The sequence below is a fragment of the Anticarsia gemmatalis genome, chromosome 7, assembly GCF_050436995.1.
Source record: "Anticarsia gemmatalis isolate Benzon Research Colony breed Stoneville strain chromosome 7, ilAntGemm2 primary, whole genome shotgun sequence".
Classification (NCBI taxonomy): domain Eukaryota; kingdom Metazoa; phylum Arthropoda; class Insecta; order Lepidoptera; family Erebidae; genus Anticarsia; species Anticarsia gemmatalis.
Genome location: NC_134751.1, coordinates 6,136,148 through 6,424,505, shown reverse-complemented (window position 1 = coordinate 6,424,505; position 288,358 = coordinate 6,136,148). Strand labels below are relative to the sequence as shown.

The following is a 288,358-nucleotide window of genomic DNA, read 5'->3' as shown; positions in this document are numbered from 1 at the left end:
ATTTCATGTGCTGATTTCTTCTGAGTTCAATAACATAGAGCTATTTTCATTCGGCTCTTGATGGCGTGCACCAATATATTATCGGTACTAAAATCAAATGCTAGGCCTCGCAAAGCCTGGGTTGGGGAGGCCAAGTGGGGCCATGTTTTACGAGTGATGTGTCGCAGGGGGCGGCTTTTTTCTTAACAAGCCGTCGCTCGGGGCTCGCCGCGGCTCTCGGAATGTTAAATACTAACCCTCGTTAGTAAACTTTCGCCCGCTCATACTCTCCAGATCACTTCTGCTAAACAAAAATACAAAACAAATGATTAGTAAAAAATTACATACTTTATAAAAATTTGGCACATCAACCACATACAGGCACAGCAACGACAGTAAAAAGTTTGCCTTATCTGTCATTGAGATAATTAAACTAAGGCAGTTACCCAATTCCCGTCAAAACACCTTGTTTGTATAAAGCATAATTTATTGTTCAAAAGCTTTGAATTTTTATAGCAAAGTGATTCTTGGCAAGGGCTGCGTGTAAACTGGAATTGAAGCGGCCGGCTTGAAATGCATGCGGTGAAAGGCGTCAAAGGCTTTATTCACACTCATCGACACGTGACGACGTCATCGTCGCTGCCGCCCTTTGCACAAAAATGTAAAAAGCTGTGAACACCGCATCGTGTTGAAAATATAATTTAAAGAAACACTTTGAACTCCATGTCAATGTCAATGCGTTGACACGTAACGTGCTAATGAAGTGAGTGAGTTGTACTCTGTTGTGATCGAAAATTTAAATCAAAAACATAACAGAGGTTGATTTTCGACTACACATAATAAACTGCTGCGTCAATCTTCCTTTAACGTTGCGTAAATAATGTTTTACTTATAGACTAGTCTATGTGTTATAATCGAATCGAATCATATTAATCGAAAAAATATTGACTGCGAAGCTAACGACAATAGTAATATGTATTTAAAGTTTACGTTTTGGAATGCAAATTAGCAAACTAATATAAGATTGATATTACACCGCAACGTATTCTATCGAAACCAATTTATTACTTAAAGTTGAGACACTGCGAATCGCAACCATTCTGAGTGAAAGCTTAAAGTTTCAGTGAGGCAGTTACGCTCCCCTTCCGGGCGATCAACGTAAATTATTCCCCCAGAAGAAATCTCCAAGGGCTGAATGACGGATAAGGGACGAGCCGTTTTATTGCCTACACCGGCCCGCCTCTGTAGCCGCTTTAAAAATCGACCCTCGAATGTTAATTGAGGGATAATGTTATTCAATACTGAACCGCCGTTCATTTAATTAGCCACAAGTCAAGTGGAGCCGTCGATAAATATAAACGAATTTAACAATCAATGTAATTATGCAAACGGCTGTTTTCGTCGGACAAGGCGTCAAGCAGAAAACTGCCCGCCATATTCTAATAACTGGCATCCTAAATCGTTTAGCTATTCTCTGTTCTAAATGGTTTATGGGAGTAATTTTCCGCGGCTGAAAGGCGTTGTAAGTGATAATTAAAACCCCGTTACTGCAGCTGTTACTGGCGTTATTTCAGAGTTTTAATATTTCTACTACTACGTACAATACCATGAAAAAGCGATTAAGTGCATATAATGTAGAATGTTAGCCCGTAACATTACATTTTACAACTTTCTTGTATTTAATTTATTAGTATTTTACATATGAACGTATGAACTTGATATATGCAGGTGAGTGTAGGTGTGCGTTAAAGTAAAACGCAGTGGATGTCTGTGACACGGAGCGTCGAGGCGTGAGGACTGAGCAGCTACGGCTGTTACTTCCTGTCATATGTCTTTTCGTAGCGCGTTGAGTCGCTTCCAGCGCGCAGCGTGAGGATCGTTCTAGCTAAAGAGGCTCTCGATCAAGATTGTCTGTATTAAAACAACTGTAGTACAAATATAATCTCTAGGAGACGTACATAATCCGCTTACTAAAAGGGATTTCAAAACTCGTTCCCCTGACATAATCGACACGAATTTTTCACGTATATTTCTTTCACTCGCAAATCCAATTTAATTAAGGCGAGGAACTCGCGGTTAAAATCCTATTTAAGCCGTTTTTATTACCGCCCGTCGGGCAAAGACGGTTCGCCACTGCGCTCCAAGAATTTGAGCGCTCGCGAGGATTTCTCTGGCTTTTATCTTACCAGTTCTGAGTAGAATGGTAAGCGATCTCAATGCAAATTATTTGTTTAAACTTCGATGTTTGCCCAATTCGTATCGATTTGTTTAGCCTCTCTGAGGAAAATACATGGGCTTTTTAGAAAATATTCGTTACATCTTAGAATATTCGTGTCTTATTTGAAAGTGTAATATTTTAGCTGTGATAAAGATTTACTTGGCAGCAACGATGCGTAAAATATAATTCTATTGTGTCAAATAATAATAAAAAGTTAATACTACTGCGTCCTTACAAAGTCTATTATAAAAATGTTAAAGGTACAAAATATTCGTTCATAAAAATGAAAAATGTTTTAATAACGCAAAAACAACTAAATAAATTAGTATATGACATAAGACTATTTATTTAAAAAAATACTTCTATTTTATTTATCTATTTTTTTTTGTCTGAACTTATAATGTTTTTATCTGTGTTATGTTTTTATGTTATAAATCAGCTTAGCTAATTGCTATGTGCTAATAAATGATTATAACTATAATATTAACATATTTTAAAGCATAAAAATTCAAAAACATGTTGCCATTGCAAAATACGAACCTATACGAGCAAAAAACTAGTAATGTTGCAGCTGTTATAAGGTAAACTAACACTGAAAAGCACTCGGACAGAACGCTCATAGTTAGCGAGTAAGAAGTAATACGATTTGGAAGTAACAAACAGGCTCACCTTAGCGTCGCCTCTGGGGATGAGATCTCTCGGATGTTTACCCTCAATTCGGAAAAGATCGCGCTAATCCGCCCGCTCCCGATGGACCACGTCTACTGATACTCGTATGTTACTCGGATCTCTGCCTCGCGCAATTATGTTACCTCTGTTGCGAATGCGACACACATTACACAACTAATTTAAAGAAATAATACGTATTTGTAATTTCAAGTCATTGTTTATACAATGTTCTAGTTTAGTCTCCATGTTAAGTAATCCTTTTATATCGTAGCACGTGTTGTTTCTCAGATTTTCTCGTGTATAATTAAATGTAGGCATAAATAATCGTGTACATTAAAAAGCAGTGAAAGAATCGGTGTTCGCAAAGCAATCGTAAGATTTGAACGGGGGCCAACGGAGCCTCGGTAATGATCCGAGAGTGCATGCATAATTTACCCGCAAAGAGCTTGTTTTGTAATGTTATTAGTTCGTAATCTCGTCGGAAAACAGCTAACAACATTATTTTGCGCCAGCTAAAATATTAAAATAATTTATTTTCAGCACCACTAAGGATACGTAAGGCTTCGTTACATTTGAAATTGAAACGAAATAATATTTCATTTTGGTCTTATTACAGAAGCAATTACCAATTTACAGTAGCAATTTAACACTAGAGCTTGTAGAATGTTATTAAAAATACTCATCATATTACTGAAAATTTCGTGGTGAATGTGAACGTTGTAAATGATGATTACACTATATTTAAAAGCGTTATAGTTAAAAGCGTTTAATATAAAAGTAGCTTGGATATTGCAATAATAAAACGTTCTCCGTAATCCAGTAGAAGCGATGAGCAAGAAATAACTTTGAGTGTAGTCAGTCTGACTTTGCAATGATAATTTAATCACGATGTAAGTGAGTCGACGACTCTTATTATTGTCTCGAAGGTAGTAATAAATTTACTTGATTATGCAACCTGAAATATTACTGTCAGGTTTATTTTATAGCACATTCCATTTTATTACTTTTATTTAAAAGCTTTAATAATTGGATTGAAAACAATTGTCTCCCTGCAAAGCATAAATAATTTTGTTACTTCCAATAAAGCCATACCTGTGTTTACTCTCCTTTAAATCGGATAGATTATATTATTTCAATGAATAAAATGAGCTTATAAATTAACCCGCATTTTGTATTTAATTTATAGAGTTATTTGTTTACAATCTGCATTTTTCAAAATGGGTTGTAATTTTTGACTTATTTTTTTTTTATAAAAGACTCATAATTACGCGATCAATAATAATACACATAATATAACATAAGCAACGTCATGGTTCCTTGTAGAGTATTAAACAGTGTCATATTAAGTAGCGAATCAAATAAAAACAATATAAAACTACTTCAAAATAGTGTTTTATATTCATATACCAATCCGATACAATATAACCATTTAAATATGTATAATATTTATTTATGCTAAAATTACATATATTACAAACACATTCATACTCAATTAGTGTTCTCTTAATCGACCTATTAATGTCCAATGGAAGCCAAACACAAATGGAACCCGGTGAGCTTGGTTCCAGGAAGCGTATTTGACAAGAGCGGTTATAAAGGGAATGATTAACCTCAGCCAGGCGGTAATCACGTACCTAAACATATTCCTCGCGGCGAGTCAACAGCGTGCAGAGATGCGAGCCTCGTATTCACTGCCACGCATTGCAACTGTCGACAATTTGCTCTAGCTAAGCACACAACAACGTCGACTCAATAGTTCCCAACTCATCCGTAGCTCAATCTGTCCAACCATGCCGTGCGCCTAAAAGACAATACTTTTAAAATGTCTATCTATACTAATCTATACTAATAGAGTTTGTTTGTTTGTTTGAACGCGCTAATCTCAGGAACTACTGGTCCGAATTGAAACATTATTTCAGTGTTAGATAGCCCATTTATTGAGAAAGGCTATAGGCTATATATCATCACGCTACGACAAATAGGAGCAGAGTAGCAATAAAAAATGTTACGAAAACGGGGAAAATTTTGACCCATTCTCTCTTAAGTGACGCAAGCGAAGTTGCGCGGGTCAGCTAGTTATTCATATATTTCAATTACCAATGACAAAAATAAAACTGTAGAAAGATCGTGAATGAAAGAAGAAACTTATTAATGGATTGTTTTCCATTTGCTTTGAACTCTTTTATGAATAGACTTTTAATAGCTTTTCATGAATATTGATTTTAAATTTAGTAACTCAATAAGAGGTAATGAGACTGACTATATTGGACATTGCAATGACTAGTTTTCTGGGTGGTCTATGAATATAACGATATGTAAAAAAAAGTGTTCATTTATAAGAACGACCAATATATTGTACGGCCGTTTTATGACTTTGCTTGGATTTCAATTTTTATAAAGTACGCGAATATTTTTGGAACAGAAACAAGGCGATAGGTGTTAAACTTTTCAGTTTAATCGTTTTTGAGTGCGCTTTACATGCAGTCATAAACAGTTTATAGGATCGTATCAAATATTAAATGATGGCATAGATACGACTGCAAGTACTATTAAATATTATGTTAGTCTAATGCAGATTTGGTTCAATTTTCGAAAACCATGAGGGTGTAATTAAAGGCTAAAATTCTGCCTAAAACATTCGTGATTTATATATCTTTAAAGATCAACCATTGAAGTAATGAAGAGAAGTAAAAGTTCATTTTACTGCCAATAAACTTAACTTATTTTTGCGGTAGAGACATGCTTTGATAATAAAATAAAAAAATCTTTGTATAAAATGTTTATAAAAAAGGTTTTCAAGTCTCTGATGCAGCGTCGTAATGTAACCTGAAAAGTTACCATAATCAGGCGGGACACGGTTAAGATTGCTCTACCGAGTGCATTAGCTTCGAGACAATTGAATTAAAACAAAGATATCCACCGAGTTGGCATTGTACCAATTAGCTATCTCCTTGCTATTGAGTTACCACCGTACAATTTACGCTTTTAGCTGAAAATGACTTTACAGTCTATTCGGTTTTGTCCGGACTATTGGCAGCTTTTTAATGTACACTTTGACCGTTTAATTGTTCAGCCAAACATGACTTGAGGTCGGTAGTTAACCCTGCCCGGCGAGGGCGCCGATCGACCGCATAATAATTCCGCTAACTGTTTGCCAAACTTGATAGTGTGTCCCACAATTATCATTTTCATAGATACGGATTAGAAAGGTACAGGTTAAATACCTGAATGGTTATATACTTAGGTTAATGTTTATTATAAGTGTGTAAATCTGAGATTTAAATTACGTAGAATATCAAAAATACGACATTTTCAAAAGACAGAATAGAAGATTGAGAGTAACTGTGCGGTCGAATAATAAACTTTAAATTGCCGATCTTTAAAGGCTTACAATGTCTCTATTAGGAGGACGCACAGGCACGTGGAACGGTAGCGGCGCCTCCAAACGAAATGTGGATATGGCTTTTGCCATTTTTGCTTATCCATTTGGAACCTCTTCCGTAGATAAGCTATTTCGATTTAGCTTCACAATTCTTTTAGAAGCGTGATCGGCGCTTATTATCTAGTTTTTACTAGCAATATTATTCGGTTAAATTTTTACATATATTTGTGCAAATCCACGCGTTTGTTTTCATTCCAGTTCTCAGGGGCGACAGGTTTTAAAGGAAGCTCGGCTCCGCGGGGCCTTCCGTGTCGTGTGCAGGTGATAAATCGTCGCGTACCATCACTTTTTACTAACGAGACAAGGTGTCGTGTACCTGCTTGCAAACATATTCAAGTAACGATTGTTAGTACCGCGTCGACGCGACGGTGACGTCGTTTTTACACGGCACCAAACTTTTTTTAGTCCGAGTTGATGGTTCGGTTGGGTATCGGAATGTTTTCGTCCGATTTCGGGAATGGAGATTTTTCAGCGCGGTTCAGTAGGCGCCGTGTCGTACAACTGCACCGATGACAATAAATATCGGACGCGGCGAGCCGTGAAATCGAATAGGCTCCGTCTGTGAGCGCTTTACAATCAGCAGCCGGCTGTCGCGCGCCTCCGCCCGCACCGCCATAACTTACTGACGTTACCATGCATAAAAACTTATTTTAAATCTATTACCTCGATTCCATTAAGTCCTATTAGTTCAATAATAAATGTTATTACGTTAATATACTTTTAAATCTATTTGCCTCATCGTCTAAAATACTTCTATTGTCAAATACAATGCAATACTTAGAAGGAACAAAATAATTAAAGGTCATTAGACATTAACCCTCGCACAGTAAGACCGACGGTTGTAAATATCTTAATAATACATTTTAAACATTCGCACGCAGAGTGCCGGAGTAATTTGCGGTTGCGATGTTCCCCGCCACCCCCCGTGTCCCCTGACGCGTGTTCGATTAGAGTACAAGTAATTCCGGAAAGGAAATTGAAATCTTAAAGCAATACCCCACGGACTTTATGTTTCTACCACTGTTCTGAATGAAGAATAAGATGAAAAACAAATAGAGACAAACTCCGCTCTTTATAAAGTCTGTATTCTGAAAATAAAACACTGCGACACATTTTTGCGCAAAATAATCGCCACACTTTCACGTTAAAATGGTAGCGTATTTATTGTCGTTGAGCACTAATTATCACAGTTTCTAATTCCAATGTTTGAATACGGCTCTTTCAGTGGTGGTACTTTAGAGCTGCATTCACAAACAGCGGTGGAGTAATCGGGTGTGGAGTAATGAACACGAGCCCGGGGCCCAGGAGTTTAATTTTCCTCTTCCGCGCGGCTGTCCCGGCCGGCCCGCGCTCATTAATGCTGCGACAATACCTCGCGCCTCATCATTTGTACCGACGCCGCATCGCGACGATGCAACGCCTTCATCCTCATATCGAACAATGCGTTCCAACTTTCTATGGACGTTGTTTATGTGTATCGATCTCATCCCACTGTTTACACTAAACAATGTTACTCAAATTTGCTTACTCTGCATAAAATAGAAAGCCTAACAAATATGTTACGAAAATATTTCAAGAATATGTTTTCAGAATTACAACATTAACAGATTCAGGTTTTATAACATGTGTTATTTATTTTGAACGCCTCCGGGCCGTTGTAGTCGGGGACTTGAGAGCTATTGACCACAATAATAGCTGATATCTGAGTGGGATTGTGCGACATTAGTCTCATGAATGAATCATTGCGACCGCGTCCCGAGACCCCGGCGGTCGTATTCGATTAGCACGAATAATTCCGAAAGGGAAATTGAAAAGCTAAAGCGATGCCCTGAGGACTTGCTCTTTCTGTTATTTGCGGGTAGCAGCGCAGACGTTGCGAGTAGAATAAACAAGTACATCCAGCGTGGCGTGCCGTATTAACGTTCGATATTGATATTATTGGCTTGTTATAAGACTTGTTTATGTATGACTACAAAGGATATTACTGCTTAATGAGGATAACAGCTTTTATTGGATTTATTATGATTTGTTTCCTCCTCAGTTCTTAGTGTTATCGTGGAATATGGTTACTCTTATGAAAGGGAGATGTAACGCGTACAAAGCAAACTTTTTATGCCCTTTATTATTATGTCTTTAATTGCATTCAGTGATATGTTTTTCGAGAAATTGCATTTATGTAATTTATCAAACTGACAGAAAATATCTTGATTTCGTAGAACGTAAGTGAGTAGTGACGAACAAATTGTCGCACCAACAAAATTGTGCAAGAGACGGGCTTATCAAATCTCGTGATCTCATAAAGGCACCCCTGAGATTTATAGGCATAATCGGATGAGACAAGAAGTAGATGTAGTCTTGAGAGTAAAGGGATAAATGGAGCAAATTTCAGTATACTATTACAAAACGTTTCATTGTAAATTCTGATGTTAAGCTGTACATCAGAATAATTTTGTTTTAAGCTCGCTTATTGCTTAAATAAAAGTAATAGTAGAAGAGGAGGAGTTATTTATTCTTAACTGTATCATATTGACCACATAAGTTATAATTTTAGTTTGTAATGAAAAGTTTAATATTAAAAAATAAACATATGTTGAAATACAATTAAATTAAAATAAAACTATGAGTATCGTAAAGTCAATAACATATCAGAACACAATTATTTTCTAAGAAAAAAGTATTAAAATCACTCTTTAAAAGTACTATGGCACCCTAGCACCGGATCCCCTCTCAATCTGTCAAGTGTTTGTATAGTAACACGGAGCAAGTTAGCAAGGAAACTATTTGCAGTTAATTAAACGTATTGTTCGCCACATTATTACCTTTGTCTTCAAATCTAGTTGTAAACAGTAAGTAGTCGCGGACGGGTCCGGTCTGTAATCCAGCCTTAATTAGCAGTTGGTTGAACGGAGTGATACACTGACTTGTTAAACGTTGAATATGTTGACCAACAAGTTGGTTCACTAATTTTGAGTAATTTTTTTTATGTGTTTTGATTTATTTTATGACACGACAATATTTTCATTTAAAAAAAATATATGTAGTCTTTCTAAAGTTGATGTTTTGTTGAATTATAGAACTATAAACTGAACCTCCGGCAGCAGTGGCCGTGTGTCAGTACAATGTAATTAGAATTACATACGTTTTTTAGACAAAATTCGATTTGTAATTGCCTCAATATAAAGCGTTATTTTTAATTTATGTTGAGTTGAATCCCATAAGCTATGAGGATTTGAAATATTAAAGTGAATCAATAAAAAAAATTACATCTAACAAAGGTTCTCGTTTTCCATTTGTTAAAAATATCATCAGTAATTAATTCACATGTTGTTTTCACCAAGCTAGTCGCACAGTTTTATTTAAATAGCAACAGCGAAAAAAGTTGTACAACTTGTTATTCCGTGTGTGTAAGTCATCGAACATGTTGGCGTGTACCTTTTGTGTCGTAGCGATGTAACGAGGTAACGTGTATCGCATACGATCGGGCTTTTATCGCGCCCGGCCGTGAGTCCTGCGACCCACTGACTACACCGCGCATTCATAATTACTTAACAAATTATACCGATAGGGATTTCGTATTGTTTGTAGTGTCGTTTACGCTAAACACAAAATTGTGAGCAGAATTATTTTAGGATTCATATTACTTTTTGAGATGATGAGTATCGCAATTGAAGTGGTAATTTTGCGTTTTTAGGCTGTTGTTTAAAAGTTTAAACTATGATTGTATTCTTATAATATAATCATAGCTTAAACAAACTTGTTGACTGTTTGTAAGCTTGCTTGAATACATTGACTTTCAGTTATAGATAATAAGGGACATGTGATTATTGACTAATTAATTAGTTCCTAAAATAAAAAAATACGTGCTGTGAGTTTATTATAGTAAGTTATAAAGAACTTCGAAATAATTAACAAGCAATCTCCAGAGTATATTACACGGGGCGATCTCCTACCGTCGCGTCGCTAATCCTACTCTAATTGGTGGTCAGATGGCTATTGGACTTGAAACGGCAAAGCCAATGCAATTACGAGGACAAAGGATTTACTCCATAATAATAATGGTATTTATTCTCCTTGAACTGCTTTTATCTAAATTAAATACTGGCTTTTATAAAAAGAACAACGCTCTCTTTGTATTTCACATATTTCCAGTACAAGTAAAAGCAAATTGTGATTGATAGTGCCCCACAAATATTTTCAAACAACTTGTAAAAGAACCGTTGATATTGAAAATCGAAGTTGGAATAACATTTTCCGACACAATATAATCCGAAGTAAAGTCATCTTCGACATGAAAGAAACACATCGAAATTCTTAAGGGGAAATATTACTTTGCAATCGTGAAATTCTTCGCTGAAACAACTCTTGGGAAGGTAACGTTCATTTCGACAAAAGACGAGCAATATTCCGTGCACAAAGGAAAGCACCCGATATATTCAATGCAGTGACACAAGAAATGGCGGCACAAAGCGGTAACAAAGCTCATATTGAGAGTTACATCTCGGCGTGGCCGGGCGCGGGAACACGCGCCCAGAGAGCCCACGACACGACGCACCCTGTCCGCCACTCCGCACCCCACTCATATCTCACCTTTTTCCTTTTTTATTACTACTTATTACGTACTTATTGACTGTAAATTAGCTTAGTTTATTCATTTTTGACTGACGTTACCCGCGTGTCAGTGTTTAAAAACTTTACATGACTCTATGTATATTTAGATTAATAGTCAATTCTTTAATCCACGAGATATATTTGTTACTACATAATAGTGATTAGTTTTTTAAAATGCTTCTATTTTTTGTGTTTACCGACGTACGAAGAATAGACAATTAAGAATTAATTTTGCGAATGACATAAGGGATTGTTCCCATTGGGAATCAAACAAGGTATGCACGGTGGCTTGTCTCTAAGCGATAATAAGCATTAATATGATTAATGCAGTGAAAGTGAAAACGATTTAGTCATAAACTAAATTAATCAACAATCTATTTACAGGTCAGTAAACAGATTGCTTATTAATGTAATGCTTATAAATGCAAAAGTGGTTGTCATTCAAGTATAATACTATTTTATTTCATTCAATATGAATTATCAAGGCTATATTCGATGACAATTATTTTTTTCAGCAAAATAATAAAGTGCCATGATTGTTTCGAGAATAACCAAAAACTTTAGTTCTTATATTAGATTTAAATATTTAAATCATTATGACATACTGATTAACTATATTATTTTTAACGATATATATACACTGAGAATTCATTAATAATAAACTGTGTGTTAAAGAAAATATTTGTAAATTAATTTTATTCTAGTAAAATAATGTATTTTATGTTGTCAAGTCAAGGCACTGCTTGCTTTGTTAGACTAATAATATTAACCACGTAAGAAAAATCTGTCAAAAACTTTTTCTAAAAAAGAGAAAGGCAGAAAAATTATAATTATCACTTGCAGTACATAATAGCAAGGAACAGCGAAAGAAAAACTGTCATGCTGAAAGTTTTTTTAAGACATTGAAGTCTCCATCCTGCGCTTTGTGGTGAATTCAATTGTTCTACACCAATCATAACCTGCAAAAGTAACGAGTCTTCTTATTTTAAACATTGTGATTAAGTATATTCTAAAAATTCAAATTGATCCCTAAATCTCAATATGAAAAGTAGTCAAACAACGTCGATGTCAACTAAATATTTTTAAATAAACTTTATAAACGCAGCTCAAATCTTTCTTATAAAAATAACAATAGCAAAATTGATTTCTTAAAGTCTCCGAGGAAAATCTATACATATTTTATCAGCACAATCTGGCGATATACTTTTTTGTGACTCAATCACTAATCAGTTCAACTTAGTTGAGAGTTTGAGAAATAATTCAAGAGATTTACGCATGCGCCTGTTTTACGCGCCACCCCTCGAAGCCTTACGACCGCCTCTCTCGTGGCTACATTACCTGCAATATGAACTCTCAGATCCTCAACATAGAGGTTTCCACTTTGGAGGCTCGTCATCTCACGAAAATTTTGAGACCCGCGTCATCCTCAGTTCTAAAGCCGTCATTATGTTGGCGTACGAAGAATTAGATTTTCGTGACGTATTCTCCCAAATTCTCACTCCATCGCCGGTAGAGCCTTTTGAGGGCTGGATTGTAAAATAGACTTTATTGCATTATGATAAGGGTAATATTGGTTCGTACTCATGTTGACTGGCAGGATAATGTTTTAGAGCAAAGAGTACAGCGCTCAGTCGGCTGTGAGCCTTGAGGGTGAGTGTACGGAGCACTCTGTCGGTGAGCGCGCCGCGGACGTAACTTATTTCGTAACGCGGGAGAGATCAGACTTGCCGCTGTTCTCTATATTAATTCAGTGATGGTCTAATATTACTCGATATGATGTTACTGATTTAGTACCGAGATATACTATCAATGAATGTATTTTTTTTTTATGGCAGTAAGTTTCAGTGAATTGAATAAAAAAATAAGTAAAATAGAATAAGCCTAAGTGTCTTTTTTAAAAAGAAAAGTTTTTCATAATTTTATATTAATAAAATAACTAACTTCACAAAATTATAAGTTGTAAGTTAAATTGAAATTCAGTTTTACTTAAAGCCCGTAACTAGTTTGTGTGAGCTTACACTGGTTTCACATTGATAAATGCTTAGTAATTCCTAAGTCGGTTTGGGAAGTAAAATTACCCCAGTCTGTAAATTAAATTAAATTGTGTTGGTGTATCTTGTAAATAAATAAGAGCGAATGTAAATCGTAGTTAGCGTGGCCGAGCGCGGGCGCCGGGCGGGCGTCGAGGGCGCGGGGTGCCCGACGATCCTGGCATATTTGCCGTTTCGCCGACATTCCCCAGTTAATTAAAGCCCATTTGTACACTGTCTTGCGAAATATAATTTATGAAATGAGAAAACATTTTAACCTTTACGAAATATTTATCTCAAGATAATTGCCTAATAGTGAATCAAAGATAAGTTATTTGTAGATATAGTTTTAGCCACGAGTTCAATTATTGTCATGGTAGTAAAAATATTCTTCTACTGCAATAAAAACCGCCTTGAGCGATACGGAGGTATTGATAAACAAGTAGATGGCTCTACTCCACCTCCTTGTCGATTCCAAATAAGCCCGCCTCGATCCCAAGCTCCGCCTACTCGTACAAGATAAATAAGTACTTATGTAAACAGTTTTATATACTCCAAGTATACAGGTATATTGTCCCTCAATGTACCGCTCTATGTATTATTGCGTCGCTTGCAAAACCGTTTCATGTTAGACTCTCATTTATTGCTCGAATGATGTTATTATGTATTTGACGGTTTACATAAGAATATCACATAATATATTTTTATTTCATCATTTCTTGTCAGTTTTAAAGTTCTTGGATTGATATCGCATTGATAAATAGGCTATTTCTGTTGCGCAGTAGAATGCCACCCTGAATAGAATTGTGATCGTTCTCCTTTATTACAGATGGCATTCGTCATTAATTCACAAAAAAGTTAATTTAAAACATGAAAATAAGAAATAAAAATGGATAACACGAAAATGTCTATACAGAACCTAATTTTACAAAGTGAGCAAACTCAAAGGAGATAAATCTAGAACAGTTCTTGAACAGGACAATGTTAACAAACAAAATCAACAGAGCGGGTGAAACTTTCACAGCTAAGAAGTCGAAACTGTGTATACAATGTCGGCGGGGAACAGTGAGCTCTAACAAGCCGGCCATCCGAACTTGTTAAACGTGGCCGAGCGGGGAGTAATTCACCCAAGCGGTCACTAACTGAACACTCGGACAGTTGGCGAGTGCCGTCGCTCCTCCACCACAGATTTGTTTCTGCATGTCGAGCCTCACCAGAGACACGCGAGGGATGCCACGCCGCGGATGATGGAGTCCCACTCGCTAGGAAGGAGTCGCCAGACTCCCGCCGCAAGAAACCACATAGTTTACACCGACCATAAAGGACGCAAGTAAGTATACTATTATATTACTTCATTTAATATTTCCTGACCCCTGTTTCTTTTAATCCTGGTTAGATAGGTGCTCAATATTTTTTACGAGCAAAAGTACGATGAAAATATTTTTAAGGGTATATAAATATTTGAAAAACTGCTGTAAAAAGTTGTAGTTCCGTTTATAAACGTTGTTGGTGTGTTTAACCTCTTTTTACCTTTTTATAAAAAAACTTGTTGGACATTTAAAAAATGTATATGGCCCGTAAATTTTACTTTCCAACCCATCGCATATTTCGACAGTAAACATAAATCTTTACTTCATTGCTAGATTCATATGCGTTAAAAATTAAATAATATTCCTATACGATTGACAATAGATGTTAGCAAAACATCAATTAGATATAGCATGCCTAACAATATTAAAAGCAGTATAAAGCGTAAACCGGTAATTTCGAAAAAAAAATGTTATTATATTTATGGTAGATTAAACCCTTAAAATGCTAATTGGTTGTTTTTTTCAAATACAATCTGATATTTTTATATTTATTTGCGGGTAATGAAAATATCCCAAATGTATTTGGTATTACAAACTTAATGTGATTTTTCACGAGACAAACAATTATATTTAAAACTCTAGGTTTTGAGTTGAGCTTTATATAAGGTATTAAAAATACGTATTTTTGTTTATAGTTTTATGTTTAAAAAATATTTTTCGTACATTTATTCGATTAAATATAGTTGCTGCTAAGATGAACTATATCTAAAGTTTCTAATCACTGTATTTTTACGAGACCATCTAAATAATTCATTTAAATTGTCTATATCATATATAATAAACCGTTTTTCTTACTTTAATCAATTTAAGCTTACAAAAATATATTGTTTGGCCTCTAAAATTCTGCGGTAGCTATAACTTCACTATTCACATCTTATTTCTGTAATAAGGGGAAAAGAAAATTAATATTGTGTTTCCATCAACTGAATTAAACGTCCACTTGCGGTAAAATGCATAAAAACTCTTTCGAGTGTTACGTTATAACTTTATAACACATCCGAGTTTAACAAATCACTTAGTTTAGACTAAATAAGTAAATAATTTATTATGTGTTTTTCTTTATATAAACGAGAAAAAAAACATTGTGAGTGATAACGGCTAATTTCAGTGCCACATGCTGAACTATTAACCAATGATTTGTTTTAATTTAAAAAGTAATAAGAAAAAAATATTGCTTTCTACTAACCGTAATAGATAAATGATGAAGATAATATTAGTATTAAAATGACAAGGTTAAATTATTATTTTTAGGAAACAAACCAAAAACACGGAATCACGTTAAAAGTTAAAGTAGACGTCTTTTTATGAGATTTTACTAAACATACTTATTACTTAATTAAGATACTGGTCAAGGGTATATATTACTGTGATCAATGAGACAGTGCATAAAATTATAATGCACGCAAGTCTCCCTTAGACAAACTCCCACGCATTTTTTAAAGATTTTTTTGTAACTTCTTTCTGGCCGTTTTTATGTAGAGATTGGCCTACGCCTCTACGGGCATGATCTTTATAATGTATATTTGTATTGTAATAACAATTATATTGTGATCAAACCTACAAAAATTATAAATAGAGCTGTTTGAGGTTGATGAGAAGTATAATCATGCGAACTTGTAACTTTTTAAGCATAATTTTAATAAATTTATTTATAAAATGAAGAGGGTCAAATAAAACATTAAGTTCTAAGTTTATTGTGTTGTAAGAATTGAAATACATTTATGTACAATATTTTTTTCCGTCACGTCGCATCTCCACACTTCGAATTCGTAAAATTACTCGTATCACTTTGAATTTGTTATAATTATTATTCATCTATACCTTAATGTGCGACTAGACAGCTCTAACAAATAATTTTACTATTTAGAGCGGAATAATAAACTAGACTAAACTAAACTAGGTATATGAAGAAAAAGCATTTAATTCTGTGGTTAATAGGTACAAACTTTTTAATCTGACATTTTTTTTAATGTGGCTATATTTATGTTGTCTATGAAGGCAATCATCACAGTTATGAGATTTTAGATGGAGTCTGTCCAATCAAAGTAATTATTTAGGGTGTTCAGTAACTTTAATAAAATAGTACTAATATCAGGAAATTTATATTTATCTTTTATATTGCCGCCGCTCGCAGGTTAAATACTAACAAAAATATACTTCTACTGAAAACAATTATCTGTCTGACTTCGAATTCCAGTGAATTGCATACGAACTATAATAGTTTCAAACTTATTGGTATTCAAAATACAGCTGGCAAATTTTCCTCTAAAAAAACGAAGTGCAGCCATTTGTGTCAATAGAAAAAGTTATTTTTATTTTTTTACTGTATTTGTTTATGGTAACTAGTATTTTTTCCTTTTTTCAAAGAGGTTTCATGTTTTTGCTTGGAGTTTATATAAATATTAATTATACATATAGTGTGATTCATTGCATCTATATCTGTAATAACGTTCTTCATTAAGTATAATCCTATTTAAGAACAAAACTATTGGTTTGTTGCGTTAAGTTACTTTAATCACGGCAATTAAACCCTTTGGTTAAGGTTTCACCGACAAGTAAAAAGTAAATTAACTAAATTGATGACAAAATATGCGTGCAGAAAGGGTAAAATATTTCTGAGCACTTTAGAATGATTTAATTGATGCGGGCTAAAAATATAAAACGGTAAAAATTAAATAAATATTACTTAAAGGTTGTCTCTATCATCTAGGAGGTATTATTACTACTTTGTAACAAGTATATTATGTAAGCTTTATTTCTTGTTATGAATTATGCCTTAATATGTGTTGATGAGAAATGCAAATAACTTGTAAGACGTTACTTTATTTTATTTGTTGTATGAGTGGAGAGCAATCTACATTACAATTAATTTATTAGGCGTTTTGATTGCGGTTAAATAATAACTTCCCCCGCCGGCTGGAACTGGAAACCTTTAAACCAAACAAATGAGTCCTATTATTTCTCTCAATTTAGTCTAACAAGCAACTTAGAGTCAAAGGTTCGACGAGGCGGGGAACTCAATGGCCGTGAATTTTGTAATCTTCATTAATTTCAACTGAAAGTTAACTTTCGCCCTTCCTACTTACTTTTGTTCCTGTTAATTTAGCTTGACTCTTTCAAAATAATATTGTGTAATGTTTATGTTTTACTCTCACAATCATTTTTATTCCGAGCACGGAGGCATAACTTTGGAAAAATTACAAAATTATGTTTGTCTTTTTCCTTAAGAGTTCGGCCAACTTGTTAAATTAAGGAAGCCTCACCTGTTACTTACTTTACGGACGTCGCTTGAGGTTTTATCTCAAAACAGTATAATAATTCTATGACTTTCTTATCTACCTTTACATTTTAAACGAATCATATGTTAAAGTCGTAACAAAAGAAATTTTCATATAAATTAAGTGTAGAAAGTTGGTAACCAGGGTCTGTAAGACGACGCGACCGACTGAACTTTTGTAGAAACATTTAAATTCACTACTGGCTCTTTTATGACGCTCTCTTGTTATCCGACTTGCTACTCTTCAATATTGTGGGCTCACATTTTATTTCAAACGACTTTACATACAAATGACAGACAATATGCCGTTAAAATGAATGTCCGGAGATGAGAGAACTTGATGCTTCCTTACTTATTAGTCAAGGAATGTTGCTATAAAAGTTATAATATAAACAAATTGTTATAGCGCAAGCGAATAACAAGAAATATCGTCTCTTCTTTGCGTTGATAACTGGTAGAGCGCTAATAATTTAACAAAATATCGTAGGTTTATAGTATTCAAGTAACTGAAAAAGAAAATTATTCATCACTACAAATAGGGGAGTGCAACTTCCCAAACTGCAATTACATGGCAGTTATTAAACCGTACCTAATACTTATTCAATCATTCTTCTCTTGAGGCGCCCATAGCCAGTTGCGCTCAACGGTCGGTAAACGATCTGTGGGTTAAGCAACCCTTGGCGCGGTCATTCCATAGATGGGTGACCGCATAGTGGTATTTGAACAGGGCGTCTCCGTGCTTCGGAGGGCACGTAAAAAGTCGGTCCCGGTTGCTATCTACTAAGATACCAGTCGTTAAGCCACGTCAAAGGCCTTCGGGCGGCTTGAACAACTTTGACACTAGGTTGACCACTAACCATACGATGAAGAAGAAGATTCAATCATTCTTACAAATTTTATTTTTTTAATTATGTTATACTTGATATCAATACAATGTTTCAATTATTATTACGAATCTATAATCCCCTTTATGCAATTAAGCGGTACAATTTCTTCAACTATAACATTTTTATATTCGACTCATAAATAATTCGGTGTGATAAATGTGTGTGAATTCAAAACTCTTCACGTTAACTCCACTTTTCCTAACTTCAGCTTTCCTTTGTGTTTGGAGCCCAAATGCGAAATAAATATAAAAAGAGTGGGGTAAGAAGTGAATAACGTTGTTTGTTATAATAATAAAGAATAGTGAATGGGCAGGGGCGGCAGTGGTGCACGTAGAGCGCCGCGCCGCACCGTGCTGCACCGCGCCGCGCCGCACAGGTGCACGAGGGTGTGCGCCGAGTGTGCCGTGTGCTCTGTATGTGCTCTGTGTGTGTCTCTGCCGAAGGACAGCCGAGTTACTTGTACACAGTTTCCGTTAGTCACATTTTCGCAACAAGGTATTCACATTTCGAGGACTGGAAAGTTGGCGTTATCGCGTTTAAAATAGAACGACAAACACATCTAACTTTGTGATGCAAAATGAACACGACGAACCGGACAAACCGTTTCGGTCGCTTATTTTATTTCGGTTGAAAAGGCTGAATTGTTTAAAAGATTCTTAAAAGGCTTAAATTCGGTGTGCGAAATTGATAAGGACAGTTTGAAATTTCCCAAAATAATGTAGATAATTTTGAGCGCAGCCGTTTTTACTGCGGTGATATTTATGTTAACCACGCGATACCTACCGGCGAGTAGGGAAAGCGTTCTTTGAAAAAGTTCCTTAAGTAGCGCATGATATAAAACAGAATGTTACTTACAAACGTGTACTTTAAGCAATGAAATTCTAACATATTCAGAGTCGGTCTCGACACGTACCGAACTCCACTCTCTGAGAACATTATAAGTACGGGTAAGTGCACAAATTGATTTATTGAAGTTGAGCGGGTTCGCGAGTTGCGCCTGAGTATTCACAGTCCTTTGCGTTACACAGATAAAGTGGAAATAAAAAAGAAACTTCACAAACAGAAATCCCCTTGTCGCGAGATTTACGAGCCGACGCACCTCCGGCGCAAATAACTTATGTACATGTAAATTTTATGTTCAGTTGAAGCAAGCACTCGTACGAGTATGTACAGACTCAGTGAATCCACTTTCAGCCTCGTGTCAATTAGTAGTGCCGCACTTGTCCATGTTCATCCATCAGCTCGCTCGATCGCCTAAATTAGGTTAACGATCAAAAATTTTCGAACAACATTAGCGATCAATTTTCAACTAATACAATTGAAGGAAAGTTTTAGTAAAACCAACAATTTGTTTTATGAAATCTGAATGTATAGCATCCAAGTAAACGTGATCATTTTCATGATAATTATGTAAAGTCACGCAAACGGTGTTTTAGATGTTATGGATCTTGTATAATGAATTTTCTTGGTAGGACAATAAACACAATAACGGTAATAATATAATGACGCGACGATCATTGTGATTATCTTGTCGTCTAGGTTAAAACTATCAAAAAGACACTGCGGGTTACTCATAATATGCATTTTTATTCGTGAATCTGATTTCGCTGGTGCATAAAAATGGGAATGCTAATTTAATTGGCGTGGCAAGTGAGGCATCGCCATAGCTAGTAGGAAGTGGATTTTGATGTTGTTCTGACGTGATGTTTATTCATTGAATTAACATCCCGCAAATGCAAGCACAATTTAAGCGCTATTTTCCCGGCATTTCTGTTTGTCAATTAAAATATTTGGAATCACGAAATCATTTCAGTAGCGGTTTATTTGATTACTCGAATCGAACTCCACAAAAGATTGCAATTTGCTGTGTGTTATTATTTTCCTTGGTGAAATAAACTATGGATATTGGTCGCTGATTTAACATATTGGCTTAAACGTTCAGTTAATATTGAAGGAAGTCAATCAAAAACCACTTTTATTATAAACCTTTTAATATTTAATTATATGTAGGTACTTCGTATCGACATAGTCGTGTATACAATAATTTATTTTAGACATAACCAAAGCGGTTGACTTACCCGCTTCCGAATAGCAAAAAGTGCTCTCGGAACAAGGATTGTAATAACATCATAATATACATAATTATTATTAGACGATTTCTAACTTTATAATTAAACTGACAAATATTACAGCTAACAAAATCAAATAACTAAATAATATGTCTGTACAAACAGTCACATACAAATCGGAAAACATAATTGTCAAAATAACAATGAATAGGTGTGAGGTGTAGGCGAGTTTAGCGTGCAGCGGCCGCGATTTGTATTGCGTGTCACGTATTCACACGGCTTTGGCTTGTTTGCCCACCCGGCCACGCTGCGAACATTCCATACGTAGACGTTATTGTCGCCTTTTATTCTCTTTTGCCTTTTATTTTCCCATCCCACTGAAAAATATAATAAATTATGCAACGCTAAATAAGATGCGAATATATTTATTTGCAATAGAATATTTACAAGGGATAAACAACAATCGGTGTGCTGAGAGGAATAGATTTATCGTGCGCAATCACAGATCAGATGTTGGTATTCCGACCAAAGCCCCGGGGAGCAGGCTTCGCATCGACTGAATTATTTACACACACGTTACTCTTACGAGGAATGTGGATCTACATGACGAGGGCGACACGATCACACCGCGGCATAGCGCCCGCCGTACACCTGCATGCGTGATTCAAATGTAATTTTTCCATTTTAACTCATCTTGTTGACTATTGAATTTATATTAATTTTATAATCTTGTTACTGCAAATACTTAACCTTACAAGTGTCACTCAGTCTAATCTTTTGATAATATGATTTCACATTGTTTAATTTACCGAAAAAGCCCCCAAAATATTCTCACTATAATAATGAATCGGAAACACAATCACGTTCACAAAATAACCCTTGTCGTTTATTTGCCACAATAATTTAATTATGTACTAATATATAACTATAAAAAGTCATGTGTTTAATATGCTGTAATTAATAAACGCATCGAATGTAATGAATGTAAGTAACGAGAGGGTTAGGGGCACATTTAAAAGCCACTTGATATCCGCGGACGCTAAGCTCCAAGTGAGCAAAAGTGAGTAAGTTGTCGTTACCGAGTGTATGAGTGGCGTAGCCGGCCAACTTCGTCCCAACTAACTTCAAGTGCTGTAAGTAAAGCGTCTGCGGCGAACTCGCCTTCGCGAATTACTTCCAAGCGATTTCGCGATCTCGAAATGATGAGTTAAACTTCCACATCTGCCGCCGCCAAATAAAAAGATAGCTTTTGTCAAATACTTCGGATTGGTGGCTATTGTTTCAATTTATGAAGTTTTAATTAGACGCTCAATGTTTATCACTGTTAAGTTGTCAATAAGACATTAAACACTAGCGATATTATATGCGAAGTCCGATAATTTTAGCAGTTCTAAAAAGTTAGCTACATAGAATACAAAAGCATTACAATTTATTTTCTTCTAACAACTGAAATATAATGCTCTATCGGTATTGATTATAGAATGTCAACCACTATCATTCAATTAAATAAACAACAAAGCTAAAAACGGCCGGAGCCGCGCCACTGTTGGTTTTGCCGACTAAGTATCAAATTATTGGTTACCTATTATATGAATATAATTCAATTGTACAATTCATGAAATGCTAATTGATGGAATGCTGACAGACTTAATGATTCATTTCATTCGTTGTGTAATGACGTTATGGATTGGCCTGGTGCAGTGTTTCACCGTGGATGTACTGATTATATCAATCAATATTATACGGTGCGCTACCGTCCACATCATGCACCACGACTTCTACTTTTTATTCACATCTATTGTAGAAGAAAACGAAGTTCTGTCACAAATGAGCCCCGAGATAAATTGCAATTATATCCAAAATTTTACTTAAACTACGCATAAAAGCACAGTTACAACCGTTTATAAAACAATCAATACGCACTGCATACAGAATATTTATTAAAGCGTATATTTATAATATTTGTTGCATTTGTATTTGAGTAATTGTGAAATTAATGATTTCTTATGACAAAAGTAATTTTAAAGTATGTCCAGCAGTGACTTTTTGGTACGACAGTAACATAGTTCAAGGCTCCATTAAGTATTTTTTCTTATATATACTTTCTAAAAAAAATATCGATTGTTGAATAGCTATATAATTCACAACCACACGGATAAGTGGGAAGCAGATAGCGTTTATCAGGCGGAAATCGAAAGTGCTTAGCAACGTGACATCTTAAACTACATAGATTTATGCACAAGTTTGTCTCGAGTTCCTGTTTAACCGGCTCTTTCCGACACAGATATTGTGGATCGAATTAAAGATTTTAAAACAATCGGCGTAGTATTAGAAGCGTATGTACTAATAGTCTGAAGAAGCTTCAACACTAGAGCAGGACGTTTGTTAAAGTTTTAAATATTTCCAAACTGTGATACTATAGCTGCTAACAGCTTGTAATAACATCTGCTAAATAAATATTTTTATGTTATGAATTATATCTGTAATGTTTTGTTTTATTTTTACAAACTACTTTGTCTCTGTTTATAAAATAATGTTGACTGGACACAAGCGTAGGAGCACCTTACCAAAGTAAATATGAATTACTGCACAGAGAGTGAATACTAGAGCTTTGTAGACTGCAGTGTAAGTTTTTGATTGCCCTCAGAAATGTAAGCGTGAGTCTCAAAAGTATATAAAGTTTGCATTCATTCCATAAAAAAGGTAATAAAGTATTAGATTCTATTTTTGGAATAACACCTTGCCATAGGTAGTAGTGGGACTGATTTAAATGGATTTGTAAGAATAACGTATATTTCTGCCGCCAAAACTTATAAAAACAAAAACTATACTATGCATTACTCACGGCAGCTGTCCTCAACCATGCTGAGCCGTATATTCCATCAATACTCATACGATAACACTTATCCGTAATTGGTGAAGTGATTTAAGTGCTCTCGTTTTTAATGAATCTGTTGTGAGCAGTGTTATTATAATCCGTTTGAATTGAAAGATCAGTGACGATGGCGAGACGAGTGGCACCGTCGTCGATCCCCTCTGGGCGTAAGCGTTGTTTTATGGTCGTCGTGCCGCCAACAAAGTTTGGCAACTGCTTTATGATCCTAATTTATAAGTGAGCGGCGTCGGGAGTATTTACGACTCTTTTTGGGAGTCGTCCCGCGAGTGCGTTCAGCCCCACATTACATGTACGGCGACGATCTAATGTCTCGTATGCTCGCTTCATATTTGAATTGGGTGTAATGAACGCTGTTTTCAGACAAGCAGTTTAAATTTTTCAGTTTATTTACTAATAATCTTTTATCAGTAGAAGACATTCAAACCTCTCCAAAAATAGAGATTAAGATAAAAATATTTTTATGTCACTAAAGCTTCTACATTAAAATATGAAAGAATGATATATCTTACTCATTTGTCAATCCGTTCACCTGTGCAGAATGTTCAGTGCACAATACACATTATCATAACTGCTACGTTAGCCAGACATATAAATGACCGCACTTCAGTGTTATCGGTCAACACAAACCTGAGACTTATTTCTAGCAATCAATTTCAAACGTAATTTTTTTTTTATTTTTTTTTTTATTAAATAGCCGCTTTCAACTCCTCTTAATAAGGATCGGTTGGCTTGGGACTTGGAAGGTTGTATGTCCACAAGTCTTTCATATATTTATTTGCTGGACATTTATCCATAAGCCTTTAAATTGACTCTTAATGCCATTTTTATCTTTACTTCATACATCGAAAACAGTACTTATATTTAGATGTTTAGTTAAAGACAGAATACAGCAACAATCTTAAAATCTTTGTAGTCGTGGGAGTATTAAACCCCTTCGTAGAGGCATACTGAATTTTGTATGAGTGAACATGTTCATAAGTTGCACACATGCTATTCTGGACATGAAGAGTTCCGACCGTGATTTACAATCTCCGAGAGCTTTAGGTATATGAGGTTTACGAGCATAAATTAATTTTCAATTTCCCTTTGACGTTTCGCTGAGCTGGCCGACATGTCTCCCAGGCAAGGTATTAACCCATACATGACACCCGCTGCGTATTCGATGCACCCACACCGTTCTGTTCATAACTGTTCTCATATATATTTATACTTATGTAAAACGTCACTTTGTTAAAATCACTTACAAATGTGTGTAGTTTAAGAAAATTTATACTATTGACATTTATACAACTTGCCGTTATAAAATTTCAGCTGTAACAACATATTCAGTGCTTAAACATTCTTAAATAAGGTTTTTTAAAAATATGATTAATTTAGACAAATCAAATTAAACCTAGATTATATTTTATCGTTTAGTGACTCTTCCAAGCGTAAACACGTTCAATGTGACATTACTTAAGCACAAATAGAAACAAGTTAGCAAACACATAAGTTGGTGGCATACGAACAACATTCAGACGTAATAGTCTCACAACTCGTCTGCTGTAATATCAAACAACATCGTGTCCGACTGAATCATGCTTTGAAAATTTCACCAGAGAACATGCGAATGAGTAGGCTGTATTCACACTCACGTTTTGAGATACCAATGTGATATAGAGCGGACTAATCCCCATTTATTGAGTGTCATTTACTACTGAGCTCTGCCTAATGTTTCGGATTCTACGCCGCAACTAGTGCTTTGTTAGATGGCTTGATATTATAATTTGACTTTAATGATATCAATTGAAGGCTCAGTTTTATTACTTAACTTATGAATGATAAATAAATTGGTAATTGTTTTGTTGTCACTGTTGCTTTGTATACGTAGAGTTATTGTACAACATCTCTACTGGTAAATGAAAATACTTAGAACTCATTCATCGTTAATTTTCAAAGCAATTAATACGTAGTTACATCATTACCATGTTATAAATCAAAGGACCTTTTACCTTTAATATATGTAAATTAGAGTTCAAAGCCGTCAATAGCCAGCAATTTGGCGACGATAGAAATATTAGCGCAGTTCGTGTGGAATGCGGCGGTACAGAATGCAACATGCAAAAGCCATTGAGTAGCTGTGAGTGAATGGATGTCCTCGGAACGTCGCTGGGTGGCCTTCTCCATTGTCCCGTTGTACTTGTGTACTATAGTGTCACATAACTTTGTCATAGTTGCCGACATTCTTGTCTAAATAAAACAATATACACACAAATCTGTGGAGTTTGTGTCGGTGCTTGTTTGTGTTTGTAGTGCTAACATGTAATTCTGCTCTACGTATTCTAACGGCGGCTAAGTGGATCGTCGGTGTTTGCCCTTTTGACCACCACTTGTGATTGTGCATCAGTTGCATGATGACTGAGTGTTATTGTGCTGTTTATCTTTCTTTGCTCCGTAACGTTTTTATTTTAAATCCTACTAGTTTACCATTGTAATCGAAAAGAAACAGAGAGTTACACAGCAATAACGAGACAATATACACAGCACTTACGTGTGTTAGCAATACTGTATTCAAATAGGGATAACATTACAGCCTACTAAATATTAGTTGGCACAAGTATAAAGCTTGAGATGCGGGGTAGATAGGGTGTCGGCGGCGGCGTCCGAGTCGTGTGTAGTGCACGGCGGCGGCGGTGGCGGCTACAAACGGTAACAAAGTAGAGCGGCGTGTAGCGCTGTCGGTTCGGCGGCGCATTGGTTCAAATATCCGTCGCTCGGCGATGGCTCACGGACACGAAGGAGGAAGGAGATTTCAATGCACTTGATTTATGGGCCACATAATGGAGCGCTACGCTGCATTTTGCTGCATGCAACCGCCAACAGTCGACGCTCCGCGCTAAACATCCTCTGTATTTATGAAATGTACATAACTAAACATAATTTGATCATTTAAATACGTAATAACCACTGGAATATATGTAGCTATGTGCACCGTGCATACGCGCGTCCGCGGTATGTACATAGCTGTGTCCGTTCAAATTAAACAAGCCTTGCTGCTGTGTTTTATTATTAAATTTATTTATCTCGGTGGTACGGGCACTGAATTGTTATTTACCGCTAAATATAAAATTATCTACAGCTAGTACATCCTATAGAAACAAAACGTTATGAGAAATTTCGTAACGACAACGGTCTTTTAAATATATTAGCTAGGGTTGCTCGGTTCAAGTCTTAGCGATGCGTCATTGGCAAATTGAAAACTTAATTTATAGCTCTCTCATCGTCTGAGCTTACACAGCTTACTGCGGGGTGACACCCGGAGTGCTGTGGATTTTCTTATTTTCAAACCGCGGCCTAGAGACACGACGTCTATTGTAAATGCTCAAGTAAAACCATTCAAAAACAATGAATTGTAAGCATTATTTCAATTAATTTTAAGATAAGAGTTGCCTATATTTCTGATTTATTAAATATTTCTTCTTTTCAAAGACAGTTTAATAAAAGTCTGGATTAGTTGAAAGCATTCTAGAATAAAGTGGAAATCCGCCGTAAATTGTAGATCGTGTGTGAAGATACAAGATGTATTGTGTTTGTTCCACTGCGGTATTACTCAGCTCCGAGCGGGCATCTAGCGGAATGTCTGTCGTTGGTAACTAGCTTATACGTATTTTATTTATAAATACAAATATGAATAGATGCATGAGTGCAAAAAGGCTGTGAAAAATTGAGTGAGTGAATAGGCCCGCATGTGCGGATCTCGAAACATCTGTCAGTGGGAGTGTGTACGGTATTCGTGGCGCAAAGTGCTACGTTATTCAACTTAATAGCCATTAGTTTGGTTCGTTAGCGGAATATTGCTAACGAATGTGCGGCGGGCGCGCATTCCCGCCGCCAGCGCGTGCTGAAACGCTCAATTAGCACACGCTGCTAAACTATCCCACCTAGCGCTTCATATAAAATACCAGTAATTTCCTACAATCCGCTAGATATCTGCCATACCGCACAAACAAACTCGCGTCGTGTTGCACTGTTTACCTGTGTTGCTTATCTTGATGCTGCGATGCACGGCTTTTAAGTTCGCTCAATGAATTGCGGCCCACACACCACTATTTACATTATAATATCCACCTTATATCATACGCTTTTATTTATTCAAACAATTTAATTACGAGTGCAAAATGACTCATTTAACTTTAAATATGCCTTTAGGACAATACCAAATTTCATACTTCTCCGTGTTTTCAGTATTTATAAGTTACGAAGATTTTTATTTTCCTATTAATGCGCTTGAGAATATATTAAAAAATATCCTTACTTAATTCGAACTTTCCATTAACGCTAACAATAGTTAGCGGTCAGCAGCCATCGAGTCATATTGGTAACACTATTATGTTCGCATTACAAGCCCTGGTATAAAACTATTAATTTCGTATGTATATTAATTATCGCCTCATTAGTCCCGCAGTCCGTTTATAGTTACAAGTTTTGTTTTATAAATTTTGACAATAGTTTAGACCATTTTTTAAGCTATTAACTATAGACGACTATATCTTTGTCTACTGTTCCACTGTTCTAAATAGAGAAGAATATTTTGTCTAAAAAGTCTTAGCAGACACCCCACTCCCGACCTCGTTTATTTTACTTGAGCAGGTAAATATACATGTTAGCTTTTCACGTTTTTATTTATTTTGAGCACTACTTTATTATCTCCATTTATTTTAAGCGAGAGGAAAAACGTTGGCTTATTAAGGAGAATCTGGAAACAGAGGAAGCTCAAAAGTCGAGCTGCCGTGATGGGGGATGATTAATATGGCTCATTTGCGGTACGCGCCCCTCCGACCACCGAGCGGCTACGAGCTGGGAGGCTACGGGCTACGGGCTACGGCGCTCCGCTACGAGGCGATGCTACGTGCCCGACTCTGCGTACATCGTTTACGCTTCCGCACAGAGAATTTATTAGATTCCACCCCATTTCTACCTTTTATCTCTATTATGTATTTAATGCAATAATATACCATTCCCGACACATCGTAACGTTAACTAATCGTAAGCGGAAGATTCCATTAATCAGTATTAACTTGCTATGTACCGTGATATAAGCAAGCGTTATGTGTGAAAAAGCACTCTGTCGTAATAAGTATACAATATAATCATTATGTTCCCAGCGTTGATCTGCCGCAAAAAGTAAAAAGACGGGCCGACCGGTATTATTCCTGTAATTGGTTTCTAATGCCGCGTAAACCCTCCAAACGTGTTGGGAGAGTGGACCGGGAGATAAAGTGTACGAACATTCTCACACAGATTTCACTTTTTTATTTTTACAACTTTTCACAAAATATCTCTTAGATAAGTATATTTCTGTTCTTCGGTATTTTAAAATGAAATGGTATATTACGAATGGTTATTTTTCTTAGCCAGTCAATTATTAAAGATTTTCTTTACATTGTGGTAGTGTGATGTCTCTTGTTAATTGGTCAGGCAGGCCGATATATGAGATCAGAATCGAATCGGTACTGGCCAACGTGAAAACACAGAGAGCGAAGCTAATCCGCCTGGATTGTATTCCAGGTATTTTGAATTCAGTTAGTCCTGCTTCTATACCGATTTTAGAGACTGAAAGGCTTTGGTTTTTGGAAATTGAAATAACTCATTTAATCGCTTCTTTAAATACAAATAAGGCGGATCAGAGGGACGTGACATACTTTACTCAAAAGGGCGCAAAAAATACGAGCTAAAGTAGAAGCTACTTTAAATCATAACAGTCTTTCTTCAATCCCTACTGTAGGAACATTTTTTTTCCTTAAAAGATAACATCTATTTGTGAGTAAAAAGGAACTGGTACAAAACACCAGTAGTTTCGGATAGCCGAGTGCAACCCGCCAAATATGTGTAAAATGCTTCACGTACCAAGCAGAGAATTTACGCTGAACCTAGTAACCAGAGCGGCTAATAAATTATCATACTTAAATATGAATAAATCAGCTGGCACAATTTTGCTAGACATTATTCATACTGTTATTAACTATATTATATGTATATCTATATTAATCATTGTTTTTGTATTTCAACAGTAAACTACAAAGCTATTTATACTAGTGTTTTAAAAACTGTGACGGAATAACTTGATCGAAGCCTTTTATTAGAGATTTGAAATCTGAAATATCGTTGCATAAAAGATGTGTTTCAAAATGGACTATCCTGTGACTGTCACAGTATAGAAATAGATCAAAAGATACGCCGACAAAGCTGCAATGGAGCCTAATTGAAGATTATTACAGATTTAAAAAATAGTCAGATAGTCTTTGCAACTCAATAACTAGTCTATACTTGTATAATTATGGTTGTTACATCCAACACTACTGAAACGAATGTAATTTAAAATATTTAGACTTGTTTTTTTCAAAACCTCCCTTTTTTCATGGTTGGTTACATAAAAATTTATCTAGGTACTTATATACGAATAAATTATACAAGTAGTGTACTGGGAAAGTGGTTATTATAACACATTGTATCGTATATGAAAAAAATTTTTAATGTATCTTCGGTCAGTGTTTTGAAAAATAAAAAGTACTTCAATATTCATTATGTAGCAGCAATTTTTATGTTTAAACTAAATGTCTCGCTCCTTTTAGAAACATTTAAAAGTTTATTTTTAGTATTTGTTTATTTAGAGGCTTTTATTACAAAGTAATTTGTCATCCGCAACCGTTTCAAAGTTGTGCACTTTCAGTAAAATTAGCTACATTTACAATGTAAGATTTGTAGGTACTAAGAAAGTATTCCCACGTGGTCAGGTGCACTCTGCTTGTCAACTGGCTGAAGTTTGCAGTGGGAATGCATTTTCTGTTAAGTACTTTGCGCATTATAAATAACCTTGTCTCTTGTTCAACGCTCTTGGTACATCGACAGACTACACCGATTTCATCAAACAAATTCTGAGCGATTCTGGTATTCTGCAAGCTGGTCGAAAGTAGAATAACTTAAACTTTCACATTATGTAAACAAGATGCCGATATGTATAATTATTTTAAACTAACCGATAAACTATTTCTTTCTACCTGCACACTCGATTAATGTTACGAATATACACTAAGAATATCAAACTCAAAGGTAGAAATGTTATCTAGAAGTCAAATGTAATTATACATAGAAGTGATAACAATATATTTCCCTTTGTGAGGTGAAAAGAATCAGCGGGGTAATTCGCAGACTTCAGTGATGCACTTGTAAATATATCCCTTACATGGCTGGTGGGAGCTCGGTAGAATTTTTCAGTGTGCATTGCCTTGTCGTGCTCGAATCCTTGTAAATTTATGACCCGCGCCCGCTGACGTTGGCCAGTTACGAATATCGGATAGGGTGCTTTTGTACACGTCTTTTAGAAATATGTTTGGTTACAATACTGCATTTTGGACCACTGATAATAATATTTTATTAAATCTCTGTAGCTTATTAATAAAAAACAGTGTTGTGGTATACAGCTGGTTAGATTCGATATTTAATTATTTTAGGTGCAGAGAGACAGTTTTCATTCAGTTTCCGAGCCTTTGCCATCATTCCACGCAATGAACATAAAAAAATATCAAATAAGAGTCTTTAGCAAGTCCTTAACAATAAAACTACTGAAAAAATCTTATACGATATTATAATTGAACCATATAAAGTAATGTTTTACAGTAATATAATGCCTAAGGCCCAGACAAAACTAATGCTTTCGAAGCATGTAGTTACCTATTACGCTTATTCAAAGGTAGAGAAAATGTAATATCAAGCTTGAGAGCAGCGATACGGCGAGTGCCAAGCCTCCATTAAGAGACATTTGATGCAGCATAGCCGCATTTTAACAAATCTTCCTTGTGACTTTTACTGGTGATAAGCTTTTCTATTTTGTATTAAAATATAAAAGTCGTGTTTTTATAACGATACAGAATAATGCTTTAGTAAAAAGAGTAGTTTGATTAGACTTTAATGTAGTTAGTACTTTTGTAGTTACAATTTAAATATTAGAATACTACATAGGTAGTAATATGTAATTTATATTTTCTTAGGGCCAGTTTCTGTATAAGTGTCAGGTAATAGATAAAGCGACAAGCGACACAAGTGCATGAAAAAGTTTATATATAAGGAATGGGTAATAATTATTTCTAAGGCCTTGTTTCACCACTTTTAAATGTCTAGCAGATAAAATTATTGACAGTTATTTTCATATATTTATCGTCACTTTATTTAGCGAAAAGGTTACACATCTGTTTATAAGCTGTGATAACTGGCCCTAAATGTAAAGACTTACCACCCTATGGTGGTGGTCGATACGTAGTTTTGACTTCTATCGATTAGTGCCTACTGTTAGGCTTACCAGTGAGTCAACGGTTTATTTAGTACTACTTTAACATTAATATGTATTCACATATTGAACATACTGTGTAATGCCGTTAGGATCTGCCTGCCATAGACTCTGACGAAAACAATGAAATCACGTTCATTACTAAAGTCACTGAAAAAACCGTTAAAGTATTCTCTACGCGAAAAGTATTTCCAAATATGCATGTTATAATCGTAGAACAATTATTAACCAACGCAAAATTATGTCGGATCGTTTTATTATCAATAAATGGTAGATTTCGCATTACACTTACACTTTATTAAGTAATTAAATCTACAATAATATACCAGACGCAATAATCTGTACCTAGTATTTAACAATTTACATACCAATTTAGGCAGTAAAATAAAAATAAACTATGATGTAAAACACGAATTAATATTTTATAGTACGTAGTTGGATTAAGTTCGCCATACACGAATAGAGTGTAGTGTTTATTTTTGGGTAATAAAAACGTTGTTTTCAAAAACAATAAAGCATATTCGTGAAAATAAAAGTGCATTTTATTCGTTGTAAAAACAGAGTGTATTAATGGCAACAATACGCGCGGGACGTTCACGCCGCGGCGCCGTGTCGGTCGGTGTCGCGCGACGCTCTCATACGTCCCCGCCACACACTACACTAAATTGGAATGTAAAACCAAAGCGATGAAATCCGCATCGGTAAATAAGTCATCAAACAATATTTCAACGATTACGCGGTTGTTATATTTGTCGTCTGATATATCGTCCACTTTATTGTTATAAACGATGTATCCAATAATAAATGGTTTAAACATAATTCTTATTTTAGGAGAAGTTATAAAATGTCAAACAATACTTTTATGATACCATTTCGATTAGCATTCGTTCGATTTCATTCCGCAACAATTCAAAACATTCTATTGGAAATAGTGTATTGTTCTAAAGAAGGATTTCTCTTGCAGGATACCGTACGCTGACAAGATCACCCCCGAGCCGATCTTGCACAACAATACGGGCAGAGACACAAAGGCGGACTCGATCAGGAACAGTTATAATAGCCAATTCAAAGTGGGAATCTACGGCTGGCGGAAGAAATGCCTCTACATCCTTGTTATGGCACTCATGTTCATGATGATCATCAATCTTGCGCTGACGCTTTGGGTCCTCAAAGTTCTCGATTTCAACTCAGTAAGTTTGCATTCTAGATTTTGAAACTTGCAACTCTTCTTTTGCTAGTACAAATTTCTAAAATAATTATACAGTTTTGGTAACAGTTTTTATATATTTTAGGAAGGTATGGGGCAACTTCGTATAGTACCGGGAGGCTTACAGCTTCTGGGCCAAGCATTGATGTTAGATTCCCTATTTGCATCAACCATCAAGTCGCGCCGGGGATATCCAATTTACCTGGAAGCGTCGCGGAATTTTACTGTTTCTACGAGAGACTCGCACGGAATGCTCCAGAGTAGATTATATCTAGGTTAGTACTTAATATATTACACTGAATCTCTTTTGTACTTTACGAGTTAAACGTGTTTCTTTTGTTCTTGAAGTTCGCTATTTACATACATTCGTACATATTAACTTAGCAGGACTCTTGTTATTAGACGAAGGATTGTTCACTTATAGAAATATTCCAGGTCATGATCGTTTCGAGGTGAATGTAGCTCGGTTAGAAGTCCGGGACGCCCGCGGGGCCTTGCTCCTCGGCGCGGGCCAGGACTCGGTGACTGTGGGAGCCGACACGCTGACGATAGCCAGCCCCGCCGGCGTGACCGTGCAGTCCGCCGCACAGACACCCCTAGTGAAAGCCCCACCGTCTAAACAACTCGTGTAAGTATATTTACACGCGCGTCACCGTCCTAGTGAAAACTCGTTAGCTGAAACATAAGTTGGTCAAAAGCACTACCAAAGTTTGTTGTCCGACCTAAAGCTTGACTTTAATAGACATTTTCATTGGGAGCCGTGAGGTGTCAAACTGTGACGTTGTATCGGATTTTAACAAATTTTAGGGCTCGTGTTTACACTGCATCTTGACAATCTCACTTGTTATACTAAGTAGAAATATTTGCAGGGCTTCTATTATAATTTCAAACTCTACTATTTGTTTATACGTTTAGAATCAAAATCTGAATAAAGCCAATATATAAAAGTAAAGTAAGTAAATTATGTAAAAGTAAAATGAACTTTCCGTTGTGAGAGCGCCCAAGACCTTCGCCAAAGTACAATACAAATGAGTGTTTTAACCTTTGTGTGTACAGTCTGGAGTCACCGACGCGTTCTCTCGAGATGCACGCGGCGCAGAACATAGTGCTGGAGTCCCGCGCGGGTGACATCAGCGCCAGCTGCCTCACCACTTTCCGACTCAAATCCGTCGCCGGCTCGGTGAGTCTGTGATAATAAGCGAATGTTGCAACTGTCTCTAACAAACTACTCTGCGCGAAGCACTCACACTTCCATAGTTTTGAATTACTCGAACAGTACTAAAGGAATTAAGTTAATGTTTAGATTGAGCACCTACTCTTGAGTGTGTCTGAATTTTTAATAGCTATGTTTAGCTTGATCTGCTTCTAGTTATTTAGTGCTTAAACTGGCACTGGAAAGCCGTTATATTATTTATGATTTACAGATTCGGCTAGATGCTCCGAGTATATTCATGCCGAAGTTAAAGTCAGCGCTTCCACTGCCGCCTTCAGCGCCGCACACGCACGACCCGCATCACCAGAACATCTACCAGTTGTGCGCATGCGCGAATGGAAAGCTGTTCCTTGCGCCGCCGCACGGCGCTTGCGCCGCTCGAGAGGAGAGCCTTATATGTCGATGATGAATTTAAATTGTGATCTGTGCATAAAATGTTGTTCATTGACGCTTGTTACTTATGAGTTTCCGCTGGTTTTCTTATTGTATTTAAGGGTCTGATATACATTAGTTTTAGTGGATGTGAACATTGTTTTGTAAAGCGTTGTGAGACCCATACCATGTGATGGAATGTTCGATCATGCAAAGTGAAATTAAAATCACCGGTTAATGTCCTTGTTTTCAATTAATGTAACCATGTTAGGTAATGTTACTGTTAAGCCACTATGGCTAACAACAAATTAAAATAACAAGTTAAAGAACTGACTTTGACGCATGACATGATCCCCAACGTCATTAGTCACCTGTGTTGTACTCTCCACATTAGTTCTATTCATAATATCGCTTGTAGAATAACATTGTGATGTTAATTTCAGTATGTATTTCGCACTGGAAAGTTGTATTTGTCATGTTTCAGACCGGTTGTGCTTATTGTTACAAATTGTCACAAATTATGTTAATTGCTTCGAACGAATGTTATTGTTAATGTGTAAGCTTGCAAATTCATGCGTTTTCGGTGGGCAAGGTACCCTTTATATATGTACTTATAAAATTAAGATTACAACGACGTCATTTACTGTAACGTAGATCGATTTACAAATAGGTGTAAAGTTTGAGCCCCATGTTAGTGACTATTGTTTAATTTTAATGTATGCTTGTGTCTTAAAGGGTAAGGTATGCTATAAAAGAGAACACTGTGTCTTCATTTATCAGCTTATTACTTCATAAATTACAACTACAACGAGTTTTGGAAACGTATCAAATCAATTCTATTGTTATAATAAAATCTAGTGCCTTTTGGATCGCGTTTAGAATAACGATTGGCTGAACGAACTTGAATTCATATTTTGTTTTCTGAATAAAGCAACATCTGATTTAAATATTTGCGCTCACTGATGTTTGTTGTACGCGTTTAAAAACAGATACGTCAATTTGTTCTGCACAACATGTAAAATAAAGTGGAAAATGATTTGTATTTATAGAGAAAATCTGTTCCGCAATAATATTTTTACTTCAAATAATTTCCAACCAACATTGTAAAATCAATATAGCTGGCCCGCTCGTGTGCTCTACTCAAATAGTGTTGTATAAACCAATCGTTTATTCAGTACACTACATTCTGTTAATTCACTACAAGCAGGCTTCTTTATAATACTAATATAGAGCAAGCTAAGAGAACGGTACCAAAATTAACGTCGTCTACGAAATGTATGTAATTTACTCTAATAAAGTTTTATTTTTCGGCTAAAAGGGTAAGTTAATGGGTCTACGTGTCATAGGGAACATTATATAACAATTATACGCAATACTTGTAGTACATTTTATGTATAGACTTGATGTAGAGATTTATAAATGATGTATAGCTAATCTGTTACGCATAGGAGAATGTATATTAGTTATCGTAATCGTTTGTTGATATTGTTGTAAATATATGTAATTTATGGATTTATTTAAGTAAAAATGCATATTACGTCAATTGGACTTTATTTCAACAACTCTATCTCTATAGCACGCGCCAAATATCTTTGTATGTCTGACTATGACCACACACCGATGCGAGAAAAGCTCAATAATAAAGCTATACCTACATTTAAAAAATTACACAAATGTTTGAAATCTAAAACTAGAAGGATGTCAACTATCAATTATACGAGCAATCCTTCTTACAAGTATAAAATATTCCAAAAGTTCTTAATTGAATTCTACCGGCAAACTGACACAGGTAATTTTATTATAAAACGAACTTGGAATAACTTGGAAACTTTCATCATTTAATTTGGTTTTAAAGGCAGTTTTCGCAAACACAGCTCGTCGGATATCTATGCACTTTAGCTGTAGATGACCGAATTTCACTGCTGTTACCACAAGTTTCTTATCACACGGTTTAATTTTATTCTAAAGATAAAAGGGTTTTAACAAAAAAGCTTTGTCGCGACCTTCCAATGTATGCACACTGCATTGTTATCTATGCAACTACGAGCTCCACACACGTAGAAATTAAAATTCAGCGTGAACCTTTGCGGCAAATACTTAGTTCTTTCTGTAAGATACATTTATTTCTTGTTTTAATTCTGCTCTCTCATCATGTACTTCTTTTATCCCTATATTTACTTGGAATACTAAGATAATCAATTAACGAATAAATTCATATTATTATAGTTTTCAGTCGCGTATTAACTTATTCTATAACTCATGGAAATGTGCGGAATAAACGCCACCTTTTAGCAAATATGTATCAAGTTTAAACTACATATACTGAACAGGTAGTAACTGAACGCGCCATAAAACATCAAAACTCAATCACAATCTGTCGCCCTTGACACTGAGTATAAGATAAGTTCCACGACAATTAGCCGACCTTACCCAACTCCTATCGGATTGTTCAATCTCAAACCATTAACGTTCGTCCCGCAATATATTGCCGCCAATATTGTTCTTTGAAGAAAAATACGTTTGTTCTGACAAATATGTTTAAAAAACCAAGTTTAATCACATGAAACATTGCTCAGTGTAAATAAATTCAACATACTCGTACACTCATAATAGCACCTCTCAAAGTAATAAAGCGACGTAATAAATATTTTTATCAAAACTTGTTAAATTACAGCTGAGTAATTAATATTGTGGAATCGACACGTTGGATTTATTGTGAGGCACAATGAGACTGTGAACAGTCATGGCTAAAGTTTAATTAAAGATTCATGATAAATTGTCGCAGGAAGCTGCATTCTGTGCGGCGTCTCGCACGTGAATAACGCCGTACTGTGAACACTTAAATAACTTAAGACAGTAACCTAACAATAAATTCATGAGCCCCGTTCCCCATTGTTTGGCGGGCGATGTTTTAACGCGCCTAATTGGCAGGAAATACCGCTAAAATGATCGCAAATTACTGACGTAGGTATACCTTGTATTTGCTGGTGTATCGTGTTGTGCTCGCTTTTCCGTGTTATTAAGAAAATAATATTTTAGTTACGACAGTATACCTAGAAAGATAATGGTTTCTTCTTCACTTTCCGTACAAGGTTATATCTACTAATTAAAACGCAAAAAGCTGATTTATATGAATTCATTCTAGTGAGTTTGTAATGCATTGCAAATCTTAGCTGCAAATATAGTTAGATAAAGTTACGACCGCAGGCTGTAACTGGGAATTTCTCTAACAGAGAAACCTAATTATACGGTGAGATACATACCTGGCACAAACCAGTTAACCTTTGTTAGTATTACAGTCAAAATATAAGGGAATACGTACCGAAGTGAACAGAACCCAATGGTTATGACTAAAATAGGTGGTCTTCTTTATATGCTTGTGCCAGAGGAAAAGTTCAACAATCTCTAAATATTTTCAAAACATAGAATTTTGTGCACCGAAGTGAATATTTAGAAATAATATTAGTGTTCGCGTTCCATCTACACCTAATTGAATTTGGGCGTCCTTTGTTGCGGTACAACCGTGCGGGAACTCTTAAAGCCATTTCAAAGACACCTCGCATCTCGAGTCGGCATCCATGAGCGAGAGGAAATAAAGTTATGATTTATGTAGTGAAATATGTTGCAGGAGGCCACCGCTCTAAGCGCCCGCCGCACCCGGCCCGACGCCTCCTGTCGTTGACAATATAAATTCGTAGCAAAACGAGAAGACAATTGCTTAGAAACGTATGCCCAATACCCTAAGTGACTTAATATTTATGAGTTCTGTATTGATTTGCTCCTGAAAGTGGTTCAATAAATAAATAAACAAGAAGAGCGCAAAGTTTGTGTACTCTTCATATTAAAATTTACTAGAATAGATATTTCTTTGGCATGTACTCGAATGTCGTGGTTTACAATAAATCTGAGTATTTTCGTAATTAATGAGACTGTGTTCATATTCTCATTAGCGATGTAAAGCAATATCGTAATAATCCGTGTCGTAATAATTGCAATGTTTTTGCTTTACTAACAAAAGAGGAAAGCTCTTTAAAGGACACTGCGGTTTTCGTTTCTACGAAGCTTGGATAATTTAAATCATTGTCTGTCTTTTATAAGAACACATAAAAGTGTGACAAAAGGTTCTAATAAAATAGGATAAGCTCAGTTTCTTAATATATTGATCTTACAACAACAAAAAACTAATTAGGTTGTATCATAGTGTCGCGGCAGAGTAGATTTATTGTAATCCTGCGGGACGATTGGTCGTGTGTCGGGTTGTGTGTGGGGTTGTGTGTCGGGTCGGAGGTCGGGTAGTGTCGGATACAGTCGGCTGCAGTTATCTGTGTCGCTGTGACACTCCGCTCGTGTTCCTTAGCCCGATTTGACGGAGGTCGAGCGTGGTCTGCCTCGATTAGGACTCTCGCTCCGACAGGATTTGATTACGACACTCGGAAGCTACCGGGGATTATTACAGGAAGCCCAGTTAGAATATCACGTATGTTATGATGAATGTACTTGGTGTGTGCCGCTGATTGCATATCTTATTCAATTACATCGCTTGAACAGTCAAAACAATGAATAATAGTCTCGATTTACGTGTTGGACTACAGTAGGTTCGGCTGTATTTAAGAATATCGTTACAGTCTGTTTATTGCATTCATTAACTATACCTGATGTGGTACTTAACTCTATTATTATTTACTGCTCATTTAACAATTGTAAGTTATAACTAAAAGTTGTATGCAAATAAGTTTTTGTTGAAAAGACATACAAAACGGACAGAAAATAGTGTCTGCGATAACAAGGCTCAGTGGTTTCCGTTGTTATAAACATCGTGTCAGCATCACCCATTTAGCATACAACAATAAGTTAGTAGAACAGTGAGAGTGTAAAGGAACCGCACGTACAGTGTATTAGACAAAATAAAGTGGTACAATGTAGTTGCGGGTGTAGGGCGGGTCACGTGTGCCTTTATGATTCAATTGTCGAGTGACCGTCTTCAAGCCGACCTGCGTCACGTCAGCCAAACGTCGCCGCCCCTCCAATAAAATTAACACGTATATTCGGACATTAACAACTTACTGAATACACTCAAATGACCCGCTTTGATGTGCTACTTTGTTGTTTTACATCGCTTCTACGGATAAAATTAAGCTCGTGTGACATTTCTGAGTGTCTTTGTATTTTCTAATGCAATTAAGTAAATAGTTGTATCTTTATTCTAAAAATAAGTAACGCAATTTATAATTAAGTAAGAACAAATAATTTGATATTCGGTTCCAGTATCTAAAGATAAATTATTACTATGATGAATTTAGAGCAGCAGGAATGCGAGCAGTGTCTAATCTAATGTAATGCAACCAAGCTCCGGACAGTGGGCACTGGGATAGAATCGGATTCCGAGCAAGCATTTGGGTTCCGGACGTTTGATGGCTACATACACATCTATTCGCTCCTAAATGCCACAACAAGCTGTGCTCACTTAAAGCGCAATCGCAAGGTGCTTATACATACCTAACCTATATCTGATTAATATTCAGAAGTGTCATTCGATTTAATTCAGCGGTTGCTGCCCAAATTAATCTGACACTTAAAGACGGTAAGCCCGTCCCACTACGGCACACTTTTGAAACTTTGTTTCAAATCAGTCGGTTATCTGTAGTATGTGTGGTGGGTGTCCGTATAAGCGATGAGATGCATATGCAAGTTTATAAAGTGTACCGCTAATCCGGCCCGCGCGAGCGATAGTGTTAATGCGAGGCATTAAACTCAGGTCGCCGACAGCATCGTCTGCATTTACCAGCAACAATGACACGTTTTATGACACCCTTCATTAAAATGGCAACGTGGGTATTAAGTACGTGCCCGCCAAAAGAATTCATTATTAAAATACCTCTGAGACTACAACTGTCTTACTTAATGCGAGCTAAGATTTAAGACGGAGTACGTGCTTATTCCTTTAAATTAAAAAAACCTTTTTCCTTATGAACTTTGTGTACCTGTGCATCGAGATAAACAGAAGATTGTGAAAATATTTGGTAATTATGAACAAGGCGGCAGCTTCTATATAATGAAAGCGTTATTTGTTTAAAAGTGCATGAAACAAATGCTTCATGGGCGGTTAAGCACAATCCTCGTCACGCACGTCTTAAACTGAATTAAGAAGAACAGTGTTATGTTCAGTGTTCTGTTTCATTGTATTATTCACTTTTCAGTGCTCACTTTGTATTTCAACTAAGGCCGTAGTTTATGAATGCCGTATATAAGTAAATTAGTTTATTTCCTCTTGGCGACAATTTAGCTCACGCTCTTGTCACAAATTGTCGGCGAGGGTAAATGCAGACTATTAAGGAAATACAGCAATTCAAGCAGCCCTTACCCTACATTACAGCGCAATCTTACAACGGCGAAATTATAAGCAACACCTTCTTGTGCCGTGTCTAGGAGCAATAACAGCGCGACTCCAATAAGTGAGCGGACGTCGAGCCACGAAAATATCATAGTGTAATTGTTAACGGCTCATTGTCATCAATGAATGTCTTATGAGCTCACACTGTGGCTCACACCGAGCGTGATACCTGCGTGTCGACACCCCTACGCCTATACTGCCTTCCTGCTGGGAACACTACTACAACATTCACTTATAGTTGGTATTTAAATACAAAAGTAAGCACAAAAGTACCTAATACTCATTTAACGTCACTAGAGTAGGTTAAGGTGAGAGTTTGATATAAATATGGTAATGTAATAATGAAACATATAAGAAACTGATTTTAATATCAACTGAGAAAGATAATAACAGAGTTGACACATTGTATGGTCCATTAATAACTGTATTAGACGAGACGTTTAATATTCAACATAATTACAAAGGAACATCACACTTAAGTAGATTCTAATAGTACTTCTTAGACACAGACGAATAAATTTACAATTCCGTGTGTCAGTTCAGCTGCACCGGACAAATAGTAAAACTCTTTCCTGCGAGTTGCTGTGCTGAATTCAAATGTACTAAACAAACAAACACACCGCACGTATCGAAATATACATACAGCTATTTATGTCTAACTATCACTTTGTTTGTAGTTTTTGCACATGTTATTTCAGAGTAAAAGACTTGTACCAAAATTGGTCTATCTTCGTCGAGTATTGAAATGTCTGTTGAAATAATACGTAGTACCATTCGAGATTGTGTACTTTCATTTAGAGTAACATATTGGAGCAGGTATATTGTACAATGTACCACTGTATTATTAAAAGTTACGTATTATATTCGAAAACTATTTTGTCACAGTTGTTAATGAAATGTTTTTAGGCAAAAAGAAAAGTAAACTAAAGTCCTTTGGAACATATAAATTTAAAGAAAAAATTACACAATTGCTTTGGATCATACAATCGGACACTCACAGTTCACAGTACATTTTTAGTTTGACATGAAGCGTTGATAAGTTGACGAGGATTGATTCCCAAGCGTCGGGCTCACGCGCCCTCGACTGATGACTCATTCGCCATATCCAATTTGTCCAAGCACTTGAAAACATACCAGCAGGATTTTTGTTAATGCCTGGTTTTCGTCCTGTTATTCATAAACAGGTAGAAGAAAACATTTAGTTTATATATTGTCGGATTTTAATGGAAATATGTGTCCACGGTTACTGCTTATTAACTATATAATAATTTAAAACAATTAAATTTTTATTATAGTAAATATTGGTTTAAAAAAATTGGAACATTAGCATAAACTGCACATTTATCTTGAACATTTCCGTCAGAGATAGGCTAGGAGCGGTCGCCCGCGGAGGTGATGTCATAAGTATGAAGCTTCTTTATCTGTTAGCAGCACGCTGTGTTTTCTGAGAACTATTTCACAAACTTGTTTTCTGTAAGTATGAAATATTGTAGTAGACGTCTGTGGGCCGCAACGACACAGCGACACCGCGATCCCTCCCGCCTCGCGGACACACTTTGTATTACATGTACAGCTTTTATTTACCGCTGCAACAAAACATTAATCATTGTGACAAAATATATAAACGTATTGTATATACGTGGGGGACGATGCATACTCATGACCATTCAAATGTTGAAAGTGTACTTGAAATAAAACTAATTAGTTCAATATATGTATATCTTAGTAGCAAAAAGACGGGATCGCGACACACAATTGTAAGGAGGTTTAGTTACTCTAGAATTCAATGCTTACAGCATGACCAAAAATTTACTATTAGCAAAATATAGCCCGATCGAATCCTCCTTTGTATATGTAAGGAGCAGACATTCGTAAGGTGTGCACAAATACCTGGTGCAGAAAGTCTCATAACAAATGTGAATAGTGTGAACAGTGGTACAAAGTGCGTAAAGCCGAGGGGCGAGTGGTGGCTATCAGGCGGCTGTCAGTCGTCCCAGGTTGTTGTATCGAGTTGAGCAACTTTCCCTCTTCACACGAATCGACGCTATGAATTATGCATGAGAATTAAGTTTGACGGCAGATAAGCGGCCCAAAGATTTATTTGCCGATATGATGTGTAGAAAACAATCCAACTTGTTTCCACTTTCTGAATTATGGTCGTTGTTTTATTGTAAGCACGTCAAGCATCCGACAAACTTTGACAGCCATCTTAAACTTTGTTTCGGATAGTGTAAAATACACATCTTTGTAAAAAACACCCGTCAATATAAATAGAGTGTGAGAATATAAATCACTTATATCCCATTGGAGCATTGTGTATTTACGATTTCTAAAATGTCACACAAACACAAAATCGTATTGTGGCAGTGTAGCCTTTTATCAGAGTTACGCACGCTCTTACAGGACCTTCCCGGAAATTTAACTTCGTTAAGAATGAAATATGTCCCGTCGTTATTCCACGGCTTGTTGCGCGAATACTTACATTTCGAGCTCTCCACCTCTAGTTTTCTCATCAGACCCAACGGAAATAATTTCAACCGAGACTGAATTATGACAAAACTCCGACGGACATTGCCGCATCCGTAATGAGAATGAAGTCGAGATATGTACGCAATTTATTATAACATTCTCGTATACGTGCAATCCGCTCGCCCAATATTGACGGGTTTACAATAAATTATGTTTACGATAGTGATTCCTGTATTAACACTCAAACAAGCCCATATTCATGAATAGCGCTAAACGGTTACAATGTAGCGGCAGAGAGCAATAAAGCGAGCAGTAGATAAAGTGAAATAGTAGGTAGGTGGGTGGTACAAGGAAGTATTTAATTAAATCTAGCGGCGGGGGCTTCAGGCCGCTTTACATCACCACCGCTAATCACAGGTAGGCCGTCGACACGTTCGCCTATTTGAATACCAAACTGTTATTTTGTAAGTGCCAGAAAGCTCATTAACCACCTGCTTAGTTAAGCTTTTTACGACTACTGAGAACGGTTTTACAGTTAACGAATGAAATAACTGTGTGCAAAGGGTTTTGTTTTTTTCAATAAATAGTTTTATATGTCAAATTATGAATAAACTTTCTCTTTATTGTAAGTAATCTTTCTTGAGATACACTTTTTTCGTAAACGATGTCAAAAAGTTTAAGTTAACAAAAATAACTTTTTTAAATTGAAATCATTGACCGATAATGTTATTATTGTTTATCTATGCTCTAAAAACGATAAAATGACATAAAATATGTCAGTTTATCTTTTGTGCATGAATTTCGATAGGTAATTATTTTTTTAAATAAAAGAGTTATTTTGATACTTTATACCATGGAATGGAATAATATTATTCGCACAGCGACTAACAATGGCGAACGTGTAGCAAGTACATACGCAGATATTTACTTCAATGATGATTATTGTGAATATGTAAAGCCTAAAGATGAAGAATCTGAAACAAACGAAGCACAGCTTGATACTATTTCAGACGAAGATGCGTGGCAATCTCCCAGTGACCTATTGATAGGTATAATAGACTTGATCCCACCATTCACATCAAAAATAACCCGGGGTAAAACTCATGAAGGTATTCTTGCAATCGGCGATGGAGTATTAGCGAGGGAGAGGGAGAGGTTTGTTAAATATATGAGTAAACTCATGCGTGAAAATGATGCCGCCTGGAATCATATTTTAGAACACGAAAAATCGGTGGTTGCCAAAAAGGTAAAAGAAATATACAGAAAAATTCTTGCGGAAAAAAGTAAAATTCTGATGAAAGAAGTAAACACTTTTTATGAAAGCTCTCTCCAAGAACTCGAAGACCATTTGCGAAAAGAGCTGCAAGGTGTGTTGGTCAGCGCTCACGCCAGTATCATTAGTGATATGAATACAGAAATAAAAGAAAAACTTAAAAAAGAAAAGGCCATTCTCGAGAAAACCCTTCAGCAAAGATATGACAGCGAGGTGAAAAAAATTAAACTGTATTATAAACTTCTTTTAGAAAATGAGTTTAACAGACATCAAAAATTAGTCAATCAGGCTCTATATGATAGAAATGACGCACTGAAGGCTTTTTACAGACAAATAGAGGCAGAGAATACCACAAGTACTATGTATATGATGTGCACTGAACGAAAAAAATGTAAAATAAAGCAATTCCTACTTGATAATTATCACGGCACAGAAGTAGCAGAAAAGCTAAAGAAGATCAAAGAACGCCAAGACGTTATAAATGCTTTTAAAGAAAGGGAACGACATATTTCAGATATTAATAAAGAATGGGAAGAGAAAACAAAGAAAATACTACAACTGTTTTTAAAGTTTGTGAGTTTTAGTTTAAAGCTGCTACCTGAACAAACAACATTTTTACTTGATCTAGAAAAAATGGTTGTTCTGCAACTTAATGAAATCCAAAAATCTCCTATTACTACAAAATCTATACTAGTCGATGAGCAAGATTTAAATACATTTAAATTTGAAGAACTTGGTGAAGAAAAACCTGTGTGCATTCAAGAACCTTTTGTAATAGTTGGCGATACTGCGCCCTCTATACCAACTCCTCATGGCAGCAGAGAAACTTTAGCATCAAATGTCGATCTACCGATGATTAGACTTCAGAGGCAATTTATTTACGCGAAGTGCGATAAGTTTCATCAAGTGAAAGCGTTTCTAGAATCCCAGCGATGCAAGTGTAGAGACGGACTGCCGAGACAAGATTCTCCTGACGACTCTGATGAATCCGTGCCTCCCGCTGAACCACCACCACCTGCACCTGAGAGCGAATCATCGAATGAGCCCCTTCTCATGGATGATATTACAATACTTCGCGACTGCCCAATAAGACGTTGCCAGGACTGGGTGAAGAAATATAGTTTTCCTTATTTGAACAATTACTTGGATTTTACTGAGGAGAAATATATCAGGGTCAAAGACATACTAGGGAAGCCGCCAAAAAAGAACATTGAACCAGAGCTAGTAGATCCCAGAGAAATCGTGCGGCAGGAGCTGCCTTTTGCTGCAACTAAAGAGAAATATCATCACGTAGAGACACAATATTCGAGCCAAGAAGATATAGGTATAACCAATATAAAATGTCCATGTACCGATGAATTCGTTCAAAAAGTAGAGGACTTGACCAAGCCTATCAAATCGAAGGATAAACAGGAGAAACAAAACAAAGAAATAAACGCAATCCTGGCAAAGCGTAAGATGTCACTGGAACGCGTCATTAACGAAAATCCAAACTTACTGAAATTATTTACCGATGAGAGTTTTGATTTTATTTATACTCTGAAAATATGATGTTTAATTATCAAGTTATTCGATAGAATATAATATTTCAGTTTTAATATGTTCTGTTATTTACCTTGCGTATTCATATAATCAAATTTTCCAGGCGCCATTCATTACACGTTGAAGGTACGTATAAGCTCGTATATTTGCCGGTTTAAACAATAATATGTAGGTCCAATTTAACCAGGTGTGAGTGCAAACTGCTGACGGAGATCACAAATTACTCTATGTATCTTTGCGGTTACTCGCTAAACTCTATTCATTTGTTCTTGTTTGCTATACAGTATCTGTTTACGAAGAAAGTTTGTACGTAGTAAAAGCAACAATCGGCGATAAACTTTCGATTGTAGTACTAATAATTATGAAATGCAATATAATATAGAAACATGCCCTTAATAATTATTTGCTTTTTTTGACGGTAAATATAATTGAATGATTATGTTTTTGAAAAGTTTATGTTAATAAAATAAACCATGATGGAGTCTTATGTCCGTTATTAGCACGGTTATTAGCGACTAAAAACCTATTAATCAAACACTGAAGAAAGCAATTGTTTATTTGTTTATTTCGACTGTAACAGTACCAACGTGATGATACGGTCGTTCACTTTCCTCAGCAGTAATCAAAGCTGAACTTTTCAAAGTCCACAAATATTTAAAAATAAGAAGAAAATTGAAATAGAGACAAACATATACTGAGCAATCATATAAATTACATCGTTAGCTAAGAATAATGTAGGGAAGGGTGTGAGCGGGTATATTGGGTGTTAAGGTAAATTTACACAAGTCCCGTAACAAGTTAACTTATTAAGTCGTCAGTGTGACGAGGCGAGGCGGCGACGCGACTCATCGCATTCCTAGCGTGGCTCGCATTTAGCATAACATTACTCGTGTTCTCGTATCATTTAATTATACTTGTATTAAATGTAACCTCTCCAAGACGAACATGAACACAGTAGTTTAAAAATGCATGAAGAATAGTATGCAAGGTAATCCAGTATGTACATTTCCTTAAAGTTTTAGAATGTAGAGAAATGTGGGCATATATTTATATAAAAACATTTAAATTATTGGATGAAAAGGATCACGAAATAAATCTCGTAATTTATTAGAAACCAAATAAAACTCAACCAATTGAATTTTAATGAAAATCTACTGAAAACTTTTAAAATGCACAATTTGCAATGTGTACCAATACTAAAATAAATTATTTAACAGCATTGGCACAAATAAACTCTATTTTGGTCAGCATCACAATAAAATAAGAAAAGGCTTCCGTGTTGTTATCAAGGCGAGCATTTAAACAATTGTTTATGATTGATTAAATACACGTTATCTATTAACGGCCGAAGTAACAGAAACAATGTAGACATCTGCTTCACCGTCATTGTATCGTTCACAAGTTAAACAGTCGTCAGTGGACAGATATACAGACTGAGTTTAATTTACGTGATTCCATTAAATACAGACTTGCCTGAGAGTTGCCAAAGTGTGGAAAGTCTGCCAGCACTCTCTTAGCTGGCGAAGTGAACCAAATCTTAACTTCTTTGCTTTAAAGATACAGACCTGCCGAATATAGGGCTGAACATATTGTTAGCTTGTTGATAATCCTGTTTTATTTAAAAGAAAAACTAATTCAATACTTTATTTTACTTTAAAAACATTATGATACAAAAATGAAAAGTGTATGAATATACAACACGATAAGTTTCAATATCAGTAATCGATAGCGCAGTTTAAAAAAGTTCCGCGACTTAAAACTCATCCCGTATAGAGATAGCTATACAGTATACAATATGACAGTGGAGTAAAAACGTCTCACTTTAAACTTATCGATACAAGCGAGAAGCAATTCAGTTTGTAAAGCACTCCCCGGCGATAAATTATTTATCGATGCACCCTAAGAAGTAAACGTTTTACTGTTGTTGCATGACTGATTTTTCCTTGAATCATTTAATTGTCATTTACACTTTAAGGAACGAATACCAGTCTTTATAGAGTGAATTTTAAAAAGCTTAGCCGTCGTAGTGAGGGCTGTAGTGAACTTTTATTCCAATTTTACTATCGCCGGGCGAAGTTAAACAGTGTTATGCTAAGTTGACGTTTTGCCATTCCATAATATTGTGTTAAGCGCCAGTTCCCGTGAAATCTGACACAACTGCACAGTCTGAATAAACTTGCCAACTTCAACGTAAAGAGTTCATTCATCTTTTGATTCTGATTCTATTTTATGTAAACTTTTCAAGTTAATTTACTTTGATTTGTTTATGCGATGTTGCAATTTGCAAATTACCATTTAAGTATGATGAACTGTATACATTCAACATTATACAGGATATAAGTCTCCGTGAAATTACAGAGGTTAAGAAACCACACATTCTAAACTAGTGCCGTACTTTAAAATTTCAATTTAATAATTCAATTGGCTTAGGATTTGTAATATTAGAGTATGTAGTGCGTTTAGTAGAAGGGTAAAGCGTACAAGAGTCCGCTGGTGGGTCGGAGCATCGAGGGCGAGCGACTATTGATCAAACGACGCGACACTGCACTACTAAATCTTACACATTGAAATATACACCCAGGAACATTATATATGTTTGTTTATTTTCTCTACGAGCTGAACAACTTACTTTTTTATGACTAGTCTGTTTGTGTTGTGTCTTTGTGACCACTAAGTTTGTACTATGCTTTGAGTTAAGTAAGTTTGGTTTAGTAACACGTTCCCTGCCCGCGACGCGTATGTGCGTTCTACAAAACGCACATACGCGTCAGGGGCAGCGAACGTGGTAAACTAGTGCGCCGTATTGAGTGGGAACAGTGAATTCGACGAACTTAAGAGCTTTGTATGTGGCTGTATTATTAACAGGAGTTATTAGAACTCTGAGGGGAGTTCATAATATATTTGAAGTTGATTAAAATTCATTTATTCATTTAATGACTCATTTAAGTCATAAGGTTTTTTTTGTACATCGAAGAGTTATTATAAAAATCGTAGACATTATGATGGTTAAGTTGTCTAGTTATAAACTAATACAAGTTTTGAACTTGCTGAACCGAATCCTGTATACCATCTATTGATGCCTACATTGTATCATTTTGTAAGGTAGCGGTCCTTTTAAATATATTCGTTTAATTCGTAAAGTAGTTAAACAACTATCTAATACTATTATGATCTCTTTCTTATAGTTGACAGCGCTCATATTGATGTCTTTTTCACAAGTTATTTGTAAAACAAAGTGGAAAGAAATAAATACGGAATCTCGGCGTCGAGTAGACATGGAATTAATCGTGGCTGCATGTTTATGTGGTACTCATGGAAACCAGTCAACAGAATGTAGACTTCACAAACTGATACACCTCACACTAAATAAATTAAACGACAATTCAAACTTCTTTTAAGTATTTATTGAGTGAATGAAGTGAAATCCTATTAAATAATATTATTTTAACACAATAGCCAAATTATCGATAGAATAAAATAATGATATCTTTATATTAACATTAACATGCGCTATGTAGAAACATTGAAATAAGTAACTTAAATTTATATTCGGCTAAAATTAACATTTTTTTCAAAATTTTCCTAATTAGTTTTACAAAAGCAAAGTAGACACTTAATAATATTTACACGTAAATAACAAGTTTTAAGTAACCGGTTGTCATACAAAACTAATAAAACTATAATATTTTAATTACAATGTCCACCGTTGAAGAAGAAAAATAAGACGACACAAACAATATCACTTTCACTCAACCGTGTAATGGTATAGATGAATGAAAAACTTAATGGAAATGGCTTGCCATTTGTAAGCGTACTCTAGTCTGTATAGAAATAGTGAGCATTTGTTCACCGGTAGCGTTCAACGCTGAAATCACTTGACGCGGCCGCGCCATGCGCACGCCGACAGCTTTTTATTAAATCTATGCGGCCCCATTGACAAACCGCATACAACATGGATAGCAATATGGATGGTATTTATACCGACAAGAGAAAACCACGCAGGCTAATGAAGGTCACTGAAGCCAAAGTGTCAGACTACGTCCAAGTTAATAGAAAATACTGGAAGAGCGTTCTACATCATATAGACACGCGCAATCAGTCCGCGGTAAGTTCTCAGATTTATTCAAAAGTTGTGCGGATTCCTTGAAAGTATTGTCGTTGTGCGCCAACTTTAGAGTAGTTTAGAGATTCATCTCTTAAAAGTTTTACGTGAATCGGTTAAACCGTTAAGCCATTTTGTACAGTTTTTAATTTTTGTGCGTTAATAAGGTTTGACGTACCTTTTTTAGTTAAATGTGTTCGACGGATGCGTAGTACGTATTTGTAAACTACGTAGCAAAAAATGCTATGTTACTGTGTACTTCCTAAGAATCAAAGCCCCGTACCATTTAACCCATAGACGTTGTTATCACGAGTAAATAGTTTAGAAAACAAAGAAGTTTTCAAAGTAATGCTCGTATTATAAGAGCGATCGAATCTCAGGAACTTGATGATCGACAACATGCATCTCTGCATGAAACCACAGGTTGCTCGGATGACCCTCGTACACTTTGAATCGAAATATTGAGCCCCTGTAGAAAGTACACCGTTGCTCCGATATGACGGCAAATTTTATGAAGTATATTTGTTAAAACAGGCCTGCTACAGTATAGTTACTAATAAGTAACAGTTGTTTCTTAATAATTAATTCACTATTTCTTACAGAAGAATAATTATTGAAAACGGCCACAAGTAAAAAACTTCTACATTTGTTTTAGCGAGTGATTGTTGTCGGATTTTCGTACCGGTGACTAAAGCTTACTGATTTCAGTTGGAGGAAAGTAAAGCATTAGCTGCGGTGTTGCCTGATAAACTGTATCATAAAGTGTGCTCCACACTGAACATACCTGTCGTCAAGCTTCAAGAAGAAGAAGATGAGAGCATTAGAGGTTTGGCACATTATCACTATCTCATACCCCCGGTTTCTGAGGTACATTTAGCGGTAGTTTATCTATCCAATAGCGTTTTTTTAAATGAGTTTTGACACTATTGAATAGATAAACTACCGGGGATAACCGGGGGATAGTGATTCAACTTATGTGCTAGATTTTTTGAATTTGATTTATGAACACAATTATTAAGATCATATTCTATTACTGAAACTTTCTGAACTTTAGATTATCAGCCGAATATTATACGGGGATCATAAACTTGCATTATTTACCCTGGTTCGTTCGTTTCGGTCATTGACTGCATTCTTAAGCGTCACCGAATATTATTAACAGATAATAAAATTGACATATTATTATTCAGTATTACTGCACAAATACGTCAATTTAAATAATACTAAACTGAATTGCGCGTAATAAAAGTCTTTACTTCAACTTTGTGTATATACTTAGCAATATTACTCCCAGATTACTGCAAACACGGACACTTTAATGATAACAGACAATGTCCGTACTCATAAAGAAGGAAAATATTAGCATTTTAATCAAGTAATATCTTGTAATAATATGTTTACAGTGAAGCTACCACGACGCCAAGTGAAGGAACCGCAGTTGTCTCATAGAAAGTGTCTGCACATTGATAGAGAAATTGATTCTGACACCGACGTCGAATATTGTCCCAGGTAAATGGTAATCTAAATATATAAAAATGAATTGCTGTTCGTTAGTCTCGCTAAAACTTGTCAACGGCTGGACCAATTTGGCTAATTTTGGTGTTGAATTATTTGTGGAAGTCGAGAGAAGGTGTAAAAGGTGAATAAATTTGAAAAAGCGCTGTATTAAATAAAAACAAGAAAGCGTGAGCGAAGCTGCGCGGGTCAGCTAGTACTAAATAAAAAATATTAAAGTTTTAGTTAGAGAACTCATCATAATAGAGATAATTTAAACATACTTTCGGTTATTTTAAATAATTTGTATAGATACACTAATGTAGAGATATCCATTAGATCAAACTTCGAGCTGGGAGGTCGTGATACGTTATCGTTTACAACTACAGACTAGTACCGAAATAAAAATGTCATTTTGTCACAATGTTATCTCAACGTAAATATTATCATGAACATATCTCATTCATCCAATAACACAATGGACTTTGTACATTCTTCAAAATGTCGAATCATGATTAGTTTTGTTTTTTTGATCTTACGTAAAGCCTTCGCGGAATAGTGGAATGGTCAATATAGTCTCTTTTATCCTCATTTCCATTTTAAAACCGTACATTATGTTTCCTTTATTTACGACACACACTTGATCAGAATAATTCTTTACTTGCACTTGTTATCCTACAAATATTTTTAATGCAAAAGTTTTACTGTCTACTGTCTATAATAAAATGTTTATTACTTCTCGCCGCAAAACTACTGAAAAATCGGATAAAATTTTGAACACAGGTGGATTCTAACCGTATAGAATAATACTAAAATTACTTTTTTCTTGTGGAAATATTTTCATGCAAACAAAGTCGCGGACTGAAGCTAATATATACTCGTAATAGTTTCTAATGGTACTTTTTTGTGTAAAACACTTACAAGTGTTAGAAAAAATAAAAATAATCTATATTTTAGTGATGAGGAGGAGCCGTTAAATGTTCACCAAGAGTTGTTGAGCAAGCCGGTACGTGAACAAATAACGTGGGCCACACATTACCTGCAGCCGGAGAGAGAAGACGAGAAGAGCCTTGTCAAAAAAGCCGATGACCTCACTGATAGGGTATTTTGTTTATTGATTTAATTACTAGAGTAATTCAATCCATATCTTTTTATGTAATATACTTAATTTAGTATTTTAGCTAATTATGAATTAAATATTAGGCTACACACATATTCGGTAGTATTAACTGAACAACAGAAAAAACAAAACAATACTTAAATCAAAAAAGTAAAAAAAAAAATACGACTTATTAACAACAATAGGATATGAGACGCACAGTTAATTTATTTATTATTTTCAGATCGCTAACGAATTTTGTGAGTACATGAAACAACTCGGTGGGGATCAGCAGTCGCAATTATTCACACCTAAAGCTATCAAGGAACTATTTCAAGTAAAATCAATGCATAACTAATTAATTACTGTAGGATAAAATTGAACTTATCCTGTAAAGTTAATAAGTGTAATTGTTTTAGATTGAGTTTGATACTCACGTAGCACGAAGTCTCCGAGTGGTGCCCAAAGAACTACCATGTGTTGATGATAAGGTTGCCCATGTAACCGGACATCCAGAGGTAAAGTTTGGTTTCTTCTATTTTGGATTAACATGGATTAACAAAAGAAGTATGTAGAGCACATACAATTTGAGCTTACTTGATTCAAATACTTGATTCAATTCAACACAAACGAAAGATTGACTTTTAAACTTGTTATATAATTGCACAAAGCTCTTCTCAATACTTTTCTATCATTTTCTATCTTTAGCCAGTTCTTGCCAACTCCTCCATATAGGTGTCACCGCCTAAGTCTTCGTACCAACGTTTTCTGTTAAATAAAATACATTGTAATCATCGGTACACTGCAGAAAGCCACTGTTACTTCAGAAAAGAAGTTGATATTCTAACTATTTAAAAAATTCTTTAGAATTCCCGCCGCTCGATGCTGGAACGCGAGATAACCAAGGATATCGTGGCGGAACAGCGAGAAGACTTAGTGACGGCATTCGGACGCAGTCTACCAATGCATGACCAGTACCATGGACCGAGGAACTTTACTAAGAAACAGTGGAGATCATCACGACATGTGCCCAAAGATCTTGTCACGCTTAAAACTGTTTGGGAAGGGATTACGAACTTGCGGTAAATATTAAAAACACGTTCTGAAATTAAAACTTTTAAGTTTTCGCATGCATTTTTTTTATTATTTTGATGGTATGAACAAAATCATGCATTAATTTTCGTAATTCCTAATTAAAGAGATCGATAAATTCTTTCCACGAAAATTTTAGTAAGATTTTCTTGCTTTTTAATAACAAAAGATTTATCTTTTTAATAATTATTTGTAAAGAATCTGTAAGTTAATTTAGTAATATCATAGTCTTTTCCACATCAAAAGCAAAATAAAACATTATTCATACGATTCAATAAGAGAATAAAGGTATATAACAATAATGTACATGTCTTTATTATACAGGAGCGTAAAAGAATATTGTCGATGGATGATCGACCACCCAGAACACCGTCGGCCTCCATACTTGAGCAGCCTCGGGCTGTTCGATCCAGCAGTGTTGGACGCGAGGCTCACCTTCGAAGCCGAGTACCAGCTCACCTCCCCCATAGAATCGTCACACGACACCGCCCCTATAGAACTGATACATAGGAAATTATCTGAACTGGCTGATACCAGTTAAGCCTTTATCGGAAAACAAAGTATCTCCACTTCACATGTTGGGTTTTGCTTATCACGTAATTAGAACAATACTTCAGCAGGTGGCTTGTATGATGGATTTTCAGCTACTGAACTTGTTTATTAATAGTATTTTGGACTGTATGGTATTTAACTATCTTAAATTTGTATTTGTATGTGATGTATTAATTCATTGATTTAATTTATAACTTTTGCAGTAAATCAACTAATAAACTACCTTCCTTTTCACAGCTATTTACCTACCTAAATAAAAGTTTGTACCTTTCTCTCAGATTTTTATTTTTCGTTATCAATGTTTTACCAACAACATACTAACAGGCAACTCGTATAAGCCCAATAGATTTTATATCAATAAACATTGTAATCGGAAGTAATAAAGATAGCAACGTCATTGAGCAATTTCGCAGAATGAAAATCTATTTATAAAAATAAATAGAAGGCTTGGATCACTGCTATTATATAACTTTTTTTTTTCTTTGACTACGTGAGGCGTTTTGAACAATCCATATCAATAAAACTTCAAGGTTTGAAAATATATTAGTAATAATGATTATATTTTGAAAGGAAAAAACAATGTCCAAAGTCCAAGAAGTCGCTCAAAGTGCGTACCGAAGGAATTAGGAATATAATCATTACTATAATGTTAATATAATATCACCTGATTATTTATATGACACAACATTGAGATACACAAAAGACTGTCTTTAACTGTAGAACTAGATAGAGAGATAAGGTTTATTTGAATTGCTGATAAGAATCGCGTGGCACCTTATATAAAACAAGAAGAATGTTAAGATCAACATATTGATGGCTCACTTAATGCGTTCATAATCTGTCAATATGTCCGAAAAGAACAGTGATCGTGCCATGGAATTCGAATCTGTGTTATACGGTGCAGTGGGGCAATTCGGAAAATTTCAAATGATTTCCATCGCTCTCGCGGCTTTTCCGGCACTAATTTGTGGTTTTATGGCAACCGACTACATATTTACCATCGGCAGCCTGCCTTACCGATGTGCGATACCGGAATGTGACGGTCCAGAGCCAGAATTTTCACCAGCGTGGATTTTGAACGCCGTACCGACTAGTACGTCAACGACGTCCGGGTTTGATAACTGTTATCGCTACGTTAACGCGAGCGAGAGTGCTGTGTCATCCCGAGCGAGCGAAACATGCCCGGCGACATTGTTCGACACAAACACTACCACAGCGTGTGAAAGTTACGTCTACCAGAGAACTAACACCGCCGTGTATGATTTCAATTTGGAGTGCAAAGAATGGTTGCGGGTCCTGCCTGGAACATTGAACAGCGCCGGAGGAATGGTCTCCCTCGTGCTCGCCGGATTTATATCGGATCGTTTAGGTCGTCGGATGTCGATAGTATTCTTTTCTTTCAATGTAGCTTTAGTGGGAGTTATTCGAGCATTCTCTGTTAATTTTGCGATGTACACCGCTTTACAATTTTTACAAACCGCTATCGGCGGCGGTGCTTTTAGCGCGGCTTATATTTTGGCGTCCGAAATAGTGGGTCCCAAGTACCGAGTCAGAACAAGCGCCACAATATCCAGTGCGTTTGCAGTGGGGCAGGCGATCATGGGGACTATAGCTTTTCTAATACCCGCTTGGAGGACGCTCTCATTAGTTCTGTATATTCCTGTATTTGTAATAACATCGTACCTGTGGATTTTGTGTGAGAGTTACCGTTGGTTGCTCAGTACAAATAAACAAAAGGAAGCAAAAGCGACATTGGAGTATGCCGCTCGATTAAATAAAAAAAGTATATCAGACAACGACATGAATTTCCTTTTGTCAGCGATACCTCGCAAGATTGAAGACAATAAACATGTAAACGACGGAAACGTTTTGTATCGCGTTCTGAAATCGCCAGTATTATTGCGTCGATGTTGCACTACGCCATTTATGTGGATGACGACTACGTTTATATATTACGGCTTGTCAATCAATTCGGTTAGCTTATCAGGCAATATGTATTTAAATTTTGTTGCGATAGCTGCTATCGAGATCCCTGGGTTCTGGACGGCCGTCTTACTCTTAGATAGAGTAGGCAGAAGAATCACTTTATTCGTGGGCTTCTTTGTTTGTGCAGTTTGTTGCATAGCATTTGCTTTTATACCCCAAGGGATGTATATTGCTCCTTTAATTTTATATTTGACGGGAAAATATTGTATAGGGATGGTTATGACTTCACTGTACTTATTTACAGCTGAATTATACCCAACGCGACATAGACATTCCTTCTTAGGTTTTTCTTCGATGTTAGGTCGTATTGGCTCGATCATAGCGCCACTAACTCCTCCCTTGATGGAATACTGGTCCGGAATACCATCTATGATGTTTGCAGTAACTGCACTGATATCAGCTGGATTAGTACTAACGCAACCAGAAACTAGAGGGCAGAATGTGCCCGATACTATCGAAGACGCAGAGCGCCTCGGTAAAAAATAAATTATTACAACTAACTCTATTATTTCATAAGTATTTTAATACGATCAAATGCATAAAAATTTCAATAATCACTACAATAGCGTCATCTCAATAACTTCACTGCCTTTTCAATAATGTCGCAAAGCGCCATCTGTTGGAATTTTCTTGAACCGTAACGATATGAAGAATTGTAGCAGAACATTTTCACTTTGACGTCGCAGTTGCTCGTTGGATAGGAACATTTCACATGTTACTGATTATATTTAATAGATGGCGCTTTTGATAATTTTTATGATCTCCAAATTGTTATTTATTGTTTGGTATTTTAATAGAATATTGTAAGCCCGTTTGACACTATATTTTTAAGATTTTTATTTATATAGTTTCACCACTAGTTTTGTACTAATATAAATATTAAATAGTTATAACCTATTTTATTTAATAAGTTCTGATTCATAGACTAGTTATCATTTTTTTATTACTTATAAATTGACATTCTGAATAAAGAAGAATTTTCGTACATTCTGTTTATTATTTTAATGATTATTTGCGTGCAATCATTTAGGTGTACCATTTATTAGCCATGTCCTGTGGAAAGCGACGACTGGTTAAACTTTGGACCAAACCAAAAAACTTGCGAGTTATTACGCCGTCCCGATATGAACAAAATGAAGCATCGGTTAAAGAACATTGGATAAATACTATCAAAGCGCTAGAATTATCGTATAAAGATGAACAGGTTTGTCTTATTAGAACGCTAGTTTTTGCTAGAACATGAGCGAACAATATTCGTATTTATCTTTTTTATTTAGTACTGGTATGAATCATTGAAAAAGGTCTTTGCGTTTAATTTTATCAGCGGAAGTTGTTACATCGACTAGAATCTACGTTCTTTCGAACAAGTTGTAGTTAAATGAATACTATTGAATGATCAATTGTTGCTGTATTGACCAATAGATGCATAAAGGTAGGTAATAAATGGTATTATACAGTGGCTATGGCAAGTAGTATTAGCTAACATATATATTAAACTGATATGAAATACCTCCTTTAGTCAGCAGCTATTGTGGTTTTCCTGCTTTTACCTTTCAGAGGTTATAAGGTCGTTTTCCACACTGAAGAAATACTAGTATTTTTTCCGTAAGTTGTGTAATAATAAAGTGCTTTGAAAAAAAATACACAAGCAGTAATAGTTTTATGTCATTAGTTCAAATTGTCTCTGCTTTCAGTTTTGGGACTCCCAAACAGACACAGTACGGCAGCTGGTGGGGCCGGCCATATTCCGAAGAATCGCGAAGATCTTCGATCTGCCTCTTGAAGCCACGAAGTACTCACCCAAATCTGAACCTTCGACTCCTTTGGTGCCATCCGAGCAGTTCCATGTTGGGAAGTCAGTTAGTGGGGTGAGATACCTTTATTTTATACAAGGACATTTACTTCGTTGCTATACCTATATTTATAAATTTAGCCCATTACTGTCCTACTGCTGGGTAAGGGTCTCTTTCCGTAATGAAGGAGGGGCAAGGCCTTAAGTCCACCACGCTAGCTAAGTGCGGGTTAGATATTAGCGGGTGCGGGTTGTTGCCGGTTGGATAATATTGCAATACCTATCGGACTAAATTTCCCTTGCTTTATAAATGCGCCTTTCTTTATCTTAATATATTTATATACTGTAGCTTTTGTCGCGCTAAGGATAATTTTGTTTAAAGATGGACGCACGGCCCGCGTTTTCTATAAGTGACTATGAGCCGTCGGCAGAAGAAGAAGAAGGAGAAATGGAAGAAGATTCCGAGGGATGGACCACCTCCTCAGTACTGACAGCCAGTATTGACAAAAAGAGATCTAAAATGAAGGCGGCCGGATCTAAGTCTATAGTCATGACAAAATCCCTCTCTAAACTTCTGTCAAGATCATTCTCTCGGGCGAAAACTTTATCCAAAGGACCAAGTATTAAGTCGAAAATCATGAAATCTGAACAGTTTTTAGCATCGCCAGACTCCAGCGCGTACACTGGCGATGATTTAGCTGTACACCAAAGCGTAGCATACAGGTCTTAAAGCTTTCTTATTTCAATTACCTAGCTTCAGATGGGGTTTGTTAATAAAGGCACTCAAGCCCAAAGCTCGTAGTATGAGTATACCACATTATATTAAATTTAAAAGAATTTGCTTATTACATTTTATTACTTTCTTTTCTTCATTCTGTAACAAGATAGATATATTGTGTAATATGTATTTGTTAATATCACAGGTATCAAGCATCCAGACAAAACCCACATTTTGAAATGTTGTACTGCAATGAATCGGAAACTGACATGATCAAATGGGACTCACATTATAAACAGAAGGCATTCGAAGTGTCCGCGTCTGATGAGTTCAGCAAGAGAGCAGAAATACTTACTAAAAAGGTAACTGGAAGTTTCACAGCTGTTCACCGTTGAAAAAACTATTCGTAAGAAGAGATTGACTGACAGCAAATGTATGAAAACCACAATTAATATTTCACCTGTAAAGCTAACCGATACTTATTCAGAAGTGGTGGATCCGGGCCTTAGGTTTTGTATAATCAGACGAACGCACCCATAGTAAACAGAATAGACGCGCCTATGCAAATATAATCAATCAATGGGAAAAAACGAATGATCAAATATTTATGTAAGATATTTTAAACTTCATTTTCAGATCGCTAAAGAGTTTTATGACTGGTGGACTGGATTAGGTAATGTGGAATTCAAGAGCGAAATTAAAAGACCAGAAGATATCGAAACACTGTTCCAGGTACATTGTTAAAAAAAGTTAATTAATCAGATTGCTTGATGTTAAAAAAATATTTAAGCTATATAAAACGGTTACTTAGAAAACGTAATAGTGAAGCAAATTTAAACCTCTTTTTACGCAACTAATTACACATAAATAAAAAAACTAGAATTAGTAAAATTTCGAAGGTAAACAAAATACATATATCGAGAGAATGTATGTTACACTCTAACATTTTTCAGGTATGGTTTGATGAGCATGCATCTCGTGGTATTATGCTCCACCCCAAGATCATTCCGTGCGTACTGAAGAGCATTGCCAACTATACAGGAAACAGAAAGGTAACAGATTTGAAATACTATTGTTACCTAATATTATTATGACTAATTCTGATCCTATCAATTTTGGATTTGATGCAATATCCGGTAATTAAATCTGACTTAAATAATCGATTCTTGTAGATCATGTGATACCAGTCTTTTCATCATAAAAACATGCTATATAGATTTACATCGGGATAATACGCCGATAACAGCCGTTCCAGACGGAAATCAGAGTTGAATGAACAATTTCCTTTGGTTATCCATTATTTTTTCACAGCTCCGTTCACGAATTTTCTTTTGCATAAGAACACTTACTGTGCCTAAAAACAATTATACAAAAACAATAAGTCGATTTGGTTGAGCTGTTCCTGAGTTTTGCGCTTAGCAACACATTAGGCGATTCATCTTTACTAATATTATAAAGCTGAAGAGTTTGTTTGTTTGAACGCGCTAATCTCAGGAATTAATGGCGCGAATTGAAAAATTATTTCACTGTTGGATAGCCTATTTATTAAGGAAGGCTATAGGCTATATTACATCACGCTACAACCAACAGGAGCAGAGTACCAGTAAAAAATGTTACAAAAACAGGGAAAAATATGACCGATTCTCTCTTATGTGACACAAGCGAAGTAAAGTGCATAATAGCAAGACAGAAAGTGTCATACACTATTTTAAATATTAATACTATAATTTGTTTGCCATCGACACGCTAAGAAGACGAAGCGAAGTTGAGCAGGTCAGCTAGTTTGATATAAATAAAAATAATGAAATGTCTTCTCCGTTCCTTCAGGCTTCGTGTCCCAACGCTCTGAAGAGACAGGTAGCATCTGACATCGAAGCGGAGACGAGTCCATCTCACATCGTGGCCTTCGGCACCAGCCTGCCACAGAAGAAGAAACACATACCTCCAAGGAACAACACGGAGGAAATGTGGCATGGAGTCAGGATTCCAGAGGATTTACGCAGCATGGCTTGCGTGTGGGAGGATATACAGCATCTAACGTATGAAAATATACTTATTAAAAAATATTATGCTGAAAAACAAGAAATCATATTTTTTTAGGGTAGAACAATTGATGGCAAAAATATATTTGCAGGCTAAATCGGTTTTAGATCCACGACACTGCGGAATAATTTAAAATTTTATGTGTTTTTTCAAATATTCAATTAGAATCATAAGGAAACATGCTTTAATACAAAAAGCTTCCATTCTATATTTATAGAAAACTAACAACTTATATGACATTAAAAATATTCCTCCACGATTACAGATCAACGAAAGCTTTCCAGCAATGGTTGCAGAAGCATCCTCAGCTGCCAATGCCACCTTGCTTCAAGGAAATGAACGTTCCTGGAGACAAGAAGCAGTTGTTCGTTGTACCTTCAGACTACGTGGTGAAAGACAAGAGATCGCAGTCACAATCAGTGCAAGAACTAGCACTACCAGTGTCACAATTCGCACTCGAACTCAAAGAAGTGCTCAGCAAACTCATGAACCAGTAGATTTTTTTCTCTTATCTTCGAATGCTTTTAGACTACGTAGTCAAAGACTCAAGATGACAGCCACAGTCAGTGCAAGAACTGGCACTCCCAGTGACACAGTTGGCACTCGAACTCAAAGTAGTGCTCAACATACTCATGAACCAGTAGAATATATTTACTATTACTGTTCGGGTGCCTTAGACTACAAGTCGAGGATAGGACATCACAGTCTCAATCAGTGCAGAAACTAGCACTGCCGGTGTCACAGTTCGCACACGTAAGAGTGCTTAAACTGATATACCAGTAGATTATTATAATTATATTTTGCGTCGTTTTAACGGTATAATATTAATATTTCGCAATTATTGAAGTACTGAATTTGTTAAATGGTTTTTTGATTTTTAAATAAACATCTGCTTGCTTAACAATTTCATTTACAAAGTATTTTTTGTTGCTATTATACTACATAATGATAGTTTCACTTTCTTGGGAATCTTTCCCGGTGTGACATCAATACCTGTGTACATAAAATATAGATAGTTTAAGAGTAAAGTTTCTTTAGCTTCGATCAAAATTGTATTTATCATAGTTGGTATCTAAATCATCTGAGACGATTTTTTTCAGTTACCTAATAGCCCAATCATGATGATGATTTTTAAGGATTAGTGCGTTCAATGAAATAAAAACTCTATCTATATTTTATTAGTATTGATGACACTTATCTATTTGATATCAAAAGTAATACAGTGATCATCTTTATTTATATATCTGTCTTTATACGTAAGTGTACTCATTTAGATAGTTTTATCTTTACTTCGAAGCTAAAAATAGTTTTTTATATTCACTTTATCAAAACCAGATAATCTTTAGCGAAATTTTCAAGTATCGGTATTCTTGTAAGGGTCTAACGAAGAAGCGTTAATTAATCGTCTTTTGGTGGCCTAATTATACTATGACTAACAGAATCAGATAAGATATACATAGAAATGATTGAAATAGATAATTAACCAGGGTCAGTGAAACCAAACATTGGAAAAACCGTTGTTTATTTACTATAACTACTATAATATGAATCAATACGCATGTGACAAAAGATATGATAAAATTATTTTTTTATGTACATATGTTCATCGCAATCCTCGAAAGGATTTTTCTTTTACCGAATTGATTTTTTTTCGTTTGGCTCAAACTGGTTCAAACTGGTTGAACTTACTTGACGTCGCGAGTGAATCGCGCCCGCCACCGCTAGTTCGACGTGAACACACACGAACATCTTCACGCGTTTGATATTGCCGCGAGCGCGCCACGCGGGCCGCGCGCGGCACCGCTAGCTCGCCCGCGAGTTAGACCGCGCATACGGTTTCTACGTGAACACTTGGGAACTACGCCATACGTTTGATATTTCGCGACCGCGCCCGCGAGTCAACGTGAATGAGCACTTAGTGTTTTATGACAGTCTCAAGCTACGTCTGTCTGCTTGTTCGCAATAAACTCAAAAATTAATAAATGAATGAACATTTTCTCCAATTAATTGTATTTTGAATACACTAAAACGACTAAACCGATATAAATAAAATTTGGCACAATTAAGAATCTAATTAGACGAAGGATCCCTATAATTTCAAATCACGCATCATACACCTGTAAGTAGGTATTAGTGTTAACTGTTAACAGCACACAATTCCTTCTATAATCCGATAATGTATTAAGGCACATGTCATGTGATTGCAAAAATACGTCACACCACAGAGACTGGCTAGAAAACTTCTACTATCCAACAGTATATTATATATATATTTATATTCCTTTAGGGTATATACTAACCCCGAATGGTACTTAGGTCAGCGTCCTGGACTTATATTTGTCTTATAGAGCCAAATATTTCATCGGTAAATAATTTTATACGCGGATTAAAGTTTGATAGTGTCGAAAACAATAATTTAAGGAAAAAAGATATCTGACAATGGAAATTACCCGCGAATTTGATACAAAGGCAGATTAAAAAAAAATGTTTTAATAGATCAATTATTTCTGCTATAGTAGGGCCGCTGAGTTATTACCGATTTGACACATGACAAATTGACAATACTAGTGAAGTGACTGAACCAGTAACCCTAATATCATTTTGGAACAGTTTGTTTTTAAATATTCTAGTATAGAGTGTAATTAAATAAAATCAAAACCAATAATAGTTAAAGACACAAATTTTTCATTAGGTGGAGTATCCTTGATGAAATAAAATAAATATCCATATTCCTTATTCCTATATTCCATCAATATTCCTTGAAATAAAAATCATACCTATTCCAATGAATTCGGACCGAATACTATTAAGCACATCACTATGGAAACTAGACGCACGAATCCGCACGATGTAACTTTATACAAGCGCGCCAAAGAACAAAAAATAAATGTTTTCATATTATTTACAAACTATTTTAAGTTTTGAAACAGTGTATATTGGAAAATTACTTAATTCTGATATTTTGACATAAAGTTTTATATTAAAGAGGTATTCTAAATCATTCGGCAAATGTGTCGCTCGTGCAAGGTTATATCGATTAATTTAAAGAATAATGTGTCAAATCGGTAATTACTCAGCGGCCGTACTATAATATTATGGAAAGATGAAATTATGCATGATGCAAGTATATTTGTTACTCTTGCACGCTAAAACATTGGTACCCAAATATTTTATAGTCTGGATTAATACGTAAAATACTTTTTACCTAAGGCATTTTATTCACGCGGACGAAATCGCAGGCATAATACATATATAAAGAATATTGAAGAAATAAATAAATATATTGTAAATGTCATGATTGTAGGCAAACAAGGTCTGGGTGTTGACCCCTGTAGTGATGATGCATACGTTTGCAATTACTATCATTCAATTAAATCTATGATAACGTTCATAAAAACAGGGTAAGCGATGAAATCAGTAGAGGTGCTTCCATAATAGAAATAGTAAAGTGTTGATTATTTTTTATTCTTAATTTTTAAAATATTAACGGCCAGTTTCTTTGTAAAACCAATGACATTTGTGTAATAAAGGCAATGCTGTTTTTTTTTTTATAAAACATCAGCAATTGGTGAAAATACTTTGACTGTAATTTGACTTTACCTCTATGCTTTGGCTGTTACTTTTGATGAAGAAACTGGCTGTTAGATAGCTTACAAAACATGGGAGAAATGTAACTTTATTGAAATCTGTTTAACTTCTATTTTAATATAATTAATTGGTTTTCTATATATGTGCCTATTTAATCACTGTTAACCTGTTAACAGGTCTAACTAAAAAGGTTTTGGAAGAGTTGTAAACGCTTTCGCACACACAAACTAACAGTTCTCAAAAACTATTTTCTTTAAAATAGAAATAGAACTCGGAGCCATTTTGTATTTATTACTTATGTATTGTATTACTTCCAATATTGGGTTCAAAAAACTGTGAAAATGAGTACATTGTACAAAAACAGCATCACAATATCTAAAGCGTATGAAATAACTTTTGATAAACTATCGAAAATAATCAGTATAATATGAAACTTATAGTAGATATTTTACAGGAGTATAATATTACCTCTTTTTAAAAGGAGGAAAAAATCAACAAAGAGGAAGTGAACGACGAATGTACGCGACGCGGGCGCCGATAATTACACCTTTATTATATTGATAGGTCTCGGCTTGATAACAGATACCGATCACATAAATTTTTATTAATTCATTTGCAATCTAGATCGCACAATCTAAGTGTACAAACAAAAATGTCGCGCTCAAATAGTGAATAAATAAACTTATTTTATTGAGTTTTATTGAAAACAATTGTGTTAAAAATATATAAATATGACGGACCCTGCAGCAGCTAAGAAGGAAGTTCTAGACGAAATTATAAATAGGGGAAAATTAGGTAGAAAGAAATTTCATTCAGAAACTTCGCTGCAACAGTTTGGTGAAGATGAAGCTACCGATGTTTCCGAAGCTGGACCTGACCCAGGGGTGAGTACCTGCTATTATTATACTATATTACTTGAAGGGTAAGACTTAGTGTCAAAGAACTATATATTATACTAGGACTACACTCACTCTACACTACTACTCAGAGTAGGTAAACAATGGATTTACGATTAGTTTGTAATATTATGAAATAGCCTTTAAATTATATTTCTACTTACACAATAAAGCGTAATGCTTATTAAATATCTAGTTTATCACATGTTACGTCAAACTCTCAAAAATCATAAAATTAATTGAGTAATACTTACTTAGCTACTTAACGAATTAAACACTTTTCCATTGACGTAGTTCGAAGGATAATCTAGTTTTGATTTATTGTGGATTTGAAGACTAATATTACGAATTATTATGTCACATCGGGATGTATTTACAACTCATAAATCTAGTATTATTTCTTTTAATTTATGTTTGTGATGTCATGCAATGCAATTAACTTGTCCAAAGAGCTTATAGATAATACTTCGTTAAGCGTATGACCACTAGTCCTAATTTCTTAATAAGCGTATCTTTATAACTTGTCAATCTTTAGTACTAAAGTAAAAGGAAAGAATTATATTAATTATCCCCATATCTTAAAGTGTCAAATAATATTAAATATATCAACTGAACATAATATAAAAACAGTGGTACAAAAGAAAGCTGATCACTAATCAGTTGTTATAACACAAAAAGAGTGAAGTAGTAAACTTTAAATACAAGAAAATCTTTTCAAGAATTTATTTGTTTAGCAGAATAATTTCAAGTGACTGTGTGTGTGATCTTTTCATGCGGACCTATTCTTGGGACTTTTGTTTCAACACGGTTGCTTAGTAGTCGAAATAATACCATTTTAAAATAGTTTGTGATTTATTTTATTAATGCTGAGTTTTTGGCGGAATCATAACGCCAAGATCGCTACGAAACTAAACAAAAAAAATCTTGCAATTACTTAGCCATTATATTCACCTACAAAAAAGACTATGTCTTGTAAAATAAAAACAAGTAAGGTAACTATCAATTACGGTTACCGCAATTGGTCAGCGTGGTGGACTCAATGCCTAACCCCTCCCTCATTACGGGAGGAGACCCTTGCCCAGCAGTGGGACATTAATGGGCTAAATTTATTTAAGGTAACTATCAAAGCATTGCAGAACAATTGGTAGGTTTAATAGAATATCTAGCTAGTAGCTAGGTGAGTACTAAGCACTGCATATTGGTGGAGACTAAACCGTCTTACCGTTGAGCCGTTATTCATAGTAACTGGGCGTATTGACACACAATATGCACGTCCAACGTCATTGTTCACGCAGTTACTCTAACACCAATTAACATGCTATAAATCTGAATAGAGCATGCCTGTATTGTTTTGAGGCAACAAGGGTTGTTTGGTGGACGTTGGTTAATTCAGTCGACAATTTGATCTGTATACACTCTGAGGTCGAAGAAATCTTTAAAAGATACACTTATTGTTATTCAAAAGTTGCCTTATACATAAAACAGAAAGGTGCGATAGCTACGCTATTTCATTAATTAAAACTTAAATAGAACAACCTACGACTTGGTTCTATTCCTGAGTCAGACAAAATCCATTGTATCTAATTTTTGCCGAAATATTCTCAATACATACGAGTATATATACCACTTTTACCGCTAAATGTACCTCAGAAACTGGGGGTTAGTCTCGTAATTTGCCCGGTAACTATATGGAAATATTCCAGCCTCCTAGCAAAACATGGGGATAGGCAATAGTAACAACGATAATATATTAAATGATATTTTTATTCTAGGTGCAAAATGCATCAGTGGGCAGCGGGTCCGTATCAGGAGAGCATCCTGAACGACGGCGGACCATGTCACAACCTGGTCCAGTCTCCGGCAACCTGATAACCGCTACAGCCGCGAGGGCCGCCAGAAAACGACCGCCCAGGAACGTCATGTATGCAGCCGATCTTGAGAGAAGCGTAAGTAAATACATTATATGTATATACCTTTTAGACCAATAAAGTCAAGAATCGAATAAGAAATCGCGGCGTAATTGGTGTTTATGTTACTGTAAAAGCCCGAACGGTGGTAGATCCTAAGATTTTCCGGTATAACCTAAGATTTACCAACTCGCAATGGTAAAAGTCCGAACAATTATTTTATTTCGAACTTTTACCTATATTCACTTGATGATATCGAGATGTCGCCGGAGCCCCGCTTCGCGGGGCTCCTCCTTCTGGGTGCTTAAAAAAAAATAACCACGAAGGCTAAGGTGGGAGCTTCGCTTCGCTCGCTCCCACCTTAGCCTTCTAACCTAATCAACCCATGTCGCTATGCCAAAAACTCCTTCTTTATAACTATGTCACAGTATATAATTATACCGTGAAATAGTTATAAACATAGTTATGAAGGAGGATTTTTTTGTATATCGTAACATAGTTTTTAAACTCTGGCTTGTTCGGACTTTTACCATTGAGAGTTGGTAAATCTTAGGTTTTACCGGAAAATCTTAGGATTTACCACAGTTCGGGCTTTTACAGTAACATTTATATGAACAAAATTTACACGGTGGACCTCCTCCTGTTCATCATAATATAAGATAATAGACATCCAACACAAAATTTCAAAAGTTAAGAATCTTCCCTATTTGATATCGGTTTAAAAAAAGTCCAGTATGAGTAACTAGTAAGAACTACTTTTACCTAATGAATAAGATTACATTATATTGCCATGTAGATAGTTAGATAAAACTTTTTGAACACCACTTTTCAATACTGCCTTACTAAGTCCATATTTGTTTGATAAAATAAACACTAAAATATTTTTATTTCTTATCTAGAGTCCCTGTCTTGATTTAGCACTGGTAGAGATTGGATGGGTTACTTAAATTTGCTTTAAAAACTAATCATTTAGTCTCAGTGGATTAAAGACCAACTTTACAAAGATTATTCACGAGTGCTCAAAGAATTAAAGAATAACAATTAATCATACAGTATCACATATTTGTGTACTGATACGATCTAAAAGGTGGCAGGTAGGGATTAATTAATGTTGATTGACTTACTCACACATTGATATTATGAAACGTAGTTTTGTTTTGTTCGGTCAAACGAAACAATACGATGGGAACGAATAATTTTATTTCAATTCAATCAGGAGAATTCAAACGACCGACACGTGCCGTTTGAGACGCAGTGAGGACCGGGGGCTATGGATTTGATTCCTATACGAGATAGTATATTTTCCTGTCAATCATAAGCAAATTCGTGAACGATAACGTCCATAAATATGTAGGTATATAAGTAGTTTCTGGTCTATTTGCACTTTGAGTTCATTAAAATTAGTGACCATTGACTGTGATGTCATACAAAATGAATTATATAAGTAGTTCGAGAGTAGATAAAGATTAAAACGTAATTCTTAGTGATAAGTAAATTCATACAATTCAGAGTGTCACTATGTGACTTAAACAATATTATGAAGACTTAAAACGGTTAAGAAATATACATTTATTTCAAAGAAAACAGCGTGGCCTTATTTCCTGTGGCTCCTTGCAAGCAGTACTTAACAAACAAGTTACTACAAACTGCGTCTCCGTCAGTTTCCTACTTTGCACAGATTGAATCAAACATATTTATTTATAGTGCCTTTAATCCTCTTTTATATTTCAGTGGCTTTATCAAACGCATTGATTTTTAATATCACCAAAGCTCGAGCAAAGTCATAATTGCTTGACAATGATTACGTTTTAAAATGAAGCAAAAAGACACTGATTTTGCTTACATATTGTCATTAATCAGATATATATCAATGGTGATAAGTTTAAAAAAAATACTATTATCATTGTAGCTCATCGCTAAATACAGGGGGCCATTTCTACATAGCATTATGTGACGTCGTAAGTGCGAAAATATTGTGCAACTCCAAGCATCGTTATAATATCTTTTATAACCAGTCCCAGGATGTTTTCCTTTAGGTAGTAACAGCTTATTTCTCATGCACATATAACGATGTGAAAACCAGAGGTAATTTTCCCGCCAACTTATTTAATATGTTAAAATACTATGCTATTAATGCACATAGAAAAGCGGTTTATTTTCTAGAAAAGTTTTTACTCTTAATTTTCCACAAGAAACAGATTCTTGTTACGAATATAGCAATACTCGTGAGTAACATAAAATGTATTTATAGTGTGGTTTTCCAACCCGAGATAACGTATTTATTACTATATTGCCGTTTAATATTAGATAGATATAGGACCATATAATTGTGTTAATGGAAAAAAATTTAAAAGATCGATCCGATTCTTATATTACATCAGACTTTGTTGCTAAGAGATAGATAAAAACTTTGAATCAGTGTTTGTTGATATATTATGTAATATTTAATTTAATATTGTCGTATTGCATAGATGATCTTTAAATATAGTATATGCTACGGTAATTAGAATAATTTAATTGTGTGCAGAATTTCGTAAGACAAATTATTAAATAAAATAGATTAAGCGCTATTACGATACACATTATTAAAATGTAATAATAGTAGGTAGATAGTTAAAAGTTTATCTAAAGGTAGAGATACACATTCAATAAAATGCAAATAAATTCTCTCCAGTAGGTAGACATATAGATTACAACTAAAATAAATACAATCGGCCTCTCATATTATTTCAAGATTTTCTTGAAGGTTATCAAAGTTTATTACAGTGTAGTACCTCGAAATAAAGGTATGCAGTTATGAATGGCCATCAAATGTGCGAACGATAGCATGCTGTTTATCTCTCATTTATTGTTTTGTAGTTTACAGGACGTTGTAAATATATAAAGATTATTAAATGAGGCGAGGGCAATGGTTCAAATTTCCCCGTTGTCAATTTTATACCTAGAAGGGACTATGACAAATCATGTGTAATCGAGGAAATGCAATTGTAAAATATTATATTGTTTTGTTTTGATGTTACTTTTTTTTATAAAAGTAGCATCAAATAGTAGTATTTCAATATAAATATATTACAGCTGCAACGCGTAGGTTATTTTCTATTACATTACCTATATGGTTTCACAACTCTTGCTTAATTTGTTAGCGGTTGTTTACGTCAACTCAAGGGACTTTACATTTACCATACATAGATAAGTGTCTTCCTCATACTTCTAGGAAATAAAATAAAAATGTATTTTTAGTTATTACCGGAAGTGCTATTATTTTAGTAAACAATAACGATTTAATGATAAAAGTTAGGTCATTAAATTTGATACAAGCTGTGATTACTGCAAGTCGAGGTTAAAGGAACAATTCACGGTCAGAATATCAGTCAGCAGTTAGTGAAACGTAAATCAAAACTCTTTATCATCGCGTATGTTGTCGTCATTAATTATGATTACTTATCTAATGATCCGATTACATTTTGTACATAGTCATAGACATTATTTTTTCAAAGATAACGCTTTTGTATGAGCATTTTTTGAAACAGGGTGTTTTGGCCTGTTTTCAAAGTAAATTTATTTTAAGCCTCGTCCGTAGTTTAAACAACGAATTCGTATATATGGGCGCAATGGGTTGTAATGATTTCCACACGAGCAATATATGGATACACCTTTGACAAAATATATTCTAATCTATGCATTTTTTTACGTATTGCTTTGGGCTAACCACTATTTACATTTTAATGATTATGTTAGTATTGAAATAGTAGCTTACATTTGCTAATATATTTATTAATTTTATCAAACATTTAAATTATCTGTATATTGAACAGGATGGAAATAGGAACAAACATTGGTATATTTTTAAGACTTTGCACTTTTACCAAAACATAGTACATCCTTTGTGACATTTTTTTTATTTTACTTATGATTACGATGATATTTTAATAAATATGATAAGGGAATGTAAAATACAAAAACAGAATACGTACAATGTTACATGCTATGCTACTAAATATTGTCTTTAGGAATTCTTACGGCATAAATCTTATAAAATTTTAGCTTACAATAAAAAAATAATAAGGTCTTCATAAAACCAAATATAGAAACGAAGGCATTAATGAAAGCTGTCTATCAAAATGATCATTTGTGCAACAAAAATAAATTTATAAAAGGTTTGTAAAGCGTGGGTACAGTTCCATAGCGTCGAGCGGCGAGCGCGGGCCGTGTTTGTGAGGCGGGTCACTCTCGCGCAGCCAACTGTAAACCTTTTGAGTCCAGCCGGCCGCGAGCCACCCTCACCCTGCTGCTCTGCCCTGCTGCCCCCCCCCCCGCCTCGCCGCGCGCCCCACCACACCCGCTGCCTGTTAATACCGAGTGCGGACACACCGTGCCGCCCCAACGCCTCGCCTAATGAAAATTCGATCTCTACTTTTTATTTCCCTTACATCCACTGTTAAGGTTATGAAACATGCTCAATCGAAATATTCATTAACCGATTGTGCATGTGACAATCGTTATTAATTGAATTTTAATCTTCGCGCAGCGTTGTGATTGATCAACCGATAAAATATGCTGACGCGTAGCTGGTTATCAATACGAATTGGGAATTCACACGTAGATTTACTAATTAAGGCATTTCTTCAAAATAGAAAAATGCGATAACGTCACGATGATATAATTCCCCCTCGTGTTACCTAAAGCGATGGTATCTGTATTTTCTTTATAAGTTACATGTTAAAATATCTAGATTTAGATCATAAACATTTTGATACTATCGATGACGACAATCAGCATTAAACCATAGAACCTATTAAGTAGTTTTTAAAGTTTTCACTTTCTTAGTTGTGTTTTATTTTTATAAAATCAAATATGCTATATTTGCACCATGTTACAATAAGCACAAATATACTTTAATACAAATATATATAGAGTACAGTTTACTGTAAAAATAACTAAGAATCAGATAGCAAGCTATAATTCCTCGAGCAAAGTATCAAAATCTGCGACACAGCATCAATATCATCTATGAAATTTTAATGGAATCCCTTTAACAATACAGCCAAGTTCATTGGAAGTATCGCCCCGTACAAAGCGTTTTTTACACGGGGCGTTTACAACGCCGGCCGAAATTCGTAGCAGAGGAACGTGGAACACCGTAATGGGATTATAGTGAAATACAGGGTGGTGTCGATCGAGAGAAACAAGCGGCTAATGAAGTTATTAATCCGATTTTATACGGCTTTCGATGTTCATGTTCGCCACTTTTTTAGCCTGCCGACATACAACACAGATATGAATTTATATGCACGCTATTTCACGTTCGGGCCATTCTAAATTTTGCATGTTTTATTTTCAGGATTCTGCAAGTGAAAAACAAATGCCTAAACAACTTGGACTGCCTCTCAGAGGAGATGATTCGGGTTCTGCTACACCCGTAGGTATGTTAACTAAACAGAAGCAACGTAATTTATAATACAAAAATATATTCTTGTGATAGTATATTAGACCCTGAAAATGGTTGATTTACTTTTTTACTTATCTTTTTTTAGTTGATCGAGTCAGTCCACTTTCGTATGCTATGAACGGTAACTACAGAAATGGAGACGCAAAATCATTAAGTAAGTACCAATTAATATTAGTGCACAAGACTGCACTATAAAAAAAATACATTCAAACTTAAAGTCATATCCGGGTTCAGAGCTTTTTGAGGTTATTTTTACATTATCCAACATTTGTAAGAATGTTCACGTAAACATTTTTTAAGAAGTTGTTTCGACCACTCGCTTATTTCCTTATAATTTTTCTAGAAAAATGGTCTAGGTATAAAATTAACGTAAACAATCTCACAACTCACATGATCCAATCCGAGCTTAAGCGATTTAATTCATTATGTTATCGTAAATCATGTGATAGCTCCACAACAATTCGACAATGTCGTACAACAAAGACGGAATTGCGAGATATCTATTCTATTTGAATTTTGAATTTGAATTAATATTATTATAGTGTTTGGACTGTTTGGGACGTACAACAGTTTTCTTAAAAAAAGCGATGTTTAATAATACGGCAAATAAACTGAGTATTCGACATTCTTGCATTGATAGATTTATTAATCATTGAAGCAAATTTTTCAAAATTTTAATTACGCTGTATTTGCGTAAAATATCGAATTACAGCGATCGGTACGGTATTAAGAAAAATAGTTCCATAATAATTCCCTTTATGCAATAGTACGGAAATTGTACTGTGCCTGGCAACCCAATATAGGTAAAAGTAATATTTTTTTGTACTTAGTAGGTAATTTAAGAGTTTGAACCAAGAATAACTAGTACCTATGCTTAAGAACAAACACGAGTGGAAGAGCGTGATTATATATAAATTTGCAAACTGATAAAAAGAATTGAAACGATACCCGTTGATTAATTAATCCATGATTGACGGATTACTCGATAAGTTAACAAGATTATGTAATGAAAAATATACTGATTTCACGTTATAATTCCTATTGCATTTCATAGTATTATTTAATTAAGCTCGTCGTATCAGAACGCGGAAAAATTCTGTTTCACGAGATTACTTGCGTATTTTTATTTAGTTCCAATCCTGGACGTGATTAAGAAATATGGTGAAGCCTGTATTTACAGTTTCTAAAAGTGAAGATTATCAGATTACTCCTCCGCCTTTGGATGATAAAGAAGATCCTATAAAATGTTGTACGTATCATCTCTTCACGTGTAAATATCTTTAGCAAATTAATTCTTCAAATTAATATTGACATTGATTCGGGCATACCTTGAGCAAATCTTTATCAGTCACATGCGTACTTGCATAATCGGGAGCGCGGCCTTTGGCAAAACCACTTATCGCAATTACATTATTAACTGATTTGTTTATCTCATTACTATAAATTAGAACAACCATCTCATTTGTTTGATTATTTTCGGATCAACATCATTAATTTTACTTATAATTTCAGATAGTTATCGTCTATATATGCCTGCGAATGACCAGAGAGGGAACGCGACGCCTCGCAAGAGGTCGGTGGCGACGATGGACGCGCAATCTATACGCTCCGTGGAAACACATGCACCACCACCCACCAGTCCGGAAGACAACCGGAGACAGACTAAGTTCGTACTCATAATACTAAATTGCTAAACAGCCCTTAAACGCAATGACAATTTCAACGGTTTACGATACCTTATTTCTTATCCAACGTTCATTTTGTACTACCAGTTATAAGTTCTAGTCATCCTAACTTTTATTTACGAGTGTAATGCCGGACAAGAGGATTAAAGTGGAGGGTTTATCATACAACCATTTTCTTCCGTAACACTTTCAATACATCTAAGCAAACTTTTGAAATACCTAACTGCTCAAAGGTAGACTCCTACTCTCACACCGAAATAACTACAACAATACAGTAAAAATAGCATCATGCAAAATACTCAAATATATTTTTTGTTTAATTCGTATCTGCATACATAGTGTTGCGCGGGGCGTGGCGTGGAGCCGGTTCACCGAAAGTCAACACAACACTAGTGTTTTATTCAAATCAGAGCTTAATAAAACGTTTTTATTGCTGCAGGAAATACATGACACTGATCGTGAGTTGTATGTACGCAATATTGCTGGTCACTCTCGGAATAATTATATATTTGGGTGATTCCTTCGTGTATCAGCCCATTGGAGAGGTAAGTTCAACTGAAACAAATTTCCTACCCTAGAATGTACTATGTCATTGAATAAACTCGGTTAACGCCAGTATAAAGCATTATATAGACATTTTTATAGCTTAACCTTAAAAGAAAGTATTGCCGTAATGTATTATTAAAATACATATTTTGTTTTATTCTTCTATATCACTTCTTTATTGATACGCGTGTGTTCTGTTACAGATATACTCAATTATTTTATGTGGTATCGGATTATTATACCTAGTCTACCTCATAATCGACATCAATCGTTATAAGAACATTGCTGTCAGAAATCATAAAATCAAAGCTCTACATGAAGAAAAAGTCAGAGATTATTTCATTAAACAAGAGGTAAGTGAAAACTTGTATCTCCAAGGCTCAAGGCAATTACTTCAAGAAATATTAAAGTCCATAATATTCACAATGCATTTTGTAGAATAGCCAAAAGTTTTCTACACATTCAACACGATTTAAAAATTCACGTCGCAAGTTCATAATCTCGACTCATTTCATTGCTTATATATAGTTATTTCAATTTTAAAAACCTTAGGTAATCCATAATTTTATAGCCACAACGTACTTAAAAAATACTATTTTCTTTCTCCAGGAGACGTTTGGTCCCATGTCCCCCGGAGACAGGACCCCTGACTCGTTCAGGCCACCAAGTTTGCCTCCACCAGTGCTGATCCCCGTTAAACACGAGTACTGCTTCAGTCAAGGCAGACATTCTGGCAGTTTCTACTTAAAACTCGGAGCTGCTGGTAAGTAAACTTTGTAAAACAACTTTTTGGTTATTACTATAACGGTCACTTTAGGAATACTGTTTAAGAGCTTGATGAAAGTAAGTTCTTACTTTAACAGAAAAGAAAAAATCATATTGTGGTAATTACTTAACATGTGGTGAACACCGTATTAATTAACTTACTTTATAAATCCGTTAGCTTGTTCAATAAAATTTCCCTGAGGGATGATTTAAAACAAACTTTATTAACTAACACCATAGGCCAACGATTTCAATCGCGTCTATCAAAATCCTACACCCCTTTCACTTTTTTTCTTGAGTTATAATCTTTTACTTATCGTTTCTACCGGTTGGGCACCAAGTGAACATAAATACAAATTTTCATTTATTACTAGACATTATACTATACAATACGTTTTTTTTTAGCTTTCGCACTGGGTCATTTAGTTCACTCGCTGCTCCTCCTGGCAGTGCAGATCGGTCACTTGACTGACGAGAATATTGACAACGACGAGTGCGTGAACATCTTGCAAGTGGTGCTTGACGTCATGATCCCCAGCTACTGCTTCCTGCAACTGTACTTCATCTTCAAGTATTCCAATGTTATCGTCTTGAGAGCTCAGGTAAGCTACAATTGAATCTTTAGTTAATGTATCTTATGTAGCCATTCAATACTTGTCTGGCAGTTAAAATTATTTTCTTACTGTCCCACTGCTGGGCAAGGGTCTTCTCCCAAACTAGGAAGGGGTCTTTTATTCGGGAGGAGACTCCTTTTAGCCCCTTTTCACTCTTTCGAGCCACTTACTCTGGCACTCACTCACTCTGTTTAGGCACTTAAAAATACATGCAAATAATATTTTATTGATTGAATAATATTGCATGCAAAGAAAAAAAACAACTAATAGAGGTGGCCAAAGCCTTAAGCATTCAGCTAAAATAAATTAATACAGAAACAGTGCTCGAGACATACTTCAATATTAAACTGACCACATAATATCAATTCTATTCTACCAAACCATGTACAATAACTTATTAAAATATCTTCACATTACACTAGATACTGTTACAAAAGAATGTATAACAAACTTCGTTATACAACTTCACAATCAATTACAATCAATACAAAAAAGCAACTAGCACTTCATAGTTGCAAATCAAATTGAGGACAGGCACACATTCCGGGAACAATTCCATTCCCGCAGTTACTTGCTAATAGAAACGACATATGAGAATTCAATTTCAATCTGGATATTTTTAGTCCGCAGAAAACAAACAAAACCATTCCAATTCACTTTCAACTCCCACAAGAAATTAATACCTGTAAAGGCCGTCATACACCCGCTATTTGTATTGAAATGCACCACTTTATTTTCTGAAATAAAATGACAAATTGTGCATTGTAATTCTTTTAAAACTAGGTATTGGTTTAGCAAATTACAGATGCAAAAAACATGATGTACTTATACATTTAAATATCATCAATATAACTCAAATTTTTATTTTCAATAGTGATGTAATTAGTACCCATGTGACGACAATAATTACGGAGATGCCGCAGATTTATTTTTTTTCTCTTTTGCGTTACGTACAAAACGCATGAGTTCTTATTAGTGACAGAAAGTAGAGATTCTACACATGGTCCAAGTTTAAATTCTTATGGCACTATAGGAATGCTTCTAAATTTCTTGGTATTTGCAGGGCCTCGCTCACTTTGCGTTTATGCACCTAATCGGCACGAGCCTTTGCTTCTGGATATCGGCAATCGTGCGTGAGACTATTCTCGGACTGACGCTCTATGCCAATTCCGTGTACGGCAATGAGAAAAATAGCTCTTACTTCACAGTTGATGAAGTGACAGGTAAATTATGATATTATATGGTTTCACTTAAAAATGATTATTTTTATGTAAAGCAGTTACACAATTAACAATACCTTTAGCAAAAGAACTAAAAAAATACAATGATTTTACCAGACATTTTAATTTCTGATACGTCGAACTTAAAATTATCATTTACATGAATTAATTGTACTGTTTTCAGAAAGCCGCATGGATAGCCGGTTAATTGACATAGGCAATTTGTACAACCCAAACTGCATTGGGTCGGCCGCAATTAATTCAATATATGAGAATTTCTCGCCGTACCTGTATCCGTTCAGCGTCGAATTCAATATTCTTATTGGTACGTATCTCTGACAACTCAAATTACTAGCCCGCCATGAAACGTCAGGTACAGACATTAAAAATAATAGTGTTCGATTTAAATGCTATGGCATCGCGCAATTTTGTGTTTCATTAATCATGAGATTAAACAGAACAAATAATTGGAATCGTGTATCGAAAATAAGGTACTTAACTCAGTAAGTACCTTTAGTATGAAAATTTCGTAATTTGTCAAATTGGGACGCAATATTCACATATAAATATTTGAAAAGCACAGGCCGAAAAAAGTACTACATGAAAAAACTTTTCTAAAATGTCCTACTGTTTTTACAAATATTCTGTGAACGCAACGTTATTTATTTTCTCAGTTACTATTCAATTTACTAGTAAACGTTTTTCCAGTAAAATGTAGCTAAAAGTAAACACGAAATTTTTATCCAAATTGCAAATATTGGCCGCAAAATTCAAAACATTTATAGTCAGTCAAAATTTACTGCGGGAAAACAACTAATTATAGTTAGAAACCTTAGACCCGGTAGATTAGGAGATGTAGCGCTACAACGTTGAAATACAAGGTGATTCGGTGGCCTTAATTTTACACTTAATTTAGATAACAATATAATGAAACGTCTCCATCTCATTCTAGTTGCGGTTTATTATATTATCTGGAGTAATATTGGCAACTGCGACAATGAAGACAACAGTTCTGAAGTCAACTCTGACGTAGATGACCATTACCACATGTGCAGGTAAAGCAAAAAGAAATATTATTAATAAAAGAAACTAGCTGAGTAACGCGGCTACACTCACGCAAACAAAAATAAAAAAGATCTTTTAAAAGACACCTTGGCGGTGGTTTTAACTCAGATTCTAATTATGTCCACCATAACTCTCATTAAATTCGGTTCACCAGTTGAACCGTTATAGTATAACTGGCAGACTTTCGTATTTTATCATTATATACGAAATATACTGCCGGGACTATTACTTTAGTTATTCATATTTACTTTTTCTTCCAGAATCCCCACAGCAAACGAAGACAACGACTTCACGAGTAACATCGTGATCTACGCAGACTGCCACGCGTCCAACCGCGGCTTGTTCCTCGGCCTCATCGTGATGGTCATCATTATAGGCATGCTCATCATCGGCTTCGTATTCAGCAGCGTTGGAGAGTACGTACCTTTTAATACTTTTCTTTTAAGTCATAAATATTTTCACGTGTAATAATCATACCAAAGACTTACGCAATATCAGATCAGGATGATCTAGATTCCCTTTCGAGCCGAGCAAGTCTTAAGGCTTCAAGCCAAGAATTCTCAGTCAGTGGTTCAAAACTGCAGCGAGAAGTACACGCAAAGTTCCAATAACCATTTATCTTTTATCACCAAATTTAAAACATACTTAAAGTAATTGAGGATTTACTCATCTACCTAATGCCTTAGCTTGCAACTATAAGAAAAAACCATAACATCTAACTTTTCTCTTTCCAGTGACTTCGTAGAACTGGGCTACTTACTGAGTGACGGTACAAAGTTGAGTCTGCACACATTGATGCTGTTCGCGGCCGTGGTGGCCTTCAACCAGATGCGTCAGCTAGACATCAACGAACACCCCATCTCTTTGCTGGATGACGTACTGCTCTTTATCTGTCTACCCGCCTTCTTCATGGAGACTGTCCTGTCATTGTTTGCGACTATCAACATTCTTAATATTATTAAGAGTATTGATTTTAGTGTTATGGTAAGGACTCACAATACTTTTATATTCGTTAAAATAAAAGCCATGATATGATATAGTATCCCTGCAGTATAAGTACCCACTTTAACATAATTTACTGGATCGAACTGTTTAGACAATAAATAGGTGTTATGTTCCTAATACTTCCAGTAACTTCGATATCTTACTATTTATAAAAAATATTGAATGCCGGTTCGCTGTCATAATTACTCGTCGTATAAGATTTGTTATTACACCTAAAAATATAAACGAAATAAATTTAATAACCTGATTTTAAATTTCAGGTAATACAAGTGGTAATTCAAACTCCGCTGATCATGGACGGGCTGCGTCGTTGCAGCAACAGTAAGAAACTCCGTCGCAGGAAGCCTGGTCGTGAGATCCTCATGTTCCTCCTCATTGCCAACGTTGCCATGTGGATATTTTACACGTTCTCATACAAATCTCCCGAGAGCCTCGACGAGAGATACGCTTTCTACGGCAAAGTTGCCTGGACTATCTTGGGCCACGTCAGTCTGCCTCTGATCATGTTCTTCAGATTCCACTCCAGTGTATGCTTTGCTGATATCTGGAACTCTGCTTATCAACCCGGCTCGGAACATTAACTGACAATAGACGAAATTTATTTATTTGTATAAAAAACTTGAAGTAATTAGTGATGTATTATTTAGATTTGTAGTGATATTTTAGTGATGTATTTTTGTAGATATATTGTTATTTGAATTTTAAAGTTTTTTCAGAAATTTACTGAAAATATCACGCTTTGAAATGCACCAAAGCTTGAGAAATTAATTAGAGTAACTTGTCGTTAAAGGTAAACTAGCGACAAGGCCTAGAGACCGATATTTTTTAAATCATTATAAGCTACATAAAAAATATTGTAAATATCTTCGCTAAGGAGAAGTAATTATAGTGTTGTATTAAGTAGATAAATAAGTAACGTTAGATTGAGTGAGTGTTAAATGTTTATTTTAGGTAGAAAATAAATTGTTCAAATATATTGATAAATATTTAGTCAAAATAAATAGACTTAAGTTTTACACGAAGAACAAAAATACAAAATTGATAAATAACTTTTATTTTATTCAGTGAAACCTTATACAACGTAAATATTTGGTAAGCCGCATATTTATTTAAAACGTAAAGCAGCACTTTGTGTGTGTATATTTGCGGTGTACACGGCACTTAATTTAAGTTACAGGAGCATTTCAGTGGAGAGTGCATGTGGTTATATGCAACCGCAAATCACGTATCAATACAGCGTCTTAGCTGACCAACTGAGAGAGCCCGTTAATTAATGTGGCGGCCCCTAATGCAATTACCGAATATTAGGTTAAGTACTCGGACAGTCGGGAGCGGCGCACTTAGCCGGCGACGGCCGAGATACAAACTAGTTAGGTACTGCGGCCACGCTTACATGAGAACACGGCATGCATACATAAACCTTGCGACTGATACACAAATTACACTAACACACGTCTTCCTATGTCCTATGTACGCCAAACTCGATCTGTCTCTGGTATTGTTCCGCACGACACGCTTGCGGTATGTCATAACTTCAGCTTAAGTGTTTACTCAAACGTGCTGTATTGAAGTTGAATTGAATCTGGACGCTCATTATAATCAGACACAATCTACTGGACAATATCCTTTGACCAATTTGATCATAAAAATCGTTATAAGCTCACAACGAAGAAATAAGTAAGCTTATCTTCAATAGAAATATTTTCCATACGACAATTAAACTTGCAGGTGTTTTATTGTGTATTTTTTGCTTTAAATACTATCTGCTCTAAACCTAAAAGAGCTAGTGCCATCATAATAACAGAAAGAAAACATATAAACAGATGGATGCCCGCGGATATTCTTTAAACCACCGCCGCCTCGCGCCGTAGTCTAAAGCGGAAAACGACGAACGCTCTATTTTTCCCCGGAAATCACTCAGGCGACATTTTTATAAAGTAATTTTATTTATGAGAAGCGAAATATTATGCCGGTAAACTTACTGGCTTCAAACTAAAGCAGTAGAATATTTTTTCGTTACCTAAACAAAATGAATTATTATAAATGAATTTATCGTGTGATAGAAGTCTTTAATGCTGCCGATATAAAAAGTATTTACCCATGTTTAGTACTAACATCACTTTTACATAGCAACATACCACACAGTGGTTATAATATGATTCATAATAAAATGGTAAAATCCGTACCTCCACGGTACCTACGTAAACCCATTATCCATGAATGACTTTTTTGTAAACATTCACTAAATGCCGTTTCATCGAACGTGCAATATTCAAATTCACTGGTTAAACTAAAATAAAGGGTGAAATAAAAAGGAATGAACCGTTCAGTCACACAACAAATCGATACTCTCTCTTAGTGGCGTAACAATAAGGCTTATAATCGTTTAGTTGTTGCTATGGCCAAGCGACACTGGAAAATATTCGTGAGTAAATCAGTAGGGCAGCGCGACGCGCGGATATGCGCTCGGCTGACCAATGCCACTGTTGTCTAATTGTTTCCGATCTCTTCTGAATAACCACCGCGTTGTATTGACAAAATTTGAACACGTGAGTGACGGCTGATAAAGGTATTCGATGCTCCGCTGATCTTTTTACTTTATATCACATTTTACATGTGCCATATTTCGATTGCAGGTTGCCAAAAAATACCGAGTTATTTTAACTACAGTTCCGACGGCGAATAAAGATAATGAAATCATTTTTAAACGGCAGCTCAGGTGGCCGGGTGTCACATACATAAGCATGTCACTATTTAAATTAATACCTCTTTGTTTTTACGCAACACTTATGCATTAATTGTATCGTAAAAGCCTTTCCCGTGCTTAATTGGTTTATAATATGGGTTGTGTAATAAACAACAATTTTAACGAATTTCATTTTATAGCTAATGAAAGGAAACCGCAGAGTACATATTATCCATCATGAAAGGCTAAGAGTATTTTATTTATAGAGGAAAATTATGATAAAACATTTTAAATTGTGCTATTTATCTTTCCACAATTTTTATTTATATCCCAGAAGAGCCCCTGTCGTTGAAGGCTTTTAACAAATCAGTGACATTATTCCTCTATGCATGAAATGTTTTTTATAGATTGCTAGAGTCCATTTATTAGATGACAATAGCATATTATGGTGGCGGGTACTAGGCCGGTGCGTCACGGTCGATGTAGCGAGCGGCGTGGCGGCGCCCGCGCACGCCGGAAGGGCGCGACGCGCAGCGCGACAGCTCCGGAAGCGTCCCCGCGACCCGTGACCTGCGTGCGCACACGCGCTTTGTTGTCCGACAGTAACACACGCGATCTCTTCCTAATATGTGGACAAATTATACAGTGCAATCTAGTTACCTATAAACATTATTGAAAAAATCAACGAATAAAAAAATGTTAGATAATATAGAATCGTAGAAGTAGAAAACATCTGAAACTTATCTATGTATTGTCTGTGCAATCACAAATAGCAAATGAACAATGGTTTACACGTCCGCACGTCAAATGGAGTAGCACTAAATCAATCGTATTAGAAGTGAAACAGTGTGAAGAGTTCTCCACGCCACTACCGTGCAACAAGGAGACGTCGAGTGCCAATCTGCAATGTACTACATGCCGACAGACAGGTAACTGATTACTAACAAGTTTTAGTGCCTTGGAAAACTGCCGATGTGATTTTGTAAACTAGAAGCCAAGTTCAAAAGATATTTGTATAAAAATTTTACATATCGGTTTTGCAAGAAAATCGAGCTTGTCTTCAATTCGCACGTTCTGAGACCTATTTTTGTTTACTATATCTGGGGGCACGGAAGTGCCCCCGCAAGTCGAGCAAAAAAAAGCGGCACGGCCGTAACATCCTTTTCTCGAAGCAATTCGGGCTATTTTTGACACCCCTATAATTTCGTTGTGGATAAAACAAGAAGCCTGGATTTTCAGCAACTAATCAGTCATTGTATGAACACGGTATATTTCAAATTTCAGTCAATTTGAACAAGTCGTTTAAGAATGACAACTTGTTGAAATTTTGAATTTTGTCACTCACTGATTCACTGACTCACTGACTCACTGACTCACCGATCATCAAAAGTCTAAGGTACTTCTAGCAGACTTAGAAGCTTAAAATTTAGAATACAAGTAGGGTTTAGTGTCTTAATCATGGGAAAAATTTAATATTTTCTAATTTCGGTCCAGTTTTCTAAATACACCAACTGCAACAATAACTTTGTTTTCCCATATAAATGTATAAGATTACAAGGTTACATTTGCAGTTAATGAATTATTATTACTGTAGAAAATAAAATAAATAGGTGTAAATAGGTACCTACTATATGAGGCATAACGGGAGGGGTTAAAGGGTGGGTAAGGGTGTTTAGCCCATGAAACTTAACAACATTCCCATAGGAAAATATGTTGAATTATGAAAAAAAAACGTCTTTCCATACAAATTGGACTTATGTTCGCTCTACAAAAAGAAGTGAGATGCCATCAAAAACATTCTGTAAAAACCTCAAGTCTCGCCGTAAAAAGTTGTGAGATCTATATAATACCAAGTCGATTAATCTATTTAGTCTCTACTTAAAGGACCTTCTGTCTTAAGTTATTACGTATGTTATTATCATGCCAATTTAAAAAAAAATACCTTTAAAAACAAATAGATCGACTTGGTCATCGCAAGAAAACACAAATTCGCCATTAACATTTCAGGAGCATTAACTTCTCGTCGTGCTGTGTAGTGTGATACATACTAATAATTAAATCATGCGATGGCCAGGTCGGTCTATTTGTTTTTAAAGGTATTTTTTTTTAAATTGGCATGATAATAACATACGTAATAACTTAAGACAGAAGGTCCTTTAAGTAGAGACTAAATAGATTAATCGACTTGGTATTATATAGATCTCACAACTTTTTACGGCGAGACTTGAGGTTTTTACAGAATGTTTTTGATGGCATGTATTGTTTACTGTTGATTTAATTTACTGGAAATACGTAACAACTATACATATACTGCTAGTGGTTACGTATTGAGCTTTCTAAATAAATAAAACGTAGCAATTCTCGTGACATTTCTCAACAGATTCAATATATTACACTAATATTTCACTAAAAGCAAAGTGCCGGCCGACGGAAAAATCAAATATGTAATATCACATTGGATTATTTTCACCGCGAAACGATTTTTTTCTATAGTCTTGTCGACAAGGAACATTAAAAAAGTATACATGATTTCGGATAAAGTACGACAACATATTATAATAATATTTATGCGCATAATCTATTTTTGATCACGTAATGAGGTAGGGAGCTGATTACACCCGGGTCCTTTGCAAGTCAGTGTGGTATGCATAATTACTTGTAAACACACTGGAAGTAATGTTTAAAAGGTACGCGGCAGCTTTCAAGACGTGTGTCAGTCAACCCTTGCCTGGCATCCCTTCGACACATTTACTACCCACATAGACAAACGACGAGTGATCAACCTACACGGGTTTGCGGCCGACTTATTTGGGGTGTAAAATTGAATTACTTTGGGGAACAAGTATTTTGGAAAATGCTTTTAGTGATGTGTATTGACATACTCGTATCTTCTATTACAGTGTAGAACAACGTGGAGTGTGTCAGTACATTCGTGTTTTGTTTGTTTTTATTTATTAATATTTATTAAAAATAAAAAGTTTAAGTTATTAAAGTTTAAGTACTGTTAGATCTGTAGTTAATCCTTCAATTTGACTACTCGGGGTATAGACGGTGCTGATCAAAGACGCGTCGCCGCTCACCCGGAAAATTGCCCGAGCCCAATGAATATTATTATACTCTTCAATAGATACACGTAGTTTATTTTAGTTAAGTAAATATTGTGCAACTCCTTCAAGAATACTCTTTAAAACTAGACTTGATTATCTTGTTGAAAAGATTTGTAGTTTACATACTTTTAATACCTTGTACCCCTTGAAACGTCATCTACTTTAAAATCCACTAGTACGTGATATATCAAAGCGACAACGTTTATGTGTATAAGCTGCACATGTTTATTCAAACTGATTCAGTGGCCACATTGCATAAACATATTAAAGGTCTGTCATCAATAATGTAAAAACATTGTGCAATCGCATAAAAGAGCAAAGCGTTAAATACGTATTAAATGGTGTAAAGGAGCACGTGTCACGTACCGGTGGTGTATGGGAGCAGAGGTGTGGGCTTAATCCGAGTGTTGTAACCGTGCAGCGCTCCACGCTCCGACGGCCATATTTAGAGATATGTGACGATCCAGCGGATGCCCAGTGAACCGCGAGAGGATGTGAGTTATTAAGTGGTACACTTTCAGGTGATCTGTCGAGTGAGAGAATCGTGTCCGCCCCGCCCGCCCCACGCCACTCGTGCTCATCACCTTCAACTAGGAAATGCCTCACATTACTGTTTCTAATTAATTAATTTTAACCCGATATTGGACATTTTCAATGACCAAAACTTTTAATACATTTTTTCGCCTATAAAATATATAGTAAAATAACACAAAATATTCCTACAGGATTATTTGAGAGTAAACTTCATCGAAAGTTACCCAGAGAGCTGTATTGCACAGTATTTCGATGTCTGTTCAAACATTCATTCGGCTTGCTGAGTTGTTTGAGAAGACTGCATCCAAAACATAGTAGTAATTAGACCACTCGGAATGACCAAACACATTGGTTACGAGCGATACAAATATTTTCTAGTACATTACTAAATTGAAACGCCACATCCAGTGATTTGAAACAAATAGAATGTACGTAAACATGATTCGTGTGTCGGTGTCGGGCGCGGCTCATCCATTTGTAACGAGCCTGTGATGTTATTCATTCCATATCAAACGTTTAGAGAGCATTACACTGATTCCAACTGTTTGGATTGGTCTGCTTTACCTGTTGATGGTCAGCGGATAGGCAAATCTCTATCATAGGATTAATTGCCATATACGATACAAAAGGTCTGGGTATATACAATATACACCTACCTCAGTAATAACTAGTGTGGAACATTCGATTGAGGTATATGGCTCCTCACCCCAGACCATTTGTGCAAAGTTTAATGGCAAAATTAGGTAATAGGTGACTACAAACTAAGTCCTGTTTAAAATTCGAGTAGCGGGTCAAAGCGTAGGAATAATGACATTTTATTGCGCTTCCATTACAAAACAGCGAGGAAGTTAATTAGGCAGTACGTTGACGCACAAAGCTAATGTGGTGGAGTATCAGAGGCTGCAGCCGGAACCCCGCTCCATTGGCCTCTGTAAATCAATATCCGGTGGGCGCGCCTGTCAAGCCTTTGCGGACATTTCAATAAAATCACTAACTACTTTCTCAAGTTATAGTGCATGACGTAGTTCGACAATGTTGTTACCACATGTTAGTGACCTAAACTCTACTGCTATACACATACCTACGTACTAAGTACTTCCTAGATGCGATTATATTTCTCGTTGTTGTATAATGGACAGTGAGAACACAATGTTTTACCTCGCACTCGTTTGTTATTTGTATGAATAACGAGTACAATGCTCGAGCCGTACAGTATTGTTGCAGGTAATTATGTAACTATAACGTGCATTGATTTAACTCAGTTTTATATTTGGCGGTCATCTAAACATGCAGTAAGTAGACATCTATACTTTTTTAGTTTTTTGTTATACACATTGTAGTTGTTTAAAATAACGTACAAAGAAGCTGTTTGAATTGTATTAATTGTGTGGAATAGATTAATTAATTACTGTCTTGATAGTTCTAAATAATTAAATCACTTATACATTTTTAATTAATGTTTGTTTAGATCCACAAACTCTACTCTAGTATTATAACAAGATTTTTAACATTATCCTTAATCAAAAACATCTTGCAGAGAGATCAACTAACCATGTTTCATTAAAAGTTTGTTATTGAACTGAAGTTTCATTGCTTCATAGAGTTTGAAACATGTCGGGTGGAATTTTCTTGCAATGTTCAATTCGTAATACGAGTAAGCACCTACTTGGTACGTCGGGCTCATACTGTTCGATGTAACATTTAATACATGCCCGGTGCTGTGAGCTCGTACTAAACTTACCATAAGTGACTGACGAACTTTTCCAAGCATCGTTAACCTCAACACAAATATTAATAAAATACGCGTTTACTGCCTGAAAGCCGTGCGCCTCACTTGCGAATTAGTGATGCACCTCGTATACTTCAAATCTGTGGAAAATTAGTCAGTGTTTTCTTTTCCGAATTCTGAAAATCACTATTTCCTAATGTGTACTTATCTAGATGTGCTAATTCGAAAGTAAATTAAGCCTTTAAATATGAGTAGCTTAAGTTGTCTGAAATTAAATACAATTCGCTAAAAAGCATTTTTAATCTAGGAAATAAATATAAAATCAAATTCGCGTCATAAATCTCTGGTGCCTAGTTGTTCTCGATATAAAAACGTTAGGTGTAAGAGGCGTAGAGCATACGTAGGTGTAATGAAGATTTGAAGATAATCGAAAGAGCGGAGCTCGGCAGACGATTTATTTGCAGCGCGACCGTCCGGATAATAATGCCTTTAACAACGCTTCCGGGCGCACCGGGACGCGTTTTAACCGGCTACTCTACTCGCCTGCAATTTTATTACTGAAATTATTTATTGCGAAATCTGTTTTCCCGTTTAATTGCTACGTAGACAACGAGTTTTGGGACGTTTTCACAGCTCAATATGCGGGCCCACTTCGTAAAAACTAATTGATAAAGAATGAAGTTTCTTTTGTTATGGAATTGTTGAAATGTTCGATTTTAATTACAATTTGATACACAGTTCTTAGCTATATTTGAATCTGTTAACATTTTTTCAAGCATAGATTAGTGTGCCACTAGTGAATGCTCTCTGAAAACTGAATTTTAGTTCTGATTGAAAAATCAACATACTAAAAGTCCGGATGCGATCGGCGTTTCATTACACAATTCCCTACACGACTTAGTAGAATCTTACCGAAATAATTTGAGTGTTTCACCTGTTTTCACTTTATTGAAGACTTAACAGGATAAAGTGCCTAACTAGCTATAATAAGGATCAGTTTTAAGACCTACGGATAAGTATCTGATACTTATCCAGAAGTAGTAAAATAATAATGTCGTCCTGGCCGATTTCGTCTACGGCGGTCAGTTTCATTGAAACCAGCCAGACTGAGCAATGCTTTGTTTATAGTGGATAAGTGTGTGCATAATGTACAGGAATACCCTCTATTCCTTTACTCTCATAGTTCGGTCGGAAGGCTAAACCGAGGCGATCAGGAAGAGGCTAGGCGCAGGACAGACGGCTTCACGTGCTCTCCGAGACACGGAGATCCTCGAACTCAACTACTAACTCCGGGCAATCTCGGAAAATGTTTAATTGAAACCTCAGAAAATACTTTTTGATCTGACCCGAGATTCGAACCCGAGGCCTCTTGCGCGGCAGTCGCATACACTGCCGACCGCGCCACAGAGGCAGTGAAGTTTTAAAATAATAATACGATAGCCTAATGTTATATCATCTTAGTTATACCTGATTGAGCACAGCGTTACCTAATACTAATACTAGGTCAGCTCGAACTCCCACGGTTCGTGTCGAGGACTATTCTTAGCGACTCATTAATTACGCACGTTTACTTCAAGGAAATGTTTTTCATCTCTACAGGGTTCTAGAGAACAGTCGAGATTCTGACAGCGATTAACTAAGAGATTAAGCATATATGATGTTTTGTAAACTGAATATGGTTATTTGTGGTGCTAATAGTTTTCACAATTGGATCATTGCTGCACTGTTCTGTTTTTAATAATTTATAAGTTTTATTTTAAGAAACAAAATCAATATAGGTACGTAAAGCTATTACGTTTATAGTGAAAGGGATAGTATCGTAAGTGCCCGGGTTCAAACAGTCAAGTAAAATAGAGCCTATTTTCAAAGAGGAACAAAATTGTATTATTGTAAACTAATATTTACGTTATAATCCATTTAGACTGTCATTCACTTTCTTTATAACAAGTCAAACTAAAACAAAACACTAATTAAGCAACTTCGTATTAAATCTAAAACTATTCTTTGCAGTGTTATATTTTTGAATAAAATTGAATTGAATTCTCAATATTTCCTGCATAGAGCTAGAACGAGGCACGGAGACCGTACCGCCTTCAAGTCATGCTGTTCGCTTGTTGATAGACTTTCGACCTCACATTAAGTGTTTTCTCTAAACCTCTAACATCTGCCAACTATTACATACTGCTTTATTTTTGGTCAAATTTATCGTAGTATTACAGTAGGATCTAAACAATATATTATATACGTAAATTATCTGCCATGCGAGCGAGACGTATGCAAATCGCAACTGATTACATTGCATAATAACACCTTTATTCATATCACGTCTCAGTAAAGTTCTTTATAGTTAACACGTTATAAGCGAAACTATTATAATCCTAAACTAAACGAAAATGAAAAGGTGTTTTAACAACGCTTATGTTATTCAATAAAGTAAGTTTGAAACTCGCCTAATAACATGGAGTTATATCCCGACAGCGCGTCAATAAACATGACAAAATAGGCCCATAATAAATATGGAATAGGGTTTCCAATCAAGTCAACTTCGCGCCCTCCTCCCCTCGCGCGCCCGCCGCAGGAAGCGCCGCAGATCGCTGTACCTTTAGAACCTACCACCTTTTATTAGCTAAACTTATTTGCTAAGCCCTGATGACCAATTTACCAGACTCCAGAATATATCGCTTGACTAGAAGTATCGCTACGATAAAAAGTTTAACTCTACGGAGTGTTATCATAGCTGATATTATTTGCATTTGCCTTTCATGTACATTTTTTTTTTGTTTAAGTGTTTCTATCTCAGAATACTTTTCTCTGAGCTTACCTATGTCTATTTTCCAATACTGTATCTATTTCAAGACACAGGTTTAATTCATAACCAAAAAATATATTTCAATACCATTAGTTTAATGTCTTTATTTAAAAACACTAGCTCATGTTCATTGAATGAAACGTCATAATTCATTCCATTTTAAAGTAAAATAAAGCATCGGAAGAATTAAGCCAATCTCGGCAGCAGCGTCTTGCAAAACAGAGTCTACGATATTTCGTAGCGGTTCTCGTAGCGTTCGTAGAGCTGTGGCCGGGCGGACGCGGCGCGGCGGGCGCCCTGCATATCTCGCCCACATAATATAGACAACTAGGCGACGCCTTGGGACAAATTTTTAAATTGCCTCCTGGCCCTACAGACATCGGCGTCAGGTCAGCTTCGCGCTCATTACTGACACAATTTAATCAACCATGTTTGTTATTAAATGTTTTAAGTGGATTCAAGTTGGCAATTGCGAAATTATTTTTATATGATTTATTTTAAATGTAGCACTTCATTTCATTTCCGTTTTATATTTTGTTGCATTTTGGTTTTGAGTTTTGTAGTCGAGTTGTGATGAGTAATACCATTAATACTACCTCAGGTAATTTGATATAAGTTGAACGCTTATATTTCCCTACAGTATGGATTAGTTACTAATTAATACAATAATGCATTCTTCTTCTAAAAAATGCATATTTCAAATCATTTTGTAACTTATCCATAATATTGTAAATTAACAATACACATTCTCCACATTAGCCACCAATAATAGTCTCACCACACAAATCGATCATAATAACAAGCAAATAATCAATCAGCGATGTGTATTTATAACTGAGTACACATGAGCTATATTTAGTAGAGATAAGTCTAAATATATTCGTTGCAGAGAGCATGTAATAGAAACAATACCACCGGGCTTCAGATAAGAGAAACTACATCAAGATACGTAAAAGCCCACTTGGAAACTTTGTGTTGCGGCGCGACATACGTACATACGTAACAACGTTATATTATTCACTATTAACTTATATTGATAAACAATATTTGTGTTTTATAAAGTTATACTTATTAAGCTTACATATCGTCGCTTAGGTAACAATACCGCGCAAGTTAAATTTGACATGTTTCCAGGAGAGATAAAAAACTGATTATTATCTTTGAAATACTTCTGTCATGTGTACTGAATACATAAATAGGTAGATAGGTATTAAGTTCGTTCAAGATTGGACAATTTAAAAAAAAAATCTAACATCATTCGATGCGCGCTGACAAAATCTATCCAATGAAGTATAAAACGTCATATGACCAATTTTCGACTTACGCGGTATTGTTACCTAAGCGACGATATACTTTAAATTTACACTTTTACGTCTTTCCATTTCAGTTGAGAATTCATTTATATTGTGAATTTGAAAATACATTCTATTTTTTTTTCATTTCGGTTTTGTGAAAAAAAGCGCACAAGTATGTACATTTTTTAAATAAATTCTTTATATTTTTGAATAATTTCATTAAATTCGGGCTACCTTACGAGTGAAGCAAATTACTAACTAAAAAATATTGCAACATAATTATAAAAGAAGCCAACAAATACATAGCATACACTCGTATTAAAACATAATAATAATATTGTATAAGTTATCCAAATGCCGCAAACATTTCCCGTAAACAAAGTGCTTGAACAAGTTAAGTAGAAGTTGGAGCAACATTTATTCGCACGAATATGTATTTGAGTCCATATTTACATAATTCAGGCGGCGGAATGATTCCGTGCTAGTTGTAATACACAAAATGAACGTATCCCAAGATCCCGGTCACAAATTGAACCGCGTCGGTGGGCTATTCTGTGCCCCGCACTACGACTAAACCTCGGCTAAATAACGGACTGTGTTATGTATTCAAAATTATACTGCGATAATAATTCCGTATGTATTTATTACAAATATCAATGAATTAGATTTAAAAAATTGAACATTATTGATGTATTTTATTTATTGAAATAGAACGTAATATTATTAGTATTCCAGTAATTTTTTTTTTAATTTAAGATGATTACTATTATTCTAGCTAATGAATCGCGCACTCATTTTAACATGTCACGCATGAATTAAAAATGACTTTTCTAAACTGAACGAACAATAAATCTTAAATCAAAAATATGGTAGCGCGATTAAGTGGTATAGAATAGAGGCGCTTACGGCCCATTGGGACGGTGGGCCGAATGGAGCGCGCATACTAATTCGTGGTCGTTCGAGGAGCATTCAAATAGCAGCCGAGCCCGGCTTATGGGGGATATGTGAGACGGGGCCCAAGATTTAGTTTACAACTTAGATTACCGCGCCTCTCGTGGTCAAGAATTAAACAAGTAATCTAATGGCCCACTCGTAACGTGTCCTACCAAACAATCTAATTGAAAGGATTCAATTATACATACACAGCACGTCTTCTGCGGTACAGGCTAATAGGATTTCGGTGGTTTTCAATTAATTTTAATGATATACAACTGAGAGAATTCATAGTAAATAAAATCATATTCAATAAACTTAATGCCGCTGTTTAATGGAATTAAAGTCTGCCGTATTGCATTTATACTACCTATATTATTGCGATTTTATATTAATCGCTCTCATACTCACCTCACATATAACATCGTATTTTAAAAATCTGTGCCACATTTTAAAATATAATGTCATTCAACCCAGCGTTGAGGAAGTGAACATACAAATAATTAGAATTGTAAATTTACCAAATTATAATTTGTCAAATTCTCAAACAACATACTCATTCGTTATTCAAAGAATCCTCAATTTCAAAATGTTTGGCCCACATATTTATGGTAAAAAAAAGTATTTGATTTTAGATATAGAATGAGAAACTAGTTACTAAATCGTATTAAGAGTATAGTGTAGTGTTGTAGGTCGAGTGTAAGAGAGTGGTCGTAAAATAACTGGACAATTACCACTCTTATAAACTCTGTAAATATTTTTCCAATCCCTGGGGTATTTCAGTTATTTCTTATATTATCAATACCTGAACCGATATACATAAGCAGTCAGGTTGTACGAGCCTAGATGGGTAATAATAGAAGAAAGACACGTAGACTTTTATACTAAAAGAGCCGCCTGACGAGTCATGACCACTTTGAGTAAGTAGCAAACCTTCAGATTGAGTCTGAAAAGCTTTACCTGTTGCGCGACTCGCTTCAGCCTTCATCCCGTGCACGGTGGCTTACAGCTCTGTCGTATTCTTTTTGTATGCATTTACGTTTCAGATTAAAAGATCCAATCGCCACCCCAGCGCTCGGAGGCTGTCGGCCAGCACCGGTAGACTTCGCCGGTGTCGCCCGCCGATGATTGGCCGGAGCGGGAATGGGGTGAGTGATGACGCGTTCGAGGGAAGTTTTCGCGCTGGAAAATCAGTTGTGGTTGCGGGGTTGAGCGGCGCGGCCGCCTGCCGCTCCGGGCTCCGGCGCGCTCCACCACGCGTTCCACTCGCCGCGAGCCGCCCGCCTCGAGGTAAGTGAACATTTCATTCGATTAAAAAGCAATTTCTCCTGAGAAGTGTGATTCATACACCTTTACCTTGGCTTTATTAGCATCAATTTGTATAAGAATATATACAGTTGATAATTTGTTGAAAGGAAACTTTTTAAACGTGCGTGAAGCAAACAAAATGCTCTGATGCACTTTTTTTGATCTGTTGGAAACTATTTCAGTAATATTTCGATTTAATTGTAGAGGCCAAGTAAAAAATACTTTAAAATCAGTTCAATTAGAGTTAGCCAAAGCTTTTAAATGTTGGCAATACTCATTTTAACTTTCTCAGGATTTCATTAAAAACACAAAAGTCATATAAAATCATCTGCTTGATTACTATAAGTTAACCATTGGATATCTGGATGCTGGTGCTGTTAATCTTTAGAAAACAGATATCATTTTAAATTTAAAATGTCAACTTCAAAATGATTTTCAGTGAAACAATAAAAAATATAAAAGCTTGAAAAGCTGCTTATGCTTTGCCATCAATTGGGCGAATCAATTTTTTAAATTAAAAGTCACCACACCCGTCATATCACAGATGGATTTATGTATCGCATTTCGAATACCTACTTCATGGAATTTACATGACCTACTTTGTACTGCGTATTGTATTTACCCCTCTATACCTGAATATCATCGACTAACTATTGTATGTAGGTGTATAGAAATCGTATTTGTTTGTCGTTTTTCGTCAACATCTCTTTCAAGATAAAGGGTGAAAGGATTTCGAGTTCTCGGAATTAATTCAGCAATATGGTTCGTGAAAACGCTCACTAGATAGAGAAATAAACCTTCCAAGTAGTCAGATGCATCAAACGATTATGATAAGCAATTTATAAGGTGGAAGTTCATACTTACTAATATATTAGCAGAAAATTGATCATTAATAGACTTTTTATAACTTCCGTCATATTTCCTATCTTCGTGTATAATACTAGGACAAATATCAAACATTTTAAAAAAGGGATTCAAGTAAAATTAGTTCTCGATTTCATACGATAGAACGGTAACTTTATCACTTCGCATAAAAAATATCGACTCCATCATAATTAACAAGTCTATACGACTGTTTCAACAAACCGAACTCAAATATTACTTCCAAACGCGAACAAATAAATAAATCTACATTCATAACTACAAAAGAAATTGAACTGGAATAGTAATTTAGCAGGTATTGTGTGGAGAATGATCGGCTTATTTATGAAAACAGACATATTTCCAATAAGTAAAGACATCACTCTTATTCAATATAGCGTATTTTCAATTTAACAATAAGTTCTGTTAATTATGTTTACTTTGCGGTCCAATTTATCGAGCTTTTCCCTCTCTATCAACAGTTGATTACATTTACTGCGAATTTCATAATGTAATCTGTATTACATTCTATTTCGCAAATCTTTATTGCCAATCTCGATTTCTCGTAATTAGTAGGGACGCCGTTTGTTTTTATGAATTTAATTATTATTTCGTATTTATTTCTTTTAAGTATTTGGTGTCTGGTATTTTACGAGGCTATTAATAACTAAATGCGGCTAACTTCACCTACGCACAGGCCGAGATATAAAATGTCTGGTTTTCATGTTAACCAGAACTAAATGCGCTATGAAAGATATCAAATTTCATAGGCCGTAAGCATAGAAAAGCTTGTATTGGATAACGACGTCGATTTTATTAACATAAGCCTAAGATATCTGAGTTTGTAGGAAATAATAAATAGGTCTTAGTTGCAATTTGTCTCATTGGGCTTAAATGTGTTTAAAATTGAACTTAAGAGATGGGTTACACCGCGTCACCTTAACAAATTACTCTAAAACCTTTCACGAAAATCATTTTATCAATTGGTGAAAACTCCACGAGAACCCGTTCAGTAGAATTAGTTTTTCGCTAACAGAAAGACAACAAGACGCGGCGAGCGACCATTATTTTAAAATATGAAGTAATTACTAAAAGTGTTCGTTTCCGCGGATTTAACATAGTTTCTGTATTAAAAATACTTATATTCGGTTTTCGGCATATAACACAATTATTAGGAAAATTTGCACAAGACAATAATATTTTGTGAGATTCTAATATCTGAAAATAAAGGAAGGAATGAACTAACATAAATGTTGTCAGCCTTCTGTATATTTCCTATTATAAATGGATATACATTTAAAAGCAAAGAAATCGATTATTTAAAAATAGAAGTGGATTATCTATTTCATTTAACTAACACCAACCAAATTATCTGATCAATCACATTTTTTCAATATACTTAATATGTAATTAAAAAGAAGTAAAATCGATTCCGACATGGATAGTACCGAAACATTTTTTTTTGTTACAAAAAATATCCTCAAATAACATAACAAAACATTAACAGTTAAATAAGTCTGCTGCAGTATGCATTAAGTTAATCACATAGTAATAGAAATCAGACAGTAAAAATCACAAGTCACGCCAATTTACATGAACACAGTTTGTAATTTATAAATACGTATATTAAATTTTAGTTTAACTTTAAGGTAAATATTTTGAAAACTTAAAAAACTTGGTAGGCAATATGTTTTGATTACGATATTCAACAAACTCCCACGCGGCCGTAGACATCGTGATTAATGAAGAGCGAGCGTGTGATTGAGAAATGATCTCATTGTGTATGATACTCCGGTTCAAAATCAACTAACAGCGTTGGACAGTAGCAAAATGCTTTATAACAAAGGGAAATTCCAGCTTTTCACCCATCGGCCGAGTCATCTAGTAATGAAACAGTAGGCCATAACAGAGCCACTCCACGGCCCACTGTACACAAACTCGTCCTCATTTTTATTTTCACTCACTGAATACTTAGGTAGTGTTTTATTATGTACGCTTTATGGTACCATAAAATGCATTCACAACCACAATTGGCTGTGTCGGTTATAGCCTACTTCTATTCATTTCTATTATGGATATGTAGCTATTTATATAGAAAATATTTCGGCTATGTTCGTTTGGGTGAAAATTGATAATAATTTTTGCTCTGTTGTTATGATTTTAAGGTTCTGTTTTGTTGAATCTATCAATCAAATAAATATAAACGTATAAAGTAAAGATGTAATTTGGTCGGCTGGCAATGATCTGGACCCAAAATAAATATTTTGTTCAAAAAAATAAACTCTAATCATGTTTATATCGATTTAATCTACCAGTTTTGTGCTAACAGGGTACAGCCGTAAATAAATATTGACAGAATTGTATAAAAACGTACAAACATTCATACTCGTATATCTGATTGGTTTTGCGACATTTCTGTTTACTTTTTAATGAGTTTAGACGAATCCATGACTCCGTGTTATTTTGAAACCAATCAAACTTTCTCACGTTACCAGACAGACACTTTGACATCGAATTACCTGGTAATTATGAAAATAATAGTAGATATTTTCTTTCAAAACCATAGAATTTTTCTTAGTTTATTTGTTTTATTTCTAGTTAATAATCCGATTCCATTATTATCGACTCACGTGGTTATTTCCTGATATGTATCTCAAGGCCTTAACTCAAAGAAACAATTACATATGTAGATAGTTCGGAACTACAACTAGGCGCAGATACCAGTACAATGTAGATAGATGCAAAACGCTCTTCATACGTTCTCATTTTAATAGGGCGCTGACAATGAATCGGTCGCACAATCATTACCCGGTTGGCATATGGAAGCAGTTCCGTACGAACTAGATTGATCGAATTCTGCCTGATTCTATAGAGTGAGTATTGTGAACACGTACCGCTAGAGCCACACGGCGACACGGAGCGGGACGTGTTGGCGTGAATAGGCTGGCGGCTGCTACGTCACACTAGGTGTCATCTGTGACAACGCATGTACTCTGATTCGATAACTTCACCATTTCACTGAATCCAGGTACATCGTACGAAATTGCTAGGTGGCCATAAAGGCAGATTGCCTTTCTCATTCATAGCCCTTAACTGACTCTAGAACTTCGCTAATTGCACAGGTTATAACTAAAAATAGACATTAGTTTTAACTTACCGTAAACACATTTAATTTAACTAATATGGCTACATTTTATAATCACGAATAGCAAAACAATTTACTAACGTGAAAACAACTAAATCTTCACCATTTGTAAATATTTCCTGGAAGAAAGCACACTTACTAAGTATTAATTAGCAGAGGTAATTGTTTAGTAACTTGATCGTTTTATCGGAAGTCTTGTAGCGGGAAATCTGAGATGTTCAATTTAATCGTAGAACTTATCCTGAATCAACGTATTTAATGAATTGATCACAAACTCGATTTTCATTCCAATGGTAACTACATAATACATTTTGATACTCCTTTTAACCATTTCATGCGAGAGAAGGAAACCTGTCTCACGAGTTTGAGTAAAAGTCAACTAAGTTAAATACCGTTCATAGATGTCAATGTCAAATAATAATTAAAATTAATTGCATCCACGCCAAGTAGTTTAGGATAATTACTTAAAATTCTCTTCTAAATCTAATTTAAAAACAGTTATGAATATGAAGTGGCACATTATAAGAGACATAACATAAACAAACCGCATCCTAACACTTAGAGGGGCTAATAATGACACGGAGGGAAGGCAGTGAAGGCAGTGAAGGTAGGCCGGCGCGGCGTCGGCGTCGGTTACAATTTGTAAAGTCCGCAGACGAAATAACGATTATGAGCGTTCACGGGTGGGCGGGCGGCTTACCTCCGTCCGCTTAACTTTGTAAGTCTGCCACAATTACTTCTAGGATCGCTTAATAAGGCGACCTGAGAGAAACATTCAGAGGATTTTTAAGATTTCCCCGTCGCAATGGCCGCCATCCCGGCCGCATTCATAAATGAACTTCGTTACACGTACGGTGCACTTTAATCCCCCAATAAAAGTAATCGTGCGTGCGGTTATTGGAATTGCTTCATCAAAAATACTACCCTGTCCGTTTTTATCTTTGCAATATTCGTTTATATAATTTTATTTTACAACTTGAGGTTTTTGTTTCCATTGAACGGCACGTAGAGGATTATTGTGTACGCGTTCACGCTTTTAAAAATAATAGTAAATGATTTCTCAAATAACTTTGCACAGAGAATGGGTTTAATGAAAAAGCGGAAAATTGATGGAAAAATTGTTACGTGAAATAAATTTACTTTTTACCGCTGTTGATAAATAGAAGTAACTATAAAAGAGTATGATATGCGCATATTACGCGGAGGAATGATTTTTATCGTATCATTCAATGTTTGTCAGATATCGTATCTCACGTACACATACTGATTGCAAGCATATGACTCACTTAAACAGGGCGTGTTTGATGTTTACCGTCATCTCTGATAATAGCAACTCATTGATTTTAAAGTAGTAAGTAATAAGTATCTTATCTTAATACCTATAACGACAACTCAAATTGATAATAGAATCAGATGAAACATTCTCAAGACTGGCACGGCAATGTTGTAGACCTTGCGGTTTTCCAGTAACAAGATTGTAAATAATATTTATATACCTAGATACAACGTAGAGACGTTGATCCGATACCGTATTTAACCGGTCGTTTGGCGAAATCTTAGTCGTCGGAAGGTGGAGGTTACGCCACTGATTGTCTGAAGGCGACCTCGGTCGCTAACGAGCTAGTCAGCCGATCGCCTTTGTGCCCTGTGCCGGCGCAACACACCAATCTTACTGCACTCTTGTTTTCAAGTCTTAAGGGTCCCTTGTACTAAACAATACGACTCTTTCGGGTTATCTCAAGCCAAATAATATAGTGAGGAACAGCCAATGTGACTATTTATAGACTATTAGTACTCTCTTATCTATATAGCTTCACTTCAATGCCGAACTCTGTAATGTCAATACGGAAACTGGATAGCAGTTGCAAATCTAGCAATTTATAATAAAAATCTTTATTTATATTTAACTACTTTATTGTTCTTTAGGGTCCTATTTGCCGATTTCTTTGAATTATAGGGTTTTAGACGAAACAAAATTCCATCAATAAAATATCGTCAAAACATGTCGTAATATTTTGAAGTTAACGGAGCAAACTGAGCGTCCGCCGCGTCAGACGGCAAGTGCACAATTTTCATTGTCCTCGAAGAATACCGCTTTATTGCCTGCGGAACCAAATAACCTCCTTTTATACCACTTTTATATCGAGAAGCTTATTGGAGCAACCGACCAACCAGTGCCACTCGATAACTGAAATGGATATTCGTGTAACAAACACACGTCTTTGTTATAAAGTTACACTTGAATGAGACGCTCTCGTGCCGTGATGCGCGTTCAATTGGCTGCAGACGGTCTATTGTAATAGCTACTTAAGAATTGATATGCTATTTCGTTTATGGGCTAGGTGAAAGTATTAGCAATCCTTTCTTGTTACCTCTATCGTGTGGTAAGTGCTATTAGGATTTTCAATGCGTTTAAAGTTTCTACCTTTGCATTGCCCGGCTGTAATAAAATAAAATTATAGAAAGTCTTCCCACCCCAGATCTGACTAGTTCTCCATTTTTGTGATCGAACATATCACCACATCGACAGTTGTATAAAAACTAGATAGGTACTAAGTTCTTCTTCCTGTCGGCACATTCTTTTCAAGTGCACATAACATTCGTTCCTAATTTAAATTCGGCTAATTTAACCAAGAAAAATAAGATTATTTACACCTACAATATATGTTACAACGTCAGTTCAGCCGAGTTGAAATCATTACTACATCTACAAAATAACAGACTAGGCTACTTAAATATAACGTGGAAATAAGTTGCAATTCACAACTTATCGGCAATAATTACATTTCAACGCATTGGAGTTTTTAATCACTATTCAATTAAAGGCATTAATTTTCAGTGCTCGGACGGAAGTTTATAAAGGGCACGGATCACTGGCTCCGACCAAACAGTTCAATTGAATGTTGTCAACATTGTGCCTGTATTCCACCGTGATAAAGCGAAATGTACGTAACATTGATGACCGTGTGAAAATCTATTCGTGAATGTGGTTAACCACGATCATTGATTAAAGAATGCTTGAGTTCAATTGAGGCCTAATTTTGTAATTGTCAGTAAGATAAAACAAAAACCTTTCATACCTAATTAGCATCGAAAAAATTGTCGTCATTTAAAGAATTACATATTTAATTTCATCGTTCTTATAATAAAAAGTACCTACAGAAAATCTGAGCAAAATGTTTCTAAGTTATTGTAGGTAACAAAAACATTTACAAACTTTACTTAAATCTATATGAATTGGGGTTATTTGTTGTTTGTAATAAGGTCCGCCATTACTCAGTCGTCCCTGGACGCAAACAGGTTTATACACATCAAACGTTTCAGCGACCCTTTTATTGTTTCAAATGCAACAACTAAGTATACAATGTACGGTTTTCCGCGAAACGATACAATATGCTCCAAAGATATTAGATGTAGATGGAAAAATAATATTTGGACCAAAGAATGATCACTTTAAAAAAATGCCGATTACAATAAAAAAACATTGTCTGAGATATTCATTTGTACGTATTTATCTAGAAACCCGTTATTACTTTCAAATTACTTTAAATTAGCAAAACTGAAAACTGTTCTGAAATAACTAATACATTTTATACACCGCAGAAACTTCTAAGAAAAAAGAAGATCGTATTTACTCAAGTCAATTTATTGTTATTGTTGTGAAAGTGATTATTAAAACTGTAAAGAATATTAGTTTTCTTGGTAAGAATAAGATTTTATCAAAAACACTTTCACGATGTTATACGATAGAAGATACTAACGTAATTATTAATAATATGTGTTTTTATGGGCTTTAATTGAGTTGCTTATTATTTAAAATTACTCAATCGCATTTAAAGGGTTAAACGGATTCCGACGAAATCTGTCAAGGACTTTTTCCATTTTAAGATTATCTGATAAATAAAATACCCAGCACAACATAACAATGGCCGTAGATTCTCCATCATTTAAATGTTATATTCTTATCTGTGGTACGTCGTCTACATTGTCTATAGTATCGATATGCACCGTGGAGGAGTAGAATGAAATGAGGCGTGTTGGATAGCGCGCGACGCAACTACCGTAAATAATGTCAAAGCTTTCATTGTTTCCGGCGGGCGCGGGCTACCGGCGCGCGCGCCGTGCTCCCGGGTACAACCTACTTAAATAGAATTTTATATAATGTAACTAATGCACCGTGAATATAATTGACATTATTAGTTTTGTTTTGTTTGAATGTATCAATACACAATTTCTAACAACGATATGAAGTTAGTTCTTTATACAGAAAACTTAAACGAAACATATGATTTATACTGCTTTTGTAATATTTTAGCATGATGAACATTTTTGAATGAGCATCATCCTCAGCTTGTCTTTGTTGATACGTCTAGTGTAAAGCATTATCTGTTTATTGTAAGAGTCGACCCAATTTAGCGTCGAACTTCGCCATTACTCGAGACCCTTCGACAGCACAATAAAAATGATTTATAGAGCAGCGAGATCGTCCGCTCAAGAATATAATACGACTTTATTTATTGCGAGCGAAACTGATAATAAACATCTGCACGGACACCTATTTATTTTTCAAGAAGCATACAAACTTAGAGCAATACAAATGCTGGGGGGTGCGTAATGAACAATGCTCTAAGCATCTTTTTCTGATAGTGTAAATATCTAGTACTTAAGTAATGTTAATTAGAAAAAGAGATATACGCTGCAATTCTTCTGTCTGTCTTCGATTCTTATAATATCCAAAAATAGTAAATTTAAGGCGACTGCTAGGGGAATTAATGTGATTGACATTACGAAAAAAGGAGTGTCACGCGTTTGAATGTTTTACAAGTACGCTAGCTACAAGACGCTATCCCAATTTGCGTCAATATTAGATAATAGTCAAATCTTTTTAAAGATTATATTAACGCAACGCGGCGAGTTGATGAGAAGAATTCGTTAGCGGCGGTGTCGAGGCGTGCACGACGTGGCGTTATTATTGGCCACATATTTGCGGCTCGCCGGCAGCCGGCTCGCTTACTGAACAAACTAATCTGAAAATTACACGCACCCCGCCCACCCCCGCATGTCCTTACCCTATCCGTGTCCATGATACGGCAAACTGAACAAAACATTGACAAACTACCCCTTTACTAGCCACTGGCCACCGTAATAATGAAGTTAGTGCACGAGCCAGCCACACCACCGAGCATCATATTTTAGTCATTATCACTTTTCAAAAGAGCCTTTATACCGTTTAACCTTCCTTTTTCAATCAGGTAATAACCTTAGGTGTTCAGATTTCAGATAATTTCAAAGATTTATCAAAACAAATGCTTGTTTCCTTTTCTCATAAAATATTTGCGTAATAAAATCCGTTAAACGTTTCCACAAAGTAGAAAATCCTCCGCTGTGAGGTCGAGACATTAATTTGAGGCAAGCAATAAAGGGGCAGCGAGATGTCTTCACCAGGACGCCGTCGGCGCGGTAGAGTCGCCTCGGCCCGCGCGGTGAGACGGTGACGCTCTTAAACGCTGCTCTATAAATTTCTCAATAAAAAGTCTGGTTCATATCCAGTCACACAGAAATGAACCTTCAGGGACCCGCTTAAAACCTATTACCGACCTCAAACTACGCGAGAGAGATGTGCACTTTCGCAAACGACGGTAAACGAGAAAATAATTTACTTTGATATGATTCTCCTTCCGTGCATGTCGGTCACGCGAAAAGACAGCTTAACACTGACAGATAAGGTTTTAAACTGAAAGACTAGTGCCTGTGTAAATACAATTTTTGGCAATTGATTTTACCTAGGAGATTAATGCCGCGGCTTTAGCTTGCCGCCTCGCCGCGCCGTGTCGTAAAATGTAAGCGAGCCTTATTCAATTAAATTTGGCGACATTATAGCAATCTCAGCCAGCTCATTTAAGAGGAGGATAACGCGGTGACAGCCTACGCTTTGTTCATTGTGTTATTTGATTGGCTAGGCCAAAATTCCCTGTTAATTTATTTGGCACACAATAACTAAGCCATTGAAGTAATGGATTTTGATGTCATCAATATCACTTATTCGGCAATCCAATCGACATTTCGTGTACACGGTGAAGTAAGCTTCTAACCAGAATTTTATAGAGTACTGAGACCAGGTAAGAAATACCAAACCTCTGGCCGGAACCTTGAAATAACAACGCGCCATTAGCCAAGTCGTGTTTATCCTACTAAAGAAAAGGGGATTGTTGATTTAGAACCTCTAACCGCTTGAAAAACCACAGACACAATACAGAGCCTTAGTAGTTTAGTAGTGCTTCATGGAAAACGTTACACAATTTTACTTTGCATTTAAAATAATAGCTAACGTGTCGATGTAGCGTACAAATGTCATCTAAAATTCTAGCATGTGGTGGTATGAGCGCGGCGAACAATTGTTGTAATTTGCGGACAGTTGGACCTCGGGTATTTCTAATCGATAGCTATTGTGAGCGGCTCCATGTTTCAATTTACCACCGGTTCCATAAAAGTTGCACGCCACTGATACCCATAGGCTCTCGTACGATACGAATTTCTCTTGCAGTTTCGTAATAGCCCATCGCTGAGCTTATTACCCGACGCCATCTATTGAGAACGGCTTTACAGGGAAATCCCGAATAGCTTGTAGACGACGCTCAAGTTAATAATATCTGCTCGCTACTTATTTTTTAACTTTCCGCTTAGCATCGTTATTGTATGGATTTACACCTAAAGAAATATCTACGTCACCTTTAAAAGTAATCTTCATAAAGGTGTACTTTCAAAACCGGGTAATAATTAGTTTTACGTATCAAATATACTTTACGTTAAAATTTCCGTTACAAACCTTTATAATATAACCAAAAGTATCTTCCAACAGAATAAAAGAACATCATTAATACCTACTTTGTTGTAACTTGCAAATTGATTAACTAATCCCTTTCAAACTTTGTGCTTTGTTATTTAATCAAAGATCAAAATTCCTCGCATACTTCCTCTAAAGTTTGAGTATTACAAAAATTGACAACTTTAGAAAGATTGTTTACATACTTTAAGTAACTTCATAAGAATACTAACAGACAGTGGATGCTAATTAAAGTGTTCTAAAGTTGTGTCGTCCGCGGCCAGAGGACGCCGGCTCGCTGAGAAAACTTTTACTCCTGGTGGGATTCTGACTAGTTAGAACAGGGAGTGGTCCCGGCTGCCACCTTAGACAGACGTGTGCTCTGCAAATTACAGACTGGCACGACTCACTTAACCACAAAGATAAAATACTACATCAAGTCTATTAGTCTACACTACAATCTATTCCTAGTATTAGTTAAATCGCTCAAACGAAATTAAAGCTTGTAGATTGGAAGCACCGCAAAGGTAACGAAAAGCCAAGAGCTGCATATTTGTAAGTCGCAGACGAACCGGATACAATTACAGGCGGCAATCGTCGCGCTGACCGTTCTGTAGAAATATAAGCTCTCTTATCCGTAATGGAGCGGCTCTCTCTCATTATTGCGGTCCGGCGGCGATGCCAGACCCTCTCCAATACGCTCTCAGTGGCTCTGTGCGACGCCAGCCTTATGTCCCCCATATTACACGCGCTTTGAGTAAGCATTCACTCGCAAACACCGTGATAATCATATACATTACCTATGCTATGAAAACCGATCAGTTTATATGACGAAGACTTAATATTGGCTATGAGGGGTACATCATAACCCCATTCTACCACTCAACAGATATTTGTTTCTTCGATGCATTTCTACAAATTGCTTTGTATTTCCACTAGAGTTGTCGAAGCGAACCAATAAAGAAGGCAATGTTATTGCAATTTTATTGGATCAGATTTGATTCGCTCTAATATAATCACAACAGGGCAGCATCAAGTAGTTTCTGGTGCGTTATGTGGTGACAATAGCGAGTGACGAGTTTCTATAACATTTATTTGAACACACGATCTAGTTTTATTGTAGTGGCCCTCATGTGAAAGCCAATACACAACGCGTGGAGTGGTTAATGCGCCGACCGTAATATCAATAAAGAGGGGCGAAGGAAGGCGGAACAGGGGTGGTGAACACCTGTCTCCTCCTCCAGGTGTCGCCTTCGTGTCGACTTTCCTCCGATACTTAAAATATGGCGTGTCATTTTCTCGGCTCCGGTTACTCGTTTGTGTGCCGAGATTTGTTCTACGGTTGTTTAGCGAAAATCATGCCTGTAATCCAAAGCTTACATAGTGTAATTTAGTAAATTGTTTACATTTAACAAATATCGGCCGCACTCCTCCGAAGACATATCTCGTTATTGAGTTGTTTATGTGAGGTCGGCCGTCAACCAACTTTATGTGCGGCGACCCGGTTTCTGATATTCACGTGTATAGAATCCTTTAAAGATATAAATCTCACAAAGGGAACGTTAAAATCAAAACCTTGTAAGTTCATCTTGGTACAAATTTAAAGGCCATTTTATTTTACGGTTCATTTCGAGAAATTTTAAATCACGGAAGATACCTTTTTGTTTAAGATAAAATAAAACTTTGAACCATCTATTTCTGTTTGTTCGCGCGGCGGTATTGTTTGCCTATTTAAATATGTGTCAGGGATTTTCCCCCATAAAAAGGGTGATAAAAGCTTGCTATGTCAACACGGTGTACAAAAGTAATCTCAACAGTTTTTCTTCTTTTCCGCGCCCTTACTTCTTGCGAATTTTTACAGTTGTTTCTTAAAAATTACATTTATGGCTTAAACATGCAAATAGGTAAATTGGTTGGTAACAAACTAAAAATATCTCTTTTTCGTTATTCTACTAGTTTCAACTGTATAACATACAGTAGAAAATCATTATTAAAATTCTGAAACTCTGAGCTCTTAACACGCACATTGAAAATATAATTGTGCATCGAAGCTGTTGATTATATTAGTCCGGCTAGTGGACAGGAAAGCCATACAGCATGTCTGAGGGTGCCACACACACGCGCCACACACGCCACACGGCGGGCCACACGACACGCCACACGCCACTCCCTGTGAGCCACCACAACGAGGCCCTCTGCCTCTGAGCCTCGGTATCCACACACATTTGTCTATTAGATCACCCTCCACACACACGTATTACAACTGCAATTGCAATGTTCATTACTTCGATGGAGATTGTTGTCTCTGTGGGACAATCTTGTAAACCCTATACGATATACAAAGGATAATAAAGTGATTTTCGTGTTTTTAAATATATAGGATATGGGTTCACATAATATAATTTTTCTATAGACCTGAATAATCCTTGTATTGTTTCAATCATCAAAATATATATCTAAAGTCCCGGCCGCGATGAAATAAGAAGATATAATTAATACGATACTAATTATAAATCTTAACATGCCACACAATATTTACATAATATATATTATTACTTTAGGCATCGTCTTACCGTTACTTGTACTGAGAATAATATAAAACTGCCGAGTTCATCCAAGAAATTAGAAAACTTCAAAAGCAACAATTTACGAATATCTTAAAACGTAATACAAATTACAAAGTCATCAAATACACTTCGTATGAATTTCATTCCAGCTTAATTAATCACTAAATGCAAATGCTTAAAAATAACTCAGCAATATCCAATTTAAGTTTAATTTTCAAACCATAAATTCGGTTTAGCTCCCCGGAGCGGCGCGGGATTGAGTCACTGACTCTCCGCTAAATTGCAACCAACATTTTTATCCCTTTGTGTTGTAGTTGGGAAATTTAAGAGACCATCTTTTTATTCTTTGTAACCCGTTTTGATTGTGTATCGGTAAAACACTCCACTGTAATGATTTTCATTGCGGTCGGATTTGGAAGTCTATTGAGAAACTTCTAAAATGTTATTGTTTGTTATAAAACTGTTCATGAATAAATGTTGGTGTATTTTATTTGAAAGCTATGAATTTAATTAAAAGTTTTGTAATATTTTTGTTCTTTATATAATGACCTTGTTGTGTAAAATAAAATTTGAATGAAACATAGTTTCGATTATATAGTTTTTCAGAGTAAATATACAGAAAAAAACTGTAAGTACGTACGTAACTAATCGCAACTAATACTACGTAACTAATCGCAAAAATTAATCAACAACACATAGGATGTATTAAAACCGTTTGTTTAACAAATAGGTACCACGATTCAATATCTGTTGTTACTAACAGCACCCCAGGTTATCTCGCAGCAATAAAATCCCTCCGATAATTATCGTCTAAGCTGAGGTTGTCTAGAAAAACACGGGGAAACGTTTGCCCCTCGCGCCAAATTAAGTTTGCGAACACAATTTTTCTCTAGAAAGTAAATTTATTTACATCCCGGTGCCTATGTACCAAATAGCCTGCTTCTACCTGTTTTTTTTACACGTGCAATAAAATGATGATTTATGTTATTAAGTAGAGAACGATACGTCAATATTTTATTATCTTTATATCTTCAAAGTCAGTAGCCGGTGCAACATCGATGCTTACAAGAAAAGATTTGAAAGAGCTGATGAAAAATTTAATCTTTCCTCTCAATAAGGTTTCGGATATCAAGTCTTACGAAAATCCTACGACTACGTCTGAAATCTTAGGCGAAGAAATGAAAGGATTACATAAAAGTTGATAGTAATTTTCAACGGACAATAGTTTTCCTGATCTCGTGGCATGATTAGTTGCCTCGACTTTACAAAATGCTATTTCGTATAAAGAATGAAATTAATTTGAGCCGAGGACGAGGTGCAGACTCGGAAGAAGCCATGTAAAAACAACGATGTAATTCTTTAGCTCGACACATTTTATCCTAGTTAAGGAAACCGTCGTCGCGCACACATGAGTTAACTCTCCCGGGCTGCAGTCGCAACGTGACATTTAAATATGAATATGTCGTTGCCGCCGCTCCTCGTATGAGCTAGCTAATAATCTGTGATTTTTCCGCACATCTGCTCCCGTACACAGCACCTCAGCGCGATGCAGCGTCGAACGACTTTCGCCTTCAATACATCGCAATTAAAGCTCTGATGCATAAAAGACGTGTTCATTTCTACGAGTATTTGTAGAATATACATTTTGCTTGTAAATCTTTCTCCGTATCTGCTGAAAATTGTTAGCGTCGAAACGATTTTATAAAATAGTCTTGTAGAGCAAACTTTTCCACCATGGCACACACTTTTCTTATAAACTTACAAGATAACAACCCCGCGACAGGCATTTGTTTGGGAGTAATTCGAGTCAGCGCCGACGGAAAAGCGTTTTCTCACAAATTGATGTCACTCGACGAACGATAAAAGTTTTGATTCCGCTAAAAGAAAGAGGAAAGCGCAATCGTACATTCACCTATTCCTTTTTATTATTTTGTTACAATCTTAAAATGTAATGCACGTGCATGCTAATTAATAAATAAGAAAACGCTTTTAAAATTACACAAACCTATAAAAACAAACCTCAACTGAAATCTAAAAATGCCAGTTTGACAACAACATATTTCTTCGTAGTTACTTAAAGGTGACAATCGCAAAAATAAAGTGAGTACCCGACAACATCCAATAAAGTGATTCCGGCCAAAGGAAGCAAGAAGATAACCTACTTACTGATCGCGTATTCTATTTGCCTGTAATAATCGCGATGACAATCTCATATTACATAAAAGATTTGCCCCTCTTTTCGATCGAAATACGATTTTCTCCCTTCGGAGCTATTGCCGGGTCGTCTCGAATTTTTTCGTCATTGAAAATGGAGAGCTACTACTATGAGATATTTTTGAATGTATTCGAATGAATAAGAAATTTTGGCGCCACGGAGAATGCATAATACGGAGGCGAACCGTCGGAGAAGGGCGGGGAGGCAGGCTGTATCTTAGCGGGAGCCTGCCGGATAATAGAGGCTGGGACCCGAGCACCGCGTGCCGCGAACATCTCTCAACGCCATTAATAAAAATATACACATCATTGTTCGCACCAATATCTCTATTGATACTTGTATAAATGCACACAATAAGGGAATAGCAACCAAAATACAAACGAAAATTTGTTTACTGAAATGTAACACGGCCAATTAACGTTTAACAGCAACTGCTAATTAACGTAGCTCTAGATTCAACAGTTCTTATTTATTTATTAGCAATTGACAATAGGTAATGATAAAGAAAACTGGAAAATTTTACACCTCTGAATGAACTTTTAAACAATCGTCGTAACGTTACAAACGGTTACTATTTATTTGAGGACTTTTATATAAATAAGTCAATATTGCTAAATACATTACCATGTGTAGCGTACAAGTATCTAAGGTGTCAATTTAAATTACACATTATAAGTACATAACTAAATTTCAATCTTGATAGAATTCGGGTCTTTCGTCAAACAACCCCTCACCAAATTGTGCTAATGTGAGTACACATTCAATACTCCGCTAACACTATTCAAACAAAACTGGGCCGATGGGTTTCGGACTATTATCGAGACGTTGTCACGACGTGCGTGTAATGTTACAAGTTGACAATTCAGAGAGATAACGTTAAAGTGAGCGAATTCGGCAGTCGGCGGCGCTTTTGCAGCATTAGCCTCGGGAATAAGTTTGTTCATTACGTGGGGGAACAATGCGGTAGGCTCGACGGCAGCGGAGGAAACGTGCGCCGACGCCGCGACAATAGGCCCGCCCGCCTTATCACGCCGGAACGCGTCGGCCCGCCGCCGCGCGCTTCCCTCCGCGCGCCTCCGCTCACCGCCCCGCGCCCCGCGCTCGCTACACCGACTTGACGTATGAGCACTGAATAAATGGGAAAACTTTTAGCTGCCGTTATGGGAGAACGAACAATTGGTCATCTGTTGCGGGAGGGAATGCTTAAACGTCCGTTAATCTTGTACGACAGACGGACGACAGGGGAGACAAACTCTTTGTTCAACTAATTGTTACTGGCCTACATATTCTTATTTGTCTCTTGATATCTTTAACACACGCTACTGACGCTACCTACACTTTTTTACCTGCTCTAGCAATTAAGTAGTTTATAAAGTTAATGGATATTATTCTTAACAAGCCTTGTATAATATAAGCCCTTGCCATTTTAAGTATAAATGCTTTTTGCTTTTTCTAATGATGCTGTGTGTAAAGTTTGCTAATTTAAGCTCCTTATTTTTTTTATTAGATAATAGTTCAACATGTTTTCTTTTATTTGTTTAATAACACTTAACTTATTTTGTATTTTTTTTGTGCTCATACTCATTTGGTAATAGATGTACTAGACGATAACTATAATGTCTTCGTTATATTAACTCTCATGTTGTCGACAAGCTGTTTTCATATACATATTACTGAAAAATAAAGTAGTTTTACACTCAATTGTCTCCAAAAGAAAAGTTAAAACAAATTTTGATTTGTAAAATGTTTCGTAGTTTATACTTTTGTAGAGAATAAGTTATTTTAATGGACAACTGAAGAGAGAAGAAACAACGAAGTTCAAGAAAAATCCGCATATAATTCGGGTTTCGCGATGATGAAACCGTGATTAAAATTGGTTCGTTGTCGACGAAACCTGCAAAATGTGCGGTTGACTACGACTCGCGATCAAAGAAATTAAACAACTTACACGCAGAAGAACAGACGACGTCTACATTGTTTAATTAAACTCTAAAGGCTTGTGTATAATAATGTATACTCGTATGATATGTATGTTCAGTTCTATCGTTTCGAATACAATGTGATATTGCCTATAGTTTATTTTGAATGTGCAAGTGCTTTTTTAATTTGACAGGTGAGTGAACACGCCTTACTCCCGTCTATTGTGTTGTAAAAGTATCGAAATTGAACGAGCGCTGTCCATTTGGAAGCTGTATGGAAGCCGACAATAACTGGGTGGCCATTCGTTTCTCGCTCTCTGAATATCCAAATCATTTTTTTTCCCGATTTCATTGCATTGACGGGTGCCGGTGCAAATGGCAAGCGGTGATTCCTGTTCGCTCCATATGCGCAGCGCTGATGTGAAACAACGATAAGTGAATGTGAACACTTTCTGAAATGTGTACAATTGTTAGTTGAATTAGATAATTTTGAACTGTGGGTAATAGGCATTTAGATTGTTTCCTGATTTAATTAATCAGTCGTTAATCAAAACCCTGCAATTAACTATGAATTGAATGAGTTAGCCGCATTGTATACAAAGGGTGATGTTTACACAGCACTCTAAAACCCATTTAGTTGTAGTTGGAATAGCATGTCAATCTCATCAGCATCAATAGTGTTCATTACAAAAGACATTACCTGTCCTGTTTAAAGAAAGCTTTTAAGGCTACTGATTGAATAAAGGAAATTGATGCCGCACTGATGTCATACTCATAATAATGTAGTGATGTACAATAAATAGACTGTAGTAGATATTAGCTACTGTAACGAATTGCGAATATTACGCGTGAGGGAATATGTTGGACTATTTCAATGTTCCCACGTATATCTTATATGTACCTACTAGCTGACCCGCGCAACTTCGCTTGCGTCAAATGAGAGAGAATGGGTCATAATTTTCCCCGTTTTTGTAACAATTTTCGTTGCTAATCCGCTCCTATTGGCCGAAACGTGATGTTATATAGCTTATAGCCTTCCTCGATAAATGGTCAACTCAAAAATATTTTTTTAATTCGACCCAGTAGTTCCTGAGATTAGCGCGTTCAAACAAACTCAGCTTTATAATATTTGTATAGATAAGAGAACCTCGTAGCTAAGTAACAACCGCGTGCATCCATCTCTAAGGTTAAGCTACGCTTGCCGAGGTTGTTCCGTGGATGGGTGACCATACACTATAATATAATAGTCATAACTACTTAAAAGAATATACAATTAAACTAACACGAAATTCTACCAAATACCACTAAATGGGTATAATATTAACATTAAATACGAAAATAATGTAATTAAAACTACTTAAAAGAATATACAAACAAATTTATTATAACTAACACGAAATATTTATTGGAAACTATTTCAAACTAATATCAATTCGAAAGAGTATAACCTCAACTGATTAGAATAACGTACCGTAAGCAGCATAATAATCAAATTTCGGTTAAAAATCTCCGAAGCGTAGGCTTACCCAGCTAAGACATAAAACGTAATGATAGTGCGATTTAATATTGCCAGTAGCGCCATCTAGTGAAAGCGCCAGTGCAACCGCAAAGCGGTGGAGCGGTTTCTTCCGATTGTCGCTGTTTTCCGTGGGAATGAGATATTTTCCCGGAGTAAAAAGTAGCCTATGTCCTTTCTCGGATATCAAAGTATCTCCATACCAAATTTCACGCAAATTGGTTCAGTAGTTTAGGCGTGATTGAGTAGCAGACAGACAGACAGACAGACAGACAGACAGACAGACAGACAGACAGAGTTACTTTCGCATTTATAATATTAGTATGGATTAGTTAATCTCGCATTAACCTTCTGAATGGATTTGGTTAAAATTGAGTTATATGTAGACGGAGCCCGTTTCGGATTAAAATAGAGTACTGTTTATGATTATTATAACAATATATTGTTATGAAATAATGTAATTGTAACTTATTTATATTATTTTAATGTTCAATCATTAGATGTAAGATGATGATACGTACCACTACAAAAAATAGTCCCAAAACTATTCATTTTCATAAAAAATAAGACGTTTTATTTATAAAACTTATTATTACACATATACCTACTAAGATTACAAAGCTAAAAGTCAACACACAAAGTTTTAAAATATTGAATACAATTTTTTACCCCAATAGAATAGATTTTCTATAGTGATCAAAAAGTAGTTCTTTTGAATAAAACTAGAGGCGCTTATCGAAATGTTATAAAAAATATTGCTAAACACTTTTAAATTGACTGAGTGTATATGTACGAGTAACTCTGAGTTGTTTGTAGCTCTATCTGTAGGGCGATTCCAATCGACTATTGGAAACCTAATATCATCAAGTTTTTTCTACCTACCGTTAAAATTCTTTACAGTATTTTAAATCAATTGAAAAAAACAATATCATACAAATAATAAAAGTGGTTCAAATTAGCCTCTCTGCTTACTACTGCTTGCTATAATCGGTATGTTAATACAACCAAGTCGTGGAACTCCAACAGTGCATAATATCGTTTATCAATTACACAGTGATTGGTCTATGATTAGGAGATAAGTCTGTCTCAATGGGTAACTATCGGGTTCTCATTGACAAATGGTAGATGGCAGAGGCTTGTAGTTGCTAGTAATAATACGTCTATATCAATGCAGATCACTATGAATGGCATCATTAGCATCTGACGGACCGTGATCATCATTTGCTCAGTACAGACTGCAGTGCAGAGTCACACGGGCATATGTGCCGGTAATAAGCGACAACAACCACCCGTTATTACTGCAACTTACGTACATATGCTTGATAGCATTACATTTCCACGTATTAAGTTATGCTTTCATGTTATTGTGTAATGAAACGTATTGTTTTAAAGGTTATTACAGCTATATTACTGCATTTAATGGTCATTTCACTTTGTTTTTCCTGTCACCTAGCTTATGGTTTTTGATTTTATCAGGGTAGAAAAAAATCTGAGTGAGAATTTTACAGAAACACTTTTCCTTTTCAAATATATCAATATAAAAGGTGTATCGATTTGTTTATGTTAAACATGTTGATATTTTGTGTTTATAAGCATTCTTGCTTAAACTGTTCTTATTTTCTTAAATATTGTATTAATTCTAGCTAGTATTAAAAACACCGTAGGCGACATAGTTGACATGAGTATGACAGGTAAGTTAGGATAAAACGTTAATTAGAGCGCAACGAAACTTATCCACCATTCTGTTCAATATTTTTGTAGTAGTATCATTCATTACATTTTTCATTGCTTATGTCGTTATTTTTCAACGTCGGACGCCTGTATTTACATTCACTATGAAGGAACGAAATCTCTATATTTAACTTTTTAAATCGAATAAAAATGTAATTTCGCCGGCTCGTTGAAAAGCTTTATATGATTCGTATTCATCGGCGGCAATGCAACTTATTCGTTAGCTTAAATCCCGGCCGTGAATGGCGGCGCGTCGGCACAGCGCACGTGTGCTCCGCATCACCTGACTCTTCAACGATAGGCTGAATGCAGAGCGTGCCGTCGTCCAATTTCGCGCGCTAAATTGTTCATAACGGAAGTTCATATCCGGACGTCGGGCCGCCCTGCGCTTCAGGCGAGATTAGGCGGTAATTACCATTTCCCGTGACACAGGACGCAGACAGCGCTAGAGAAGAAGCGGTTTCTCGTCAGAAATGTTCTGCGTTCGATTCAGGAAGGAAAAATTGCCACAACAATTACCCAACTTCCAAGATTATCGGTTTCCTAATTAGCACTTGTCTCCCTTCGCACATACGTACGAGCGGAAAAGCGGGAAGTGAGTCGGTACTAACCAATGCGATATACTACCTACTAAGTATCGCAATAAAAGCCCTTCGAGGAAGACATTTGCGGAAGTATTCGCTAGCCAAATGCCTGTATAAATTGAGTGTATACCATTACTGAGTCGGAAAAACTGATTATGTAGGAATTGAGCGGAGCGCGGAAAGGTTGGCGTGTTGTGCGGCGCGCGCGCCTCGCTGCCGCCGTTGATATGATTGAATAAGCGAACACGGTGCTCCCTAATGAAACATATTGAACGTGTATCGAATCACTTAGGCGCGCCGGTGCGCTCCTGCACTCGCTTTTTGGGGCATGTCAACAAGCCGTAGGTGAACCCTATAAATAACATTACGGTGGAGTCTCGTTTTAAGAGAGACAATAAATTGAATTAACTCCGCCAACTTTGAACGTCAAAGGAGAATAAAAAAATTTCAACTTCATTTTACGGAATATAATTTCACGCGGCATCAGCGCGTCTCCCTTTGTGTCGCTTTGAAAATATTTACGCAAAGCTGTGCCCCGTAAACCCACAAAAAGGGAGAATCCTAATTAATTCATTAATGTCATTATAATTAAGACATTTGTGGCATTTAATGTGCATTACTTTCAATCTTCTCCGTCTCGCTAACGTTTTTACAAAGTAATTTAGCAAAGGGCTCGTTACTATAATAAATAGATGACAAGAACTGCGTAACAATACTCGAGCAAATTATGTTTAATGTTCTTTGAACTTGAGCCTTTACACTGAGACGGGAAACAAACAACGTTATTGTTTTTTTTTTCAATATTGACAAAACCATATAATAATATTTACATAATCAAAACAGTCCAAAAATAATAACAGGAAAGTATATTTTTATATGTACTAGTAGGTAAGGTAACTTAATAACTTTAATGTATTAATATTTGAAAAAATATTTTAGATACAATCTTTTTGCTGTAAACAATTGAATTAATAAACAACACTTTAAAAGAAAAGCAATGTCCCTAAATCAATCGATGGTCACATGTTCTATTATTTTCGTTTCTAGCCACTTAATATAAACTTTGAGCTAACTGCGTAATACTCAAAAATTCACATTTATTTATTAGAATTTTATCAGGCAGTGGAAGTATTTTCAATCATGGTGCATAGCGGTGAAAGCGCGAGCCGCGTCGGCGTCGGAGGCGCAACGCACAAACATTGTGGACGACAGCAAAGCTCTTTGAACACCACTAAACCTGCACCTAGAAAAACCAGTACCTTTGTAAGCTGCCCTCCATTCGCTGTCAGAACCAAACGGACTCGTCAAATAATTCGGATCTGGAGCACACCTTTACTCTTTACAAACTGGCTTGTGGATACTGTACATTCATACACGTATGTGGCAAATATATTGAGGGATTTCCATGTTAATTTAAATAACTGGGATATAGGCTAACTTCCTAGTTGCTTTTAGGATGGGGTTGAATTATTTACAGCCTTTATGAAGCTATGATGTTTTCATATACTATTTTCGTTACTCTAGATTATCATGCATATGATTTTAGGCGTATCGTCTCAGTTGGCTATGAAACTGAACTGCACATACATAGAAAGAATCGTAATTTATTCATTTGATTATTTTGAGTCAGTTTAAAATAACTGGTTTATTTCAAATAGATTCGTACTTAAAAATCATTAAGTAAAGTAATGAAAGGCACATTAAATATTCATTCATTTACAGTCGGATTCATCAGAATTGGTAACTAATGAAGCAGGAAGATATGTCAAAACAAACTTTTTATCCGCGTATGATATCGTTGTTAGTTGTCATGTCGGCCGGTCACATTTCATTACACGGGCTTGTCACGCGGACAAACATATATCACGTATTATGTACCATTATACTTTGTGTCAATCAATGAATACATATTGTTTTTAAGACTGCTAAAAGGGACATATTTCATAATGTTTTAAAATTAAATTTGTATTGTACTACCTAGAAGGCTAGTTACTTCTGAATAAGTATGGTATAGCTGGATTTTTTTTATTTATTCCGATAGTAAAGGGCTTTTTATAGTTCTTTTAGAACATTTGCTGTTACTTTATCTTTTGGATACGTTATACGATACTTATTTATAGCTTGCGAAACTGGCGCTGCACGTTTGGCGCAGTGGTTTAAGCGGTCACCTCGCTGCAACAACCGTGGCGCCGCGTGTGGTGGGTTCGAATCCTACCCGGGACAAATCTTTGTGTGATGAGCACGAGTATTTGTTCTGAGCCTGGTTGTCAATTTATCTATATAAGTATATATTTAGAAGTATATAAGTATGTTTATCAGTTATTTGGTTACCATAGTACAAGCTCTGCTTAGTTTGGAATCAAATGACCGTGTGTGAATCGTCCAATAATATTTATTTATTTATTATTATTATTTATAATATCTGACACATCTTTATAGCTATATCATGTTTCCTACCTTTAACAATACACCTCCTCCTCTAATTAGCCTCACAATTTGGTCGATAATTATCGCAAAAAAATATTATAGAATAAAACATACTTAAGGTATTTTCATTTTACGCAGCACCAGAGTACCGACATAGAAATGGTGACGACATACATCTACAGAATAACCTAATCACTATGATCATATATAGAAGTAGGCTCTATTTATCTACTACAATCTACTTACAGTACATTTTATACAGTTGATAAAAAAACTTATATAAACAAATAAAACCATAAAACGCAAAACAGTCATGAAGAAAATGGAAATAATATACGGTTGATATTCTACTACAGGCTATGAGAAAAGTTATGTCAGTAGTTTACCGACGTTTACCAAGCTCTAAAGCCTTAAACGTTAAACTTAAGTTTTAATCTCGAGCAGTTCCTACAAGTTTTAAATACGTATTAAATGTATGCTTATTTTAATGTCACCGTTCTAAAGAAGGTCTTGAAAAAGGCTGTTTATTTGAAAACACGACAAATATAAATATCCTGTTTAAAAACAATTGATTTTAGAAGAAATATGAGTCGGAACTGATTCGTAAAGTACAGTCGAGACCGTTACGAAATTCCGTTTCAACTTTTATTCTAAATATGTACTTGTACTTGTACTTGTTCAGCATAAAATCACGCCTTCTTCCCATACGGGTCAGCAGAGACCAGAAAACGCCACTTGGTACATCCCTTACAAACTTCCTTAGCTTTATTCACACCAACACATGTTGTCATAATGAACATCTTGTGCGTGAAGTCTAGTTCGGTATATTTTCCGTTTCCACTTCCTTGCATAATTATTGAAACTACTTGCGTACTCGGAAACGTTACACCGGATCACCTAAGCGAGCGTTCTTGAGGCTCTAGAATCGGAAATTGCGCATAAAAATGATTAGAGATCTGAAAATGAATATAGCAAATACATATAACACAAGAATATTGTTTTGCATTCAAAGAGATTGTTATTAAAATAAGGATGTGCTGTAGATGTCTGCGGCGAGAGGAACTGCACAGGAAATGTTCCGTCGATTGTTTCCTCAATAACTTTAGGAAGGACGTAAATAGTCAATGTAGACTTTCATCTCCTGCATCCTCCTGCCATCCTGCCACACTTATGTTGTAAAAGGATTGCGTATATTTATATATGTATATCCACAACTTAGTATGTCTATCCTGCACCCTTCGATCAATCTGGGATTTACTATTTTATTCTTAACTGAAATTAACTAACGGAATTTAGATAAACTATATATTGTTTAACTCGTATAAAAGGAGAGCTAAAATATTTGTCCAGCCACTTACTGCTTTGATAGAGTAGTCTCTTTGGTTACACTAAATAACTTCTGTAAACTATAGTTTCAGTTCACAGGTTAGAGCAACCACAAATCAATTGGATATTATTGTACATTTTACGCGACAATACTACCAAGAATGTTTAGTTAAAGAGATTTTTTCTATACTTTAAGGAAATGACAAAAGAATGGGTGAGCTGAGTACATACGTGAAGAGATCGTGCTACATAAATTGATCATGCAATTAGCGGCTTTACGACGTCGTGGAGTCTACTCCAAAATTGTTAGCTCACAGCGATGCCAGTGTCCACCACAGACAACATGTTTTACAATTTTAACAATATAATATAATAAATATCTTTGAAAATTGTCTAGAGGTTGACTGATCTTTTTTTTTTGGAATTCCAAGGATTGTTTCCAAAGGTGAGTGTTTCATTGTCCATGTTTAATTAGTTTACTTTGTTATCTGTACTCCATTAGGTGTTTGAGACATTGTTTGGCTGTTAAAGATATATTTTAAGTTACGTTTTCACTGAATTTTAATCTGACAAAATGTTATACTTAAATTTATGTTTTAAGCCGCAAAACTTTAAAAATGTCAATATTTGTAAATGTTTGTTCGGTGCTCAGCTGGTTATACACGTTAAAAGATTAAGTATACAAATTATTTATAATTATTCTGTCATCTTCGCAGACGACTAAATAGATGTAGTCACTTAAAATATAATAGGTTGGTAGTAATCATTGAGTTACATTGTTTTCTACAAGCATTGTGATATTTCAACAGAGCGGCGTATGAGCACCATTATACATACGTAAACATTTACCAGTTTACACTCTAATAAACCACATAGACCATAACAACTAACTGATGCAAATTGAGAGAGATCACGACTCCAGGCGATAATCAGTGCATGGCGTTCTATCAACCGTTCAAATAATAATCAAACATCATTTATTCAAACTACTGTTTGCTTATTTTTGACTTATCACGAAATTTGATAACTTTTGCTAAGAATATTATGTATTTATTTGGATTTTAGAATGCTATTTTTCAGTATTATCCGGTTATATGACGAGATTTGCACGTCGACTTATCTACGTCACACGAATTATGTTAATCAAATAGAAAATTTCAATTTTCAATACTCAGATTAACTTTCCATTTATTGGTAATTCAGTGCCGTGTGCGGTCATTCGGAACCTTAGTGAACTAAGTAGTTAATATCGTAATATTAAATCTCGAGTGATGTCTATTCAATGTGCGTTTTATTACGAACCATGTTCCGTAAGTGATTTACTATTCTCATTTCAGTTCGTTCATCTGTGATTACGAATCAATTGTAGAATTTTCCGATTCTGAATTGAGTTGTTTGTTAGCATCATTTATAGTGCTTGAGATGATTTAATAATTAAGTGTAAATTCTTTCACGCTACACTATTACTTTAAGTTAACCGTTGATAAATTAATTAGGTACAACAATTATAGGACCACAATAAAACTAAATAAAGCCTCTACGTGATTGATAAATAATAAGAATGAAATCGTTGTGTTTATACAACTTTGTGTAAGAAGTTTAAAATTAATTAATATATTTTTTATTGGGTGGACTGCTTTAAAATTGGATTATGTTGTTTTACGAATTATTCGTAAACAGTACAGAACAAGAAAATATTTTAATTACAGATGTGTTCTATTCCGTGAAATGAAGTCATGTTTGTGTACCTTCATAAATGAGCTATTATTTTATTGATATTTAAAATTAATAACAGTATTTCAGACTAATTGATAGTTATTGTACTGCGGATACATTCCAACGACATGCAATGTGTTTACTTGGAAATATGTATTGTACACATATTACATACATAGCTGCATAGGTACGATACATATTGAAAATTCCAACCCGTTTTATAATTCGTTTGCGATGTGGGAATTAATTATGGAATGATAATTATTAATTACATTATGAAACTTATTTCTGTACATTACGAGGACTGTATAATAAATGTTAATATAAGTATTATACCTACTACTTTCACTGGTTACTGCGAGATGAGTGCTATCCCGATGTGCCAAATTTCCTGTAATATATAGAAAGGTAGAAAATTTAACATTTTTTTTTCACCTTTTCAATTACGATTTATTTGAGGTGTCGTCGAATTAATTTAAAAAATAAACAATTGTCATTTTGTCAACATAATAGAGGTAAATAGTTCCTGAATAAAAAACATGGATAAATTGTTATTTGATTGTTAAGATCTGAATAAAACGGTATTATCTCTATTGCAAAAGACAAACGTAATGATAAGTATTTCACTTCAATATTTGTTAGCGGTTAGTGTTTGTTGTTTGTGTAAATCACGGCAAGTTTAAAGTGCAGCGACATCGTTTAGCATCAGGTGCGATACACTCACGCAAATATTTTATGAAAATACCTAGATTATTAACGTTAGTGATGCCACGTTTTAAGATGTCGATAAATCGTATGATTTTTCAAATTCGTCACTGGATTACTCATTTAATTTTGAATAACTTTGAAGTTATGGGTCTATCATATTTCATAATAATTAAATTTATGTATTCACTTATAAAATTTGAGCATGGGGTTTTGTTGTTGAGCCCAAAAGTAAATCTGACTGCATTATTTATTATTCCACGATTCGATATTCTTAATTTTACATTTCTAAAGTGTTAAATGATGATTGTTTATACTTGAATCACAAGTAATTGTTTATTCAATTAAAACTAATTAGAAGGCAATTAAGCACAATGTAATAAGTTGACCTCAGATTGTGTCAATTGTGTGTGGTTTGTATGCTACCGGTAATATTATCGATTATGGGAGTTTCTATATCGAGTATCTTATCATGAGTTGTATGTTAATTTAAAAAAAATGTTCATATTACCAAAACTATAGAAATATTGCTTTTACTCCTGCTGTAAACCAATTTCTTTAACAGTTCAAATAAAATGATCCCATGATTTTGTATACAATAGCAATTTAAATTCCGATATTCTCTTATTTTTCGAGGTCAACGTTGAGAGACTGATAACAGGCGCACTAATTTGCTGCAGCCATAAAATAGTAATTAAAAAAACTAAATAGTATCGATATCGACGGGTGTCGCGAGACGCGAGATCGTGACTAGCGGCGAGTGCGGAGGGGTGTCGGCGTCGCGGCCGCGTCCTACAGCCAAACGGTAAACACTTTGCTGTAATCTCGAGATGAGAAAACTTTCAGTTCTCTTAATTCAGAAACTTATTCAACAACCTAACAACCTTAGAGCGGACCGCCCGGCGGACGCAAGACAAACAAACTCACCATTTAATCTTACACTTTGTACTACATTAAAATAAAAATCGGGCTAGCTTTACATCGAAATGAAGAAGAAAAATGTAAGTAATACAACATTATTAACCTTCTTTAGTGACAAGAAACATCCCGCAAATCACTGCATCAAATACAATTCATTGCTTATTAAATGTATACAAATTAGGTAGTTGAATACTTAAAAGATCAATATTCCCTACATTAAAACATTTCGTGGTTACATCACGAAAGTAATTACAAAAGTCGTAGACCGATAAAGAAAGCTGACCAATTCATTGTTTTAAATTGAGTTCAACAATATTTTAACCAACTCCATAAAATGCACTTTTGCAACAGCACTGATGCGTCAATATTATTGTATTTTCTAGACATCTTACGAATAGGTAAGCTTTGAAAACAGTGGTATCTCTCGGGGGATAAAATTTTCCACTCGGACACAGTACGTCAGGCGCATTAGAGCTTCGAGAGAGAGCTCTTTTCCATTAATCTAAGAACGCAACTTAAGCTATAAACCTTGCCCATCGGTTGAAAGATGTTTGTGCACTTAACAGACAGTACATTACGCCGTTACAATTGATAATGTACAAAATAATACTAATTAATATATATCTTATCACACCCAAGTATTTATAATCACTTTTATACTTTTGCTACAATTTACTTACTTTTACTACTATAAGTACTTTTGATTTATAATCAAAAAATATTTTATTATGATTATATCCTGTATAGCTGACCCGCGCAACTTCGCTTGCGTAACCTAAGAGAATGGGTCAAAATTTTCCCCGTTTTTGTAACATTTTTCGTTGCTACTCCGCTCCTAATGACTGTAGCGTGATGTTATATAGCCTATAGCCTTCCTCGATAAATGGGCTATCTAACACTGAAAGAATTTTTCAAATCGGACCAGTAGTTCCTGAGATTAGCGCGTTCAAACAAACAAACAAACAAACTCTTCAGCTTTATTATATTAGTATAGATGACAAGATGTATGGATAAAATTGAAGCAAAGTAAGTCAGTAAGGATTATACCAGGTGTCGTGTTTTTAGTCTCTCCCTATTCCTATGGGAAGAAGGCGTGATTTTATGTATGTATGTAAAGATTTTTAGTTAACATATTAGTTTTTTAAAGTTTTATCAAGTTTCTTGAACTGGCATTAAATTTAAGACGCAGTCGAATAAATTCTTTGATATATTTCTATATCAGGCTGCAATGTTGCATTATTAAGGCTTAAGATAACGTCAACTTTTGACAGAATTAGTCCTTAATGTTGAATCTACTTATAGATAATTCTGCAGTAGCTACCTACCTAATTGAGTTTGAGGTGAACGTCTCGCCACAAGCATAGCATCTCATCTTGGGCGCTATCTGTATTACATAGATAGATATATAAATACAGTTTAATAATATGGAAGTCCATATATAGTATTTATACTTGATACAAAATTGTATATTTGTAAAATGGTAAGAAATTCGTAAAATAGCGTACATAGATCTGCAGGGAAAGTATATAATGTAATTGTCTAAATAAAGATAATTGTCACTTGTTCTATCGATGAAAAAATAGTCACGGTAAAACCTTGCATCCTTTTTTTTATAAGGGCTATTTATGGTACGCTTGGCCAGTTGGCCAGCATTTGTTTTAGAGCTAAGTGATTGCGAAAGATTTACTTAAATTATATAATTGTGTATCAGCTGACATGTAATAATAATAACTCTTAATAAATAGACATACGTAGATACAAAACAATAGGTGACACATGGTGTAATCGTTACTTATATAAATAGTTATGTCACTAGTCATTCATCGAACGGGACATTAAGAGATCATTTTACTTAATTAGTACTCCTTTCAGTTTTAAAAAAGTTCCGTAAGGACGCATTTTTCATCTATAACATGTGGTCTAAATCCCCGAAATTGCCAAGTTTTTTTATGCCTGGCATTTATTATTCGTATGTTACTTTTTAGTATATAAAAAAAAACTGAGCAGAATAAAATAATTCCCAAATTAGTTCTTAAGTATTTTTTAATTGTGCTGAAAGCACAGACACAATTCGATGAATTGTTTAAGAAACAACTAATTCAGAGCCTTTAAATAATGCTTTTAATTTTATTTGCTCCTCGTTTTGACCTAACTTAGAAAAAACATGCAAAAAAATTCTTCACAATATGATAAAAACTTGCTTTGTTCACCCCTGCCGATCACATTATATATGGATTCTTTCTTGCATAAATTAAAAGAACCTTATATAAAAGAATATCCAGGGCTATTATATCACAAAGTACTTTGTTTACTCGCCATTCAGGTGAAAAGCAATAACTGAAGCTGAACTCGTTCAGTGCATATTATAAGTCCGTGCTATCTACATATCTACAAAAAAAAATATAGTGAAATAAATGTGACATATCAATATAGCATTTTGAAAACATTGTAAACTTCAAAGACTTAGTTCAAAGATTTTATTATGGATAACCTACAAGTTCATCATCAAAAAAAACATAGCACCAAAAAGGTAATATTACTTCTACTTACTTCTATTTGTTATTTGATACTGATAATTGTTAGCTTATCTTCAGAACATTAGATCTTAAACTTAAACCTATACTTCGTTCATAGTAAACAATTGAAAACGCGGCTTGATTGACCATTACTGTGAAACGTATGCTTTTAAAAGTATTTGGGGTTCTCTAGTTACATGTAAATAATATACTAAGAGTGATCCATATTAGTCGGCTTTAGGGGGTCAGCGAACACAGTCTATACGAGTATATCCATAATACAGTAAGCAAACAAGCCCAATAATACTAACGTTACGTTTACCTGTAAAATTTTAACGTTTTCTTAATTTGGGCGTGGCCTGCTATTGCACTTTTAAATAAACATCAATTCATGATAAGCCAAGAGGTAAAGTTTTTATAAATACTTAGACCAATGGTATAAGGCGTAACGTGTTTTTACTTTATTGCGACGCAAAAAAAACACTTATATATGGTATTTTGTAACTATTGTACCAATTATTATAACACACGGTACTAGTTTCTCTAGACAGTAAAACGTTGTACTTACTCGATACTCAAAAAATATAAATAAATACTTTGAGTAGTGACGAAACATTCAGATATCGACGTATTCATGTCAATTTAATCAGTCAATTGACAGCACGGAGTGTTATCCTCGAGTGGAGTAAACTGTGCGCCATAAGCAAACAGACATTAAAGGATTACCGGATAACTACGTAACGTGTAATAGCTACACGTACACGATACTGTAAACAAAGCCTATATATTAGTGCTCAGTGTAAGCTTACCTCGACCGAGGACGGCCGGTCCTCGCTATACACAACGTAAACGAACAAAAAATGGATAAATAAAAAACACATTTACTGGAAGCGATTTGTATATATTGTGTCTATCTAGCTACGGACTAGATTAGTACTGTGTTGACGGTTAGGGCGATGAAAAAATATACTAGAAAGAAATCTACGACACGTATTAACTTACCGATAAACAGGTACGGGTATTTTATTTTGGGGCGTCAGAACCATATCTCTTATTTTGATTCTGATCACTGAAACGCTTTATAAAAATAGAGTACATTTAAATAATGTGTGGTACGTGACATATTTGTGTATTGACGTACTTTAAAGCCGCATAGAAGCTGGTGTAATTAGTGAGAGTATGAAGATGGAGGTCGTGTGATGTAGTGGTATTGTGTGCGTGTTGTAGATGAGTCCGGTGAACAGAGGCCCACTGTGCGAGCCGAGCGACTTACATCCGGGCGTCACCGTCACCGACATGGACACTGTGCACGAAGAAAATGACAACGACAGGTACCCTAGTTATGAACTTATACTGTAATCAATGTAACTGTTCTCATATTGTATATGTTCTCATCTACTTCTATTCTATCATTATCTCTGAAAAATCGAGAGTATCATAATATATGAGACTGTATGTGAAGGTTTACTAGTCTAAAAGTATGTTTTGTTATGTTAGTACAGATGTTATCTCTTGTAAATACTTTTCATTATCATAATATTTATTTCATTACAATCTTACTTTAAACACTTTAGTATATATTGCCAAAACAAATAACCGGAATATCTCGTCCAATGCTTGATATATTTTATTGTAACATTACCTAATCAGCAAATATTTCATGAAGGAAATATTTTAAAGTTTACTAGGCAAGAGATCACGCTTTGATAAAAAATACGAAACAGCAACCGTATTATTATAAACTCAATATTACTCAAACCTTTTAAATTGATTAAAATTAAAAGGAAAATGTTAATTGTACTATGAAAACATAGTACAATTAACATTAATCTCACAAAGATTTTAAAATCACAATAAAAAATACAAACAAATGCAGGCAAAACAAAAATGCTGCGTTATTCAGTTCTAAATAGTGACCCATTGAAACAAACAGTCCACTTGCATTGATGAACCAATGTTCCGCAGTGGAAAATTGAACATGAAAAGCCGTTCTTTTTAAACCGCGAGGAAATGGATACGTCGGCGCACCGGACAGCTTGTAGTCATCATAAACAAAGAGATGCTAACCATTTAATTAAAGTTTCTTTTAGACCGCATTTTCCTTTGTCTCGTGACTCAGTTTTATCTGTTATCTAAATACTGGATCTGAGCTGCGTGTAGTTTATGCCGCAGACGGCGTTAGATACTGCTATCGCTACACTACATTATAATTCTTATTTATTTTCGCTCGAAAATTATCTTTGGCGTGTATAGAAATTAAGTTTTTAGACAGTACTAAAAACTAAGCCTTTCTTTCAAGAATAGAATGTGCAATCTATTTTTATCGTAATACATGTTTAGATCTTCTAATGAGGGCGTATATTATCGTGTATAATAATGGCTAATTTTATGCCTTAATCCTTAAACATTTTACAATGTATGCAAAACCTTAATCTCGTATGACCTTACGCTCATTCACGAGATCTCTAGAACAGTTGTTCTTCGATAACAACGCACGCCTTGGTAGTTTTCAAGTTGTAAAATCTAAATTCTTTTCGTATCAATATTTTGAGTGTACGGGCGATATTCAAAATAGGTTCAGTGAGGATACAACGAAGCTTAGGAAGACATTTCCGGCGAACGGATGCACATTTTGGAGATTTTGCGCTCAGAATCTTCCCAGTCGAAATAGTTCAATACAACTTCAGTTCAGACGTTTCTTTAAATATTCATATTACAGTGTGTTCACATTTAAATCAACATCCAGTTATTTATAGACAGAAATATCTTCAAACTAATAAATAATTCATAACGTTAGCTAAATTTGGTAATTCAATTATGAGAACATTAATAATTACACAAAATAATCTTTATAATATCTATATTAAACCTCTGCGTTACCCTGATTGGAATATAGTTAAATATTTTTACGTAAAACTAACAACAAACGTTATTTTGTAAACATTTTGACGTTTCTAAAACGGCTATTTTAGGTCAGCTGGCCTATACCAAAGGACGTCAACGTTTGTTAGTAGAGCGCGTGGCATTTTAGTTGAACGACATTTTTGAACACACTGTATTTGATCGGAAAGTATGAAACGCATACACAAAGAGGGATTTCGGTGCAGTCGCAAAGAGCTTCGAAAATATTTATGACGTTTGATAGACCGCTTTGTGTAGCCGATACACCTCCCACCTGCTCCTGCGCCAGGCGCCGCTCCTAGAGGATTGACTGTTCTGCACATAACGACAATAGAAAAACAAGCTGCTACTTTCAAATACTTTCATGGAGATAATCATAAAGACGCATCTAGATACTAGGTACTTACATGTATGAACCTTTACTGTATGCATATTTTAGTAGGATTAATGACGAATTATTACAATCAAAACTAGTTAGAAATTGTAAACGGGTAATCTCTTCCTATCTCATTCAGACTACTTTTATATTACCTGCGTCACATTATTTAGGTTCTCTCACTTCTCATTTTAAAAATAACACTAAACCATACTTCAATGCTTTGGATCTTCAACACAAGTTAGTTAACTTTACCTGTATTGACATAGTGATGACTCGTCATACTCGGACCTCGGGCGGCTGCGGGAGAAGACGAGCGCGATGCTGGACACGCCCGCGAACCCGCTCATACACCACGCACACTCTCAGCCCAACAGCCGCCGGATGTCCAGCGATATCGAGACCAAACTAGCCGCCAATCTCAACACGAGGTATGTGGGACATTCTGATATAGATTCATCTGATAAACAGTAAGGTAATGATTAAGTTATATTTACCTTCTACGCAAAAGTGACTTAAAAATTACTCATGGAGATTCAATAAAGTGTACAAATATGTCTTCGAAATGTATAACGCCTTCTTGATGTTTTCTTCTTGATAGGTATCTGACCAACTTAAAATATTTAGTTTAATGCAGTTAAGTTAAAAGTAAGTACGTTATTGATAATTCTAGTTTCAAAAAGACTCAATCATTGTTCAAATTACAAGAGCATCTGTATTGCCCGAAATACGATGGCAAGATTAAAACGTCAGCATAATAGAAAAGTATTGAAAACGGTATTCACGTAAAACATAATACATCATTAACATTAACCTGAATCGATTACAGGCGTCCGTCAGCTATAATCGCAGCGTTTCGCCGTCCGTCGCAAGCCCTGGCTCTGTGCGCGGCCACGCAGAGAAGGTTTCTGTCTGAGTTGACTCCTCACTCCAGGACATCAGTCGCTTCCACCTCTCACGAGACTCCGCCGTCCGCTGCTGAGATATTAGGACAGTAAGTAACTTACGGCCGAACACTCAAATATCCCTCAATTCTAATTTAACTTCATAAGTAGGTACACATGTCAGTGGCAATACAAGTAAAGTAAGAAACGCAGGAAATCATAGCGTATTTTTGTTGTAATCTCTTAGTAGACATTATTTTAATAACGTGTAAGTTATTGTCAAAAGTTTGTTTTCATTGCTTTAGTTTAAAAGTTTCAAATATTAGTCTCATGTTAGCAAGAAAATCGATGAGTACAATTTTGAACGCGTTTTACATGTCACACATATACTAAGTCACATATAACGGCTTTGGCCAAAGTTTTGTTTACCGCTCCGGCTGAGCAGATGTTTTACCTTTAATATTTGGTAGCTATCACAAGTATAAATCAAAACGCGTGGAAATCCTTGAGTAAATATTCGTAGAGGCTGTTGAAGGAAGCATTGCTACGTCGTAGTACTATGGCGCTCGGTCGTAGACACAAAATCGTAGATCTTTGTTCCTGCCAATAAATTTAACGTATAGTGTCTCGTATAGTCCTAATAAATTGAATATCACTGACAGTTCAGCAAACAAAAAAAATTAGACCATTTTATTTCTGACAACTACGATTTTGCGGCTGATTACAATTCGCTGAAGTTTCCTCGGAATACCTCCCATTGCTAGTCATAGTAATTGTTTGACAAATATCAATTTAGGAAATCTTAAAGGAATCCCTGGTTAGAAGACATTAGATAAGATATTACCTCAATGTTTTGCGCTATTATTAGACAAAGTTTACGCGAAAATAGTTGTCAGAATATAGAATAATATTTGGTATTAGGGTAGGCATTCGAGGAAGGTAGTCGTACTATAAATCAGGTCGGGCGAGCTGTCGCCACGTCGCAGTCGGCGTGTGCTCCCGCCAGCCCGCCACGCGCCACGCGCTCGTCTTACCGCAACTTACGATACTTGACATGGGCCCACCGACCGCAAACTTACATTGTTTTCGTATTTTTAAGGCTTTCTATTTACATTTGAGTGATTAACTATTAAACACTATGGTATAAATAGACTATAGCCCTACATCACAAATCATTAATCATAATGAAAAGTTTACACTTTCAGTAAATTGTAAGCTAATAATTTCTTATTAATTTTGAAATCTTACTAATAAAAATAATCATGTGTCATTGACCTCGAAAAATTACTAGATTCTCAGTTTAGATTTTAAAAACATTTCAAACTTATTTAGACAAAACGTTACAGAAAGAACAATGACTTGGTCAGTTCGTGACCAAACTCTCAATTATTATCTTTAACACACTCGATGACTCAAACCACACGTACACAACAATTGAGCAAGTTCCATGAAACCTGTATCACGCACGAATTTATGTCATCGGTCGCTTAATTATGAATAAGCACAGAGTGGAGACCTATTTAGAGGTGAATAATATTCAGTTGGATAACGTCATGTAGTGAGCAGACAATACGCAGCCTACGTCGCGTCAACACCATTCAAAAGCACACCCTTTATTTGTTAATAGATAGACAGGCCGACAATAGCTCCGGGAACATTCAACGCAAACATCACCAGATGAATGTAATTAGATTGTGAAAATGTTTTTGAATTAAACGACTCACTGTTGCTTCTGATACAGGCGAATACTACTGAATAACGTTTGACGTTACTGTTGTTAGTTGCGCAACGATTATTCCAATAGGATTAGATATTATCTAACTTTCGATTGTGTAATATCAATTTCTTGTTTTGAGTCTATGTGTTGTGTTGTATTTGTAAAAATGTACGCGTATTCGTTGTTATATAGCTTTTCCTCAGGTCTTGTATGTAAATAGTTATCCTTTCACCGTTAAGATATCGCCATTTAAATTTTATTTACAACAGTTTCTGGATCGCATGAATAATTATCCCGTGTGGGAATTGAACCGACAACCTCCCGTTGCACAGGCAGCGGCGTGGAGACCGTAACCATTGCGTTACGGAGGCAGTCACAATTAAATTTGATGTTTATTGTAAAGCGATACAGTAATTCTGAATACATTACATGTTATCATTGTTTATAGCGAAGCGCTGAGTAAAGCACTATCAGCTTTATACTGCAAGTTGTTAGTGGTGCTGGGGCTGGCCTTCCCCGTGACCGAAGTCATCGCAGGTGGAGTGCCCGATGGATACTACCAGGTATTGTATTAGTTCGTTTGGTATTTGCTAGTAACTCGGTAAAGTTAAAATTCCTCCGCAAAAGAAAATTACGGCCAATTCGCTAGTCATTTTTTGTTCCTATTTTTTTGCGTTCTCTATTTATTACCTAGTTTTGTTTCATTTACATAATGCTCTTTTTTCAGGGGTTCTATTTATATTTATATTTGGTGTCGCTAATATTCGTCGTATTTCAATATGTAAATATAATGCGTCAGAAGGCGGTCAACTTAATCATCCACGACTATGGTGAGTCCACTTCTATAGAAACAACACAATATCACTCTAAACAATAAGCACTAGCTATACGCTTAGGTAATTAACCACATTTGCTTAACAAAATGAGACATTAAAATCACATTTGTTTGCATAATTACGACCGCAAAGAATATTACCTCCTTTAGTTTGCATTCCACTAACGTTTTTAAACCATTCGTATAAATGTACCGGAAAATTTTACTGAACATGTGCTTTCTAACGACTCACCACTATGAATTCAATTATTTTTTACAGAGGGCTCACTGAAAGAGGATAAAAATGGAAGAACTAATCTGGTAGACAAATTAAAAACAAAAGAAAACATTTCTCGCTACGGCAGTTTTTATTTGAGATTGGGCGGAATTGGTAATTAAATGACATAATAAATCACTTCACAGTATCTAGGTCCTTATTTCTTGTAAGACTAATTTTAATAAACTTTTTAAAACAAAATTCCAGCATTCGGTATAGGTTCAATGGTATACAGTGGTTTAGAACTGGGCGAATATTTCGAGATGACAGATAAATGCCGCAACGTCCTCTCTGTGATTACACCTGCGTTACGAATGGCTCTTACGCTCGCACAAATGCAGTTTATGTTTCTCACAAACAAAGATATAGAATCAGGAACTTTTAAATTAATACAAAGATTTGGGTTTATGCACATGATAGCGACAAACTTGTGCGAATGGTTGTATGTGTTAGTGGAAGAAACGAAACATGAGATACACCATCTAGAGCACACAATATTAGCACAGGAAAACAGTACGCTTCATGTGGCCGAGGCTATCCCGTGCAGACGAGCCAATATTATGGGCGCGCTACTTCAAAATGCTGCGCCATTCCTGTTTCCATGTACGATTGAATACTCTCTGATCTGTGCTGTTATATTATACGAAATGTGGAAGGAGGTGGGTTCAGTTCTTGGTAGAAACATACAATATTCATTCGTGTCTACAATTTACTGTTCAATGTGTACTTACAACAAACAAACTTTCAGGTCAAATGCACTCCCGAAGACTTTGAGAAGAAGTTCAATATTAAAAATAAATCACGCAACAATTCTGTGACTCCTGAGAAAATTCTTCAGCAGTTCGGTAATATTTTTATAAAGTTTGCAACTTGTCTTGCGTGTTGGTGACAGAGCTATAAATGTACGATATATGTATTTTCAGCCGGAATGCTCGGAGTAAGTTCTCCACACGGCAGTAAGGCGGCCTTACACCATTTCTCTGTGGACTGTTCACACGCTCACCGCGGCCTCTTTGCTGGCATACTCGTCATCGTGTTCACCATCATCTCTCTTATTATGTTCTTCGTTCTGGCTAATAACCCTTCCACAATGACGGTAAAACATGTACAATTTTATAGAGATTAATGTATCATAGATGTGGATATCTTTTACTTAACTTTTTTCTTTCCAGGATGCAATTTTTGAAGTGAACGTTTGCGAGTTGATTCTGTATTCATTATCAATAGTGGCATCGGTAACTGCTTTGATACAAATGAGAGCATTGTCTTATAAACGAAAATCTCAAAGTAAGTAAAATATCATGACTTTCGCTATTACATAAAGAATCGAATAGACATTAAACGCATTTGTTCTTTTCAGCTATTTTGGGTCTGGATCCCTTTCTACTAATTCTGGCGCAGTCTGGAATGTTCGTGTACTGTATGTTCAGTATGATAGGAAGCCATCACACACAGAACCAGAAAAACAGCGGAGGTCTTACTTTATTCTTCTCGGAATTCTTATCTCTTAATCAGGTAATATTATAAGTCCAATTATTTTAATACCAATTAACGAATGTACACGTACCTTGCAATATATTATTTATTTCTTTTTTCAGACGATAATTCAAACGTTGTTTATTATTGACGCATGGTGGCGTCGCAGTAGTACTTCAGAACAAAGAAGAAATAAACCAGGCCGACAACTGGTCACATTCTTACTTGTAGCTAATATGGCTATGTGGGCGATAAACACGTTGGAAAAGGTAAGACCTATGTAGTATGTTTTGAAAATAATGAGTTATAACGCATGCTAGTAGGTATGCCAATATGATGACTATAAAACAAGAGAAAACGACAGTGCAGTAGCCTACAATCTGAGATTATCACGCTATCACAAAAACACAAAAAAAATACGTGCCGTAACGCGACTCGATCAACTATCGACTACAGGCTAGCTATCGAGACTTTTGTATGAAAATATGATCAGCGCCTCTTACAGGCAACGTAGGAACTATTTTGGCAGTACATTTTAAATATCTAACTTTCTCTACTAGACGGTACCGAACGTAGATAATCACTTTACTGAACCATCTTATTGCGAATTAAGTTAATTTAATTTTTATTTTTTAGTTAAAATATTAAAAAAAAAATGCATTGAATACTTGACCAACTTACATAAGTGTCAGTTTACCAGCCAGTCACAGATATAACTTGTTTATACAGATTTTATAAAGTATTTTACTCTGTTGCAATTAAACAACTGATAAACGTCATTATCAAATTTTATAACAGAATCAACAATTTCAATCAGCTAAATTGGCCACTATTATGTTTCGAAAATGTTGATACAATAACTAACATCACAAATTAATTGATATTATAAATTAATGAAATTTCATCTGCTTTCGACTAAATTGTTGGTACAATGTCAAATGAGGTGTATAAATAGTTACGTCAAAGGTATTCAAGCACTAGCCTTTTCCGCGACTCCCCCCGTATAGAATATTATGGCCTTCATGTTAGGCTATTTACTACTTCTTTTTCTTCCCTCATACCTATTCTTCCAGATTCTTTCTGGATAGTAATTAGTTATGTTTATATTTAGTAACATTTAGCAGTTACTTGCGTTGTTACAGTTAGTTCAATAGTATGTATAAGTTATTAACATTTTTAATTAAATCAATTATTTTTATTTTTTACAGAATCGAGCTGAATTCCGCCCAGAGCACTTGGCATTCTACGGCCCATGGGCATGGACAATCATAACCCACGTCTCTATGCCTCTCGCCATTTTCTACAGATTCCATTCCACGATCTGCCTCTTTGAAATTTGGAAAAACTGCTTCAAGAACAAACCACTGTACTTAAATATTTAAATGTGTTCATATTTGAAACGAATGATATTATTGTAACAATATTTGTAAATAATTAAACATAATTACTTTTTACTATTTGTGTTTTATTTGACGAATCACTGAATCTAGTTCAATATTTTCTAAGAAAGGAGTATATGACAATGACTATAAAATAAAATAAACATTAATTAAGGTACTAACGATGTAAGGCGTGCAGATACTATTATCGCCAATTAATTCGTGGGTTCGATCACACGTGCACTCGTGCTAATATTTGCATGGTTCATGGATAAATTAGAGACGATCTCTTCGCGAGGTCTCGAATCAAAGTGAATGTTATTTTAATTAGTAATTTTAATAAAATTACTTTCTTTACAAAAGTTTGTACAGATACAATCTACAAACATGTCAATAAATTACAACAAATTACTATCATACTATTAGGCTTTGATTCGTTAAGGAATATAGGAGGAGCTTTGACTACACCGAACAGATGCTAGCAGGAGACTTATTGTAATCTTGGAAAGAACTGGTTTATAAACACCCCCGGTTTCTGAAGTTCATTTAGCGGTAGTTCAATAGCGTTAAAACTCATATAAGAAAACCAGTTTGAATAGATAAACTACCACTAAATGTTCCTTAGAAGCCGGGCATTAGACAGGCAAGGTTTCCTCGGAACGTTTTCTTTCACCGTAAAAGCTAGCAACAATAAATTCCTAATAGACAATCATTCCAAAAAGTCATTCACGAGTCGGGTTGAACCTTCAACATTTTGCGTAGCATGCGTATTCCACTCTGCTATCGTTTACTAAAATACCTTCTTTATGCATCATAATCGGTTATAGATTATAAAGCCTACTCATAAAGACTTACTACCTACGTCACAAAGTATTATGGTGTTAGCCTCACGTAAACTCATGTCAAGATAATGTGACTATCTGGAGATTACAATGTTTTGGACATGTTACACTGTTGATCATTGTGCTCAGTTGTGGCAATATTTTGTTTGATATGGAAGACGTCATACAGGAAGGCGTTGAATGGTGAGTCGAATATTGAACTTTATAAATAACTAGCTGACCCGGCAAACGTTGTTTTTTTATATTAATTTAAAAAAAAATAGTGTCACTCAGGGGTATGAAAAACAGATGTTGGCTGATTCTCAGACCTACTCAATATGCTCACAAAGTTTCATGAGAATCGATCAAGCCGTTTCAGAGGAGTATGGCAACGAAAACTGTGACGCGAGAATTTTATATATTAGAATGAGTCCGTTGGTCTATTAAATGTGAATAATGCCCGGTTTCTGAGGTACATTTAGCGGTAGTTTATCTATTCAATAGCGTTTTCTATATGAGTTTAAACGCTATTGAATGGATAAACTACTGCTAAATGTACTTCAGAAAACGGGGGTAAGCCTTAGCAGAATAGTTAGAATAATCAAGCATAATATTAGCGTTCCGTATTATATTTATTTATATTGTTTAAGGTTCGATTCTTTTTTTGCGAATATCAAAGCTTGAGGGGTAATATTGTTTTCAAAATTACTAATTCAATTCTCCATCTGCGGAAACGGTCTGAGTATTATTTTAACCGCATATCACGAATTATAAGAATTATAAAACCAACTCCCGTAAAGACATAAGTAAACATTTGGGTAGATATATCACAATTCATGGTCATAGGTGTAATTAACATTCGATTCCTGGATATAAACATATAGTAACACTTTCACGAAAATCGACCGTGTTGGCATAATTATTATCGAAATTCTATGCTTGCAAGTAATCTCAATTTGCAATAACGGATTATGTAGGAATACACGGCGGGCGAAACAGGCTATTGTTCCAAATTTTCGGCCATGATGGACCTGCTATTGTGTCGGTACTATCACGTATAGCTACTATTATGTTACTTCCTTTGACGTTGACATACATTTTGTTATTAATTCTAGTTCAACTTTAACTTGTTAATATGAGTTTCTGGGGTAGTTTCACTACACAAGCGGACAATAATTGGATATAATATATAATATTTTAAAGATAACTAGGCTCCCGTGAACTTATGATTTTAATATAATTTACACTTAACTTTAATGATAGTTTATTGGCAAAAAGTGCACGAAAAGTATTTTTGAGCTTATTGCAAACATACAGTCGGGCACGGAGTACTTTGATTTATGATATGCAGTAAAGTAACAGAAAATAAAACAAAGGAATATTCCCGTTGTGTGAACCATTGTTTATTTTAAGGTTGTGAAATAGGAAAATTTAAAACACAAAAAATAGAATCTAGAAAAAGAAGGGTAATTTCGCAAATCTCGTTTAAATGTCTGATAGCGTAACCGACAGCAAAAAATGTAAGACTGTCTACATTCTACTTGTTAAGATACTTATTCAGGAGTGGTAAAAACGGGTAAAAAGCTGCACGAAATAAAATTTTATTCGCTATGTGTGTGCGTTCCACGTACATAAGGATCACAATATTTATCACTTAATATAATTAATCTTAGCCGCTCTGTAACGTGTGACCTAGTTTCTTAAATCTGATTAGCTATGTACAGCAATATACATCTTATACAGATAACAGTTGAAAATCTGTTTATGTCCAGAAAGGGTGTCGTGTAGTGTTTTAAAAAACAATTATGTCAAATAACGAAATCCTTTATAAGTCGTGATAGTGTTCATTGTTTGACTATTATTTGTACAAAATGTAAGTAATTAGGTTAACATCTTCATTCGTCTATAAAAAAAAACCATAAATTCCTCGTAATTTGCTCCCTTCATATTATTTCATTAATAAAGCTCTAGGAGGCTAGGGTATAAGGTATACTTATAGGGACCTGAGAGGACTCTACCCTTTCCAAACTCAAAACAGTGTTGCAGAAACCATTATAAAAAACAATATTTAACTTAAACGTAACTTAACTATAGAATTCATATAATTTTACGCATTAGGACACCAGACCATCGTGATTTGAAGGCAATAAGCTACGAGCATGGCTTACACCACTACCATCCCATCAGACAGTGCCCCACCGCGCTGGAACGAAAACTACGACATAGCAGGTCTGTATATCCATACCTAGATATCGTAACAAAAAAATCTTTTAATATTATGGACATGATGGATAATGACACGTGTGAATATGTTTTTTACTATTTCTATCTCCAAGAACCTTCCTCGGACTCCAACAAACATAACAACAAAAAACATTTCGAATTCGATCCAGCTTTTCACTGTTACCTTAGGCAAACATGACGAAGAAAATAGGGACTTATTATTGTATATTTCTAACCAATCGATCAGAAAAAATCGCTTACCTTATTTGTTAATCGAGTATTACGCAAATGATTAAAATCCCATCTTGCCCATTTTCTGTCCCTGCAACTCATCTACTTAACTCAGAACCTCATTAGTATTTTTAGTTGGTATCACATGATTTCTCTTACTTTTCTTTATTGCCGCCGTATTTCCTGATTATAAGAAGATAGAGAGACAATTTTTTCAACTATTTTGCGTCTCCATTAATGTCGATACCTATATTTTATCAAGATGTGTATTTAGTTTACAGTATAAAATTTCTTATGTCTGAGTCATTAAAAAGTGTAGAACAAACACTAGAACTCCACTGCAAATAAGATTAAATTATGTACTCACTTTTATTTATTAAGTTGTCCCGTAACTTTGATAACGTTTATAACACACCTGTTATACAATATAATTTTCATATATGGTAAACATTCAAATAAATGGGAAACATTTTTGTTACTATCATTTGTAGAGTATTTCAACAGATATAGACTTTTACCTTTCTAGTTTTATTTGGTAAATTATTATTTTATTTTCAAAACAAATCGCAAATCCTGCTCAACTCATAAAATGTCGATATCTAGTTAACTAACTAAACCGAACATGGAAAACCACGACCGGATAAATCTAAAATCATAAAAAAGTCGCTGCAAGCCTTTCGAGATAGAGGACTAATTAATCGCTTAGAGATAAGAAGAGCGGCGGTAGGGGGTGAGGGGAGGGGAGGCCGAGCATCTGCATATATATGCCAGGCTCGTTAGGAAGACCGTCTGAAAGTGACACCGCCATTGCTAATTACCCATGAGGACAACATCTTACCAACTCTAACCGATGCATATTTCGCACCACACTAAATATTTTGCTGCGTATTTATTTATAGGCTGTGACATAAAATTTAAGAAAAAAAGTTTAAGAGTAAACTACTTTTTGAATTCTATAAGCCGTTGTAAATAATGTTGCGGTAAATAATAGTGAAAAATGAACTTTGGCTTTAAAATAAAAGTAACGGTTAAGTTACAGTTAATTTTATTCTCGTATCGTGTTTTACCTTCGAGTAGGTTCCTATGTTAGAAAAAATCTACTCACATAAATACATTTTGTAAACTACTTACTTATGTACTATAATTTGTGTGTCACGACTTTTAACAATAAGTTACATGTTAACCAATTTTGCGTCACCAAGATAGTGACGTTTACTGATGACATCATCAAGTCACAAATTATTCATCATCACAAATTATTATTATTTATGGACTAGCGGACTTTAGTATACAATTTTATCTCGTGGATTCCATTCCTGTGGAAATTTAGATCCCGTCGATCCCGTACGAACCTTGTTCCTACAGTTAGAAACATATTAAAAATTGAATTATTTAATTTAGTTTAGTTGTTCAAAAGCTATGCGCGTAAAAACATTTCGGTGATTGATTTTTATTCATATAGATTGCACAAGACATTGTGTGTACTTCAGAAGTTTGACACGTAACGAAAGTAATTAATTTAATATGTTTTTTACACAATCATAAACTTTTAAGGCTTATCTATCTTTGATTATTATTTTAATATAAATATGATATTATGAGTACTTTTATCACAATATACACTGAACATTTGTCTGTGGAGTTTATAGAAATAAAAGTTGCAATGTGTTGTATTCGCTATTCATGAAATTGATCGGTGCGATTTTCATCAACGTATTACGCTTAAAAAGCTCAAGAAACTCGTTTAGCTGTTTTTTTTTATATTGACACAATATATCATAATTGTGTTCCCAACACTCACAGTCATGGTGAGATTACACATCATTTACATAACGTAATTATGTGTATCATTAAAATATGTATGGTACAAAGAAACGTAGAAAACCTATATGTGCCAATATGAGACTACCTTTTTGTGTTACGTGATTAACCAATGTATTCTCTACATGTTAGAAACTATTAACATGTAATGCAGTCTCTGGAATAAATTAAGAGGCAATTTGAAAAGTCACGATTGTTTACCTTCATATTCATGTAACTGACTCGCGCTAGAGCATGTCTTTGTATCTTAATACCTAGTGATCTATTGAACATATTAGTCACCGAAAAATCTGTAAACACATTTTGGCTGTACGATTGTCTTACGTTCTAAGATAAAAATAATGTACCGAATATAGCAAAGTACAGTCCAACCCTGGCTGTTAACAACTAATTACTTACACACACGTTGTCATGACACAGCCAACGAGCATGTTTCAGTTACGACGGACAGTTCGTAATTTGCTTTACACTCCTCAACATCTACACTATACTAAACGACTAAAAAAATCGTGTTAATATTTCAGTTTAAAGTAAAACGTTTTATGTGAAATTAATAGGGTTTTTTGATGACGAAAAATAAAGAGAAATCTAATCAAAATGCATCGAAGGATTGGCGGGACAGGTCGGAGCCGCTCCTCGCCGTGCCTGAAGATGAAAGGTGAGTCGGCGAGCGCTTCATTAAAACCCACTATTAGTAGATAAGCGCTCGCTCAAACAAAACAACCTAGTGTAACGATCAATCGACCACAGCTTTATGTAATCTGCTCTTGCATTATGTACTCACCTATTCACCTCGTTTTATTGTTTACCAGAGGAACATTTAAGTTTAACGTTACTTTTAAGTTACAGTAATTTTATGACGTTATTTGCCCGTTTTAAAACATGGACAATGTGGGACTAACATACAAATGTAGGCACTTTTACACATAAATACAATAGACAATCAAGCGCAGATGATAAAGAGTGTACATTATGATAATAGTTAGTTTGACAACGTCCACACATCATTAATAACACGTTTTAACTTACCTACTTATATCAACGTCTTTATAATTTAATTTCTCTTCTTATAACTTGCAACTTAAACTTGATTTATTTTACGCGATCCTTTGCTCGCACCACTAACGTTGGCGTGTTGTTTTATCAATAAGTAGAGTACATCCAGGTGCAAAAAACTGTAATAGAAATTTTGGATGGCCTTAACAGTTTTACAGATTTAACACTGGGTTGACTAACTACATGAAAAAAGACTATTATTTTCAGTGAAAAAAGAGTTTTATGTTTTTTCTAGTTTCATAACATATGCGTGATGTGTATTGTTGTTTACAGAGAACACCCTCCACACTCGTTGCCGAGGTTGAGCGTGGTGCTGCCAGCTAGCAGCGGCTCCAGTACTGACCACATTCCGAGCGCAACGTTGCCACAGAGGAAACCGTTATCACATGGCGAGTAAGATGACCACAATTTTTTATTGAAAATCTTAATTTTATTAAGAATATAGTTGTTATTATATACGTGCAACGTAATTGCGCTAATAAGGCGCTGTCTTGTATCAGCAACGGCGGCTTTCGAAGCGAAGACCCTTCTAAATTGATAAGTTGTCTACAACAAATAATTACTTACATTATAAATCAACACATGACGTTGATTTTTAAACAGATAATAATAATATGTTTATCATTTTGAAATACTATTGTAATTGCATAGTATTGGAATTTTAGCAACACATTCTATTATACTAAAATTAATTTGGTTAGCGTCAAATTAATTTGCACGAGCGTCGTATTTTAGATTATTAACAGATAATTGATACGATATATCAAATTGTTTCAGTGAATCGATGACCGTCGTCCTGTCAGCGTTTTACGCTAAATTGTTAATAGTTTTAGGAGTAGCGTTACCAGTTACTAGCACTATACAGAATGAAGTTTCCACAAATGTTACTTCTGATGTAAGTTAAACCTTTTACAGTTAGTGTAATTATTTTTTTTAAACTCATGACTGTTTCACTCCTGGGCAAGGGAGTTAGGCTTTGAGTTGAGGCACCACGCTGAACAAGTGCGGGTTTGGGACTTTGCATACCTTCAAGAACCATTCTAAAGAACTTTCAGGCATGCAAGGTTGCATCCCGATGTTTTGCTTCATCTTTGGTACAAGAGACAATAAGTAAAACTTTTTTTTTCACTATTACTCTTACAGTCTTACTGTATTAAATTTGAAGTATTGAACACGAAATTTTACTTTATTTACGACCAACGATTGGGCAATAATAATAAAGATAGTCCTCATTGCGCTACAAAACAATCTGTTTAGTTCTTAGAATCAAGTCTCACAAACACTTGCAGTAATGAGGTTAGGCGATGGAATAGGAACTTATCACCATCGCTGTCTCACTTCCGTAGCAATTACCCGTTCCTGGGAATCTCTATCTTCATTACATTAATTAACTTATAGTTATTATAAATTAAAATGACTGTTAGAGTGAAACTATAGTACATTACAAAAACAAAATATGAAGTAAGTTGAGAAATATAGAGAAGTAAATCATTATGCTTTTTTCAGGTTTTCACAATGTACTTATATGTAGTTAGTATGCTCTTTTTGGGTTACACATTTTATCACCTACGAATTGCCAGGCGAGATAAGGATGGTAAGTATAAATTGTTATAACAGTTTTATCTTGCGTTCAATCTCTACGTTGCATCAAATTCTATTTAAGGCGTTCGAAAAATTAGATATATAATAATAGTATAGATATATAAAAACAATCATGCAGTTACAAAACTTATTTGATTAAAATGTCTCCTTAAAATCTTACTATTCATTATTTTCAAATAAAAAAAGTGCATGCTGAAATTGACATTGATTTTGCGTCCTCTATGTAGTAATTTCTGATATTCATTTTTATTTGTAGAAAACGTGAAACGTACTCGTTACGGCAGTTTTTACTTGCACATGGGAGTGGCTGGCTTTGGTGTAGGCTCTATTATCTATTCATGCCTACAATTCGGAGGGTACTTCGACCTCTCTGGCGACTGTCAGCTGGCCGTGGTAGCTGTGAAACCATCGCTCAGAATATTGTTCCTGGTAGCTCAGACTGTCTTTATATTCTCCTACACTGATGTAAGTATAGCCCAATTGTACTACTTTTTTAGTATTGTGAACTCCACCACGATTTTCAACCACTATCGACAACCAGCTAGCTAGGAGCGCCCCTAGCGGGTGTGTTGGAACCTACTTTTAAGTTTATTTAAACGTTAAACTATCAATACTCATAGCACAAGAAATTGCACTACTAAAAGGCACAAGGTAGCCTGATAATAGTACAAAGTAGATGAACGTATTTCTAAATGATAACTAAGTAGATAAATTATTTGTTCTTAAAATTTTAGGTAACAAAACTTCATCTTCTGTAAAAATGCATCAATTCAGGAAATTTAAATAAAAATATCAACCTTGACCGTACAATATTTTGAACATATACCGATCATGGAGAGTCAACAACTACTAATGCACTTGTCACGAAATCTTCACAATGGACTCGGACACTTCTTGTGTGGCGCTAACAAGTCAACAAGTTATCAATTTAAAAAATAAGAATCGCCTCCCACTGTAATATATTTAAAAATCAATCAACTAAGTGGAATAATTCCATCCGTTTAAAACTTCCAGGTTCACAATCTTTCTTTACTTTTTTCTTGTTTAACTCATATTGAAGACATATTTATTATTAAGTTTCTACATAATTACAGAAAATTCGCTACTAACGTTAATGTAGCCCAAATTAAAGAAATGAATGATGGGCTTATTGTATTCTTTAGATCGACACACAGACTAATTGTTTATATACTTAGGTATAAAAACTATAAAATACTACCACATCTCTTTAGAGTAGTTTAGAGCGACCATGAGTCTTGCGATATTTAACAAATCTTCTTAATTTGACCGAGAGCACGTTCCATTCCGTCGTCTCTCTACTGCCTTCTATGATATATTGGACGATATTAAACAGTTTCTAGCGTATAAACTTTTCCTAGTAACTAAATTGATATCGTATAGACATTATTTACTAACAAAAAACTTATTATAATATTAGGTCGGTGAATAAGTCTTTTCGCATTATAGTATGTATGAACTTGTAATAAAATCTCTTTGGCTTCAAGAATCACAAATGAGTACACGGTACATTAGGTTTCTTTCAGTAAGCTCGTGAGGTACCCAAATATCGAGCTTTTTTGTGTAGAGAAAAGATTTTATTACAAGTTCATACATACTATATTGCGAAAAGACTTTTTCCCCGACCTAATATGTAAAATATGATTTATCAGATTAACAAAACTTTTGTTTTCAGATATTGGATCCGATGCGAGGAGTAGTGCTTGATAGATTCGGACTAATGCACCTAATAGCCACCAATGTATGTGAGTGGCTCAATGTCGTTGTTCAAGAGACGAGAGACGACATCATTGCGGTGGCATACGACCGCCCCGCATTTATCCGTTACGCAAATATGACCATGCATCGAAACATTATCCAGACCGACAAAATAGACACAAATATCTCGGATGTTCAACTTTTTACGAATACAAATGAGAGTTTTCTAAATATATCTCTGAATTCTACAAACTTAATAGCTGATAACGAAAGTTGGGCGTGCAATGTAACAGAGATGATAACACCTTTGATCAGAAGTGTCAATCCTTACTTGAGGCCGTGCGGGGTGGAATACAGTTTATTATGTTCCATTATTATTATGGTTATTTGGAACGATATTTGTACTGTTCCTGGTTCGGTAAGTGATCATACAACTTTTTTTGTGTATTTCATTTCGGAGTGCATAAGTTTGATGGAAATGTGTAGACTGAACACATTTTTTTTTATAAATTTAATTGTTATGACAATGTATTGGACCTGCTTAGAAATAAAGAAATTCAACTATCAACACTGTTGTTGTGTTCGCTCAAAATTCAGATATGAATAATTCGGCTTGGTAACGCCACCTAGTGACGAATAGTTTAAGCGCTTCGTGTGAGTTTTGGTTACATAGGTACTTCCAAACTGTTTATCTTGCAATAAATTCTGTGGCGATTTTCACCTTGAGAGTATTTCTTAAAAAAAAATCAATTAATTTTTAAAATATTTTGTTGTCGTTTTGTTAACGTGTTGTATAATAATAATCTTTTTCAGAAACCAGTTAGTCAACCAGTCACATCGTCATCGTATTCCAAAAGTCAGTGTTGTACTCGGGCAAAATTCAACAATCATTTTTCTGTGGACTGTGGCAGCGCTCATAAGGGCTTGTTTATGGGTGTAGCTGTGTTGGCCGGAACTATCGTTAGTCTCATGCTATTTAATGGACTTTTTCAAAAGGAGGAACATATGGACTTGGCTCTACTGCAGGTAATCTTCGCCTACTTTTCTTACCTACTTCTACTTAATTGTGAATAATGTTTTATTTTTATTTACCGACTACGGGTTCTACAAAGCCATTCATTTGTTCAGATTAACATATGGGAAACGATACTGTTCTTAATAATGACAATTAGTTCGGGAGCCTGCATACAACGAATGAGGACTCTACCTCTCAAACGAGCTGTGACTGCAATGCCTCTGGAGCACTCTCTGTTACTCATCACACAGTGCGGCGTATACCTCTATTATCTATTCCAAATTATCGGAGCTGGATTTCTCATACAACGGTATCCTGAAGAAACGCGAGCTACCAGGTAATATGATAATAACTAAACAACTCGGTACAAGTGTGATACTGCTATCAGCAAGATATATTTTGCTAGACGGTAGAGAAAATACCTTACACCTGCATATACCTATAGCAATGTTTATTATTTAAAGATGTTGAATGTTTGCTAAAACACTGAATTATTCTCTTTAAATCTTATGTCAAAAGGTAGTTCAACAATCAACAACTGTCTATCTCACTGGCTCTCTAACTGGCTAAACTTATCGAAACAAAACCATATTATATTTTAAATTATCTAATTTTTTTATTCGTTAGCAACCTATTACTACCTACTATTTTTTTGTAAGTCAATATTGAATCCAAAGACACAGCGTCAAATAACTATTCTACCTTTATATTTTTCGTCCGTTACAGAATAATAGCTCCTTTGTGCGCTGTAATTCAAAGTTCCTGCCAAACCCTGCTGGTTCTGGATGCGTGGTCGCGTCGCTGTAGAGGCACAGGGCGCCAGCGACCTGGCCGACAGTTAGTTACGTTCCTCCTAGTGGGAAACTTTGCCCTGTGGCTCATAAATCGAGTTAAAAACGCTAGGGCAGAATTCCATCCATTGCAGGTTTGTTATATAGTTATAGTTTGTTTGTTATGTTAGGTATATTATTATAGGAGAAGATTAGTGACAACTAATTTGAATCAGTATCAACGAGAAACGTAACTTTTACAAGCATATTATTATAATTTAATTAATATATAATAGAATACGGGAATTAACGCGAACACGCATTTTACCCAGCCTGCGACCACGGCGAGTGCAACCTGCGCCGAAACGTTAGGCATTTTAAGGTAAAATGCGTGTTCGCGGTAATTCCCGTATTCTATTATACATTAACAAGCAACGCGAGAGTTTAAAAGTTATGATATAATTTAATTACCCAACATACAAAAGGGAGAAAATAATAATATGTACATTTATCTGTTACAGATGGAATTTTACGGCGTCTGGGCATGGACTCTCATTACTCATGTATCTGTGCCCTTACTTGTCTGCTATAGATTTCAGGCAACTGTATGTTTTTACGAAATCTGGAAAAACTCATATAAAAGAAAAAGGGAAGGCAATGAAATTGCTATAGACGAATTAGAATTAAAAAATCACCATACTGCTTAGTTATATTATCTAATAAATACCTATTTGTTTACACCTCGGATAAATAAAATAACGTTAAAAATGGAAAAGTACCCATTTATTTGCGTAAGTTTGACAAAAAATATAAATTTTGTTATTACGAATAGTAAATGTTTTATTTATTGCATATATATGTACCTATTTATTATACAGGATTCAGGGTGTAAGGCAGACGGTTGTCCAAACGAAAAAGGTGGTTACATGTTTCAGACTGCTGCCAACACGTTTAAAGGTTGTGTTTGTCCTATACATTTTTGGAATTGACCTACCTATTTTATTCTAGATTGAACAGAAGAACGAGACAGAACGAAACTTACTAGTTTCTCTGTCTACGGAGCAGAACTTGCGATTTTAAATAATTTACTTAACTAAAAGTTATGGCACTTTATATATACCTACCTAATGGTATGAACTGAAGAATTATTTTAGATCATAAAGACATAATTGCAAATTACAAAGGGCTACTCGTCTTACCTCTTTACGGATCAGTATATAATATGCCTGCATGTCATCTATATAAATACCTATGTAAAGAACATGTTAATGCTATAATCTTGGGCTAATATAACCACAATATAACCGAACCGTCTCAAAAAACCGAAACTCAAACTTGACAACCAGAAACAAAAAACATAGCATAGAGCACAATGTTCTTTGATTGACGGTCTATGGATAGGTAGCGCGCTGTCATTCCTGTCAAATTTGTGTACAATATTTCCTCGTTTTTAAATCCCAAAAAATAAGGTATTTTTGAAAAAATGGCTTCTGTAATGGATGTTGACGAAGAGGAAGTCGAAATGGCTTCTTCAAGTAGTGGTAAGGGCGATAAAAAGAGGTTTGAGGTCAAAAAGGTAACTATTGATTATCGCTTATTCATCGTAACGGTACGCTATTTCTTTGTTGTTTTGTTCTCGCTAAAACTATAATATTTTTAATTTCAGTGGAACGCTGTCGCTCTCTGGGCCTGGGGTACGTTCAATTTCCATTTCGCATACGCTATTTTAGCAATAGCTCGTCATCAATGTTATTGTAACCTAATCACATAAATAAACTGACTGACCGCATTTAAATCTTCTTTCTATTGCAGATATTGTCGTAGACAATTGCGCTATTTGTCGTAATCACATTATGGATCTGTGCATAGAATGTCAAGCAAACCAGGCATCTGCCACAAGTGAGGAATGCACAGTGGCCTGGGGTGTCTGTAATGTAAGACTTTTGAAGTTCAGAACAACAGAAATATATTTTTGTTTGGGGATATATTTCTTATACGTCTCTTTCTTGTAATTTTCAGCATGCCTTCCATTTCCACTGCATCTCACGTTGGCTTAAAACCAGACAAGTATGCCCTCTTGACAATAGAGAATGGGAATTCCAGAAGTGAGTAATCTATTTGTGTACCTACATAATACTTGTTTTAGTTCTGTATAAAGTTGTAATCAAGACAAGACTGGACATAATTTTGTATTTGAAATAAATGTTACAGCATTTTGTTACATTATTGGCAATTCATGACCACCATGAAGAATTTGACCATAATTTTAATTGTTTGTTTATTATTTCAGGTATGGACACTAAGGCCTCATATATCCCCAGCCAAGACAATGTACCACTTTGTCATATTGAGAATGGGCTTACCAATGTCAATATTGCATTAAGTTGTTAATAAACTCACTCAAAAGTACTAAATTTTTCGTTATTAATTTCGCGATCATTTATAAGTAAATTGTAATTATGGAACTTTTGTAATAAAATAAAAATCCATAAAAACAGTAAATATTCTACCTATCTACCACAAAATGTTTATTTTTTTGAGGATATGTGTACTCCATCTGGTTGCAACAAGTGTTTTTTAGGAAATTAAACAAAATTTTAGAAAGAAACTTGAGGCAATTTATTGTGATAATTATTGAAATGAAAAATATTTCATGGTCAACAATATGCAATTTGTTTTTGTCTAACTTACAGATTTCTTACATTAACTATTCCAATTAGGAATATCACAATAGCTAGTAGTGGAACCAGCAATTCACAGTAAACCAGCAGAATAACCAATCCAGCCACATAGCATAATAGTTATGTGCATCAATGTTCTAAACAGCCAATACTCATAAAATAAAGTACACAAATTATTCTACAATTTGTAAAAAGACAATTTCTAGAGGTAGGTACCTTGTTCCAATAATAATGTTAGTTACCATTTTACATTTTGAATGAACTTTAACATGAATTCAGGAGACGCCAGCACATTTGCAACAAAGTCTGTACCTGTAGTGTGTCACAAACAGCATATATCTATCAGGGCTTTAAAATGTAACACAGACAATCAAGTGACCCAATTACATGTTTGCTTTAACTATGCCAGGTTACAACTTGAATGATCACTTTGTTTTTATTAAATAAAAACGTGACGAATAAAAAATAATTGAAGAAACAAGACAAACATAATTCACATTTTTATGCCTTTGTCTATTCAGTTTTTTTTTGAAGTATTAAAATTTCAGAAGTGTACCTACACCCTAAAAAATTGTCGCTAATTTTTATTTATTCCAAATACATCTTCAACATTTTAATAATTAATTTACTGTTATATACAAACTATAACCCTACATTTGCTGAACAGCTTTTTACATGCATTATTCTTGTCACAGCTACAATTCATTCCCAAACAAAAAACAACATGGAACTGTACATATTAACAATATAATTCACAATACAGTGAATATTCTAAAAATGCGTTTGAAACCAGTTGGGAACTACTTGTGTTGCTGTAGCTTGATTTGTTAATTATTATAATGTGAAGATTAAATATTAAACGACTCTGATGTGCTTACACAAGTTTCTGCAATTATACAAATTCTGACTGAACTCACATTTAAAATGGTTGAAACCTCCCGAGGTCATGCTCTTGTTCAAATCGAAGATTTACCACTACATATTACTAATAATTATTATTACTCTTTAATTAGAGAATTTATTTCACTATGCTCATCAAAAATCCATACCGTATTCAATATACACAATTCATTAAGACGTAGATACAAGAACAAATAAATTATACAATGCAATGAGATCTACCTGTAGCAAGTCAACAATGTCAACATATTTTATAAATTATCATGGTAAGAATGTCCCCAATTAAATTCAGAAACACATTATTCTCACCAAATGGCAGTTTTATCCACAACCAGGGCTAATTTCACCTTCTTCAAATAAGTCTTATCTGGTTTCAAAGAAACAACATAATGTTTTGAACTGATTAATATGATAATTGAAAATGTCAGTTTGTAAAATACAAGTGTAGATACACTTATTTGACGATCATGAAAACACCTGTCACACTTGGATAATAATATAATGGATCAATGAAACGAATTTGCACTAATGAAATCAAAATAATCTTTTCAAATGTTTGGTTTAATAAATATTCATGGAATCATCAAATTAAAATCTGATGCTTATCACACATTACTCAAATGTCGGAACTTCACGTCACCAAAATAAATACTACATAAAATAATCCTAATCAGTGTCAATTAAACTAATAATTGAATAATAACGGTGGAAAAATAACCATAAGGTAGTTGCGGCTGTCAGTCTGCTGAAATAGCAGTTGGCAAATCGATAGTGCGACTCTCATTGCCAAAAATTAATCTTAAGCGTTTCATTGGAGGCAGCGGACGGATTGGGCTGTGTTTGCGGTGTCGCTCTTTAGACCGGCGCCGCTTCTTCAAGCGCCGAGCCGTCTCGGGGTCAACACCCTCTAGTCGTAATACTTCATACTCAGTTGCCTCAGTTGTATTGCCACAATCCATAACTTCCTCTACTACAGGGCTTCTTTTTACCCGTAATGTTAACTTGAGACCCCTACGTGGTGGAGTACATGGGCACTCATTACTTTTGTTAGAGTTGTCAGCTAACCATGGTGGTCCAGAGTCAGCTTCTTTTTTCGATTCCTCAGTCCTATTAGTTACATCTATTTTTTGATTCTTGCTCATTTTACTATCCTTAGATTCACTGGGATTCACATTTTCTCTAAAATCATATATTTCACTTTTCACACAAGCATTGTCACTTACACACTTTTCAGTAACCATTTGTTCTTGAACCTTGGAATCACTTTCTGAAGCTTCAACATTTTCAGTGGAAATACTCAGTTCTGTTCTTTGCAAAAGAGATTCTTTTGTATCACAATCTTTTTCTGTATTTTCAATAAGTGTATGGGTAATATCAACAGAATCAATGTTCTCTTTCTGATTATCATGTGTAGGTTCAGTTTTGATGTTAACTTTGTTTGTATCTAAAATATTTAGGTCTGGTTCTGCTTTTTGTGTATTATTTAGATTTCTATCCAACTTAGCCTCAGTGCCAATTTTAGGTGTATTTTTAGTTTTAGGGCAAGGGGGCTGCGTGCAAGTATCAAGTAATCTTTTGTGACTTCTCAGAACAATACCTGTGTGAGAATCACGACTGCTGCGCGAGCTCGTAGTGCTACAACAACGCGAGGGTGGTGCCCGCCGTTTAACATTACTATTACTAGAAACCATTACCCCGTTTGTTCCTTTACTACTGTCTGTGCGCCGCCGTAACCTTTCTCCTCTACTTGAAGCAGATGACTCTCTACTACCCTGACCTTCTTTACTCACAGCGCCTTCCATGACATCAGCAATGCAGCCCTGTGCTATCAAAAGTTCTGCATCATATTTAGTTAAGCCTTTTTGTTTCATTTCCTTCATACTAAGTGGAGAGACTATATTATTATCTGTATTTTGTCTATTGGATATTCGAGCTTTTTCAGGGTTTTTATCAATCTCATTTTTTTGTGTTTGCTTTGCCTTGGTTCTATTTATTCTATTATCAGTTTCTCTAAATCTGTATCTAGTGGCTTGCTCATCATTATGAGCATTTTTAACTGAAAATGCACCTTTGCCTCGTCTTTCACAGGTTTCACATTCACAGTAACAATTACCATTTCCAAAAAAATCCTCTCCATAGAAACATGTGATTTCTTCCCCTACTTCAATGTCACGCAATACACGAACAAAGGCCTTACCTCGGTCAGTGGCTTCAAAGGTACAAGTAGGTCTACAGTCATGATTAATGTATGCAGCAGGACCAAGCCACAACTGGGCACAATTTTTTCTACAACTATACATAACAGAAAAATCATTTTTTCCTGGATGTAGCAACTGTTTTTCTTCCTCTTCAGTCATCTCAGCAATACAGCCAACAAGAAAATCAATTCTTTCATGTTTAAAAAACTTTTTGGTTGTTGATATTTTAGCTCCCACACGACCTTCCAATGAATACCTATAACAGGGCTCTATAACGAAACCTGCTTTCTTGTCAAACACTCTCAAATAACGGTAAATCTGAAATATCAAAAAACAACAATTAATTATGCAATTCTCTAACAAAAAAATATTTTATGACAACAACACAAATTTCAACAAAAATACTAACATGCTCCCTCAGCTTGCTTTGTTGGTGTTTATTTTTGCTAAAATGTCTTGGCATCCATTCTCCATTGGCTAATTTATTGTATGCCTTATTATAATCTTGTGTTTGGATAAATTCCTTAATAATACTCTTTAATTCTTCTTTATTTGTTTTCAAAGGTCTATAACGAATATTCATTTTGTGTGTAGTTATGCCAAGGTATGGGTCTACTATGAGTGCTGTAGCCAAATCATCGTACTCCGATAACTCACGAGGAGTCATGCCCATTGGTTGCATCTTGTGGAGCACTTGCCTCCCAGGGTACGTCGCTGATCCAACAACCATCCTGAATACCTGAATAACAAAGGACGCGAAATCTATAGTCACACACAATAATTCTCTACTTTACTGAATACAGCTGACAATTTTTTGCAAAAATTTAATCCATTGAAAATCGTATACTACCATCCCCATCAACAATAAAAACTAATAAGTTATTACCCATACAATCTCACAATTTCTAAAATATAAAAAGGACAAACATGGCGGACGAACACGAAAACCAAAAACCGACACGTCAAATTGTTGACACTGTTTTTTATTTCACGGACCATCACAAATTAATAAAAGCAAGAAATTATAATAAAACGTCTATTTATCTACTGAAAACACTTACATATATCATTGAATATACATAAAATTCATGATTATTTTTAATAACAACTTCACTATCTAGAAGCACTTTCAGACGATAACCGCTAGGTTATTTACATATAATATACATAACAAATTAATAAATTTAATTTTCTATTATATTACTTCATAATTATTTAACAATGATCAAAACTCAAGCAAAATGATCATATTCAAATTAATCTCGAAGGAAAGCTGAAAAACAACCATGTTTTCGTGCACTCCATTCATTATAGTGATGTGACGTACCAAGCAAACAGATTTTTTTTGAGTTATTCGATTCTCTTGGCTATGAGTTTAAAATTGATTTACTATTGAAATCGATTAAATATATTAATGCAACAATTTATAACTACCGACTCATGAAAGAGTTGAACCCATTTAATAGCAGAATAAAGAAATTACATGTGTCATATTTCTATATTACAAGGTACCTATAATAGAAGTGTAATGTACTTATCATTAATATAAATGAAACAAAGCTAACTGAACATAATTATACATAAGGAAAATATCCTCGCCCTTGCGATTATCTTTCACAAGAATTGAGTTGTTAGCGGGTAGATAAAACTAAATTGTAGTAAGAATATTGTGAATAATTGTAAGACAATGCTTTGATTTGCAAACATTTATTTATTTCATGATAACTTAGGTAAATCAAAATGTCAACTAGTTTATTTCAGATAATTTTGGGTACCTAATGTAAATAAATTTTATTGTTCTTCTTTGTTGTCTTCTCGACTGGACCACAAACAAAACCAATGATTAATATTGTGACAATAATATTCTTTCAATTTAATCCAAATTGTTTAAGTTGTTTGAAGGCACTTGTAGTATGATAAAAAATATTATTCTATATGAACAATATTATAAATAGTAAACTTTAACTAACACCACAGGACCGAATTAAATGCGAAGAATCGATATCATTTAATTTTATTATCTGTACTGTCTTTTTGACAATACGATGACATTTGTCAACTCAAAAATCAAAACGGATGTGTGAGTTTGCATTCGTTCTCCTCTTTGTATTCGAGTATTTATATTGATTGTTGAAATCGACACACTTGCAAATTTCTAATAGGTCCAAAGTAGTTGTCTCGAATATTCAGAGTAAGTAACTTTTGACTACATGTATTAATTTATTCGGTTGAGACACTATTTTTATAATACCTGGGTATTAGTAAAATGGCGTCCTATTTTCCGCTTCCCAGCCCCTGGTATAATATAAATGCAATAACAATACCTATTCTTGTTTCAGATGCCTAATATCAAACTGCAGTCTTCAGACAGTGAAATTTTCACTGTCGACGTCGAAATCGCAAAATGTTCAGTGACAATAAAAACTATGTTGGAGGATTTAGGAATGGAAGATGATGAAGAAGAAGTTGTTCCATTGCCAAACGTTAATTCAGCGATACTGAAGAAAGTGATCCAATGGGCAACATACCACAAAGATGACCCACCACTACCTGAAGATGACGAAAACAAAGAGAAACGAACAGATGACATCTCTTCTTGGGATGCAGACTTCTTAAAAGTTGACCAAGGCACGCTCTTCGAGCTTATTCTAGCTGCAAACTATTTAGATATAAAAGGTTTACTTGATGTAACATGCAAAACTGTAGCCAATATGATCAAAGGTAAGACCCCTGAAGAAATACGCAAGACCTTCAATATCAAAAACGATTTCACTGCAGCTGAAGAAGATCAAGTGCGCAAAGAGAATGAGTGGTGTGAGGAGAAGTAATACACCAGCCGTAGTATTATAACTTCATTGTTTAGACTTAATTAATTTACTAAAACTTATTATAAGTTTGTATCTATTTAATTTTTGCCTCAATGCCTGTATAAAAATTACAGTTCATTAAACAAGGACTAAATTAAAGACAAATTCATGTAGTAGCAGTAAGTAGCGCTCAATTGTATCAACACTATTTAAAATTTGTTAGATTGCATAACCAAAGGAGCAATTTTATTTGTATATAGAATAAACCTCCAATAATCTGTCATTTTAATTACTTTTAATAAAATCTTCATGCACCACATTCCGTAGGATTTCAATCACTGCATGTTGCCTTAATTATTTTTCTATTCATTTATTAGAATAATATAAGCTTTTCTTTTACCGTTTTTGGGGAAAGATATCCCCAAACAGTATTGCAAAGCCCTCAAATACCTCACAGCGAAAAGTTAATTTTCCAAGTAGTGACAGCCAATAAATAATTATTAGCTAAGTTCCAACCTGCAGTAATCTACTGAGCAACAAAATGATTGAAACCGCATATTTCTCGCTAACTCGCACAATATGGTTTAATATCTGCTTGCTACTTGTGTAGTATGACTACTGCATAAATGCTGAAGCAGTTCACAACAAATGCCTGGATAGTCCATGGTCATTTAATTATTCATTTAGGTCACATGCTGACACTTAAGATTGGCAATGAACTGGAAGCCCAGTTCGCAGGTAGAGCCAATTACTAGCACAAAAATAACTAAGCTTCACTTCTGAATAGTCAAAGGTTTTTACAGTGTAAGTACAACCAGCCACCAAGCTGCCAGCTAAAGAGCTAAGACATCTAGCTGACATCAAAGCTTCAGTTTGTAAAAGTGCTAATTGTTTTTTTCTGTCGAGACATTATTGATGGAGAAAATACAAGAAGCAAGACCATTGAACAAGGTAATAATTTGATTTGTGTGATGCATTGCATTTACCTGCTTGTTAGAAACAAGGATTTAATCAATAAAACTGCAATTACAATAAAGTGAGTAAGTAATTATAATTGAATCTAAAATATTAAATTCCTACATAAAAATAAAATAAATAAATTCCTACCATCTTAAAGGTGTCAAACTATACTACGATATGAATCTTCTATGGAGTAAGAGTTAGGGACAAAAAAATTGTCGACGCATGTTAGAATTGGGCTGCTGAATCTTCCTAGATAAGATCCACACGACGCAGCACCCAATAATAAACCAGTTAGAAAAGACATAAGAACACAAATTAATAGGACACATCGGCACCTCTCTTGGCTCAGAAAAGCTTTACACACGCACAGAAAGTCATACACGGATCTGAAACAAACAATATTCTTCTATAGGTTAAGCAATTAATTGAATAGGTAGTTCGTGAAGTGTGAACACATAAACCAGAATAATAATTTTATTATGGATCCGCCAGAGCCACATTTTTACCCAACCATGTTTCGCGTGGGAATCGAATTCCGCACACTAACTCCTGAGTAGCATGTTGGTACCTTGCGGAGTTGCCACTTGACGCCAGTACCACCTCGATGTCATCAAAGTAAAGGTAAAAATGCAATACATATTCAAAAGCTATGCTTTCTCATAACACAAGAATATTTAGCGATCACAATGTAGCCTATTCGAAGACAACGACGAGTAAGTAAAATAATTCATCGTACCTAATAATAGGTAAGTCGAGTATAATAAGTAATAAGTCTAGCAGTAATCCGCGAGCAGTTTAACAGCAAAAGTTGATAATTAGGTCGGTATTGAAACAAACCTGCAACATCTTGTATTATCATCACAAAGCAATCTATCGGTTTCATCAAGGAGTCTTTGGAGTTGTTGTTGAGCTAGAGTTATAACTGGACATTTTTTATGCAAGATGTTTGCAATTTCAGCCTCGGGATCAGCATCACAACTGCACATAGGGCGATCTAAAGGAAGCCTATCGCTTCTTGGCGAACCATCATTCGTCTCAACGATGGTATCACGCGGACTGATGTCTTCATCGTGTGTTCCTCTCCTATTTTTCTTATACGTTTTTCTTGAATATTTATAAATATTTTGCACTTGATAACTATCCGATGACATTATATCGGATTTAGCAAGTCGGTCTTAGCTTTTTCTTGTCTTTGGCTTTTTCAAACCTAAGTAGGAAGGTAGGTATCGTATAAATCCAACCTACATAGGTACCTACTTGCCAAAAAGTAAGTATGACGCTTTTCTATTTGAATTCAATAGTCTTCTCCAGGCTCTATTTGTAGTTTGATTAATTGTAGGTATAAGTCAGATTAAAATAAAATTACAATGCTCCTGCTGTGAACCTAAAACGCCTTTCCTCAGATTGACTGGTTTCGATAGTTGAAGCCCCCGGCACCGGCATTGTGACCTGCCGGCGCCGGGGTAGCAAGCTTCCCACTCGGTGCCGGCCCGGCAAAATTGCATGTGTATTGTATATTAATTGTAGCCGTGTGAGTATGTAAGTGCGCGGGACGGGTAGCAGGGCGCGGAGCGGAGGGACTCACAGGGCGTAAACCGGCATCGACGCCGGCGCAGTGGGAAAGCAAAGCCCCGGCGCCGGTGCCGGTGCACGACCGCGCCGGTGCCGGGCTGGCTATTGGAAAACCGCCAATTGTCTTATTAAAGAAAAAGTATGTAGGTAATTACCAGACCATGTGGAGTAGCGTATCACGCTTGCTTTAACAAACCGAAGAAACTTAAATAAGTAAGTAAAAAAACTAATAACAATAACTATTTTGTATTAACATTAACTTTATAAAAATATGGAAGAACATTGGTTTTAAAAGCATTACGGTATGTAACAGTCGTCAATAATCACTTTAACAACAAAACTAATGTTAGGTGGTTTTAGTCTCCAAAAGATTCGTGCATCCATTTCTTAGAATACTCGTACACGACGAAGAGCGCTGCCGTCGCTGGGATAGTTCTCACCAACGTTGGTTTAAGTCCATTATACAGCGCCATTACTCCTGTGAAAACATAACGATAAAAATATCAATTTTCCTGTTCGAAGGTAACCTAATAAGGTATGGTGAGCGGTATGTGTGCTGTGTGTGGGCGCAATGTGTTCGCCACGTCGCGACCTCACCAGGTGACATGGGTTTGATTTCCACACATAATTATAACTTCGATTTGTACTTATACCTACTGTGTTTCATAGCGCATATCAATTTAACAGTAAAATAAGATAAAAATATGAACTACCTATTTTGCCTGCTCAGTCGGGTAAAAATCTATATTATAATTAATCTGGCGATAATGTTGACTTATCAAATATTTTGCATATTTCTAATGCCTTACACATGACCGCCCGCCTGCAGCGCTATCTCGTACAAAAAGAAACGTAAAACGCCCCTAGTAGGTAGTATATTCATCTTATAATTATTATTAGCTGGTTACTATACAATTATTTTTATTAAAATCTCAAAATTAACTTTATTTTTTTCGTTCCTAAAGAGCTTGACAGTAAACTGGTAGGTGTTTAGTTTAAGCCAATTACTTCTACAGACTTAATTTATCCCCAGGAAATAAAAAATCGTTCGATAGTAGGTAAATAGAGAACTTAACTTTAATTACAAAGTAATTCTAGAAATATAAGTGATTAGGTAAGTATATTATTAAGAGGAAAACTAATGCGGAATATAGGAATTCAATAAAAACCTCTTGCAAATTCTTCACTTTCAATTTATATGCGTTATCTTTTCCTGTGTGCACGCGAGGTCGAATAGTTTGTTGTCGTAATTACACCTACTGTTGATTGATAAAGTTTAATCTCAAAAGTAAATGCTTCAACAGTACCCCCCTCGATTCATACAAGATATTGTATCTGTTAGTGATACCAAGATATAAGTTTGTTGAGTATAATAATGAATATTATCAACATGTCTCGTTCTATGGAAAATAATAAGGTCGTTTATAAGCATAGTGAACTCCTGTTCTAATTAAGATGATAATAATAATATGATCCTTTAGTTTAAAATCGGCAAAAAGCCGTTATAATGTACCTATTTACAATTTTTTTAGTCAGTTACCAAAGTAAAAGTAAAATAACAAACCTTCTTTTTGTACAATCTCGTATCCGACCTTCAAAAACTTTTGGCTTTTATTTGATATTTGAACTCTCGACTTGATTACATCTGAAGGGAATATGACTGTCCATAGAACGACACCTCCAACTGCGCCGGCAATCATGGTCCTCACGAAGCCTATGTCGTCTTTGGACTGTCCTGGTTTCTTTAATAATTCTCTAGCACCTGCAAAATACATTACGCAAGGTCTTAACAGAGACTAAGTAAAAATATACATATATCGTAACATACGAAAATAAAAATCCATATGGTTACATTCACTTTCCATGTACACCTTTATACTCCTTAAGTGGCGTTCAAAAAATAATAGTCTAAAACTATTATTTTTTTTGTGTTAAACCCAGTAGATGTGCTACAAAATATGTCTAAGGATTTAACATGCTGGAACTACCGTTCTAGTATGACGAAACCAGTATCTACATATACTTACTCTAAGAATTCTAATTCAAATAATATAAATGAATAATTGTTATATCAGATATACAAACCTTCGTATCCACCGAAAAAGAAGAAGTACCCTGGCATTTCTCTCATTATTGTGGGCACCAGTCCACGAAATAGTCCTTGAATGCCATATTGTCTAAATATTTGCTGTGTCAATTGCAAGGGCGTCACTCTAACCTGAAGAGTAAAAACCCATGTAGATATCACAATATGGAATTAGTTTCACGGTCACGAGCAAATTATAACGCAAATAAGATAAAGTCGCAATTACTTGGATAGCGTAAATAAACATCGGCTGATAAGTGATACAAAAACTACGTTCTTAATAAAATATTTCAGTTACATTGCTTTTTAACTAAGCAGTCGCTACCAGTTGCGTATCCATCAGAATGATAAAATTTTCTTTCAAATCTGGTATCTGAGTTTAGTTGTATGAATACTACCAATAGGATCGTGGGTTTGATTTCACAAAGAAGCAATATTTTATGATGAACACTGCTCCAGCTTTCTCGAAAACTAGATTAATTTATCTGACGCATTTAGAGAAATAAAATGCGAAACATCCTAATCATGACTGCTTAGCTACAATCAAAATAGGACAACATGAAAATACCCAAAATAATCATCATACAGCTGTTTGTGAGCCTTGCACATTGACTTCCCGCATTGCTTGCAATTGACATTTGATCAGTTCAGTGGGACACAAGGTGAATGACGAGAAGAACGCCGCGAGGAAACCGGCCGACGCATTGCCCAGAGCTGATAACTCCTCCACTTTCTACAACATCATCATTAACAAAATAAATTTAATATTTTTGTAATGAAATAATAGTAATGTATAATTTAACATTCAGGGTAACAATTCAAAAATTCCAAAAATAAAATAAGTTTAAATGAAGTTGGTGTGCAGAAGTGAATGACTTGAAATGAGATAAATATGTTCTTAAGGGTCAAGATTGATAGCCCCAATATTTTATGGAAGAAGTGAAATTGATAATCTTTATTATCAATGCTCAAAATATGATAATGAATTCTTAAATACAATAACAATATTGTTTTGAAAATTGAAATAATACCTACTGTTATCAAATAAAAAATAAAGTGTAAAATAAATAAAATACATTTAAAATAAAGAGTTACCTCTACACCAGTAAGTCGACAGACAAACTTTTGGCAATATCCATATGCAGCAAATAAAACAGAATTTTCAGCTACATTAGCCATGATTGCTGGTGTAGTACCAGCATATAAACCTCTAATAATGCCATCATTTTTCAAAGTTTGTTTCAAACAGTCGTACATGCCTCTGTTGTACAGATTGGGAAATGTCTGCATTTTCACTTTCACTGTGTCCAGTGGTTGTCCGACATACACAACGGCTACTCCACCTAATTATTAAAAAAACTTTTTATAAAATTTGAGGTTGATAGGTACCTACTAATACTTATTTTACATTTTTCTAACTCTTTTGTCATTTCATAAATAACTATTATTAGAAGTTTATCTTGTGACAGGACAAATCTATTGCTTTGTGCACATAACCAAAATTTTAAATATTATAGAACTTATTAGGTACAATACAAATTAAATAAATACAATACTCTTTGTCCAAATAAAGAATCAAACCTGAGAAATTGTGATTGTAAATTCATGAACATTGCAGCTCAGATAACTAAATCATTAAGTACCTATTTATTTAACATGCACTGTCTGAATTATAAAGTAATTATTTTTTCTATTATATTACTCAACATCTGAATAGATTACTCACCCAAGGATCCGGCCGTGAAATCGATAAGACCATTTTTTAAGTTTCCTGTTGATCCTGAAGAGTGAGCCATGATTGTTTATAAAAAATTTATCCACTCACAGTCTGAAACAGTTCGAAATACACATATTAATTTATTAAAGAGTTGCATAAATGAGTGTACCTATTCAAGAAAAATCTTCATAGACTAATATCTTATAAAGTCTTGCTCATTACTTGTGTAGTTAACATAAAAACATAAAAAATATTATTGGATAATTACTATTTTACTCAGAGATGACATAAATTACAATTTTGATAAACGATAAACTTTACTGATAACAACTTGAACTAGCCCGGCAGGCGTGCTATGTACTTACTAGATTAAAATAAAATAAAAAATAAATTTTACCTTTTTTCACGGAATCCTCCGTATATTTTATTATAGAAACATACAGCAAGTATTCAAACAAATTACAACAAGTTCATCAATACCGTCTTGCGCACCGAGTTGCAATAGACAGCACGATATTACCAATTATCTCGAGTGACTGAGCGAGCACGAGGACGGATTCACGAGCACGAACAAAGTAAACATTGGCTGTCATTTGTCAATAATGTCAATGTCATTTGTCAAGCAACTACCAATAATTGTCATGTGCGAATGACATTTCGAGATCTGTTTATTTGTCATCTGGGACATTAAGGGATGGGACTTTTTACTTTTCGAATAAAATGTGAATCGTTTTATCGATTTTTTTAAACGGAATTAAATGTTACTTTTTAGTTGGCACTATGCCCAAGGTTTTCAATTATTATCGGATCCAGAAAGCGTAATATAATACCATACGATTTTATTTCTGGTCTACACCAAGATCTTATTAGTAATTTCATTCTGAATCTACCAATGATAACATTCCATTATCGCAAAGTAAAGAGGACCTTTAATAAGGTAATTCCTGAAAATCCCGTCTTTATTTCGTCATTAACCAACAGAAGCACATTAAACTTTTAAACTTTCCACCATATAGTCTAACTAATATCTCAGTTGAAAGCTATGTACTTAAGCAACTTGCTTAAGTCAGATCAGTCAGCTACTTAATTTTGGAACTATACAGGATTATTCATTATAATTTCGGTAAATCGTATATACCAAGCCTTTCTGCTTAGTTGGCGGACTATAGTACTGTTAGTCAGTAGGTAATATAAAATATTTAAGAGATTTGAAACAGCATAGGTTTTGAAGTAACTAAATATTTTTTTAGAAAATCATTTATCTGTCATAGCTACCTTAAGATATAGGCAGAAATGTTTATTAATGCCATCAATGCCATGTTACAGCAGACGAACCATTAAAATATGGGTAAAACTTTATAAAAACGTTTTACTATAAATGACTAAATATTCTACAACGATACCTCAGCGACGCGGTCGGTATAGTGTATTCGACCGACGTACGTCGTCGAGGTCTCGGGTTTGAGTTCCGGGTCGGACCAAAAAATTGTTCCTGAGTTTTTTTTCAAGACATTCTCAGTGATTGCCCCGAGTAACTTAAATTTGTAAATGGCTAAAACCTCAACTTGCTGACTCCGTAAAATGGCTCATGTGAGCATAATATATCAAAAATCTTTGAATGCAGTTAATTTTATTTTAAAAATTATAACATGGATCCTTTCAGTGAATTATGGTAATATCTTGAATATTTCAAGCAGGTAGTTTCCCTCCATGACCCATCCTTTTTCCTCCATGTACTTATTCCCTTTTGTTACGTTGTTTAAACAAATTAAGCATAGATACCTGGGTACCTACTTAGCAACTGAATACGTTAGTTCTTTTTCTGTAACTTAAACTTTTAATAATACAAGTTGTAATAATAATATAGGTATTACAATTTATATTTATTTAAAATAACTAGTTTCGAATGGCCTATACTCAGACCGGGGCGTATCCAAGGCCGCCCGCTCAAGAAACAAAAATTCTCATTTTAGTTTGAAAAAACTTTAACGCATGAATTAACGAAATGTCGACATAGTCCGACTACGCGGTGATCGTTATCTAATTTATTGCTCTGTTTTAGAACCATATCACCATCGACTACGCATCGTGTGAACGTGCGTAGGTAGAAATTATTCAAATGGACTATAAATGCCGTTCCGCTAATCGAAGAACGATTTGCTAGTACCTACCTTGTTGAAAAATCAATTACTATTTGAAGTGATTTGAGGTATCTGGTACATTCAGACGAATATAGCACATGTGTATGAATGGGGAATTGGTACCTATAGATTTTACCCCTGTAAGTATTGTGCACACAGACGATGAATACTATCTCCTGCACTGTTGGCCAGCTTTATACTGGGGATTATAGCCATAGGTATTAGAAAAAAATACATTAAATTAATTTTTAAAGAAAAAATCCTAGGCCTGACAAAGTGCTATTAGTTTTTTTTGTAGGCAATAGGCTCGCCCCCTAATACATGGGACTAACAATATTTATGGTGAAACGCGGGTGTCTATCATGCAGAGACCTACACCTTCGGGTATAAGGCTTGCTACACACATATTCAGTCGGCAGTATTATCGAACAACAAAACCGACTCGAAGCAATTACTATACTTATTGTTCGGCTTGTGCCGATCGGGTAGTTTCTTTGGGTTCGATCGCCATCTCTCCAGAACATCTATCTACACCAGTGGTTCCTAACCAGTGGTCCGCGGGAGTCATAATATGGTCCGCGAATGATTTTAAAATTTTAACTTATCAGGTCCCTGCTGGCAAGAATAATATAAAAGTGGTCCCGGACTAAGAAAAGGTTGGGAACCTCTGATCTACACATATTCGGTTTTGTAGAATGGATAGCTAGGTCGGTTAATGTCGAACCTGATACGTGTTTAGCAAGCCTAACAGGCGCGGGCATTATTTATGTAAATAATAATATGTAGGTAGGTATTTTTGTAGATACGCTAACTACTTATACCTACTATGATATTTTACACATCGTTCACGGCACATACCACAAGAATCTGTTTCCAGATCCTATTAAAGTTACTGCATCCTATCAGGTTTCATTCTTTATCTTAAAAACCATTAGAAAGAGACATACAAGTGCTTGTTCATATTCCTTTATTCATTGATAAATAGGTACATATTTTATCTAAAATATATAGACATTGATAATTAGATTCAAAGCGTAAACAGCGCATAATATAACTCATAAAATAAACATACACCAGTGTAGAAGTAGTTTTTGTTACAGTTTTGTATTAATAAAAGATTCATATAAAATATTTGGCACTATAAAATGCAACTATATTGTATAGCTACATGTAACATTAATTAAATATTGTGTAATGAGGAGTAATATTTAATGCATAATTAATTATGATCTCATATCAAAATATATGTAAAATTTACATAGATTTTTATTTAATAAAACTGATACATTCTGTTTGAGCTTACTTGACAAGACTTTTCAGTCTCCTACTCTCATAAAACGTAATCTATTTGAAATTCCTACATAATAATAGGACAGTTAATGACATTAACATGCATATTATGTAATGGAATGTTAACTAGGCTTGGTAACATTTCTACACATTCATTTATTCCTACAACTAAGTTACGTTTTTATTTCAATCTAGATGATAGTATATATTACGAAACATAGAACACCTATAACGTCCTATGACATCTAAGGATGGTCTAGAATTTGGCATAGAGAGAGAGCAAGCTGTTTCTAAAAATATATTATTCAGATAATCATACAAGTCAGGAGGTAATATATTGGCACCTCCTGAAGACAAAAGCAATAGAGCTTCAATCATAAATAGTAACAAATCTGATACACATTATAAATACACATACTTAGAAAACTATATTTACAGGATATCTAAATAATAATCTTGATATCCTGTTATAATATTTAGTTTAAAGAGGTACATTTTAAAAATATTGTATACAATTATTATCATGATATGACCTACATTTATATGTGTTGAAGATATAGGTATATTAAATTTGACTGGTCATATCCCTTGTTCCAGCAAGAGGATATACCAATCGTTATTAATACTTGAGACTCAGAAAGGACACTGATAGCACAATCACCTACATCTACTTAAATAAGTGCTCTAAATATGGATAACTCAACACAGCATTATACATACAATCACTCAAAATCAAATAAGCACCATTATAAACACATTTTCTACTAAGTTACTTACAAATTATAAAATTATGTTTTAATATAACATCAATAGACTGCTCAAAAACATTCTAACATTAATAAAATAAGTCTCTTTAATCTATAAACAATATGCACCTGTATAATAAACACTGTTTAACTTAAAACAAAATATCACAAATTCCTACCAGTTTAGTATACAAGGAATATGCATGTAATAGTGTTGTCTTTTTTAATTCTTGTTATTGCACTCATAACTGTTATGTTACAAAATATAGTAGTGTATCAATATTGGTGCCATTTAAAATTTCCTCATTGTTGAATTGAGAACATGCATATTCCTTTGAGGGTATGGGATAAAAAAACCTAACATCATTGTGTAGAGCAGTTAAATTAATTGGCATTTTCAAGTCTTTCTTTCAAACGAAAATATATTTTCAAACTAGGCCTTAATATAGTCAGGACCATAACCATGAGCACCAAAGTGAAACTTACATATCGTAAAATATCTCCAAATATCCACCAATTTGAGAAAAGGCCCAGCAAAATAGTTATAACACCCAATATAAATGTGAGCAAGCCAACTGATGCATGAATAAGTTTGGTATAAATAGGTGCTAAGTAATACTTTAATTTCAAACTATACAGAGCCCCTATGCCTCCTAACATTGTAAAAGACATGAAAATTAAAGATGCCAATCCAAATTTTGCATGAAGTGTAGTAAAGTGAGGGGAACCCTTAAGTATTTTGTTTGTAAGGATAACAATAAATCCTATCAACAGAACAGTTCCCCCTAAAACCTGCAGGACCCAATGACGAGCGCTCCTTAATCTTATAGGCATCCATTCTGTCGCCAAATCACCTGGAGTAACTGCATTAATTGCAGATGTCATTAACACCATCCACTGAAAAATTACAACATTATTACTATTGAAGGTATACGGCAATACGGCTACCTACAATCAGTAAAAAGTTTATAACTAAACAATTACATATAAACTAATATAAAGGGACTTACCCCAAGAGTCATTAAAGTGGGATGAAATGAGAAAAGTTTAGCGCCGTCTACAAAACAACAATAAGTTATTAGGCCAATGAATATAACTGCACAAACATTACTGGCTATATTCATATAGCTCGGCTTTGTTACTGTGTTTGAACCAACTAAACGAGATGTTTCCGAATTTTTATCCGAAGTTGCCATTTCAGTTAAATCCGTCTCTCCTTCCAAATTTTCCATCAATGCACTTGAAAATGTAGTTTTCGTTGCAAGTTGTTATGAAAGACTGTTGCACACAGTTTATACAATTGCTTGAACACCGACTGATAAACATCTATCGATTATTTCTTGTCACTATTTGACGTTATCTGACGTTAGGGATGGCCGTTATGATATGATACAAATTATATCGATTTTGCACTAATCGATTAATCGATATTACATATTCATGTTGATTAAATAACAAACAAACATCTAGCATTAGTTCAATAGTAAAGTTAAGAGCCTTGTATGCAAGATTTGCGGCGGACGAAGGTATACAACATTTTGAGTTTAGGATATAGTGGCCGGTAGATTTTTGCAAATAACAGTGACCGGTCTAATTACAGCTATTCTGTTAAAGAAAATTAAATACACAATATCAAATATCTATACTAATATTATAAAGCTGAAGAGTTTGTTTGTTTGTTTGTTTGTTTGTTTGATTGTTTGTTTGTTTGTTTGTTTGTTTGAACGCACTAATCTCAGAAACTACTGGTCCGATTTGAAAAATTCTTTCAGTGTTAGTTAGCCCATTTATCGAGGAAGGTTATAGGCTATATATCATCACGCTATGACAAATAGGAGCAGAGTACCAGTAAAAAATGTTACAAAAACGGGGAAAAATTTCACCCATTCTCTCTTATGTGACGCAAGCGAAGTTGCGTGGGTCAGCTAGTTAGCTATATTATTCGAAATCAATTGTGCATACCAATGCAATCTATACTAATAATATAAAGCTGAAGAGTTTGTTTGTTTGTTTGTTTAAACCCACTAATCTCAGGAACTACTGGTTCGATTTGAAAAATTTCAAAGTCTTTCAGTGTTAGATAGTCCATTTATCGAGGAAGGTTATAGGCTATATTTATATCATCACGCTACTACCAATAGGAACAGAGTACCAGTGAAAAATGTTACAAAAACGGGGAAAATTTTTAACGCTTATGTAACGCAAGCAAAGTTGCGCGGGTCAGCTAGTGTTTCATATTTTTATTCGTACATACTGTCAAAATTCTATTATCCAGTGCAATTAGTCATCACTCATCGTTATTTTTAAGGAAATATACCGAGGCAAATTTTTCAAATCAAGAGCAAGAGAAAGAGTATATTGTTTTGATTTAGATCAGATATGTTCAAATTAATTCAAGTACATGATCCGAGTTTTGCAGTATTTAAGATATATTGTAAGCAAAAGTGGATTCTAGTTAAATACAGGGAATACAGCAAAAATATAATTTCTGACATCAAATGACATATCGTATGGGTATATTATGTTAAAAAACCATTCAATCCAAAAACTAACAACAAATTTGTGTATCGATGCGGCAGAATTCGATAAAACATGGCGATACAAAATATTTTAAACAAGTCGTTTCCCTATTTAACGCGCGTCACGCCTGTCGCTGAGTGTCGCCTGACTGACGGGCACGCAGACGATTAGGATGAATAAAGGAATGACGGTCTTGATATGAGCAATTCATTATTGTTTGTAAAGTAATGTTTTGTAATAGTAAGTATATGGCGGTGGGCCTCCAATTCTACGAGGTCTTCAAATGTCTGAAGCCGAATCTGCTGCTGCCGTGGAAAGCGGAATTGTTTAACAGAATCCTTTTCTGTGGGAGGTCGGGAACAGAAGAGATACTGTACATCAATTATTATTATGCGTTAGCTATCATGGAGATTAAGGCAACTTAATCTCCATGATAGCTAACGCATAAGGCTCAGATATCCCTTATATCAAAAGTGTAAGCGTGAGGGTATTATCTTTAATTTAAAATCGAACTTTAAATCCTAACGTCATCATGAATGAACGTCTTTGTTTGTCTATTTCATGTTTTTTTTGCCATTATAATTTAATTAATTTATTCATGAATAGGTTCATCTGTATCGTTACAGTAACATCTTGTTTGCGACTAAAGAAAACCCCATATGGCAAGTTAAAAATTAAACATATTTTAAATTGCCCTAAAATATAGGTACCTAATAAATAACTGTAAGGTGTAGGTATAAAGTTTTGGCGTATATCAGTTTAGTACAATAATATTATGAGCACTGCACAGCACTATAACACAGCATCATACAGCTTAAGCTGATGAGATTTTTTGTTTCAAATCGCGCTTATCTCTAAGTAATTAAAACTACTGGTGCTAATTAAAAAAAATATATTTATGACGATATTAATAGTCCGTTTGTTGGCTATTTAACATTACGCTATGACTAATAAGAGTGGAGAAGCAATAAAACTGCACGTTTAGCGAACGGTTGAAGTGGTCACCTCGCCGCAATAACCGCGTTAATAGCGCGGCGCAACAGCGCCGCGTGTGGTGGGTTCGAATCCCATCTGGGACAAATCTTTGTGCGATGAGCATGAGTATTTGTTTTGAGCCTGGTTGTGAATTTATCTATATAAGTATGTATTTAGAAGTATTTAAGTATATTTATCAGTTATTTGGTTACTTAGTTTGGAATCAAATAACCGCGTGTGAGTTGTCCAATAATAATAAATTTATTTAATAAAATGTTGTGAAAACAAGAAAACCTAACTAAGCGCAGGCGAAGTCACAAGTAGTAACTAGTTTTTAGAATAAAATTCGTTACCAAAATCAGTACCTATTTCATTGACAATTGACATTAATGACATTAGCGTTAAAGTGGATTACTGGATTAGAGACGTGACTTAGATAGTACTTCTGTGACTCGTGTACTAGTTTGACAAATTCATTCGAGTGATTCGATTAAAAACATGACCTGAATCGCTTCACTAAAGTAGATAATCGGTATGCTCGGTATGCAATGGTCGGCAATGGTCGTGGTATTGTCGCTAATCGCTTATTGGTCATTGAAATACACATGGTAGGGGAGAAGCTTTTATTCTGATTGGCTTATGTCAAAGCTCAGACGAGAATCACGCGTTGAATACTTGTTGTCTCTGTTTATCCCATGAATATAGATAGAGATGTAAAATGTGTACAAGTTGCAACTTGTCGCATCTCAGGATGTTTTGACATTTAGGTTCACACCGTAGTTTCATTGTCATTAGATTATTGTCGTGCAAAACTGCGAAGTGAAGTCAGGTGTTGTTTTGGTGCTTCGTGCTGGAAAAATAATATTAATTTGCTTTCTATCAGATAATTCAATGATTCCTTTTCTTAAGACCATTAGTTGGTGGACATAATGACAATCCAAGTGTAAGAAAAGTTTTGCGATAAACTTTGTGTTTTGATTTCTTTCAAAGGCGCATAAAATTATATGTGTGTGTTTATCACATTGTTCAGTAAATCAATTAAGTGCAACTAGATAAGTGTTTCTAATAAACTAGGTAATTTTATGTGCAATGTGCATTTAGTGTGTCCTAGTGTGACCTGTTTAGACAAGAACGATCTTGCTATCAAAATGTTGAGGTAAGTTTTATTTTATATCTAAACAATCTTAGTGGCAATAAAATTTTGGCAGCATGTAGATATCCGATTCAAATTTAATTTTATTTATTTCTAGTTCCTATTTTATTATTTAGTAGGTGAGCCTTTTTCAACATCATTCATGTCATTCAGGAACTGACAGGTTCCTTTTTTTACCAGACGTTTCCATGAGTCCATAACTTTGTTGATAAAATATAAATAAATATTTACTTTTATAGCACCTATTTTTATTTTGGGTGGCCTAATATTAAATAATAACAATTAATAATTATAATATGTGTGTAAACTGATTGTACTGTTGTTATATTGTTAGTCACAATACAACCTTGATGATTGATATCATTTACTTAGTTGTGAATCACATAGGTATATTATTATATATAAAGTTTAATAATATACATAAATATTATCACCACATTTTTACTAATACAAATACTCATCTAAGTAGGTTTGAATTTCTGTACTTTACAGTTTTATATTATTTTTTGTGTTTCAAGAAGACAATTATCTCATTTGTCATCAAACATTAAGTTTATTAATTATTGTCCTGCTACCTGACAATGATTAACCCTACAAACATAATTTTTACGATAATTTTTTTAGTTATCTACCCTCTGATCAGATTATTTTAGTATTTATTTTTAATCAGCCTGCTATCTCGTTTTACCATTAGTGAACATGTGTTGCTCAACATAAAAATTTATATTTTAGCTACACTCACTCACCCATCTTTCTACACTTGCTGTAATTTATAAGTACTTGATAGGCTATCTGTAGATGGTAAAAAAAAACTAGTCTTTTATAAAATTATTAATTTTAATGAGATTATTTGTACGTAATTGCATGCTTAGCGAATGTGTACCATTACTAAACAATTTATAACATCAACTTGATACTTGCGACTGATCTGAAGTATCTGTCTCATCTTATAAAGTAATATGGATATTTTCAGCTAATATTTAGGGTTTGTCAAGTGGACCAATATATAAAAAATGGATTGCCTTTTTTCATATAATATTTAGTTAAATTACTGTAAAACCTGGATATGGGCCATATCTAGAATTTTACAGGTGGATCCTAAGATTTACTGTCCCTTGTTAGTAACACTTAGTCAAAAATTATCAATAATTTGGAAGGAGGAAGGTACCTATTACCATAATCAATTTAGTAAATCTTAGGTTTTACCATAGAGACTTCATAATAAATAGAATGCATAAGAATTTGTAACATTCATATTAACAACTTCAGCCATTTGTAAAATACACTTACAAATTGACCAAATTGACAAAACCATATCACAGTAACATATTCGCTTCATGAAGTTTGTAGTGTGTTGCTGTCGTCAGAATTCCGAGAAACTATTAAAAAAGTCCGAAATATATTTATGATCCTAATAATAAGAAGTCCTATGATACACGCGCTTTTCGCCGTGATAATCTACTTAATTTGCCGTTCTATTAGTGTTGTATTGATCACAATGATCACTTAGCCCTCTTGTGCACGACACGGTATTTTAAACCGTAGCGTACGGCGTATTAATTAGTCAACAATGTTGGCGTACTCGGATAATTAATGCGCCGGTGAAGTGCCCGCAAGGAGCCTGTTTACTCAACGCGAGCAACCTCCAACAGAATGATCAATAGATGCAACAATGGTAACACGGCGAATTATCCGTAGATTAAGAAATTGTCTATGAAGAGGCCTAAGATGTCATTTACAAGAAAAATAAATCGGGCACGAAGTCTGAAGTTATATTTAACTACATAAGTAAAGAAGTAAAAACCGGTCGGTAATTAGGAAGGTTATAGGTTCAATAGCCTTTGACGCGGATACTCTATAGATGGGTGGCCGCTTAAACTATCTATACATATTAAAACCGTATGTGCTTCGACAGTACGTCAACATGTGGCCCTAATCGAATAACGCATATCTTCAGATATCAATAAATGAATACGTACATAATTTTGTTGATATAGATCCTTATTGGCCTAACCTTGGCCTTGATGGCGGCCGTTAGATCAAACTTGATCTCCGGCTCAGCTGATAGCGCTGATTCAGCGAATGTTGTCGAAAATAGGTAGGTATAACATTATGATTACGTAAGATTGTGTAGAGTAAAGGAGTGGTGAATCAATTATGTATTTTTATCGCCTATGTCCGTAAATGGGTGGGTGGTGTAGTTCAAGTATATTATTCGTTGTCCAGCTGTCCTATTGCCCAAATTTTTCTACGATTACTCAAACGTATTGTCTGAATAACAGTACGTTAGATCAAGTTGTGTATCACCTAGAGTCGAAGCCTAAAGTGCGTCTAAAGAATAGCACTATTCGAAGTTAAAAATCATAATAACTATAGCGATAGCAAAGTTAAACTCAAATTGAGACTCCAGAATATAAAATTACCGAGCGCTTAATTTTATTTTGATACTTGCCGAGATAGGTAATATTATTATTAAGTAATCCATTACTGTTAAAAGCTTTCCATAAATTTCCAATCAAATATGTTACAATAACCTAAGCAGTTATTAAATTAACTCAAGAGCTTTCCTTATAAAAAGTACGTAGGCTTATGAGTCTGCTAGTAGTATTGGAATGTAACATAACACCTTATATGGTGCACGGGTTGCGTGCACTGCGCAACAGTTTAATTACGTATTTTAATAGTTAGTCGGTAAACTTGTTGATATTATTAATTGTTATACTAAGCTATCAAAATTATAGGAATATGATTGCATTCGAGGCTCTTATTGTGCCATGTAAAGCACTTATTCAGATAAGGACACGTGATCAGACTGTGGTTAGGTGAAACCATCATTTAAATCTATTAATATCGTTATTCTTGAATAAACATAGGTATAAGTTAATAAGGAGGACTAACTCTATTAGTATACCTAAGTATCTAATTAGAAATCACCAGTCAAGTCGAATAAATACAGATATCCTTTAAATTTGGTCATTATTAATATTTTAAAATCATTTTTAAAAGTGATATTCGCATCTCTTGATTTTTTAGCTTGGCTTTACGCTTAAACGCAGTATTTTATTCTGAACTAAAATAGCTATCACTTTATGTATCATCAATAAAAAGAACTACCAACACGATCAGTTAACTTTATACCTAATATTTAATTTAGATTTTAAGTCCCGTATCGTCGCTGGCAACCGAGTGGATTCATATAAAAATTGCGCAACATTGCGTCATCTTTCATTATTACCTTATGATCGTGTCATAAGTGTCATTATCCTTCGTCCTATCGACTTAGTACCTTTAGCATACAGATCTATGTCGGCCGCCATCGCTAAAGTTCTACACTCTCCAGTTTTATTTTTAATTTGAGTCGTTTTGTTTCTCAATCGTACCACAGCGCGCATGGCACTCACAAACCGGTGGGCTCACTATGACTCATTCCCTATCCTATACGTAACTGGAGGCGTAGACACTGAATCTCGGCAGAAATCATGTTAAATACTTAGGTTAATTTTTTATTGATCAATATAAAGTACGCTTGTATAAATATATATGTTGTATCAGACCATGTTGTGATACCCAGTTATCAGTAGGTAGATCGTGTTAGTCATTTGGAAGTGTTTTCTTAGAACTGTCGATATAAACGGCAAATAATGTACTAGATAGGTAGATTATTGGCAAAACAAATAGCCTGACGGAATTTAATGAAGTGGCGGACAGTAGGGCCCTTATCATTTATCATATACGTAATAATTACTTATCTAGGAGTAATGTTATTACTAGTACTAAGTAATGTTCAATTTCAAGAGTCCTAAAGAACATTAACGGATTCAGTTATTATGCTTCCTAAATAGGGTTTCACCAGAAAAGATAGCTAATTCGGTCAATGCACTAACGGTTCTTTGGCTAGAGGAATAAAGGTCCCTCCCTAATGTATCACTCAATTTACACGATGCCCAGGACAAGCTAGTCCACCCCTGAAATCTTGACACTCACCTCAAACCCCTCCCAGACCAAAATCCTAGATCCTCGAATGGTCCTAGGTTAAAAATCATAGAACGAAAACACAGCTTTCTGGAGGAATTATCAAACGTCTCTATCCTATGTAACACAAGTCGTTTTGGCTCGATTTACGGCCGTTTTCAATACAACATCTGTCTACTGCTTACTTACTAAAGACAACCTTTATTATTCAGGTTTTCGTTTCTTCGCGTTCTAATTCGTGAATAACAATCCAGACGCAATCAATTAAATGATAGACTAATTATTATAAGTAACTAAATAATGATCAATGATCATAGATAGCAAACTATCTTTGACCAACTATGGCACCGCGTACCGTACACCTAGTTCATTCTGGCTTATGGAAAGATGGATCCCATCGCTAAAGGTCCTGTATCAGAATCCTTACTATAATCAAGCACCTAATTTAAGAGTATTCTAAATCAATCGGATGCAAAATGTATTATTTGTAGGACTTTAGTTACACTGCCCGTTACTTCAGGTAAATATAAATTGTATGAGACATACAAAACATTAGTTTTGGTCATAGCTCTGACGTGATATAATAAGCACGTTGTCCTCCCACGGTGTTTTTACATGGCTCCGATTTAGAGTATTCAGTGCTTCAAGGTCATTCCTTAGTTTTTGGATCTGTGATTTCCAATGGCTGAAAATAATTTACCATGATTGCGTATTAAGTACTAGCTGACCCGCGCAACTTCGCTTGCGCACCTAAGAGAGAATGGGTCAAAATTTTCCCCGTTTTTGTAACATTTTTTACCGGTACTCTGCTCCTATTAGTCGTAGCGTGATGATATATAGCCTATAACCTTCCTCGATAAATGGGCTTTCTAACATTGAAATATTTTTTCCAATTGGACAAGTAGTTCCAGAGATTAGCGCGTTCAAACAAACAAACAAACTCTTCAGCTTTATAATATTAGTATAGGTAGATTTATATTACCAAATGTTCTCGAGGAGCCGATGCTAATAACGGTGTAGGGTAAAGCACCCAGTAGTCAGCCCCCAACCAGTAGTCAGCCTTTACAGGCTTTATATCCATATAATTAGTGTAGAAAATAGTAAAGACCAATAAAATAATCATTAATCGAATCTGTATAATCTTATTGACTAATATGCACAATTACGATTCGATAGCATGGCAGGTTGACGTGTTACACTCATTCTTATGAACTGCCATGAAAGACATGGGCAAAAACGTCGCCATTGCTATTTTTTTGTTAAGGATTCGTGTTTTAGTTTTTGGCATGTTTTTAAATGAATTTGATGCAATATGGAACGAATTGATATTTTATGCTAGTATTTAATAGTTTATCTTCGATAAAATCATGCATTGCAGGCGTTTTATTTGTCTTTTGTATTATAAATTAACGTGGCCGACTATTGGGTTTGCAAAATATGAGGTTGATCCAGTACTCGGCCATGAGTGGCTGACTACTGGTTTTTTTGCAATTCTCATATATGTGGTTGAAATTAACAGGGCGAATACTTCTCAACATAACTATTGCGTTGAGCTAAACTCTTCTAAGACAAAAATAGTATTTTACCAGTAGTCGGCCGCATATAAAGTCAGTGAATTTCATGAGGCCGACCATTGGACCTACATATCCCATAGTCGGCCGTCAGTTTTGCTAAATGAAATTGGGTCTTAAATCCTTTCATTAAGGTTCAAATTTGTGGACGGCTATGTTGGCACAAAACTTAGTTACTTGTTTTCGAATAGTATCATATCAAAAAGACCAAAAGATCTGTATAAAGAGGAATAATTGTCATGTGCTATGGTGGCGATCAAAAATGTTATGAAAATCATGGAAACGAGTCGAGTACTTGGCATTTCACACATTATTATGACACTACAAGTCCGAAATCGTTTAATAGTCGCACAAATGCCCCGTACCATACGGGGCTTTGTAAGCTAGACTAAGTGCACTCCCAAAAACAAATGACTGCCTTAAGAAACTGGTCACGATATGCTGGAATCAGCTTCCAGTTTCACCGGATGCAGCTGAATAGCAGTGTTTTACATGGAGCAACTGCCTATATGACTTCCACAACCCAGTTACCTGGGCTATACCACGATTACCATAAGACTGGTTATCAGATTTTCAAGCTTCTGACTAATGGCAACGATTGCCAGAGATCCTTGAATGCCCGCCGGGACCTACAATTTACCATGCCTTCCGAAACACGAAGGAATTTTGGGAAATGAGAAAAGAAAGGAATGATACCAGTCACTTCTATCATCTATCTTCTATTTCCTAGCCTACCATTGACTTATGTTTCAACACATCAAGAAAGCTAAAATAGTTTTATAGAAGAGAGCATCTTTTGTAGATTGGGGAGAGTTGAAAAACAGAAGGAATAAAGGAACAGAAAATAAACTTTTATCGCTGTGAACCGTGTGAAGAAAGATTGACTAGAAAACATTTAGAAATCAATTACCTAAGTGCTAATAACTATAAATTAAAATCTTGAAAACCCCCGATTTCACAATATATTTTTTTATTTCATACTTTTTATAGGTTGGTGGTTAGGTTAAGCCATTCTGACTTTCCCACCACCAGCTTTCTCAGCATGCGAAGCCATTTGAGACCCCGTCCGAGTAAATTTGCAGACATTCGGTTAATCTCCCCACTTTAACCCACTACAACTTTTAAACGGCTCCACCGATTTTCATCAAACATGTCTAAAAACACTCGCACATATGTCACCTTTAACTAAAAAAAAACTAAATTGAAATCACTGCATCCTTTCGGGAGTTATGATGCCATAGACAGACAGACACACAGACAGACACGTCGAACCTTATAACACCCCTCTTTTTGCGTCGGGGGTTAAAAATTAATGGATGCATAAATTGTACTGCATGGTATTATTGCAAATGTGCTTTATTTCCTGGAGATTTCAATAAAAATATATTTAAAATAGAACATTTGTATTGAGTAAGTAAGAGGCTGACTACTGGGTAAGACATGGCTGACTACTGGCGAAATGGGGCTGACTACTGGTAAAAAGTGCCATATTTTGTTTAATGTGGATTTTTTCCATAATAATCTTATAAATATGATATTTTTTTATTTTTTCTTAAAGTTTAATAAATTACCTTTCATACAATGACTAATGATTTTACATCTAGTTGTAAATGTTAAAAATATGGCTAAATCAAATTGACATTTTCACTAAAAGGCTGACTACTGGGTGGTTTACCCTATTTGTTTTTTGGGCAGTGTTCATCCGTGACCTTGGATTTCATATAATAATGCACGTCGCAGACTCGCACTCGTATACGTATTTACATAAGCTAACGGTACAAATTACTTTCGGTGATACGACCAGACTAAGATTCGGTGTCCCACTCACACCACTTAGCCTTTATTGCTTTTAATATTCTCGAACATCTGTGCTTTTGTTTGAATATTTTTATATTCCCTAACATTATCGCGTAAAGAACTGCTAAATTAAAACGTTCGAGAACCTTTTTTGTACGTTTTCTAAATATTAATAGCAATACTCATACATAATTACAATAACCTTAGTAAACATTATGTACTTATTATGTTATCTTAGCTGTATGTAGGTATACCAAGATAAAGATTGCATCATCCACTATTTGAGGCAGACCGTGCTGTATCAGGCGAGCTTTGTATTTAGAATAAATTAAAATAGTCCTGTGAATAAGCGCGCCGCCGATTCTCCATACTCTATGCTCGCAGGCAGGTGAATTCTATCTCCTTCTAACTTCGACATTCATCGTTGTACTAAGTATGCCATGTTGCAAATAAGATTTTTTTGGAAAACGTTATCGAGAAATTAAGTACTCCGAATAAATATTAGGAAAATACCAATGATTCATACAATTTCAATGTAAACCCTTCGTCATTTATCCTTTGTCCAACTTTTTAGCAATAAAATTTAACGATGTTTATTTTTGTTCCTAGGTTGAGTTTGTACATCTGTGTTTGGACGATGTCCGTGTACACGGCTAGCGGTCAGCCAGTGTCGTGTACGGACGAGGCGCAATGCTCCGAAGGCTTGTACTGCGACGTGGGCCACATCTGCCGGGAATGCCTTAGCTGCTCGGATCTCAAGAGAGATCCCCCGTTGACGCCTGTAACCTGTGTCAAATCCATTGCAGAGTGTGGAGCATGTTTCGCGGGGTATGTATAGTTATTTCTAACTTGTCTAACCATTGCTTCTTTTTAATAGATACCAATCAGTTTTGATTCAAAGAAAGTTAAATAAAGACATGACATTTTCCGCAAATCATCATATTGTTGTGTAGTGATGTACCTAAGTATTTCATAATTTTATGTATAAAGTATGATGATTGTATTTGTGTAGGATGGTGGTAGATCGTCTGGGTGATGTGAACGCGGCTTGTGTGATGTCTGGCTCGGAGGACTCCGGTGGTACTCCACACTATGTGTGGTGGCTCCTCATCGGTATCGGTGCTCTCATCTCCGTGGTGCTTATGGTCGGCATCATCATCTACGTCTACGTCAACCCCGGAATCTTCGAGTACTTCAAGATTGGTGGTAAGTCATTAACACATTTATGTTAATTTCTATCAATTCTCTCTCATTTATTTACTTCCTGATTAGATTCCTCAGGGCAAGATTAACTCCTTATTAAAAGTCGTTAAGTCATGTCAAAGGCTTTTGGGCGGCTTGAACAACTTTGACACTAGGTTTACCACTAACCATACGACAAACCAGAACAGAATTAATTAGGGATAATATGTGTTGTACTATAAATTTACATTTGTGTGCAGGTAATTGTCGCAGCACGGTGCGAGCCAACATGAGGACGGAGCCGAGCGCCCCGGAGGCGCCGCCGCCGTACTCGCCGGCGCCCTACACCGACGTGCACTACACGGCCGAGCGCGCCGAGTCGCCGTGCCCTATCCGCAACGGCGCAGGCGACGCAGACGCACATCTCGAAGGTTTGGAACACTTAGTTACACACTACATATTACGACTAGCCTACACATTATTAATTGACACGATAAAATATAATTACATTCAGTCGTTATATAGGTAAAGTTAGGTTTGTTGTTTTGGTAGTCCACCTGGTTTCGTAGTAAGACTTTTTCAGAAATTGCCTGCAGTTAAGTACGTCATTTTCATTGTACAAGCGGCCTGCTTTTAATACGGCTCGATCAAAACAAAAGGCATAATTAATAGAATGCAATTCTGTATTTACTACGGGGAATACAGGCATATAAATAGTATTCAGTTTCATATTGCGGTTAGTTATTGAACCTCGTTGAGTCACTGTGGACTTAACCTCACAGTTCTGGAATTATGTCAAACTTCCGGCAATTGCAACAAGTGCGTACAATACCACTGACCTTTCCCGTTAAATCCCCTTATCATGAAATACTTATATATATACATGATATTCTATTGCATATTTATATGTCTGTAATTGTAGGTACATAGATATGATTCAATCCACGTTAAAATACTTATCGTCAGTCAAACTGTATTGTGGTATTTAGGTCAGATCGTAACACAATAAAATGTCTGACGATTGCAATGATAATCCTGTCATTACAAGGAAACAGATAAACAAAACGTAAAGATGTGACTGTTATCTGCTTATTATAGAATTTTTTGATAATGTCCATTATTAGTGATGCAATCATTTGCATTGTTTGATCAACAATGACATGTTAAACGTTGCAAACGTATTATAAATTATTATTTTACTGAAGGGCATATCATTGTTCATGTACCCAGCTATTAGCGGATTCAGTCGACCTATATTTCTGAGTGAGCCTTGTATACCAGCTTTGCGGCTGACGAAGGTATACAAATATTGGATTTTAGAACATCAGTGACCCGCAGTCTCATGCTGCCAACGATAGCCTGTTTAATACAGGTACTTTATTTTGGATTTTTTTTATTGTAATATAGAAAAATTTCACATGTCATGCCTCTCTACCAAGTTATCGGCCTATTAGACCATCTCTGATATTATACATTACCTCGGAAATATTCACTCTAACTGAGTCTGGCTCTATAATAAAAACCTGGGTCCACAACTGTACGTGGCTGATCTATCGCTGATGTAATATTGTATTATATTTTACAGAAAAGAGCGCGTTAATGTACCGGCGAGGCGGAGGTCGGGAGTCGGCCGGCAACCAGGCGGCTCTCGTCTACAACCGACCCGTCTACGACCGTCAAGATTTGCCGCCCAGGTACATACTAAACGTAGTTATACTATACTAGCGTCTTAGTGTTTCGGAGGGCACGTAACACGTCGGGCCCGGTTGCTGTCACTTATATTAACAGTTTAGTAATGTCATTGGCCTTTGGGCACTTGCACTGGCCCAAGGTTAAGTTGACCACTAACCATACGATAAATAATTGTGCACTGGATCTTATATGTTTGATAAGAACAACGATAGCAATCGCATTATTGAATTATGATACCTATTAACTATAATAAGTTTAACCACTATCATATTTAGTGCGGTAAAGGAGTCCTCATCTCTTAGCCGTCAAATATCGTTATTGATCGCGGATAATGATATGAAATATGGATTTTAAGCTATAACGCTATTGACCAAGTTTTGCAATTAGTAGTAATAACAGAGATAGAACGTGAACAATCTATACTACTACCTATACTATATACTATATACTATATACTATACTATTATAAAGCTGAAGAGTTTATTTGTTTGAACGCGCTAATCTCTTAGTGTTAGATAGTAAAGTTCTTTTAGTGTTAGATAGTCTATTTATCGATGAAGGTTATAGACTATATATCATCACGCTACGACCAATAGGAGCAGAGTACCGGTACAAAATGTTACAAAAACGGGGAAAAGGACTATGGGCAAAAATGTATGGGCTCCGTCCCCACCTACCAACAAACATGGAACTGATACCAAAGTGTTCATAAAGTGCCCCCTATTTAATTAAAATCCTTTGTTTTTGATAAATCAGTGGGAATATATATTTAAAAAAAAAAAACAATTTGTAATTATTATTTAACGTATATTTTTATTTTACATTTGTAAGTTATTTTAACATTATTGTTATATTACAGTACTGACTCATATGTATAATAATGTCCTCCTAGCCGATATACGGCTACGGCGGTCAGTTTCATTGAAACTGGCCATCTGTGCCGGACTTTGTTTATAGTGTCCAAGTGTGTGCACAATACACAGGTACACTCTCTATTCCGTCACTCTCATAGTTTGGTGGGACGGATAACCGACACGACCAGTGAGAGGTCAGGCGCAGGACCGACGGCTTTACGTGCTCTCCGAGACACGGAGGTCTTCGACCTCAACTTCCTAACTCAGGGCAATCTCTAGGAAATTCTTAACAGAAAATCTCAGAAAAGACTGTTTGGCCCGACCCAGGATTCGAACCCGAGACCTCTCGCACCGCAGTCGCATATACTACCGACCGCGCCACAGAGGCACTCATATGTATATACTTATATCATTTCCATTATATGGTTAATACATGTTATTGATTTCATATTTCAATAATTATTTTTACTCGTCAATTATAATGCTGTCTAACAGATGCGCTGGCAGATTAAAATCTGATCAAATCTAAAATCGTGGGTTGGAGAGCGGGGGGAGGGGGTTATTTTGTACCCAGCTATCTTTATGTGCATGCGGCGTCCGCCGCTGTGCACTAATTAATAAATAAATGAGCATGTATTTTGGAATTAGTCGTCAATAATACGTTAACGAGATATTTGTTTAAACGTAAGATACTATGAGAACCCCATGCATTTGGGCAATGTCGCCATAGTATAAAAATATCGTCTTGCCAAGATATATCAATTGAGCTACATTTCATTTTTGTTGATGCGCGGGACAACTAGTAACAGATATGCGTAAAGCATTGGTAATGATGGACACGTCTAATTCCTCGAAACATTGTATTATATTTTAGTATTACTATGAACATCTGATTCAGATCCCTGTCATTGGCGGTTAATTATTTCTCGTGAATTGTTATTTTTAACCCTACTGTCACACAATTACAGTCTGTGCTAGATTCTTTCAGCTATCTTTTGCGTCTCATTGCTGGACGAAGGAATTTTGCCCTCCAAAATTCTATCATGTGCAATCTACCTCCACGTTGGTCGTTGATAAATATTTATAGCTTTATATATATTTATTTAAATAATTTGTTTCAGCCCAGAGTCTCCGATCGTGACAGAATTGGATGAAAACAATTTAGCAATTCACGATGATGAAACTGTTTTAAGTATTTGGACACCCGACGGACCGAGCAATGGACATGTCACTGTCAGGTACGAAATTATACTCCTTCTTCTATATTTTGATATTGAATTAAATGATTCACCGGACTTTGTAGAATGGTAGAATTACATTACAGTAGAATTAATATATTTTCAAAATCGGAAAGTAAAAAAAATCTTTGGTTCCGTCGTTACTTACATCGAGACACCGAGAGTTGAGTTTGTGCAAAACTCTCGCCCTCGAGATATAATTACGTGGTACCTGAGTGGAGCAAAAGCATTTTCAAGTTCGTGCAAATGCAAACGCAAACTCCTGGATTCTCCAGCAGAAACTAACGCTCTGTATGTATTTGAAAATCTTTAAAATATGAATGTTGTTTTGGTTTCCAGTGCGGGTGAGTCGGGTCCGGGCGAGGCGGGTGACGCGGGCGGTGCGGCGGTCGCCAATCTGTCGCAGATGTTGGCCAGCGCCAGGGAGGAGTCCATCATCGAAGGCCCGCCCGCGAAGCAGCGCTGTGTCCGACCGGTCAGTATGTTCTTTAACCCTTATCATTCTACCGATCAAAAGTATACCATTACACATTTGCCACCAAGCATGTTAAAAAAATGTCTTGAGAGACTTTGCTCGCTTAGTTAATAAACATGTAGTTAAAAACGGTGTTAAAACATAATGTAAATATCATGTTTGTGTAAGACGTTTGAGTGTAATGTACTCGACGATGAAAAAAATCTTAACGTTGCATAGACGTGATGACTTGTTTTTCAATATCGCCGAAATGACAATGAAACGTGACGTAATCGCAGCGATATAACCTTACTAGAGTTAATAGTAATGCCGGTAATGTACAGGTGCTAATAAATGAAAATTAAAGTTACCTACCTTTACACACTACTATGTTACACTGTATACAATAGTATACATTTTTTTAAACATCTATGGTTATTGAATTTGACTTGTAAATCAATCTACAGTTTTATGCTGTTCAGACACAAATTGCATTTTATAGTCGGGCTTAGTCTAATTTTAATAATAATTCCTCTTGTCCACAGACATCCAACACTGGGAACCGAGATAGTCCTCCAGGCGAAAGTAGTCAGCCCAACTTCTCCAGCGGTCAAAGCGGTACCTCAGTAAATATCTTTTTCACGCAAGTCGCCAACCTAGTCCCTAACAACCGTAGGACATGACCCTGCTCACTTATTAAATACTCATAAACAAATTATTGTAAACTACAAGAGAAATACGCCAACGATAACTGGTCGATTTGCCTAGCAATAATTAAGTGTATGTTATTTAAGTTTAGGGCTAGTTAAATGCACAACAAATGTGGAAGTACAATAAATCAATTTGAAGGAATTGTAAGGTAATCCTGTCCTGTATAAATTGTTGACTGATATGTTTTGCTTCCACTAGGGTTTTTTTACCCATATCCTGTGATGTAGTTAATGTGCATTTATAGTTCTACATAATATATTAATAGTATAGTCATGTTAGAGATCTGTCTGATCATTTCCGTGATCTCAGCGATACTCTCAGTGGTTGGGTCGTTGTTGTAACAACGGCGAAGTTGGTGACTTAAACGATTCACGAACAGGGAAAAGACATTATGTTGTAGCTTGATTGCTCAAGTAAAATTAACTTAGTTAAATATATCTCGATTACTGCCAGTCGTTTAAGAAATCATACTTGATGTATAATAAGGAAAGATTTGTATAAAATGCATAATCAGTGTATTGTCAGGGACACGTTGTCATGTCGCATGTCGAATACATAACCCCTGGTGGACTTGCTGCGTGCCTTCTACAGCGCACTGATGTGCGTGTATATTCCGACCTATAAAATAATTAGAACATAATTTATCGTCGTGAGCTCAAAATACGAAGTTGTTTCTATAAATATTATTTATTTTGCATAATATTCATATCTTGTTTTAATACGCCTGTTAAATATATTGTATGAATAAAGTTACTTAATATTACCAATGTATAAATGTATGCAAAATAAGGTAATAAAAGAAATGTATAAAAAAACTAAAAAACTGTTTACAATAAAAAGATAAAAAATATTTATGTATACTACTTTGTTTGTACATACGTATTTTAACAAAAAAAAAAACTGTTTGTACAAAGGTGCTCCAAATTGTAGTTGCCCAGGACCACCATTGTTCAAAAATAATAATTTTATTATTTTTACGCTACAGACCTAATTACGTGATATCTTTTTGAATGCCAAACATAGTCTGTGTTAATATTTTGTGTATATTTTAGCATTTATTTTAGAGCAATGGAGGCGTATTATGATTACTGAATCCTATTTTATACTTGAAGTACTTATAACATTTATTAATTGTTTGGTCCTGGGTTCAGTCTAGGAGTCATCAAGTTGTTACGAAATACTTAGTATCAGTTTAAAGCTTGGTACAGACTAATTAGCTTGATGCCCAACATACTTCCTAATCGTTTTTGCAGGATCAGTATTCACATAATTTGCATGATTTTTATCTTAGCAATGTGTTATTCATTTGCCCCCTTGATGGGTAATCGGTTTATTTTATTATTATCTTTCATATTGAATTTTCAATTTTATTTTACAATAAATCAACAATGTAATGCAAACCTAAGTTTACAGTAAATCCATTGTCAGGTGCCATTTTATCACAAATAAGTTTTTTTCTAAAGTGTTTTATACCAGGAACAGGGTTCACAGTAAACTTGCTTTGTTTCCTATTTTAGTTAGTCACTAGTGTAGGAATGTAAATGAAGTGCCTTATCGTAATAGAGCTGTGAAACACCTTTTATGGATGCACCAACTCTTGTTACTGTTTTTAATTTAAGTCATTTGAATATACTGCATTTGATGTGGTTTTTAATAACTGCATCATTCTCTGTTAAATAAAGTTTCATACAATTATACTTCGAACGTTTTATTTTGTCCTTACATACTAAACTTTAACCCTCTTAACATGAAAGTTAAAGCCGAGTTTTGTGATATATCATGATGTGTGATTAGCATATAATAAATAAGTAAAATATGGTCCTAATCGAAAATAATAGATCTAGTAGTACATGTCTACTGAGTAAAGTTCTAACCTTTCACCTGCAAAGCATTGCAATTAGGGTGATCAACAATGCATTTGCACATTATTTGGCTTTAATTATATTATTTGCCAATAATGCCTTTTACAGCCGAACACACATTAGGCCTGTACAGAGAAGGGACTGATCTTAGACAAAAAACTCAGAGACACGAATAAAAAAATGCGACAATTTTATTAAAGTTGTGTACATTATTCAATACGGTATTGTGAAGAACGAAAAAGGACACCGAGGACAGTCCCTCGTTTGAGCGGCTCTTTTGATGAAACAAGTGCTGCAGCTTTTCTAAGTACCTATTTTCAACAACAAAGTATTTATAATTACTATATTTTTGTTGCATTTAATTCAGAAGTTGATTACGTGATTGAATAACAAACATCCATTCAATTATCCGTCTAAAAATCCTAACGTTTGGCATTAACAATATTACCTACTTAGTATAGGATGTTCACTTACACAAACATGAGTGATGACACTATTTTTTTTTAAACTAGGTATAGTTCATCCATTTACTAGAATATTTAAACAATTCTTAATAAATAAAACGTGAAGCAACAACTTATCTGCGTGGTGTATTAAGTTACCCAAAATTACAACAGCCTATTGTCCCGCGCGCCGACATGTCGTGACATGATTATTGTATTTGTTCAATTATTATCAAGTGGCACAGGTTCTTACTTGAAAATAAGCTTTTATTCCCTTCGTTAATCCCTAGTCGGCCAGTTTTATTTGTGTTGTAGAGTGAACCAGGCTTCGTACTTAAAAATAATATGGTGTAATATTGTGCGGGGTGATAAGCCAGTTCGCTTTAGAGGAATGGGACATCTACTAAGTCGTTTATAGAATATGTTTCGGTATGTACCTATATCTATCTAAGTACTTACATATCTCTTCTAATTTATTGGATTCAATTTAACTAGATACTAAGTACAGATCTAGTTTACTTGTTACTTGAGTTACCTACTTCAAACAACAAATCGAATTTAGGTATAGGTACCTACCTAAACCTATAAGGAAAGATAAGTATTTATACCTACAGATTATAAGTAATTTCCTAGGCATCTTTGGTAATGTTGTTTCCAGGTTTATTTGTGTGATGCTACTGTGTTCAGCTATGGATGCGCAGCCGATATCTTGCACAGAAGATACACATTGTTCGGAAGGATTTTATTGTGAAGCACAATCGCATGTTTGTCAAGAATGTTTGAGTTGCGACGTTTTACGTCGACACGCACCCCAGCATCAAGCAATTAACACGTGCATCAGATCCGTTGGTACGTGCGGGCCCTGCGTAGAGGGGTAAGTTCAATTTTCTTATCTCGTTATTGTTTAATTAGTGACTGTACAGAGGTCTACACTACTACAGTCGATCTAGGTACTACGAGGTACTACGATCCTACAGTCACTAGTAGAAATACCTACGTGATTTGGAACCCTTTACGATTAAAGAAACAGAGAGAGATGGTACTGTGTATAGTGTGTATAAACCTTGCCCAATAAAATATCAGTAGGTAATAGTAGTAGGTACCTACCTACTTACTACTTATATTACGTTGGGGTCGGCATTGATGAATACCTACCCAAGTTTTTTTACTTATTGATTTGAGCTTAATTTTGATTTCAGCTATGTAAACGTCAATATTTACATAAACCAGAATGACGTGAAACAAAAATGTGTGTCTCTCGAATTGTTCAAAATTGAAAGCAAGTCCTACTGCAAGCAAATATGGATTTCGGCTGCGTCAGCAGTTGCCGTTGTAGTGACTTTATTTGTATACGTTATTCGGAATACCTACATATTTCAAATTGTTCCTCATTGTAAGTATCTACTCATATACTTATTTTATCATTACCAAAATATAAATAAAATATGCTCCTAGTAATTATTTCTTCGATTTGGTGTAAACCATCATCAAATTAATGTACCTACCTACCATGTACCTACCAAGTACCAAGTGATGTACCATGTAGTACCTATTCCTACGGAAGTGCATAGTACAGTCGGCGTCATAGTAGGGTGGGCACGTTTCTTCTCCCAAGTACCTACATAGAAATGTGTTGGTACAAAAATTGCTTCAAATACTTAATTGATAGAGTTTCGTTTGTTGATATCTTAATTATAATTCTTTATAGATGCCCCTATCAGCGACGTCACGCCACAATCGACTGGTGAAGTGGTTGTGCCGACTATGATGCCAAAGAAAGATGTTATGAAACAGATAATTAGTTATTTTGAGGTGATTATTTAATTTAAATAATTAAGTATAAATTAATTTACGATTTATAAATCTATCTGACACCGGTTAAAAACTATGAGTATTTTATGAATGTCGAGAAATGTCGAGAATAGCATCCATACTAATATTATAAATGCGAAAGTAACTCTGTCTGTCTGTCTGTCTGCTACTCAATCACGTCTAAACTACTGAACCAATTTGCATGAAATTTGGCATGGAGATATTTTGATACCCGAGAAAGGACATAGGCTACTTTTTACCCCGGGAAAATGACGCATTTCCCGGGAAAATTCAGAAAATTCAACGAAGTCGCGAAATATCAATATTATAATGACATTAAATTAACAAAATTCCGTTGCCATGGCAACTGTTTTAATGGCGGATATGCCTTAGCGCGACATCGTTGTACTAAGAGATATAAATAATATTGAGAATATTTTTCGTGAAAAAAAAAGCATATTTTATATCATCACGCTACGACCAATAGGAGCAGAGTACCTAACAGTAAAAAGTGTTACAAAAACATGGAAAATTCTGACCCATTCTCTCTTATGTGACGCAAACGAAGTTGCGCGGGTCAGCTAGTATTATTATAAAAATCATTCTGTTTAACAATTTCTAGATAACAAAGGTTCTCTTTTTTATTTCGTTCTCCATTGGGTATGAACCAGTTAATTTTAATTACCTGTCTACTTACCTAAGGATTAATATATTATGTAAATTACGGTGGATAGACGATGGATGGAAATTGTCTTATTCTTGGTCTTGAGCTTATCCCACCACAAGACGGCACATGTTTTATTTCTCAAAAACGTATTGTCAAGGAATTTGGCATTTTTTTCTTCTAGCCTCCTTGGAGTATCCGTATTCTCATTAAAAAAATCATATTATTTCATCTTTTTCAGAATTAAGAAGATTAGACTCTTAAAAAAACCCGAGGCTACGAGGCTGTAATATCTTTAAGTTTTTTTTTAATAATTGGCTACTGTATTGATCTCTTTTATTTGAATATTGTGTTTGTAATGTGCGTCTAAATTAGGGCAAAGCTACGATATTACGTTGCGTCGACGTATCGCTAAATCGAGGTCGATAGACAAGCGTCGTAAATGTTTGCGGTGCGTCATCGTAGCGGTGTGCTGTGGCCTGGTCCTATGTAGAATTTATTTGTTTAAGTTCTATTGTTACTTATGTAATAAAAATGATAAAAAAACTTAAGTCTTATTTTAATTTTTTACTGTCCCTCTGTTGGGAAAGGGTCTACTCCCAAATTGGGAAGGAGTAGCTAGCCAAGTTCCAAGTAATTTTCATTAATCATTAAATAAAGCTAAAGAGTTGTTTTCTGTCTATTAGATCGGAAAACCTTATACGACTTAAAAATAGGGCTGTAAAGGAAAACTTCTATAAACGTTGAATAACGACAAAACATGCTTTTATTTTGTAATTAAATACTTATAACAGTACGGTAAAAGGTACTTTAAAGAGGGAAAAGTATATTGAATTAACACAACGAGCTTTGTGGTACTGTACTGTATTTATTAAAATAATGGACCTAATTAATATAAATAATATAGTGCTTATTTCGAGCTATAACAGTTTGAATGTTATTCTTATCACAAACACTTCAAATGATAGAAGATAGATGTAACAGGAAATCAGTATTGTAGACTAGTAACATATTCAGATGCAAGTTATTTTAACATGAATCTTTGGTTTAAAGCCAGCTTGTGCAATTCAGTGTGCATTGATATGTTAATTAATCAGTAGACAGCAGGAAACGAAACATATCTCTGAAACAAAAATCATCATCAAAGCAATGCCCAGGGTTACAGTTTAATTTAAATGTAATATTACAAATATAAAATAACTCATCTGGAGTTATCAACCGAAGACTCGCTTGTTTAGAAAGTTAATAGTTTTACGCCCGTTATATCGGAAGGAATAGTCTAATAATAATAGGGGGCGAGCCTATAGCAATGACTACTTGGCAAGTTATCAGACTCCGGGCTACTATGGAAAATAATATAATCTAAATTAGAAAATACTAAATACTTTGCAAGGAATCCGAAACCTCGTTATCTGCAGTGGAAAACGCTACTGTTTTAGGTCACAGAGTACTTAGTATAAATTAGTAATGGTATTTGTATGTATACGTACCAGTGCGTGTGGTGCGGCGCCAGTAGTAGTGCGGGCGCGTGTAGCGCGGCGCTGTGCACGTCCCAGTGCGGCGCCAGCGGCGCGCGCGCCTCCAGCACCTGTGTACGTACCAGTGCGCGTGGTGCGGCGCCAGCAGCAGTGCGGGCGCGTGTAGCGCGGCGCTGTGCACGTCCCAGTGCGGCGCGCGCGCCTCCAGCACCTGTGTACGTACCAGTGCGCGTGGTGCGGCGCCAGCAGCAGTGCGGGCGCGTGCAGCGCGGCGCTGTGCACGTCCCAGTGCGGCGCGCGCGCCTCCAGCACCTGTGTACGTACCAGTGCGCGTGGTGCGGCGCCAGCAGCAGTGCGGGCGCGTGTAGCGCGGCGCTGTGCACGTCCCAGTGCGGCGCGCGCGCCTCCAGCACCTGTGTACGTACCAGTGCGCGTGGTGCGGCGCCAGCAGCAGTGCGGGCGCGTGCAGCGCGGCGCTGTGCACGTCCCAGTGCGGCGCCTCCAGCACCTGTGTACGTACCAGTGCGCGTGGTGCGGCGCCAGCAGCAGTGCGGGCGCGTGTAGCGCGGCGCTGTGCACGTCCCAGTGCGGCGCGCGCGCCTCCAGCACCTGTGTACGTACCAGTGCGCGTGGTGCGGCGCCAGCAGCAGTGCGGGCGCGTGTAGCGCGGCGCTGTGCACGTCCCAGTGCGGCGCGCGCGCCTCCAGCACCTGTGTACGTACCAGTGCGCGTGGTGCGGCGCCAGCAGCAGTGCGGGCGCGTGCAGCGCGGCGCTGTGCACGTCCCAGTGCGGCGCCAGCGGCGCGCGCGCCTCCAGCACCTGTGTACGTACCAGTGCGCGTGGTGCGGCGCCAGCAGCAGTGCGGGCGCGTGCAGCGCGGCGCTGTGCACGTCCCAGTGCGGCGCGCGCGCCTCCAGCACCTGTGTACGTACCAGTGCGCGTGGTGCGGCGCCAGCAGCAGTGCGGGCGCGTGCAGCGCGGCGCTGTGCACGTCCCAGTGCGGCGCGCGCGCCTCCAGCACCTGTGTACGTACCAGTGCGCGTGGTGCGGCGCCAGCAGCAGTGCGGGCGCGTGTAGCGCGGCGCTGTGCACGTCCCAGTGCGGCGCGCGCGCCTCCAGCACCTGTGTACGTACCAGTGCGCGTGGTGCGGCGCCAGCAGCAGTGCGGGCGCGTGCAGCGCGGCGCTGTGCACGTCCCAGTGCGGCGCCAGCGGCGCGCGCGCCTCCAGCACCTGTGTACGTACCAGTGCGCGTGGTGCGGCGCCAGCAGCAGTGCGGGCGCGTGCAGCGCGGCGCTGTGCACGTCCCAGTGCGGCGCGCGCGCCTCCAGCACCTGTGTACGTACCAGTGCGCGTGGTGCGGCGCCAGCAGCAGTGCGGGCGCGTGCAGCGCGGCGCTGTGCACGTCCCAGTGCGGCGCGCGCGCCTCCAGCACCTGTGTACGTACCAGTGCGCGTGGTGCGGCGCCAGCAGCAGTGCGGGCGCGTGCAGCGCGGCGCTGTGCACGTCCCAGTGCGGCGCGCGCGCCTCCAGCACCTGTGTACGTACCAGTGCGCGTGGTGCGGCGCCAGCAGCAGTGCGGGCGCGTGTAGCGCGGCGCTGTGCACGTCCCAGTGCGGCGCCAGCGGCGCGCGCGCCTCCAGCACCTGCGCCGCGCGCGCGGCGGACATGTACAGCGGCACCACCACGCTGCTCTCCGACAACACGCCGCTGTCGCCCTGCTACCATGCGATACGATAAAATAACGTCGTTCATGTACACGTGGGCCATGTTTAGTCGAGGCAAACCGCAATTCCGAGATAATAGAATACCTTTAGAGTACAATAGTATTCTGTATATTAAATATTTTGAACTGGAATCTGATTTATTAAACGGTAAATGCAAGGCCAGTCATTAGTGGTATGAGTGATACACTGTCATGTTACCTGTAGCACGTAGCGCAGGACGAGCGGCGGCGCGGGCACGTGCGGTGGTGCGGCGGGACCGGCGGGAGCCAGCGCTCCGCGCCACTCCGCACCCGCTAGCCTCAACCCCACCACTACCATCCCGTCTGTTTGTACGTCTGCACAGTACGAACGAAACAATTAAAGGGCAAATTGAAATACCTAATTAATTATGTAGCAGCGAGATTCTCCGTAATGCATGAATACATTACAGCATATAAACAATTGATTTATAACTAAATAAATCTTCTTAACAAATTCGGTAATAATCTACTATTAGTTTTACCTTTAGAATCCCACTTGACGGAAAGTACGAGCGAGTTTATAGGGCAAGCGAGGCGCGCTGCTGTGCGGACTCGTAACGCCCACACCACGCGCGACGGACGTACGAATGACCGCAAATCTACTTCTGTAGATGTAAAAAAATGGGTTTTTGATGAATGTTGATCACGACATGATCACTGTTTTGAAAGGTTTATAAAACAAATAAGTATTGAAAATTATAATTTACCTGTCGGCATATAGTCCGGCAATGGATTAGTCATAGTGAGTCTGTTAAGGGCGGCGCGTGCTCGCTCGCCGAGCTCGCGCACGTATGCGTCTGCCTCCTCCGGCCCGCTCCATAACATCTGCCATTCCTCATTTGCCTGTATCACATAACATATTCTATAACGTTGAGCAAGCTTTGTTGACAATGCAGCAATATATTTTACCTGGATTCATTTTAAATCAGAGATTTCTAGCTTGAGGTTGACACATTATAACTAGTTAAGGTAATATCAGCGTGATTTTAAAAATAAAACTCGGGAAGGTAAACATGGGAGAGTTGTAAAATTTTAATAACGTAAGTTAGGAGCTCATACGTGATGTATGGGTGCGGCGTGCAGGTGCGCGCGCGCCGCCAGCGCCACGTGCACGGCGCGCGCCGCCCGCGCCGCGTCCCGCGCCTCGCTGTCACACACGCTCCACCACCAGCCCGCGCACACCTTAACCAAACAAATTTACATTAAACATAAGTTTATTGGTAATATTTAGCATATTTCTATATTAAAACACCCAATCTTATACCTTTTCGGGTTGGTATTCTCCTTTAATGAACGGACTTCCCGACATCAACTTCTTCCATAGTGATAAAAGTGACTTCAAAGGCGTGATACCGTCGACTTTATTTCGAGCACTGACGGTTGAATTTAGTTCTGAAAATTGGTCACAATGTTAAATATTATTATTTACGTACGTACTTCGCTGTATGTCAAAGAGGGGAGTGATTTACCTTTGAGCCTACTAATGATATCTGTAGCAGTGTCCTTCTCCCAAGCGACTCGGCAGTTGGCCGGTAACGCCAACAGCGCAGGCGTGTCGATGTTAGGTAAATTATCGAACGCAACGATGTAATCCTGAAAATTGAAAATTAGTTAAGCTTGCAGATTAACGATTTTCGGCCAAAGAACTTAGCCTGCCACCACTATATCGGGATAACCTGTAGTTCGGTGGAAGCGGGCAGCGGGTGCGTGAGCGGCGCGGGTGCCCAGCGCGGCGCCAGCACGTGTTGCTGCAGGTAGCGGCGGCGCAGCGCGGCCAGCACGCGGCTGTCGGCGGCGGCGGCGCAGCAGGGTAGCTAGTGAGCGGAGCGGTACCTGCAGCTCGGTGGCGGCGGGCAGCGGGTGCGTGAGCGGCGCGGGCGCCCAGCGCGGCGCCAGCACGTGTTGCTGCAGGTAGCGGCGGCGCAGCGCGGCCAGCACGCGGCTGTCGGCGGCGGCGGCGCAGCAGGGTAGCTAGTGAGCGGAGCGGTACCTGCAGCTCGGTGGCGGCGGGCAGCGGGTGCGTGAGCGGCGCGGGCGCCCAGCGCGGCGCCAGCACGTGTTGCTGCAGGTAGCGGCGGCGCAGCGCGGCCAGCACGCGGCTGTCGGCGGCGGCGGCGCAGCAGGGTAGCTAGTGAGCGGAGCGGTACCTGCAGCTCGGTGGCGGCGGGCAGCGGGTGCGTGAGCGGCGCGGGCGCCCAGCGCGGCGCCAGCACGTGTTGCTGCAGGTAGCGGCGGCGCAGCGCGGCCAGCACGCGGCTGTCGGCGGCGGCGGCGCAGCAGGGTAGCTAGTGAGCGGGGCGGTACCTGCAGCTCGGTGGCGGCGGGCAGCGGGTGCGTGAGCGGCGCGGGCGCCCAGCGCGGCGCCAGCACGTGTTGCTGCAGGTAGCGGCGGCGCAGCGCGGCCAGCACGCGGCTGTCGGCGGCGGCGGCGCAGCAGGGTAGCTAGTGAGCGGGGCGGTACCTGCAGCTCGGTGGCGGCGGGCAGCGGGTGCGTGAGCGGCGCGGGCGCCCAGCGCGGCGCCAGCACGTGTTGCTGCAGGTAGCGGCGGCGCAGCGCGGCCAGCACGCGGCTGTCGGCGGCGGCGGCGCAGCAGGGTAGCTAGTGAGCGGGGCGGTACCTGCAGCTCGGTGGCGGCGGGCAGCGGGTGCGTGAGCGGCGCGGGCGCCCAGCGCGGCGCCAGCACGTGTTGCTGCAGGTAGCGGCGGCGCAGCGCGGCCAGCACGCGGCTGTCGGCGGCGGCGGCGCAGCAGGGTAGCTAGTGAGCGGAGCGGTACCTGCAGCTCGGTGGCGGCGGGCAGCGGGTGCGTGAGCGGCGCGGGCGCCCAGCGCGGCGCCAGCACGTGTTGCTGCAGGTAGCGGCGGCGCAGCGCGGCCAGCACGCGGCTGTCGGCGGCGGCGGCCAGGCGCGCGGCGTACAGCGCCGCCAGCGCGCGGCCACACGCGCCCGCCCGCAGCGCCGCCGCGCCCGCGCGCACCTCGCCCCACTCCCACGCGTACCACTGCGTCCAGCCTGCGCACACACCACCGTTATTTTCTGAATCGCTAGTCACTACGTTTACATAAAGTCTGTGTATCCTACCAGCTATCCTTGTCGCGTTTAGGTATACGATTTACGAAATCATTTGCATTTTACACTTACTAGACTTTACGTCATATAGTAAAATCGAAGGCTAACCGATCAGCAAATTAATACCTTCGTCGTGCATAACTTTACTACCATAGGGAATTGACCAAAAATTGTATAAATGAGCGTAATACCTTGCGGAATATAAGCGCGTCGCTCCTGCACGAGCGCGTGGAACAGCGCGAGCGCAGCGTGCATCCTCACTGTATTCACGTCCGCTGTGTACTTGCCCCACGCTGACAGTGTAGCCATTACATTGTTCTTCACGCCTTCAGGTGACTTCAATGACAACAAATATTCAATACGAATAGGCTCAGATGCAACATCACAGACGCATTAAAACGTACACACACAATATTTACCTCGAGAATAACATTAACGCAAGCGTTCGATATCAACGGAGGAATGTCTCTATCCTCGGATAGGATCCATAGTCGAAATTCTTCATGATAGCGGTCGCCCTGAAATTTTAGGACATTAGAAAGGAACACGCCAAAAATACCGTTATGGAGAAACAAGGATATTCACCGGCGAGTCGAGATACGAAGCGATGAAGGCCTGCAATTGAGGCGTGAAGGGCGAGGCGCCGACCACTATGGCGAGCCAGGCGCCGCCGCGGGACGACTCTAGGGCCGCCTCCCATGCGCTTTGACCTTCCTCGATGCCCACCTGTGTATAGAAGTGATATTATTATGTACTATCTGTGTGAGGAGAAAGCAATGTTTGAATAAGATCTATTATAGTTACGTGAGTGAGCAGTCGGCCGGTGGCGGCGGCAGCGAGCGCGTCGTGTGCGTGCGGCGCTAGCAGTAGAACGGGCCGCGCCGCGCCGCCTCGCGCCCCGCGCCCGCCTCGTGCTCCTCCGCGCGCCGCACACTGCCCTGCGCGGGTCACCGCCGCACCGTTTTGTAGCACGCCACATCCTAGACCACCAACCAGCATTACCATTATTTACTTTTAATTTACCTAATATTATTATAAGAGATCTAACGATCGAGTAAAGTGACGAACCTAATACTTGATCAACGAAAGCGACGATCGCTCGGTAGACGCTATCGGGCCTCGTCGATGAAACCGCCACGACAGTTTCGAATGCGTTCAGCTTTAATTTGCTGAGTAAGTTGATATCACCCGACTGTTGGAACTCTTTCCAGAAGTTCTCATTATCCAGACTCATTCTGTTGAACAAGTCTTCGTTCGACACCTGCACACATAAAGAGTTTTTTTTTTAAATACTGCCAATAGTTAAAATAATGATTTTGACATCACAACGTATAGTTGAAGCTATCAAATAGTAAGCTGTAAGTTCGACATGACTATTGGTTTGATATAATGAGTTTCACAATATAGAATTCTATACAAACCATAAGCTTCAAAACTTTCTTAACACAGTCTTCAGGTAACCAAGAATATTTGTTTTTGATGTCTTTAACATTACCCGTATCTTCTAATTGGTCATAGTTGCCAATGAAATGTTGCCAGAGCTGAAAAAACATTAAGAAATTATTATTATGTTGAGTATAATCTATACAGTGCGCGATGCAATTCATATGTATTTTACTTACTCCGTTAGGTATTAACTCATCGTACACCTGTCTCAGTAGATACAAAACGACGACGTATTTATCTTTCTTGTGCAGTGCCAAGAGTACCCGTTCTATAATCTTCCTAGTAAGATATTTCACCACTTCTTCGGTATTTATGTTGTTTTGATCCTAGAATTTAAAAAAATATGGGAAAAAATCTCATGAATAGTAACAAAAAAATGCACATCGCTATTATATATTAGAATACAAGAATAACACGAACACGCATTATACGATAGAATGCTTGACGTTTCGGCCCAGGTTGCACGTGGCCGTGGTCGCAGGCCTGATTCTTATAATAAACATGCAACACGAAAGTTGAAAAAATATGAGCGCACATCGAAATTGGATGAACATAATATGTATATCAAAGTTACCTGCTGTCGTCTTATAGCTTCAACGAAGACATCCTGTACGAAGTCAACGGGTAGTGCTATAAGTGGCCAACGTGTGGCTAGCTCATTCGTGGCTAGTGCCAGTACAGCGGCGCGTTTAGCGGGCGGCTCAAAGGCGTGGCACGCCGCGCGAGTCACTCGCTCGATCTCCTTCGCCTCCGCTAACGCTTGTGCGATCGTATCGTTAGTTGCGCGAGTCTTACTCAACGAGGCCAGGAAACCCGCGTCTTGTAATATATCACCCTTCACCGATAGTTCCCGAAGTAAGTTCTCCTGTAAATAATTTAGCTGTAGCAAATGTATCATAACTCGGTAAGTTGGCACGCTAGTTAAAAAAGATATAGGACCTGCAACTCGTATTGTTGTTTTTGTAAAGTCGCCTTTTTAAGCTTTATCTCCTTGGACTTGGCGTCCACGTCAGGGTTTTGTTGTTGTAAAGCGTAGTAGATGAGTTGATCTGGAAAATAAAATTATTTGTTGGATTACGTTTTGGAAACAACAGAGAGGTGGATTCATATGGATTGCACAGCATAACTGATAGAACCTGTCAAAATCCTCTATTAGTAATTTTTTTTTAATGAAACAAAGTCATCAAACAAAGTTGTGAGTTTGCAAGTCAGTTGAAATGAAAGAAGTCAACTAGTTACGAGTGCAACAGATCAGATGGTGTACCAGTGAGCGCATGCAGCGTGTGCGCGAAGTTGAGCGGCGACAGTGCGGCGGAGGCGTGCGCGCCCACCCGCGGCGCCGTCCGTGCCTGCAGCAGCAGCCGCGCCCCGCCCGCGCCGCCCGCGCCCAGCCACGCGCCCGCCTGCTCCACGTCGCTGATCACCAACGTGCGGGACAGTCTGCGAACAAACAATATTTACATCATTATCGCCTTTATGCTTTAAAACTAGTCGATAACTTTGACTAATCATTGATCATTACTGCCATTCCAATCGACAATCCAATCATCTTTGTTGGTAGGATTAACGAAAGCTCATATCTTGATCTACTCTGTTACGACATAAGTTTAATAGACCATGGACAAAAAGAAATAAGAAATACCTCACCTATTGGCGTATTGAATGGCGGTCATCAGCTTTTCGCTTCGTTGAGACACGAAGTCACAGTTGGAATCAGCGAGAGTGTTCTTGAGCCAAGCCAAACCTTCACCGTCTGGATCTATGATCAGTGGGGTTAAGCCACACTTTTGACTCTCCAAGAACTAGAAATAATAATAGGGTATCGTTAAAACGCAGTAAGAATAAAGTTACTCTTAAAAAGTCAAAAATGTCATTCTCAAATATCTTTGACAGTCGTTAACAGTGGTCAGATGCTTGAAAGGCTGACAACTAGTCTTACCGAAGGGTATCGTGTTATAACCCAGGTAAATGGTTTGTAGAGGTCAGATAGGCAGTCGCTCCATTAAAAAGTAAATTCAGCTGCATCCGGTGAGACTGGAATCCGACTCGAACATAGTTTGGAAGAAAGGCTAAGCTAATGATGACATTCCTAGTCTCGAAAAATATTGATATATTTTAGGAAATCACAACATACCTGATCTATCAATACTGCGTTCTTAATAGCTGATGTATCAGAGGGTAGGCCGTCAGCTTCCCATTTCAGTTGCTTCTCCGTCGTGGATAAGAAATTGATTATAGAAAATGTTGCATCACCAAAGTTGATTAGGCTACTCCATTTTGTTACATATTCCCTGATGGAAAATTATGCTGTCAGAACCACCATTAAAAAGAGAGTTAAAATGTGATATTTCATTGTTCAAAGTACCTTGCTTGTGGTTCAGTGACATCGGGCAAATACACAATGTATGCAGCCGAGAGCAAAGATCGTTGGGTTAGCTGTGATATTTCTGTTGAAATATTCTCCAACTAAAAAGAATAAACGAGTTTTATGTGCTGGGTAAGAGGTTATAGTCTCTAATGATACTAATGCCGAAATAAGAGAACAATAAAATAATAAAATGATGTACAAAAGTAGTATAGTATGTATCTGACATCGTTCTCCCAGGCGGAGTACTCGTGCGCGAGCTGGTCGAGCAGGCTGGTGGCGGCGCCGATGGTGTCGGTGGCGGCGGCCAGCTTGAGCTCCAGCGCCGCCGCGTCCCGCGTGTGCTGGCCCAGCTCGTCCTGCAGCGCCGCCACGCGCTCCTCCACCGTGGCCAGCCCGCTCGACAGAGCCGCCATCTGCTGCTCCGCGTCCGTCAGATTCCTGTTACATTAGGAATAATCGTGTTATTAGCTATGCATGCTAAAGGACAAAATCTAGCCTGGATGTTACCAAAGTCATTAAACCTAAAGTCGACCCGCACTCGGCCTGCAGGGTGTACTTGAATAAGGCAGAGGTTAAACCGTAAAGAGACTTTTGCCCAGCATCGGAACAGAAAAGGATTAAATTTTAAATTGTGAATTTTATTTTACTTAAAGGATATTCGAGGGGTACAGTAAGAACAAAACAGCAAACATTAAAAGTGTGAGTCAGTTTATACTTGTGCAGGCTGGCCTGGTGCGCCTGCAGCGGTTGCACGCGCTGCAGCGCGGCGGCGTAGTGCAGGTTGGCGCGCACCCAGGCCGCCAGCGGCGCGCACGCCGCGCTGGCGCGCTTGGCCGTGGCGGGCTCGAACGACGCGCCGCGCGACTCCAGCAACCGCTGCACGCTCGCTATCGCCGACTGACTGATCTGACTCGCGTCCAGGCACCTTTATTGGATAAACAAGTCATTTTAGCCTATAAACCGTGAATGGTCCTAGTGAGTAAAACCGTGATCGAATCGAATTATAGAGATAAACTTAAATCTAAGGTATTTCTGTAAATGTTGTGAATTACCTGATGTCTTCCTTAACACCTCGCTTAGATAGGAAACTCTTCATCGAGTGCCACGAGGTATCCGCGATGCCCATGAGGCGCAGAACACCTTCCAATACGTCGCGTACTACTTCTGGAGGAGCTCTTAGCGATCTCACCTACAAAACGGGAGAGAGTTTACTCACATTTCTTTGGAGATTTATATAAGACTTATTTTTAAAAGATATTGGCAGATTTAGTGTAGAAGATCTTAGCTAATAGCAATAAATGTAAAATTTATAATTATTTACTTCGCTTAGCGACTCTGGTCTTATGTCGCCAACGGCAGAGCGAGCCGCCGCTATGACTGGTTCCACGGCTGCTAATTCAGCTTCTATTTCTTTTTTCCTGAAAACATTTTGTAACATATAACAAGTTGCAACAATTAGTCACATCTCTAGACCTATTAGGATCAGAAACCTATTTCATTTTAAACTTTGACTAGTGAAACTGAGTGTCATCCAACTGAGACAAAAAATTAAATGGGGCATAGATAGTCATAAATTTGGGAGAAGTTTAAGGACTGAACTGTTTGCTACCCGATTTTATCCCTGAAGTCTAACTTAAAATGTGCAACAAATGTTACAAGCAGGAGATAATAGGAGAGAGAGGTATGGCACTGACTGCGCTTGCAGCTTGTCGTTCTCGAGCTGTATGTTGGCTTTGAGCGCGTGCATGTCGTCCTTCTGCTGCGTGTTGGCGCGCACCGTGGCGCTGATCTGCTGCAGCGCGCGCGCCGCCTGCGCCTGCGCCGCGCGCAGCGCCGTGTCCTGCCCCGCCGCCTCGCGCTGTAGTCGCGACACGTCCGCGCGCGCCCGCCGCAGCGCCTCCACACCCGCCTACGAACAACAAAATGTAATTTTTTTTAGTATCTTTATTTTTTTTTATGTGGAGATAAGTAAAAGAAAAATGTACGACGTACGGCGTCCAATGTACAACGCAACCCTAAATGCCACCTTTTAAATACTTTTGGACTATAAGGCTAACCAGCATCATTTTGTAATTTTGCTATTTCCTTGTTTTGCAGTGTATTATACGTACAAACCAATTGAATATCGCGGGATTCCATCTAACTTCTAAAATCTATCTTCTTTCAATTACTGTGTTATTAGAAATGTATTCTACTTACCGTTAGCATTGTCTGTCGCTGCAAAAGCGCAGCTTTCTTCTTACTGTTGATATTGTAGTAAGTCTTCACAAAGTTCACATATCTACAGGGTGCGCGCTTCCATTCCACATCGATGCTCTTGTGAATGTTTACGAAACCGTTCACGGGTAACGATTCCAGCTGTTCTTTGGACGCCTCCACCGCATTTTCTTTTAGCAATCTACAATACGTGTTCACAATTGGTTAAAAATACTTCGTTATAATGTGCAATTCATTAACTAGTACCGGTGACATAGTTGATATTGTAATAGTTTAAGTACATATCTATTAAATAGTTTAAGCTAAATGTGACAGGTGCTACTTTAAACACAAACAATACAAACAACACGTTAGAACTCTACAAAACAGTGAACAATGGACTACACTCTACTATGAAATATGGTTTTTAAAAAAACACAATTAAAAAAATCAGTGCAATCAAACGACATACTACCTTGAACAGTGCAACAGTGTAAACGAACTAAGTGCAGTAGTTCCGTGTACGTGTACGTTATAGTGTGCGTACACTTAGTACACTGTTGTACCTCTGCACGATGAGTCGTGGCATGTCGCGTAGCGTGTCGTCTGTCCATCGCTCTATCCATACAACGTTGCCGTCCTTGTATAGTAAAGGGTATTTGTCCAACAGATCTGATAAGTTCTCTTGGTTCTTGTCAAGGCATACTATGATGCCTAGGTTGTCTTTTATGTCTGAAAATGTATTATTTAGTTTTTTTTTACTGTAGAAATATTTAATAGAAAAAATAGGGCGTAATTGCAAAGGGTGGGGATGCTTTGCAACGGTACAATATAAGGAATTAAAAAAAAAATACTTTTATTAAAAAGTCATGGTAGAGTTTGCCAGCACGGCGACGGCACGGCCCTGGTACTATTTGAAATATATTCTACGACATATGGTTTTAAGTTCATGATTGGTACAACGCTGTATAGAAGCCGTGTCCGTTATTTGTTAATTAAAAAAGTTCTTAAGTTTTTAAATTTTCTGGTTAACTTATTGGATAAGTAGATACAGACTAGTAAGCAGGTTGTGGTCGGTAGAGGCGGGCAGCAGCTGCGCGGGCAGTGCGTGTGGCGCGGTGGCGCGGCGCACGGCCTCGAGCGCCGCCAGCGCCGCGCTGGAGGCGGCCGCGCCGTCCGTGACGCCCGCACACAGCAGCGCCAACGTGCGCTTGCCTTCACCCGCACTCGACAGTGCCTGCCAGTATAGTACTCAAGGTAGATTATTATGCTATTTAGGATATTATTTATATTATACCCAAAATTTATGGTAACAACTGACATATCAACTCGGAAAATGGTCGTAACCCTACAAACTCGAGCCGTTTAGTAAGCGTGGCGTCACCGAGCTGTAGCTAAGTTGATTTATCGTAGCTGCTCATCTGTTTAGTTTACGTTCTTGAGCTAGGTCGGCGTTTGACAAAAGACGATTGGAATTGATCCCTTTTCGAGTTGATTATTTGATTGTAACTTACATTCTTAAAGATGTTATTAAAATGTGATTCATGTGTGATCACAAATATCGCAGCAGGTAGAGCGGCAGCCACGATGTGAGCAGCTGCTAAACGTCCAACACCGGCGCATCCCACACACACCAACAGTCCACCATTAATCTAAAAAAATAAATACATGATGAAAACAAAGAATATGTTATTGAAATATACATGTCGTCACCATAGAAATAATTGTCTTACAGCTCGTGCCATAGCCGAACAAAGTACAGCTAATTCCGAACAAACTTCAGCACCATTCTCACCGAACACATTGTGCTCGTGTTCTGATACTGAAACATTATCAAGAATTATAATTATTTATGTGTATAATATTACCGAATAAACAGCAAAAGAACAAAGGTATATTGTAAAAAAACCGAATGCAGAAACGTCCATCAACTTTAGGGAACTCTTAAGTATCATGTTGTCTTAGCCAGTCTTACGTCCACTGTTAGCAAGCCAAAAATACTTTTGAGCCTCATTTATAATTATGTTTTTCCATTTGACCGCCAATGGTTCATTTGGTACAACTAATATTGTTTGTCCGTTTTACCCATATACAGTTTGAAAATTGATTTAAAGTTACCCAATATCTAATCAGAGCTTACACGACGTGTATTAGTAATTTTTTAAAGTATATTTTTTACGCACAGCATTGGTTGATAAGCTTCTGTGTAGTTTGATGCCAGTCGGTGTGGTCCGTATGTTCTAGATGCACTCCATTTTCTTTGAGCCTATATGCAAAGTGCATGGTCTCATTGTTGATCTTCAAATGTTTCCTGCATATGGAATTAAATACCGACTTCTCGTCGTCCGTTACCAATCGATCTCTGAATATGAAATTAGATTCAGCGCCAATTGCCTGTAAATGAAAGTTTTAATTAGGCTTACATAAATAAAATCACACTTTTTTCCTATAGGGATAAGCTAAATTGTTGTATATTTTGTGCATATTTTATAGAAATCATAACTATTAGCTAATATAGGCACAAGTTAATTTAAGCGAGAGAGCACATAATTTAAGATTAAGTGCTCAGTATGAAAATATATAATTGTGAAATGATGGCACTACCTACCATTAAAAGTTGTTCCATATTTGCCGGCGAATACCACTTGACGTTTTCACATAATCTCTTTAAATGTGACGCATTCCACTTGTAATGTGTCCGGGAGTAGAACGTTTCTGTTACCTGAACACAGTCACATGTAAAAAATAAAACAACACATTAAAAAAAAGCAATACAAATACGATAACTTTGTTTTGGGGATTAAAATATAACATGATAAGAATCGGATGTTGAAATACATTACCTCTTTATACATAGCCAAAAGTCTGTCAGCCAGGCTAGATATTTCAACGGACGGTATGCCTTTTCCGATACTATTTTTCAAGAAATTCGTCGCTATCTCTGACAGTTCATCATCATCCGGTTCACTGAAAAAAAGTATGTTCAAATAAGTATATTACTACAATATTAGCCTCTGTACAGGACGAGAAGATTACAAATATTTAGCCTGCTGTATCTTAAAAAAGAATGAAATCAAACAGACTAGCATTTTAATAAACAAGTATTTATTTATATTGCAAAAGCATTGAAAGTATCAGGATTTTGGTACTAGTATAACACACTTTGGGTACCTATCCTGTGAATTTATAAACTTTTTAGTTTGAGCCTACTGGAAGGACCAGCTTGAGAACTAGGAAGTTTGTACCTGATCTGTGTGAGTAGTAAAGCGGTGGCGAGGCGTGTGTCGACGGCGCTCAGCTGTGTGGCCGTGGCGACCACGCGCAGCTTGGCCACGTGCCACCACTGCACGCCCCCGCCCTCCTCGTCGTTGCCGCGCGACCAGAACCCGTTGTGTTGGATTAACTGTATGAAATAAACTTTCTTTGTAGTTCATTTGTTGTTAATTCTACATGTAAAACTGCTAGTTTTGATTCAGATGATAAAATAGCGACTTAAAAGACAATAAACGTTATATCAAAGGTACGGAAATTAGTCAAAGCATATTATTTCTAAGAAGTTTATATAAAACTCATGAACATTTGCTATTGAAGGAATGAAGAAAATTTTTACAACCGGTCGATAGTTGGAAGTAGATTGTACTAACCTGCAGTAAGAACGCGTGCACAGCGGTAGACCTCCACGCGTCAGTACGGGCGCGGTGCAGGGCGCGGACCAACAGCGTGGCGCCACCGCCGCGACCGCCACCGCCACCGCCACTCCACACTACATTGTTCTGTACAAATACATAGCAGTTAATTATAATAAAAAAGCTTGCTAATATACCGGCTATCTTAGATTATAATATTATTAGCAGCACAAATCAAGTTCCATTAAAAAGTTTGTACAAAATAACTGTTTTTGTATCTTACCCTTTTCAATTCAGCGATAATATCAGCTGGCTCTAAGATCGGCGTGCAATCTATGGTTATAAGCGTCGAGTTGCACTCCTTAGCCAAATATTCAGCCAAAATACTGCAATAAAAACACATATTATCATTAGAAACAGATATTTTATCATACAAACATTATCTATTTAGGATTACGACTGGTCAAGTCTGAAAATTATCTTCAACTAGTGAAACGGTTTTTAACCGCCCATTTTCGGTTTGAAATAATTTTTGACAATACATGTAAATGTAATGTAAATAATCCAAAAAGCAAAGAGACATTGAAAACAAAAGGTAGTGACATTACTTTTTAGCGCAAGCATCAGGCCCCACGATGAGCAGATGTCCGTTGTTTGAAGTAAGACACGCACGCACCGCGGGCTCGCTCGCAGCCAGGCGACGTGACATAAACAGACTGTCCGACACCCACTCCACGATAGGAGCGGTCATTGTCACCGGCGGACCAAGCACTGATGACATCTGTGAACGAATGAAAAAAATGATATTGTTCTTATTTTATGCAATACGGTTATTTGTTGATCCATAGAACTAAGCATAAAATGATCATTCGTGCTTTTTACTGAGGCTGACTGATAAGCTAATTTTCTGTATATATTGATAGTAATAACATACCTCGGTAGTGTTGTGAATTTGAACTGAACATTGTAATACAACCATTATTTTTGGTGTTTTACAATACGCTATATTTAGAAATAAATCAACGAATGATCTATAAACCTTACGATGAGTTAATTGCAGTGTAAATACTGCAATAACAATCAAATAAATCCATTACCTCTTCATGGAAGTTATCAACAGCATTCTCCTTCAATACGTCGAGAACGCTACGTTCAATAGCAAGGTATACCATCTCTTCCGGCGTCGTACGAGTTACGTTCAAACTTGTATCTTGAGCGATATACTCGAACTGGGTTAGTATTTTCTTGACCTAAAAATATCAGAATTTTGATAAAAATCATGTCACACATGGTAACAATGCACTGTATTGCTAAGCCTTGGAGAGCACGTATAACAGACTTTCCTGCGCCTAACCTGTCACCAATCATTTCGTTTAGCCATCCATATGAGAGTGACGGACAAAAGAATGTACCTGTGTATTGCACACTTGGCCAATATAATCATAGTCTTCCACAGTTGGCTGGTTTCAAATTAAACTAGGCGCCGTAGCCAAATATGAGCTAGGATAGTTGGTAACGCGAACCTATAGCTTACCATACTTATGTTATAAATCTTCATTGCAAGGTCTGATTTGTGTTCATTGATCCACTGAACGCATTTCTTCACAGCTTGCTGAAGCAAAGGAAGTGCCGCTTTCGCATTTTCATTATCAAAGTCGGCCCTTTGCATCCAGTTGGATAAGACGTCCAGATCACAACTTACGTCGTCGCTGAAAATGTAGTTTCAATTTTATTTTAGATTTTTTTAAAATTCTTGTTGCAAGTCATATTTGTTCATTTGAGTTCTTAAGACGGTCAAGTTACACCGTCGTTATAAACGATAGAACAAGTGTCCAGAAAGGCTACGGAAAAGGCAGAAATTTTAGACATTTTCTAGCAAATTCAGTTAGCATTATTCACCCGTAATGGCTATCCGATAACTACGTGATAATAAGCTGAAGGAAAAGCTTTTGAAATTCCTCTTAGTTAGGAAAAGTTAGATTCGACAAATTCTCGAAAAAAAAACAGTAGAACATTATAAAACTTACCTCAGTAGTATAATTCCCATTCGCGACACAGTGGCAGGGGACGCATGTTCTAGGCTGTGAGTCTCGAACAGAAAGTTAACGTTACTACCGAACTGTATGCGCCAGCCGGACGGCAACGTGAGCAGGCGGTTGTCGTCTAGTACCGAGTTGAGGGCCTCTATCCACTCGGGGTCAATGTCCCCGTCACACACCACCCATGACCATACCTCTGTAATGCACAATGACAATAAATTATAATAAAACTTAGGCAAAGAACGGGCGAAGATCACAATGAAGGCCTCCAACTAGATTGTTGGATGACATCGTGAAATGTGTAGGACTGCAATGAGACAAGCGCAGAATCGTAAAAAATGGCGTACGCAGGGGTAGGCAATAGATAAATAGATAGAAACTTAAACAAAGATGCCATTATTATACAGGAGAAAAAAGCCTTTATTATCTGCGCTATTACGGCTAAACGATTAAACCGGCTAAAATTTGAATGTGTCAGTGCAATAACTTAGATTCCAAGAAATTTTAATAACATACACCTATTTCAAAATTCAAAAGCTCATCATAATATAACTAATACAAGTACCAATTAAATTTGTAGTTACCTGACGGTTGGTTAGATATCTCAAGCGCAGTAGAAGATATGACGCCATCGGTCCACTGACGAGTATCATTGTCAATGTTACCGAGCAACCACTCGCGACTCATGGCCTTCGGGCATATTATGTACTCCACCACGTTCTTACCTTGGTGGGCCAATGCCTTTAAGAATAAAACATTTTTTTTTAATAGGGAGCTTACAGCTATATAACATTTCTTAATTAATGAAAAGTTTAAACAGGTTTTAACAATTCGAAATAATTATTACTTATGTACAAAAACAGTTTATTTATTATGTATTCAATCAGTCATTATACATACAGATTTCAGTAGTCGTCTAATGGTAGTTTTGCCTGAGCCTGGTGGTCCCACTATGACAACTCCCATTCGTTGTTGCAGTTGCTCGTACAGTTCTACACATTTTTGTATCTGTAAAGACAAATATTTGAAATCACAAATAATCCAAAATATTTTTTTCAGCTGTATCGATACCTCACCGCCAAAATGTAGAAAATATTAACATTTACATACCGGTACACAATGTGGTTTTGTAGTCTTAAGTCTAGCTTCTGTTTCTACTAAGGAAATAAAATAAAATTTTTATGTACCTGAGATTTATTGTGAACAAGCTTGAGATTGTTAACCGTAGCTTCAAGTGCTGAATTTATAGGATCCGTGCTTGATTCTTCCACAGGCACATTAGTAAACACCAGCGATAAAATATTTTCAAATCTAGAAATTGAATTATTTTTTTTAGCTTTAGCTTAACTAACATCATGATTTCTTTGTGCATTACATTTAATTTTGTTTCTTTAATGGAGTTTTGAGCCTAAACTCTTTGACTTGATGTCGGTGACTTTGTTTATATGAGTCTCCAACGTTTAATCCTTTAAAACAAAGAGCCAATACGAAGTCGTCAACTTTTATCGGCGGATCGGTGACTTAAGTAAGTATGTAGTCTAGACTCCTTAACATATAATTATATTTACTAAAATTTATAACATTACCTTTCTGCATCGTATGTAGTAAGTTTAGACATGTTGTTGAGAGTGAGGACTTTTCTCGTGAGTGCTCTTCGTGCGGAGAGGTCCGTGACGTCAGTACGAGCCTGTAACATCGCGGCACAACTGCCCACCGCTGCCTTTAGAGCACGCAGGCCCCAGTCGTAGTGGCGCTGGGAGCTTAGGAGAGAACTGTAAGAGAAAAAGAATTAGATGTACCTACTGCTTAAAATCTTAAAATGACTAGATTAAACGACAGATATAAACTCTATTCAAAATTCACATACAACTATATCTTATAACTCTATAATGCCTCAAAAGAATAGAGTCCAATTGGAGCTTTGTGGAACAAATTGCTTTCAACGGAATGAACGAATGTACCTAGCTTTAAAATTTCAGTTTTGTAACTAGAAGACTACAATATAGATTGTCATTAACCGAAATGATTTACCACATATCGTAAACATCACAATAAGACTCATCGTATTTCTTATAGACCGAAACATATACTTACCTTGCTAACGTGAAGACATTATTAAGATCAGTGGCCAGTATCTGTGAGTCTGGCACGCAATTAGCGGCGAGTAAGTGCGCCGCTACTTCAGTATGTGGTGGTTCTAACATCGCGATGGGTCTCATGATGCGTTGTAGAGCGGCCGGCAGCTCGCGCCGACCGCCGTAGCCGCGACCCACAGGGTTCAGTGTAGCAGCCACCCCGCACCATTCTGACACTGCAATCTGAACAACATATTGCTTTAATATACGTGTTTATAATATAAAATGCTTATGTCCTCCACTAGTGTTTTTTTTGTTAGTAATACTATACTAGCATATTATGCCCTTCTATCAAACTTGTTTTCTTCAAGTCGGTTCCGCTGGGTGTAGGTAAAAGAAGGAGAGACAAAAAGATGTTTGTGAATAATGGTTCGTTCGACGTTGGGAGGCAAAATATGCTTTAAAATAATTTCTTAACAGTGCCTACGAGCTAAGTGACACCAATATTTTTTACCTAATTAACCTAATGAATGATAGAATCTCCTTTAACATAATAATAATTTAGAAACTACAAAGTATTAGATAAAAAAAATCGTGTATAATATTTTAATACAGCTAAGCATATAATATATACCATAGCCTACGTAGGAGGGTACTAAGCCATAAAAATAATACAAAAAGTTTCTCTCCGGCGGGGAATCGAACCCCGGTCTCCCGCGTGACAGGCGGGGATACTGACCACTATACTACCGAAGACTTGTTCAGCAATGTCAAAATTACCATTCACATCTTACTAAGGTTAGAGTTATATCAGAGTATATTATTCATTTAATTTGCATGTTTTTTTAAAGAACGAGTTCTAGATATATAATAGCATACTCTTTGTTATCTAAATAAAATTACCGGTCACTGAGCTAAATAAGTGATTGTAATAATTATAATCTCACATGTTTCCCATTAAGTAGTGCGAGCGGTTCGTTGGATGACTTTCTGTCCGTGACAGCGGCCATCAGTGAGGCGAGCTGATGCGACACGGCAGCCAGGGTATGTGCTGACAGACGGTTGAACTCGTCGAAGCAGCCCCACGCACCGCACAAAGCCACGCCGCTTAGCAACCGACCCATACATTCTGAGTCCATAGCCTGGAATGATGACAATCTAATGATGGATTTTTGCCATGTAAAATGGTGACCATAAATGTTAGGAAATTGACAAGGACTTAAACTATAGCTATGATTTAAGGTGATTGCTTTTAGACCGCTCTTAGACGAACAATAATATCGCATTTTGCACAATATTATTTACAGTTTATATTATGCAATCGCTTTGACAGTTTTGATAAAAGATAACGTTTAATTTTATTGTTGCAAAATTGCTCAATATTATTGTAGATCTAGAGACAGTTTCAATTGAAATACTGCGAATGTTAATCTAAGTATATCGCTTTACTCTCACTAAGTTTCAAAACTTAACAATATTTATGCAGTCACCTTCAACCCTGTTACAAGCTTGTTGGAGTTTAACAAAATCTATAAATGTTTCATATGCCTAATAGAATATGAAATAAACTATAATGACTCATAGTTCAATAAAGTAATTACCTTTACTCAGTAGACTGTTTGTGTCAGACTCTATTTACAATTTGCTCAATACAAATAATTTTAATTGTTTACAATGTTAGGCGATGTAGGAAACTATTTATTTTGGACAGGACCAGAGGTAGTTATCACCTCCAATAAAGAGTTTCCTACTAATATTATAAAGATGAATGTATTTGTGTATTTATGTACGTATGTTTGCGAAACCACCACTGGACCGATTTTAGTGTAAACTTTTTATCCCGGGAATTCTTTTCACGCGGACCAAATCGCAGGCAGGAGCTAGTTCTTTATAAAAAAGGTAGATTATTATTATTGTCAGTTGTGAATATACATCATTTATCGGCATTCCGTGAGTTTAAGTTCTGACTGAATGAAAGGGAATTCTTAGAAAAGACAACGGGATAAACGTTTCTTTTGTCCCCAATGAATGAACATAAGGAGGGCACATTGAACCTTTATTGTCTTCAAAGATATGGCTTTCTAATTTCATCAAACAATAAACTATTCATAAAACATTATCCTGTCTTATTGCAAGTGTAAATAATAGGTTCTCTACTAACAATAACACTGAGGGCCTACACAGCTTATGCTTAAGTATCGGATAACCTACCCTATAGATAAAGTAAACCACTGCTAAAATTAAGCCTGATAATACAACCATATGATCTTATTCAGAAGTGGTGAAACCTGGATTACATATCACACAGCAGATGTCTTTAGACAGATATACAGAAAAGCAATTCTAAAATTTGCCACTTGTACCCAATAATTAAAAAGAATAGACTCAGTTACCTCATCACAGTTGAAGATTAATACCAGGCGCCCTACGAGACCTCCCAACGCTTTAACTGATTCAGTCTTGCCAGTTCCTGCGGGGCCAAAAGGATTGCCCACTAGACCGAGATGTAGCGACTGAAATAAAACAAAACACGATTATTATAATAAAATAATCGTTATTTATATTCTCTCCTGAGTTTTTGTTTTAAATAACACAGAAACAAGAGAAATAAAACGTTTTTAGCTCTATTTTTTTTAAGTCGTAGTTATAAAATGATTACCTGCGTTAAAATAAAGAAACAATCGTCAGCTAGTTCGGTGCGCACAAACTGTCCCGTGTTGACCCCGAGGTACTCGTATGAATATGATATCTGAGCCAGACCCATTTTACCCACTACTTCCTTGTTGCTTAGCAAATAAAATCTGTAATGATAACGTTACCAAATTTAAATACAAATACATTAAATTTGCAATAGGCACAATAAAACTTTAAAAGTAAATACTTCGTTTTAAGACTAACTTATAATAGTTACTTATACAGGTGGTAATTATTCTAGACTAGTTTTATAGAGCATGAGTCATACAACATTGGTTTATACTAAGAATCGAAAGTAAATCCCTTACCTCAACTGTTTCTGCCAAAACCAGTCGCTAGTCGACACGACATTATTGTCTATCAAAATTCTGATGACGGACAAATAATGAGCGCATTGTAATATGAGAGCTTGTCGTTTACGTCGTTCACTCTCATCCTCGATTTCTGCAGAAGCGTAGTAAGAATTCTCTTTTTCCACATTTGCTTTTAATTTATGCAGTTCTTTAGACGTTATAGCCTTCTCAGCCTGCTCTGTGAAGCGTATGTTTTGTGCGAGGCAGAGAATTTGCGTCGGCAGCGAAAATGGATCTTGCTCTTGAAGCGAGTTCGTAACTATGCATTTCAACGTCATATTTTTTAATGACACACGCATCTCTGTTTCTAAGCTCTTCAACCATATCTATAAACATCGACTACCATTAATTATATTATAATCAAAAATATACAGAAAGCAGAAAATCTCTAGTAGATCTATCACGTATTCAACCTCTACATGGTTTTAAAACCAACCTCAACCGGGCAGTCGATGTCAACAGGGTGGTCCAGATGAAACGTCTCTCCGTAATGGCTACACAATGCCGTAATGGACATATCACCGGGGCCAAGTCGCACTCCAGTGATTCCCGGGAACAGTTTTTTGAGATGCGTCTGTATAACCGCCTCTCTACCATCAGCACCACCGCGAGCTTGTCCCAGCAGCTCCAACAAGTCATCATCACTCAAGAAGTAGAGTCTAGGGAATATTGAACGTTTCTCCTGGAAATAGATATACCACTTTCGAATCAAAAGGGCTGACCTACTTTCGTTTGTGTCGTCATTTTGATCTCAGTAACCGGTTTGAGAGAATAACGTTACACTTTCATTCAATGTCGCTGCATTGTTTACTTTTACATACTTGATAGTCATAGTTGAATAACCGCAATTACAATAGATTACTTATGTATCACATTTATGCTCAATATGATACGATGACAATATGTGAACAGGCAGGTATGTGCATTATTATGCGCATGTATGTACATCTGATTCTATACTAGATATTAGGCACTATGATTAATGAGAACTTGGGCAGTAGTTTATTCTTAAAATGGTCGTCAAATTGTAATATATTAGAATAGTTTGAAGTTAGTGCCATCTACCTTTAAAATAAACATACCAGCCTACACAATCGAATCCTAGAGATAACATTTTATAAGTTGATAGGTGAGATCATGTAAATAAAAACTCTAGATCCAAGCAAGTGTAATTATGATTACTTAAGAAAACCTGTTCCTTCGTGATTATTTACTTCACGCAAATTATAATAAAAGTAACCTGCCTTATGTCTACATAATATAAATCTAACGGAGCAGTTTTAGAAACGCAGTACAAATATTTTTTGTTGACTAGTAGGTAACTAGTATATACTTACATCTATGTATAAATTAAGCGCTGACTGACACGTAAGGAGTTGTTCTGATATAGAGTCAAGCATTGGTTGAAGCCTGGACGATTGCAATAGTGCAGACAATCTCGGATCAGACTCTAATATACGAGTAACCTGTCTGAAACCCTGGTCCACTTTCCGAAATTTAACACCTAATTCTCCATCGTCGTTAGAGAGAATGGGTTCTAAATATAACCATCTGAAATAGAAAAAGGTTTAAAAGATTAATGCAGTATTTATTACCTACGAGCAAAATTTTATATGTGACAAATGGAATCATCCATGATGTATGTGATGCAGATTTAATTTAGATTTAGTTCTGTTTTGGAGTTAAGTTTACCATACTTCAGGACTTGTCCTAGTGTACCACCTATTGTTAAGTAGTTTTTTTTTAAAAGGAAAAGTTTGAAGCAGGACTTTTTTTGGGTTACAATAAACTATGAGTACCTAATGGTTGAATCATACAGCTCTTGCCTTGCAGTTGCTCTATCTAATAGGTAATATATATTTTTTTTATCTAGAAATATCTTTAAACGTGGTAGTTTATTTGTTTGGACTGTGGAGCAAAATACTTTTCTACAGCATGTTCTTAGTTATATAAAGATTTTAAACTATTCAAAGTTAATTATTAAATTACTACTCTATCATATAATAATCGTAGCGTGAATAGATGAGGTAGGTACATAGAGCTAAAATTCAAATTATCACAAATAAATATCATTTGACCTACGACATCGTTATTTAGTGATAAGCATTATTTAGTTTCGTATGTAGCAACAGGCCTCTGTTAACTCCTCAATGAAATATGTAGTAGATAGATAGCTATGATTAGAAGTAACTTATAAGTTATATTAAGAGAACATGGTCAATAGTCATATAAATAAAATAAAAACTATAGTCAATTTGTTGAAAGATTTTATTAACAATTAAGTATTGGTGCCTCGTATATTACATTATTATTATGGAAATACAAAATAGCGTCTCAAATGCAAGTATTGACTAAAAAAATAATTGGAATAAAAAATCTCAATATTAAATGCATGCTTTAGTTAGCCATTAACTCCAACACTCAATATAAAATGAATTCAGAGTGTAAACTTAAAATATATTAGTTAATTTGATATTATGTCAAGAACACAAGAGGCAATGTTTATGATCAATACATGAGTCAATTGCATTTTTAGGAAAAACATGTTAATGGAATGTCTTTATTACGGCTTTATATTTAAGTTTACATCCTGCCTACATAAACATTTATAAAATACTTATGATGACAATACGGTTATAGTATTTACGTAACTAATATCATCCATGTTGGCAGTTCAATCGACTCACTCTATTTAAAACTATAGGTACAATTATTATTATGTATTACAGACACACAGAAAAATATACATATATTTTATGGCAAAAAGTATAAAACATAATGTAATGCGCATAAATTACTTATAATTATTAACAATATAATTAAAATCCCCAATATTTTTGTTTCGTATGTATTCTTGTTTACATTTTCAATAGGTTTACAATATCAACATCATGTCACCATATTAGAAATTATAATGTAATTCTTTGGAATAGTTATCTACACAATAACACAAAGTGCATACTTATAATAAAATTACTCTAATTGAAAGACCTAATTATTTTCGGAATAACTTGAAATAATATTTGATAAGGTTTACAATAATATTTATGTGTAATCTCATGGCAAGTTTCTATTGTACAATTCAAGATGTTTGAAATCTAAAGCATCGGCCAGTATTGCGGTGTTACATATAGGTATTACATGTTAAGTACGACAAAAACAGAGATTCCCATTTTTTTTGTATCAAGAGCAATGTTTAAAACTTTACTTCACTGCAATATAATACAGACACGATGTAGTTAAACTACATTATTATTAAATGATTATAACGAACAATGACTAACACCATGATATACACAGTATTATGGCACAAATGGAACAGGAACAACTTTTAGATCTGATCGTCATGAGAATTATAAATTGTCATCGGTCCTACGTCGTGCATGACCTGTAATTGTCCGAACGTTTTGTAATTTCAGATAAATAATAGTTCATCTGAGTATTGAGCTCACCTATTTCTTTTTCCAGTGTATTTAATTGGTCGTTATGGGCATTATACAAATCTTCCATATTTGCTAACAGTTTAAGTTGCATTTGAGTGTCGCTAGCTAGTTTAGTGGCACGTTTCAATAAGATCTGTGCTCTTTCTCTGCTATTTGAAGTCTCGTTGGCGCGTTCAGCGAGAGACATATTAGTATGTTTGAAGTCTTGTCTTAGCTGCCTGGCTTTTTGTTCAGCGCCCTCAGCACAATTAACAACGTCGTTAGCTTCTTGTTTTACTTGCTCGGCGCCGCTTTCTATTTGTAGTATATCCTTTTGCAAATTGGATAGGCGCAAGCGTAGTCTTTCGACTTCTTCTTTAGTCTCATTTGCTTTCTTCTGTGCTTGTTCTGTTTTTGTTGCTATAGGTGCCAAATCGCTTTTAGCTGCTTCGATGTCATTGTTAGCTTTATTTATAGCATTTTCTGCGGCGTCTTGAGCTGCTTGCGCTTCGTCTAATGCACTCAAAACCCTGTTTGCCATCTCTAATGTTAAGTTTGCTGATTTATTTACAACAGTGGCATTTAGTTTTAAGGCTTTGGCCCTCTCTAAATCTGGTTTTGTTTCCGCTATTATATTTTCAATGTTTGTCAATTGAGATACTGAGGCATTGATACGCTGAGACAATTCTGTAATTTCTTTCGGCTCAATACTTATAGACAAGTTAAGAATATCATTTGCTAAAGTTCTAACATCAGCCGGAGTATTGGACGTATTAGATAGAAACTCTTTCAATTCAGCGGTTAAATCTTGACTTTCATTTGTAACTCGTTCCACTGATGATTTGAACTCAAAGGCTCTATTGAATAGATCATTCGCTCGTGATCGTACGTCGATAGTATCCTGTTTCACTTGTGATATCAATTTGAACAAATCTTCAGCTGTAAGTTCATGTTCTTTAATACGATATTGAGTTTTGTTTGCAAAATCAAGTGCTTGTTCGGCTTTGGTGACAGCGCCTTGGTCACAGGATATACCACCGCACTTACCACATCCCGCACCACCACAAATATCACACGCATCACTCTCTTGTCCGCACATCTTTTCATTCAGTTGCGGAATCTGTGACTCTAAATGCGTCAGTTGTTCTCGAATTTCGTCTAACTTTTTGTCGTTTACGTTTTGAGTATTATTAAAGTTAGAATACTGCATTTCAATAAGACGGTCAGTGTTTTTGATTTGTCGATCAGTATTGGCTATTACTGTTTGTACGTCTTCAGCATCATCTGCGGCCTTTAGAGCTCTTTGTTTAGCTTCGCGTGTTAAGTTAAGGGCTCCTTCTAAGTTTGCTTCTTGGAGTTTGGTGGCATTGTTTCCTAAATCAAGAGTTTTTTCTTTTAAGTTGTCGATGCTGGCTCTTAAACCATCCAAAGTAACATTGCTAAGGTTTATTTTAGACGTTAATGCACTCAAATTTTCTTTGCTGTCAGTGACTTTCTTATCTGCGTCGTTTAATAAATTCAGCAAGCTTGTTACATTAGAAAATAGCTCTTGTACTGTTGTTTGACCTTGTATTGCACTTTGGAGAACATTTTCTACCTCAGTTAGTTTCTTGGTCATTTCATCAAAGTCTCTGGTGTAAGCTCCAGTAGCGCCAACCAATTTAATTTTACTGGCATTGCCTATAGCGTACTCAGTCTGAATACGTAAATCATTAATCAATATGTCCCAATTGTCGAAACATTCACCACAGGCATAGCATGTAGGTGCTTCACCAAGATAACCTCTAGCACACATGTCACATCTATAACCTCCAATGCCTGGCTTGCAGATGCAAGAACCGTTTGCTCGCATACATTGACGTGTCACTGAGCCATAGTAGTCGCAGTCACATTCATAGCATTCGACGTTAGGATCTCCCCAATAATTTTCTTGACATTGATCGCATTGCCTACCTCCGTGTCCTGGTTTACAGTCACATTTTCCAATATAAGGGTTACATTGTGGTGACAAAGAGCCTATTGGATCGCAGTCACAAGGATCACAGCCTGTTCCCAACGCTATTCTCCAATGATTTTCAGTACATTGGTCACAATCAATACCCATGACATTCTTGAAACAGGGACATTGACCTGTATTGCGATCACAATGGCCTATAGTAAAGTTAGTACCTAATTCGGAGCAATTACATTTATAACATGTCTTATCTAAAGCGTTTCCGTAATATCCTTCAGCACACACTTCACAGTGTTCGCCAGCGGTATGATGAAGGCATCTTAGACATTTTCCAGTGTAAGGATCACAATTACCAGGTTTTGTAATATCTATGTTATCACTGCAATCGCATCTTTCACATGTTCCTTTGATCGGATCTCCATAATAATTATCTGCGCACACATCACATAAGGGTCCAGCATAACCTTCTTTACATTCGCAAACTACGTCTTTTGTTTCTGGATCCAGTTCGCAGCGATCGGCGTGACTACTCTTGTTAGGGTCCCCTATTACACCCGGACATGGGCAGGATCTGCAAGGAATATCAACTCCAAGTCGGGGGTCACCGTAGAAACCTTCTATGCATCTTTCACAACGATGCCCCTCGGTAGAATCTCTACAATCTTTACATGCTCCAGTCCTATCGTCACATTCATTTGCATGTCCATTACAGTCACATTGTTGACAGTTGGGGAAATTGAAATATCCAGGCTGGCACAGGTCACAAGCTCTTCCATAAGTATTAGCTCTACATTTACATTGTCCACTTGTCGCATCACAGAAGTTGTCTAAAGATCCTATACTGTTACAGTCACAACGTTTGCATCCAAATTTACTGAATCCGTATGTTCCAGGGGCACAGCGATCACATCTAGCTCCAACAATATTTTCTACACATTGGCAGTATCCAGTGTATGGATCACATTGATAGCTCTTTGACCCTGTCGGATCGCATTGACAAGACTGAGAGCCATTTCTGACATAAAAACCTATACTAGCATGATATTTTTTACAGATTTCGGGAACATTTTCTCTATTGAGGTTGTAATAATACGGATCTCCGCAGTTGTATCGGTCAAATTCCTCCCTCATTGTACTATTTTGTGCCAAAAATGGTAAATCATCAAATGATGGAATAAGAACAATAGAATCAATCAAAATTGATGCCCTGGAATTAGGATTGCGACTATCTTGTCGTCCTAAATATATTCGAATTTCGGTTTCCTTGTCTTTTTCTAAGCACACTGCTGGTGATACTAGTACGCTACGTTGATTTCCGGGCAAAACAGTATCAATGGTATCATCGTCTGGACGAACATTTGCACACGGTGAGTCTGGATCGATAGGTAAGGGTCTTTTAATTAATATAGTAGCCTCTTCCCAATTTACTGAGGATTGGGGTTCATATCTAACTAGCACATTATAGTTCATACTTTTCTTTATATTGTTTATAACAAATACTAGCGTGCTACTTTCTGGCAGCTTCATGAATCCAGGCCCCGTCCATGTCTCTTTTCGTCCATCAGGATAGTTTTCTCTTATAACAATATGACACAGTTGACTTTGGATAGCGTTATCATCTATTTGTGAATCACATTGACTGGATTCACCTTCAATGACGAGAGAATCAAGAGCACCAACGAAAAAGTTTTGAATAGATTGATCACAACGGCGTCCTGTAACATTTGGTCGACATTTACATTGTCCTGTTATGACGTCACAGTCTCGATCTAATGAGCCACCCAAATCGCAGTCACACGGCTGGCAACCATCGTCACTATCAGATAAACCGTAAAACTCTGACAAGCACTGATCACAATTTCTTCCAGTAACATGACGCTTACAGAAACAATTTCCAGTTGCAGCGTCGCAACCACGTTTGTTAATTGTTCCCAAGCTGTTACACGTACACGACTCACATCCTTCAGGGTTCCGAGGGTCGAAGTTCCAGTATCCGTCACTACATCTGTCACATCTCGCTCCATCGACATTCAGCTTGCAAAGACAGCGGCCTGCAGTTTTGTTATTAGCAGCATCGGTCTCGTCATCACAAAGTATTTCCTCGTCTGTAGTTCCTTCTGGGTCACAATCGCAAGGTTTGCAAACGTCTTGATTTTGTATATCCAAATTGGGATCTTTGTAAAACTTTGGCTTGCAGCGTTCACAATTAACTCCCATTGTATTATGTTGACAATTATCACACACACCACCGCTAGTTTTTCCAGTTTTATTATACACAGCAGGATCAAAGTGACAGGTAGTTGCGTGATTATTACACACGCACCTTTTGCAAGCATTAGAGACTCTTCCTACTGCTGGTTGCCAAGGAAGATCATTGTAGAAATCTTCGCAGTATTCGCAATTCAAACCTCTAGTGTTGTGTGTACACTCACAGCGTCCGTGCACCATGTCGATCTTTGATTCCACTCCGGGCATCGGTAAACAACGAGATGCGTGTCCATAACAGGAACAAGAGCCTCTTACAGTCATCTCGTATATAGAATAGTAATATTTTTCTTGAATCTCAGCTCTGTTATCCAGTTTATCATCTCCAAGCGTGTGCAGTTTGGTAAAGTTAATTCGAAGATTAGTCATACGTAAAAGATTTTGCACTTCTTCTGAATACGGGTTCGCAACGTTAATATTTGGCGGTAAAACTCTAAAGATCACATCACCTTCTGTCGAGGGAGACACACCCGAATAACGAGATTCACAAACCACTTCTGTTAGAGAACGCTGTGTATGTTTTGAAACGCCAGGGAAGTAATCATCACAGTTATGCGCGAAGTACCGATATACGCGCCAAGTTTTTCCAAAATCCGAAGATCTCTCTATTAACATAGCTGCCGGTCGAAACGTTTTGAACACTATTACCAAATGCGTAAGATGAAATTCGGCCTCCATGTTGAGTTGTATCGTGACATTTTCTTTTCCACTTTCAGATTGCCACCAGGATTTTGTCCGCGTGCCCGGATAGTATTTGTTGATAATGTTTTGTACTCGATGGTTGAGATACGGGTTGTGAAAAGTGGCATTTGTCGAGTCACACCAGAAGCATTTCTTCGGTTCTAAATGCGATACAATGCAGTAGCGTTCACGACCGTGGAGTCCGCACGTGGAGGAAGCGAAGAGCCGAGACTCGCGTCCAATAAGCAGGTTACCGGTGGCTGGGTAACAGGAGGTAAGCTCACAGGAACGGTCGTAATGTCGCGGTTGTAGTTGTCTGCCATACACGACGGCGCCGCTAGCGATAAGCGCCGAGAAGATAAACAAAGCGCGCAGAGCCATGGCGCGATACGGGCTCGCCGCGCGCCGCTCACTGCACTGTCGGCCGCCGCGCTCCGACACACTCTCGCGCCGCCCCACGCCCTCCCGCACACCCCGCTGCCCTACATTCACAGGTACGGACTTGGGCTTAAAGCTAGCTATGAGCGGCGACGATGATGAAATCTTTTGTGTACGTGAATATAGTGACGGGAACTTTAGAAGCGTTTCTATTGTTTATTATTTATTGTAAGGTTGAAAAATAGGTACTTATTCCTAATTAGAATATTCCACACATATTTTTATGAGTTATCAATTACTTATTTTATGGTATGGATTTAAAAATTACTAATTTTACAGTTTATATTAACGTTAATTTCTAATTTTGCATTTTAATTTTGTTATATACGAAGATTGCTATGTTTTGGGAAAGAGGTACCTTTTATATTATAACACAAAAAGCTACATGCACATCAAATATAATTATTAGCTTCTCGTTAGTGTAATGAGTCACACCAGCACATCAAAATATGACTATTAAACATACTGCATTTAATTTGTGTACTTATGCTGATAATAATAGTTTTTGTTTTATCAAAATCGGATCAAAATTACCGAAGTTACAGCGTTATAAAGTTTCACTGCTTTTTTAAATTTGCGTTGCTTCGCGCGCTATGCGCTGACGTCACGACGCTACAGACACGCTTGTTCGACTGCGGGTGATGCGGAGTTTTGATTTGAAAAGTGATTTGCATTTAATATTTAAAGAGTCTGAGTATGTGTATGTGTTATAAATTTAATCATCGTGTTTTTTGTAAAATAAGATATCCTCGATCTCGATCGCCACGCACACAATCATCAACTAGACCCAGGTAAAGAAAGTTGAACTCGTATACTAGTAATAATATTTTTGTGTGTAGTTAACAATAAAATTGAAAGTTTGTTAGAACTGGCATTACAAATAATGAGTGTTACGTACCTACCAAGTGTAAATTTGAAAAAAAAAGTTGTCACCCCTGCCTCTGACTTTAGTCAGGTTGATGGCTATCATATGAACGCATGAATCTACTCTGTAGGTAGGTAGTCTTATATGATTGGGTGTGTAATGAGAACTTTTAAACTAATATTTTAATTTTGATATTATTAGATTTAATAAACATGGGTTCTTTTTTCAAAACAAAAAACCAACGCCAACTCAATCGCCGCGCTCGGCTCGCCGCCGCCTATGAGGTCATTGAACTGCTTATTAAATAGTATCAACTGTTAGGTAGAAGTTCATTGCTAGGTATGTATGAACATGATATGGCATCTTGATCTTGAGGAAGTGTTCAAAAGGCAATAAACTTCTATTTAACATTTGCGCTTGACAGTATCAGAACCGGGCTTTAAGTTTTAGATTAGGTGTCTTTTGCAAAAATATAAAACAGTTTACATGGTACAGAAAAAAACAATTTTTAGGGTGTTTTTTCACTGGAGTTAGTACACATAGGAACAATACAATATTTTCTAACCATTTTGTTTGTCCCCTATAAGCAAAACAAATTATTTAAAGCAAAACCGCGAGAGCACAACGAGCCTATGTAGGTATCGGCAAGTACTGACGAAATAGCAGTGTCGTGAGATGACGTCACACGTCCGTGCGGCCGCTTCGCCGGAGTTTGGCGCGAAGGCCATACTTTGACGTTTAATATCTCGGTCATTTTTGAAGATACGAAAAAAATAAAAACAGATTTTTTATCCTTGAAGTACCTAGTTTTTAAATATACTCATAACAAAAATCATTGGTGTGACTCATTAAGTTGGTAGGACGGGCTATTAAATGCGGCCCTGTGCGAGGCGACGACCGCTCCCGCCCGCGCCCGCTCGTGCCGTTCTCCGAAACGGGCACTAAGCAACAAAAATAACACCGCATTTCGGGATGCGCTTTTTGTTTTGGTCATTATTATGGCAACAAGCTTCCTTGTAATCTTGATTAACAACACACAATCGGTCGCGAACCGTTACCGAAAGGCTTACCTGCCTCTACAAAGTCACTTTACTTAATACCGTATAAGTGAATTGTTATTCAAGTAAACAAATTAATGTTGTAGCAATGATTGTAAATGTTGTACGTAAAAACCGGGCACATAAATGTTATGAGATCCCTTTAGTTAGTCTGTGTTGGGCTTGATACGGACACTCGGTTCGTCAGAGCCGGCCTTCCGCCCTCCACATCCGCTCCTGATAATACATTCGCGATCTAAATGACCGAACACCCAGACAGCAAAGAAACAACGTTGTTTCAATATTTGATATAATTGTTTTACCCCAGAATGTTTGATATTGTGTCGAAAATGGAGCTCTACTTACATTATTTCACAACATTTTCTATGCTGTCTCTAGATATTTCTGTAAGGACAAAGGTCCGCTAATTGAAACAAAGGACCGCGTCTGGAGCCCTCTTCACAGTCACCCTTAATTGTGTATTGAACTGAATGCGAATCTCTGTTCAGGTAACCTGTGTGCTAACAAATATGGTAAAGTAAAGGTTCTTTTTCAGTATAAAATAAGTATTTTGGTTGGTGTAGTATTAAAACCGCAAGGCACTTTCAGCTCTATAGGTACTTGTTGTGTGAACTCCTTAGTGGTATTTTACAAAGCTCTACTAAACATCTTTTTTTATGGATTGTCTATACCTACTTAAATTTTAACTATTCACAAAACCTGTTAGGGACACATCATAATGTCTGCATTGATTGATCGATTTTGTTTATTTATAATTCGTAATAGGAATCGACTACTAAGTAGGACGCGACGAAAGCTCCCGGTTGACATTTCATTTGAAACGCAAGATGATTTTACTAAGGGGTCCCAGTAGGGCATTAAATGTTACGATATTAGTATTGTCGTTTCATACAGCATGGCATTTAATACTAAATGAATACGATCTTCGAACAATTGGGTATATAAGTTAACTATAATAGTATATATTACCAACTTTAGGGTGACGTCATTACGCAGTGAGTAGCGGTGGCCTCTTAACTAGACAGATAACTTGTTACAATTTCAACAGTTTCTACGATAACCCTTTATCAGTGCCAACATTAGAAGCTACAGTAAAACTTAAAAAAATAAGATACGTACGTGCCCATACATAAAGTACCTACCTATTGGTAATCGACACAACTAATTATTGGCAAAAACTCATACCTTATTGGACACCTCTTTCCGTAACTATTTTACTTACATAATTTCAAGTAGGTATGACAGTTTGAGTCTAACAATAAAATTGCAGTTAAAAAGAGGTTCCGTAAATTACATTTCATTCATTAAGTAATAATTAAGTACTTTATACATATTAGCTTTAGAATATAATCCGATATGTGGGGATAAGAAAAACCATTTTGAGTGAAGTTGAACCGCGGTATAGCCGCGTGCATGCTTTTTATCTCCGTAGTACGTACCTAATTTAGCTTTTGTCCGCAATAACGTACGAGTAACTTGTACGTTATCTAATATAATACTATTCACGGGATAAATTACGATAAGAGAATTCAACGACCACGAATTTATGTTATTTTAATAAATTAAATAGCCTTATTTTCGTTTTCGATATAAAGAAGAACGTAGTTAAGTAATAGGGTATCATACAATGTTTAGAAGTAAGTAATGTTTTTGCGGTTTCTATTAATTCGTAAGTCAGAAAGGAGTGTTAAGTGTTAAGCGTTAGGATCCTACATCGATCAATATATATGTAGGTGGGTACCTATTCGATATTTTTATAGTTCCTTGCTAAGCGTCGATACCGTGGTTAAATTTTTTAAATGAAACAAATTTCAGGCACGGATCTTAGAAGAAGATGCCAACGCCGATGTGAATGGACTATAGGGTGATAAGAGTCCATTCTCAAAAGACGGTTATGATGTCAAAGGTTACAGATAAACTAACTCGACTACAGGCTCGATAAACACATGTTTAGCGTTCTTTGCCTTTTCATTTTTTATATAAATGAAATGTAAGTTCTATCATTAACCAAACACCTAATGGATGAATAGGAATGTACTTAATTATTATAATGCACTTGCATATCAATTCTGGTATCTTTATCCATCTATGAATGAGTGAAATATATTCATTTTCCCCAAAATACTTAAATAATAAAGATTACCTTTTTTAGACTAGTTTAGTCAAGACTCCAATCTTTACCTAACCAACTGACCACGTCGCGATTGTGTGATTCAAAACATCGATAATAAAGTCGCAAACAGGAAGGCAGTTCCAAATTTATCCAATAACTTCGTGGTAGTTCGAGGGAGAGCTCGTAAAATGTTTTACGTATTACCTCACAGCGTACGTCGTTGACCGAAGCCAAAGAAAGAGCACATAGATCGTGTTGCATTCCACCGCCAATATAATAACTTAATTATGCATTTTTATAATAAACTGTGATGTAGGTAGGTACAATATGTAAAGTTTTAGTATGGATTTTATGGATTAAGTATAGATTACAATCAGTCCGTAAGCTGATAGAGGGATCTTTCATCTTCTGCTGATATTTGGATGACAGAGCATATGAACCTAATCATAATTTTTGAATTTATAAGATGTATCTTATAAATTCAAAGAGAAAAGCTTTTACTCTTTGTATCCTTTAAAATAAATTAGGTACATGCACCAGTTCTTATATACGAGTAACTGCAGTGGTGGCGCTGGTGTGGCGTAAGTGTCCTTTGATGTAGATAGCGGAACATCGGTCATTAAACATTTGCAATGCCTTTAAACAGCAAGCAAAGTCTCTCAGATGAATATAGGTAGGTAATTATAGTTATTCTTGAGTAGGAAGATCTTCAGTTTAAGGAAAAGCTCTTTCTTGGTATAAAGGTAATTCGGTTATTACATATTAGGATGGTTAATAATTTTAGTATATTCATTGAATTTTTGTTAAATCACTTTTTCTACCGTAGAAAATCATATTGAGAGGCATTTTGTATATTCAATTGCCACTTTTTGTTGACTTCAACATCTAACATATTAAAAAACGAACAAAGTTTCAAGCTAAGAGGCTGTCGTACTTTAAAAATTAAGAATAGACTGGTCTGATTTATGGATCTAAATTATAAATCATATGTGAATCCTTGTCTCTAGAGAAGATCATAAGCCGCTTACTTAAATACTTAGTCAGTGGGTGTAAACATGAAGGATTATCAAGTAATATACCTATACTGCACAGAGTTGCTTCCATCAAAGACTTTCTATTTCAGTAGGCAATTAAATCGCACGGTATCTTAGTAGCACGTCGCCTAATTTTATAACAGCCATATTTGAATGTGAGGACAGCGACCCCGCGTTATCGAGACAGCTTTACATTCTCAGTCTCTCACTGGCTAATCTGAGCTTACAGTATCAACGTCAACACACTCAACATTGCATCATGATAATACACATTGTAGGCGGAAATATAAAATGTATCGCTACATTTCCAGCTGATATACTCAGTTTAAAATACTCAATTATTTATATATCGGGTCAACGCGATCATGTAAATTAATGATCAGGTTAATCCCCATTTAGAATTTGAAGGATTCAAACTGAAAACAAGTGAATCATAATCGTCTATTATTTATTTTAATTAAATACAAGATAGGTACAATAAAAAAAAATTGTCCCATTTTCCACAGCCCGGTTAGAGCTACCTGCTATTTGGTGATTGGTCACAATTTTATATACCTATTTATAAGTAGAATAAATAACATCAAATAGTTACTTAGAACTATAACTGTAGAAGAGTAGAAGTACCTCTATTTCTGCTCTATCGTCATTCACTCGTAATAAATTGAAAGCAGAAACATAAATTTATAGCAAAGCCTTTAACTAAACTACATGAATGCTGTTTAGTTTAACACAAACGTTAAATGATTGGTCATGATTACAAACGAAACCTTTCGACATAGAGTAACCATGTAACGCCCAATAGTGGCCAATTAGTGAACAAGTTCTCCTGCCTATGTTTATTACAGTCCACTTTGAAGTTAGAATTGATAGAAAATCAATAGTACACACGGTGGATATGTTCGTATAAGTTCACAAATTAACACTGTATAAGGCAGTGGTTGTTACCACGTATGGCGAGTCATGAAACTGTACGGCGAGCTTGTTATGATGCCAACTTTCAATCACATACGACGCTACTAGATACTACAATTGTTATAAACAGTTGAAAAAATATATACTTATTTCCTGTTTCTAAACAAAAAGCGTTAAAACAGTGCACTAACCAGCCGAACTACCATTTACGGATACAAAACTACAACTGGTTGTCGGAATATAAAAAAGTAATCATCAACAAGAGCGGCTAGCGCCCACGTTTCTTGGACTATGACAAATTATGTACGAGCTACGAAGTGATATGTTTTTTGTGACTAGCTATAGAACAAATAAGGTACTAATTGATGTACAAAAATCTCAACAAAGTTAACCTACATTTTATAGTTATCAGAAATTATAAAAATAGAAACGTAGAATATTCTGATAATAAGTACTAGTTCCTTGCTGATGACGGTTCATAATAATTTTTCAAATCGCAACGCGGTAATATATTTTTTTTATAATTATGATTATTTATAAGTGCTATAGAGTATCGATGAGACATCGCAGGCAATGTCAGTGATACGTACATTTGTATGTGTTTTGTTTTATACGCAAAATAAATATTTGCCCATTCTGCAAATTAAAGTATTTCAGTACTTTGCAGTTTATGGTAGATAACGGATTGGTTTTCATTAGTAAGTGAAACGTATTACGTAAGGTATATACGGTATCTAATTACGAGATTATGATAGGTGAATCCCCGATATATTTATGTATTGTGTTAGTAGATAAAGATGCTATTTGTTAGAGCTTAAAACACTTATAAATATTATGAGGTAGTAATCAACTGACTGACTCAATTTTAAATTAGATTTTATATGGTACGAGTAGTTATTGAAATGCCAGACACTCTAAGAATACAATAATTGTCAAACAGGATTAAAAAGACGAGGGCAAGCGGGAACTAAACGGACTATTCGGTCAAAATAGCTAGCACATCTGTCGCGCATATGTTAAGGCGGGGCAAATCCTGCGACGGACTCAAAACAATTACGTCGTTCATATTTAGACAATTGATTCCTTTGAATACAAAGTCTGGTAAAACTACTTACGTCCAAATGACTTAAGTTACCATTGTTTGTTTTTAGCCCACAAAAGAGCCATCTAATTGTTTTACAGTCATTACCTGAGATTAAAATTTCTGTTCATAGATATTATATTCGATATCTGTCGTCCATGAAATATAAGATTTTTTTTATACTGGTGTCCGATAGACGAATAACTGATAGCAGCTTCGCGCTTTTATTTTAAAGGACATTGAATTGGTTATTTGTGTAGTCAATATTTTTTTATTTGTGCATGTATGTTTCTTTGGAACATAGGCCGTTACCTTGTAGTGTTTGGATATCATTCAGTAATTCTTTTAGATTAAATTCTGTTACCACTTCCCTTAAGTAAATCTTTTGAACGCAACTGTATCTAATAAAAAGTTATAAGTTTAAAAAGCTGAGATTTAAGTCATGGGTACCTGCGTTGTGCATGATGCGTGGCACGTAGCAGTGCTCGCGCGGCCCGCAGGCGCGAGTCCCACGCGCTGCATGCGTCCCCGCCTGAGCCCGCGCCGCCCGACAACGATGACACCACCCACTGCTGCTCCTCCACCTATACAAACGTATTAACAACATCAGAAACTGAAAAGTACATAATTTTGTTGCACTATACCGTAGTTGATCGACACTGTTGCAATGATCCTATGCATGAAATGGGAAACTCGTTTTCTCAGTTTCATCAGAGTGTAGGCTCGGACTATAAGAGAGATGAGGTCCATTTTTGTCGGTCGATTAAAATATATTGCGTATTTCTATTTAATAGTTATTATAATAGCGCTCATAAAATTGGAAAAAACACGTAGGGAAAAGCTCTATCGCAAGATAGCTCTATTTATCGTATAAATTATGTACCTATAGCATTGTTTAATCTACACAATAAAGATGTACTTACATACCTTACTCAGTATATCCTTGAAGTCCTTCACAATGGGTGTGGGCCGTTTCGCCTTGTCGTTGTAGTAAGTTATAGTCAACCGTGCACCCGCGAACCAAATCTCTAATTCGTTCAGAGCGTTCCTGATAGCGAACTCACTCGAAGCTGATGTACAGATTTTCTACAAAATAGTGAAAGAAATGTTACAAAAATCCTTAATTTTAAAAGGGTATATAGAGCAGGTTGCATGTTCTAGAGTAAGTACAAACAGTGTGAAAAGTAATACAGCACGTCGCTTGTAGCTCTTTATGAAGTTTTGAAAATAAATTGGGTAAGTTATGTATTCTACTATTCTCATAATTGAATTGAGACATGAGTTAACTGAGAATGAGGACACAAACTACAAAACGGGGAAAGAAACATGCCTTATATTATGGTTACCTGTAAAGCTTTAATGTGCTTCTTGATATTGACAGCAGCACCTAACACATCTCTGACTTGAAGCGTGTCCGGCTTCTTATACTCCATCTCGAGGAGGCTGAATACTTCCCTCCAATGACGTTCAGTGAACTCATTGCCACGAAGGTATTTCAGCAGAGGTGCTAAATCCTATAAAAGGAGTCAATATTTTTTTACAGATTCTTTAGATAACTTCTGGTCAGAAGAGCTTAAAATAAGATATTTTACAATCATTATGGTATCGTTTGCCTTAATTTGCCTATCTTATTCTCTTAAGCAAAATGTACACTAATATAATTCAGTATTCAGAGTTCAGACATTACAAAATCCAAAAGCAGCTATGTTTTTCAAGAGGAAATATGGTACACCCATGAAGAAACCATTAGGATACATTAAAATTATTGCAATAAGTAATAAAAATGTTATAATTACTATGATTAATTAATACAGCATTTTAAACATTAGCTGAGACCTAAACGCGAGTGAAGTCACCAATATTTAGTGTGTAGACACATGTGCATGATGTCATTACATAAACAAATGCTTGCAAACACGCTGAAGCGATATAAATATCTACATAGAGCGACCACAGGGGCCGCACTCAATAAAATTGTATACAAGACTCCCCAGGCGAAAACGTCCGTACAACTAAAACGCACGTTGGCATGAATATTGCATTAGAATTACACTAACAAAAGAAAATCTTACATCAATTTATATTAAGTATTTTGTTTAAATTTTAACTTTGTTTGTTACAAAATAGCTGTAATATTGCACAGAGAGATACAGGACTGAATTCAAGAAATACTGTGATTAACAGAACATTTTAGATCCGCAAAAGTAGGCAAAGAAGTTTTTTCGTTGCAAGTTTTACTTATTGTTTATATAGGTACCTTATTATACATACTTATTTTCAAGCTTCTTTGCACGGTGTTAGTTCAAAGCTTACTCACTACTGATAACACTGTGTTTTGACAGAGTAGGCCGCTAGAGTCGCGCTAGTAATAATACATCGTAATGATTCGTTTTGAGCCATAAATAGTGTGGCCCCAATAGAATAGTTCACAGGTGAACACTTGAACACTCATAAAACCAGGAAAACTGTCGTTGTTCGGCGTATAATAAAACGCCTATTATTTTGTATTGTAAACTTCATTACAGCGGTTTGTTTCGTTGAGGGTTTTGCAAATCTAATAAGGTTCAGCAACGTTATGAGTAGAGCGACATGGAATTTATTTGAGTCTAAATTTATTTTTCGCATTAAGACTAATAATTATCTGCCAACTATATTATATTTTATATTGTTTTATTTGGTTAAAGTGATTCAGTCTTAGTACGTGGTTATTTGGACACAATTCGTATTTTGTATTAAAGACTAGCGACTTCTTCTGGGTGGAAAGGTTTCTCGGGTATAAACCCTTCGTTAATCTAGGTTATGTATTTGAAAATATATATATATATATATATCGACATCGGACAAGGATTTTTGACGAAAAGAGTAACAAAGAGATATTATCAAAAAGTTCGCAATTACAGTTGTTGGATTTTACCGAATACTTATCAAGCTCCTGTTGTATGTATAAAGTAACTGCAGTGAAAGGTTCCAGTCGTTCCTTCCATTTCATCGAGAACTCTTCTATCAAATGGATCTTCTTCTGAAATACTATCCACTCTTGTTCCGCCATCGATTCAAATTCTAGGGGAAGAATACAGGCTTAGGTGATTATCATTGATTCAGAATTACAGACTAATTACAAACAGTTTTAACTCTACTACACTTAAACCTTATTAATGGCCAGTTTTACGTCTTAGGGACTCGGATAAGTCTCAGATAACCTGTCTGATAAATACAGAGACAAAAAATGTATTAAAATAACTGTCGAAATTTCGCCTGACAGGCTAACCGGTACTTATTTAAAAGCAGGTGTGGTGAAAACCGGCCACACATTATAATATGTTCCCAAGCAAAATATAACAATGAATACCTTCATTATATTCTTTCAGTGCGGTCCATAAGTTGACATATTCTGCCATCAGTTTCTCAGCTTGTGGCCAAATTTCAGATATTTCGATGTTCATATTGAATTTGACACATTCTTTCCTGAATTCATAGAAAATGTCATATAATGAACAAAGAACGAACAACGCATACATAGTAAATTAGAATAAATCACAGTTTTAGAAAGTATAATATAATCACCATACGAATTTGAATCGTTATTGATGTGTGAAGCTTTTATCACATCTATAAACCTTGTGATATTGTGCAAACGATTTCCAATGCATGTTAAAATTATTTAAAACGTTCTTGTTCCAGCATATGCAATATTTTTCTGTTTCGAGTGTGGGTTCGATTTCACGTTGTTGTAGTTAATACCTATTATGTGAAGAATCTAGTAACCTGACTGGTAGATGCAAATAAGCCCGACCTTTCAATGGGTTTCCAAAAATACATAAGTACTACGTAAAAATATAATAATATTGAACTTACATCAAGTCATCCCTATCGCTAACAAACTTGTTCCACTGCGCGTGCGCGTCGAACACGGAGCGACATCTGTCGAGCATTTCAGTAAACTCTACATTGTGCGTGTCTTCCAGCCGCGGCTTCGCTTGACTCCAGCGCGATGTCCACGCCTCTACCGTCGAGTTTAAATTCTCCCAGTCACCGTTTAGACTCGATTTCACTATTTCAGCCTGGTAAGTATTGAATAGTAATAATAAGAATTACTAACGATATCGTTACCAAGCAATTATAAATAGCAGATATAGCAATAATTACTATTATGCTACACGTTGCTAATAAGTTACAGTAAAGAAAAATGTGGAAAATATATTTTAAATATCTACTTTATTTTACTATCGGTACCTATATAAATAAATGTACGATACGTCAAAAGTTTAAAGTCGCGTAAAGCTATTCTTAATTGTCAAACCTGGTGTTCAAACATTTTCTGTTGGCTAAGCATCAGTTCATATATCTTCTGCCATTCCTTTATGGTTCCATCGACAGATGTATCACCTCCCCAAGTTCGAAGCATGTGGCCTTTCTTTTTTAAAGCTTCCACAGTCTTTTCCATCTGAAAAGTTAAAGGGACTCATTAGATACACTTTTACTTAAGTGTATTATTGTTAATGACATGTTGTTTTGATTTTGTCTCGATTTGCCTCTCAGGTCAACCTAGAGCTTTGCGAGGGTAGGCAAACATTTTATCTTTTTGTAAAACTATCATATGTAGTTAAAAAAGTAACCTCAGGCATCTGTTGCTGCAAAGCTTGTTGCGTGGCGCTCATTTCGGCCAATTCTTTAGCGTTCTTAGGCAGGGCATTGTTTTCGAGCATGAGCCTGGCGGCCGCCACGAAGGCGTCCAGGCGCCCGGCGTCGGCGCGACAGCTGCTCAGCAGCGACGACATCAGGCACGACCACAGGCTACGTGCTTGTGCTTCGAACTCTCGCCGTAGTGTCGCCGTGCCTACTGATATCCATTCGATTTTTTCGTCCTCGCTGAAAATTTAATGATGTACATAAACTAAACTTTTAGAGAGCACGTCTACGTGTACGCTGTTACGAGGTAAAAATGAAATAAATGATGTTGTTTACATCCTTACAATTACAGGAGAGTTCAAGCGAGCGAAGCAGAAATTGCCGTTAATTTAATGGTAGCGAGCAGATAAATTAGTTATAAACTTACAATGTCATCTTAGCGACAGCCTGTCCGTAGGCCTTGCATGCCTTGAAGTTGTTCTCCCAGTGCGCGGGCTCGGTGAGGTGCTGGGCGCAGAGCGCGTCGAGGTCGGGCACGCAGGCCAGCGCCGCGCGCCGCGTCCACCACGCGCAGCGCTCCTCCAGCGACGACAGTGCTGACTCCAGCTGCTTCACCGCCTTGTTGCCCAGCCAACTGTGCCTGGGTTAAACGTATTATATTTATTTCTATCAATAACATCACGCCTGATGTAGCGAAGTAGGGTACCTGCGTATACAGACCTGTATGAGATACAGCCGCGATTTGCAATTTACAATACTATCCCCATATAAAAGAGGCCGAGTAATATGTTGCCGGGCATGTCACCAATTTCCAGGCTCGGAGACCTCGTGATCAGCAGTCATGTGCACTTTCACCCAGAGCACATAAGTATTTGTAGTCGTCATGAACTTTTGTGCAAAATCTTTACATGTTTAATGAGTAATACTAACTTGGTAACGATGTTAGAGAATATAGTCTGTTTATCGGCTATGTTGGGTTGTACTCCGATGAAGTGCGCCGGCATGGCAACTAGGCGCCGCAGTTGATGGTAGTGCTGCACTCGCAGCTCCTCGATGGCGGGGTGCACGCGCACGCTGTGACCACTGGCAAAGTATAATAACGAGTTTATATCTCAATTTTACATAATACCCATTTCATCCCCTTAGGATAATTTTGTCTTGAATAAAGTTTGACTTTGGTAGCAATCATCATTATTTCAACACCCAATGTCAACATAATACAAAGCTTTTTATTTCGTTGAATGGCGATCACCAGCTTTTACAAATACTTAGCTATTTTTAAATGTAATAATTTGGATAGGCATAAAAAACAAAAATAATGACCAAGCATGATCGTGATAAAGGAAAATATATAACTATTCTAAGTAAATAAATCATTGATATCGTTATACATCTGAACGTCAATGGAGCGCTGAACTTCTGTGACACTATTTTATACAAAGCTATTAAGATAAGGGGTTGAATTCGTATGCTCTGTTGCTGTATAAATATTTGTCCCTCTCTAAAACATGTCTCATAATCATCCCGAGATAATAATGAGTGAGTGTTGTTGACTTTCCGCGAATAGATTAATGTTCTTTTTCCTCATGACATCATGGCTGCATTATAATCTTATGACCTTAGGGTACAATCTTGTTGAACAGAATATAATAACATATTTAACAAAAACACATGTGCAACTAGTATTACATAAACAAGCTTTGTTATTGATGAATGAGTGCTTACCGAAGCACTAAGTCCACCTTCACGTGTGGGAAATGTTTGTGTAAAGACAGTAGCGTCTTTATGTATTGGTATTCAAGCGCTTTGTACAGTTGCCAGTCCCAGTGCGACCTCCACAGCTCTGTGTTTTTGTAGCCATTCGACTCGACCTGAAAAAATGATCAATTACACTTATTTCACACTAGGAGTATTTCTAGGGTGCATCTGAATGTTAGGTATTTTTTCTGCAGTTGAAATCTATAGCGATTAATAGCATTAGTTAAAATAAAAATAAAATATCTACGAGAATCTGTTAGTCCCAAAAACTTCAATACTACTAACCGTATCAATGATGTCCCTTATATCCTTAATGCTCTTCTTCCACTCAGATTGTTTCGATAGCAGTTCAGTATCCATCAGTTTCTGCACTATGTTCCTTATAGCTATGTGCTGGCCGGTTAAATAGGTGTTCTGTAATAAAACAGTAACGATAATAGTACGGCAGCAGTTTGTTATTGTATAAAGTTAAATTAACGATTACCTTAAAAAGTACATACAGTAAATAATAAATAAAAATTATAAGAAATATCTTAGTAACAACACACATTTTTTTTATTCAACTGTCAACATCGCAACTGAACAGTAGGTATATCAAGTAAGTACCTGTGTCTCTAATTTGAGGACGATTTTCTTTAGTTTATCAGTATAATTGACGAGTTGTTCGACATCGTCCCAGTAGACGGCTTTCTGATCCTGCACCAGACTTGAGAGGTCGAGCGCAGCTTGCAGCATCATGGGGCGGGTCGACGGAATCATACGTTCACCCAATGTGTTGTGGAATGATGCAACCTGGAGACATGACAGATACCTTACATCTATGTATTTGTGTTAGTACGTTGATAAAACAGGTAACATTTTTACTAAAAAAAACCTAATGTACAAGGTAATCAATGAGGTTCAAACGCGTTTAATTATGGACATACAATTTCAAAGATTAACAATATGAAACTTGCGTGTACTGTATCACAGCCGGAGAGCCTCAGTCCTAGTTCTGAGCTATCTGATGTGGTTCCCTGATGTGGTTCCCTGATGTGGTTACCTGATGTAGTTACCTGATATGGATACCTGATGTGGGTGCCAAATGTAGTTACCTGATGTAGTGGTCGTGCGTGTGTGAGCGCGGCGGTGAGGTGGTGCAGCTGCGCGGCGGCGGGCGGCGGCGCCAGCCCCAGCGCCGCCAGCGCCCGCGCCTCTAGCTCGGCGCGCAGCAGCCCGGGGTTGAAGTTCACCACCATGAGCCGGCTGCTGCCGCTGAACTCCACTACTGGCTTATCCGCTGATATTTGCAAGGAACCACTCTTTGCTTGTGCCTACAGTAAAGTATTTACTTTATTACTAGCACTCCCACTCTGATAAATTCCTTATGAGAATCAATCTCAGCTCTCGTTAAGGAAGACCTTAAACACTGTTATGCTAGTGAAGTCCCCAGAAACATAGAATTAAATTCTTTATATATATCTTCTATTACAATCTCAAATAAAAACAAGAATAATGCTAATTGAATGTCAATATACTTGTAATACGTACCTGTATATCTCGGCACCATTCCTCATGCAACTGAGTGTACATATTTTTGAGATCTTTCAAAACTTTGGTGCTTAAGTTCAGTAATTCTGAACTACCTTCAAATTCCTTTAAATGCTTTTCTGCGCAAGTTTGAATTTCTTTTACCTGAAATGGCACATTTTTACCGCAGTTTATTTTAGTAACTGAGTAACCCGAATAAATTTTATAATAAAGAAGACAAAAAACATGTACTTTTTTATGCTGTCCCTTCTGACACTTATTTGACACTTAATAGTTTCTAATAACATACCTTGGCTTCCATCTGCTTAGCCCATTGCACTTGATGCACCACAGGGGACATCTCCGCCGGCTGGTACATGTTCACATCCACCTCGGCCGAGTCCATCTGGCTCTGAATACTCTTCACCATCGAGATGAGAGATGACACGAATATCTCAAGCTCATTGTTCAGTGCGTGCTTCACCAGAGGGCGCTCTATCAGTGATTTGTATCTCATGAACTCGTAGAGCATCTAAAAATGTTATATTTTAGGTGTTGTTTTTAAAAATGTTAAAAGATACAGGATAAAAATAAATAATTACCCTCTTATTCATAAACGCACTATAAACCTATTTTAGTTAAAACACTACTAAAATATGTTTTATCTTTTTTTATTTCGCTAAGGAGTGAAAGAAACAAATCACTTTATTATCTATTTTTCCTTACCTTTCATAACTTCATATATTTTTATGACCAAAAGAGTTAACATTTTGCGACATTTAACAGTCAGTTTAAGAGGGTTCTCCATTAATACCTTTATTTCTGTGATTATACTTTACCTGCTTAGTTGATATGTTGTGCAGTCTAGGTTTCAGTTTTTCAGCAACTTTTGTTTCAGATGGTCGCAGACTTACTGAAAACTTGGACAGAGCCGCGTCCCAAGTAGCGTTGGGACCATTGTGCATCCAAATGTTGATATCTATAAATGGCAATGAAAAACAGCAGTATAATGTATGAACTCATCAGCATCATTGATTTGTAGGCAATGCTAGTGGCGTCAAGTGAAAGACATGGGGCACAGAGATAAACTAAACAAAAATACAGCGCAGTATATCAGAAAACGCTACATAACAAATGTAACTTACTTTCAAATGGAGCAAACAACAGGTTAGTCTGGAGCTCTGCTCTTTCGTTAGTAGATAACAACTTATTGAGTTGACTATGAATTGATCTGATATCGTAAATCTGTGAAAAAAAGATATAGGTACTTACTTAATGTAATCAATCACAGGACCAAACGACTTACCACAAATAATTGCCTCCGTGGCGCAATGGTTTAGGTCGCCACGCCGATACCACTGTGTCGGGAGGTCGTGGGTTCGATTCCCACACGGGACAATTATTTGTGCGATCCACAAGTAATCGTTTCGGGTCTGGTTGTGCTTTGTGTCCGTTATTTGTATGTTTGTAAAAGTCCCCGCGACGCAAGAGCAATTCTTAGTGCGGGACTTCTCTTTTTAACAAATAAAATTAAGTCAGAGAACGATAAAACATACCTGTGTAAGCCTAGTTTGAAAGCTCAAACAGAACGGTGGTACATAGGGCTTGCCGTTCCACGCGTGCAGCGCGTAGTTTGGCCAGTAAGTGTCAGTCAACGACTCACAAGCGCTGTTCCATGTCTGGATCACTTTCAAACTATCTGACAATAAGTTTAACAGCTCACTGTCCTTGCCTTCTCCTTGAACTTTCCATAAGTTGATATCAGAGAATGCGTTTTGAATGGTGTTGCATATGGTATAGCCTGAAACGTTAAATTTTTTTTTGCTAAATGTCGAACTCAATCTAATACAGTAGTTTTATCAATGTAACGTAATTGTAACTTGGATTCATTGATAGACTATCATTATTAGATAATTAGCAAATTTAAATAAGCAATGATTAAGGCCTAACCCCTCCAACTCGTTCGGGAGGAGATCCTTGCCTTGCAGTGAGATAGTAAATTGGCCTTATATCTATACTAATATAATCTATACTAATCTATACTAATATTATAAAGCTGAAGAGTTTTTTTGTTTGTTTGAACGCGATAATCTCAGGAACTACGGGTCCGATTTGAAAAATTCTTTCAGTGTTAGATAGCCCATTTATCGAGGACGGCTATATAGGCGAGGCTATATAACATCATGCTACGGTCATTAGGAGCGGAGTAGCAACGAAAAATGTTATAAAAACGGGGAAAAATTTAACCCATTCTCTTAGGTGACGCAAGCGAAGTTGCGCGGGTCAGCTAGTTCAATAATAAAACCATCTTAGTATAAAAAAAAAGTATGAATAGAGCAGTCTGCCTGCTCTATTCATACATAGAGACTGAGAGTTAAAACATGTGAACCAAGCCCTCAAATGATTCTGTCATAAGCATATTGCGTCTTTAAATGTTACGACTATTCGTTCTGTACCACTTACCAATAACATCGAAGATATGAACCATTCGGTCCTGCTTGTAAGGCATGGTGGCAGCACGCCATACATCATCAAGAATCCCACCAATGTTCTCAGCTGATTCTCTTATTTCCGTCATCGTACCGGATTGTATCAGCCTAAAAAATAAAAACATGTATCTAACAAAATGTGTTTTTTGATTCACTTCAAGAAGTACCTAAAGTAGATCTTAAGTTTTGCAGTAGAAGACTATTATATACTCAAAAATTTTCTCTGGTCCCCTGCTCCGTAGTTTAGTACAAGAGGTGGTCTAAACGCGATCGCTTGCTCGCAAAGCGGTAATTTGTATTGCATGTTTTATTAAATAGGATACTGAAATGATACAAAAGTGTAGGCAAGGACTTCACAAACTTTACCTTATTTCTTCTAAGACATCCTCAAAAAGTTCGCAGAAATTAGACGCTGCTTCCCTTTCTTTTTTCGAAGCATCTCTTTTCTCCCCAACAGTTCTCCAATATTCCAGTTCATCTTCTATAGACAATATCACTGGAAGGAGAATAAGTATGTTGGGATAACAGATACAAATGGTATTTTAAAACTAAAAGAACTAGGAAGAATATATAGGTAAGCAATAGAACTGACAAAATTGTCAGCAATTGAATGAAAACAATAGTCAAAATTCTATCTGGTAAGCTATCTGATGCTTAGACCGTGAAGCCAGAAGCAGCGAATTCCTCGCGATTATTTCGCGCGATCGACAGAATTCCACAAGGAGCGTCAGCTTCGCGCGTATTCAGAACTCGTGCGAAGCTTGATAACGCGATATATGGGCCTGGTACCTCGGTAACGCGCAAACGAATTAGCGGCGAATTCGCCCCTTCTGGACACGTTTTTAACTAGAATTCGTAAAACTTTAAAATACGACACAATGTAACACTAACCATTGACATTGGTGTTTCCAACACCATGGGCTAATATCCTCAAGTTGGATTCCAATTCTGAGAGATTCTTCTGAAGTTTGCTAGAGTACAAATCATTCCCCTGAAATTAAAGCAAAGTTCTCTTAAAACTATCATTTTTTTGTTAATTTACAGAAGTTAATTTACCTTAATGATTACTTATTGTGTTATGTATTCTATTTGACCTTGGCTTTACTCACCACAGCTAATAGTGGAGTGTAGATCTGCCTCCAAATCTGATAGAGGGATTCAGCTGCATTGCAAGACAGAGTTAATATATTTATATTGTTTAAAGAGTCTTCTCTTAACAATTCTTGAGCAGAAGTTTTGTAAAAAACAATAGATTTGTTTTTGTCATCTTGTATCTGAAACAAACACACAGCTTATTTCTAGTACCTACCTAGTTAATGAAGATGTTACTTCATAACAAATATTCCTCTGTCTGACACCACCTGAATCATCTACAATAGATGGACACAAGGAGATGATGATGATTATGAGTTAATACTTCAAGTATTGTTATGATTGGTTTAAAATTATTTCACACATTTGAAGCTGTTGTACCTTGTTTTCATTACCAGATAATATGGTGGTCTATGAAAAAATAATTTAGCAGAATAAACTAAGTAGGTAACTGAGTAAAGATCAGTAGGTACCATACTACTTTAGAATATATATTATACTACTCACTTTAGAATAAAGAAGTACTTCTCCATTTTTCACAAAACTTTGCAAAATAAGTGCTTGAGGATTGTTGATGAAATCAGATAAGGCTTCTTCTGATTTAACATCTAACTTTAAGTCAGATTTAGTGTAATAGTGTTCTGAAAGATTTATAAACAAATTCATTAAATTATAATTACTTATTAATATACTTACTTGCTAAAAAATGTGAAAGGGAAGCCCACCCAGTAAGTAGGTACTTGCTGGGGCATAGAGCTATGCGTAGGTAAACACTGTTTTTAAGGATAAATTGATTTTAGTAATTTGGACACTAGTTTTTAACCAATAATAGTAATATAATGCTTCAAGGACGGTTCTATCTATTCACTGTTTTATTATATGAACAGATCATTTTCCCTGTAGGTTGTGAGCTTTAGGTGTACCTAAATCTTAGTTTATTAAATTGTTTAAAAAAAATACAATTATGTGTATAATTACAAGCAAAAGAAGGCTACTACGCATTTACTGTAATCACATGAGTACCTCAAGGATTAAAGAAGTGCAAAACAAGTTTAATTCGAAAACATATTATTAACTGAAAGAAATATAAGTAATCTTCATAAATTAGAATCCTTACCAATTGTGTTAAAAACAAAATCGCGAACTGGTGCCATATCAAAAATATGACCTGATGTATTAAAATTGCGTATATCATTTAATTGAAATTGAAAGAACAACCGCCTTCCGTACCAACCGTTGTGTTGACATTAGAATGCACAACAATGTTGTCATAGCAACCGAGCTGCCGAGGCTGTTTGTGAGTGCAGTTTTGAAGTATTTTTAGTGTATGCCTAGGTGTTCTATTAATGACTTCATAATGTAAATTACTAAAGTAGTATGTTTTTAGGTAAAATAGAAACGTTACCTACTATACGGAATTACGGTTTAGTAGCTGTTTATGTTAGCTTTTTCCCTCCTTTCAATGCATTTCGCAAGTACAGTACAGTAGGCAACTATCTATTCTCCTATTTTTTTTTTACCTATTTCTATTTCAAGTTAATCCAATATTTATAAACTAAATGTTAAAATAAAACCCTTGAAGAACGTAAAATAAGATATAACATTATTCTTTTCTAGCTGTCTCTGTAAACCATTCGATTCAATCAAAATTGACAAAATTTATGTGTCAATGTCAAACAGTCCGTCACTGTCACGATGTTCTATTATTGATCTATTTTTGACATTGTTTTTCATTTCACCAGATTGTCGAGAGAATTCGAGAGTAAATACCAGAAAGATAGAAGATGTCCGCAATGTTCCGATCTATTAGACCACTTTGCGCTGTAAGTAACCGTCACGCTAAATAAATTGTTTTATATAATTAGACCTTAAAAATTGTCGCAGTACCTGCCGGTGTAACATCACAATATCGTAGCATGCTATGATCAAGATCCCAATAGCAGTATCATTAATCATTAAAAAAAACCCATATACTATTCACCTACATTTATATGTACCACATACACACTATCTATTTGCCTCAACTCAATATTGGTAACTACCTATACTGAATTTATGGAAATATTCCGTGATTGTCGCTTTCTTGGCTAGGAAGTTGGTTTTGGTCATTGTGAAAGTAGTAGGCCATTTTCTTTATAAAAAATGTAAACTGTTATGTAATCATGTATGTTTTTCATTCTATATTTTGTATATATACAACAGCAACTATGAAAGAAATTGCATAACATGATGTAATATTTACCAAAACATTGTTGTAATCTATGGATTTGAATGTAATATAAACAATCAGTTTATTATAATAAGTATAGATCTATCAGTGGAATAGTAAACATACATTGTAAACTTTATTCACATAAATTGAATACTTATATATATAAGTAAAACATAAAAATTTTGGTAAATTTTAAAATTTCTATATCGGTGCATTGTTAACAAATATATTTCTATATTTATTTGACACCTGTGTAACAGTAAATTTAATACATGATAGAATGTTTTACTCTAGACTACAAGTATTTTTTTGAATCAACTTTTTCACAAAGAATGTTGTTTCTCTCATATTGCATGTTTTTTTTGCTTAGTCATTGCGAGCCACCTCAGTTGATAGCAGGAGCTCTTACAGGACGATTATGTCACCTTGATAAGTTTTGATAATATGTCAACATTGTACGTCACTCTGATGTATAGTTTTTAGATAAGTAAGTGGTATGATTTTTGAAAAAAAACAGCAAGTTGTTGTCATTTCTCTGGCTAAGTGAGAATAATATTGAGGCAATATTGCTTTAAGATTAAGGCAACTATATTTCTTCAAATAGTGCTTCAGAGGATGAAGTATTCCAAGATTTCAGTGATGTGGAAGACATGTATGTTGATAATCACTCTTTATTCTAAGATTCTCAATTGGCAGATCTAAATCTTGACGGGAAAGCCCATTGTAACAAAGTCACAAGTGCAAAAAAGATCTTTGCTGCAAACATAAACTTGAATTGATAGCAAATGAAAAATTTTATAGGTGACTTATACCTAAACTGTTTTGGAACAGTACTGGTACTAAGACATGAACAACTCTACACAAAAAAGCACGATATTTGGGTACCTCACGAGCTCACTGAAAGAAACCTAATGAACAGTGTACTCATTTGTGATTCTTGAAGCCAAAGAGATTTTGTTACAAGTTCATACATACTATAATGGGAAAAGACTTTTTTCCCGACCTAATATTGCAATATTGCAATTGTAATAATTTATCATTAACTTAATATTAAATAAATATTGCATTATTATATTATCAAGTGCACTCAAACTACAACCTACTATAATGGGAAAAGACTTTTTCCCCGACCTAATATTATTATTATTTCTCTAATAATTTTTCAATTTTCTAATTTCAGACAGTGAACCTGGCACGCAACCCGACTGTTGCTGCTCTTATGAGTGACACCTCTAAACCCGTGGACACTACATTCCTGGAAATACCTACTTACAATGTCGACAAGCCACAAACCCTGGACACTAGGAAGGCTAGGTGGGCAATTCATAATTAAATAATCAATTCTAGAGTTATAGCTTTTTAACTTTCGTGTTAAATGTTTTATATGATAGACAACGGGAATTAACACATATAAAGTGTATGTGTTAATTCTTGGAATGCCTGACGTTTTGGCGCAGGTTATACGGGCCGTGGTCGCCGGCTGACCTGACGTTTCGGGACGTCGACTCCCGTATTCTATTATATTATTATTATAAAATTAAATCACAGAAAAGTTGAAACCCAGACCCAAATAAGGTGTTGAGGTATTGTGAAGTGATGGATAAACATAATGCTGTTTATTTATAAGTCTACACAATACACATCTACTGTTGTTGTTTGAGTGCTTCACCTAATTCACACAAGTCTGAGAACTAGTTAGTTAGTCAGTGTTAATTTCACTCTAAAACCCCTTAATTTCTATATTAATTCTAAGGCAAACTAGATTGGTAACTTCTCTCAGTGTATGAGTTATCGCAAACAAGTCCGTGATTCAATCGAAACTCATAATTAGCAATTCATTGTATTACCAACAGCAACGCCGGGTGCACTCATTCTATTATATCATTCTTACATTATGATCAGAATATCAAAATTTGCGATTGCAATTGTAATAATTTATCATTAACTTAATATCAAATAAATATTACATTATTCTATTATCAAGTATACTCTATCACAACTATAAGTCACTCCATGATGAAATACATAGAATTCTAAACTCATTTGTTCTGAAAGGTATATAGTTATGTATGCTGACAATGACTACAGGGTCAGTTCTTGATGCTATATATCCTTGGTATGTAGTTTTCTACAGATTGACCTTGTGTGTTTTGCACAACTCAATTATTTACATAATAATTTATTTAAGTGACAAATTATTATTATGATATTCATATTAATCATTGACAATGACTGATGTCGATATATAACTGTACATATATATTTTTATAACAGTACTAGCGTTTATGAAGTGGTCCTAAATTAATAATAAATATTTTTTTTTTAAATTTCAGGCTTCATTACCAATCACGCAAACGTGGCATGTTGGAGAATGGCCTGTTACTGAGCACTTTCGCCAAGAAATACTTGGATGGATTCAACGAAGAGCAGACCATTATGTACGATCGTCTCATCAACTCGCCAAGCAACGATTGGGATATCTTCTACTGGATGATTGAGAAGCAGCCCACGCCCAAGGAGTTTGACAATGAAATTATGTCTATGCTCAAGAAACACGCTAAAAATGAAGACAGAGCTTCCCTTCGCCAACCTGACCTATTCTAAAGTATCTATTTCATTAATTAGTTGCATTTCATAATATCGATCCTACCTGCAATGCGTAGCAGAAAGCAGCAGTATTAGATGATTAAAATATTATGTGTATAAATTTATTGAGTTGATAATAATAAACGAAGAATAACTTCATATTGTTGTTAATATTTTACGTCATAGAATAATATCGCTACAAGATTTTGTTATTTTCGTGACAATAATTGCGCAATTGATCATTGACGCAAATTATTATGATAATATTGTTTGACCATGAGTAAACTGACCGAGATTTCCTTTCCGAAACTCTTCGGAAAGGAAATCTCATTATATATTTAATGGTGTAATGTTCCGAACACCTACTAGATGCCTACATAACATGGCTTAGAGGGTTTAGTGTATATTCGGGTTGCCAGATGGCCGGGATTTCCGGGATTGTCCTGGAATTTTGCGTGTTATCTCGTGATTTATTTTACTTTGTTGTCCCGGAATGAAAAATATTTGTTTTTACTAAGCTACGATCGATCGATCGCTTGCAGTGGAAAGCTATGGGGGAGGCCTTTGCCCTGCAGTGGGACGATATAGGCTCATAATAATAAGCTACGACGTTTTCTTGTTAAAGCCCTTCTCCCATTACGATACTGGTAGTCTCCATACAAATGTATGTGAGATACTTCGTGGCGACTAGTCTCTGAGACTAGAGTCGCGCGGGCGTATCGTAATGGGAGAAGGGCTTAATTCCTACTAAATGTAGTCACGGACCGGAGACCACAACTCTGATGCCGTTCGTGGCCCCGGAAATGATCAGCCTGGATCTGGCAACCCTAGTGTAGATGCTAATCACGCAGTGGTCAGTAATACTATCCCGTCTACCCGACCTGATAATTTGAATGCAGAAGGAAACGTGTATTTTTTAACTCATTATTCAAATTATGCGGACAGACATGTGTTTTACATTCAACGTATACGTTCAACTTCGACACATGCAATTAGAACAATTCTGATGGTACATGTTATAACATTTTAGAAATCCATATAAATAAACGTATTATTCCTATAAAATATTATGATCAAATGAATATGGACATTTTGGCAGAGACGTCGAGTCTAAAATTCGACAAGATATCGCGACTGAACCCTAAAAACGATTAAATAAGACTTTCTGCATTTGTTTTAAAGTGGGGCCAAAAAGACAATAAAGATTGTAAGCATTCTAAGCTGCCTTCATTATTATGTCACACAACTATCACACACAATCGGAACAGAACCTAAATTAATGCTTCGCATTTAAGATTTCAAATACCACAATGCCACAATAACAAATATAGGTACTCGTATACACAATAATAACAAATATGCCATTTATTACAACACCATAAGACGTACGAGTCAAGGAATGATGAAACTTCTAGGAAATAAAAATCACCGGGAAATACTTTTATAGCAGAGTTATTTTGATAATACATTACAAACACAAATAGATACTACGTTTATAGTCCCTCCTTTCTTGAAGAAAATTAAAGTTATTTGACCACGGGGTTCCCAGCTCTTTAGTTAAGCATAAGGGGGAGGAACCAATATCTTGCTGACCATTTAAGGCTTTTACGTATTTATAGTGTTAATTATGAATATATTATCAATCGAACTGCCTTTAACCTTAACATAATGTTTACAAAATAATAAAAAAAGGAACTTTAAAAAAATTAAACAGGTCTAAGACCAATTTTGATAAGTTTCCCTAATCAATGACATAGTTTTGTGATTCTAAGCCGCCAGTTATTTTGTCAATTTTGCCTTTGGTGAATGTTTATTACGCAGAATAATTGGTAATGTAAATTGGAGTGGTGCGTATAAGCATTTATTTGCCAGGAGTATTAACATATTCGGTGACCTAATACAAGCATTTCACTCGACCTTACGCCGCCGTCACCGGGAGCTGCGCAGCGGACTCACTTAGTTTGCGTCGAGTTGCTTACCACGAGCTGACACTAACATACGCCGAATAAATAACTCTCAGTGCGTAATCTTTATTTTGATTAAAACTCCTTTATCAAAATATATTATTTTATAATTCGTGTTGATTATGAATATTCACGTCATCCGCAGGTCAGCGTATCTTATCTGCTGTTTAAATGTTTGTGCTTTGATCCAGTGAAGTCAGTTAATTTGAAGCAAGTTGTGAACGTAGACAGTATTCAAGTTTGTGTATAATAAATAATAAAAATAAAATAATTTAATAAAAAATCATTTAAATTGAAAGTGATTGGTGAAAAAAATAAATAAATAATATAAACAGATATTGTGTTTTAAGTGAAATATTATATATTTTGTGATAAAAATGCCTATTCGTCGTAGCAAGGTAAGCTTTTACTATTTAAATTCATGAAACATTTTTTAGTGTAAAATCTATAGGTAACCTAAGTAGGTAAGTATAAAAAACAGCGTCATCGTCAACTAATCATATGCAACTGTATAATTTATTCTTTATCTATGGGTCCAATATATTATTATATATATTAATACACAATTTTTGGAATTAAAAAAAAAAAATAATAAATATATTTTTTACTTTGTCCCGATTATATTAAATTTACGTCTAGATTGATTACTAACTCAATGACTTAGTACTTAACTAGAACTTAACAGGGGTAAAAATACTATAAATATAATCACTTCGTATAAAATAATCACTTCGTATAAAAAATCGTAAGAAAGTAGGCACCTACACTTGTACTTAGTAATAAAGTAGGTGCCCAACATTCAAATTATTCCTGCCTAATTGAATCTAATTAAAAATGGGCAACTATCCCTGCTGCTATTTTTATACATTACTATAAATTAACGATTATGTATTATCATTTCAATTTGGTGTATGCATAGTATACTTATGTAGATTAGAGAGTTAACAACTGATTAAGTATAATAATTATTTGGTAGATACGATTTTTTTATTTATGGGTAAGTACACCATTCTTTAAACCATGTGACATTTCAGGTATTGGTAAAATGGATCTTCGAAAACCAGCACAAGCTGCAGACAGTTCGTTCTTGTAGTTCTTCGTTACGTTACAAGGAGTTAGAAGAAAATGCGGCGCAAGCGCAGCCCGAGCACGTGGCCCCCCCTATGAGCGCGCCCGCTGACAAACCACGCCCACAAATTACGCCGGAAATCTCGTTCAAGGTGAATATGACACCATTGGTGGTACTACTGCTCATATCACAAACATTGATTTTTGATAACGATTAAACATTTTCATTCGCGATTTTTATCTTAATTATTGTAACAGAATTAGTTTTGAGCATGTAATTCACGTTTCATGTTGTTGACTTCTTTGAACTGTAAAAGTTTTATTCGAACAATGCTGATTTATTCAATTAACTTTGTTCTTCTGTTTACATATTCAAAGTAATAAATAGCAAAATAATGTTAGGTATTCGACTTTCGTGTAAGTCGAATCACTGTATTCAACATTGTCTGTTTCAATTTAAATTGCACCATGTTAAAATTTAAGCTACCAACTTTGCAAATCTCGCGCTGAACGAAAACAAATAAGTAATACTAAGTATATACTGTATTGTTTAAATGAGACGTCCCTCATTAATATCTGCTTTGAACCTTTATCTTGTTTGTTTGCACTCATGTTAGTTCTAAACTGCTATCTGCCAGTCAGGAGTTAACTGCATGATTGATGTATCGAGTGGAGTCGAACATGCCAGCTGCCACGTGACTGTGGCGCTACAGCTTGTTCTGACGATGTTACACTATACTGTTGCATATGAATGTTTACATACTATTGTTTCGTTAATTATTACGTAACGGCGCCGATACTTGTGTCGAACGACGTGATAATGACTTCAGAGTTATGTAAATAAATAAAAAAGTTATCTATCGACAGTGAGCATCGTCGAACATTGCAAATATATAATATAATCAACTAGGTGCTTAGGTATCTGGTTTGGGTTGAAGTTCGTCAAAATATGCTTTAACATAATAAGGCAACGAGTAAACACTTCATAAGCTATAATAGAAGTGTAATTAACTGATTAATAGTCAGTTGTTAGAATATATTTTAAAACATTTATATCTATTGTTTGTTCAGTTAATTTCAATAATATTAACATGTTTTTAAATTTCAGTACGAAGATTTGCAAGTGAGGCTCGCAGCCCCCTATCAATTAACACCAAAGCCTGAGGCAGTAGATCTTGGGTTCGGCAAATACTTCACTGACCACATGATGAAGATAAATTACTTCAAACAACTAGGAGGATGGCAGAAACCTGAAATTATGCCTTTCGAGAACTTAAGCATACATCCTGCTGCAAAAGCTCTACATTATGCTATACAGGTAAACAGACGCATATTTACGATATGTTTTTATTTTGAATGTTTAATATCAATCAACTTACTACCTGTTTATACAGACTATTGACAAGGAAATACAATAACATTCTGTTACTGGGTAGCAATCAGACAAAGGGTAGTAAACAACAAGAAATATTTATATGTATGAATCTAGATGTTTTTGGAGAGAACAATTTCTAGAAGGATTGCTCTTATTTATATCACATCGCGTTCCGTTCGCGTTATCGTCTCGTATTTACTAGTGAGAATGATGTCAGGAGGGACCTTAATGTATGAATGTGTTTGAAAGCTGATAAAATACATGTTTTATTATTTTGCAGTTGTTTGAAGGACTAAAAGCGTACAGGGGGGTCGATGATAAGATACGCGTGTTCCGGCCTGACTTGAATATGGAGAGAATGAATTTAGCAGCGGCAAGGTCGGGGCTGCCGACCTTTGATGGAGAAGAACTTATCAAATGTATATCGAGACTAGTGCAAATAGATCAAGAATGGGTCCCGCATTCGGAAACCTCCACGTTGTACATACGACCTACGTTAATAGGCACTGAGGTAAGCGTTGAACAAGTTCGTTAGTAAGCTAACTATCTTTGATAAGTAATGCGTCATTCGATGTCAATATCTAGCGAAATGTTAGTGGAAATATCAATACGTTTGTTCACATGTAAATGTACCTACATGAATACATGATTAGATAATTGGTTTTTACACGATTGAAAAGAAACAAACATTTTCTAGAAATTATTAGCATTGACACATTGCGAAAATTAATTTATACAAAGCGATACACTCCAATTAAAATCTGACGAATATTTTTCAACAGTCTCTAGAACTTGTCAAATTTTAAACATAACGTTTTGTGAGTACGTATAGCGCATTAATATGGAGGGCTATAGGATATATAAATAAGTAACATAACCTACTGTTGTGGTTGTACCGAAGTAGCACATATTTGCTAAGTTAAACTAAGTATTGTAAACTTGTACCTTAAATATAATTTTTTCTAGTAAATACCAAGGATTCAAATACAATTAGGTGCTCCAGATAGCTGCAATTAATTGAAAAAAAAAGTGGGGTAAATAAGTTATTGTAATTAATCTAACCTTTCTAATTAAACAATTAAAATTCTTCTAATTAATTCTAAATAAAAAACAGCAATTGCAATAATTACCTGCTTTTTACGTAAAAGGACAAGAAGGATAATGCCCAAGTACAATTAGTTACAAATTATAAATAATTAAGCCTGTATCTAAAAAGTTCTGAATCGATATCTTCTGCGACCATTTATAAAGAACTCAAGAATGCGTCATCAGTAGTTTAGGCGTGATTGAGTAACAGACAGACAGAGTCACTTTCACATTTAAAATATATGTATGGAAGTATGGATAATATTACTCCGGCTACTGCAAATAAAACATGGTAGCTATGATAACTTTTAAACTCTCGCGTTGCATGTTTAAAGTAAAATAGAATACGGGAATTCCCGTATTCTATTTTACTTTATATATGTGTATATAATTTTAAAATGATAGTTATTACAGAAATATTTGAATCTGAGAAGGTAGTTATAGATAACAGGCCATAAATACTCTTCATAATTTATCGGCTTCATATTAGTATTAAAAATATTTAATAGAGTTTTATACCACCCTGCTGCTCGAGCCTCCTCAATCCATCACAATTCGATGTTTGGTTACCACTTGATGTTGAGAAACAACATTATCCTGGAACTTTACACAGTTTACAGCTAAGTTCATTAAAGTCTTCATTACCATTTGTTTTTTTCCTTATTGCGATGCCTTATTCTATATCACTGGAAGAGGCTTATCTTCGGAATTATAACACCCTAAGTAGGTTAATAATTTTATTGCAAGTCATAAAATCAATGCTAGAAGCAATATAAAAAGTAAGCGCCAATAAATAGCACTCTACTTGTTATCTTTGTACTGCTAAAAGTCATTGCTATCAATGATATAATTTTGCGAAAAATAATTAAGTGTATCAGAATATGGCCAGGTATCGCAATTAAAGTAGCGCTATCATTCATTATCATATTAGTTCCTAGATTATGTCACACGTTTTTTTAATGTTTTCACTATAGTTTTGATTGAGTATGTTTCTACTCGCGTGTATGTAAGCTCTGATCGATGCTCGCTTTATCTTTGTATAATAAAATGGAGATAACTTTGCAAGACGCCCACTGTCGTCAAGTAACTACTTTATCATTTGAAGTAATAACTTTTAATCTCATTGATTTCGCGATTCGTCTCACGTTCTTTTCTAGATGTAAGTTTATTAAGTCTTTTGCGGTTTATTTTAGCACATAGGTATTTACCAAGGAACTAACGCACATGAATCGGAAGGTTAAATCCTGTATAAAAGCAAATGTCATGTTAAAGTTTGAAAATAATTTCTAAACGAAGAAGGATTTTGACATCGCCTCAAAATACTTTACATGTGAATACTTACTTTTTTGAAAAGGCTTGAAAAAAGTCCAGTGTAACAGCGAGAAAAATATCAAACAGCTATTTAATGCCAACCAAAAAATGCATTGCCTTTTTATCTTTATTGCTATCGATTTGAAACTTGTTTAAGAACTGCACCTCGGAACGAGTCCTGTATTTTAAGCACTGTTCTTATTTTATTTTGGAATGTTCGTGTTACTCAACATTTTAAGCAAACCGTATATCTATATGAAATACATTATAGACCTATATGTACACATCTAATTTTTAAGAATCGCAATTTGATAATGATCTAGTTTTGCAAATATGTTTTGAACGTTTTTATCGCTTGCTTACCCGTGCTATCAGTTCAAGGTAACACTAATGATACAGCTGAAAGGTAAACATTTAGATTTTGTGATTGAACGCTTAATAAAAGGCAATAAATAGAATGTTGTAACAATGTCGTAATTTACATTAATTTTGATAACTATGTACATATTATGAAACAAAGTAGTTCGCAGCGTGTTTTGGATTTTAGTAAAAACTTTGTTGCATTTCATTTGGTTGTAACCAACGGATAGGCATGATTTATAAGCAAGGTTTCAGTTATATTGACAGTATTATTTATGAATGGCTTAGATTTTGTATTAATTGGCTGAAACATTGTTGCAAGTGTTGAAAAAAGCTTACATTCTCACGTTACACATTTGGACACTAACTAAGCACAGGTTTAATACATAAAATTGCGACACATGTTTTACCGATAGACTTCGAGTAGTATTTTTAATATGGAATAGCATTAGTTTATATAGTACTAGTTTCCTTATGAAACCTAATGAAATGTATTATATACAACTGCACGTTTGGCGCAGTGGTTAAAGTGGTCACCTGGCCGCAATAACCGAAGCGCCGCGTGTGGTGGCTTCGAATCCCACCCGGGACAAATCTTTGTATGATGAGCACGAATATTTGTTCTGAGCCTGGATGTTAATGTATCTATATAAGTATGTATTTAGAAGTATGTTTATCAGTTATTTGGTTACCATAGTACAAGCTCTGCTTAGTTTGGAATCAAATGGCCCTGTGTGAGCTGCCCAATGATATTTATTTATTATTTTATTTATTCAATAGCCCACATTTGGTATAATGGCACCCGAGTCGGCTCTACTGTTCGTGATCCTGAGTCCAGTGAGCGCATACTACAAGACTGGCGGCGACGGAGCCGTGTCCATATACGCCGACCCGGCTGTCGTGCGCGCCTTCCCCGGAGGGGTGGGCAATAGGAAAGTCGGATCCAATTACGGCCCAACGATAGGTAAGACAATACAAAAATTTGGCAACTGTTATTTGTAAGAAAATGAGTTCGACTGGTGAACTATTCGGTATAGGTTTACATCAAGATATTCTCTTGCGGAGGTTTATTAAATTTGCAGCGTGAAAATTACTTGTCATAACATTTTATGATAATAGTGGGTTACGGTCTTCGTTCACTGGTTATTAGCAACTGGTTGACTTGTTTATCCCAGGGACTTATTTTACCTGTGATACAATGATGCAATGACCCGGTCGAACGAGTTTTTAAGTCGCGACTCAGATATATTGGCACCGAATTTAGAAGCCTGGTTGAATAAACACTAAACTTGATACAAAATAATGACCACACAGAGTTCGTTTACCTATTACTAAAGAATGATTATACATGTAATTAAACAACGCTGTATTATTTAAGAAAATAAATGTTATCGATCATTGCAATATCTATATAAGCTTTATGCAAATATGCACATGGAAATAATCTCCTCCTTTCATATAGATGCATCACTCTCAAGTAAACATCTTTATTTTGAACAATATCATTAGCTTATCGTTGAAGTGAAACTGGTGTAATCAGGAATAGTCGGTATATTCTGATTATGTTTACAGAGGCCACAGCGCGAGCGGCTAAACTAGGTCATCACCAAGTATTGTGGCTGTTCGGCCCCAACCACGAGCTCACTGAGGTCGGCGCCATGAACATCTTCATGGTCTACATCAACGATCAAGGAGGTAACTGCCACACTAAACTGTAACTTGTTCCCATATGTGACATTTTATATTATGTTACAATAAAAAATATTATAGTCATGCCGTTAACGGTTGGATATCCGTGTAAGCGGCTGATATTATAATGTTATCGGGAACGCGTTGTCACTTCGACCTTTTGACCAGTAAATTCTCGTCTCATATCTGAAGCAACAATTAGGGTCAGTAACATCACTTTGACGTCCTTTAGCTCGTACAAAAGAAATGTTTATTTCACTAATTGTGAATAAATTATGCAACGCACTGAATGTTTTCAGACAAACAGTTGAGTACTCCGCCGTTGAACGGGCTTATCTTGCCCGGAGTGACGCGCCGCTCCATCATCGAGCTCGCGAGCCAGTGGGAAGACCTGACTGTCAAGGAGGAGGTTATAACCATGGATAGAGTCATTGAATTGAACAAGAAAGGACGAGTAAGTACACAAACACTCAGACTTTTTATTTCTATCGAAACGTGTGGCATGATCTGGATTAAGATCTGGTTTGGAAAAGAGGTTTAGCTCCGAATTCTTATTATGCAAATGCCAAAAACGAGTTGTACAAAAAAGTATTTTTATACAAGTTTATTTTTCGATTTTCAAATTATACGGTACAGTTTTGCAGTATATGTTCTGAAAGGTTAGTGTGTAATACAATTCATTTTTTAGCTATTGGAGATGTTCGGAGCGGGCACGGCGGTAGTAATTAGTCCCATAAGCAGGGTCGGGTTCCTGGAGCACGAGATCGATGTGCCGACCATGAAGCAAGCGCAGCCAGTATTCCAGAGAGTGAAGGACACGCTGTTAGCGATACAGTACGGACACATAGAGCACCCGTACGCGAAAGTTATATCATAGTGGTGAGAACGTGCGTGATACACGTGGGACTATTGACTGTTTAGTTGTAACGTCGTCGACTGTGAATATACATATCAGAAACAGTGCGCGAGGGTAAACTCAGAAAACTTTCTGTGCCTAAAGTGTGGACTATAGATAACTTATAATTATTATTTAAATGATAACGTTTATTGATAAGTTAAGGTTACATTGAACAGTGAGGCGAAGAATGTATAAAAATGTTGCGCATTTGCTACCACTAAAACTCGCCTAATTATATTGTTATCATTGGCGCTATCAGTATATACGTTGTATGATTTATTTATTCATTCATTATCTACTATCTTCGGGAGGACGTAATAGGTATTATTTCATTTCATTGTGACATACGTTCACAGGGACTGAATTCTCTCCAGAAATTTCTAAAACAAGTGTGGGTACTTTTGAAAAAGAAAACACAAGTATGGTTTGGCCAATTAAGTGTAATTGCACGGATTTTCCAAGGCGGGGAATAACAATCGTGCCCCATCTTATGCGATTGGAGTAGATTCCAACATTAATAAACAAAATATAACATTTAGGAGTTTCGGCTATGCGTAGTCTGTCAGCCAAACAGGCACGGGTCTGTTTTTGACAGTTGTCAATATTTAGTCTACGCTACTCGGAACAACTTTACCTACGAGCAAGCGTATATTGCGAGCGTGCGAGTGTACGTTACAGTGTTCCTATCTAACCGATGCCTATGTTTGTCAAACGTCAAATAACTTATGACTGATAGGTATTGTGGTGTAGATAGAAAACAAAAAATCTTGTGCGACACATTCGAAAGGTCGCAATGTCCGGGCGCGACCGCTACTCACCTTCAAAAGAATGGTTCCGAGCTCAATATTCGTTTTATTAAAAGCAATGGATAACGGAAATTGCAAAATTGTAAATATAGTCTTAAATTATGTAGTTATAAATTTTTAAAAACATGGAGTATAACACTTTATTTGTAAGTATTCCATTCGTTGTATTGGTTTTAACAAACAACTGACTAGAAAAAATGTGTCAAAAATAATTATATAACTATCTGATATCCGTTTTGACAAAATATGAAAATGTTGTGATATTATTGTGTAATTTAAATATAAAGTCAAAACTCGTAATATTATTGTAAATCATATTGTTATGATATTCGTATCTCGGATCGTTTTGTTTTATGCTTGCAATGTATATTTAACTTTTTCCGATGAACTGTGGCATTTGAACTCGACGTGGCTTAGCAATCGTCACAAATATTGGGATAAAAATCACATGTTCTTAGTTATGAAAATAACAGTAACTAATAGCGTACCTAATACCTATACAGCTAAATATTTTTATGATAAAAAATATGTTTTGGTATATGTACTCATATAATAAGAATATTTTGTAAAATGTTGTGCTCTATTTACTAACAAAATAGATTGTTAAGCTACGCGAGTTTACCTATCGATATGAAAAATACTGTTAAGCATTTTTCTAGTCTAAGAGTAAGAATCTGTATAAATCACTGCATCTTATTTATATCAATACACTATTATAAATCTAACCTATCCGTTTCATTTGCGTGTTTCCCGTAGCTGAAGTACCTATAATCTGTATACATAATAACCTAAACGTCGTGACAGCTCTGATTAGATACTGTGTTTTGTCTTTTTCACTCTTATTACAAGTTTAAAATTGATTGAAAGTGACAAAAAAATTGTATCACTGATTAGAGCTTACATGAAGTTCATTTTTAAGACAGTTAGAATTCTTCCTGCTAAGTAAAGAAATCCATACTTAATATTATAAATGCGAAAGTAACTCTGACTGTCCGTCTGTTACTCAATCATGCTTAAACTACTGAACCAATTTGCATGAAATTTGGTATGGAGATATTTTGTTACCCGAGAAAGGGTAAAGGCTTATACTTTTTACCTCGGGAAAATAATGCATTCAGGTGGCGGACGAAGTCGCGGGTATAAACTTGTCTAATATATACATATGTCTTTCGTGTTGACTTTCTACATAATGGTCGGCAGTGACTTCCCTATCAATGTTTCTAGTAACGACCATATTTACCGGGTTCATTAAAAACCCGACTTCCGCGTACTCCGTGTACATGATTACTGAGATATATCGTTTATCAACGTAACCTTTATGTGTACCTAATTATATCACGTGGTGCCGTGATGATTTGTCCAAATTGACGAGATTGGAATAGGTGCTTATATAGCTATTTATATACTATAGTACCTTGTTTTATTACAAATTAAGTTCTCTTACTCTTAGTGAAAGCAATAATTCTCGATTGCGGAATGAAGGAACAGAAATCAAATTCACTTATTTGTATAATATTTCACTTTATTGCTAAAATGAAAAACTACAAATTCTTAAGTTAATATAAATATGATATTAGATAATATGTGATAGTAAAAGTTATTCAGGGGGGAGGGGCAGGTCGTCGTCGTATTCGTCAATTGGTTTCTTCTTAGTAGTTTCAGATCGAACAATAGATCTGTTGACTGGTTGTAGGCCTTCCTGCGCGTTACCTCCCGAGTATCTGCACACGAAACAACATGTTAATCACTTTTCGATACCAAATAATATTAATTTGACGCAAATACCTTCAGTGAACGCGGAAAGTACAAGTATGTATGGGTTGAATTAATGAATGAATCCAATAAATATTCAGACGATTGACCCCGGGGGCGACAGTCTGAGTTTCGAGTGCGGACGTCTGGTGCGCAGTAGCGGTAATGGCGCCGCGGTATCGCTCACACAAGTAGGGTAGCACGTTCTATTTGTTAACAATGACATTGTAACCTCGTGTCACCATTAACAATTATATATATATTATTATGTCATGATGAAATCACAGTTGGGATTATCTATCATCTTCTTGTTTGTTACCTACCTTTCCTGGAGATATCTTCATTGCGTAGCTTATCGTACACTGTTTCAGAGGCGGATCCGGTGATTTATTGAGTCAAAGGTCTTTGGTTTAACCCCTTGGCTTAAGATATTTTTAAATTATAATACCTATCAGTAAAAATAATTAATCTATCTGTAACTAGCTGAATATATTGCGTAATATTATTTGATATACATCTGGGCCTCCTGGGTGAAGACGTTATCAAAAATGAGACCACTGATGAATTGAAGACAGAAACGGTATGATTCGTGAATGTTGTAAAAGGAGGAATACCTATTCGTCACATTCCTAATTTGATCGGCGACACTGATTGTAGCCCAACCCACAAAAATCAAAGCTCTTTTTTATTAATTTACGATGAGGTGAGGGATTAAGATAGAACAATCGAGTCATACAATTTAGCGATACTAGCAGATAAGAATTTGATAACGCCGATTTGCATATTTTTAATCGGAAAGCCCTAATCGCGGAAAAGTTATGAAAACATGTTTTGAAAACAGTTCATGTTGGTTTTGATGTTAACATGAGATGCTCATAACATCGGTGATTCATGTAATTGGATGGTAAACAAACTAAATAGCTGCTGCTTGATGTAAGAAAAGAAACGTTTGTGTTGGCTTCACGTAGTAGCATCATATTGTTCTACTAAGTACAAACTGTATAAAGACTACTTCTCCACTAAGAATTACTCTTGTGTCGCGGGGACATTTACAAACATACAAACAACGGACACATACTAAGTACAACTGTAAGTGTATGTAGGTAATGTTGTTGGTATGATAGAGCCTAGTGCAGGTACATACGTGTAGGTGGCAGTGTGCGCGCTGTCGGCGCGGCCGTCGCTGGAGCGGCGCGAGCTGGACGTGCGCGGCGCCCGCCCGCCGCCTGACCGCACACAAGCAGTAATTACTACCCTTGTATACTACACTCATAAAAGCATTAATCATGGGTTTATTCACAAAACTATTCTCTACTCAATGATGCATCTAACTTACATAGTTTAATAAATAGTAAAATAGGTATTTTGTTGCTAACTTTACGTAATCTTTTTTTTAAACATGCGTTGCTACTCAATTTTATGACGTTACAATAATAATTTATCGTGACACCCACGACGTCACTTTTGCAAACACATAGTTATTTTTTTGAAAAGAGAATGTTACAAAATTGTGTATTATTGTAAAACAGTTCCTGATTTGTGTTTTTTGCCTTGGAATACGCAACTTTTTAATCAGGCACGTCAAATATGTATACTCAAAGAGGAAGAAAGATTGCCAAATTCTATACAATGTATCAAAAACGTAGGGTATTCAGATACTATTGGCAATAATCTCTACTCTATAAAATATAACAAAAGTGATAGTTCAAACAAAACAATGCAAAGATGACGAAATGATGACGACATTTTTCATGTAGTTACCTCTGATTTGATCTATCGGCGATGGACTGGCCCCTGAAGACACGCTTCCGGCTGACGCAACACTCACTGGAACAAACAACATATCATTTAAAATATTAATTAATTATATTGTTCTAAGATCGTTGCAAGTTATTTGATCTTGCAGATTAGATTAGGTGTTACTTGTTACATAATATTGATCCGCAATTGATACAATTTAACACTGGTAATAAGAAGTATTAGTCGTGTTTGTTTTGCTTTGTAAATAATGGCAAAACATGAGAGTACAGCAAATTAAATTTAATCCATTAATGTCTTACTGTCGTAATGTGAGCCCTCTCACATTCCCACAGTCCACAGTAAGACAATACTAATAGTAATTATAATACTAGGTATAAATTAACCAGTATGAAAAAGAGCAAAAAAAAATTATGAAGAATGCACACTCTTCATAAATACAAACGTTGGATAGCATATTTTTATTGAACATTTTTTTAATAAATCATAATTAGGTAGTTGTTTTGGTTGAAATGGTTGGTTATTCCCAGTTGACTCTATTGGTAAGTGGAAAGGCATTGCACGCATTAGTGACTAATAACATTTTCTCAAAAGAATGTCATTAGTTACCATAAGTGGTTGGGAACAAATTCCCATGAGTCATTTATAGTGGTGTCATGGCATGTACCTATGAGAGCATAGGAATAACCCTGAGTACTTAGCCACGATTATAGAGTTATACTTATACCTTTACTATGCAAGGCAGTAATATAGACATCAATGAAAAAATAATGACCAATATGTTGATTGTAAAATAACTAATTATATTCAAGGAATTATTTAGATAAATATGTTCAAAGTCAAAAGAATATAATACTATTATACAGTGACTTAGATAAGAGAAACAAAATGTTTAAATATCAAACCTTGGTCCTTCTGTTTGACTCGAGCTTGTGCACGCTGCAGCTCGCGAGTCCAAGCGGTGGTTTCAGACAGTCCCTGGTCACCGCACAACTTCACAATCAGCTTCAAGCCTAAATAAAAACATTTTTGTCTTAACATTAAGATATTTTTGATCAATTCATTTACAAATTAGTATCGGTTAGCTCTTAAAAACTCATCAATAAGCTGTAAAACTGGCCTATGATTTCATAACAACGCGCAGAATTTTGACTAATATTTCTCGTGCTTGATCAAATAACAATAGTAGGTAATTATCTGAATAATAAACAAACCTTTTAACATATAATAATTATCACTAGAAAAAACATTTAGCGTTTCTCATGAGAGGTTCAATTCAGTTTGAGTTTTTCCGACATCTACAAGAATCTCAAATTAATTTCAAACAATTTACACGCAACTTTAATAAATTGTACTCATACATTTTCATTGATCGAATTTGTAAATGCATTCTGCAGGATTTGATTATCTGGATATAGATTTAGAAAGATGCGATGAGAGAAATTTGTTTTATAAAATACTAGCTGACCCGCGCAACTTCGCTTGCGTCACTTAAGAGAGAATGGGTGATTTTTTCCCCGGTTTGGAACATTTTTTACTGGTACTCTGCTCCTATTGGCCGTAGCGTGATGATATATAGCCTATAGCCTTCCTCAACAAATGGGCTATCTAACACTGAAAGAATGTTTCAAATCGGACCAGTAGTTCCTGAGATTAGCGCGTTCAAACAAACAAACAAACAAACTCTTCAGCTTTATAATATTAGTATAGATTGAGATAATAGTAGAGAGATCATTCAATACTAACACTGGACATTGTCCGGGAACCTCGTGTTCATTTTCTTGTACAAGGCAAGTGCTTCTTGATATTTCCCGCTGGCTCGAAGACACGCTCCCATCAATAGACCCCATTGAGGCTACGTCATAGAAGAAAACATGATGAAAAAATTGTTTGATAAACGGTAACGCCCGTTACAAAAACTAAACCAACCGTGGAACCAAAATAGAGATGTTTCTATATTTATGTTTATTCTTTTGGGATAGTTATAAGCAATTTTACTATAAATAAAAATATAATTATGACGGTAAATCTTCGCACCAAGATACGCATACGAGCAACAGTTATACGTTATCCTATGCTTCATTATACGGCGATTGTGTGATGATTTCGTTGATTGTTGAACAATCGACAATGGTTACGATTAAAGAGATTTGTGTCCACAAATCAACAGATATTTCTATAAACAATTATCTGCATCTATGATTGGAAGGTTAATAAGTCTCTCGTGATATAAAATCGTTCATTAAGTCATCATTCTAGAAGGTGAGTTTTAAGTAAAATAACCAGAGACATCAATTTACCGACCTTGTCATTTATAATAATTATATTTATTTTTTGCCTTTCTTTTTCCTATTGATTGTTGTTGTGTTTGTAAAGAGGACAGTTTGAATGTTTCGTGAAGGGCACTCATTATATAACTAATGAAACAATACTCATATTAACATATCACCTTGATCAACACAATTTACTTTTTCTTCCTATTTATTTTGCAGTTGTTTTTATAAATCTTAGTAATATTATAAATGCGAAAGTTCTTATCGATGACTGAGTTGTTTCTTTTTCATGCGAAAACGACTGAATTTTTTCTGAAAATTGCAGACAGCAAGATAGTTTATAACCTAGATATTTATAACTCTACATAATCTCTTTGTGGCACGGAATCGCAGGCAAAAAAAATATTTTTTTAAACACAATTTGATTTCCCAATTAATTAATTAATTGTTCTACAGCTATATCTAGAAATAAGAATAAAGAAGATAATATGTATAAAGAGGAATATGTTGTTAAACAGTGGTTACATTGTTAGGTTGAAGTCTGGCCGCGCGCCTGTAGTACTGCAGGGCCGCGTCGGGCTGCGCTTCATTTGCAAGCCACTCCAGCGCAGATATCTCGCACGGCCATACTGCTTCTACCTGTATCAAATATTTAATTATTTCTTCATATACTTATTATATTATACAGGGTGTCCCAAAACTCAACGATAATCCGAGACAGGATGAAAGGCCAAGTCATACCGGTCCTAGGAAAAATAAGAAAAAAAATCTATATCACTTAGTTCAGCAACAATAGACATATTTCAAAAAAGTTGAAATTCCACACCCCTGGTCGCATTTTCAAGTCCTGTGATCACGAATGTCACAATTTCGCTGTGTTTTTTTGAATTTCGTGATCTTCATTAAATATGCTATGAATCGTAAAACAAATTTATGCACAAAACATTGTTAATTTAATAAAAAAAGCTAAGTTTTAGTGAGTCATGGTTCACAAAAATATTGTTAGTTAACTTTGACGCTTCGTATTGAAAAAAAAATGTACTACACTACCCTTGGCAAGTTATTTCAAAAGTTGGCGCATTTAATCAAGATTTCAAAATGGTGCTACACTTGCCACTTTTCTTGCCATTAAAAATGTTATTTTTATTTGAACGAAGAGTATCCTCGCAGATGGATCGAATGCAGTGGTTCAATTTTGTGGCCTCCTCGTTCCCCCGATCTAAATCCAGTAGATATTTTTTACTGGGGATGCCTAAAAGAAAAAGTCTATTCGAAATCAATACAAAATCTATCAGAATGTCGCCCGAAAATTGACACATCGTCAAAGGAAATAAATGCAAAGAATTTTGCTTGACTGGTGCAAAGGTCTTTTGTAAGGCATTGCAGAGCTTGTATTCGTGCCAGAGGAAAACAATTCGGAATTACTTTAGTTTAAGGAGAATAATTCAATGAGAACATGATTCGTTCATTGTTTTTTTTTAATTATTATTACATATTATGTTTATAACATTAAATATTGGTTATGGATTGACTCAATTACCTCTTTACTAAAAATAATTGCTTTCCTCCGGCACGAATACAGGCTCTGCAACGGCGTACAAAAGATCTTTTCCACAGTCAAGCCAAATTCCTTGCATTTATTTCCTTTGACGCTGTGTCAATTTTCTGGCGAAGTTCTGATAGATTTTGTATTGATTTCGAATAGACTGTTTCTTTTATGCATTCCCAGTAAAAAATATCTACTAGATTTAGATCGGGGGAACGAGGAGGTCACAAAATTGAACCACTGCGTCCGATCCATCTGCGAGGATACTCTTCGTTCAAATAAAAATAACATTTTTAATGGCAAGAAAAGTGGCAAGTGTAGCACCATTTTGAAATCTTGATTAAATGCGCCAACTTTTGCAATAACTTGCCAAGGGTAGTGTAGTACATTTTTTTTTCAATACGAAGCGTCAAAGTTAACTAACAATATTTTTGTGAACCATGACTCACTAAAACTTAGCTTTTTTTATTAAATTAACAATGTTTTGTGCATAAATTTGTTTTACGATTCATAGCATATTTAATGAAGATCACGAAATTCAAAAAAACACAGCGAAATTGTGACATTCGTGATCACAGGACTTGAAAATGCGACCAGGGGTGTGGAATTTCAACTTTTTTGAAATATGTCTATTATTGCTGAACTAAGTGATATAGAATTTTTTTCTTATTTTTCCTAGGACCGGTATGACTTGGCCTTTCATCCTGTCTCGGATTATCGTTGAGTTTTGGGACACCCTGTATAATCGTAACTTTTTTCTACTGTGATAGATTTTTTTTAATAGATTAATTTACTTGTTCTAATTTCGTAAACAAAGTCACAGTTGAGGCACAAAAGGAAAAAGTATAATTTAACATATAATAAATATACAAGTCAATCCAGCTAACTGGTTTTGGTTCGAACATCGATATCGTCTTTGATAACAAGTTACGGTGCATGCAATAAACATGCAAATAAACAAACTAGTAAATGTTTACAAAATAATGTAATCACGGTTCTATAACATGCTGACGTCACAGTACACACTCGCGGGTGCAAGGTTGTACGACGTCACAAACACATTGATTTTATATCGACATTTACTTGAAAATATTACCGTTACGTAGTGTAACTTCGTAATACAATTTAAACTGTGCGTAAAAGGAGTCACGACTTGACGTCATGTTTCATGATAGCCTGTTTTCTTTAAATTTAATGCGGAAGTTGAATTCATTCCGCAATCTTTTTTGTTTTTGACAAACACAACAATATACCTACTTTTGTTTATCGTACGCAGTTATTTTAAGAAACCATACCTATAGTCTGCACGGATGGTGAACCGCAATTGGTATACCTAATTTCATTATCAACTGAAATTGAAGGAATTGGAACTGAGTGCTATCGAAACAAAAGGTTTAACTAATATAAATAGCTTACGTCTTGATAATGATGCTTGGCAGTTTGTGTATCACCCATTTCACTGTGCAGTTGTGCTAGAGCACACGTGACACCGGCATCCCAGCTTCCGATGAGACTGTACCTATATATAATTAAGATTGAACAAGTGGTACTATTAACTCAATTTTTTTTTAACATTAGTATATAATTAAACAATTTAACATAGTGTCTTGAGAGATTGGTACAGAAAGGGACGCCAAAGGACGGACGCTGCAGATGGTACGACGATCTGACCACCAAGGTAGATTCCACAAAATAGGGAATTTTGGAGAGAAAGGGTGAAAAATCTCTATCATATCCTTGTTGTGTCTCTTCCTTTAGGCAAAACAGAGGGATATAAAAATAAACACTTGACGTTTGGTCAATAACGCATTGCGAAACTGTAATGTATTATGCAGTACCTATTTAAAATAAGTTGTTGACTAAATGTACCTGTGTATGCTACCTATGTATTTATGCATAGCATGTAATTTATAACTTGCAAATTTTCCAAAGCCGAAAGAAGGTCATTTTGGAACAAAATTTTGTATAAGTACTTATTTATTGTTTGGTACTTAATTTTTTACAATTATATACCCGATTGCACAAAACATGCGTAATTGCGGATTTTTTTATAATACAACACATAATTTCAAGTTATAGTTAATTTTCGTGCCTTCGTTATTTGAAGTGTAGCAATGGGTAGGTATAACTTTGGGCTTCACTTCTAATGTTCTTAGATTTTTTACCAATAAGTTTTATATTATAAATAAACTCATTATAGGCGAAGCACACGAAAGACGAACGAATCCTTTTTTTTCACTGTTTAGTTAAACCTATGATCACACATTTTAAGAATCATGAAAAAATAAACGGATTTGTGAACATCTTTTAGAAATCTGGAATCGTGATTTTTTTTGATAATGACGGACCCACTTCTGCTGATATTTTAAGCAATCGTCAATTAGCACGATGCCTTATTCGTTGTGAACCCATCCGTCATGACGTATCCTGTGTGAATGTACTGTAATTATGTTTTTATAAAACCTTTTCTTCTTCTCATCTAATACTACAAACTGTAACAGATATCTAGTACACGTTTTTCAGATACAGTAAATGGCAAGAACTATAAATTTGCACTCATTTTTATTTCCTCTCATTGTCTTGGGACTTTACCTTCATACATATTTACTTTTACAATGCACCACGTGTAAGACAATACGTAAAGTAATGATATGGAACATTTATTATTATTATATAAGTAAATGAATTATTAATAAGCTCTCTGTAATTAGTACTACCTATAATAGAACATGTACGATCGAATTTGAATGTGTTATGGTTATTTCCAATCAAAGGTCACCGGTGAAAGGGCACAGAATTGAGTACGGCGATCGAAATGAATAAATTTAATGAGGCTTGACTATTTCTTTATTGGTGGTTTTAACTTTTTTGATGTGTGAATGGACGAATGTGTTTGTAACTTTTTTTGTATTTAAATATTATTAGCAGTGATAGCCGAGTGGTTTAAAATTAGCACCTCCCACGCAAGTGGTCGCAGGTTCGAATCCGAGGCAACACACCAATGACTATTCGAAGTTATGTGTGTATTAGAAATAATTATCACATGCTCCAACGGTGAAGGAAAACATCGTAAGGAAACCTTGCATGCCTAAAAATTTGTTTAATACATTTATTGAGGGCATGCAAAGTGCCCAACCCGCACTTGGCCAGCGTGGTGGACTCAAGGCCTAACCCCTCCCTCATTACGGGAGGAGACCCTTGCCCAGCAGTGGGACATTAATGGGTTAAATTTATTTATTTTTATAAATATTATTAGGTGTATATAAAAATTTATGAAATTCACAGCATATAGGATTGGAAAGGGATCCTTTCCCTTTGACGTCAAACTGTTGTCTGCGCTTACAGCTCTCCTATCAGTTGTTGAAAGGCTGGTTTCCACGGTAACCGAGGGGTGTTAACGAAGAGACGTAAGCTTGGTTATTGGAGAGTTGACAGCTAGCGTACTGAGAACCGTAAGGTAACATTCGGTTCTTAGCGACCGCGACGCGCGACCGCGACCCGCGACCGCGACCGGGTCGCGCGACCCACTGCTTAGTATGGATTTATATGGAGTACTAAACAAATCTAGCGACCGCGACGCGCGACCGGTGGGCGCGGCTAGAGAGCAGAGTGGGTCGCGCGACCCGATCGCGGTCGCGGGTCGCGGTCGCGCGTCGCGGTCGCTAAGAACCGAATGCTACCTTTAGGAACATCAGGAACGGCTAGTCGTCAAAGCATCGCGTAAAGGTTCGTGAGCCTGTTTTGCGGCGAGGTACGTTTTCAATAACTGTGTGTTGAAAGGTTTCATATAAATAGTACCGAACAGTTCGAGTCGCTACAGTGACGATCTCTTTCCGATCTCATAAGTATGCTATGTTTAGAGTTGTACCAAAGGTCCTGAGTTGAATGATGAAATGAGAATGACAGAAAAATAACAAACGATATTAACATGAAATTTCGTCGACAATCAGTGGACTAGGTGGATCTTGAGATTGTTGTTTATATGGAAAATCATGAAGGTATGGGGGTACTCGGATTGTCCAACTATAAGCTAGATAAATGCTAGTAGTTAGCAGCACGGTACCAGTGCTCGGCGGCGGCGTCGTCCCGGGCGCGGGTGTGCGCGTGTCGGGCGAGTGCGGCGGCGGCCAGCGCCCGCAGCGTGGCGCCCGCGCCGCTCGCGCCCCGCACCAGCGCCCAGCGCGCCGCCGCCGCGCTGCCGTCCCCGCCGCCCGGGGAGCTGTTCTCTAGCGCCAACGCTGAACGACAGGATAATATACTATATTGTATTGTTCCAAGTTAACTTGTTGGTTGATGCGTTGCTTCATACAGACTCCAAAATACACCTTTTATAGTTTTGTATGTAAGCTGAGAGCAGGCGTAAAGCGTGTACACCGAGTACATTAGAATAAGCAATATATATGCAATGACTTCCAGTAACGCAGATATTATTCAATTTATTTAGACAGTTGTCAAAAATACAATAGTGTACCGACTGTTTTATTTATTGGCACCTATAACTTCTTCAGTAACAGGGATAAACAATATAAAAGCGGGTACCTAGATCGTGTGCGGCCACGAGGTCGGCGGGGTCGAGATGCGTGGCGGCGGCCAGCAGGTCGGCGGCGTGCGCCCAGGCGCGGGGCTCGTGCTCGGCGCGGGCGGCGGCCAGCGCGCACGTGACGCGCGCCGCGCACGAGTACGGGTCGTCGCGGGACGCCGCCTCGCCCAGCGACTTCGCCTCCGAGTAGTTGCCCAGCTGGACACAATATTACACCTTAAGTTAAGTTGTATACTTCTAGCATATTGGGGCGATTTCACGGAGCTATCGCTTCGTGTACACGATTCAATAAATCGGACATTTAGATGACATTTTTAATAATAACTTAACAGCAACTAAAAAGGATTCTTGCCTTCGACTAAATTCAGTTCATAGATTATTTAATGAAATATTATTATGAGAAGCACAAAGATAACATACCGCATAAGCGACAAAAGCAGCATCAGCGTTGGCTTCGGCCCGTAGCACTCTGTCCTGCGGGTTGGCGCGCGCTACGGCCTTCAGTCTCGTGAGCGCCTGGCGGGCAGAGGGAGCCGCGGGGGGACGCAGGGCTCTCAAAGCTGCCAGCGCCGCCCCCATCTCCAGCCTGGCGCCCGCCGCGCCGCCGCTGTATCCACGCAACGCCTCCACACACCACATCGCACCACTAAATAGATAAGTTATAAATTATAGATAAGTGTGTGGGATTGTAAGCTCATACATTTCATTTCGGTTCTTTCTAAGCTTGGATATAGGCACAGTTCAATAAAAACAATTGCTGACTAATCATTCTGTTGGAGATTGGTTTTCTTCTTTCTCTGAATGCATCACGCACCAATAAAATTAACGAATAGTTAAAAATTTTCGATTATCAGAGACGTGTACGTATAGGTGACAGTGTACGTACCCCTGGTCGGGCGCGCGGTCGGCGTTCCTGAGCGCGGCGGCGGCGGCCAGCGCCAAGCAGCGCTCGGCGCTGGCGGCGGCACGACGCGACCAGCGCGCCAGCCGGTCCCCGCGCACCACGTCACGGACCACGCACTCGTATGCGTCGTTCTCCTACACATATAACACAACAAAACTTGTGTGTTATTATAATAACCCATTTATTTAACTACGTTGAATTATAATCAGAGATAACCGGCTAAAGATCAGGCGCAAGAAACATATACTTCAACTCCTTGACAGGATTTTACTCAGGTGTAACTTCTTAGTACAACCCGGGATCCAAACCCAAGACCTCTGGGTGTCAGTAGCATAAATTACCGAACAGCCAAAGTAGCAGTGTGTGTATGTTAGAAGTATACATACGTCATCAATGGTGATATCCTGATGGAACGTCGGCGGCTCCACGTCCAGCATCGCGTGAAATGCTGATTTAGCGCCTTCCGCGTCGTTGAGCGCGACAGAACATAACACCAAGTGCAAGCCTGAAATAGTTACGTATAGTTTTGTTTAACTATTACTATAACAATGCTTTAAAGAAAACGGATAAGTTTTCAGATTGCCGAGTCTTCTTTAATTCTTAATTTCGAAAGAAGTTATTTCTTGTAATAAGGGTCATAGAAGCTCGCAAACTCTTTTAGAACTTTAGAAGTATTCAAAATTTTTCCTCTCAGACAGATTGATAGTAGAGCTCAAATAGGACCTCGACGGCACTCTACTGATAAATTTAAGCCACCGTCAAACTCACCGGTCTGAAAGTCTCCTTGTTCGTGCATGATATGTTGGAAATTAGTGACGGCATCACGGAACTTGCCCATACGCACCAAAAGTAAGCCAATATTGTGCATCACTTTCATCCTGAAACATCACAAAACATAAGACATATAAAATACTTCATTCACGTGAAAAGATTTCCCGAAGTAAAAAGTATCTGAGTGTTAATCCAGATAATAAACAATCTGCCTATTAAAACCTGTTTGGTAGCTTTGGTAAACAAGCATCTAAACTTTCACTGTAATAACTGGAGTATATAGCTTAAGTAGAATATAGAAGGATGTGAAAGGAATTTACCTTAAGTCTTTCTCCGCAGTCGGCGTTTGATCGAGCGCCATTCTATACAGTTTCAAAGCTTTTGGATGTTCGCCCATTTTAAAATATATGTTACCCATATTTACCTGCAAAACACAATACAATAGATAAAGGCCCGAAACATTATAATAAAATAGATAATGTATCTGGTTGTTTTTTAGGTACCTTAAGTCTGTTGGCATGAGGGAATAGTTTATTTCTAGTCAGTAATTGATATGTATTCAACGCCTCCGTATACATCTCGTTGAGAGCATATTGTCCTGCTAGGTTACATAAAACCTGTTAACAACATACAAATTCTTATCACGTCAATAAGCCTTAGTTATTGAAATAAGAAATTATTTCAAGGATACTAGGGAGTTATATGGATCAATCAATAACTTTGTATTCAACTTTATAACAGTGAATAAATGTGTCTCTTTATAAGAAATTTTCTTTTACTTACAGCAAACGTAAGATCTAAATTATGAGTGTCGCCAAGGTTTGCCTGTTCCTGCATTCGAATCAACTGCCTTTCTAAAGCTGAAGCCTCCTGTGCTTTAGCTAGAGCCTGTAATGTTAAATTATAATTTAAAGAAGCAAAACACATTATTATTCACAAAACTACTGTCTAAAGTCTATTAACACAGTGGGTGAACATGTGTCTAAGACTAAGAGTAGTTACCTTTTTTGTTGAATACCTATTGACTTGCGTTCAGCCACATCATAGATTTAGGTATATCCATTATTACTAACTAAGTAGATTTATTGAACTTTTGTCGGTGTTTATTTTAACACGATCATAATATCGACACGTAGAACACAGCCAAAGATGATGTTATTACTAACCTGTCCCAAATCGAGTTCTTTCTTAGGCGCGTTGTCATCGTCCGCGTCAGGTCTGGCACTGAGCATGCACGACTCTTCCACTAACGCCATGATACGCGCCTCCAACTGCTTCACTCGCTCTTCGATGCTGAAAGCCATAAAATAGAATACTTATTTGTTATAAAGTTATACTTATAATGGTAAATAACATTGATGCTTGCTCAGCATTTCATATTTTAGGGTCATAAATGTAGCATGTGAGAAGTTCTTTGAAGCAACTGGTTTAAAACCTTGTTAGACTTCTTAGTACTTACTTACAAGATAGTCATTTAATGACTATTTTTTGTTACTGCAGGTTGCTGTGCTGCCCAAAATTATAAAAAATGTATCAGTAAATTCACATTAATGTAACTACTTCTTTGACCCTGGGTTTACTTAGTTCCAAGCTGCCACTAAGCATTTTCTACCAAGGCAGTATCGGTAGTCCACAGGTTGATCCCAAAAATCCTATAATATTTCGCATTGCAGGAATTAATGCTAATATAAAATGTTATGATTTCAAATGACCTGTCTTCTTTGACTTCGTCCCGGGTGGGTAAGTCCCTGGTGGCTGACGTATACCCGGCCGCCCTCACCGCAGTCACCGGCCGCGCCGCAGTCGCCGCGCGGGAACTGTTGCCGCGCACGCTCACTGTGCCCATACGCATCATCTGAAGCGAACAATTAGGACTACATTAGACAAGTAAGATTTAAAGGCATAAGAAATATAATAGATCCTTAAAAGGGGATTTGCGGTTGGTTCTATTCATTTAATCTAGTAAAAATAGTGATTTAGTAGCTAGTTCATATGTAATTGATTAAGTTTATATCTATTAGTATTTGCGTCCATTAGACATTTTATACGAAAAATTAAAATGAATTTATGTGGCGTGACTGCGAGTTTATAATCTGTATACACGCACGTAGCTATTTAACTATCTGTAGTTATGTTTTAACACGATAATAAGTATTTATATAGTTGTTTAGATAGTCATTCTTGTACAATAATAACTAAACACGCGATACGGGCGTTTTGCTGTGTGCAGGTTATCTACGGTCAACAAGTAAGAGTATAAAGTATCAAACCCCAGTGCCCATCCGGCTGGGGACCTTCCTGCCGATGCCGGCAGTGCGGAGGGTCTCTTGGAAGTCCTGGTCTTCCCTCAGATTGCGCGTGTCAAGAGCGGGCGCCACGTCGTTGAACCCCGCGTACAGCTCATCGTCCTCGTCCACGATCATGGCTGTGCGCGGCTTGGCGTCCGTACCCAGTCTCGATGCACTATAATAACGCGAACTCAACATTTTCTCTCTATTCAATTGCAAAGATATCGTGGATCTATAAAATTTTAGCTACACGTTTGTTGTGACGCCGTAACCATGGTAACAGCTGTCACATCATTGTCGCGAGTCACGTTTTAGGTCGCTAGCGGAGTGAATAATAAAAAGAGTATGTATGGATTATTCAGGGGCGGTGGGCGGACGGTAGTAAATGATAAGAGTATGGTTCACGTTCAATATTTATTACATACTTCTAAATACATACAATCAAGGTCCATCTCATAAAAGTCACACCAATGAAACAATTTATTAGTTTTACCTAAATTAAAACAACTGACTGAAATAAAAATCACATTAAACTCATCTTCTTTTTTTACAAATCAGTGCTATTGGAAGACACTAAACATATGATTCGCTTGTTCAATAAGAAACACACGAGATAAGAAAACGTAACATAGCCTAACTTATATACTAAAGCAAGTTATAAGAAAGTAAACATTATGAACGAGACGTTTCTTCGTACCGAGGCCTACTCCTGTTTCAACTGTTGATCCATTTACATAAACATTCAAAATATTGGGTATAAAAATAAATGATTTTCAAAAGTTTTATTTTTATATATTGTATCGCTATCCAAAGTAATAACAATAATCTTATATTATGTACATTCTAATGATTTTTATGTATGATCGCATGTGATTTAATAAATCTACCTACTGAAAATAATGATAACAATGAAAAAAATTCGTGACCCTAAAAGACTAGTAAGAAATGCAAGGTATTAATATTTTTGTACACTTTTCACTTATCATTAAGATAACACCAGATAAAAATAATAGAAAAGTCTATTAACGTGGATATGACTTAGATGTTAACAATTTATAGTATATTTACTTGTCATCTATAAAATTTTATTATATTTACATACATTTAACAAAACTCACTGACATCAAGACACTTCCCACATACATAATATGTACTGCAGGTATCGAAGGCCGACATACAATTATTTCACAGTATTATGGCATGGTTTCTTAGGTCGACTTTATTTTATATCTACGAGAAATTGTCACAACTATAGACTTTATTAAAATTTATTATAAACTCTAAAATGGCTAGATTATTTTGTTGTTTATTTACCAAGAGCGTCTCAACACACTCGTGGCGGAATATAAAGAAAATAATACTTCACCTCATATTATGTAAGACATTTTAATTGACATTGCAGTAATTGATGGTCACTCACGAACTTACTAGCCATCATATACACTAAAACATTTAACAAAATGCACCTCTTTTCATAATACAAACTTATTGTTCTCAACATTACAAATGTAACGGACGTCTGATATAAACGCGAAGCTTAGTAAATATTCAAAATTAAGTATTTGTCTGAAAAAGTATTTATATATAGTTAAGTAAAAAAATGGCATTAGCGACGATTTGGTGTTTTTCTTTATAATAGTTACTCTGCTTATAATAATATTTTTAGCCTCTTATACTCTACTTTCATTTATATTCATATCTTATACAATAAAGAGGGCTCCCAAACATCCGTTTTGTAATATTATTAGTTGGGTTTCAATATACATATAGCTGCCATTATATTTGTAGGTAATGTAGCATATTGTCACTAATAGTAAGGTCAGGTAATATGTATACTCACAATTTGGGTTTAGGGTCACTGATCACATTATGAAAGCACCAATGTGTGGCAAGTGTTCTATGTATAACTCAAGCACACTGCAGTCATGCACAACTCGACGAGATATCTTTGAATTTAGTCATTGTAAAGCAGTTGTTGTCCGTATACAGCATTAAACAAATGTTGCGAGAACATATCGAGAGAAGGTCGGTCAAACGAGAGAGTCTCACAGCTAGATCTGAGTGGAGAAGCGCGGTCGCGGCAGCTCGAACACGTCCCCGTGTACCGAGCGAGCCAGCGCCTTGATGCTTGCCGCTATGTCTTGAGGCTCTTCCTGGAAACACAAATTAGTAACCTGTTAAATTATGACTTATAATTTACAAACAACATGTAAAATAATACCAATGTGTACGAAACTGTCTAGAATAAAATTGTACGACTAATATACATACATCGTCGTCATACTCTCGTTGTGTAGGACGTTCATTGGGAAACTTTGGCATATTCATGGGCAGCGAGCGAGCGATCACTTCCACGCCGCCGCCGCGAGGACGAGAGATGTGAATACCTTCGTCATTACTGCCCTCTGCTAAAATATTACAATATACAGATTATTACCACAACATAAAGAAGCCGTAGCTAAGTATCATATATTTAATTTGCCTTGAGGGAATTGTATTTTATTAGTAACCAGCTCCAGCTTGCCCCGCGATACACCAACCCAACAAATTACACATGCAAAACTTCCTCAAGAATCAATCTGTGTATTGGTGAAAACTGCATAAAAATCCGTTACATCGATTTGAATTTATGGCAAACAGACAGACAGATATACGTGACGAGGGAACTATATTGTATATGTTTGAACTATTAAAAAACACACTTATTAAACTGTATGCATAACATATTGCATTTAAATTGTTACTTACGATCTGAATCATAGTCATCCTGATCTGAGAGCATATTGTGTCGTGAGTCCATGCCTTCTAAGTCGAATAATTCCTCAGCATCCAATGAGTCCTCTTCAGATGGCATGTGTCTGTTAGGCTACGAACAAACATATATTAAATCTCTATTTTTAAACCTAATCATGTACAGTTATTTAAATAATATAAATCATTGTTTATATTAGAAAATAGTGAGCTGATGTGAAGCCTCATTTAAATTCAAAGTAAATAAAAACAGGTTCGTAAAGTAACCTGTTCTTGTAAATGACAATTTATACAAGTTTATACATATTATTAGAAATATTTTATTGTTACCACATATGCTAAATGAATGGTCTATTGATTGTTAATGAACAATTGTCATCTTCTAAATTCAAAATAAAAAAATACCTTAATGATTTGTTGTAATTTTTTGGCATCTTTGAAAGAGGACAGTCTTCGTCTCTGTAGGGGAGGTAGCTGTGGCGATGGTGGTCCGTTGTCGAGCGCGGCGTCCGTCCGCCAGCTCTCACGCTCAGCGTTGTTGCGAGCCTTGCTTATGATACTGCAACAAATTACAATTGTTAAATAAAGCCAGAGAAATTTGGTAAAATTGTATCCTTTGTCCATGTTTAAATATTAGAAAATATTGTTGTTGATATTCCTTTGCAGAAGAAAGTAAATAGAATAGATGTATTGTAGTAACATGTAAAGTTTCCTACCTAGCTAAAATTTTATGATCTCTTTGTGCTCTTTCTCTGTAGGCTTCAAACTCAGCATACTTCTGATCTCTGAACTGCCTGACAGTCTCCTCGACTGCCTCAAGCTTTGATTCCAGAGTTTGATTAAGCTGTTTGCTAAGTGTGCCAATCACCTGCTGAGTTGGTAGCCATATATTCTTATCATTATTCAAAAAGTTATTTGTATCCACATTTTCCTTCATTTCAATGTCATTAGTCGCTTCTGGCACTAATAAGTTAAATACTGGCGAATAGTTGTTAGACTTTTTCAAATTATTTATCCGCTCTTGTGTGGTCTGTAACATAAACAGGTAATCCTTAAATCAGGGCCAGTGATTTATCATTTTGTGATAAGATTACAGAGTAAACATGTTACATATTACCATAAATTTCAAGAAAATAAACAACAGTCGGTGCTCTGTTTACAAGTAACACAAAGAGCAATTATAACAGGGAATATCAAGTAGCTATAATGTTTATAAAGTCCTCATTGATTTGCCATATCAATCACTCAAATAAATATATACTCCTGAAGCTAAAAATACAAGAAAATAAATAAACATTTCATTAATCAATATTCTCTTGATATTCATTACATTTAAATTGATGGCTTGTTGTACAGTTGTAACCTTTTGTGAAACAACTAAATGCACAAGGATGTAACATTATTTGACTTAATTTGATTGCTATTTTTATCTGCATGGCAACATGTAGGTATTTAGATATGTTGTTGTGTTACCACTTAATACAACCTGACTTAAAGTAGCAGTATAGTTTGGTAAACATAGCTGGACTAATGGTTGGGTATGTAGAAATGAATATGATCTTTTATAATATAATAATAATAAAAATAAATATAACGTCCTAAAACAGACATGTACACAAATTTAAGTCAATATAAATTATATTTCAATCAATGGTTGTACATAATTATATATATAGTTGAAGGTAGATATTAAATTTGTGCTTCCATCATGAATTTCTGTGCTGTGTTAAACATTTCATATTATAAAAATGTACAAATGACATATGAAAAAGTGTGTCACAACAATAAATTCATTAAATAGCAGTTTCACAGCTGACTAAATGAAATTTTACACTGTAATGAATACTGACCTGATTAGCTTTACATACAAGTAATGCATAAGGTCCATTCTTGTCATGTGATATGGCATGGGTGGGTTGACCACATGCCAGGCATGAGTGTATGGTCCATCTGCCCACTGTGTGCTGCTCCACCAGAGCCGGCTGGGCTACTTGCTTCTTCAGACTGTTCACAGAGCATGACATCAATTTCTGAAACCAAAACAAACATTTTTTTATATGAATCTCTTTATTTCATTGTTAGAGTTAATGGTTTCCATAAAATCACGGGTATAATATACAGAAGAGTAGTTCTAAATTCCTAATACTATAGAATTATATAGCATACAGTTCAGATAAGATTGGAAAACATAAAAGCGTATTATGATTCGCAACGTGATTGTAATATATAGCTACACAGAACATTTATCTAGATTCCGCTACTACGAACATAAACAATTCGGCACAGTGCCGAACACACATGTACCTGTGTATTATGCATATTATACACATACAATTATATCAGGACAAATGTGTTCGTAATGTTTTAGACCCGGTTTCATTCATATTTAATTCAATTTGAGCTATGAAAACTTCTTCCTACAAGTCAAGGTCAAGACATGTTTACTGACGGTACCTCACTGAAAAAAATATCCCTTTGTTCCATGGATGTTAGCTCCAGTTTCCCAATATCGACATTGTCTTCGAGTTTTTCTCCTTCGAGCGTTACATTTAGGCATTTACAAACACAGAGAGCCATGGTATCCTAAAGGATTATATGGTTTGGACGAAACAATACAAAAATACACAAGAATTTTAGTAAATTATGAGTACAGTAGTCGCAACTTTCAGATAAACGCGTAGAAATACGTATAGATAGGTAGTTATTTTTGTTCACAACACACACACACATTCACGAAAAGCATTGAAGAATTTTCACAGGCAACAAAATTATCATTTATTTGTCATATATCGATAGCTTCGTCTTTGTTTGACAATTTACATATTCCCATAATTTGACTCAAGAAGGAAAGAAATGGTAAATTTTCCGTCTGTTCTCTTCAAAAATAGTTAGTGATTACAGTGTTGCAAGGTTTAATTTATATTTTCAAACTCGACTAACTAATTAGCCTTCATTTTTTTATGATTTATATTGTAATCTATCGCATTAATATTGCACATTCCTTTTCTGCTCGTGGTATGTTTGTTTATTTATCGTTGTGCCTTGTACTCGGTGTGCCCCGTGTCGTGGGTTTTGGAACCTTTTTTTTTGGATAAATAACAAATATTAAAGCAGAGTTAGAAGATGTATTTTTCATACATCATAATTTTACACACGTATTATTATATTCAGTTTTATATGTTCAATTTATATATTACTTATCGTTTTCTAGATTAATGAGGATATTAAACACAAAGTCGGTTTGTTTCTTGACGTTAGTCGACGTTGATCTTGTATAATATACTAGCTGACCCGCGCAACTTCGCCACCTCCGTCACCTAAGAGAGAATGAGTCATTATTTTCCCCGTTTTTGTAACATTCTTCGTTGCTACTCCGCTCCTAATGGCCCTAGCGTGATGTTATATAGCCTATAGCCTTTCTCGATAAATGGACTATCTAACACTGAAAGAATTTTTCAAATCGGACCAGTAGATCCTGAGATTAGCGCGTTCAAACAAACAAACAAACAAACAAACAAACGAACAAACAAACAAACTCTTCAGCTTTATAATATTAAGTATATAAGTATATTAGTATATAGATAATTTAGAAACTAATATAGGATAAAGAAGTAATTGACTTGAAATCCATTTTACTTAATGAATGAACAACACAATATAATACAAACATTGTATTTATAACATAAAACTTTCTTATAAATAAGAAAACCCTTTTAATTCGACAAAGTTACAAAATAGACGTTTGATTTCTAAATTGGTGCACACTATTGGTTCTTATGCTACATTACTATATCTGTCACTGTCAAAGTTGTCAACCTAAAAATTTACTCATATGGTCAAAATGTCATATCCTCGTCAAAAGTCATAAGTTGATCAGTACGTGGCGATAAATGTTGCTAAATATTGAAAATTGAGACAAACAATTGGTGTTTGATCTAATAGTGTCAAGACTTTTCTATCAACTTTATCAAGCTTCAGTCTAAAGTGTAAATCTACCAAAGATGTCTAAAAGAAGCCAGCCGAATTGGTCTCCGCCGGCGAGGGCTGATAAAAGACCGGTTCTGAAACTTTACAACAGCCTGACCCGTCAGAAAGAAGAATTTGTATGTGCTAATGGCAACCGTATCAACTGGTACAGTTGTGGTCCGACTGTATATGATGCCTCCCACATGGGACACGCCAGGTAAATACCCGGGCTTTACTAGTCGATATCAAACTTACACAAGATATTATAAGATTACAATTCACTTTATAAACTACTAACAATTTAGTTAAATTATGTCTAGCGTTATCTGGTGGGTTACTGTTTACTTGTAATTGTAAATCAATTATTTCATGGGTATTTTCATTTCTAATCAAATATATTAAATATCTATTTTCTTCTTTTTTACAGGTCATACATATCATTCGACATATTGCGGCGAATAATGTCCAACTACTTTGGCTATGATATCCTGTATGTAATGAACATAACAGACATTGATGACAAGATTATTAAAAGAGCGAGACAGCACCATTTATTTGAGAAGTACCTTGAGGAAGGAAAGAGTTTAAATGATATTATAGATGATGCAACTACTGTGGTGAATTACTATGAAGGTATTCTAAAAGATACCACTGACCCAGATAAGAAGAATGCAATGCAAAAAACATTAGATAGGTATGTTATTTAGTCACTGAGTTTGCTAAAACAATTGGGTCATTAATCAACAGTTTTTATACAACATTTTGTTAATACACAAAGTTGATTAAGAACATAAAATATAGTAATTGTATGTTGGCAATCCTCATGTACTGCCATGTGACTAATTGGTTTTAAAAACTATTTCTTATCACTTTATACTTATGTACTTTGCTACACAATGAACTAATAATTTAAACTATGAGTAAGGCAATCTCACATATTTGTATGGGAACTTATTGTGGCTGAAGTCTGGTATAAATTTGATAAAAAGGAATGTAGATTTTGGTCTCACCTTCCAATTTGTAATACATCTTTGGATAATATTTTTAAGCTGAGTTACTATGGCATCAAGTTACAAATCTAATATGTATCTAATGATATACCATACATAGCCATAAGAAGATGGGTCCAGTTTTTATTGGAGCATTTTAATAATGGGTAAATTTTTTGCTTAGGTACTCAAGTTGATAATGACTATCTATATTTTATAATTGACTTTTCCAGTATTGCTGCAGCAGTAAAGACTTTAAAATCAGCAGTAGAAGGAGGTGACACTGAGAAGATTGCCAATGCAAAAAGTGACTTATTACAGTCAGCAAAAGGTCCTATATCAGAGTGGTTAGACAGCAAGTATGGTGGAACTGTGACAGATAATGCTATCTTCACAGCCCTGCCTAGGTACTGGGAGAATGAATTTCATAAAGACATGAAAGCACTCAATGTAAGCTCTATTTTTATAAGAATTTAGAATAAGTAAATATGAAATTAAGAATCTAGTTGTAGTAAATAATTATGCCTGGCCAGGGAAAAAGTTTCTTGCTGTAGTAAGCCTATGCTACTATCTATTTACCAAAAATTTGTGTCAATCCATAGAGCTGTTTTGTTGTTTAGTCTGTGTTGTTTGTTGACTAAAAACACATATTTACTTTTATAAATTTAATGTATGCAATTAATAGTTAAGTACATGCACTAATAGATGAAAAAAGCTATGAAATAAATTTTATTGGAAGTTTTTCATCTATTTTTCATTGTATAGTTATCATGCTATACCCAGGCCAGTGGCAGTTATTAAAATCTAAGATGTTTTTTTCAGGTTCTCCCACCAGATATCCTGACCAGAGTTAGTGAATATGTACCACAGATTATAAAGTTCATTCAGAAGATCATAGACAATGGCCTAGCTTATGAGTCTAATGGTTCTGTGTACTTCAGTGTGAGTGAGTTTGATAGCAAAGATAAACATTACTATGCGCGACTAGTGCCTGAAGCTTACGGCGATACTAAGTCATTGCAGGAAGGAGAAGGTATGTAATGTTTTAAGACTTTTATAGAAGAAAATTGTGAATTTATGTATTTACACCTTTTAACCAACTTCATAAAAACGAGTGTTGTTTATAATTTTTTTTAACTTGATAGATTATGCTTCCCTCGTGGTCCCATTTTTGATATCTCCCTAAAATGCGTATTGCGTAACCTAACCTACACTAATGATAGAGTCAATAATGGTTTCGTGGTGCTAATTTGTTTTATCTCGAGAATAAAAATGTATCTTAACATATTTTTTTATAGGTGACCTCACAGACGATACAAGTGAAAAGCGTTCACCGAACGACTTCGCTTTATGGAAGCGCAGTAAAGCAGGCGAGCCGTCGTGGGAGTCACCATGGGGCGCCGGCCGGCCCGGTTGGCATATAGAATGTTCAGCCATGGCGTCCGACGTGTTGGGCAACAAGCTGGACATACACACTGGTGGTGTTGATCTCAAGTTCCCTCATCATGACAATGAATTGGCTCAGAGTGAGGTGAGTTTTGATGACCATAGTAAATTGTGCTGTATAACAAAGTGTGTTTTTGTGGCAATTCTAGCTTGATGTTTATTTCTGCCAATAAGATAGTGAATCATAAAAATGTATTGAAGAAATAAAGCTAGTCGCCATTCAAATTGATGCAATTTGACTGCTTAGCAACTGAGTACTTCGATTATGTACATATTTAAATAGGTAGAGACTACAAAATTTGAAACATAGAGAAGTTGAGGTTTCTTTATCTACTTGCTTGCACAATAAAATTAGAAGCCTTTTTTACAAAATGTCTACAAATTACTTTCTCTCTAGGCTCACTTCGACGAGCCGGGCTGGGTGAACTACTTCCTACACACGGGACACCTGACCATCGCGGGGTGCAAGATGTCCAAAAGTCTGAAGAACTTCGTGACGATCTCGGAGGCATTACGTCGACACACCGCGAGACAACTGCGCATCGGCTTTCTTATGCATGGCTGGAAGGAGACCCTCGACTATTCTGATAATACGATGGACATGGCAATACAAACTGAGAAGCTTTTCAATGTGAGTATGAAATGGGACTATTTTTGTATGCACCCATTTTGATCGACTTGGTGATAATGTAAATTCATTATGATGGATGTGTAACACAAGGGTAAGTCGGGATGACTATAATTATTCCGAAACCCGCCTATAGTCTTTTTCCAAGATTTTTATCCATTTGCTTATCACGTTTCGTAAGTTAATAGTGCCAGACCAAAAGTTTTGAGCTATCCGGACTCTTCCGTCATCCAGGCTTAACCCAGTGCAATATACGTAATTATTATACTTGAAACTTAACATCAGGTTATTCAGAACGTATTATATTTCAGGAATTCTTCTTGACGGTGAAAGATGCGTTGCGCAGTGGGTACGATGAAGGTTGCGGCGGCGAGTGGGGGCCCGAGGAACAACAGCTCTCTGCTAAACTTTCAGCTGTGAAAGAACAAGTCCACGCTGCTCTCTGTGGTAAATAGCTTATTTGAAACGAAGAATAGTAGAAATTGTAGGGTTTGGAAAGTCTTTTTTTTATTGATATTTAATTTCCGTCATATAATCTAGTCTGGGTGGTAGTGTATCTACAAAACTGCTGATCAAGGGCGAAGTGGTAATAAACTTGTCTTTAGATTATTTTCAATACTAGTTCGGAATATAGCTACGAGCCCCGTATATGGCAAATAGCAATAGTCACGCTAATGGTACAGTATGAGTGTATTTCATACATCATCGGTTACAACAGGGTAATGTAATTACAAGTAAAGTGATTAGTGATGTTGTTAACCCAACTCGCGCTTCACCAACGTAGTGGAACCACGGCCTAACCCCTCCCTCATTACGGGGGGGAGACGTTTGCCCAGCATTGGGTCATTAATGAGTTAAATAAAAAAATAATTTAATAAGTGTTAATATGTAATGTGGTCAGACAACATCGACACGCGCAGTGCGCTGGACGCCCTGCGCGAGCTGGTGGGCGCGGCGCACGTGTTCCTGCGCCAGGCGCCGGCGCGAGCCTCGCCGCTGCTGGCGGCCGCCGCGCGCTACGTCACCGACGTGCTGCACGTGTTCGGCGCTGTCGAGGGACCGCGCGGGGGTATCGGCTTCCCCGTCGGAGACGCTAACAATGTTTGCGTAAGTCACTTTGTATAATATATATGTATATTGGTGACCACCTGTGTGCATGTTTTATACTTCTACAACGGAACTGTGGTTATAACGCGCTAATACATTGAAAAGCTTCTAATATAAAGTTAGTGTAGTTATTCATGGAAAATATTTCGTATTAATGTGTGTAATGTATGTTTGAATAGAAGCATCTAACCCACTAATTCGAAGTACCTTGAAGTTATCCTGTTTTCGTAACAAACCTAAAAATCGTATATAATGTGGCCATAATAACTTGTGTATTTCGCATCAATACTGTATCAATGTATCTGTTAATGTATCAAAATACGTATGTCTTACAGTCGAATTAAATGTCATAATATTCTTTTACACGTGTAGTTGGAGGAGGCAGTGATGCCGTACCTAGAGGCTCTGAGTTCGTTCCGTGGACGAGTGCGCGAGGCGGCGCGGGCGGCGGGCGCCGCGGACGTGCTGGCGCTGTGCGACCGGCTGCGGGACACCGACCTGCCCGACCTCGGCGTGCGCCTCGAGGACAAGCCTGGTCAGAATCACTTGTCTATGTCACTTAACTAGTTGAAACTTCTTTTATGCCATAATGTCTACTACCAGACAGTTTAAAGTTCTACCGAAATACCTATTGTGGTTTCGTACTACGCCTTGAAACTAAATAATTCTAAATAAATTTCTCCATCGACCTATCATCGAAAAGGTTCAAGATTTTTTAAGTATGACCTTTTTGTATAATCCCAGAACCCCTTGAAAATATGGTACGGTATAAAATTGGAATTAATTAATCATCAACTGTTAAAAGTTAACTTCAAAAAACCGAAAATCAAATCCAAACATTTTTATTAAGAATGCCTAAGAGAAAGGTCTTTAGATACTTTATTATTATTATAAGGTTGACGATTACTTAATGGATAAGAAAACATGGGATTAGTTAGTTACGCGTTCTACACAAATCAAGATTAAATATCTATATATTTATACATACATCTTTGCATTGTATAAACATTAATCAGTCATTTCAATTCTGTAACAGAGAGGTATTGCACGAGTCTTAGTGGTATTCATTATCTTTTTTTTTCATTGAAATGGTGGGCTCCCATGCTAAGGTTCGTCATGCTCACTAAAATGTCATTGCTTGCGGCGGCGTCGTGTGCCGGGTCACCCCCTTCCCTCTAATATGTGCGAAGGGGGTGATGGCTGGTCCACGCGTCATACTCGTGAACGGGTGCTGCTTGGGGTGACTGGTCGTCCTGGGTGTGGTGACTGCCATAATTTTAAAGTAACCACGTTACAATAACTGTACTTCCTTTACCACAGTATGCTCTTGAAATGCCTCTTATGATTTCATTGCTTATATTACTATGTGGGTAGATGCTCCCATCATGCTTCCAATACTATTTATATCTTGTTTTTTTAGCACCTTAACATATTGATTTAATTTAATTTATGTTATGACCAAAGTGTGTTCGGTAGTGTTGGTAGGTAGCAGCTACTTACATCATCAATGTTTTATACCAGCATAAATATTGTTAAAATCATTTGGCGATTAAAAAGAGTGGCCAGGAGTTTCTTGCCAGCTCTTCTCATTGGCCCTACCTTCCGAACTGGCGGTAAATTCACTCTCTGTATCATTGACTATCATAAGTGTCAGCACTTGACCTAAATGAATAAATGATTTGATTTTGATTTTGATTTTGATACTTTAGCATTATTACACAAAACTAACGTTTTCTAACACGTCATATTACTTTTAGACCGGACGGTAGTAAAACTAGTGAGTAAAGAAGAGATCATGAAAGAGAGAGAAGAGAAGCAACGGTTAGAAGCGGAGAAACAGAGAAAGAAGCAAGAGTTACTGGAGGCACAGCGCGCTAAAGAAGAACAGAAGAAAATACCGCCCGGCGAGATGTTCAAGAGAGAAACTGACAAATACTCTCAATTTGATGACAAAGTAAGATTTTAACCTAGTGAAATTTAGAGCTTATTTTAGTAGATAATGGCAGACTGAAATATTTTTAATATACATATTTTGTGAATAACAATGTAGTATTGGGAAAAGTCAAGGTGTGCCTTGTCAGTTTATGTAGATTTGTACTTGTATGTATGTGAATCACAATAAAATACAACTAAAACTGAAGGTGTTCTTCCACACAGAACATTCATAGAACTACTTCTATAATCACTTTCTTAATACACTAGATACGCAAAAGATTCTTACACATAAACAAAGTCACCAAACATCTTGCACCTTTTTACTGTTTTCCATTCTCATTTGTGTTCATATAATATATTTAGAATATTTAAAATATGTACATATATGTTCGGAATAATAATCCTATTTTATTTTCTAGGGTTTACCAACACACGACCACGAGGGCAAGGAACTAAGCAAAGGATTAGTGAAAAAGTTACAGAAACTACAACAAGCTCAAGAGAAGAAATATAACGAATACTTAGCGTCAGTCAAGAACTGCTGACATACTGACTAATAACATACTAATTATAGGCGTATATCTATTAGGTCGGGGAAAAAGTCTTTTCGCATTATAGTATGTATGAACTTGTAACAAAATCTATTTGGCCTCAAGAATCACAAATGGGTACATTGGTTCATTAGGTTTGAGCTCGTGAGGTACTCAAATATCGAGCTTTTTTGCGTAGAGAAAAGATTTTATTACAAGTTCTTACATACTATAATCCGAAAAGACTTTTTCTCCGACCTAATATTTACATAATTAGTAACGTGTTTCAGCCGACCAACAGAGGTATTGCTCATTTGTTTGTACAATAAAATTGAACATCTCCATAACTATTAAAATTAATATTGTGTACTGCGTAATATTGTGCAATGTTATAGATCGTCTAAAGCGGCCTTCAAATTGTTTGTATATTTTGTGGGTGGTAGCCGTACTAGTAATTACACCATGCTTACGGCTTGAACGTTCGCATTTTACTATTTTGAGTTGCAATATTTTCACACTTTAATCATTCAAGTACATACACATCCACTTGTTGTTACTTAGGTCAAACTTGATGTTCCTAAGACTGGTCTTTCACTTTCACATGTGCGAGGTAACAAAGAGTATTCCCTTGCTGCTGACATATTATGCTGATAGTTATTAAAATTAAGGGTGGTTTCCCTGAAATTAAAAACAGTCCGTTCAGTTCAGTCAGTCAGTTCAGTAAGAGGCATCGAACATTCTCGCGCTCTAGCGTTATACAAAATTAGCAAAATGCGGTACATCTGACTGATAGATAGATGCCTGGATTAGAAAGATAAAGGTTCCTTCAAAGATCACTTTGCCTTAAAAAACCTAAAAATATTTATATAAGCACTGTACATTGTACGTAGAGATAAATGAGTACTATGACATTTATAAATAAAGTCACATGTTCAATAATCAACATTTTTAAAATAAAATAAGTAATACCTTGTACTCATTATTTTGTTTGTATATTACAAAGTATTGCTTATTTAAAATGTGAGGATAAAGGCTGTATAACATTGCGATATACTTGTATTAATTTATATGGAATTATTTCAATGTCTGTCCACTCGTAAAAATGTTTCTGCCATTCCAGAAGTATTTATGAAATCATTTTACTTTCAGTCTCCATATTTTCTGTGTCAACTATTCATTGTATTAACTTAAAAGAAACTCATTATGTTGTTTTCATGACGTTGTGTTGATGTGAGGAATAAGTTTTTTTATTGAAAGCTAGTTTTACCACAGACATACTTACTATCCAGTACATAGATAAATTGTCACCAAAAATGTACGAAAATGCTTTAAGCTCAAGTAATGGTCATTTAATCTAGCATCGAATTTACTTACTTATGACTAGAGATGAAACGGATATCCGGTAACTATCCGGTATCCGGCCTATCCGGCCTTGTTTTAACTATCCGGCCAGATACCGGATAGTAATACAGTATCCGGCCGGATACCGGATAGTTAAATTTTTACACAAGGCAAATCATACTCCACACACATCAAAAATGTTTGTTTTATTAATTAATATTTATTAGTTTAATACTCAAAATTAACAAGTGGCAAATTGTGATGAATAAATACCAAATTTTCCGCGTTTGTTGGTAAGAGGCGACTTCGCTTGGCTTCGTATACCAGACCAGCTTCTGAAAATAGCCTTTCGCTGTAAACGCTACTGCCAGGTGCTGAAAGATAAATTCTAGCAAATCTTGACAACTGCGGGTACTGATTTTGATTAACTGACCACCAAATGTATGGGTCGTGATTGCGATCGATTCGAGATGTCTTTAAAAAAAAGTCAATCTCGTTAGCAATTGGATTTTGTTTTTCTTGATCGTGGCCTTCACTACTATTATCCTTTGCCACTTCATCGAAACAGTTCCAAAAAGTGTCATGAGCTTCACGTGTGACCTTGGATCCAGTTTCATCTTCTTTCATTCGTTTAGCAGGTGTTGAAGATGGCGATGATCTTTCACCGTCAGAAGAAGATTCCTCGCAAGAGTTTTTTATATACTCTATCATGATTTTCTGTCGGGCTTTTTCAGTTTCAAGAACTCCTAAATAATCTGACTTGAACCTTGGGTCTAAAAAGGTAGCAATTAGGTAGTTTGGATTATCTCCTAAGGATTTAAAACGACTTTCCAATTCAGCTTTCAAAGAAGCTCTCATACGAGCTAAGTCTGGTGTTCTTTGTGCAGTCTCATTTTTGTCTAAATACTTTTTTAATGCAGAAATATGCGGAATCGCCTCGGATATACAGGAAAGGCCAGAACTTGTAATTTTCGTTATTTCTTCAAATGGTTTTAAAAGATTTATGCACTGCTCCATTAGGCCCCATTGTTGTATCGTCAAATTAGTGAGTGTGTCATGTTCAGCGACATAAAGAGAGATAGCCCTTTTTTGTTCCAACAAGCGTTCTGCCATGTAGTAGGTAGAGTTCCACCTCGTGTTGATGTCCTGCACTAACTGATGCTGCGGTAAATGTAACTCCTTTTGAATTGCAAGCAATTTTTCTTGTGCTAAACTTGAATGATTGAAATGAGTTACTAGACGTCTTCCAGTAGCAATCACGTCTAATACTTCAGCTTGGACCTTCATTGCCTCAATAACAACTCGCTGAAGTGAATGTATGAAACATCTAGCAGAATCATACTCTGCAACTCGAACTCCTTTTACCATATTAGCGCCACTATCATGGATTAGTAAATGAATTTTATTTCTATCAATATCCCAGCGAGCAGCAATAGCGTTCAGTTCCTTTGCTATATTTTCTCCAGTGTGTGATCCTGAAAACGGTTTCATAGCAAGAACGCCGTGTTGCAGTTGAAATTCCGGAGACAACCAATGGGCTGTGAAACTCAAGAAGCTGGAACTATTGTGCAGGCAGGTCCAAATGTCAGAAGTAACAGAAACTGCAATAGCTTTTGAAATGTTTGTTTTAATTTTGTCGTGAATTCTATTGTAGATATCGGGCACAATTTTTTGAGAAATATAAGTGCGACTTGGTAATTCATAACGAGGTAGCGCTTGTTCTAGAAGCCTTTTAAACCCAACCTTTTCTACGATACTGAACGGCTCGTTATCTAGAGCAATCATTTCTGAAATTAAATAATGATATTTCTGGGCTTTGGCATCATTTACATTCCAAAGTAATTTTCTTTCAAACGATTCCGACAGTGTTAGTTGTTTTTCTGCTGATGATGACGATGCACTTGTGCTGGGAACGACATGTACCGGAGCCGTAACAGGCTTTGAACTTTCACCAGTTTTTTTTTTATTTATCAATTTAAACTCCTCTGGATGTTTGGACTTCAAATGATTACTCATCGCTGAAGTACCTAATAAATGACAAAAAAAAACATACTTTAAAATATTGAAGGTTTCCGATTCACAATGTACATCAATAAAAAAAAAGCTAAAGTCATAAACTTGCATTCATAAAATTGGTGAATGTCGTTTTATTTAAATAATTTAAACTAATTTCAAGTAAGGCCGTAGTAGTAGGTACGTAATGAAAATAAAAATGAAACGACACATTGACCAAAATTTTGTTATACTGGTACCTACTAAGTTTGTTTATTAACAAAATCAGTTTAAGAATATAAGAATATACATATTTTTTTGTTTTCATATCTTTTCGTTCAATTGAAGCAAAAACATAACCTCTAAAACTTACGTACCTGCCTTTTTTCCTTCACCACCTCGAGAAATTTTAACGTGACACAACAAACATACCGCGTACTTGTTATCGTCACTGTTTAAATCAAAATATTGCCATATTAGCGATCGTGTTTTTGAGGATGACATTTCTTGTTAATCTATCAGAATTCAAACATAAAATCACGACGACAAGTGATAAACAACGAAATAAACAACAAACGAACTGAGAAACAAACACAAATTGACACGCGCGATAACACTCGAACGCCCCCGAGTCGACCCGATTCCGCTTACGTCCGCCGAATGCGCGTGAATATTTCCGATCTCGTTCACCGCGCGAATATTCAAATCAAACTGATCGCGTCAATGCAATAAAGGGCCGAATATCCGGCAGCCGGATATCCGGCGCTCCGGCCTAGTAGCTTGCCGAATATCCGGTATCCGGTATCCGGCCAAACTACTATCCGTTTCATCTCTACTTATGACATATGAATAAAGGAGTTATGTTATCATAACTGGTAAACTTTCGCGTTTACCAGTGATGGAAGCATTACTCCTACATACCCTTTCATAAGGGACTAAAACAGTTCGTTATTTTCCTCCACGGCACATAAAACTTATGGCGGAATTTCTAGAAAACTAAGTGCAGTGCTTGCTAATTCCCGCATATGATTAAGTAGTAAATATAGAGTATAGTATATTATTTTAATAATGGGATAAGTGCATTTTTAATATCAATGGTTACTCTAACTTTTTCATTTTTATATGTGCAGTTCATTTAATTAAAGAATTTCGTTAAGATCAGTGTGTATGTATGTTAAAGCTTATTGACATATAACTCGGTGATGTAATATGATATTTTTTTACTAAAGTACTACCTATTTCCTAATAAATTATTGTAAATATTAATTGGCTTTTATTTCATTTTTTTATACATACCGATGGGGACTTTGGTACGCTGTGTATCATACCAATCAGATTACCAAAGATATCATTATACATATTTATTTTGAATACCTACTTAGGTATGCTCGATAGAACTTACGTTTGACTCTTCAGTATGTGGTGAGACATCATTCAAATTTTTTTGTTTGCAGCATTTCGCAGCAATAACGCCAATAACATTATAGACAATTCACTGAACTTGTCTAGTGAAAAGTCTTCATACGATCAACTAAAACCTCAAACTAAAATTGCTTATGTCCTGTTATACCTGTAAAATCCATGATGAATCACCGGAAACTGGAATACTGGGCACTAAATATTCTGCTACGTACATAATATCACTATTGGATACTATAGCCAGTAGTACGATTACGTGCAATTTAAAAAACGTAACTGATTCGTGTTAACTGTAGTTTGTTAGGAGAATATAAACTGGGTCTAGGAAAAAGTGTCCTGAATAGTCCTGTTACGATGCAAATCATTCCGCT

At 36.2% G+C, this 288,358-nt stretch overlaps 25 protein-coding genes and 1 non-coding gene across 36 annotated transcripts; 15 read left to right on the top strand and 11 right to left on the bottom strand.

Annotated features, from left to right (window-relative positions):
* The first annotated feature begins 12,560 nt into the window (after positions 1-12,560).
* LOC142974135 (delta-sarcoglycan-like) lies at positions 12,561-36,097 on the top strand. Its single transcript, XM_076116293.1, has 7 exons — positions 12,561-12,750; positions 13,776-14,276; positions 32,733-32,958; positions 33,061-33,250; positions 33,411-33,603; positions 34,032-34,155; positions 34,400-36,097. Exons 2-7 carry the CDS (start codon positions 14,191-14,193, stop codon positions 34,592-34,594), a joined length of 1,014 nt encoding a protein of 337 aa, XP_075972408.1. The 5' UTR covers positions 12,561-12,750; positions 13,776-14,190; the 3' UTR covers positions 34,595-36,097.
* An 8,104-nt stretch (positions 36,098-44,201) lies between these two features.
* Positions 44,202-46,285, top strand: LOC142974134 (uncharacterized). The gene has a single exon (XM_076116292.1). The coding sequence runs from the start codon at positions 44,274-44,276 to the stop codon at positions 46,242-46,244; it is 1,971 nt and encodes a 656-aa protein (XP_075972407.1). The 5' UTR covers positions 44,202-44,273; the 3' UTR covers positions 46,245-46,285.
* Positions 46,286-50,129: 3,844 nt separating this feature from the next.
* LOC142974133 (uncharacterized) lies at positions 50,130-54,832 on the top strand. The gene is made up of 8 exons (XM_076116291.1): positions 50,130-50,340; positions 51,046-51,163; positions 51,741-51,846; positions 52,789-52,933; positions 53,175-53,267; positions 53,350-53,448; positions 53,798-54,012; positions 54,347-54,832. Exons 1-8 carry the CDS (start codon positions 50,188-50,190, stop codon positions 54,561-54,563), a joined length of 1,146 nt encoding a protein of 381 aa, XP_075972406.1. The 5' UTR covers positions 50,130-50,187; the 3' UTR covers positions 54,564-54,832.
* A 541-nt stretch (positions 54,833-55,373) lies between these two features.
* On the top strand, positions 55,374-57,495 carry LOC142974402 (organic cation transporter protein-like). Its single transcript, XM_076116709.1, has one exon. It carries the CDS (start codon positions 55,421-55,423, stop codon positions 57,044-57,046), a length of 1,626 nt encoding a protein of 541 aa, XP_075972824.1. The 5' UTR covers positions 55,374-55,420; the 3' UTR covers positions 57,047-57,495.
* Positions 57,496-57,580: 85 nt separating this feature from the next.
* LOC142974403 (uncharacterized) lies at positions 57,581-61,610 on the top strand. Its single transcript, XM_076116710.1, has 8 exons — positions 57,581-57,764; positions 58,255-58,428; positions 58,735-59,075; positions 59,276-59,432; positions 59,707-59,802; positions 60,024-60,122; positions 60,898-61,109; positions 61,379-61,610. Exons 1-8 carry the CDS (start codon positions 57,609-57,611, stop codon positions 61,608-61,610), a joined length of 1,467 nt encoding a protein of 488 aa, XP_075972825.1. The 5' UTR covers positions 57,581-57,608.
* A 3,717-nt stretch (positions 61,611-65,327) lies between these two features.
* On the top strand, positions 65,328-80,879 carry LOC142974401 (proton channel OtopLc-like). The gene is made up of 15 exons (XM_076116708.1): positions 65,328-65,585; positions 67,370-67,543; positions 72,846-72,927; positions 73,039-73,107; positions 74,466-74,619; positions 75,078-75,183; positions 75,388-75,537; positions 75,794-75,947; positions 76,355-76,551; positions 77,627-77,786; positions 77,968-78,108; positions 78,736-78,838; positions 79,109-79,264; positions 79,583-79,832; positions 80,114-80,879. The coding sequence occupies exons 1-15, from the start codon at positions 65,433-65,435 to the stop codon at positions 80,432-80,434; spliced, it is 2,370 nt and encodes a 789-aa protein (XP_075972823.1). The 5' UTR covers positions 65,328-65,432; the 3' UTR covers positions 80,435-80,879.
* A 38,794-nt stretch (positions 80,880-119,673) lies between these two features.
* Positions 119,674-135,110, top strand: LOC142974400 (proton channel OtopLc-like). Of its 6 annotated transcripts, none has more exons than XM_076116705.1 (14): positions 119,674-119,813; positions 126,454-126,557; positions 128,773-128,934; positions 129,333-129,497; positions 131,553-131,667; positions 131,832-131,934; positions 132,199-132,309; positions 132,403-132,854; positions 132,944-133,040; positions 133,119-133,291; positions 133,368-133,482; positions 133,556-133,710; positions 133,794-133,940; positions 134,880-135,110. In XM_076116705.1, the coding sequence occupies exons 2-14, from the start codon at positions 126,454-126,456 to the stop codon at positions 135,051-135,053; spliced, it is 2,073 nt and encodes a 690-aa protein (XP_075972820.1). In that variant the 5' UTR covers positions 119,674-119,813; the 3' UTR covers positions 135,054-135,110. The 6 variants fall into 6 exon arrangements, with proteins under 6 accessions (XP_075972820.1, XP_075972818.1, XP_075972821.1 ...); XM_076116703.1 differs by lacking the exon at positions 119,674-119,813 and adding an exon at positions 120,550-120,678; XM_076116706.1 differs by lacking the exon at positions 119,674-119,813 and adding an exon at positions 122,457-122,594.
* A 921-nt stretch (positions 135,111-136,031) lies between these two features.
* LOC142974132 (proton channel OtopLc-like) lies at positions 136,032-147,117 on the top strand. 3 transcript variants are annotated; one of them, XM_076116287.1, is made up of 11 exons: positions 136,032-136,075; positions 137,990-138,100; positions 141,476-141,595; positions 141,980-142,097; positions 142,709-142,796; positions 143,061-143,269; positions 144,498-144,938; positions 145,334-145,546; positions 145,649-145,872; positions 146,262-146,460; positions 146,827-147,117. In XM_076116287.1, the coding sequence occupies exons 1-11, from the start codon at positions 136,044-136,046 to the stop codon at positions 147,010-147,012; spliced, it is 1,941 nt and encodes a 646-aa protein (XP_075972402.1). In that variant the 5' UTR covers positions 136,032-136,043; the 3' UTR covers positions 147,013-147,117. The 3 variants fall into 3 exon arrangements, with proteins under 3 accessions (XP_075972402.1, XP_075972405.1, XP_075972403.1); XM_076116290.1 differs by lacking the exon at positions 137,990-138,100 and having other exon boundaries at positions 136,044-136,075; positions 146,827-147,115; XM_076116288.1 differs by lacking the exons at positions 136,032-136,075; positions 137,990-138,100 and adding an exon at positions 140,415-140,804 and having other exon boundaries at positions 146,827-147,116.
* Positions 147,118-147,689: 572 nt separating this feature from the next.
* Roc1a (Regulator of cullins 1a) lies at positions 147,690-148,719 on the top strand. The gene is made up of 5 exons (XM_076116700.1): positions 147,690-147,881; positions 147,972-147,999; positions 148,118-148,239; positions 148,325-148,410; positions 148,596-148,719. Exons 1-5 carry the CDS (start codon positions 147,789-147,791, stop codon positions 148,606-148,608), a joined length of 342 nt encoding a protein of 113 aa, XP_075972815.1. The 5' UTR covers positions 147,690-147,788; the 3' UTR covers positions 148,609-148,719.
* Positions 148,720-148,900: 181 nt separating this feature from the next.
* Hmt4-20 (Histone methyltransferase 4-20) lies at positions 148,901-153,384 on the bottom strand. Of its 3 annotated transcripts, none has more exons than XM_076116697.1 (3): positions 153,146-153,384; positions 152,494-152,823; positions 148,901-152,402 (listed from the first exon to the last, which is right to left on the bottom strand). In XM_076116697.1, the coding sequence occupies exons 1-3, from the start codon at positions 153,152-153,154 to the stop codon at positions 150,624-150,626; spliced, it is 2,118 nt and encodes a 705-aa protein (XP_075972812.1). In that variant the 5' UTR covers positions 153,155-153,384; the 3' UTR covers positions 148,901-150,623. The 3 variants fall into 3 exon arrangements, with proteins under 3 accessions (XP_075972812.1, XP_075972814.1, XP_075972813.1); XM_076116699.1 differs by lacking the exon at positions 153,146-153,384 and adding an exon at positions 152,971-153,027; XM_076116698.1 differs by lacking the exon at positions 153,146-153,384 and adding an exon at positions 152,935-152,958.
* A 737-nt stretch (positions 153,385-154,121) lies between these two features.
* On the top strand, positions 154,122-155,210 carry SkpA (S-phase kinase associated protein 1 SKP1-related A). The gene is made up of 2 exons (XM_076116696.1): positions 154,122-154,275; positions 154,424-155,210. Exon 2 carries the CDS (start codon positions 154,424-154,426, stop codon positions 154,910-154,912), a length of 489 nt encoding a protein of 162 aa, XP_075972811.1. The 5' UTR covers positions 154,122-154,275; the 3' UTR covers positions 154,913-155,210.
* A 713-nt stretch (positions 155,211-155,923) lies between these two features.
* Positions 155,924-157,596, bottom strand: LOC142974395 (uncharacterized). The gene is made up of 2 exons (XM_076116695.1): positions 156,692-157,596; positions 155,924-156,240 (listed from the first exon to the last, which is right to left on the bottom strand). The coding sequence occupies exons 1-2, from the start codon at positions 157,003-157,005 to the stop codon at positions 156,012-156,014; spliced, it is 543 nt and encodes a 180-aa protein (XP_075972810.1). The 5' UTR covers positions 157,006-157,596; the 3' UTR covers positions 155,924-156,011.
* Positions 157,597-157,656: 60 nt separating this feature from the next.
* Positions 157,657-161,798, bottom strand: LOC142974394 (mitochondrial ornithine transporter 1). The gene is made up of 7 exons (XM_076116694.1): positions 161,627-161,798; positions 161,239-161,340; positions 160,608-160,855; positions 160,099-160,245; positions 159,512-159,644; positions 158,991-159,188; positions 157,657-157,904 (listed from the first exon to the last, which is right to left on the bottom strand). Exons 2-7 carry the CDS (start codon positions 161,306-161,308, stop codon positions 157,783-157,785), a joined length of 918 nt encoding a protein of 305 aa, XP_075972809.1. The 5' UTR covers positions 161,309-161,340; positions 161,627-161,798; the 3' UTR covers positions 157,657-157,782.
* Positions 161,799-169,654: 7,856 nt separating this feature from the next.
* Positions 169,655-185,222, top strand: LOC142974393 (uncharacterized). Its single transcript, XM_076116693.1, has 8 exons — positions 169,655-170,057; positions 178,004-178,222; positions 178,407-178,600; positions 178,837-179,007; positions 180,162-180,270; positions 182,244-182,360; positions 182,700-182,835; positions 183,360-185,222. The coding sequence occupies exons 1-8, from the start codon at positions 169,984-169,986 to the stop codon at positions 183,495-183,497; spliced, it is 1,158 nt and encodes a 385-aa protein (XP_075972808.1). The 5' UTR covers positions 169,655-169,983; the 3' UTR covers positions 183,498-185,222.
* Positions 185,223-186,048: 826 nt separating this feature from the next.
* On the top strand, positions 186,049-188,847 carry LOC142974162 (uncharacterized). The gene is made up of 5 exons (XM_076116325.1): positions 186,049-186,259; positions 186,489-186,704; positions 187,030-187,223; positions 187,539-187,642; positions 188,548-188,847. Exons 1-5 carry the CDS (start codon positions 186,252-186,254, stop codon positions 188,551-188,553), a joined length of 528 nt encoding a protein of 175 aa, XP_075972440.1. The 5' UTR covers positions 186,049-186,251; the 3' UTR covers positions 188,554-188,847.
* A 341-nt stretch (positions 188,848-189,188) lies between these two features.
* LOC142974197 (uncharacterized) lies at positions 189,189-193,502 on the bottom strand (the record flags this gene model as incomplete). The annotated part of the gene is made up of 9 exons (XM_076116360.1): positions 189,189-189,429; positions 190,507-191,505; positions 191,710-191,846; positions 192,014-192,136; positions 192,239-192,374; positions 192,591-192,713; positions 192,796-192,923; positions 193,001-193,124; positions 193,365-193,502. Coding segments are annotated over 9 exons (1,938 nt in total), but the record flags the coding sequence as incomplete, so codon positions are not given.
* A 360-nt stretch (positions 193,503-193,862) lies between these two features.
* btv (dynein cytoplasmic heavy chain beethoven) lies at positions 193,863-235,609 on the bottom strand. The gene is made up of 61 exons (XM_076116692.1): positions 235,426-235,609; positions 235,137-235,280; positions 234,701-234,919; positions 234,213-234,398; positions 233,892-234,020; positions 233,574-233,719; positions 232,779-232,931; positions 232,276-232,488; positions 231,836-232,088; positions 231,520-231,663; positions 231,075-231,280; positions 230,569-230,684; positions 230,134-230,279; positions 228,566-228,733; positions 228,147-228,305; positions 227,670-227,803; positions 212,734-212,947; positions 211,833-212,078; positions 211,352-211,722; positions 211,009-211,150; positions 210,743-210,862; positions 209,297-209,491; positions 208,369-208,592; positions 207,861-208,046; positions 207,462-207,585; positions 207,175-207,282; positions 206,859-207,015; positions 206,263-206,470; positions 205,770-205,944; positions 205,333-205,485; positions 204,844-205,016; positions 204,519-204,621; positions 204,254-204,382; positions 203,855-204,012; positions 203,453-203,576; positions 203,218-203,331; positions 202,793-203,003; positions 202,343-202,431; positions 202,124-202,261; positions 201,666-201,846; positions 201,176-201,341; positions 200,613-200,811; positions 200,108-200,322; positions 199,735-199,831; positions 199,466-199,602; positions 199,129-199,338; positions 198,638-198,851; positions 198,411-198,511; positions 198,180-198,336; positions 197,693-197,847; positions 197,310-197,485; positions 196,985-197,094; positions 196,620-196,910; positions 196,222-196,371; positions 196,021-196,140; positions 195,668-195,860; positions 195,404-195,579; positions 195,185-195,325; positions 195,019-195,117; positions 194,791-194,935; positions 193,863-194,542 (listed from the first exon to the last, which is right to left on the bottom strand). The coding sequence occupies exons 1-61, from the start codon at positions 235,543-235,545 to the stop codon at positions 193,974-193,976; spliced, it is 10,500 nt and encodes a 3,499-aa protein (XP_075972807.1). The 5' UTR covers positions 235,546-235,609; the 3' UTR covers positions 193,863-193,973.
* Positions 209,034-209,105, bottom strand: TRNAD-GUC (transfer RNA aspartic acid (anticodon GUC)). The gene has a single exon. It is a non-coding gene; the product is annotated as a tRNA-Asp (tRNA).
* LanB1 (laminin subunit beta-1) lies at positions 213,651-220,142 on the bottom strand. The gene has a single exon (XM_076116691.1). It carries the CDS (start codon positions 220,097-220,099, stop codon positions 214,769-214,771), a length of 5,331 nt encoding a protein of 1,776 aa, XP_075972806.1. The 5' UTR covers positions 220,100-220,142; the 3' UTR covers positions 213,651-214,768.
* Positions 235,610-235,906: 297 nt separating the features above from the next.
* LOC142974196 (cytoplasmic dynein 2 heavy chain 1-like) lies at positions 235,907-239,850 on the bottom strand. The gene is made up of 9 exons (XM_076116359.1): positions 239,814-239,850; positions 239,204-239,337; positions 238,714-238,878; positions 238,496-238,595; positions 237,971-238,100; positions 237,579-237,712; positions 236,672-236,916; positions 236,261-236,360; positions 235,907-236,094 (listed from the first exon to the last, which is right to left on the bottom strand). The coding sequence occupies exons 1-9, from the start codon at positions 239,848-239,850 to the stop codon at positions 235,907-235,909; spliced, it is 1,233 nt and encodes a 410-aa protein (XP_075972474.1).
* A 531-nt stretch (positions 239,851-240,381) lies between these two features.
* Positions 240,382-243,653, top strand: LOC142974129 (succinate dehydrogenase assembly factor 2-B, mitochondrial-like). Its single transcript, XM_076116285.1, has 3 exons — positions 240,382-240,519; positions 242,089-242,222; positions 243,242-243,653. Exons 1-3 carry the CDS (start codon positions 240,481-240,483, stop codon positions 243,510-243,512), a joined length of 444 nt encoding a protein of 147 aa, XP_075972400.1. The 5' UTR covers positions 240,382-240,480; the 3' UTR covers positions 243,513-243,653.
* Positions 243,654-245,334: 1,681 nt separating this feature from the next.
* Bcat (Branched chain amino acid transaminase) lies at positions 245,335-254,767 on the top strand. Its single transcript, XM_076116689.1, has 8 exons — positions 245,335-245,856; positions 246,493-246,678; positions 247,635-247,844; positions 248,182-248,412; positions 251,439-251,622; positions 252,231-252,353; positions 252,647-252,801; positions 253,036-254,767. The coding sequence occupies exons 1-8, from the start codon at positions 245,836-245,838 to the stop codon at positions 253,222-253,224; spliced, it is 1,299 nt and encodes a 432-aa protein (XP_075972804.1). The 5' UTR covers positions 245,335-245,835; the 3' UTR covers positions 253,225-254,767.
* Positions 254,768-255,563: 796 nt separating this feature from the next.
* On the bottom strand, positions 255,564-270,203 carry nompB (intraflagellar transport protein 88-like protein nompB). The gene is made up of 19 exons (XM_076116284.1): positions 269,866-270,203; positions 269,308-269,450; positions 268,762-268,888; positions 268,379-268,483; positions 268,099-268,212; positions 267,916-268,019; positions 267,593-267,702; positions 267,211-267,329; positions 266,807-266,958; positions 266,341-266,566; positions 265,920-266,118; positions 265,444-265,618; positions 262,797-262,899; positions 260,360-260,473; positions 259,308-259,416; positions 258,467-258,574; positions 257,565-257,630; positions 256,948-257,029; positions 255,564-255,772 (listed from the first exon to the last, which is right to left on the bottom strand). Exons 1-19 carry the CDS (start codon positions 270,079-270,081, stop codon positions 255,649-255,651), a joined length of 2,496 nt encoding a protein of 831 aa, XP_075972399.1. The 5' UTR covers positions 270,082-270,203; the 3' UTR covers positions 255,564-255,648.
* An 80-nt stretch (positions 270,204-270,283) lies between these two features.
* On the bottom strand, positions 270,284-275,502 carry PRAS40 (Proline-rich Akt substrate 40 kDa). Of its 2 annotated transcripts, none has more exons than XM_076116688.1 (7): positions 275,089-275,502; positions 274,485-274,664; positions 273,351-273,664; positions 273,040-273,193; positions 272,632-272,749; positions 272,155-272,288; positions 270,284-272,036 (listed from the first exon to the last, which is right to left on the bottom strand). In XM_076116688.1, exons 1-7 carry the CDS (start codon positions 275,209-275,211, stop codon positions 271,935-271,937), a joined length of 1,125 nt encoding a protein of 374 aa, XP_075972803.1. In that variant the 5' UTR covers positions 275,212-275,502; the 3' UTR covers positions 270,284-271,934. The 2 variants fall into 2 exon arrangements, with proteins under 2 accessions (XP_075972803.1, XP_075972802.1); XM_076116687.1 differs by having other exon boundaries at positions 272,155-272,291; positions 275,089-275,499.
* A 981-nt stretch (positions 275,503-276,483) lies between these two features.
* On the top strand, positions 276,484-285,610 carry CysRS (cysteine--tRNA ligase, cytoplasmic). Its single transcript, XM_076116685.1, has 11 exons — positions 276,484-276,817; positions 277,028-277,294; positions 277,823-278,039; positions 278,412-278,622; positions 278,888-279,120; positions 279,433-279,666; positions 279,975-280,110; positions 280,565-280,770; positions 281,143-281,305; positions 282,528-282,724; positions 283,125-285,610. Exons 1-11 carry the CDS (start codon positions 276,636-276,638, stop codon positions 283,248-283,250), a joined length of 2,172 nt encoding a protein of 723 aa, XP_075972800.1. The 5' UTR covers positions 276,484-276,635; the 3' UTR covers positions 283,251-285,610.
* Positions 284,805-287,828, bottom strand: LOC142974388 (zinc finger BED domain-containing protein 4-like). The gene is made up of 2 exons (XM_076116686.1): positions 286,946-287,828; positions 284,805-286,603 (listed from the first exon to the last, which is right to left on the bottom strand). Exons 1-2 carry the CDS (start codon positions 287,070-287,072, stop codon positions 284,805-284,807), a joined length of 1,926 nt encoding a protein of 641 aa, XP_075972801.1. The 5' UTR covers positions 287,073-287,828.
* Between the last annotated feature and the right edge of the window lie 530 nt (positions 287,829-288,358).

What these genes read in the sequence shown, in the direction of transcription:
- LOC142974402 (XM_076116709.1), top strand. Translation starts at nt 55,421, where the DNA reads ATGTCCGAAAAGAACAGTGATCGTGCCATGGAATTCGAATCTGTGTTA.
- LOC142974134 (XM_076116292.1), top strand. Translation starts at nt 44,274, where the DNA reads ATGGAATGGAATAATATTATTCGCACAGCGACTAACAATGGCGAACGT.
- LOC142974403 (XM_076116710.1), top strand. Translation starts at nt 57,609, where the DNA reads ATGTCCTGTGGAAAGCGACGACTGGTTAAACTTTGGACCAAACCAAAA. An exon ending in TTGGGAAGTCAGTTAGTGGG is followed by an intron (nt 58,429 to 58,734) that starts GTGAGATACCTT and finishes TTTTGTTTAAAG; the next exon opens with ATGGACGCACGGCCCGCGTT. An exon ending in ACTATACAGGAAACAGAAAG is followed by an intron (nt 60,123 to 60,897) that starts GTAACAGATTTG and finishes CCGTTCCTTCAG; the next exon opens with GCTTCGTGTCCCAACGCTCT.
- CysRS (XM_076116685.1), top strand. Translation starts at nt 276,636, where the DNA reads ATGTCTAAAAGAAGCCAGCCGAATTGGTCTCCGCCGGCGAGGGCTGAT. An exon ending in TCCCACATGGGACACGCCAG is followed by an intron (nt 276,818 to 277,027) that starts GTAAATACCCGG and finishes TCTTTTTTACAG; the next exon opens with GTCATACATATCATTCGACA. An exon ending in GCGCCTCGAGGACAAGCCTG is followed by an intron (nt 281,306 to 282,527) that starts GTCAGAATCACT and finishes TATTACTTTTAG; the next exon opens with ACCGGACGGTAGTAAAACTA.
- btv (XM_076116692.1), bottom strand. Translation starts at nt 235,545, where the DNA reads ATGGTGAAGAGTATTCAGAGCCAGATGGACTCGGCCGAGGTGGATGTG. An exon ending in ACTCCGCCTGGGAGAACGAT is followed by an intron (nt 198,512 to 198,637) that starts GTCAGATACATA and finishes TATTCTTTTTAG; the next exon opens with TTGGAGAATATTTCAACAGA. An exon ending in ATGAGTTAATACCTAACGGA is followed by an intron (nt 196,141 to 196,221) that starts GTAAGTAAAATA and finishes ATGTTTTTTCAG; the next exon opens with CTCTGGCAACATTTCATTGG.
- PRAS40 (XM_076116687.1), bottom strand. Translation starts at nt 275,211, where the DNA reads ATGGCTCTCTGTGTTTGTAAATGCCTAAATGTAACGCTCGAAGGAGAA. An exon ending in AATTACAACAAATCATTAAG is followed by an intron (nt 272,750 to 273,039) that starts GTATTTTTTTAT and finishes GTTTGTTCGTAG; the next exon opens with CCTAACAGACACATGCCATC. An exon ending in AACGAGAGTATGACGACGAT is followed by an intron (nt 272,037 to 272,154) that starts GTATGTATATTA and finishes TTGTGTTTCCAG; the next exon opens with GAAGAGCCTCAAGACATAGC.
- Bcat (XM_076116689.1), top strand. Translation starts at nt 245,836, where the DNA reads ATGCCTATTCGTCGTAGCAAG. An exon ending in CGCCGGAAATCTCGTTCAAG is followed by an intron (nt 246,679 to 247,634) that starts GTGAATATGACA and finishes TTTAAATTTCAG; the next exon opens with TACGAAGATTTGCAAGTGAG. An exon ending in CTACGTTAATAGGCACTGAG is followed by an intron (nt 248,413 to 251,438) that starts GTAAGCGTTGAA and finishes TTTATTCAATAG; the next exon opens with CCCACATTTGGTATAATGGC.
- LOC142974132 (XM_076116287.1), top strand. Translation starts at nt 136,044, where the DNA reads ATGGAAGACGTCATACAGGAAGGCGTTGAATG. An exon ending in CGAAAACTACGACATAGCAG is followed by an intron (nt 138,101 to 141,475) that starts GTCTGTATATCC and finishes TGTTGTTTACAG; the next exon opens with AGAACACCCTCCACACTCGT. An exon ending in GAAGAAACGCGAGCTACCAG is followed by an intron (nt 145,873 to 146,261) that starts GTAATATGATAA and finishes CGTCCGTTACAG; the next exon opens with AATAATAGCTCCTTTGTGCG.
- LOC142974133 (XM_076116291.1), top strand. Translation starts at nt 50,188, where the DNA reads ATGGATAGCAATATGGATGGTATTTATACCGACAAGAGAAAACCACGC. An exon ending in AGAAGATGAGAGCATTAGAG is followed by an intron (nt 51,164 to 51,740) that starts GTTTGGCACATT and finishes ATATGTTTACAG; the next exon opens with TGAAGCTACCACGACGCCAA. An exon ending in GAAGGGATTACGAACTTGCG is followed by an intron (nt 54,013 to 54,346) that starts GTAAATATTAAA and finishes TTTATTATACAG; the next exon opens with GAGCGTAAAAGAATATTGTC.
- Hmt4-20 (XM_076116697.1), bottom strand. An exon ending in AAAGCAAGCTGAGGGAGCAT is followed by an intron (nt 152,403 to 152,493) that starts GTTAGTATTTTT and finishes TTGATATTTCAG; the next exon opens with ATTTACCGTTATTTGAGAGT.
- LOC142974388 (XM_076116686.1), bottom strand. Translation starts at nt 287,072, where the DNA reads ATGTCATCCTCAAAAACACGATCGCTAATATGGCAATATTTTGATTTA. An exon ending in TGGTGAAGGAAAAAAGGCAG is followed by an intron (nt 286,604 to 286,945) that starts GTACGTAAGTTT and finishes GTCATTTATTAG; the next exon opens with GTACTTCAGCGATGAGTAAT.
- LOC142974400 (XM_076116701.1), top strand. Translation starts at nt 125,193, where the DNA reads ATGGATAACCTACAAGTTCATCATCAAAAAAAACATAGCACCAAAAAG. An exon ending in ATAACCCTTCCACAATGACG is followed by an intron (nt 133,292 to 133,367) that starts GTAAAACATGTA and finishes TTTTCTTTCCAG; the next exon opens with GATGCAATTTTTGAAGTGAA. An exon ending in AATTCTTATCTCTTAATCAG is followed by an intron (nt 133,711 to 133,793) that starts GTAATATTATAA and finishes TTCTTTTTTCAG; the next exon opens with ACGATAATTCAAACGTTGTT.
- LOC142974393 (XM_076116693.1), top strand. Translation starts at nt 169,984, where the DNA reads ATGTGCAATGTGCATTTAGTGTGTCCTAGTGTGACCTGTTTAGACAAG. An exon ending in CTTGCTATCAAAATGTTGAG is followed by an intron (nt 170,058 to 178,003) that starts GTAAGTTTTATT and finishes TTTTGTTCCTAG; the next exon opens with GTTGAGTTTGTACATCTGTG. An exon ending in CGTCAAGATTTGCCGCCCAG is followed by an intron (nt 180,271 to 182,243) that starts GTACATACTAAA and finishes AATTTGTTTCAG; the next exon opens with CCCAGAGTCTCCGATCGTGA.
- LOC142974401 (XM_076116708.1), top strand. Translation starts at nt 65,433, where the DNA reads ATGACGGACCCTGCAGCAGCTAAGAAGGAAGTTCTAGACGAAATTATA. An exon ending in GGGTTCTGCTACACCCGTAG is followed by an intron (nt 72,928 to 73,038) that starts GTATGTTAACTA and finishes ATCTTTTTTTAG; the next exon opens with TTGATCGAGTCAGTCCACTT. An exon ending in GACCATTACCACATGTGCAG is followed by an intron (nt 78,839 to 79,108) that starts GTAAAGCAAAAA and finishes TTTTTCTTCCAG; the next exon opens with AATCCCCACAGCAAACGAAG.
- LOC142974394 (XM_076116694.1), bottom strand. Translation starts at nt 161,308, where the DNA reads ATGGCTCACTCTTCAGGATCAACAGGAAACTTAAAAAATGGTCTTATC. An exon ending in TTTCACGGCCGGATCCTTGG is followed by an intron (nt 160,856 to 161,238) that starts GTGAGTAATCTA and finishes TTTAATAATTAG; the next exon opens with GTGGAGTAGCCGTTGTGTAT. An exon ending in CGAGATTGTACAAAAAGAAG is followed by an intron (nt 157,905 to 158,990) that starts GTTTGTTATTTT and finishes ATGTTTTCACAG; the next exon opens with GAGTAATGGCGCTGTATAAT.
- LanB1 (XM_076116691.1), bottom strand. Translation starts at nt 220,099, where the DNA reads ATGGCTCTGCGCGCTTTGTTTATCTTCTCGGCGCTTATCGCTAGCGGC.
- LOC142974129 (XM_076116285.1), top strand. Translation starts at nt 240,481, where the DNA reads ATGTCCGCAATGTTCCGATCTATTAGACCACTTTGCGCT. An exon ending in CTATTAGACCACTTTGCGCT is followed by an intron (nt 240,520 to 242,088) that starts GTAAGTAACCGT and finishes TTCTAATTTCAG; the next exon opens with ACAGTGAACCTGGCACGCAA. An exon ending in CTGGACACTAGGAAGGCTAG is followed by an intron (nt 242,223 to 243,241) that starts GTGGGCAATTCA and finishes TTTAAATTTCAG; the next exon opens with GCTTCATTACCAATCACGCA.
- LOC142974135 (XM_076116293.1), top strand. Translation starts at nt 14,191, where the DNA reads ATGATGGAGTCCCACTCGCTAGGAAGGAGTCGCCAGACTCCCGCCGCA. An exon ending in ACCGACCATAAAGGACGCAA is followed by an intron (nt 14,277 to 32,732) that starts GTAAGTATACTA and finishes TTTCTCTTGCAG; the next exon opens with GATACCGTACGCTGACAAGA. An exon ending in AAGTTCTCGATTTCAACTCA is followed by an intron (nt 32,959 to 33,060) that starts GTAAGTTTGCAT and finishes TATATATTTTAG; the next exon opens with GAAGGTATGGGGCAACTTCG.
- SkpA (XM_076116696.1), top strand. Translation starts at nt 154,424, where the DNA reads ATGCCTAATATCAAACTGCAGTCTTCAGACAGTGAAATTTTCACTGTC.
- nompB (XM_076116284.1), bottom strand. Translation starts at nt 270,081, where the DNA reads ATGTTGAGTTCGCGTTATTATAGTGCATCGAGACTGGGTACGGACGCC. An exon ending in CTGCTTTTGTCGCTTATGCG is followed by an intron (nt 266,119 to 266,340) that starts GTATGTTATCTT and finishes TATTGTGTCCAG; the next exon opens with CTGGGCAACTACTCGGAGGC. An exon ending in CGTGGCCGCACACGATCTAG is followed by an intron (nt 265,619 to 265,919) that starts GTACCCGCTTTT and finishes CCTGTCGTTCAG; the next exon opens with CGTTGGCGCTAGAGAACAGC.
- LOC142974162 (XM_076116325.1), top strand. An exon ending in TGCGGGCCCTGCGTAGAGGG is followed by an intron (nt 186,705 to 187,029) that starts GTAAGTTCAATT and finishes TTTTGATTTCAG; the next exon opens with CTATGTAAACGTCAATATTT. An exon ending in ATTTCAAATTGTTCCTCATT is followed by an intron (nt 187,224 to 187,538) that starts GTAAGTATCTAC and finishes AATTCTTTATAG; the next exon opens with ATGCCCCTATCAGCGACGTC.
- LOC142974395 (XM_076116695.1), bottom strand. Translation starts at nt 157,005, where the DNA reads ATGTCATCGGATAGTTATCAAGTGCAAAATATTTATAAATATTCAAGA. An exon ending in GATAATACAAGATGTTGCAG is followed by an intron (nt 156,241 to 156,691) that starts GTTTGTTTCAAT and finishes TGTTTGTTTCAG; the next exon opens with ATCCGTGTATGACTTTCTGT.
- LOC142974196 (XM_076116359.1), bottom strand. Translation starts at nt 239,850, where the DNA reads ATGGCACCAGTTCGCGATTTTGTTTTTAACACAATTG. An exon ending in TTTTGTTTTTAACACAATTG is followed by an intron (nt 239,338 to 239,813) that starts GTAAGGATTCTA and finishes TAAATCTTTCAG; the next exon opens with AACACTATTACACTAAATCT. An exon ending in TTCAAACTAGGCTTACACAG is followed by an intron (nt 236,361 to 236,671) that starts GTATGTTTTATC and finishes TTTTTTTCACAG; the next exon opens with ATTTACGATATCAGATCAAT.
- Roc1a (XM_076116700.1), top strand. Translation starts at nt 147,789, where the DNA reads ATGGCTTCTGTAATGGATGTTGACGAAGAGGAAGTCGAAATGGCTTCT. An exon ending in AGAGGTTTGAGGTCAAAAAG is followed by an intron (nt 147,882 to 147,971) that starts GTAACTATTGAT and finishes TTTTAATTTCAG; the next exon opens with TGGAACGCTGTCGCTCTCTG. An exon ending in TGGCCTGGGGTGTCTGTAAT is followed by an intron (nt 148,240 to 148,324) that starts GTAAGACTTTTG and finishes TGTAATTTTCAG; the next exon opens with CATGCCTTCCATTTCCACTG.